At 45.4% G+C, this 288,358-nt stretch overlaps 1 protein-coding gene across 1 annotated transcript; it reads right to left on the minus strand.

Moving 5' to 3' along the window:
• Positions 1 to 36,387: 36,387 nt before the first annotated feature.
• On the minus strand, positions 36,388 to 177,398 carry STING1 (stimulator of interferon response cGAMP interactor 1). The gene is made up of 7 exons (XM_089669947.1): positions 177,326 to 177,398; positions 143,348 to 143,598; positions 94,413 to 94,599; positions 86,402 to 86,510; positions 80,391 to 80,629; positions 65,333 to 65,519; positions 36,388 to 40,316 (listed from the first exon to the last, which is right to left on the minus strand). The coding sequence occupies exons 2-7, from the start codon at positions 143,596 to 143,598 to the stop codon at positions 40,210 to 40,212; spliced, it is 1,080 nt and encodes a 359-aa protein (XP_089526073.1). The 5' UTR covers positions 177,326 to 177,398; the 3' UTR covers positions 36,388 to 40,209.
• Between the last annotated feature and the right edge of the window lie 110,960 nt (positions 177,399 to 288,358).

A 288,358-nucleotide genomic window follows, 5' to 3' on the forward strand; every position in this document is an offset into this window, starting at 1 on the left:
ATTAATGGTATACCATAAACAAAATCCACTTGGTAATTAGTTGACGTCGACAATTTTTTGTAATAGAAAAAGTGCACCCTTTAAACATCTAAGTTTTTTTTTTTTTTAATATTCACTGTAAGCTGTGTTGGTGTTGTAAAGCCCTAACCATTGGTTGTTTATTTTTTAGGTGAAAAATGTAATGTTTTATTACTAAATTTTATTGGTGTTTTACCTCACATGTTTTGTCATTGGCTTTCAGGGCTTTCCGAACAGAAGGCGATCATGTCATTCCAAAAATTGTCTTTTTCCTGTATTGTCTGTTTTCACGTGTCCATGTTTGAGTTTCACCCCCCATTAGCTAGATGGTGCTTGTTTGAGTTTGTCAGTCAGGTTGTGTCTTACTGTTCAGGTCTAGACCTTGCGTGTGTTGTATGTTCTAATCTAATTGCCTTGTTGTAACTATGTGATTGTTCATTAAAACTTTTGGACCCATATTGGTGATCCTCGGTGTGCTGGCGACAATCTCCCTTGCTGATTCTGTTCAGTTGCAGCCAATGGTCGCTGCAGCACCCACTTATACACCCCGCCATTTGTAATGCAGGAACGTGTGCGTTTGGATTGTACACTTGTATGTCCTAATCTGACATGTATGGAGCTCTGGTATGAACAAGTTTCCTTGCTCCACTGATTGGCGACTAGGTATAGCCAGTTTTCAGATGGAAATCTGATTAGGACAGCGCTATAAGGCTAAAAAGTGTTACTACATTTATTGTGTTTGTGTTTTGTGAAGATATTCCTAAAGATCAGTAGGTATGATGGCATATGCAGTTCCATGGCTTTAACTTGTAAGGTTTTGCTGATCCTTGTTGTTCCACAAGACTTGTGTTGTGGACTGGTTAACCTCCTGCTGTTAACCTCCCTAGCGGTCTGATTATATCCATATTTCTGTGCTCAAAGCGGTACACTTTTTTGCATGGAAATATGTATTTTTTTTATTGTAGGCCTGTAATTTTTAGGAATAACTCACTGAAAGCTGACTGAACAAGAGTCTAGTAAACATCCCGGGTAGGATAAAATTTGAAACACAAAATCATAAATTGTAATTGAATAAATAATCATAAAAAATAATAATATAATAATAATAAATGTAATTTAATAATATAATCAAACCATAAACACTGAAATTTGAAATATAGCACCAAGTTCGCACATCACTGAGCAAAGTCGCAAAATTGTTTTCAGTGTGTGATGACGAATTTCCCCACGAATCATTATCACTCAATTCTGCAAGTGGTTCTAATTTACTATCGTCTAAAACCGATTTTGACGTAAAGGGACACTTTTTGAACGCCATGGACGTTTCTCAGTTTCCAGGCAGAAAGAACAGTAAAAATGCAGGCAGGGCACAGGACAAAGCACTAGGGACAAAATGTATGTGAAATGGTTTGATACAGTAATGTTTTACTATGTGATTTTAGTGTATTTAGTGAATGTCACTTTTTGTCATTTTCAAATTTCCCGGCGTTCCGTCCCCCGTACGTCCCAACTCTCGCAGGGGACGGAACCCAGATGGCAGATGCCGCCATTCGCCGGATTACATTGCCGGGGACACTACAGGAGGGACATCGCTGGAGCACAGGACAAGATAAGTGAGGAACAGATGCCGGAGCAGCGCCGCATGGTATTCCCGAGTGTAGCTCGGGGTTACCGCTTGTGGTACTGAAACTTTACCCCGAGCTACACTCGGGAATACCGTCAGGGAGGTTAAATCAATTACCTACCCCCCCACCCCCCAGCCAGGCTATCTCTTTTCAAGCTTGCCTAATTACCATAGGCTTGTCACCTTAATGTTCCTAGCAGCCAGCCTTTGTGTACCCAAGTGTATTTCAAGTCTGTTTCCTGTCCAGTGTCACCGTGCACCTAAACCTGTCTTCTAGAGATTTCTGTTTTGTTTGCATGGCTGTTTTTTTATGTGTTTTTGTGTATTTGTCCCCAGTATCTGTGTGTCTCCATGCATACCTGTCAGCTTGAATTGTACCCCCTACTGTTCAGTGATCCCAGCGCCTCAGCGCAGAAAGGGATTCTTGTTTGTTTATTGCCCGTTTGATCCCAATAGTAGTAGTTCCTTGAAAACTGCGCCTTGGCCCTTCCAAGAGCCCTTCACCTTGTGATACATGTGAGTATCGTGTAGTCTCCTCATGTATTACCCATAGGTGCCCTTCCTGTCCTAGACTCCTAGTCAGGGGTGGACTGACCATTTGGAAACTCGGGCCCGGGGTCAGTATGGGGCCCCATGAGATGCCCCTGGTACTTTTTTTTTTTTCATAGGCTTTTTTGAGTTTGGGCAAGAATACAGGAGCCCCATGATCCCCTATTGCCCGGGGACCCCATGAGTTGTCAGTCCACCCCTGCTCCTAGTGTACCTCAACTAATATTACACTATGGATCTGGAGGTACTCAGAACCAAATTTGGAGGTCTGCTACATGTTAGTGAAGGGGTCAGGAAATCCAACTTGCTCTGTCTAGTACCCAGGTACATCAGAGGTGTCCCAGGACCTTAGAGGAATGATTGCCTCTTTCTCAGTGGGATAATTTCCACTTTGAAAAGACACAGGTAGGGTAGTATCCAAGTTTGCTATGAGTCATAAGGATTGGTGGATGGCTCAGTTCCATGGCTATCAAAGCCTGTCTCATCCCTGTGTCCAGTTGCAGGGACTGAACAATGTGCGTGTACCACAGTCAATTTGGGTACTATCCTATCGGACTTATTATTATACAGTATTTATATAGCGCCAACAGTTTGCTCAGCGCTGTACATTACAATGGCAGACAGTACAGTAACAATACAATTCAATGCAAGAGGGGTTCGAGGGCCCTGCTCCTTGGAGCTTACAATCTAGGAGGGAGGAGATAGTGGTACAGGAGGAAATAGCTGTGGGGGATGGAGTGGTAGGAAGAGTGGAGGAGATCGGCAATTAGCTGAGGGTGGGGTAGGCTTCCCTGAAGAGATGGGTTTTCAGGGTGCGCCTAAAGGTGAGGAGAGTAGGTGATAGTCTGATGGATTGGGGTAGGGAGTTCCAGAGGATAGAGGAAGTCCTGGAGATGGGCATGGGAGGAGGAGACCAGGGAACTAGAGAGTAGGAGGTCTTGTGAGGAGCGGAGAGTATGTTTTGGGTGCTATTTGGATATCAGATCGGTGATGTGGTTTGGGGCAGTGTTATGAACAGCTTTGTATGTCAATGTTCGTATTTTGAATTTTATCCGTTGGGCAATCTAAGCCAGTGGAGGGATTGGCAGAGGGGGGTGACGGATACGGAGCGGTTAGTAAGGTGGATGAGTCAGGCTATAGACTGAAGCGGGGATAGCCTGTGGTGAGGTAAGCTGGTGAGGAGGGAGTTACAGTAGTCAAGTCATGATATAATAAGGGAGTGAATGAATTGCTTAGTAGTAGGGTTAGGAACGGACATATTTTGGAGATGTTGCGGAGGTGGAGTTTACATGAGTTTGTCAGCGATTGGACCTGGGGCTGGAAAGACCGATTGGAGTCTAGGATGGCACCTAGTACTCTGGCTTGTGGGGTGGGACTGATGATGGCGTTGTTGGTCGTGATGGAGAAGTCGGGGGGGGCGCAGGCTGGGGGGAAAACTAGGAGCTTGGTTTTGGAAAGGTTTAATTTGAGGAAGTGGAGTGACATCCAATCTGATATGTCATTCAGTAGGTTAGTGATTCAGGCGGAGACTGAATGGGTGAGGCGAGGGGTAGAGAGATTTGAGTGTCATCAGCATAGAGATGGTAGTTGAAGCCGTGAGAGTGTATCAGTTGGCAAAGGGAGGAGGTGTAGATGGAGAAGAGAAAGGGCCCGAGGACCGAACCTTGAGGGACCCCAACAGAGGGGGAGTGAGGGGGAGGTGGCAACATTATAGGTAACACTGAAGGAGCGCTGTGATAAACAGGAAGAGAGCCAGGAGAGAGCGGAGTCTCCGAGGCCAAGAGTGTAGTTTTTTGAGGAGGAGGGGGTGGTCAACCATGTTGAAAGCCGCGGAGAGGTTGAGGAGTAGGAGCACTGAATAGTGGCCATTAGCTTTGGCGGTTAGCAGGTCATTGGTGAGTTTGAGTAGGGCAGTTTCGGTGGAGTGTAGGGGACGGAAGCCAGACTGTAGGGGATCAAGGAGGTTGTTGTCGGTGAGGTGGGATCAGGCAATTATAGACTAAGCGCTCATGGAGTTTGGATGTAAATGGCAGCAGGGAGATGGGTCCAGGGGCGGACTGACAACTCATGGGGCCCCCGGGCAGTTGGGGATCATGGGGCCCCTGTGTCCTTGCCCACACTCAAAACATGCCCAAAAAAGCCTATAAAATGTAGCAGGGGCATTTTATGGGGCCCCCTCGGGCAGTGCTCGAATGGTCAGTCCGCCCCTGGATGGGTCTAAGGTTGCTCAGGTCGATGGGATCCAGGGAGGGTTTTTTAAGTATGGGAGTGATGTGCGTGTTCAGAGGGGAGGGGAATGCTCCAGTAGAGGGAGAGATTAAAGATATGAGTGAGGGAGCGTAGGATGGAGGAGGAGGGTGATCGTAGGATTTGTGAGCAGACAGGGTCAAGGGGGCAGGTGGTGAAGCGGGCTTCAGAGAAGGCCTTAGTGACCTCTTCAGTGGTAGCAAGGTCGAAGGAGTAGAGTGTTGAGGGAGTTTTAGTGTGAGGAATGTTAAGTGGGGTGGAGGTCTGGAAAGTGGTGAGGTCGAAGGAGAGGGGTGTTGAAGGGGTTTTCGTGTGAGGGATGCTAGGTGGGGTGGAAGTCTGAGCAGTGGCGATGTCCCTATGAATTGCGTTGATCTTGTTTTTGAAGTGGTTGGCAATCTCGTGGGCGGTGAGTAAGGTACTGGGTGGAGGTGGAGGCGGAGAGAGTAGAGGACTTTACTGTGTTATACTCCCAAGTCCGTCATGTTTTGATGGTTTGAGTCCGGACATCCTCAGATGATTGATACTGATGGGTGCTGGAGAAAGGAGGATGTTGGGTTATGCTTGGGGCTTTACAGGAGACAGCAGTGCTGGCACAAAGAAAGGTCATGTCTAATGGATGCTGAGGAATTGTCCCAACCTTGTTATAGAATACTTGGGGCAAGGGTATTGGTGCCGGTAGCGGTGTACACTACCTCAGGGAGTCTACTCTACATCTCCTGTCCTTGGCATAGATATAGCAGAGACACAGAGATATACCCCTATTACCTCAGGGAAAAGGCTTGGACTCAAACCTGACACCCCCATACACCTACAGAAACTTCCTTTGGGATTTGGGGTTAAACGTTTGATTGTTAGACTTTAGGCAACAGGTTTTAGATAGCGCCCAGTTTGTGCAGAGCATTAACAGGAGGGCCCATCTCAAGGGGCTTATAATCTAAAGGGAGGGGGTGGTACAAAAACTAATAGCTGCGGGAGAATGGTCTGATGGAGCTGGCTGAGATTTAGTTTTAGGTGGAGGCAGATGAGGTTCCCCTAAATATAGTGAGGAACACAAGTATTTGAACACCCTGTGATTTTGCAAGTTCTCCCACTTAGAAATCATGGAGGGGTCTGAAATTCACATTGTAGGTGCATTCCCACTCTGAGAGACAGAATTTTAAAAAAAATTCAGGAAATCACATTGTATGATTTTTTAAAGAATTTATTTGTCTTGCACTGCTGCACATAAGTATTTGAACATCAGTGTTAATATTTGGTACAGTAGCCTTTGTTTGCAATTACAGGGGTCAAACGTTTCCTGTAGTTCTTGACCAGGTTTGCACACACTGCAACATGGATTTTGGCCCACTCCTCCACACAGATCTCCTCTAGATCTGTCAGGTTTTGGGGGCTGTTGCTGAGCAACACGGAGTTTCAGCTCCCTCCAAAGATGTTCTATTGGATTTAGGTCTGGAGACTGGCTAGGCCACTCCAGAACCTTGATATGCTTCTTACGGAGCCACTCCTTGGTTATCCTGGCTGTGTGCTTCAGGTCTTTGTCATGTTGGAAGACCCAGCCACGACCCATCTTCAATGCTCTGACTGAGGGAAGGAGGTTGTTGCTCAAAATCTCACAATAAATGGCCCCATTCATCCTCTCCTGAATACAGTGCAGTCATCCTGTCCCTTTCGCAGAAAAGCACCCCCAAAGCATGCTGTTACCACCCCCATGCTTCACAGTAGGGATGGTGTTCTTGGGATGCAACTCATCCTTCTTTTTCCTCCAAAAAAGACGAGTGACGTTTAGACCAAAATGTTTTACTTTGGTCTCATCTGACCACGTGACTTTCTGCCATGCCTCCTCTGGATCATCCAGATGGTCATTGGCAAACTTCAGACGGGCCTGGACATGTGATGACTTGAGCAGGGGAACCTTCCGTGCAATGCATGATTTGAAACCATGACGGCGTAGTGTTCTACCGACAGTGACCTTTGAAACTATGCTCCCAGCTCTCTTCATGTCATTGACCAGCTCCTCCCTTGTAGTTCTGGGCTGATTCCTCACCTTTCTTATCATCAGTGATACCCCACGAGGTGAGATCTTGCATGGAGCCCCAGTCCGAGGGAGACTGACAGTCATCTTTAGCCTCTTCCATTTTCTAACAATTGCTGCAAACAGTTGATCTATTTTCACCAAGCTGCTTGACAATTGCCCCGTAGCCCTTTCCAGCCTTGTGGAGGTCCACAATTTTGTCTCTGGTGTCTTTTGGCAGCTCTTTGTTCTTGCCCATGGTAGTAGTTGGCGTCTGACTGACTGTGGGGTGGACAGGTGTCTTTAAAAAGCTCAGACAGGTGCTACTAAATTAGATTAATGAGTGGAGTAGAGGTGGACTTTTTAAAGGCACAGTAACAGGTCTTTGAGAGACAGAAGTCTTGCTGTTTCTTAGGTGTTCAAGCAGTGCAAGACAAATAAGTTCTTTAAAAATCATACAATGTGATTTCCTGAATTTTTTTTTAAATTCTGTCTCTCAGAGTGGGAATGCACCTACAATGTGAATTTCAGACCCCTCCATGATTTCTAAGTGGGAGAACTTGCAAAATCGCAGGGTGTTCAAATACTTCTGTTCCTCACTGTAAATTAATTTTCTGGGATCACCTAGTGGTGAACAGGGTAGGAGCTGGCTGGACATGAGTCATGAGGAGGTGAGTTCCAGAGGTTCTGGAGCAGTCCTGATGATGATCATGACAGGATGTAACAAGAGGGCTGGAGATAAGGATGTATTGGGAGGAGTGGAGTGGTCTATTTAGGTGTTATCTTTGGATCAAAGTCGATTAATCTGAGTAACACACACATTAGAGAGATGCTAGGGTATGCTGGTGAGTTTTTTTCGGGTACAGTCCTAAAACCACAGCTTTCCTAAATATCTTACTCCACCCTCTTCATCTGATTTGTGTAACCCTGTTGCTCTTCCTGATGCAATTAATAATGTGCATCACCATCAGGAAAATGAACACTAAACTCATGAGAAGGTGTACCTCAATGAGGTATCTCCTGTTGAGAAACAGAGAGGCCATTAACTCAGAAACTGCTCTCTGAAGAACCTGATCCGACCCAGACAAAAGAATTTTGCACATTCAAGAGAGGACCCTAAAACAACATAGTTAAAGAAAAAGGAAACGCGTGATGTTTGTTTCTTTTTTCCCCTTTTTATTGTTTTTTTTTTTATTTGTTTGGTTTGTTTTAGGGAGAAGCCTCTAAATTGGAGCAATAAAATGCAGTCAGGTTTATCTTAATTCTAAGTTTTTTTTCAATCAATTTCTTTTTACTCTCTCCATTTTTGTGTACCTGACCTGCAAATATACTGTTGATTACTAGTATGGCGGAGGACTTGTCTATTGTCAAGTAATTGCTGCAATTTTTTCAATGTTTTTGTGTTCTAATGCAGTTACCAACAGTTTTCTAAGGCGACTATAAATATATATATATATATATTCACCTTTTCTCATTTTTAATTTTTTTTCTGTATGAATACAGATTCATTGCTCTTTACCAACCTAAATATGTAAAGTAAAAGTCGTAGTTTGAGCATTAAATCTGTACTTTTTTTTAGTTTTATATCATTTTGTTTATGCTTTTGCTTTTATTACTCTTTCCTCTTTTGTTTTCCTTGTTTAATATTCTATTAGCATATAACTTTTTAGATAAAATAGCTGTAAATTATAAGGCTGTGGTATTTGTGCCCAACTCAGCTTCAAGAGTCCGGGGATCCACATGCTTATAATTGCTTCCTGCAGACATCCCTCAATCTGTATATAGTTTCACCCCGAGCCCTGTGAGTGGGTGGGGAGAACCCAGGGACTGGGACCTGACAATAGCATGCAGCATCGGCCATCCCCACCTTCAGGGGCCCTGGTAAATACCGGCTGTTGCTCAGAATCTGCATCCAGTGGGGATTCCACTTTACTTGCCCACATTAGGATCCCTATGCTTAACAACCTTAAACAGCTGCTTCACGCTTGATTTCCCCCCAATAACATTCTAATTTTTTTTTTGTATCCATGTATGATTGTCTGGAGGCCTGCCCTACCAGCACCTGAAGAAATAACAACCACCATGTCATCTCTTGAGACAAGGGTGCAAAAGCTAGACCTTCCTCAATTATCTTTCACCATGCTAAATAGTGCCATTTTGCGGTCTGATCCAATCTTTGCACAGTGTTCCCAAGCTACGGGACTAAAGATACCAGGATCCCACAATCAATGTTGGAGTATCGTCTTTCCAAGGCAGAGGGGCGAGGAAACATCACAGCACAGGCATTCATGGTCCGAATGTGAGGTCTCAGATGCACCAGGACTTCTTTGTTTACTCAGGACAGATAAGGAGTTCTGTCGTGATCAAGACAGAAGAGGAGGCCGCAGTGGTGGTGGTGGTGGTTGGGGGGGGGGGTTGGGCCTTCTAGGTGGTCATGGGTGGGTACAAAATCATTGAGGGAGGGCATAAGTTCTCTAACGAACTTCAGGGGGAAATGTCATAGATATTTTAGGCCTACAATACTTTTTAATATTATTGTGAATTTCTGATAGGGGTCTCAATTCCTGTAACTTATTTACCATCTGTTGCATCACCTCAAACCCCCCCCCCCAGCTGAAATCCAGCTGAATAAGCCCTGGAGTCGTCATTTCCAACACCTCCTAGGGAGTATTGTCATACTCTTTCCTGTGGGAACTGGGTTTTCAAAGGAGGTATGTTTCCTGGACATTAGCCTATCCTAAATTAACTACAGTTGGCCAATGTCTTTCACAAAACCCCCCCCTTTTGAACAGAAATTACAACATACTGGAACATATTGAAGGGTGTGTCTTTACTTGGAATGTAGGGGGAGGGGGTATAAAGGTATGACATTCTGTCTGTGTTCTCTTCCATTGCCCAGACCTCAGAACATCAGGATTAGAGATGAGCGAAGTATTCAAAAATTCGATTCGACTGATTCGGCGAATTCGTAGAAAAATTTCGATTCGAGTCGAATATATTCGCTGTGAATTTAACTTAAAAAAGGGTGTTTCTAGGCTTCAGAGAGACTTAATATTAGTGCTGAACACTGTACCTTTAATTTAAATGCCCTTGGAGTCTGCTGGGGAAGAGAAATAATACTGTCAGGCAGTATGACATGCAGATGAGTGCCGTCGATCTTAGAATCACCGCACACTTCACTCATTTGGCCAGTCACGGGGCCAAAACCAGAGTGTGGAGCCACAGTGTGGCGGTGGAGGCAGCAGCAATGGGAGGCCATGCAGCACCCTATGACAAAAATGGAACCCACCAGCAGTGTGAGGAGACCTGAAAGTGGCACATGGCAGAGTGTGGCGATAGAGACAGCAGCAATGGGAGGCCGTACAGGGACCCATGACACACTCTGGACCTGGCAGCAGCATGAGGAGGCGGTACAGGGGCCCATGGCAGATTACGGGCCTGGCAGCAGCATGAGGAGTCGGTAGGGGGGCCCATGGCAGATTACAGGCCTGGCAGCAGCAATGGGAGGCCGTACAGGGACCCATGACACAATCTGGACCTGGCAGCAGCATGGGGAGGCGGTACAGGGGCCCATGACAGATTACGGGCCTGGCAGCAGCATTTGGAGTCGGTACGGGGGCCCATGACACACTCTGGACCTGGCAGCAGCATGAGGAGGCGGTACAGGGGCGCATGACAGATTACGAGCCTGGCAGCAGCAACTTGGACAGGAGGACGTTCAGTTTCTGCACCGTCTGGTGCGTGCTCGCAAACTGTTGTCTCTTGGAAACGGATTCCAAGAAAGACTGCTGACGGAATCCGTGAAGAGGAGTAGCAGGAGAAGGAGCATCTGAACGAGCGGAATATGCCAACAAGCGACAACAGGGGCCCATGACAGATTACGGGCCTGGCAGCAGCATGAGGAGTCGGTACGGGGGCCCATGGCAGATTAGGGGCCTGGCAGCAGCTATGGGAGGCCCGTAATCTGCCAGCACCCTATGACAAAAAATGGAACCCACCAGCAGTGTGAGGAGACCTGAAAGTGGCACATGGCAGAGTGTGGCGATGGAGACAGCAGCAATGGGAGGCCGTACAGGGACCCATGAGAGACTCTGGACCTGGCAGCAGCATGAGGAGGCGGTATAGGGGCCCATGGCAGATTAGGGGCCTGGCAGCAGCTATGGGAGGCCCGTAATCTGCCAGCACCCTATGACAAAAAATGGAATACACCAGCAGTGTGAGGAGACCTGAAAGTGGCACATGGCAGAGTGTGGCGATGGAGACAGCAGCAATGGGAGGCCGTACAGGGACCCATGAGAGACTCTGGACTTGGCAGCAGCATGAGGAGGCGGTATAGGGGCCCATGGCAGATTAGGGGCCTGGCAGCAGCTATGGGAGGCCCGTAATCTGCCAGCACCCTATGACAAAAAATGGAACACACCAGCAGTGTGAGGAGACCTGAAAGTGGCACATGTTTGGGGCATGATTCATGGCGGATTTAGTCAGTTGTGTCAGGAACTGGTGGTTTGAAATCCAGACTAATCCACGCCTGATTCATTTTCACAAACGTCAGTCTCTCCACACTTTGGGTGGACAGTCGTGTCCTCCGCGGAGTTGCAATACCTCCTGCCGCACTAAACACGCGCTCCGATGCCACGCTACTGGCCGGGCATGACAGCCTTTCAAGGGCAAATTCAGCTAGTTGGGGCCAAAGGTCAAGTTTCGTTGCCCAGTAGTCAAGGGGATTGTCTACCTCGGTTGGCAGGGTGCTGTCCAAGTAGGCCTAAGCCTGTTGTTTGAGGTCCTGCTCCAGGTCCACCTGATGCTGCTGCTGCTGCTGCTGCTGCGGCTGGTTAGTAGTTTCCTCACTGCGCTGGTGAAGAAAGCTACTCATCATCGACTGCAGACTGAGGCAGCCGCTGCTGGTGGAGCTGCCACTGCTCCTACCACCCCACCCCTCCCCTGCTGCCATGGCAGCGGAACGCGAGCGCACAGGGCCCACAGTGTCTGAGGATGGACGTTGGCGCAGACAGGCAGAGACCAGCTGACTACATAGGTGGTTTTTATAGTACGTTATTTTGGCCTCCCTCTCAGCAGGTGTGAAAAAGGCCACCATTTTGGAACGGTAGCGAGGGTCCAACAAGGTGGACAGCCAAAAGTCATCCCTCTGTCTGATGGTTATTATTCGGCTGTCGCTACGCAAGCAACCGAGCATGCTATGGGCCATTTGTGCCAAGGAATGCGAGGGACTCCCTGCCTCCATCTCCACAGCATACTGCCACGGTGCGTCTGGGTCCTCTGTCTCCTCCTCCTCCTCCTCCTCTACCAGATGCTCCTGCTCCTCCACTCCTGTCCGCTGAGTGGAAAAACCACCCATTTCACTCAATAATTCCTGAGCACCAATGTCCTCCTCTACCTCCTCCTCTTCTTCCTGTCCTGCCCCCACAGGGGTCATGTGGCGTTGAGATCTGTGCGCCACGTCTACCGCACCCTGACCAGCCATTGTTAACAGCATTTGTTCCAGGACGTGCAACAGAGGAATGACGTCGTTCATCCCATAGTCCTGCCGACTCACGAATAGCGTGGCCTCCTCAAAGGGCCTGAGCAAGCGCAGGTGTCACGCATGAGCTGCCAATGGCTGACATCTAAGTTACACAGGGAATACCTTTATCCGCTTTTAACATCAGGAAATCTGTGATGGCCTTTTGCTGTTCGTAAAGGCGGTCTAACATATGTAGGGTTGAATTCCACCTTGTTGCAACGTCACAGCATGAGGAGTCGGTATAGGGGCCCATGGCAGATTAGGGGCCTGGCAGCAGCTATGGGAGGCCCGTAATCTGCCAGCACCCTATGTCAAAAAATTCTACACACCAGCAGTGTGTGAGGAGACCTGAAAGTGGCACATGGCAGAGTGTGGCGATGGAGACAGCAGCAATGGGAGGCCGTACAGGGACCCATGACAGACTCTGGACCTGGCAGCAGCATGAGGAGGCGGTATATAGGGGCCTATGGCAGATTAGGGGCCTGGCAGCAGCTATGGGAGGCCCGTAATCTGCCAGCACCCTATGTCAAAAAATTCTACACACCAGCAGTGTGTGAGGAGACCTGAAAGTGGCACATTGCAGAGTGTGGCGATGGAGACAGCAGCAATGGGAGGCCGTACAGGGACCCATGACAGACTCTGGACCTGGCAGCAGCATGAGGAGGCGGTATATAGGGGCCTATGGCAGATTAGGGGCCTGGCAGCAGCTATAGGAGGCCCATAATCTGCCAGCACCCTATGTCAAAAAATTCAACACACCAGCAGTGTGAGGAGACCTGAAAGTGGCACATGGCATGAGACACTGTGGACCTGGCAGCAGCATGAGGAGGCGGTATATAGGGGCCCATGGCAGATTAGGGGCCTGGCAGCAGCTATGGGAGGCCCATAATCTGCCAGCACCCTATGTCAAAAAATTCTACACACCAGCAGTGTGTGAGGAGACCTGAAAGTGGCACATGGCAGAGTGTGGCGATGGAGACAGCAGCAATGGGAGGCCGTACAGGGACCCATGACAGACTCTGGACCTGGCAGCAGCATGAGGAGGCGGTATATAGGGGCCTATGGCAGATTAGGGGCCTGGCAGCAGCTATGGGAGGCCCGTAATCTGCCAGCACCCTATGTCAAAAAATTCTACACACCAGCAGTGTGTGAGGAGACCTGAAAGTGGCACATGGCAGAGTGTGGCGATGGAGACAGCAGCAATGGGAGGCCGTACAGGGACCCATGACAGACTCTGGACCTGGCAGCAGCATGAGGAGGCGGTATATAGGGGCCCATGGCAGATTAGGGGCCTGGCAGCAGCTATGGGAGGCCCTTAATCTGCCAGCACCCTATGTCAAAAAATTCTACACACCAGCAGTGTGTGAGGAGACCTGAAAGTGGCACATGGCAGAGTGTGGCGATGGAGACAGCAGCAATGGGAGGCCGTACAGGGACCCATGACAGACTCTGGACCTGGCAGCAGCATGAGGAGGCGGTATATAGGGGCCCATGGCAGATTAGGGGCCTGGCAGCAGCTATGGGAGGCCCTTAATCTGCCAGCACCCTATGTCAAAAAATTCTACACACCAGCAGTGTGTGAGGAGACCTGAAAGTGGCACATGGCAGAGTGTGGCGATGGAGACAGCAGCAATGGGAGGCCGTACAGGGACCCATGACAGACTCTGGACCTGGCAGCAGCATGAGGAGGCGGTATATAGGGGCCTATGGCAGATTAGGGGCCTGGCAGCAGCAATGGGAGGCCCATAATCTGCCAGCACCCTATGTCAAAAAATTCTACACACCAGCAGTGTGTGAGGAGACCTGAAAGTGGCACATGGCAGAGTGTGGCGATGGAGACAGCAGCAATGGGAGGCCGTACAGGGATCCATGACAGACTCTGGACCTGGCAGCAGCATGAGGAGGCGGTATATAGGGGCCTATGGCAGATTAGGGGCCTGGCAGCAGCAATGGGAGGCCCGTAATCTGCCAACACCCTATGTCAAAAAATTCTACACACCAGCAGTGTGTGAGGAGACCTGAAAGTGGCACATGGCAGAGTGTGGCGATGGAGACAGCAGCAATGGGAGGCCGTACAGGGACCCATGAGAGACTCTGGACCTGGCAGCAGCATGAGGAAGCGGTATATAGGGGCCTATGGCAGATTAGGGGCCTGGCAGCAGCTATGGGAGGCCCATAATCTGCCAGCACCCTATGTCAAAAAATTCAACACACCAGCAGTGTGAGGAGACCTGAAAGTGGCACATGGCATGAGAGACTCTGGACCTGGCAGCAGCATGAGGAAGCGGTATATAGGGGCCTATGGCAGATTAGGGGCCTGGCAGCAGCTATAGGAGGCCCATAATCTGCCAGCACCCTATGTCAAAAAATTCAACACACCAGCAGTGTGAGGAGACCTGAAAGTGGCACATGGCAGAGTGTGGCGATGGAGACAGCAGCAATGGGAGGCCGTACAGGGACCCATGACAGACTCTGGACCTGGCAGCAGCATGAGGAGGCGGTATATAGGGGCCTATGGCAGATTAGGGGCCTGGCAGCAGCTATGGGAGGCCCATAATCTGCCAGCACCCTATGTCAAAAAATTCAACACACCAGCAGTGTGAGGAGACCTGAAAGTGGCACATGGCATGAGAGACTCTGGACCTGGCAGCAGCATGAGGAAGCGGTATATAGGGGCCTATGGCAGATTAGGGGCCTGGCAGCAGCTATAGGAGGCCCATAATCTGCTAGCACCCTATGTCAAAAAATTCAACACACCAGCAGTGTGAGGAGACCTGAAAGTGGCACATGGCAGAGTGTGGCGATGGAGACAGCAGCAATGGGAGGCCGTACAGGGACCCATGACAGACTCTGGACCTGGCAGCAGCATGAGGAGGCGGTATATAGGGGCCTATGGCAGATTAGGGGCCTGGCAGCAGCTATGGGAGGCCCATAATCTGCCAGCACCCTATGTCAAAAAATTCAACACACCAGCAGTGTGAGGAGACCTGAAAGTGGCACATGGCATGAGAGACTCTGGACCTGGCAGCAGCATGAGGAAGCGGTATATAGGGGCCTATGGCAGATTAGGGGCCTGGCAGCAGCTATAGGAGGCCCATAATCTGCCAGCACCCTATGTCAAAAAATTCAACACACCAGCAGTGTGAGGAGACCTGAAAGTGGCACATGGCAGAGTGTGGCGATGGAGACAGCAGCAATGGGAGGCCGTACAGGGACCCATGACAGACTCTGGACCTGGCAGCAGCATGAGGAGGCGGTATATAGGGGCCTATGGCAGATTAGGGGCCTGGCAGCAGCTATAGGAGGCCCATAATCTGCCAGCACCCTATGTCAAAAAATTCAACACACCAGCAGTGTGAGGAGACCTGAAAGTGGCACATGGCATGAGACACTGTGGACCTGGCAGCAGCATGAGGAGGCGGTATATAGGGGCCCATGGCAGATTAGGGGCCTGGCAGCAGCTATGGGAGGCCCATAATCTGCCAGCACCCTATGTCAAAAAATTCTACACACCAGCAGTGTGTGAGGAGACCTGAAAGTGGCACATGGCAGAGTGTGGCGATGGAGACAGCAGCAATGGCAGGCCGTACAGGGACCCATGACAGACTCTGGACCTGGCAGCAGCATGAGGAGGCGGTATATAGGGGCCTATGGCAGATTAGGGGCCTGGCAGCAGCTATGGGAGGCCCATAATCTGCCAGCACCCTATGTCAAAAAATTCTACACACCAGCAGTGTGTGAGGAGACCTGAAAGTGGCACATGGCAGAGTGTGGCGATGGAGACAGCAGCAATGGGAGGCCGTACAGGGACCCATGACAGACTCTGGACCTGGCAGCAGCATGAGGAGGCGGTATATAGGGGCCCATGGCAGATTAGGGGCCTGGCAGCAGCAATGGGAGGCCCGTAATCTGCCAACACCCTATGTCAAAAAATTCTACACACCAGCAGTGTGTGAGGAGACCTGAAAGTGGCACATGGCAGAGTGTGGCGATGGAGACAGCAGCAATGGGAGGCCGTACAGGGACCCATGACAGACTCTGGACCTGGCAGCAGCATGAGGAGGCGGTATATAGGGGCCTATGGCAGATTAGGGGCCTGGCAGCAGCTATGGGAGGCCCGTAATCTGCCAGCACCCTATGTCAAAAAATTCTACACACCAGCAGTGTGTGAGGAGACCTGAAAGTGGCACATGGCAGAGTGTGGCGATGGAGACAGCAGCAATGGGAGGCCGTACAGGGACCCATGACAGACTCTGGACCTGGCAGCAGCATGAGGAGGCGGTATATAGGGGCCTATGGCAGATTAGGGGCCTGGCAGCAGCTATGGGAGGCCCGTAATCTGCCAGCACCCTATGTCAAAAAATTCTACACACCAGCAGTGTGTGAGGAGACCTGAAAGTGGCACATGGCAGAGTGTGGCGATGGAGACAGCAGCAATGGGAGGTCTCCCATTGTCCCAACATGGCCCAAATAGTCCCAACATGGGCCCCCTGGCCACGCTTGACTTTCTGGCCACATAGTTGACATACGGCTACGTTTACTTCCTCGGGCGGCTTGACGAAAAATTGCCACACCGCCGAGTAGGAAACTTTGCCCCCGATACTCCTCACTGGCTGACTGCTGCTTCCTCCGTGCACACCGGCACCACTACTGGCCGTGGTGGTAGGCTGCAGTGGAGCTGGTGCTCTACTCCGTGGCCGTTTGGCTCCACTGACACTGCTGCGACCCTGCTGCTGTCTCCTGGGCAACCCACCGACTGTTTTGCTCGCTGCCAAGCTGCCACCCTCTTCTCCTGATGATGCGGAAGAAATTGCCTGATGACGACGAGGCTGCCAAGTGCGATCAACCTCCTCATCATCAAGTAGGGTCTCCGCCTCACTACTAGCCCCCTCGGCTGCGTCTGGGTCAGGAGACAGACCTGTCTCTAGACTGGCTACCGAGCCACTCTCCTCGCCACTACTTCTTCGCCTGGCTGCTGAAAAGGCGGATGTCTCCCCCCGTTCCTGACCGCCCTCTGTTAGCTCTTCCTCACTGTACAGTGGGGCTGAGCCCACAGCATGCGATACTTCGCTTGGTGAGGGAACACCAAAGGACAGGGGCAGGTAGAGGACACGTGATTTCAGTGGGCTTGGTCCCGGGCCATGCCAACTAACGGTTGTGTCTGACGTACCCACCGACCGTTGGCTGTAGGTGTCAGAGGTGACCTGGGAAGAGGAAGACGACCGAGCCAACCAATCGACGACGGCAGGGTTGTCGGTGGAGACACGACCGCTGGATGACACCGGGAGCACTGGCCTCTGGCTGCGAATAGTGCTGCCTCGACCCCTTCCTCTGCTGCCACGTCTGCTCGCTCCTAAAACATTGCCTCCTCTGCCACTCCTCTGCATGTTGTCTGACATACTCTTTAATTAAACGATTATGTGTCCCTGAGTAACAATTCTGTGTCCCTGAGTAACAATTCTGTGTCTGTGCGAGTAACAATTCTGTGGCCTTAAGTAACAGTTCTGTGGCCCTCAGTAACAATTCTGTGTCCCTGATTAACGTTTCTGTGGCCCCAAGTAACAGTTCTGTGGCCCTCAGTAACAATTCTGTGTCTGTGCGAGTAACAATTCTGTGTCTGTGCGAGTAACAATTCTGTGGCCCTAAGTAAAGTTTCTGTGGCCCTAAGTAACAATTCTCTGGCACTCAGTAACAATTCTGTCTGTCCCTGAGTAACAATTCTCTGGCACTCAGTAACAATTCTGTCTGTCCCTGAGTAAAAATTCTGTGGCCCTAAGTAAAGTTTCTGGGGCCCTGAGTAACAATTATCTGGCACTCCGTAACAATTCTGTCTGTCCCTGAGTAACAATTCTCTGGCACTCAGTAACAATTCTGTCTGTCCCTGAGTAAAAATTCTCTGGCCCTAAGTAATGTTTCTGTGGCCCTGAGTAACAATTCTCTGGCACTCCGTAACAATTCTGTCTGTCCCTGAGTAACAATTCTCTGGCACTCAGTAACAATTCTGTCTGTCCCTGAGTAAAAATTCTGTGGCCCTAATTAAAGTTTCTGTGGCCCTAAGTAACAATTCTCTGGCACTCAGTAACAATTCTGTCTGTCCCTGAGTAACAATTCTCTGGCACTCGGTAACAATTCTGTCTGTCCCTGAGTAACAATTCTCTGGCACTCAGTAACAATTCTGTCTGTCCCTGAGTAAAAATTCTGTGGCCCTAATTAAAGTTTCTGTGGCCCTAAGTAACAATTCTCTGGCACTCAGTAACAATTCTGTCTGTCCCTGAGTAACAATTCTCTGGCACTCCGTAACAATTCTGTCTGTCCCTGAGTAACAATTCTCTGGCACTCAGTAACAATTCTGTCTGTCCCTGAGTAAAAATTCTGTGGCCCTAATTAAAGTTTCTGTGGCCCTAAGTAACAATTCTCTGGCACTCAGTAACAATTCTGTCTGTCCCTGAGTAACAATTCTCTGGCACTCAGTAACAATTCTGTCTGTCCCTGAGTAAAAATTCTGTGGCCCTAATTAAAGTTTCTGTGGCCCTAAGTAACAATTCTCTGGCACTCAGTAACAATTCTGTCTGTCCCTGAGTAACAATTCTCTGGCACTCGGTAACAATTCTGTCTGTCCCTGAGTAACAATTCTCTGGCACTCAGTAACAATTCTGTCTGTCCCTGAGTAAAAATTCTGTGGCCCTAATTAAAGTTTCTGTGGCCCTAAGTAACAATTCTCTGGCACTCAGTAACAATTCTGTCTGTCCCTGAGTAACAATTCTCTGGCACTCCGTAACAATTCTGTCTGTCCCTGAGTAACAATTCTCTGGCACTCAGTAACAATTCTGTCTGTCCCTGAGTAAAAATTCTGTGGCCCTAAGTAAAGTTTCTGGGGCCCTGAGTAACAATTATCTGGCACTCAGTAACAATTCTGTCTGTCCCTGAGTAACAATTCTCTGGCACTCAGTAACAATTCTGTCTGTCCCTGAGTAACAATTCTCTGGCACTCAGTAACAATTCTGTCTGTCCCTGAGTAAAAATTCTGTGGCCCTAAGTAAAGTTTCTGGGGCCCTGAGTAACAATTATCTGGCACTCAGTAACAATTCTGTCTGTCCCTGAGTAACAATTCTCTGGCACTCAGTAACAATTCTGTCTGTCCCTGAGTAAAAATTCTGTGGCCCTAATTAAAGTTTCTGTGGCCCTAAGTAACAATTCTCTGGCACTCAGTAACAATTCTGTCTGTCCCTGAGTAACAATTCTCTGGCACTCGGTAACAATTCTGTCTGTCCCTGAGTAACAATTCTCTGGCACTCAGTAACAATTCTGTCTGTCCCTGAGTAAAAATTCTGTGGCCCTAATTAAAGTTTCTGTGGCCCTAAGTAACAATTCTCTGGCACTCAGTAACAATTCTGTCTGTCCCTGAGTAACAATTCTCTGGCACTCCGTAACAATTCTGTCTGTCCCTGAGTAACAATTCTCTGGCACTCAGTAACAATTCTGTCTGTCCCTGAGTAAAAATTCTGTGGCCCTAATTAAAGTTTCTGTGGCCCTAAGTAACAATTCTCTGGCACTCAGTAACAATTCTGTCTGTCCCTGAGTAACAATTCTCTGGCACTCAGTAACAATTCTGTCTGTCCCTGAGTAAAAATTCTGTGGCCCTAATTAAAGTTTCTGTGGCCCTAAGTAACAATTCTCTGGCACTCAGTAACAATTCTGTCTGTCCCTGAGTAACAATTCTCTGGCACTCGGTAACAATTCTGTCTGTCCCTGAGTAACAATTCTCTGGCACTCAGTAACAATTCTGTCTGTCCCTGAGTAAAAATTCTGTGGCCCTAATTAAAGTTTCTGTGGCCCTAAGTAACAATTCTCTGGCACTCAGTAACAATTCTGTCTGTCCCTGAGTAACAATTCTCTGGCACTCAGTAACAATTCTGTCTGTCCCTGAGTAAAAATTCTGTGGCCCTAATTAAAGTTTCTGTGGCCCTAAGTAACAATTCTCTGGCACTCAGTAACAATTCTGTCTGTCCCTGAGTAACAATTCTCTGGCACTCGGTAACAATTCTGTCTGTCCCTGAGTAACAATTCTCTGGCACTCAGTAACAATTCTGTCTGTCCCTGAGTAAAAATTCTGTGGCCCTAATTAAAGTTTCTGTGGCCCTAAGTAACAATTCTCTGGCACTCAGTAACAATTCTGTCTGTCCCTGAGTAACAATTCTCTGGCACTCCGTAACAATTCTGTCTGTCCCTGAGTAACAATTCTCTGGCACTCCGTAACAATTCTGTCTGTCCCTGAGTATGAATTCTGTGGCCCTAACTAGCGTTTCTTTGTCCCTAAGTAACAGTTCTGTGGCCCTCAGTAACAGTTCTGTGTCTGTGCGAGTAACAATTCTGTGTCTGTGCGAGTAACAATTCTGTGGCCCTAAGTAACAGTTCTGTGGCCTTCAGTAACAATTCTGTGTCTGTGCGAGTAACAATTCTGTGTCTGTGCGAGTAACAATTCTGTGGCCCTAAGTAAAGTTTCTGTGGCCCTAAGTAACAATTCTCTGGCACTCAGTAACAATTCTGTCTGTCCCTGAGTAACAATTCTCTGGCAGTCAGTAACAATTCTGTCTGTCCCTGAGTAAAAATTCTGTGGCCCTAAGTAAAGTTTCTGTGGCCCTGAGTAACAATTCTCTGGCACTCAGTAACAATTCTGTCTGTCCCCGAGTAACAATTCTCTGGCACTCAGTAACAATTCTGTCTGTCCCTGAGTAAAAATTCTGTGGCCCTAATTAAAGTTTCTGTGGCCCTAAGTAACAATTCTCTGGCACTCAGTAACAATTCTGTCTGTCCCTGAGTAACAATTCTCTGGCACTCAGTAACAATTCTGTCTGTCCCTGAGTAACAATTCTGTGGCCCTAATAACGTTTCTGTGGCCCTAAGTAACAATTCTCTGGCACTGAGTAACAATTCTGTCTGTCCCTGATTATGAATTCTGTGGCCCTAACTAGCGTTTCTTTGTCCCTAAATAACGATTCTGTGGCCCTCATTAACAAGTCTGTGTCCCTGAGTAATGGTTCTCTGTCCCTAAGTAACTTTTCTCTGTCCCCAATTATCGTTTCTGTGGCCCTAACTCTGTCCCTGTCCCTAGTACAGAGCGGTCTGCCTCTGTTCAATAACTGCAGGCAAATGAAGAATTCCAAAATGGCCGCTATTTATAGCTCGACCATTACACAGTGCTGGCTGGCTGGCTGCTGATAGGCTGATGCGATCACATGTAGTTGAGGAATGCATTATGGGTCAGCGCGCCTTGTCTGCGCGCCTTCCCAGACATCCCCGCTCCGTCGCCGCACATGTCAGCCGCCATTTTCTGAAAAATTTCGATTCGCGCGTCCGAATTAGGCTATTTTTCGGATTCGGCACGAATCGAAATTTTTCCGATATTCGACTCGAATTCCACTTCGGATACTTCGATTCGCTCATCTCTAATCAGGATGTCTGTAATGTATCAGCACTGCTCTGTCTCTTTTCTATAAAACTTTCTTTCCTATAGTCATCTCTCTATACCAGCAATGGGCAAACTACGGCCCGGCAGACCTTTTAATCCGGCCCACGGAGCGTGATACTGTCAGGATGGCTGTCAGGATGTGTGTAGGCGGGGCAGCGTGACGAACGTGAGGGGAGCTAGGCTCCTCTCACAGTCCGCCCTGAAGACCGGTGTAGCGTGAAAATCTGTCTCCTATGAGGATCTGTCCCCCTCGACGTATCTGCGCATGTGCCGGAGATCGCCGATCGGCTGCTAATGCCTGAAACTGGCACATGCGCAGATACGTCGAGGGGGACAGATCCTCATAGGAGACAGATTTTCATGCTACACCGGAACGGCGCAGGAACACGGCGAGAGGAACGCGCGGAGCAAAGGTAAGTGAATTGACACAGGGGGGACTTGGGGACTTAATATGGGGGATGAATTACTATAGGGGATGAATTACTATAGGGGGGATGAATTACTATAGGGGGGATGAATTACTATATGGGGGATGAATTACTATAGGGGGGATTAATTACTATATGGGGGATTAATTACTATATGGGGGATGAATTACTATGGGGAATAAATTACTATATGGGGGATGAATTACTATGGGGGATGAATTACTATATGGGGGATGAATTACTATGGGGGATGAATTACTATATGGGGGATGAATTACTATGGGGGATGAATTACTATATGGGGGATGAATTACTATGGGGGATGAATTAATATGGGGGGTGAATTACTATAGGGGGGATGAATTACTATTTGGGGGATGAATTACTATAGGGGGGATGAATTACTATATGGGGGATGAATTACTATAGGGGGGATTAATTACTATATGGGGGATTAATTACTATATGGGGGATGAATTACTATGGGGAATAAATTACTATATGGGGGATGAATTACTATGGGGGATGAATTACTATATGGGGGATGAATTACTATGGGGGATGAATTACTATAAGGGGGATGAATTACTATGGGGGATGAATTAATATGGGGAATGAATTACTATAGGGGGGATGAATTACTATATGGGGGATGAATTACTATAGGGGGGATGAATTACTATATGGGGGATGAATTACTATGGGGGATTAATTACTATAGGGGGGATGAATTACTATATGGGGGATGAATTACTATAGGGGGGATGAATTACTATATGGGGGATGAATTACTATGGGGGATTAATTACTATATGGGGGATGAATTACTATGGGGAATAAATTACTATATGGGGGATGAATTACTATGGGGGATGAATTACTATATGGGGGATGAATTACTATATGGGGGATGAATTACTATGGGGGATGAATTACTATATGGGGGATGAATTACTATGGGGGATGAATTACTATAGGGGGGATGAATTACTATATGGGGGATGAATTACCATGGGGGATGAATTACTATATGGGGGATGAATTACTACGGGGGATGAATTACTATGGGGGATGAATTACTATATGGGGGATGAATTGCTATGGGGGATGAATTACTATATGGGGGATGAATTACTATGCTTACTATGGGGGAATATTACTATACTTACTATGGATGACACATACACATCATTCAAATTTTTCCGATATTCGACTCGAATTCCACTTCGGATACTTCGATTCGCTCATCTCTAATCAGGATGTCTGTAATGTATCAGCACTGCTCTGTCTCTTTTCTATAAAACTTTCTTTCCTATAGTCATCTCTCTATACCAGCAATGGGCAAACTACGGCCCGGCAGACCTTTTAATCCGGCCCACGGAGCGTGATACTGTCAGGATGGCTGTCAGGATGTGTGTAGGCGGGGCAGCGTGACGAACGTGAGGGGAGCTAGGCTCCTCTCACAGTCCGCCCTGAAGACCGGTGTAGCGTGAAAATCTGTCTCCTATGAGGATCTGTCCCCCTCGACGTATCTGCGCATGTGCCGGAGATCGCCGATCGGCTGCTAATGCCTGAAACTGGCACATGCGCAGATACGTCGAGGGGGACAGATCCTCATAGGAGACAGATTTTCATGCTACACCGGAACGGCGCAGGAACACGGCGAGAGGAACGCGCGGAGCAAAGGTAAGTGAATTGACACAGGGGGGACTTGGGGACTTAATATGGGGGATGAATTACTATAGGGGATGAATTACTATAGGGGGGATGAATTACTATAGGGGGGATGAATTACTATATGGGGGATGAATTACTATAGGGGGGATTAATTACTATATGGGGGATTAATTACTATATGGGGGATGAATTACTATGGGGAATAAATTACTATATGGGGGATGAATTACTATGGGGGATGAATTACTATATGGGGGATGAATTACTATGGGGGATGAATTACTATATGGGGGATGAATTACTATGGGGGATGAATTACTATATGGGGGATGAATTACTATGGGGGATGAATTAATATGGGGGATGAATTACTATAGGGGGGATGAATTACTATTTGGGGGATGAATTACTATAGGGGGGATGAATTACTATATGGGGGATGAATTACCATGGGGGATGAATTACTATATGGGGGATGAATTACTACGGGGGATGAATTACTATGGGGGATGAATTACTATATGGGGGATGAATTGCTATGGGGGATGAATTACTATATGGGGGATGAATTACTATGCTTACTATGGGGGAATATTACTATACTTACTATGGATGACACATACACATCATTCATCTACTCTTGGTCCGGCCCCCGGGTCCAATATATGAACCCATTGCGGCCCTCAAGTCAAAAAGTTTGCCCACCCCTGCTCTATACTGATAGTATACTGTATGTTATATTGTAACATCAATTATTTACTTTGAAATATCATATCTTTTGTTTGATTCAATTAGTAACTACTTTTTCTTCTGTGTAAATAAATTAGATCTTTATTTTTTGCACAGTTGTCATCCTTTATAATTAACATTATTGGTATTAGCCACATGAGGATTGGCTAAATTCATGTATAGACAAAAGGTTGTAATCACTTATTACATTTATAATCTTAGACAGAACCTAGTAAATAAGTGTGGTAGAAAAACCGCCAAAAGAATAGACACACAGAGCATGGCTCAGCCCGCCCTGTGCTCCCTCCTCACTGGCTGTGATTGAAAGCAGTGAGAGCCAATGGCTCCAGCTGCTGTCTTTGAGCCTATGAGTAGGGAGAGAGCTGCTGCTCTTGTGAACAATACTAGATCGGGATCAAGCTAAAGTTGGTAAACGGGGGGATGGGGTGGAGCTGAACTCAGAAGGTTTTTGTACCTTAATGCAGAGAATGCCTTAAGGTAAAAAAACATTTTTTTTTTTTTTGTAATTTCACATCTGCTTTACTTTGCAAAGTGTCCCACTTTGACCTTTCTCAAAAAACTGCATTTTTTTGCTGGCTGGTTTGTACTGCAGATTTCCAAAAATACTGTGAGGAGAAGCATCTGAGCAGAGGACTTGCATACCAATAAAGAGGCAAAACTTAAGGGTCCCAACGATGCTTGGAGCTGAATAGAGTTGTAGGTCTGGCAGTGGAAATTAGGCAGTACGCAGAGAAACGGCATGATCACAAGGTACTTTCATTAACTTCAAATGGTTGTAAACCTTCAAATATAGATTCTCCTAGATTGTAAGCTCCAAGGAGCAGGGCCCTCCTTTCCCTCTTGTATTGAACTGTATTGTTGCTGTATTGTCTCCTGTTTTATTGTAAAGCGCTGAGCAAACTGTTGGCGCTATATAAATCCTGTATAATATACCCAGTGAAGTGACTGGCCTCAGGTGATACTCAGATGAAACAGTCATCTCGTGTAAGTTGTACCTGTCAGCCATCTTTCCCCTACCTTCATTCAAAGTGCAGAATTTACACAGAATCTCTCAGCTCTGAAAAGCAGGGGGTGGGGGGCTGAAATTACATCAGTGGAGAGAGCTCTGAGATCTGATTGGAGGGAAAGGATGCACCCCCCTTTGCACAGCGCACAGGTACAGAACTGAGGCTGTCAATCACATACTGTGCACTCCCCTGTCACCTTTTTTCTCTTGGTGTCAGGAAAAGTCATCAGAAGTGACTCATGCTTATAGCAGAGGAATAAGACAGAGGACAGAAATGACACTTAGTACTCTGGATTGAGACAAGCACACACTATAGAGTGATATGTGCATATTCATGTCTGAGGTTTACAACCACTTTAACCCAGGCAGAGAAATAGGAAAATATTGGGGATGGGCATACATTATGGGAACCTTGCAAAATACTGTTTTTAAAGAGTTACTAAACCCAGGACCCTGCATTCAGGACCCTGCATTCATTATACCTAGTCTTCCACAGTACACAGAACATGTGCAATTGTTTTAGTAACTATAAACCGCTAAATACCCTTTCTCATCAGTAGTTAGAGCAGTCTTGTGACTTCTATCAATGTCCAGCCAAGCACATGTTAAAACTTGTAGGAGATGTTTTCAATTTGATCTAGGAGGATACTGAACCCCTTACCTCTGCCTGGACAGTGCTGATTGGCCCTGTGCTGATCACATGCACTCTCAGGAGAAAAAAAAAACCTCTCTAGCAACACACACCAAACTGAGAATGTGCAGAGTGTCTCCACACAATATGTCTTATCAGGAGATAAGAGGGGGACACTGGAAGAAGGGGAGGCTCACAGAAGACAGGATCAAACACAATGCAGGGGATTAACCCCTTTGCTTCCACAGTGAGTATAACAAGCATGCTTTACTGCATATACAGACTGATTTTACTGTTGTGGGTTTAGTAACACTTTAATTTTGTCTCAGAGAAGCACTTTAAGTCAAAGGAACAAAGACTGCATACATTTCACCAGGGATTATGTAAAATATTTTTGAAGGTTTTGCTGAGATTACCTTTGGTGCATTGGCTGCTGATGGGAGAGCGCTCACTTTTTTATTTTGTCTTTTTTGGTCACTAATCTAGTTGAAGTTTGTAGCTGCTTTCCTCCATTGCTTTTATCGATTTCTTTCGATTATTTGTTACATCCCCCCATTAAGATGGGTGATGTTTTTGAACATCGATTATCACGTGCAGACATTTCGGATGATGTCTACACAATGGATAATGACACTGATGACCTTAAAGGTCTTTTTCTGCATCTTAAAAATCTGACTTCAGCAGAAATTAAGACTTTATGGGATATTTCTTTCTTAAATAAATATGTTAAAGAACAGATGGTTCTGAGGTCACTACGTTGGGATATACCCCCTGATTCTGATGATGGTAATGGTCATCTAGAATGGTACCAATTCTTTAATTCAGCAGGGTGTGATCTTATTAAATTCCTTATTTTAAGGAAAAGAAAGAAACTCACATATTTAGATTAATTCAGTAAGGGAGAAACTTATACCATTTAAGGACAAAGATAACTACAAGAGTGAATCAGATAGACTCAAATACATTTGGAGGAGGTAGAGAAAGAGCAAAAATTAAAGAAAAAGAAAAAGTATCAGAGGGACTATAAAGATTACTCTGATGGAATAGTCTTCCAATGGCAGAAGGATAAAGAGACTCCTCATGTTCCTCTCACTAATACCCCTAAACCTTCTGCAAACACGATTAAACCTAGACCAATATTAAAATATCCCCATAAAAAGACCCAACATTATAATACAAACACTACTACTACTAATCGCTTCGAACCCATACAACATTTACATGATGAGAATATAGGGTCTAGGGATTCTTTCTGGCACCCTAATAGGAATCCACAAGGGTATATGAATTCCCCTTATAAAGACTCTAGGAATGGATCTCAACAGTGGAATGCCCGAGAGGAGAAAGAAGGAATGACACTTACTATGCCTCTCCTAGGCAATATTATTATAATAATCGTCCATATTATTCTGATGGTCCCCAAACATGGAGGAATGACCATTCATACTATGCATCCCCACGCCAGTATAAGGGCCATCCTAACCAGAACAATAGGCCATATAGACCTAGTCCGATGCGCTCTAACCACCCACATGCGCAAAGGGCATCACAAACTCCCCCAAGGCGTATTACCCATCCCAATAATGGGAACAATGGGAATAATCATCCTAGACAGCCTTTTTTAGGGGAGGGCAAGGTGAGAAAAAGGAAGGACACAGAAGAGGAAGACAAGGTGGGAGAAGGGCACACGGACATAAGCAAGAAAAGAAAGATATAGTTGGTAAAGGGTTATTCAATCTTAGCAATATTGATCTTAATAATGATGAATTACGATTGCTAGATAAGGGTCTGAAATATGCCCCTGCCAATAAACTTGATAAGTTTAAGGTATATATGGATATACACAAATTTACTAGGCAACTATCCTTAAAAAGATTTTTTGCCAATAAACCAATTATTAGCAATACGCAGGCAGACCTTTTTGTGCATTCCAATCTACGGAATGCCTCTACATATAACCCTCCTCCGCAAACCCACTCTTACGTTAACATCTTTAGAGATAAAGTTCTGAAAGAGCTAGGATATTTAACTGTCAAGCAACCACATAATAGGACAGGAGATATTAAAGCTATGAGATCACTTCTTGAAAAGAAGGATTTAGTTATTAGACCCGCTGACAAAGGGGGAGGGGTCGTGGTCCTTAATAAGTCAGATTACATCTTAGAAGTTATGAATATTTTGAGTGACCATACGACATACTCCCCACTATTTGGCAATCCACTCCCTGGCTATAAACGCACATTGAAAGAAATCGTTAATTATGGCTATGAATACGGAATCTTAAACAAAAAGGAGAAGGCTTTTCTCATTCCAATTGCACCAAAACTACCCATTTTATATATACTTCCAAAGATTCACAAAAATCCCACCAACCCCCCAGGACGTCCAATAATAAGTGGTATAGGATCCCTATGTTCAAAGGTGGGGGAATATATTGATCATTACCTGCAACCATTGGTAATACAAACACCTGCTTACCTTAAAGACACCAAACAGGTACTCAATCTAATTAAAGATATTACAATATCAGCAGATACATTCCTTGTGACGGCAGACGTCGCTTCATTATATACTAACATCAAACACTGTGATGGAATGGAAGCAGTTGATTATTACTTATCACACCATAGTAACCTGCCGGCCATACAGAAAGAGTTCATTCTCAAGTTACTTGATTTTGCAATGACCAATAATTACTTTTGGTTTAATAAGACCTATTATTTGCAGATCAAAGGTGTAGCTATGGGGGCCAAGTTTGCCCCCAGTCTCGCTAATCTTTTTATGGTGAGATGGGAGGAGGACATCATTTACGCCAGAGATTGGCCCGAACTGGCACTCTATGGGCGATATATTGATGATGTCCTCCTCCTATGGAATGGCAGTGAGGAATCACTTGTGAATTTCTTTGGAACATTAAATAATAACACACATAATATAAGTCTAACATATGTGTATAGTAAATTGCAAATAAATTTCCTTGATCTTACACTCTTTAATGTAGAAGGAAAGATAATTACGGAATCATTTTTCAAGTCCACGGATCGCAATAGCTACATCCCTACGCACAGCTGTCACCATCCTTCCTGGTTAACGAACATTCCACGGGGTCAATTTACTAGGATAAGACGTAATTGCACCAACTTGGATACGTATTATTCCCAGGCTATGATCTTGAAAGAACGATTCATGGAAAAGGGTTACAGTAGTAGTACTTTGACGAAAACAATACAGTCTGTTGCAGATTCTGATAGGGATACTATGCTACAGGATAATCACAGACCTTTTCAAACTAAAGTCTGTCCATTCGTTACTACTTATAACATACAGCATAAAGCTATTAGTGGGTTGATTAAGAGAAACTGGGATATTTTACTTACTGATCCAATTTTGAGTAACATCTTGCCTGAACGACCTGAAATTATGTTCAGGAAAGCCATATCTATTAGGCATAATTTGGCACCTAATGTGATAAATCCCCCAGCCCGCATTTCTCTGTTTTCCGACATGAAAGGGTTTAGTCCATGCAATAGATGTGTGATTTGCAGATGTGACAGTACTAGAAAACGCAGGATCACCGAATTTATATCACACACAACAGGCAAAACATATGTTATCAAGAATTTCATTTCCTGTCATAGTAGATATGTTGTCTATTTACTTCAATGCCCCTGCCTAAAACAATACGTGGGACGCTCCACAAGGCGGTTAAGGGACCGCTTGCGAGAACACGTGGCAAACATTAGAAAAGAGTATAGGGAACATTCCCTATCAAATCATTACAGGACACATCATAATATGGATCCCATTTCCCTCAAGTTCACTGCTATTGACGTCGTTACTCCCCATTGGAGGGGTGGGAACAAAACACGTGCGGTGTCCCAGGCAGAAACAAGATGGGTATACGAGCTGGGTACTTTATACCCTCTGGGGCTTAATATTGAAATTGACGTCAACTGTTTTATTGCTAATAGTTAATAATATTATAATAATATCATTACCCGTCCTAGTAGATATTTCCTTGGTCTAGGTTTACTCTTCTTATTCTCCCATTATTAGTGACACTCTACTGTAGGAGACGTTTTTTCTAATTTCATTTTATATATTTTATGTGGCTATTTTTAATGGCATTTAGATCATGGTCTGTTTGACTGTTGTCATTACGAATCGTATTATTGACTAAAATTATTATAATCATTTATGATGGTCATTACGAATCGTATTTTTGACTAAAATCATTACAACCATATATGGAGGTCTCTTAATGTTAGGCATAATCGTTGATCAATGTGTATAGATAATTTCCCCCTGATGTGTAGGGAACTACATATTTTTGATCTATGACAGGAATGGCGCCCATAACACTACGCCATTCCTGTCATGGACTATAAAATGGAGACGCCATTTTTACACAATTTTTTCATTACATTTTATATGTGTGACTGTAATAGTATTTATTATATTGTTCACCATATAATATTTTATTTTATATTGGGCACTTACCTATTCATCGGTGAATACTGACCATTATTATTGAGTGATTTAATGTGATTGTCATTTTGTGTTATTTTAACTTTTGTATATTGATTGCTGTATGACCATATATGCCATAAGCGATATATGATAATGTACTAGGATGCTGCTGCCAGATTAATTAGTGCCTTTGTTCGCTTTTTGAATTGGGCTGCTGATTCCTCTGGCTGTGTGTAATATTATCTTTATCTAAATGTTTTGATCCTCAGTAAAATGGTGTCCGTAAAGTTGCCCATGCGCACTTCCCGCGGGCGATAACAACATTAATATGTTGATAACAGTGTACCATATGCATTACCTAAGAGTGTGTTTAATGTTTGGACCCAATGTGATTAATTATGGCATGCCGTGGTGACATAGTAAACCAGAGGTGAGAGTGCTGTCTGAAACAATTACTTTCGATCTATGACAAAATGGCGCCCGCGGAGTCGCGCATGCTCACTTTTTCGGTCTACGACAAAATGGCGGCGCCAATATTATGTTATATAGGGGTGAGAGGTCTGTCATGCTACTGTTGGCCTCCCCTCTGATGATGTGCAGTGGCACGAAAGGCCTTAGGAGGAGCCAACAGAGCGTGACATCTTAGCCGCCTGGAGCCACGAGGAGGCCCGGCGGCCATCTTACTTTTGGGTCAGTCACACTTTACTCTATCATTCACTGTTTGAGTGTTTCTGCCCTGTTTTTATCCACAATATTTTTTAAATAAATTTCTTGATTTTACCTACTACACTATGAGGTGTTTTTTGGCTCCTATTAGAGCTAATAAATTTTAGGATATCCTATTACTCATCTTCACCACTGGAGGGAGTTCCTTACCTATCCAGCCTTAAGGGGATTCCTGGATCTGGAAGCTGCCTATTACATCAGGATTATCTGCTCCCTGATGGTTATCCATCTTCCCCATTAGATGAGGGATTTCCAGGGGTCATACAACATATGCGCTTGTCCATAGCGCGTCCGGTGAGTGCGCAATTTTACTATTTGATCCTGGCAGATTAAGCTTCTATGTAGGATCCTGCGACAACTTGTCTGGACATTACCATCAATTTCTACCTGATTTACCAGTGATTTTACCTGATGCAATAGTTATTAGTTATTTCCTCTGTCTAGTGCTATATACCACAGTGTGTTTTTCAGATTAACTGAGATATATATGTGTTCACAGATCTTATATGTATTAGCGCCGCACTTTTTATCTATGTGTATTTTTGAAGATTTTGCTGAGATTACCTTTGGTGCATTGGCTGCTGATGGGAGAGCGCTCACTTTTTTATTTTGTCTTTTATGTAAAATATTGCCTAATCCGTGCTGCCTGCTTTTCTTGATTGTAACTTAAAATATGCAGTATGCATGTGGGAGAAGTGTAGTAGAGGAAGGAAAGTCAATGTAGATGTGGGTATGAAGGATATTGGAGTCACAATCAGGGATGGCAACCATCAGTGATATCACAGAAGGCGTGAAAAAACAGAGACAAATTCAGGCTGTCTGAAAATCTGTAAAATGATATGCAGGAGGAAAATCTCATTTGTAAACTGACCAAATGAGTATTTATAGGGCTGAATCACACTAGAACTTGCACAGGAATGTTCTGCGTTCCTGTGTGATTCACATGTGATGCAGTGCGGTACGATTTGAACCCATTCATGCTGAATGGGCTGAAACGCACTGGAATGCACCATAAGTACTGTGGTCTGGTGCATGCAAACACAGGAGTGAGCTTTTTCTCTGATTCAAACCCATCACATGCGCTCTCTCTCCCCTGATACAGTAGTTCTGAGCTCAGCATTTGAGAGCTCACTCCTGTGATGGTGGAGGTGAGCAATAGCAACTAGGTCTCATTCTAGCAATGTCCTATGAGTATTTCAGTCAGGATTTATGAGGTACTTAAATGGTCTACACTGGAGGCATAACTAGAACCATCAGGGCCCCGATGCCAGAAACCATAAAGAGCCCCCATGACCCCCGGCCTGTGACCCCCATGATGGCAGAACACCAGGGCCCGGTCACAGGTGTGATCTTTGTGACCCTGATAGTTCCACCACTGGTGTCAGGGTTTTTTTTTGTTATTTTATTTTTTTTTATATTTTTTACCATTTTATTTGTTTATTACAATTTTTTTTTTTACTTTTTTTTACTATTTTTGTTAGGAGCCCCATTGGGGGGCTTTGGTGGGATATCAGTGGTCTAAACAGACCTCTAATGTTTCACCTTTGAGACAGAGAAAGGAGATAAAAGACACATCCCTCAATCTCCTACTCTGCAGCTTCAGTAGAAGAGAATGAATGGACAGGAATACAGTGCCTTGAATTTTTCCACATTTTGTAATTTTACAACCAAAAATGTAAATGTATTTTATTGGGATTTTATATATGTATATATGTACTGTATATGTATTTTATATGGGATTTTATGACCAACACAAAGTGGCACATAATTGTGAAGTGCGAGGAAAATGATAAATGGTTTTCAAAATTTTTTACAAATACATATCCGAAAAGTGTGGCATGCGTTTGTATTCCACCCCTTTTACTCTGATACCCCTAACTAAAATCTAGCGGAATCAATTGCCTTCAGAAGTCACCTAATTAGTAAATAGAGTCCACCTGTATGTAATTCAATCTCAGTATAAATACAGCTGTTCTGTGAAGCCTTCAGAGGTTTGTTAGAAAACATTAGTGAGCAAACAGTATCATGAAGGCCATGGAACACACAAGACAGATCAGGGATAAAGTTGTGGAGAAGTTTAAAGCAGGGTCAAGTTCTAAATAAATATCCCAAGCTTTAAACATCTCACCAAGCACTATTCAATCCATCATCCAAAAATGGAAAGTGTATGGCATAACTGCAAACCTACCAAGACATGGCCGTCCACCTAAACTGACAGGCCGGGCAAGGAGAGCATTAATCAGAGAAGCAGCCACGAGGCCCATGGTAACTCTGGAGGAGTTGCAGAGATCCACAGCTCTGAGGAGGAGCCTCTTTATGCCGTGATGTCACGCCGTTGGCCGCCAGAGCTCCACATTTCTCTATAGGGGCGGTTAGTCCTTTTTGCTTTGTGTACAGTTTATTTTCCTGGATGCATCTTTACTATATCAATAAATTGATACCCTAACCATACTACACTATGGGCATTTTTCTGTTCTAACCCCATATGGGCAGTATCATTTTCCATAGACGCCCATTACCCTCTGTGTCCAGAGAGGGAGACTCCTATCATATCCTGTGAGAGCTGCACCTATCCATTCCTAAACGGGAACTCTGGATATCCCTGGAGTAACAACATTCTAGTCCCTGGACCCTGGCCATCCTGAGAGGGAGCCTGTTCCATCCTGTGGCCCAGATGACTACCTGTTGACACCTGGATATTACATACAATGCACAATAACAGTGCACGTCCTGTGAGTGCGCAATTCTTATAACCAATACAAGGCACAAGCACTGATTTGAAGCTGTGGGACTTTCAATATTTTAATTCACTAGCTATTTTACATGTGATTATTTATTTTCGACATCTATATACAGTATATTTGTTATATATTTGTCCTATATCTATTTCTCATCTATTATTACTAACTTTATCAGCGCTGCACTATTTTATTTCTGACTAACATACGTTACTAGCACACACATATATCCATCATGGGGGTGCACCTAACTCATTATCAGTAATAGCTAAATATCACCGATCTTGCACATGTATGCTGACAAAATGTAATTACAAGAGATCAGTATATGTGGACAATACCGTCCACCTATATTGGCATTGTATCTCCACAGTAAGGAAATTTTCCTAGTATTATGTTTCTGCTTAATGCTAAAGCTGCTGTCGAAGAAAAGGCTGCATCTCCCTGTATGGTAAGATGCAAAGATTTCAATAGTCTGCAGCAGAGACAACTTACTTGCTCATGAATGTCCTGTGGAATTGCCATGGATCTTAGATCTCTGTGTGCAAGTGTCAGCTGAGCTTGTCAGCTCTGGACTTGGGAATCCATTACATACTTCCTGATATTGGGTGTAGAGTAGTACAAAGCCGTGAACAGATCCTCTGTCGCATTATGCGGTCACCGTAGACGATATACTAGATGGGATTACTAGAGTGTAGCTGCGTGCCGGTGATCACCATGTGGATGCCATCGACTGGTTTTGCTGTGCTTTGGCGTACTTTCTGTTCGTCAGGACTACTAGCATATATACAGTGTTAGACAGCATTTAGGTGTTTTTAATGATAATTAAGATGTTGTGTGTGCGCTAACAATTATGTATGTTTTAGACTTTTTGCTAATAATAAAACTATACAATTTTTTACAATACAATTATGGTTCACTAAGCCACAATTGTCACCTAGGTACCACTTTTTTGCTTCAGCTCCCTTGCTGGAAAACCTTCCTTTTTTGGTACCTCTCAATATACCTGTCTGTGGTGACAATGTATATTACAGACATTTTTATAAAATCATAGTTGTTATTGCTAAGATTATGGGTTTTCTCCTTCTCAGTCAAAAGGTGATGGCTTAAATAGATAATTGCTTAATTAACTTGACCCAGTGGCAATCTCTCTCAGAATGCTGGCACCTAGATTGTGGTCTTGTGAGCTGGAAAATCTTTGTGCAGGGTGCAGCTGAGAGTGACATTGTTACATAAGTGACAGCATGTAAGATTGGCCAGTCCTTTGTCACGAGTTGGTGAGAAGGGTAGGGGTCGGGCACCGCGTTTGTCACATCTAGTACAAGCCTCTCTGCATTGCAAGTGCAAGAGCTCCCCCCACATGGGAGATAGGCACAAGGTTGCTCTGGGAGATCAGAGCCCGCCCTGGGGACAAGACGGTGATATGTGAGGCTGGAAGGTTCTGACAGGGGGCCACATGGGCCCTGTGGAGCATGTGACCGAGTCGCATGTGCGACCTCTGTACTTACACCTCTGGCCTACACCTATATCAAAGGCACTCAGAGTGTAAATAAAAAACAAAAACTAAAAAAAGTGATCAGAGACACTGGCTGGCTGTTCTGATGACACAGTTTGCCTGTGCAGCCAGCCGGTTTCTATGATCACTTGCCACAGCAGTACATTGTCACCATATGGGTAAGGGCATTTGTCCCTCTGAACACCAATGAAAGATAATTCTTCCACGGAACACCAATAAACTAGGGGCAGTTTTTTTGTAAAGGTGAACTAACACATTAATCTCTGGCCAGCGAAGCCCAAATAATTGAAGAAAGGCTGTGCAGAGGGTATTAAGAAGAGACACTCTCAGGTATTTCTTCCACCAAACGTCAACAAGTTAAGTGGCCCAAACGCCACTAAATTATAGGACAATTTTCCCACTGAACCCTAATGAATGCAGAGACATGTCTCTCACTGAACACCTAATGAATAAGTAGGAATTTCTTCTACTAAAGAGAAAATTCACTTGAAAAAGGAAGTTTTGCTTTTCCACCTCCCCCCTTATTTTTCCAAGGAGCTTTTACGTATATCTGACAGGTACCTGTTCCCTCTTCCGCTCTGTTTGCCCAGGTGAACATAGAGGAAATTTGCTCCCCCCCCACCTCCACCTGTAACCTCCTGGGACATGTCAAATATGCCCAGCTTCCCACAGTCAAGAGGATGGTGCCAAAGACCAGTGATGAACTGGCCTGGCTGAAGACAGTGCTGGATCCCTGGAATGGTAGTGTCTTTTTTTTATAAAGGTCAGCAGCGACAGTATATGAAATTTTTTGAAGATCTTCTTTAAATATCAATTAAAGTATGGGCATTTATACTACTGAATACTAAAATATTAAGGGACATTTCTCTAAATGAACACCAATAAATTAACCACTTGTTGACTGGCATGGTAAACCCCTTCCTATCCAGACCATTTTTCAGTTTTCAGCACTGTCATATTGGCAATTATTTAGTAATGCAAGACTGTACCCAAATAATTTTTTGTTTTCAATAAGTTTTATTGATTTTCACATTTTGAGCAAACAGTACCGTTGCAGAAAGGAAAAAAGTACCGTGTACATAAAGGTATAGCCAAATTATTTTGATATAATTGCTATTGAGACAGAGCATTCTTTTGGTGGTATTTAATCATCATTGGGTTTTTATTTTTTACTATATAAAGGAAAAATAAGCAAATTAAAAAAAAAAGTTTTTCCTATTTTCTGTCATAGAATGTTTCAAATAATTAACCTTTCTTCATACATTAAGGCCCAAATCAATTCTGCTACTTTGCGTGGGTAAGAAACACAAATAGGTGTATATTATTTAGTCTGTGTGAAAGCTGAGTCTATAAACATTGGTATAAATGTGCAATTTATCAACCCTAAGGTACTGACTGTTTATCTAATTTCTTGAGGCCCTAAAAAGCCAGGACAGTACAAACACCCTTAAATGAACCCTTTTTGAAAAGTAGACAATCCAAGGTATTCAGTAAGAGGCATAGAGAGTTTTTATGCCACAATGTTTAGAAAATAAAATTTTTACTAAACAAAGTTGTCATTTTAAGTTATTTCTCACATACAGCATGGGCATACCTACAAGTACACCCAAAATTCTGCTACTCCTCCTGAGTATGGGGATACCATGTGTGTAAGGAGCACCTTCAAGATTTCAAGGGACATAAATAATGCATCTGATTTCCTGACTACCTATTGCATTGCTTGCGGCCCTGAAGTTCCAGGACACACTGACAAAATGGCCACATTTTTCAAAGTAGACCCTCCAATGTATTTAATTGGAGGCATGGTAAGATCATTTTTTTGCCATGAGCTTTTGGAAAATGATGAAAGAAAATAAAATTGTATTTGCATGCAGCTGTTAAGCAGTAAGAAATTTCTCTCACAGTGTTGGCATACTTAGAATCACACCCCAAAACACATTCCTCTTTTGCACTGTAGTAAACACTCAGAGTGTAGATAAAAAACAAAAACTAAAAAAAAATTATCACAGTCACTAGCTGGCTGTTCTGATGACACAGTATGACAGTGCAGCCAGCCAGTTTCTCTGATCACTAGCCACAGCAGTACTTTGCCACCATATAGGTAAGGGCATTTGTCCCTCTGTACACCAAAGAATTAAAAGATAATTCTTCCACTGAACACCAATAAACTAGGGGCAAATCTCCCGCTGAAAACCAGTAAAATAAGAGGCCAGCTCCAACTGAACATCAATGAATCAAATGTCAATTCTTACAAAACACCAATAAATAAGGAGGCATTTCTTCCACTGAATACAAATACATCTAAAGGCAAGTCTTTAACTAAACAATGAATCACTGAAGACCAGTTATTAAGGGGCAAGTTTACCACTCAACAGGAACAACTAAGGGGCCTGGCTCCCACTACATATCAATGGATTCATGTACAAATTTAGGCTTTACCATACCCCACTTTTTAAGTGCTGCCTGTGATTGTTGCTGATTGTTTAAGTGTTTATATTTAAAGGTAGGCACTTCTTGTAGGAGTTTTTTTTTAACTTACAACTGTTCAACTGCCCTCCATCGCCCTTCATACATTTTAAAATAAAATGCAACTTCATTATCTTTTTACTTGTTTTTCTATGTGGTCACATGACTGCAAAGCTCTGTCTCCTCTGTCTAATGTGTGGCTGGTGGAAGAGAACTCTCTCCCCCTCCAATAACACCTAGAGCAGTGCAGGCCAATGGTTGTAGCACATTAGTGGCTTCTAGCAGTCACTTCCAACATCTTGGTCAACATTAACAATCTTTTGTTTGGTGTCAGTGGTCTTTTGTAAAAAGCATGGTAAAAGTGGGTTATGCCTCTGCCAGCATCATGCTACCTATTATGCTTTAGCCTCACCCATTAAGCCTTGCTAATTCAGCTATGCTCAGTTTTACTACTGCTGACTGTTTAAGTGTTTATCTATAAAGTAAGGCAGTTTACTTCTTGGAGGTATTTTTTAACTTTAAACTGTTTACACTGCATAAATATTGATTGTTTTAGGTTTTAATAGGAAGTGATTAGTAAAAATGTGCCCTGTCAGTCAATTTTCAAGTTTTGTGTGCAAAGTAAGTTATACAAGACATTTTAATACGTGACAGGCTAAAAGGAACTATATAAGAAGAAAGGAAGAACACTTTATGAGCACTAATGCAATAAAATGATAATGGTGGCGACTATGTTTTTAGAATGTTGTGAGCTGGGAAAAAAGGTATCTTTGTAAACTATTAGTCTTTCTTTATAAATTTAGGCCAAAATGTAGTTTTCTACATTTCTTTGGTAAAAATAACCCAAATCATTGTATATTAATGTAGCATAGGTAGATAAGAACTAGGATTAGGTAAATTTAGTTTTGTTTCACTGCATCTAGTGGAGATGCATTGTTGTTATTAGGTAAATTTAGTTTGGATCACTGTAATTAGTGCGGCTGTATGTGATTGTTTAGGTCTTTTCTGTGTTTCACAGGCTGCAGGTTTGATTACTTCTGCCTTCTAGAACCCTTTGGATGGTTCTGGAATATAGGTGTAGAGTAAGGCAAATAAGCAGCATGAATATTTATACTGTCTCAGCCAATACCCCTGGGAAAAGGACACAAAAGGCTGCTGGGGAAGTGTATAAATAGTTTGAGACCTGGAACAGAATTGTGTTGTCCTTGAGGAGGAGATCACAGCTGGATGATTGCCCCCCAGACCACCTGTCCCAGGTGGGCGAACTGGGGGCTGGGTTTTGCTGGAAGTTGATGGAGCTGACTGAGGGGGTCTTTCGCCTGTGGATCTAGAGTGGTATCACTGGTGTTAGAGAGTCAGCTGTGTGTTTAAAGGGGACAAAGTGTCCAGTATCCTGAACAGCTTTGTCTATTAATTCTTTGTGAAAGGACTGCTTGGATTGTCCAGAGAGGAAGATTAATCTCCTCAAAGTACTGCTACAACATTTAGTCCACTTTTACTGGTGAAAGGACGTGCCAAAGAGTGACCCCTTTTTGGAAAGTAGACAATCCAAAGTATTTAGTAAGTGGCATGGCAAGTTTTTTTGAAGTTGTAATTTTATGTCACAGTTTTTTGGAAAATGAATAAATTAAATAAAATTATTTTTTTTTCGCAATTTATTTTTACATACGGTCACCAGTGCAGTATAAGGACATCAAATGACTGGTGTGCCGCTAATCAGGGATACTGACTGGTGACAGTATGGAATACAAAAAATTAAATGAATGGTTTTTATTCAACTTCTTAAACATTTGTTTTACTAGGTTTTATTACATACTGTAACTGGAGTAGTTAATGCAGTGTCGCCAAACTGTACTACTCTGTGGGAGTGATCAGAGATTTTTTTTTTACAATGGTACAGGGTGCCAGATACCATATGATAACTGTGGGCCAATCACAGCTTCACAATAGTAAGAAAGCAGTCATGAATAAAAGCCATTCATGACTGTTTTATTTACATTGTAATCATGTGATCCTTCTGATTAGTCATAGTGATCACGATACCCTAGCCGCTCACAGCAGCGAGGTGCAGTGCTCTGTGGTCCACTGTGTCCACTGGACACAGCAGTCATGGGATCTCACCGCTATGCCTCCCAGGGGGTGCATCTGTGCACATGTGCTCAGCAATGTACCAGTACATTACTGAGTCCGGCTGTGCCGCCAGCTCACAGTAAAAGTACTGTGGGAGGGTGGCAAGTGGTTAAAGCGCTAAAATTGTCATACATGGTAGGGAAGATGTGAGGATTGTATGAAGGATTTTATAAAACAGTAGGTGAGGAGTGAAGTTTTATTTTTTTTTACTGATGGGTGATTAACTACTTTAGGCTCTGATAGAAAGGTCATATTCTTCAGAATGTTGTTGCTTTAAATGTTTCAGTATTTCCCAGGAAAGCTGGTGCTCGCTATAATCTTCACCTTTAGGACAATCTAAAATACAATATGAGAGATTAACACTTCATTAGAAAAGAAACTCCACTTAGCCTTATTAGTATTTAACATTACCACATAATATAACCTTATTTAGAATTACAGCTCTTCTCTATGTAGACATACCTACTGTTTATAGTATTTTCATGGCTTTAAATGCCAAGTACATACTTTATGCAGAAAAATGTTTCTTACCATCTAGGTATGACCAGTCTATTTTCTCTGTATTTCATATCTCAGCAGGTCTGATTCCATATGCTCTCAAAGGCTGATAGCAATAAAAAGAAGCATTGTACCTGCACCATAGACCCCTAACAGAGGATCTAATGTGCATACACGACCAAAAAAAATTCCTACCTATTTTTTTTTTCCAGCAGAGAGGCAGGTGCATTTATTTTGGCCTCATGCACACATTAGGTTATCATTAAAAAGAATGGCAAATTTAGCACATCATTTTTAAATGTGCTAATGCACATAACAGTGCACACACAAAGGTGTTAATGGGTCCTAAGCCCTAGTCAAAACAATACTGAATGTATGTCATGGATGTAGGACCTTATGGAGAGGCTATGACATATTCTGACAATTTGTAGCTTACACAAGGCCTTGCCTTCATTCCTAGCAGCTCAACATAACATCAAGGGAGAAAAGGTACACTTTTCTGTGGAGGTCTGCATTAAAGTGAACTTGAACCTTTGTCTTTGTCCTACATGGTTCACTGTACAATTACACCAGGGGATAAGGTAGGTGTTCTCTTTTACATTACCATAGACTAAGTCACCTGTCACACCACTGCGATTTAAAATTGCACAATATGTGTGCAATTTCAGTGCGATTTCAGGTGCGATTTCTGAAGACTGTATTGCTACTTGTGAAAATTTTCAACGATTTCTTGCAATTTGCAGTGCGATTTCCATTGTATTCAATGTATGTGAAATTGCAACAAAACCGCAGAAAAAGTAATGCAAGAACTACTTTAGAAATTGCGCTGCAGAAAATTCCACATTAAGACACTGAAATTCACATTCATTAAATGCGATTTTGATTAGCAAATCGCACCTGAAATCGCACCAGTGTGACCAGACACTAAATGAGCATTAAAGCTTTAACATATGGTGGAGGGTGGGAGCTGCCAGAAGTGGATTGGCTGATGGAAATTCATCTTTAAGACAATATTCTGCTTATTAATTTGATCAGAGGTCTTTTTAATAAACCCACTGGCTCAGGCTTTTCCTTATATTATAATAGAAGTTTAGGAAGTCTGTTACAAACATATCTACTTGTATGTACAAGAGTGTGCATGGCAAGTAAATACATTTCCTTCCCACAGTTGTTCAGACTAACATGTATTCTTTTCCTCTTAACCTGATGACCCTCGCTGTTTTGTAGGAAAAACACAATTGCACAAAACCACAGGAATTGGAAATGCCTTCTAGATGCTCCAAAATACAAATCTGTATAAAGCACAGGAGACAATCAATGGCATAACATATACTGTAATCCAAAATGCTGTGATTTTCTGCTGTAAAGAAATTGTAAAACCAAACAGCAAAAGAAAACATTTGTTTCACTTTAGCATTCAAGAACAACAAATTAAGATTTCAAATAGGATATTTTTAAGTTTAACTACTAGCCTGTATATACGAGGCCATTGTTCAGTTTTCCGTGTTGTGATTGTTTGACTGACAATTACTTTGGTCATGTAATGTATACCCAAGTGAATTTTATATCAGAAAGAAACTGTACCTTATTTTCCGTGATTAAAAAAAACAAATAAAAATGCCAGGCTAATAAAATACCCTCAAAATGATCTGTATTTGTAAAGGAAATACCTCAAGGGGATCTCATTTTGCCACACTTGTTTTTGGAAAATGCAGAAACATACTGGCATTGGAGTGGTTAAAACATGTAGCTTGGTTTGTAGTGGTTAAACATGTAGCTTGGTAATGGTGTAGTAGATATAGTGCATCATCAATGTACAAGTCATAAAGACAAAGACACAGAGGGAGGAGGAGGTGAAGGGGTTAATGTACAGGTTACATAATGTACAGTGGGTTTCTGGAGATGGAGAATGGAGACGGGAGGGTTAAAATGTAGGATAAGAGAGGTGAAGATGCTAGTATACAGGTCACATACAGAGACAGGATGGAGATGAGATATACAGGTGAGGAGGGGCAGGGTTAAAAAAAAGACCATTCACTTAATAAATAATTAATTTGTATGTCCTTCCCCTTCCACCATTGTGAGAGGAAGGGGAGGGCTCTCCAAAGTAATCACTAGCAATGTTTACATCTGTGACTGCTCTGATTGCCATCACAGCAATCACAAGGCACAGAGCCACTGTAATTGGCTCTATGCATTTTCCTGTGATCTGTGCTGTCTACAATCACAGGCATGGCGTGTGTGCTGAGCTTGCAAGTTGTAAAGAGAGCGCTGGCCATCATTCTGCCATTTTAAATGCATGGAGTATGTAACGGAACCGTCCCAGCCTGCGCTGAGTACTTCCGTTAGAATACCGCTTCCCCGTCTGAACACCGACAACAAACACCACAGATTTGAAGTAAGACATAAAATAGACTACTTTATTTTAACACAGATACAAGATATATACATTCAAGGGAACAATCCCCCCTCCCTGCATAATGGCACAAGGCGGACAATCTACCTTTAGTAACAAGAGACACACCAGCAGACAGTCCCATTAGGGGACTGCGGGAGACACCGCCCACCAAGCCAATACACAAACACATACATTCCATAATAGTTTGCTCCAAAGCAAGACACACAATAGAACAATGGGATGCAACCACATGGCATTAAACAATCAACAACCCCCCACCCCAATATTAGGACAGATCACCCTGTACCCCTAACAGGCACAGGGTGACTTACACATAAGAGGGATATGGGGAGCTGAGACAGTGGTCTCCCCACCTCTTCAAAGTTAGCTGTGTTCCTTTGGGCCCCCCACCCAAAGTGACTCCCATCACAGAGTATGTTTATGAAGCAACATATTCATGATGTGACATTCGCTAAATATTCTTTGCAAATTAATCTTTCTGGCACATGTATAACTGTGGGTGTAGGATTATAACTTTTTTTTTTTTTTGTTGAACTGGATGGACTTTTGTCTTTTTTCAGCCAGACTATGTCATCACTGTGTGTTTTTATTGACAATAACTGATTTACTACCAATGAATGTTTTGTGAAAGTAACATTCACTGATTTACAAATATGCTCTTAAGTCTATTTCTGAGTAAAGTTCCAATATATACAGTATGTGGAATAAACACAGAATTTCTTTAATTTTTATGGCTGTTGTTTTTATTTTTATTGTTTTTATTCTGCATTACATAGAATTTTCTTCTTTTCCATTTCTGTGTTCAAAGTGAACATTGCTTTGCCCACAAAGAGCAAGGCAGAAGGTTCACTTAAGTACCTATCATTCTCCTCTTGCTGCATATACTCCACATTCTCTTTGCTCCCATGCCCAGTTAAGCAAAGTGAAATACTTGGTATTTTCAGGTATAGGGAGTAGGCAACTCTTTTCTTCTTCCCATAATGTAGCTCTAGGTGCCTTAGCGGCCAGTTGCTAAGCCCCAGCACTATTACCTGAGCAGGAGGGAAGAGTCCTTAGTCCTATGTAAACTCCAAACAGGAAGACCCATTTAACTTTTTACTGATTGAAGAATGGGGTGGCAAGGGATGAAAAGGAGTAAAAGTAACCAAATGAGGCTTCCCCATTTGCTCATATGTGGAGATTGAACCCCTTCTGGTTGTCCACCCTCTGTGATGTGGAGACCATACAGCAGGAATAGGTATTCCTTTTTCCAGTCCAACCGGACAAACTACGTGCTAGACTAATTTTGTCTACCCACATCTCCAGATACAAAGCATCCTCCAAATTGGTGATCCAACAGGCTGAAGGACATTTATTGACTTTAGAACAAAACGTCCAAGCACACCCCTCTGGGGGCAATGCTTTCCTGGTTAAGATGCAGGCCAGATTGCTTAATCATCTCCATTTTGAGAAGACAAAACAGCAGATTTTCATCTGCAAACAAATGGTGTTTGAACACGGTGAGCGCGCTGGCAAATTGCTTACTTATCTAGCACATCTAGACCACAAATCACCAGTTGTAGTGACTCTACAAAATACATTAAGCCAACCAATCACTGACCCTGACCTTGTAACGGCTGAATTTCAAAGCTTTTTCACTAATCTCTACTTCTCTTTTACTCACTACGCATATGAAGACATGGCTTCCTTCTTCAATTTCATTTCCCTCCCTCACTCCCTCCCAGATCAGTCAGCTAGAGGCTCCAATATTTACCGAGGCTATAGATGAAGCTCTGGCACACCTTACACCCTGTAAAGCTCATGGATCGAACAGACTGCCTTTGGAGTTCTACACACAAATTAGGGAGGTCTTAGTTCCCAATTTTTAAGAACATTTTAAGTATATTTTTTACTCTAATGCTCTTCCATTATCCATGAGGAAAGCCATGATAGTACTTATACCCAAACCTGATAAAGATCCCATATTCTCTGAATCCTACCACCCCAACATTTTCTTACAACTAGATGTAAATATCCTGGCTAAAATCTTAGCCCTACGCCTCAGTAAAGTGATTCTTACCCTAATCTATTTGGATGAAATTGTCTTTATGCCCAACAAAAACACAGCTTTCAACCTTAGGTGCCTTTTTATGAATTTGCAGGCCTTACATGATTCTGTCAGCTTCTGAGTAGTGGTCAGTCTTGATGCCACCAAGGCCTTCGATTTGAATTCAACTTCTATATCAGGTCCCAGTGGCCCGGATCCAGGTTAATGGTAGGGTCTCTGACCCCTTGCCCCTGTCGATAGAAGTACCCACCAGGGATGTCCACTAATCCCATTACTCTATGCTCTAGCAATAGAACCACAAGCAATCGCCCTTAGAACCCATCCTCATATTAGAGGCCTTCAGCTTTGAAATCTAGTTGAATCTTTATTTGCAGCATTGAACCCTATTACACACTTTGGAACATATTCAGGATTACAAATCAACTGGGATAAATCCCAAATCCTTCCTTTGGATCTTGGGGCCCCCACAGCTGAACAAGCTTCTCTCCCCCTGGTAAGGGCAAGCCAAATCAAATATTTAAGGGTTCAAATTTCACGCTCCTTAAAGGATTATGTCAAACTTAACCTGGAACCCTTATATAAGATACTTAAAACCAAAACACAATGGACCCATCTCCCCCTTACATAAACTTAGTAAATATGATCTTACTACCAAAATGATTGTATATTTTCTGGAATTCCCCTATATACTTGCCTCTTCATACCTTTAAATCTTTGGAATCTATTCTAAATTCTTTTATTTGGGGAAACTCCAGCCATAAGTTATCTATGCGGACCCTAAAGAAACCCACAGATCTGGGTGGCACTGCTGTACCAGATCTACATCTATAGTAAATAGCTGTTCAACTGTCCCACTTTTTCCATCTTGACAAAGTGGATAAAGATTGTTGTATCTCCTTGGCCTGTTCATGCACTACCAGCATGATGATCCATCCCTATCAGATCCTACCCTTTTGGGTGAGCGCAAGGGTCTGGTTTATCACCTCTGTAAAATATGGCAATTGGTCCTTCGTAAGACAAGAACTTCATCCCTACATGCTCACACACCTCTCTGGGGTAAGGTCAGTTTACCAGAACTGCTCATGATTCTATATTATGAGCTGTGGATTGATAGGGGAGTTATATATCTATCCCATATGATTGCCTCTAGTGGAGTTAAATCATTCCAGGATCTCAAACCTGAATTTTCCCTGCCCAACTCCATGTTCTTTAATTCTCTCCAGCTTTACAAACCCAATTTGGGGACTCACTTCCATCACTTGGGTCTCTCCATTTATTAGATGTATGTCTAGGTGATGATTTTTATAATTCCTTTCTGCAGCCGGAGATTGTTGACCTAGCTTACTAATTTAACACCAAATGGGTGGTAAATAGTGGGGAGCTGGAGGATGACAAATGGGAGGAAATCTTAGAATCTAGTAAACTGGTCTCCCCAAAACTTTCTGACCGCCTTACACACATATATATATTCTACATAGAGCCTACCTGACTCCCACTCAGTTGTTCAAGTATAGGCCTCATTATGACCTTTCCTGTCCTAGATGTGGGGATTCTAGTGGTTCTTTTTATCACCTAATCTGGTCTTGCCCGATTATTCAAGGTTATTGGTCTTGCTCAATTATTCAAGGTTATTGGTCTCCGGTGGTTTAGTTCATACATGATTGCATGGGCTCTCCATTAACCCTATGCCCAAAACAATGTCTCCTGGGACTTCTCCCCAATCAGGACAGATACAAATTTGCATATTTTTCCTCAAGAAACACTTTTTGTTGCCAGAATGCTGATAGCAAGGGTCTGGCTTAGGGCTTCCCTTCCTTCGGCATTGGATTGCCACCATAATTTTACCTTACCTTACAAAAAAGTTATATATATACACAGAAGATGTCCTGCCAAATACCATAAGATTTGGTATAGATGGTTAGAGCAACTCTCCACATGCATTATGGATAAATCTGAAGATGCATAATCGATATCCTCTCTGTTTATTTTCATGTATAGCACTGCTTTATAAATATGTTTACTATGTAAACAAATATCTCTGTCGTCAGGAATCCATCATGGTATGGAGTAATATGTATTGCTCCTTTGTATATTATGTATGCTTATCTCTTTTAATAAAGAGCTCTTTTTTGACCAACAAAAAGCAGCCAAGTGGATTGGGTAATTACAGTCATTGCCAAAACTATTGGCACCCCTACATTTCGCCCAGAAAATTGTTGCAATTACAAATGTTTAGGCATTCTCATGTTTATTTCTTTTGTCTGTATAGGTATAACACAAAAAAGTGGAAAAACAAAAAGCCAAATCTGACACATTCCATGCAAAACCCCAAAAATGGACTGGACAAAAACATTGGCACCCTCAATTCAATATGTGGTAGTATACCCTTTGGACAAAATAACTGAAATCAATAGCTTCCTGTAGCTATCAATGCGTTTCTCACACCTCTCTACTGAACTTTTAGACCACTCTTCTTTCGCCAACTGCTCGAGGTTTTGAGATATCTCCACATGTGCTCTATGGGATTGAGATCTGGACTCATTGCTTTCCAGTTCAATACTCTCCAGTGCTTTGTCTTAAAGCATTTCTGGGTGCTTTTTGACGTGTGCTTTGGGTAATTGTCCTGCTGTAAGACCCATGACCTCTGATGGAGACCCAACTTTCTGACACTGGGTCCTACATTGCACCCTAGAATTCTTTGGTAGTCTTCAGATTTCATAATGTCATGCACACGGTCAAGACATCCATTGCCTGAAGCCGCAAAGCAACCCCAAAACATCAGTGAACCTCCACCATGTTTGACTTTAGGGACTGTATTCTTTTATTTACTGACCTAATTTCTTTTTCTGAAAACAGTAGAATGATGGGCTTTAGAACTGTAGTTTTGTTTCGTCTCTTCACATTCTCCCAAGAAGATTTTGGCTTCCTCAGGTAAGTTTTGGCAAAACTCCAATCTGGCTTTCTAATGTTTTTGTGTCAGCAGTGGGGTCCTCCTGGGTCTCCTACCATAGCGTTCCTTTTTATTTATATGGCGGCGTATAGTGCAAGCTGACACAGTTGTACCCTATGCCTGAAGGTCAGATTGAATTTGTCTAGAAGGTGATCGAGGTTCTTTATCCACCATTCGAGCAATCCTTCGTTGCAATCTTTGATCAAGTTTTTCTCTTTCATCCACATCCAAGGACATTAGCTATAGTGCCATGGACTGTAAACCTCTTGACAATGCTTCGCACAGTGGACACAGGAACAATAAGATCTGTTAATTTATACAGGTGAGTTTAATTACAAATTACAAGAGCAACACAAACTTGGAATGCAATTATTTTTTACACTTGTTCTGGTTTCTCCAGTTTTTTGTGTCATACCAATGCAAACAAAAGAAATAAATATGAGAATGCCTACACATTTGTACTTGCAACAGTTTTCTGGGTGAAGTGGTGCATTATCTGACGGAAATGCAGGGGTGCCAATATTTGTAGCCATGACTGTACATTAACCAGTTGCAGGTGGCAGGAGGCACACAGGGCAAACCATTAACCTTTATAAATAGGCCCATGTGACAACACCTTCTTTAATACTGGCTCTGATTGACAACAAAAGAATTACTAGTTCCTAGCAAGGCATGTTGTTGTACAGGAAGCTGTAGAGGTCTGCCCTGCCTTGAAAACTGCACCATTTCTGAGGGTCAGGAAGTTGCCACCTCTAGTTGTGGGTGGGGTCCTTACCCATGGCAAAAGCCATTCTATCTGTTTTCTTTAAAAAGAAAAGTGTCAAAAGAAAAATAAGCAGGCTGTCATCATGTCATTCTGAAAATGCTAATTACCTGGTTTTCTCTAATATTCTGAGTCAGAGACCTGGATTAACCTCCCTTGCGGTATTCCCGAGTGTAGCTCAGGGTTAATTATCAGTGCCAAAAGCGGTACCCCGAGCTACACTCGAGATTACCCTGCAGCGTTTCTCTGGGATTCCCTGTTTCACTTACCTTGTCCTGCGCTCCCGCGATGTGCCCCTGCAGCGTCCCCGGCCATCTCCTCCGGCCCATGCCGGTATCCGTCTTTCGGTTCCTGCGAGCATTGGGACGTATGGGACGCACAGGGGCGAGAAATTTTAAAATTTTAAAAAGTGACATTCACTAAATACACTAAAATCACATAGTAAAACTTTACTGTTTCAAAGCATTTCACATACATTTTTGTCCCTACTGCTTTGTCCTGTGCCCTGCCTGCATTTTTACTGTTTTTTCTGCCTTGAAACTGAGAAAAGTCCATGGCGTCTAAAAAGCATCCCTTTATGTCAAAAGCAGTTTTAGACTAGCTAGAAAACAGCGATAGTAAATCAGAACCACTTGCAGAATTGAGCAATAATGATTTATGGGGAAATTCGTCATCAGACACTGAAAACGATTTTGCGACTAAGCTCAGTGTTGTGCGAACTTGGCGCGATATTTAAAATTTCAATGTTATTGGTTTGATTATATTATTGAATTCAATTTCTTCTTATTATTTTTTATGATTATTTATTATATTATAATTTATGATTTCGTGTTTCAAATTTTATCATACCCGGGATGTTTACTAGACTCTTGTTCGGACAGATTTCAGTGAGTTATTCCTAAAAATTACAGGCCTACAATAAAAAAACGACATATTTCCATGCAAAAAAATTTACCGCTTTGAGCACAGAAATATTCACATAATCATACCGCTAGGGAGGTTAAGCATGTTATATACTGGAATTTTTGTTGCAGGGCAGTGACTCAAAGTATAGATGCCAAACAATCACAGACAGGCAATAAACATTGTCATATAGATTTCACCAATGGCAATGTATATATATATATATATATATATAGATATATATAGATATATATATATATATTTACACTGCTCAAAAAAATGAAAGGTACACTTTTTAATCAGAGTATAGCATCAAGTCAATTAAACTCCTGGGATATTGATCTGGTCAGTCAATTAGCAGATGGAATTGTTAATCAGTTTTAGCTGCTTTGGTGTTAATGAAATTAACAACAGGTGCACTAGATTGGCAACAATAAGTTGACACCAAAAACAGGACTTGTTTTACAGGTGAAGGCCACTGATATTTTTTCCCCTACTCATCTTTTCTGACTGTTTTCCACTAGTTTTGCATTTGGCTAGGGTCAGTGTCACCACTGGTAGTATGAGGCGATACCTGGACCCTACAGAGGTTGCACAGGCTGTCCAACTCCTCCAGGATGGCACATCAATACATGTCATAGCCAGAAGGTTTGCTGTGTCTCCCAGCACAGTCTCAAGAGCAGGGAGAAGATTCCAGGAGACAGGCAGTTACTCTAGGATTGCTGGACAGGGCCGTAGAAGGTCCTTAACCCATCAGCAGGACCGGTATCTGCTCCTTTGTGCAAGGAGGAAAAGGATAAGCACTGCCAGAACCCTACAAAATGATCTCCAGCAGGCCACTGGTGTGAATGTCTCTGAGCAAACAATCAGAAACAGACTTCATGAGGGTGGCCTGAGGGCCTAATGTCCTCTAGTGGGCTCTGTGCTCACTGCTCGGCACCATAGAGCTTGATTGTCATTTGCTATTGAACACCAGAATTGGCAGGTCCGCCACTGGTGCCCTGTGCTTTTCACAGATGAGAGCAGGTTCACCCTGAGCACGTGACAGACGTGAAAGAGTCTGGAGAAGCTGTGGAGAATGTTATGCTGCCTGTAACATCATTCATCATGACCATTTTGGTGGTGGGTCAGTGATGTTCTGGAGAGGTATATCCATGGAGAGACTCACAGATCTCTAAGGGCTAGATAAAGGCACCCTGACTGCCATTAGGTATCAGGATGAAATCCTTGGATCCATTGTCAGACTCTACGCTGGTGCAGTGTGTCCTGGGTTCCTCCTTGTGCACGGCAGTGCCTGGCCTTATGTGTTGAGAGTATGCAGGCAATTCCTGGAGGATGAAAGAATTTATACCATTGAATGGCCCCCACGCTCGCCTGACCTAAATCCAATAGAACCTCTTGTGAATATACATATATGTATGTGAATATACATATATATATCTGGGGTTTTTCCCTACATTCTAGCAACATGTGGTAGTAATTAGTCAAGCTTTCCTCCCCCATCTCCCCCCATCTCTGTGGGTAAGAGCTAAAGTTTCACTAATAAGAGAATTGTAAGAATCTATTTCATACATGTTAAGCATACACACTTTATACTGTAATATTTCTTGATTACGATATTTATATATGATAGAACTTTTATATTAACATTACTTTTGGGAGATTATATATAATCTAGTGTATATTTGTAATATACCATCTCCCCTGATTGATGGAATGTCGGTGGATTTGTCTAGAGGTTCCAAGGATTGGATTTCAGATTCTCTCCTAGGGGAGGGGAGAAGACTGAGGGTTTTTTCTATACATCTGTTGCCAACTATCATTGTGGGACTACAAGAAAAGTAAACCAGCCCACTTTTAGGAGAAGGTGGGGGCTGAATTGCTCCTTATAGAGCAGAACAAAGACTTTTTACGCACACTTTTTTAGAAGCCTCGATTCGACACACACAGATTCATACCACACACATAAAATTACATACAATCTTTATATCAAGAACTTAACTATATTTTTTGAACATTATCTAAACATTCTGTATTCTAATATTTTATTTCTAATTTTATGCAACATTGTTATTAAATCAATTTTTGAGTTTATGCAAGTTTCTATTTTGGACTTTTCTCACCAATACAAGTTAACAAAATATTGAGACAGTACGGTATTTTACATTGGCGAGCTTGGCCAGTTCGATTGTTTCTGAATATCGATCATTTTTTACTTTTTCTCCTTCACCTTGATGAGAGGGAAGATGGCTGCAAGGTCAGCAAAATATGAAGTCAAGCTTTCAGGAGAAGTAAAAGTCTTCAGCAGATGACCCTTCAGCATAATCAAAGAACCTAAAATCAGAATTGGTGAGAATTTTGCGCAATTGCAAGAAAAAGCTGTTCCTTGGTGATGTAATTTCCCGCCAAGAGAGAAAAGGCGCGTTACATGAAGAAAGACCTTCTTAATCGGTAAGTAATGGATTTTATTGATGAATTATCTAGAGAGAGTAGATTAGAATTCAAAAATCTGTCTAAATTTGTTAAAGATGATAAACTTTGGTGGTACATGTATAATGAATGCTTACAGGGTAATAAGAAGCTAGAAAAATCTAGGTTTTCCTTTAAGAAATTCAGCAAACAAGTTAGAAATGTAATGAAGTTAGTTAATGTTTTTAACGCCATGATTTTTGAGGTTCCTAGGAATGCTGCTTGTGTAATGAAGTCAGAGGAAGATAACAGTGTTTGTGCTAATTGCCAGACTTTTGACTGAGCAAATAGATGACCTGCAAACTGCAATTCAAACAAAAGACATTCAGCTATCTGAAGTACAAAATGATGTAAAAAGAATTTGTGTAAATACTAGGGCAGAGAGACAAAAATCTTTTGTACCAGACATCCAGTCTATAGAAGATGACCTGCAGGATCATGACACAATGCTTAAGAGAAAATTAAGGGATAAAGCTGCAGAACTTAATCTTAAGATCCTTGATCAGCTCATGAAAATTTTGAAGGATATGCCTGCCTATGATATGAAAGTGAATGCTTTTCATAACATGGAGATTTTTGAAATTTGAGATTTATGGCTTCCCAGCTTTATGGCACGTCGATTAACCAAGACCCCATATATTAATGAGGATGATGTGGAAATTCATAGCAATGCATCAGACCGATTGCGTCAGTTATTGCTATGTACAACTGGAGAGGAAACTCCTCTGGAAATTTTAGACTCCTTAAGAGCTACGATCAATGATGAGCCTTTTGATTTTAAAAATAGATTTTCCAAAGTATACTAAATGATATTTAATTTGGACAATGCGACTCCTGCTATGATAAAAGCTTTTGTTAAAAAATGTAAGTATCTAGATCCAGCATCTCATATTATTGCTGCCGGAAAAAATGATTTAGATCAAGCAGCCAAAGTTATAGATACTGTTAGAAGACAAATTAAACTAAACAATCAGAAAATGGAAAGTGTAATTGTTCAAAATGGAGAACAAAGAGAGACCATGTGCTTGGCCACACCCAATTATGGTGATGAATATGTCACAGGCAGAATGTGAGTGTCAGAGCAGACAGGAAATACCATTTGTTTCTTCTGAAAAGAGATTGTGTTCAATATAAATTAGATTTACAAAGAAAAACTTTGGAATTAGAAAATGAAAATACAATTTCTGAACAATCTGCTCCTCCATGTTCCAACAATAGTTTGTCTGAGTTGCCTTATGCCTCAGAAGTCAAAGAGATCAGTTCACTGAGTGTCTGCAACAGCTTAAACAATATGGAAAACAGTACTGTTGTCATTAACAGGAATGGTTTATTGCCATTTCCGAAATTAGAATCAGGATCAAATCGAGATTCTTCTCCTTTACCGTTAGAATATGTTGCTCCAATTTTATTGGATGAAGTGGAAGGCCATATGTACAGGGTGTATTGAATGGCAGGAACATAAAGTTTTTAGTAGATACAGGAGCTGGACTCAGTTTAACTAAACATAAATTACCTGTAAATGCTAATTCTCCAACACGCGATTTACTTGATTTTAGTGGAAAATGTAGTTCAGTTGCTAGGAAAGTTTCTAATGTGACTTTTGAGATTCCAGGATTTTTGAAAACTGACGTTGACATCTGGTATTGTCATGGTACAGAGAATATTCCTGCTATTGATGTGATTAGTAAACTCAACTTATTTGATTTATGTGTTTCTCCATTATGGAGAGATCCATCTAAGCCCAAATCAATGTTAATTGATTCTTCCATGTACTGTAATGTTGGAAGTATTTGTACAGCAATTGCTGACATGTCTTCAGACCATAAATGGCAACATACAGGAACCAATCTTGAATTGGAACAATTGGTTAGATCACATAAAGATCTTTTGAGTAAAAGCAAAAATGATGCAGGTTTCTTTAAAGATTTTGAAGTTGATATTGAAGGTAGAGACCCTAAGCCTCAACCTCAATAAAAATTGCCATTAGAATCAATTAATCCAATTTCTGCCATTATGTAGGAGTTTTTACAGCAAGGAATTTAAAAGAAAGCAAAATCAGTGGTGAATAATTGTATTTGGCCTATCAAGAAAGCTGATAATTCATATTCTTTATCAGTTGATTTCAGGACATTGAACAAATGCATCACAAATAACAAATCTATTGTTCCTGATTTTAACATAATGTCACATCTGAATGCCAAGGCTAAACTTTTCTCTGTACTTGAAATCGCCAATAGCCATTTTTCAGTACCATTAGCTAAGAGTTGTCAATATAAACTTGCCTTTAGCTTCAGCAAAGAAATGTGGCTAGTACCAGGCTTGGATGTGAGTGATGGAATTGTTCATGAATATATGGGAAAAAATATTATCTAAATTCTCTAGGCCAGAATGTATTGTCCAGCATGTAGGCAAATTTCTCTTGACTACACAAAATATGAATGAACATATCACTCTTTTGTCTGAGATATTTACTTTGTTACAAACAGCAGGACTGAAATTGAATACAGAGAAAGTTCAGTTGATAAAAAGACAGGTGGAATTCCTTCATATGCAAATTAGTCATGGACAGAGACAGTTATTGCAAGAAAAAGTTAGAACTATTTCTGCTTATCCAGTTCCAACAAATCGCAAGGCTTTGCATCAGTTATTGAGTGAAGTAAATCATTGTAAATATTTCATACACGATTTTGCAGGAAAGTCTAGATCATCATTTGATCATTTGAGACAAAAAGATGGTGTATTTGATCAATGGGATCAAACTGAGAAAGAAGCCTTTGAACTGTTGAAAAGGGATCTGCAGAATGCTACTACATTAAGTACTGTTGACGTTTGTAGTAAAATTCCCCTTGTATTAGAAACCAACGTTTCCAATAATGCAATCTCAGCAACTTTGTCTCAATTAAAAGAAGGTAATAAGAAAATAATAGGTTTCTTCTCAAGAGCTTTGACAAATATATAGAAAAACTTTGATGCACATATGAAAAAATTGTTAAGTATTTTCTTTGCAGTCAAGGTAACTGAAAACATTGTGAGATCTAGTAAGATCATATTACAGACACCTGATTCATCACTAAAACGTCTCCTAGAGGAAAATAGTTCAACAGAATGCTGTGAAAAGTATCATAAATGGTACTGAACATTTTCATCCAAACACATTCAGATAGATATAACAGAAAGACATTTTCAGGAAAACATAATATATAAAATTGATGCAGCGCTAACAATAATAAACTAAATATGATAGCAAATAACCCAAATCCACCGGGGGATATGGAAACAGGCAAAACCCTTAACAAGTAGATAATAGTGGCTTAGTGCAAAATACAGTGTCCATAGTTCATATCTTTAAAACGTGCAGGTGAGTCACAGCACACTCCAAACGTGATCCAAGGCAGTCTGGCTGCAATGGCCTCTCACCTCCACTCTATGACCCCACAGGGCCACAAAGCATATTGCAGATCACCTCTGGGTCCCTCCAACCAGTAGCTCCTCAAAGAGAAATGGCATGGGCGAACATCACATGAATATGAATAACCTCCAGCCGGACCAGCGGACATACAGAATGTACCCTCCTCAGATGTCAGAAAGCTCGTATGTTCATAAATGAGGAGAGAAACACAATCCTCATAGTGTATTACTGATTTTAATGGCCAGACAATCACAGTAAGCCAAGAAAAACAGGAAAAACATACACTTACATAACGGCAGTTACTTTCCCCATGGATTGGGTGTACAGCATGATCAGAAGGTGTTCCAAAATGGCGCCACGCCGGAAATACGTCACCACGCTATTAACATCGACGCGTTGCGTCACGTAACTCGTGACTTCGTCAGGACCAGGAGGATTTATATTTACTTCAGGAAAACATAGCAACACGTTTGTACAGCTGTAGGTGAGAAGTCTTTACCTCATGTTTTTAGCATAAGAACTGAGAAAAGATTTGAACCAGTATGTATTACTGCAGAACAGTCTAACACTACAAGAAGTAAGTCAACACAGAAAACAGTTACGCATATTTCCAATTTTATAGCGATGAGAACAGAAACAATTGAGTACTGTCCGTGATACTTTTTTTATTTGCACTAACATACAATTTTGAGGACAAGCTTTCGGGGTATGTCCCCTTCTTCAAAGTCCAAACAGTACTATTACAAATCACAAAGTTTAAGCAGAATGTTAGAAGGGATTGAAAAAATAAAAAAATAAAAGGCTACAGATAAGATACATCAAAAGCGAGGGGGGGAGGGGGGGGGACACTACACTCACACAGAGGGGGTCAAGCTTCAGCTAATAGATAGTCATAAAACTGTTGGATAATGGTTAAGGAATCCCATGTCCAAGTTAAGGCCGTTATCTTTTGTGTCAAATAGAATTATCATTCTTAGTTCAAATGTTTTTTTTTCCTGGATGGATTTGAATTTTCCTTTCAGAACTGCTTGAGGTGATTGTATTAGTGCATTTGCGACAGAAACAATTGAGTACTGTCCGTGATACTTTTTTTATTTGCACTAACATACAATTTTGAGGACAAGCTTTCAGGGTATGTCCCCTTCTTCAAAGTTCAAGCAGTACTATTACAAGTCACAAAGTTTAAGCAGAATGTTAGAAGGGATGAACAAAAAAAAAAAACGGCTACAGATAAGATAGAGCAAAAGGAGGGGGGAGGGGGGGATACTACACTCACACAGAGGGGGTCAAGCTAGCTAATAGTCATAAAACTGTTGGATAATGAGTGAGGAATCCCATGTCCAAGTTAAGGCCGTTATCTCTTGTGTCAAATAGAATTATCGTTCTTAGTTCAAACGTTTTTCTTTCCTGAATGGATTTGAATTTTCCTTTCAGAACTAAAACATTGAGGTCTCCCATTGTGTGGCCTGGTTGTGTGAAATGGTGTCCTACAGGTGTGCAGAGGTCATCTTCTTTATGTTCTTTGATGGTATGTCTGTGCAAATTCAAATCCATCCAGGAAAGAAAAACATTTGAACTAAGAATGATAATCCTATTTGACACAAAAGATACTGGCCTTAACTTGGACATGGGATTCCTCAACCATTATCCGACAGTTTTATGACTATCTATTAGCTGAAGCTTGACCCCCTCTGTGTGAGTGTAGTATCCCCCCCCCCCCTCGCTTTTGATGTATCTTATCTGTAGCCTTTTTTTTTTTTTTCAATCCCTTCTATCATTCTGCTTAAACTTTGTGATTTGTAATAGTACTGTTTGGACTTTGAAGAAGGGGACATACCCCGAAAGCTTGTCCTCAAAATTGTATGTTAGTGCAAATAAAAAAAGTATCACGGACAGTACTCAATTGTTTCTGTCGCAAATGCACTAATACGGCTACAATCACCTCAATCATAGTGATGAGAACAAAGACATAGTCCCTTGTCATCTCTGGGTTGATACAAAACCTTTCTTTGTTTATGAAAACAAGGTTTTTGAATCATGACCAATAAAGGAGATGTAGCGTCCTGTTATATCTAAATTCACAGAACACTTGTAGAAAACTTTAGGCCATTTTAGGAAAAATAGAACAATGCAAGTCAATAAGAAATGTTATAATCAAAATATGCCTTCCATGTCATGACTAGAAATGTTTGTGCTTGTGATATATAATACTAATAGATAAATGTAAGAGGATTAATCAATGTAAAATTATCAATGCTAAAATAATGATACTGCATTTCTGTTACAGGAAATGACCTAAGAGTAACTGCTAGAAGAAAACTCAAATATTTCTAAACCTTCCAGATGATAGTACATTTTCCAAGAAGGAAATCTATTCTGGAAGAAGCTTTGGAACAAGAATTTCACTCATCATAGTTTTTGTTGTCTTTTTATGTTCAATAAAGTTATTTTAACTTTACAGAGTGCTAGAAGAAGAAGAAGAAGAAGAAGACAGGAGTTCTCAAGGCATCTAATAGAGGAAGAACTTGTAAACACAATTGACTTTTGACTACTGATGAAATAATTCATTCATCAGATATATTATTGTTTTTTTTGTGTGTACATTTTATTTTGACATGATATGTTTACCATATCAAGATGAGATCAGTTTTCTCATGAGCATTTGCAATCACACACTATGTACTTTCAGAGTTGAAAGGGTTAAACCTTTTTTACAACAGAGTCACTCTAATTAGTCAGAACATCTGTTGGTAATTAAGCTAGAGATAAGTTTTCCTAAGGTACATAAAGAAAAACTGAGACAGGCTTTACATTGTTACTGTATATTTATGTTTTTGTTTTTTTTAAAAAAATCATTTTATATACATGAATGAATTGAAGTTAGGGAACATATTTTATGTTTAAATGTTGATAAGGTAATTTGAAAAGATGTATAAAGTTATAGAACTGTGAGGGAAAATATGAAACATTTATTTTTTAAGTGACATACATATTTTAAAGTGTGTTAAATTTATACATTTATTAAGGGGATAAATTATTTGGTGAAAGGAAAAAGACAATATCTAGGGTAAAAATATTTTTATGTGATACAAAACAAAAGGTTTATCAAATAATACTTTTCCCTTTATAGAATCAAATTGAAAATACTGTATGTTCAGATCAATTATATTAAGATCTAAAAACGCATGGATGGATACGAAAGTGACGAGAATGTGTATAAATGGATTAAGATAAGGAAAATGATTACGATTTGATAAAATCGATCATTTTGAGAGGGAAATGTTAGAAGCTTTCCTTAACATAATATCTGTTTATTAAGAGTACTAACATATGTATGAATGAGTTGGATCTTAATAGAATAATTGAGTTGTTATATTTCTATTTGTTCTAGATTGGGAAAAGTAAGATAAATAGACTTTTTATAGTCTATGTGAATATACATATATGTATGTGAATATACATATATATATCTGGGTTTTTTTTCTCCACATTCTAGCAACATGTAGTAGTAATTAGTCAAGCTTTCCTCCCCCATCTCCCCCCATCTCTGTGGGTAAGAGCTAAAGTTTCACTAATAAGAGAATTGTATTTCATACATGTTAAGCATACACACTTTATACTGTAATATTTCTTGATTACGATATTTATATATGATAGAACTTTTATATTAACATTACTTTTGGGAGATTATATATAATCTAGTGTAAATTTGTAACATAAAATCTCCCCTGATTGATGGAATGTCGGTGGATTTGTCTAGAGGTTCCAAGGATTGGATTTCAGATTCTCTCCTAGGGGAGGGGAGAAGACTGAGGGTTTGTTCTATACATCTGTTGCCAACTATCATTGTGGGACTACAAGGGACAGAAAAGTAAACCAGCCCACTTTTAGGAGAAGGTGGGGGCTGAATTGCTTTAGAAGACTTGATTCGACACACACAGATTCATAACACACACATAAAATTACATGCAATCTTTATATCAAGAACTTAACTATATTTTTTGGACATTATCTAAACATTCTGTATTCTAATATTTTATTTCTAATTTTATGCAACATTATTGTTAAATCTATTTTTGAGTTTATGCAAGAGTTGGAAGGTGTCACAATATAGGTGCTCTGACAGTCCCAGTTGTTAATTCCTTTATTAATCCCTTGTGTCCAGAGGAAGTACATCCTCAATTAGTGTTCTACTCCTGTGTGCCAAATGCTCCTAGCTGTAATTAATGCACCCCCTCCACCCGCATCCTGCCAAAAGGGCCACAAATTCAATTAATGTATTCTCTCCACTGTCATTCTGTTGTACAGCTACAAATTCAATTACTGTATTTCCTTTCCTGTCCATCCTGTCTTCTGCCCAAATGTAGTACATCCCTAATGAATGCCTTACTTTTTGTGCCAGAGGAAGTGCTTCCCATCTCCTATGCAATTAGTGCCTTTCCTGCCAAATGTTCCCTAATTCAATTAAGGCATCCCCTCCATTGTCATCCAAATGTCCCCAAACTCAATCAAGGCATCCCCTCCATTGTCATCCAAACGTCCCCCAACTCAATCAAGGCATTCCCTCCATTGTCATCCAAATGTCCCCAAACTCAATCAAGGCATTCCCTCCATTGTCATCCTGGTAATGACCCCCCTCCACCTCTCGTCCTGCGCGGGTTTAAGAGGTCGGTGCTGGGCTCTTCCCAGGCATCCTCTCTGCTTTGCAGTCACGGAGGGAGCCCCAGCTGCGGCGGGACCCTCGTGACCAGACTCTGCCACAAGACCCCCCCATTGGATACTGGGGGACATCAGCTCTGTCTGAGACTACCACATCAGCTCTGCCTGAGACTACCACATCAGCTCTGCCTGAGACCACCACATCAGCTCTGCGTGAGTGTATGCTCCCCCGTTTTATCTGAACTGTTTGTGAACTGCCCCTACCTCCCTGTTGGATTACAAACTGCTGTAGAGACTTTAACTTTGCCCACCGGGGCTGGATTACAAGTATTTTGGGCTCTCTCTCTGTACTACTCCCCTACTAATGTGGCCACCCACTCTGCAATTCCCCATTGAGTGACTGTTGTCTGTTTTCAATAAAACTTTAAGTTTTTACCATCTGCCCTGTGTGTTCTGTCCTGCCTACCCTCCGTCACAGAAGGACTTTCTATTTTGGACTTTTCTCACCAATACAAGTTAACAAAATATCGAGACAGTACGGTATTTTACATGCCCTGATGTTCTTAGGCATGCATACAAGCACGTGGGGGCCATACAAACTACTGAGTACCATTTTGATTTGCTGCAATGAACTTTCAGCAAAATGGACTAGCCTGCTGCATAATTTTTTCACTTTGACTTCCGGGGTTTTTTTTTAATTCAGTCCTCTGTAGGTTGATAATTTTCAGTTCCATCTAATGATGGGGCATCCTTTCTTTCGTAACACATTACCCAGTCCATATCAGTATACTCTAGATATCCAGCATGATGTTTTCCTCATTGAGATCTGATGTGTTTTCAAAGTGTTCCTTTAATTTATAGTTACATAGTTAGTCCGGCTGAAAAAAAGACAAAAGTCCCTCTAGTTCAACCATAAAAAAAGTTATAATCCTATATCCACAGTTGATCCAGAGGAAGACAAAAAAACCAGTAAAGCATAATCCAATTTGCTCCTGCAGTGGAAAGAAAATCCTTCCTGATCCCCCGAGAGGCAATTGGATATTCCCTGGATCAACTTTACCTACAAATGTTAGTATCCTCTTATATTATGTGTATCTAAGAAAGAATCCAGGCCTTTTTTAAAGCAATCCTGTCAGCACCTGTGGTAGTGAGCCTTTGTAGATACTCAACTTGGGGTTCCCCAGGGAGCGGAGTCTAAGCCCCAGCCTGCTTCTTCACCAGAGCCCCTGATAGTGGGGATGAACTTGCAGCGAGCTGGGACCAGGTTGCGGCCCCCAGGTACACCCAGCTGAGGATGAAGAGACCACTCACGGAAGCAGAGTACAATGGGAGGAGACAAACGGAAATCCAATAGACTAGCCGAGGTCAGGACAGGCGGAAAACAAGCACAGTCAGAGAACGAAGCCGGGGTCGGTACACAAGTAGTCAATGCAGGATACAGGCAATAGCAACACACAGGAGCTCAGACAACTAGGAAGTTGCTCAGGCAAAGTGGCCTAGACTGAGCATGTCTTATATAGGCAGGCAAACAAGGAGGCAGGCCAGGAAGTGATGGAAGGTAAGGAAATAAAACCCAGAGAACAGCAGACGATGCCCATAGGTGAGCACAGACAAACACACATGTGAAGGGATCAGGAACAGTACTGCAGCAAGGAGGTAAGAATACACAAACAAGAAACTGCAGGCTAACTTGTGACAAATCCTCTGAATTTGCCAGAACCAACTCTTGAGGGAGTCCACATTTTCACAGCTCTTACTGTGAAGAAACCTTTCCCTATTTGGAGATTAGATCTTTTTTCCTCCAGACATAAAGAGTGCCCCCTTGTCCTCTGTGATGACCTAAGGGTGAATAACTCTACACCGAGTTCACTATATGAACCACTGATGTATTTATACATGTTGATCATATTCCCCCTTAATCTCCTCTTCTGAAGAGAGAATACATTCAGTTCTTCTAATCTTTCCTCATAGCTGAGCTCCTCCATGCCTCTTATCAGTTTGGTTGCCCTTCTCTGCACTTTGAATCTACTGCTCTGCATCTCTCTCTCTCTGGAGTCTATACCTCTTTTAATACAAGATAATTTTGCTCACTTTAGAAACCACAGCTTGGCATTTGATGCCATTATTAAGCTTGTGATCTACCAGAACTTCCAGTTCTTCTCCACCATTGATTCCCCCAGTTGTACTCCTACTAGTATGTATGATGCATGCATATTCTTAGCCCCCAAGTGCAAAACCTTACATTATCAACATTAAACTTTATATGTCACATAGATGCCCAATTAAACAGTGCATGGAGGTCGGCTTGCAAGTTGGAGACATCCTCTAAGGACGTTATTCCACTGCACAGCTTGGTGTCATCTGCAAAGACTGAAATGGGATTTTTAATCCCAGACCCTATATTGTTTATAAATATATCATCAGTCCCACCCCTCAAGCCAGGGTACTAGGTGTCATCCTAGACTCCAATCTGTCCTTTCAGCCCCAGGTCCAATCGCTGACAAACTCATGTAGACTCCACCTCCACAACATCTCCAAAAAACGACTGTTCCTAACCTTGGAAACCACTAAGCAACTCATTCACTCCCTTATTATATCATGCCTCGACTACTGTAACTCCCTCCTCACTGACCTACCTCACCGCAGGCTATCCCCACTTCAATCTATCATGAATGTTGCTGCCAGACTCATCCACCTTACTAACCGTTCTGTATCTGCCACCCCCTCTTCCAATCCCTCCACTGGCTTCCAATTGCCCAACGGATAAAATTCAAAACGCTAACACTTACGTATAAAACTGTTCATAACTCTGCCCCAAACTACATCACCGATCTTGTCTCCAAATATCACCCAAACCCTACTCTCCGCTCCTCACAAGACCTCCTATTCTCTAGCTCCCTTGTCTCCTCCTCCCATGTGCGTCTCCAGGACTTCTCCAGGGCCTCCCACATCCTCTGGAACTCCCTACCCCAATTTATCAGACTATCGCCTACTCTGCTCACTTTTAGGCGCACTCTAAAAATCTCTTCAGGGAAGCCTACCCCGCCCTCAGCTAATACTGGAATCCTCTACTCTTCCAGCCACTCCATCCCCCACAGTCATTACTTCGTGTACCTCTATCCCCCCCTCCTAGATTGTAAGCTCCAAGGAGCAGGGCCCTCGAATCCCTCTTGTATTGAAATTGTATTGTTACTGTACTGTCCCATGTACTGTCTCCCACCATAATGTAAAGCGCTGAGCAAACTGTCGGTGCTATATAAATCCTGTATAGTAATAATAAAAATAATAAAGTAAGGGTCCCAACACTCAACCTTGGGGTACACCACTGATAACCCTAGATCAATCAGTGTATGAATCATTAACCACTACTCTTTGGATACGTTCTTTTAGCCAGTTTTCTATCCATTTACATACTGATTTTTCCAAGATGGTAGAGGTTATCTTACACATTAGCTGTGTGTGGGGAACTCTATCAAACGCCTTTGCAAAATCCAAGTATACCACGTCCACAGCCACCCCTCTTTCCAAGGGTTTGCCCACCTCCTTTTATATATATATATATATATATATATATATATATATATACACACACGATATACAGCTTTTTCTCAGAAAATAGGTGCAGGAACGCATCACTTAGAGGGAGGGTCTTAAGGGGGCATTAACCACTTCAGTACTGGGCACTTTTACCCCCTTCCTGCCCAGGCCAATTTTCGGGTTTCAGCGCTCTTACACTTTGAATGACAATTGCGCGGTCATGCAACACTGTACTCAAACTAAGTTTTTATCATTTTGTTCACAGAACTTGAGCTTTCTTTTGGTGTTATTTAATCACTGCTGGGGTTTTTATTTTTTGCTAAATTAACAAAAAAAGACCAAACATTTTGAAAGTTTTTCTTTGTTTCTCTTATAAAAGTTTAATAAATAAATAATTGTTCTTCATAAATTTAGGCCAAGATGTATTCTGCTACATTTCTTTGGTGAAAATAACCCAAATCAGTATTTATTTTTAGTCTGTAGGAAAGTTATAGAGTTCACAAACTATGGTATATATCTGAAAATTGATCAATCCTGAAGTACTGACAGCCGATCGAATTTCTTGAGGTCCAAAAATGTCAGAACAGTACAGATATCCCCCAAATGACCCCTTTTTGCAAAGTAGACAGTCCAACGTATTTCATAAGAGGCATGGTGAGTTTTTTGAATTTGTAATTTTTTTGTCATATTTTTTGGAAGATGAAGAAATTAAAAACAAATTTTCACAATTTTTTTTTCACATACTGTCACCAGTGCAGTACAGCTTCATCATATAACTGGTGTGGTGGTGGTCAGGGACATTGACTGGTGACAGTACGGAAAAAAAAATTATAATTTATTTTCATTTTTTCTTTTTTTTTTCTTTTTTATTACATTTTTTCTCTTTTTTTAGGATTTTTTTTCAGATTTCACTATGACCAAAGTAGTATAATGTTACCATATATATTATATATTTATATTCATTTTTAATGCCATTTGAAAGACAAATGCAGCAGTAGTAATTTAAAAAAAGCACAAACACAACTGTACTTTTTGTGAATTCTAAAAAGACACACATAGTAAATAAGTTAGTGTCTTTCTACTGCTGTGCAATTGAGTGTGTGCTTACGTATGCTATCAAAGTTTGGTACTTTTAGTACAGCAGAAAGAGTCCTTTCAAAGGATTATCACAATGTCTAAGAGAATCAAAGGGAGTCAGCTTACTGCTATGGAAGACATTTATCATACTTGCTGTGTCAACAGAACATTAAATATAGTGTAGGATCTTTCATATACCTGTCATTGTCTTTTTATTCTCCGACCATCTGGGAGACATTAAAAGCCAATGAAAACCCTCACAGTTAGGTTAATGAACAGTTTTTATCCCGGTGTAGTGGTACAGAAGAATCAATCACTACACCATTAACAGTTATTGGGTATTTTTAAACAATATATAGACTCTTGTTTATATATGTTTAATTATTATGAATGCGTATGTAGGTATTTATTATAGTGAAACTGTGTTAATTATTTAATGAACCATTCAAGGAAAGCAAATGGAAATGTAGTTTTTTGTATATGACAATAACGTCTTATTATATTTGATCACGATTCTAAATTAGCAAAACTGGATGAAATAAAAATATTCTAGTGTGCATACAAATCCAGTACACTCCTCAACCTAACTTTGATGTACCCCAAACAGATTGGTTACTTTACCATCATAAATGACTAATCGAAAAGCATTTCGGCATTCCAGTGAATTTTCAAGGATATCCTTCAGAGTGCGGCAAAAGAGTTTGGCCTGTTCAATGCGATCTTCTTTACTGAAGGCAGCACTGGTTACATCTGACATTTCATACAGGGATGCTAAAGGTGTAGCATATTCCACAATACAGTAGTATGGCTGGAAAAGAAAAGAAGGCAATCAACAGAGCAGAACATTGTGCTGTTGTAACAGCTAGATATACAGTAAGACTGCTTTATGTTTTATTTAATGAACATCTTCTCTAGGATTAAACTGTATTTTCATTCTTTTTTCATGTAATTACATTATGTAACACAAAACTGTTTTTTAAGCTGGATATCTATTGTGCATGAATTAGCTACAAGTGGACTTAAAGTGTTACTAAACCCACAACAGTAAAATCAGTCTGTATATGCAGTAACTCATGCTTGTTATACTCCATGTGGAACCAAAGGGGTGAATTCTACATACTGTGTAAAAAGGCGTTTTGATCCTGTCTTCCCTGATCCTCCCCTTCTTCCACAGTCCCCACTATTTCTCCTGATAGAACAGAGGTTTGGGAACAAGCTGCACATGCTCAGTTTGGTGTGTATTGCTAGAGAGGGTTTTTTTCAGCACAGGGCCAATTAGCACTCTCCAGTCTACAAGCTTTAACCAGTGCTCTGCTGGACACTGATAGATGTCACACGACTTAACTGCTTAAATGCTGATGAGAAAAGGTAATTAGCAGTTTATATTTACTAAAATAATTGCAATTCCATGTTCTGTGCACTGTGGGAGACCAGATATAGTGAATGCAGGATCCTGGGTTTAGTAACACTTTAAGACAACCTTCTCTCACTCTTTTTGTAGGAAAAGTCACATTGTTCTGCTTTGTAACTGCTGTGTTTTTGTCTCTTTGTTGTATGAAACCCAGAAAACTTGAAGAACTCTTTAATAAAGAATACATTGTGTAAAAAAGTATTTTCTACAGAAGTATCCAATAAATGACTAGACAAGACAAATAGGTATACACACATAATTTCTTAGGAGCAGTAGTAAAATGGCACAGATTAATCAATTTATTCAGCGTGGTTTCAATGCTAGTGTATCTTTCCAGAAAGGTACTTATTCCTTGGAATTTACATATTTTTACAAAAAAGTGCAGTTGTTATAGTATTTAAATATTTTTAGTGAAAGATTGTGAAATATGAGAACAGTACAATCTTTATTTTATCCATTCATAAGCAACTAAAACAAGCTGAAGGAAATATTCTTCAAAGAGTGAGATTTACTGAGAAGCAAGTGAACATGTTCTCCATTAAAGTATAAGTTAACCTTTTAATAAAAAATAATAAATGCACATTTTTTTCAGGTAAAAAATGTGCATTTATAATTTTTTGCTACAGGAGCCTGTAAAGCATTGCACCAGTGATCAGCAGATTGCTGGTTCCATGCAGGTCTCCTGCATACCTGTCAGTATATCTGCTTGCCTGTGCGGGATGTACGAACAAGCAGATTTACTGACAGGAAGAGCAGCAAGGTAGTTCATTGAAAACCACAAGCCAACAGCCGCTAAGGAGCAGGGGCCGATACTTTCATAAAATGTTACATATTACACCTGAATATGGGTGTAACATGTAACATGTTATGAAAGATGAACTTATCCTTTAATTTGATGTGCTGAAAGCAGAAAAAAATGGGCAAGCATAAGGATTTGACAAGGGCCAAATTATAATGGCTAGACAAGTGTTTCTCAACATTTTTTCAGTCAGGGCACCCTTTAAAATTATGCACAATCTCAAGGCACCCCATTCTAAAAAGCTAAATGAAAAGTTTTACATAATGCAGCGACATCCATACACGGAGGACATCCAATGTTAAAGGTAATTTATTCTTCCATAGCAAACACACCTTTGCGCACTAAGGCTACGTTCACACTAGCCTTGTGTGCAGGCGGCAGAGAGGCGTTTGGGAAGCGTTTTTACCGCTTCCCAAACGCCTCTGCCAATTCTGCACATTACAGCACATGGTGCTGTTCTAACGGGAGCGTTTGCGTCGCGTCGCGGCAAAATGGACGCCTCTGGACGAGTCAGGAGGCTTTGAAGCCTCCTATTCTCGTCTATGGTGCCGCTCCGCAAACGCCCGGCCGGCGTTTGCGGTGCGGTTGCGACGCGGTTGCGGGGCGTTTGGGGAGCGGTAACACCACTCAAACTGCATTATAGGCGTTTGTGGGGCGTTATTAATTCTCGGCAAACGCCTAGCAACCGCCCCTAAACCGCGCATGCGGCGTTTGCGGAGCGTTTGCCGAGCGCTAAAAAACGCTCCGCAAACGCCGGACCAACGCTTGCCAAACGCTATAGGGGCGTTTGGCAAGCGTTGGCAAAACAGCCTAGTGTGAACGAGCCCTAATACTGACTAATATTCCATCATTTGTCTTCTCCATCATTTTCTCTCCCTCACTCAGCTAATGTGACCCCAGTGTTGATGGAGATGGGAGAGGGAAGGCCTAACAAGGATGCTCTGCAGGCGTCCAACGTCCTCCTTGTTAACTGATGACATTGCTGGTTGTTAAGACACCAGTGGCTAAAAGGCTATAAAAGTGCACAATGAACCTGTGGCCTTGTTTATCTTAAAGACAGGCTTGATCCACTTGCTGGATTTTATACAATTTATGGCCAATTTTTAGGCATTTTGTTAAGACACCCCTGAAGAAACTTGAAGGCACCCCAGGGTGCCTGGGCACTCAGCTTGAAAAAGGCTCAGCTAGACAACTGGGTCAGAGAAACTCCAAATCTGCAGCTCTAGTAGGATGTTCCCAGTCTATAGTGTTCCAGGGAAAGAAAACTGGCAAACTGGTGTAGTCTGATCCAATATAAGAGCTACTGTAGCCCAAATTGCTGAAAAAGGTAATGCTGCTTCCAATAGAAAGGTGTCAGAACACACAGTGCATTGCAGTTTGTTGCATATTGGGCTGCATAGCCACAGACCAATCAGGGTGACCATGCTGGCCTGTGCCCACAGGCAAAAGCGCCTACAATGGGTACATAAGCAAGGATCACGGAGCAATAAAGAAGAATGTTGCCTGGACTGATTAATTCAAGAATGGTTTGAGGAACACAACAAGAAGTTTGAGGTGGTTTCCAAATTTTCCACATCTCAGTTCAATCGAGCATCTGTGGGATGTGCTGGAAAAATTTTTGTTAGGTTTTTTTTTTTGGCTGGCCAGCTTGAACATGTGGGTGGACCTTCCATATTGTATAAATCTTTAGTATAAATGTCACACACAGGAAATGATCTAGTTCCAAACCAAAGCTGGGTCTGTAGCTCTCTTCCAACAGTGCTGGTTCACCCCATGTTGGCAATATGGGGGAAATTTACTAAAACTGGAGAGTGTAAAGTCTGGTGCAGCTCTGCATAGAAACCAATCAGCTTCCAGTTTTTTTTTTTGTCAAAGCTTAATGGAACAAGATAAAGTTAAAAACTGATTGGCTGCCATGCAGGGCTGCACCAAATTCTGAGTTTAGTTGCAGCACAGTTAGGTCCGTGCTGCAACTTCCCCACAACCACATGCAATGCACTTGGGTAGGGTGATGTAACATTAAGGGAGTTAAAACAGGTGGTAAAGGAGGCGACATCTCTTCCTCACTGCCTGAAAAATGCCACTAAAGAGAAATCTATGTGTGGATTGTTTTTCAGAGGACTGGCAGCCTTTTTCAGGCTGTAGTCACACATAACACAGAGCTGCCGGAATGATTCAACGCACCGGCAGCTCTGCATTGCCAACTGTGGTGGGGGTAGTATGGCATGCAAATCTGCGCGTTACATGGCTCCAATGTAAAGCAGTGAGATGCGCTGCATTGCTGTATATTGTTGTGTTATTCAGCATGGTGCACTGCGATAAAATGCAGTATGTCTGCATTTTATTTCAGCATGGTGAAGCGCAGCCATATGCTGCAATGCAGTGTGAATGGGACACACAGGGAACAATTGTTCCCTGAGTGTCCCTGAGGTGACAGAAGTTTTACAATGCAGTAAAACATCTGTCACCTCATATAGTGTGAATTAGGCTACATCGACAATGTAGCCAACCTGCATCAGCAAGATATAACTGAGGAGAGGCAACAGTGCTGCATGAGAGGGTGACCTGACTTAAGGCTGAGTCATGGGAGGAGTGGTGGAAACCCTTGGTTATTGAGCTCAAGCTGGCCCAGGATTGGTGGGTCAGTGTATCCATTAGTTTTAGTTACAAAAATAATGACTAACTACAGCAACTGAGGTGAAAGTGAGGGATAGAGTGGTTGATATGAAGAACACGACACAGAGCTTGAACTTCTCTTGTGAGATAACCAGTGTGTGTGATATATTGCAGCCAGTGTCGCAGCCCTGTCATCTCCAGTCCCCCCTCCCCCCACATCATCATGCTTTGCCTCATTCCTGCAGCTCCTTCACTGAACACAGGGAAGAAGGTTCTGCAGGTTCATGTAACCCAGAATGTACAGCAAGTGAACTCCCCACAGGTGGCTGGGTCCCTCAGGACGCCCGGGCGCCCTATATGAGTATTGGCTGCCACCTCCAATGGCGACCCTGTGTGCAAGTGAAACATTAAGAAACAAGATCACCACAGCACAGTGATAGTGCACCTTGTGGCAGGCGCAGCACCATGTAGTGCCTTGTGCGCTGTGGCATTAGAAAAATTATGCAATTGCTGTTTCTTTGTTTGATTAGACTGACTTTACTCTGTAATTCCTCCAATGCCGCTCTATGGATGCAGTAGGTTTAAAAAGCACACCGAATACTTTAGTTAACTTCTTTAATAACTTCAATCTTCTTCATATAACACTGCTTAGAATGGCTTGTTTCGTTTATCTTACAGTGACTTATTTCTTTCGGATTACAATGGTTTAATTCGTATTACAGTGACTTGATTCGGTGGATTATATCGATTACGATTACTCTACATTGAATTGTTTCGTTCTGTATATTTCGGTGGAACTACAAGTAAACATATACAACAGATTTTACACACAGATCTACCTGCACTGTTAAACAACAGAGGAACACACAAGTGCATTAAATACCTATTTGGCCTTCTCTGCTTCCATAGAGCTTCTCTGACTGGAACTTTGTTTCCTCTTCTGTCTGATAAGCAAGTGACTCTAGAACAATCTAGCAGGGAGTTTTACACAGGCACAAATGTGAAACTGGCTAGGATTGGTTAAGGCCCTGTACAGTGTGAGGCTGGCTGTGATTGGCTCAGCTACGTACTGACTCTTAAAGGCATATTTTCCTTTTCTGCTTCTGCTAACACAATGAATATATAAATGTCATATAACATTCAAAGACATAAATTACAGCAATGATTCTGCTTTTGGCTTTCACATATGCACATATACACTGTACTGAGGTTATTTGCAGGTTTGGTATACACATATATGTGAACCATATTAGCAACCTAGGACTGGTCTTAGCTGGCCAGCTACACACCTGCTTCCAGCCACTAACTCCTGGGACTCCCAGCCGGGTGGCAGGTCAAGCTGCAAAGACCAGCAATCAGCAATAATAACAACTTGGAGATTGCAGGCAGCAGATGCATGCCGCACTGCCACTAACACAATTATAGTTAGTTAATCTGTGTGCAGTGTACCAAGCCACCCCAGCACTTCCAGCAGCTTCCCCTTAGATCCCACCAGCCTTGATAGGGCCACATGTGCACCTAGGGCCTCTGGGCTGTGCCCAGGTGTGCCAGCTCAGTAAGACGGCCCTGTGTCTCTTAAACTATGCTAAAAGTAAGTGAATATGCCAGACTATGGTTGGCATCCGGAGGCTGCCCCTAAGGGGGGGATCAATGTAAGGGAATTACTGTATGGCAACTGGCTAATAGAAATTAACATAGGCTTGCGCATATCAATTTAATTATAAAATTATTGAACAAATTCCAAACATACATTGACATCCATAAATTTACAAGAAACATCTCCTTGAAAAGTATTTTTTACAGAACCCGATAGTTAAGAACTCTTCAATTGCTAGTACAAATAAAAATTCTAACTTAAGGAACGCCTCTCTTTTTAACCCCCCAGCCGGTAACAATCCACACATTACCATATTTAAAAATATGGTGCTTAGAGATCTTGATACACTAAGAATAAAACATGCTAACCAGTCATATGTTGTTTCCAAGTGCATCTCTAGCCTTTTGGATAACAAGGATCTGCTCATTCGACCAGCGGAAAAGAGAGGAGATGTGATTATTGACAAAACAGATTCCATGACTGAGGCCTATAAGATCCTGGATGATAATTGTACATATCAATGTTACCTAAAGATCCTACGTTAGCTTTTAGCAAAGAATTAAAAAGTCTTATTAAAACTGGTTACAAAGATGATGTCATCACTAAAAAAGAAAGGGACTTTTTGTGTCCATCAGCTTCACGATTACCCATCCTGTACTGCCTACCAAAAATCCATAAGGATCTGGTCCATCTCCCTGGATGTCCCATTATCGGTGGGATTGGTTCCTTACTTTCACGGGCAGGTAATTATATTGACTTTTTTTGCAGCCCTTGGTTTTGGAAACTCTATCTTTCCTCACAGACACTAAGCAGGTCTTGCAGGACATCAGTATATTTCTATCACCCCTGACACATTTTTGATAACAGCTGATGTTGCTTCTTTGTATAGTAACATCAAACATGTTGACGGGATTGAGGCAGCAGAATATTATCGCAATGGAGCAGATGATATTAGTGATACACATAAGTCCTTTATACTCAATCTATTAGACTTCACTCACAATTATTTTTGGTTTAGCAAGAAGTCCTACCTACAAATTAGAGGGGTTGCCATGGTAGCTAAATTTGCTCTCAGTCTGGCCAACCACTTCATGGCCCGATGGGAAGATGATTTAATCTATTCAAGAGATTGGCCTAAATTAATATTTTATCGTAGACACATCGATGATGTCCTCTTTTTATGGCAAGGGGATGATGAGTCACTGAATAATTTTATCAGTACCCTGAATAATAATAAACTAAACATTAATTTAACCCACTCATACAGCCTGAAGGAGATTAATTTTCTTGACTTAACACTTATGAATGATGATACCAATATAGTGACAAAATCTTATTTTAAATCCATGGATCCACCATCCTCTGTGGCTGAAAAACATCCCCAAAGGTCAATTTATTAGACAAGCAGGGATTTTGAGGGGTAGATCCCTTGAAGAATTATATGCAGACAGTACTTTGGATAATACCATTAAACAGGTGGCTGAATTGGAAAGGGAGTCTTTGCTCACTACAAATAGAGTCAATTCTGAGTCTTGAGTGACTTGTCCGTTTATCACTAACATTTCAGCACAGCACTTTCAAATTATAAACATTATTATTAAACATTGGAAAATTTAGCAAAATGACCCTGTCCTTAAAGATTTTCTACCACAGAAACCTGAGGTTATTTTCCAGAGGGCTCCCACTCTGAGGGATAAAATTGCACCTAATGTCGTCAACCCCCCTCCCCCTTCCTAGGAGATCTCATTCTTTGCAGGCCTTAAAAGTTTTTTTCCATGCAATCGTTGCATGATCTTCCAATTAAGAGGTAATAGATGTACCAAGGTTACATCCTTTACTTCTAGTGTTTCTAAAAGGAGCTATACCATCAATTCTGCTTCAACAGTCATGTGGTATACTTATTAGAATGTTCTTTCAATAAGCAATGTGTTGGAAGGACGACTAGGCGCATGAGAGAAAGGATGAGGGAGCACTTATACAATATCAAGAAAGGATACAAGGAGCACCCTTTTTCTAAAAATTGTAGGGATTGCCATCATAAGAATACACATGGTATTATATTTATAGGTATTGACATCTTAAATCCCCATTGGAGAGGGTGTAATAAACAGAGAGCAGGATCTCAACTTGAGACCAGGTGGATATATAAAATATGCTCTTTGACCCCTAAGGGCCTCAATGTAGATATCGATATTAATTGCTTTGTAGATAACAGCTGATATGCGATTTGATGGTTATGATATAATTAATATTAATCGTCCTATGGATAGTAGCCGATATGTAATTTGATGGCTATAAATGATTAGATGCATTTAAATGGCCTGCTTTTTATTAGCAGTTGGTTTCTTTTTTCTTTTTGTTTTTTACATTATAGATGGATATTTTTGCTATGTTTGTCACTTAAACATGGGACACTATTATTCACTGACACTCATTTTCTTCTGCAATGTTTTTCAGGACCTTCATAGAATGGCGACTGTAACCTTTTAATCTTTTATATTTCTATTGATTCAAATGTATTAACAGTTCTTTTTGTATCTGTGTCTCTTTTTTAAGGCCTTTCACATTCCCAAGCATTGATTTTTATATTAGTTAAAATTTTTCTTTACCGCCGCTCTTTACACTCTTATCAGCGGTGAGTGTTCTCTGATCTGGACTCTGGAAAAATGGCTCCTTAATTGTTCTCCATTGTGATTTCTAATTGTGAGCATTTTTTGTCTGTGAACTACAAGGAAATGGCGTCCAGTAAGTAGATGCATGCCCCGCAGGCTATTTAAATGGAGTCTGTTTCTGATATCGGCAATGGGCGTACCCCTGACGTCATGCTGCTGTGTCCATGACTAGGAGCGGCAGCTATCTTGGTATGTGAATTCACCCATGTCTGTATATCTTTCCACTCAAAATACTTTATATCCATTTTAATAAAAGTACTACACTATATATCGCTTTCTGGGCTCCGTGTGATGAGCTTTCTTCCTAGGATAAGTCCTTTAGGCTAAAGATTCTGAGCATTTCATCTGAGTGATCAGCGATTACTGCTACTATACCAGTATCTTTCTGGTGAGTGCATAGCGGTGGTGGAATGTTTCACTGGATCCTTTAGCACCTAAAATGTTTAGCGCTGCACTATATACAAATATCCACAATATGTCAACCTTTTAGTTGGTATTCAATAAGGGTTTAAGCAAAGAAAGAAAGGTTTATGCAAGGAGCACATATTTTTGTATACAAGCATGGTTGTAAAGACACTGAAAATAAATGGAAACATTTAAATAAAAAGGAAAATGTAAGGAACAAAGTTTCTTTTCTTTCAAGCAACAGTGGATAGGTTGTGGAATATTTAACCGCATAAGGTAGTAATAGCAAAACAATATTTGGAATTAAAGACTGAATGATTTTATTGAAAATAATAATATCCAGCACTAATACTCAACTAAGCTCCAAGGAGCAGGGCCCTCCTAACCCTCTTCTATTGAACTGTATTGTATCCCATTATATTGTAAAGCGCTGAGCAAACTGTTGGTGCTATATAAATCCTGTATAATAATATAATAATAATATTAATAACCTTGACTAAGTGATCAATATTGTGGTCTGGGAAACTGAGACGACTGCCTATGACTGTTGAGGAAAGATTTTTTGCAACTTTGTAAAAAAATTAGTAATAGTTTAGCCTTCCTCTGGACTAAAAGCTGCCGAGAAGTTGAATTTGGTGGACATCAATTTTTGTTTAACCCTATAAGCTATGTAACTAACTTTTTTTTCTTTTAAAACTTTGACAAAAATGCTAAAGCACTAATAAAAAAAACATGCAGGGTCTCCAACATTGCCTCTGCTGCAATAAATCAATACCTCAACCTGTATCCTTCAAATTAAAAGATATAAAGGTACAATGGGATTACAAAAAAAATCTTACACTTTTTTTATTAATTAATTTATTTTTTTTAAGTGGTTGCTCCAGTCTGCATGTATGCATGCAATTTATTTGTATTGGGTGTACTTGACTGTCTCCTATTTCTGACATGAGTCATGAAATCCATAATTCATGACAAGTGTTCAATAAAATAAACTAAATTGGAAACCACCAACGACCTCTAAAAGAGGAAAGCTTGTAGGGTCTGGAGCGCAGACCTACAGCTCCAACTAGTGCCGGAAGACTGGGATCACATATATGAACACATACATAAAGGGTCTATATGTGTTTCCACACAAGAAAATAACTTTAAAGTGTACTCTAGATGGTATAGAGTTCCATCTCTGCTTCACCGCTTTAACCCCAATGTCCCGGATTTGTGCTGGAGATGCCATCGAACGACAGGCACACTCCTACACATTTGGTGGGAATGCCCATTGTTGCAACCCTTTTGGGAGAAAGTTCAATCTACAATTACACAAGTTACCACGTACGCCCTAACCCTTTCCCCCGCACAATTTCTGCTCCATCATAGGGTACTTCCATTTCGGACATATCGCAAATCACTCGCCTTGCATATGGTAAATGCGGCTAAGCAATGTATCCCAGTCCACTGGCGCTCAGCACATGTTCCCACTATACGAGAATGGTTTGACAAAACTGAGGAAATGGAGGAACTGATTTCTGTAGCTAAGGAACATCCCGAGAGATTCAGGAAAACATGGGCATGCTGGAATAATTTCAAATCCACCCCTAACTATCACCTAATAGTACACGATCAACCAAGACCATCTGGCTGAATGTCTAACTACAATACTATAGGGGGATATATTCTGATAACCGAAGACACTTTTCTCACACACAAGGATGGTATGTTCATTTATATCTCAACATGCCTTCTGGGGTTTTTGATACCTGCGTTACCCCACCGACCGATCCTTCACACATCCTATTTTAAGCTCCAGCAATATTTGTCTGGCTGTGCCAAGACACGAGGATGTAACGCCTTCTCCCCCCCTTTTTTTTTTACTTTCTCTTCCCCAACATCTCACCCTATAATTCTTCCTTCTACTGTCTTTCTTTCTAACCTCTTTTCTTCACACCTGTTATTTCCCTGTACCAGCTCTTCTTTACCAACCAAATAGAGCATCTACCTGCACACAGATATGACTAACGTCAACCATGACACATACGCTAGCTATAAATATGTAAACAATGACCGTCACAATACCCACCGCTTTCCCTACCCTTGCCCCTATCATCACTCTACTTTACCATTGAAAAGTTGATGAGAGTCAGGACGAGATAGCATTCTCTGACAGCATCTTATCCATTTTCTTCTTGGTATCCTCCATTTGACTTTTTAAGATGAAGGTACTGCACTACATGATTTAGTCTTGCACAACTGCTTACAATTTGTCTCGTTTGCGAAATGAAAAGCAACAAGTCATGTCTATGTTTTAATTGTATTCTATTGCTGTACATGCTCTAAATGCTTTTGTCTTCTCTTAAAACAATAAAGTATTTTTTGGAAAATAAAATAAACTAAATTGGATTGATTTAGTAAAAATGGAGAGTACAAAATTTGGTGCAGCACTGCATAGAAACCAATCAACTTACAGTTTTTTTTTGTCAAAGCTTAATTGAACAAGCTGACGTTAGAAGCTGATTGGCTACCATGCACAGTTGGACCAGATTTTGCACTCTCTAGGTTTTAGAAAATCAACCCCAATATGTATTTATGTATGATTTCACAACTAAAAGTGTCAAATTAAAGTGACACAGGCATTCAAAAAACAACCTCAAAAACATATCCATAGTTTGGATCCACTGTCTTTCCCCTGATTTATTAAATTACTCACTCTTTTTGTAAAAGAAAAGTGTTGTCTCAACCCCCCAAAAAATGTGGATCTCAATCAATGCTGAGGTGATTGTAGCCATATTAGTGCACTTGTGACAGAAACAATTGTTTACTGCTCATGATACTTTTTTATTTGCACTAACATAAAATTTCTCAGGACAAGCTTTCAGGGAATGCCTTCTTCTTCGAGCTCCAAGCAGTACTAAAGCACAAAGTTTTAGCAGAATGTTAAAAAGACAATCTCTAAGAGAAAAAATAGAAACATAGACAAACAAACAACCATACACAACAATGGTGGTAAAGCTTAGAAAGCTGGTGAGATAAGGCAGGGAGAAGGCTATGGAATTGAAGGGGGGAGGTCACAGAGGTGGGGAAGTCACAAAGGTGAATATGGTCGCAAAATTGTTGAATGGTGATTTGGGAAGCTGAGGTCTATTGTCAGACCATTATCTTTTGTGTCAAATAAAATTTTAATTCTTAGTTCCAATTTTTTCCTTTCCTGAGCAGTTTTTACTTTCCGTTGTAACATTTTCATGACCACTCTCACCTCTGTGACTGCCCCCCCCCAATTCCATAGCCCTCGCCCTGCCTTATCTCAACAGTTATCCAAGCCTAAAGTGGAACTACACTGTATCTGAGTACCACAAACCGAGAGCACTATTTATTTTTAATATTCACAGCAAACTCACCCATACATCCATGTCTCCATGCTTCCTTTTGCTGAGATATCACTTAGAAAAACACCCCCTAGCATTTCTCCCCTCCTGAAGACTGCTGGGAAATATGACATCATTTGCCTAGGTAAGGAAACTAGGAAGTAACTAAACAAATGTAAAAAACAGTTTTTACAAGTAAATATAATACAGTATACTTTCATATCTATTTATCAATGCTAGCAGCATAAGGATTCAAAATAGTCAATGCTGATTAAGAGAGTGAAGTTCCACTTTAGTTACCATTGCTGGGTACATTTGTGTATATGTATTTGTTTCTCCTAAAGAATGTCTTTTTAACACTCTGCTAAAACTTTGTGATTTAATACTGCTTAGACCCTGAAGAAGTGGGCACACCCCAAAAGTTTGAAAAATTGTATGTTAAAGCAAAAAAAAAAAAGTTTCACAGACAGTACTCAATTGTTTCTGATCTTATTCTGGGGAAATAAAATTGTGCAATTCTCATTGCAACCACAAAGGCACCAGCAAGTTATAAGCTGTAGTTAGAGTAAAGCTGGGTATAGATGCATCAAACTTTATCCGGCTCAGTAGGAACTGGCCAAATTTTAATTCATGTGCAACCCTCTGTGTTCAACAGCAGCAGGTTTAAGGAATGGAAAACTAGCATTTGATCAGCCGCTGCAGCACTGATCAGTGTATTCTGACAGGTGAGGATGTGGGGAATCTATTAATGAAATCCATGACAGACCGATTAGGAAAGGAACAGGAAAAGGAACTGAAAAACAGGAACATACTAAAACGAGTAAAATAATTCAGCACTACAAAATTGTAGTAACTGAACAGTTTGGGACTGATTACAGAGCTTACATTTTAGTTTGTAGATGCAATTTACAAAAACATAATCTAGTTTCAATACTAGAACCGACTTTTAGGATACCATATGTGTAAGTTGAAGAGTTTATAGAGGGACAGAAGAGTTTTGCAGAGACTGAACAGTTGGAGACTGATTACATAGCTTAACAGCTGTAGTGGAGATCTGAAGGGTTTTGCCCAACAGGCGCTTTAAGTTGTTGATGATAGGACCTGAAGAATACGATAGAACTGGTCCCTGTTCACATCTATGCATTGCAGTGCACAGTATATTTACCTTTAGTAAATCAACCCCTATGTGTACTGTATACCTGCTTATGACAGTAAAATGTCTGTCACTATCTTGCTTGTTGTTGCCTGGAGCAACCGGAGCAGCTCCTCAGTGTCTTCAAGCTGCTAACCTGGGTGAGTTTATGGAGACTTGTTCAATAGTCAGTTTGCTGTTGTATTTGGCCTCAAACTTTTTCACTTCTTTGTGACATGTTGATTGCTATTCTATGATCCCTTATAGGTATGTGGGCAGTGTTGAGATTATTTTGAATATCATCCTAGCTCCAAGTTTTGGGGGGAGCTTCAAATCTCCATGTAAGGTACCTACAGAGGCATGTAGATAATAACATTTCATACTTTATTATTTACTTATCTCATATCTGTTAATGATTTGTGGCCATTTAAAATTAAAATAAATTCTTTAGAATGTTATTTATATGGTCCTGATTACCCCTCCTGTGGCCAATCATATACCACCCTGATACCCTGGGTAGGGGGCTTGTCCGCCCTGTCTTCAGGTTTCACCAGTATCTCAAAACAATTGTGACAATACAATTGTTAGTAATTTGTACATATGTACTTACTGTATTATCTGCTATTGTGCATTTTAAATTTAGGTGTGGTATTCTACTGTATATCTCCTGAAGAACCTGTAATAGGTGAAACATGTTGAGATCATGACACCATGAGAATCTATAGTACAATTATGCTGTGAATACTCAAATCAGTATGCCTGTATATGGAAAAAGTTTGTATTATTTTATATTGAGCATTTTTATAATTGATATGGAGCAATAAAAATTATGATTTTTTTTTATCTTACATTGTAGCACATTACTGGCACCTTAAAAAACCCAGCTCCTGTGGAGCATTTCTTGTTCTGTTTATGGTTCATATATGGGATGTGGTGCCTTGAGTCTTCCTCTGACCCAAGATTCATGTGAGATTCTTTTATAAAACCTTCAACTCTTTTATGCAATTGCTTTAGTAGTAAATAATAATGCTAGAATGTGCTACAGTTGAAAATATGCAATATGCAATGATTTCATTATGCCTGAACTAAAGGGAGCATTCATACTCCTTATAACATACCCTACAGCCCCTTCCTTCATACAGTTTTCTTGCTCAGTTTAGCCACACATGTCCAGAGCTGCCCAAGACACAGGCCCATGGGTGCTTGTTTTTATTATATGCATTTTTAATTACTTAATTATTTTATTTTTATATTTTATTTTCTGTCTAGAAAAAAAACACATTTATGTGCATATAACAGTTCTTAGCAGAGTACCCTGCTTTAAAGTAGATCAACTAGCAAACAAGCTTTCCACCTTCAGTGCCACACGTTTACTAGCCAGCAGCAAGGCACTATTATTTTTTGGGACGTGAGCTACAGCTAAGCCCAATCATGCTACGATTTGCTACACCCATTTCTGCTCATTTGCACCCAAAATCCAAGCCTACAGATGCAGGGAAGTAGCATCCCTGGTATTGTCTTCTGGGAGTGAGAGATTACATCAGCTAACATGCAGAAATATGTCCTAAATTGAATCTCTGAGTGTTATAAGGTTAGTCAAGAACGAAAATGGTTCTGGGTGACACTGGCCTCTTGCATATATCTAATTTTATCTTCATGTCATGCTTAAAAGATTCTTAAAAAATTTCAGTTACCCTTTGATCTTCATCCAGAATGCAATAGACATTGTTCTTAAAAACTCGCCCCTTGATTCCGGCCCGATCAATATAGAGTGGTGGGATCTCCTTGAAAAATCTGATCTTTTTATCTATCTCCTTCAAGTCCCCATATATTCTGCAGCTTAAAGGTATCAAGATATGTAGTCTGCAAGTGTCAGAAGATTTCAGTAAATTGTTGTTTTCTTCATTAAATCTTTTCACAGAGTCCTTTAAGGCTGTAAAACAGATTTCCAATAGTTAAACCAATGTGCAAAATGTAAATACCAGTCATGGTCAGTGGATCAAGGTAACCAATTAATCAATTAAGGAAAAATTTATATTTGCCTGAAATAGTGAGATTTGTGGGTTACCTGTAAAATCATTTTCTTTGTGTACATCACGGGACACCACAGAGCATCTTCAAATTCATAACGATAGGGTTATGTTGGTACCTTCAGGTGTTTGGACACTGGCAAAAAAAAAAAAAAAAAAAAACAAAAAACACAGAAAGTTCCTTCCCAGATATAACTAGTCCCTGTTAAGCCAGGATCCAGTTTTTGTAGCAAGCCATGAACCACAAACAAGAAGGGTGGGAAGGGTAGAATCTCTGTGTCTCGTGATGTACTCAAAGAAAAGGATTTGACAAAAATCTGACTATTTTTTTTATATCTCAGGACACAGAACATCTTTAGATTCATAATGATAGGGACGTACCAAAAAAGTGAAATGAGGGAAGGGCACATAGCATCCAACTACTAACCACTAGCCCAAAAATAGGCAAGAGCATCACACAGCCACCTGTAACCACTGACCAAAGAAAGCATCCTTGGCGGCATGAACATCCACCTGATAAGACTTGGTAAAGGTATGAAGTGAAGCCTAGGTAGCAGACTTACAAACCTGAGCTACTGAAAGCTTAATGATGATAAATAGCCCAGGAAGGAGCAACACTCCTAGTAGAAAGGGCTTTCACAAAAAAGGGTGGAACCTCACCCTTTAAGAAATAAGCCTGAGAAATACATTGCTGGATCCATCAGAAAATTTTTCGAAGCTGCCCGACCTTTCTTTGGGCCCTCAGAAAGCACAAAGAAGGAATCTGACTGTCAAATAGCAATAATCAAGTTCAAGTAACACCTGAAAGCACAAATCACACCCAAAGTGTGTAAAACCTTACCCCCCCCATTGTCTGAGTGCTAGGACAATCTCCTGGTTAAAATGGAATGGAGAAATCACTTTAGGCAAAAAAGGATGGCTATGGCCATAAAACCACCTTGCCCTGGATGCCTCGTGGAGTTCCAGGAATGGCTCCTTACAGGAAAGAGCAGTCAATTCTGAAATTCTACAAGCTGAATTAATGGCAACGCAAAAAATAACCTTCTGAGTCAGGACCAAAGGAGTTTTCCAGATGGGTTCAAACAAAGATTTCTGTAATGCAGAAAACAAGAAAGTTGAGGTTCCACAGTGTCAATGGAGTCTTAAATAGTAGAACAATGTGCATAATGCCTTGTACAAATACCAGCACCAAAAGAGTGAGGCAATCAGTCGCTGAAAAAGAACTGATCCACTCCAAATTGAAGGAAGGCCAGAGTACCACCAACCACATACCTGTAAGGGTAAACCCTCGAGCCCCACACCCAAGTCCCACCCAAGGCATTGCTGCAACCTGTAGTACCACCAGGATGGACACCACCAGGGTGCTCTACCCCGGTCATGACATCACTGGTCACACTGTACATGCATGTGTGGCTTGGCTGTCCATAGTGAATTTTAGAGGTGGTGAACTAACTCTGTCCCATGCATTGGTGCCCTGCATCTCCCAGACTGCCCCTAAGCCCCACTACAGCTATGTAGCACTCAGGATGTAGCCCATGATGCTGCATAAAGTAGAAGCAAGATAAAAAAGTAAACCATGCTGCTAAAAAAATGGACAAAGGGAGAAGGGGGACAAAACCTGGATATGCCTACTGTCCTGTGTCCACACTCCAATGGCCAACCTATTCCCTGTCCCACCCGGAAGGGGGATGGGGGGTCACTAGAGCAGGGTAGGGGTCACCAGCAGGGACTACCACAGAGAACTCACAATCCAGCCACAGGACTCCCTAGGTGGTCCAATCTTCACTCATCACAGCAGACATTGCCACAAGGCCCTGCAGGAACTCGACTCACCCCACAGGGGATCACTGTCATGGACCTGTAGAGCACCCTGCCCATTCGTAAGGCAATATATCATTGCAAAGGGTCCCATGAACTGCAATGTTATAGGCTGCCCCTACATGTCCATTGCAAGGTCCAAGTACAATTTCTCTGGGCATTTGCAAAGCTGTAGGAAATGGATCTGGATAAAGCCAGTCTGTTAATCCCAGCTGGAACCATTGTAAAAGCAGCTATTTTCATGCAAAGAGCTACACAGACATGACCATCACCAAAGTACCTACCAGAAAAACTGAAGCCTGGCCTAATAGGGAGAGGTTATATCTGGGAGGTGATGTCCTGTCTTTCCTTTTTTTCAGTTTTCATCACCTCAAGGTGTCAACAAAATTTTATCTTTGTGAATTTGTGTCCCTGGATGTACATAAAAGAAATCTAAATCTGACATCCTATTATGGCATATAAACACACTTGATTGCAGACAAAACAAAAGCTATAATGTCAATGATTGTCAACAGGAACAGCCCTCTGATACTCTTGAGCTGATTTACTAAACCCTCCAATTTATCTGTTTCTTAAAACAGTTACGTTCAAGTTATGCCTGAGTGGTAACTGTCACAGTTGCCAATGTGCTTATATTAGCTCATAACCAAACTGTCAAGCTATCAAATGGCTGGTGTTATCACTGATCACATGTGCAGCACCATGACAACTGCAGATCAAACAGATGCTAAGATGGCAGCTTCCTTGGTTGGAAAAGATAGGAGGATTTAGTTCCACTTCAAAAAACTGTGTGAAAATTTACTTCAATTATCCAGTCACGTGAAAGGCATCTGCAGTAATTGGACATTTAACCAGTTTTGCTCTAGAGCATTTATCCATTTTTTGCACGCTTGTAAAAATCAGCATTTTTGGACATAAAATGACTTAGACCCGCTTATAAACATACATATGTTCTGAAAACAGAGACACTGTAGAATAAAAAAGTTGCAATTTGTTATGTTGCACTATATCTGCACAACTGTCTACCAAATGCATCACAAGTGTGTCCTGCTTTACACAACACCTCATGGACCCCTTAGGGGTGTGGGAATTTTTTAAAAAACTACTTGTCCAAGGGACTAAATCGGCATTTCAATCTACTTATCCCTCATGACAATCTACTTGTCCTGATAAAAAAAAAATAATTCTAACCAAGCCATATTTAAATCTGAGGTGCTTTTAGGAATATCTGGGGCTTCATAAAACAAAAGGGGCTTTATGGCGACTTAAACTTTTAATATTGACATTGCACTGTTTATTTCCACCTCACCTCCCTGCCTCTATCCAGCACCTCACCCAAGGACTAGCAGGGAGGGGAGACACCTTGTAATGAGCACCGATTGAGTGCTCATCAGGAAAGGGGAGTGTCAGGCTCTCTTAATGCTCAGCAGAAGTGCATTTGCTTAGTGAGTAAATGAGGCGCTGATCCCAATGAGAAAAAAAAAACTTTATTCCTTCAGGTTACCCTCGCATGCGCAAATACTTAAGGCCGCCGGGCCTCCACGTGGAGGAGCCCGGACGTCATGACGCTACGCCGCCGGAGCCACGTGGAGGCCCGGTGGCCATCTTTGAATCTCCTAGGGTTAGTTTACTGGATGATATATGTTTACTAACCGCTACTCTGTATACAATAAAGCAATTTTTTTATCATATTACACTATGGGCGTCCTTCCCTGACTCCTTGAGAGGAGCTTTATTTGCAGAGCCCGTTACCACGATCCTAGGCACCATACCAAGGGGAGGAAGACCTCCTGTATACAGGCAACCTCTTCCATCCATCCTGTATTAGGAGACCTCTTGTTACCTGGATCTGTTCTAGTTTACCTTTGGGCGAGTTCTGAATGCAACCCGGAGGGAGGATTCACCCATTCTGACCAGACCTTTTTTCTGATGAGGATCCTCGGGATATGATATACACCGCTCATATTTATTTACTTTCTGGTGAGTGCGCATTTCTGCTATTCTTCATGGAGCACTACCATTGATTGCTACCAGTCACCTGGCACGATTATTACGATATAGACTTTTTATCAGTATTTTCATTTATATTTTATCTGTTCATATTTCCCTCAAGTGCTGCACTGTTCTATTATTCTGTTTATAAGTGTACATTGGTTGCTTAGAGTGCACAGCTGCTTTCTTTTTAGTCAGCACTCACTTTTACCATTATTTACTTGACCGCTCGGTACAAGAGCATGCTGAGCAGCCAGTCAAGCTCCATTGTCTGCTCCGTTAAAGGATAAGTTCACATTAAAAACATATATATATATTTTTGCAGGGAAAAAAAGGGCATTTATTTATTCTTTTTGTAATAGACACCTGTAAAGCATTGCACCAGCGATCAGCAGATCACTGGAGCCATGCAGGACTCCAGCAGACTGTCAGTGTAATCTGTCTGTCTGTACATCGTACAGGCAGGCAGTTTCACACTGACAGGAAGAGTCAATGAACTACCAGTTCACCGCGGCGAAGTGACCCGGAAGTTCGGCTCCCTCCTCCCTCCCGCAGTCTCCTGGGAACTTTCACAGGTCGAAGAAGACTGCCAGACCAATCAGGAGGCGCAACATGAGTTGCGCATGCGCAGTGGGCACCAGGCTGTGAAGCAGCAAGCTGTCACAGCCTGGTGCCCACAGTTGAGATGCTGGTGCTGGGGAGGAGAGAAGGGTGAGAACATCGCTGGACTCTGGAAAGGTAAGTTTGTGTTTATTTAACCTCCCTAGCGGTATGATTATTTCAGATTTTTGGTGCTGAAAGCGGTACCATTATTTTGCATGGAAATATGTAGTTTTTTTTTTGTAGGCTGTAAGTTTTAGGAATAACTCACTGAAATCTGTCTGAACAAGAGTCTATTAAACATCCCGGGTATGATAAAATTTGAAACACGAAATCATAAATTATAATTTAATAAATAATCATAAAAAATAATAATAATATAATAATAATACATTTAATTCAATAATATAATCAAACCAAAAACACTGAAATTTGAAATAGAGCGCCAAGTTCGCACATCGCTGAGCAAAGTCACAAAATCGTTTTCAGTGTCTGATGACGAATTTCCCCACGAATCATTATCACTCAATTCTGCAAGTGGTTCTAATTTACTATCGCTGTTCTCTAGCTGATCTAAACCCGCTTTTGACTTAAGGGATACTTTTTGGACGCCATGGACTTTTCTCAGTTTCCAGGCAAAAAGAACAGTCAAAATGCAGGCAGGGCACAGGACAAAGCACTAGGGACAAAATGTATGTTAAATGGGTTGAAACAGCAATATTTTACTATGTAAAATTTGTTTGGAAAAAAATGACATTTTTTAAAATTTTCAAATTTCCCACCGCCGCCGGCGCCCATACGTCCCAACGTCACAGGGACCGGAACACAGAAGCCGGATGCCGGCATCGACCGGAGGAGATGGCTGGGGACACTGCAGGGGACACATCGCGGGAGCGCAGGACAAGGTAAGCTCTGCAGGGAATCCCTATGCAGCGCCGCATGGTAAGCCCGAGTGTAGCTCGGGGTTACCGCTTTTGGTACTGACATTTTACCCCGAGCTACACTCGGGAATACCGCTAGGGAGGTTAAAGTCAGTAGCTACAGTTTTTGTAGCTTCTGACTTTTAATAAACACAAAAATGGCTGGAACTCCGCTTTAGGTGCAAGAGTCTATGACCACATATTCTGAACCTATGATTATTTGTTTGGTTATTTTGTGTGGTCACTCCTCTCCCTCTTGATATCAGATTGAGAACTGGATACTTTGGCAGCTTTGCTATATGGTTTTTTATGAAGTACAATATGAAAAAAAAAACAGTTTCCTACCTGGAAGAACAAATTTGAGGTAGCCAATGTAATAAGACCATGCAAGCCCATGAGCAACATTCAGGTGTTTTTTTTCTGTAATTTCAGAAATAGCTGCAAGTGTTGGGTCCTAAGAGAAAAAAATGTTCAGTGTGCTTTTTCTTCTTAGATATCCTATATGCAAGCATATTAAGCATGTTAAACATTCTCATAAACAACACATGGCTAAGGCTGAGGAAATTAAATCTGTATTAAACCCCAAAACCAAACAATATAAACTTGCAGCTTACCAATTCTTAGATGTGATGGCTGCATTTGTTTTCTTTTTTAGGCTTCTTTCCTTTAGTTTCACCTGGTGATTTGGTCAGTAAGTTTTTTTTTTTTTTCAACTTACTTTAACAGACCAAGCTGTCAAGACAAAGTAGCTGTTGGAGGATTAGGACAAACCATTTACTGCTGATAGAGTAGCTTACAATGATCGTCTTTATTCAGTTATGTAAAACCTTTATTCCAAAAGGAAAAAAAACATTGCTGTAACTACTTACAACACATAAATGAAGTTCAGCTTTAATGTGTTTGTATTGATATTAAAATATGGCTGATCAAAAAAAAAATGGACAGTTTCCTCCATCCACACAAGCGAGGTAGATGATGGAATACCCCCTGCCAGGACATTGAATTCTGACTGTGGTATTCTCCTCTGTTAGAATACACTGACCAGTTGCTGATTAAGAAAAGTTTTCCAGCATTCTCATTCGACAGAACTTGATATTGCAATATGAACCTTATAATTCAACCTTTAAATGGTGTCTGAATTCTTCCAAAAACACCATCCAGATTAAATCCTTGCGCCTATGTATATAAATGTTGATAATAAATTCAGATGGGTGCTGCTATTATATACCCACTAAATTAATGTCCACACTTTGTGATAAATAAATCAATAAATAAAAAACACAAATAATAGCGCAACCCCTACACCTCAATAATTAATTAAATCAATTAAATGAATCAATAATAAATAAATAACATTCATTAAATTAATCCACCACCGTGCATGTGCACAAATAATATATCATTACTTAAATAATTAAATAAACCCTCATAAAGTCCATTCACAAAAGTTCATATATATTCCAATATGATCCTCAATAAATGAAGTTATGGTATCTTCCTTCACCAATGTGACATCAAGTGCTTTAACACCCCATCAGAATACACACTTACCAGATACTGGTGAAAAACCAGCATATCTGTATATAACCTGGACTCCACCACTGAGTTCCAGCTTATGGATATCCGTAATACTCCACAGTAATCATGTAGATAAAAAAGACATTCGCCATAGTGCAAATAACATTTTCAGATTTATTCCAATTAATTCCCCCCTTAACCACCTCCCGCCCGCCATATAGTAATATGATGGGCGCAAGGTGGTTCTCTCGTTCTGGGAGGACGTCATATGACGCCCTCCCATTCTCACTGCGCATGCGCGGCTCAGGGAGCACGCAGCACGGCGATCAGTGGTGCGCTGTGTCCCTCGGACACAGTGGATCACCGATCATGGAAAGAGCCGAAGATGTCGGCTCGGTCATGTGATCAGCTGTGTCCAATCACAGCTGATCACATGTAAACAGGGAAATGCCGGTTATCGGCATTTCTCTCCTCTTAAACTGTCACGTTGAGAGCTCGAGAGGAGAGGAGAGCTGGTAATCGGATTTCCGCGGAGGGGACATGTACACTGATCATCAGGGCACTGTTGATCAGTGTGCCCTGATGATCAGTGTAGCCCCAGCAGTGCCACCTGTCAGTGTCCATCAGTGCCTTATATCAGTGCTCATCAGTGCCTCGTGCCAGTGCCCATCAGTGCCACATATCAGTGCCTACCAGTGCACATCAATGCCACATAGTGCCCATCTGAGCTGCCTTTCAGTGTCATCCATCAGTGCCAGTCAGTGCCCCCTATCAATGCCAATCAGTGCCACCTATCAGTGCTGCCAATCAGTGCCATCTATCAGTGCCAGTCAGTGCCGCCTATCAGTGCCAGTCAGTGCTGCCTATCAGTACGCATCAGTGCCGCCTATCAGTGCCTGTCAGTGCCGCCTAACGGTGCCAGTCAGTGCCGCCTAACGGTGACAGTCAGTGCCGCCTATCAGTGCCAGTTAGTGCCGCCTATCAGTGCCATATATCAGTGGCATGTATCAGTGCTGCCTTTCAGTGCCCATCAGTGATGCCTGTCAATGCCCATCAGTGCCACCTACCAGTGCCTCCTCATCAGTGCCCATCAGTGCCACCTATCAGTGCCCATCAGTGCAGCCTCATTAGCGCACATCAGTGAAGGAGAAAAATCACTTATTACAAAATTTTATAACAAAAACTAAGAAAAAACTTTTTTTTTCAAAATTTTCAGTGGTTTTTGGTTTGTTTAAGAAAAAATAAAAAACCCAGAGGTGAATAAATACCACCAAAATAAAGCTCTATCTGTCACAAAAAAATGATAAAAATTTCATATGGGTACAGTGTTGTTTGACCGCGCAATTGTCATTCAAACTGCGACAACGCTGAAAGCTGGAAATTGGCCTGGGCAGGAAGGGGGTATAAGTGCCCTGTAGGCAAGTGGTTAAAACCGCACTCACAATGAATAATAATAAAACAGCGTTTGTTACACAAGAGCACAAAGCTCTCGATCCAGCATCTCATCAGCCTGCCTGCAACAAAGATAGCATTGTTGCGATCATGTGGTCAGGAGCCGAGAGTTGGCGTGCGTGGCGCACTGGATAGCCACGCGCTAATGCGTTTCGTCACACGACTTCTTCCGAGGGAATGGCCAGCAATGCGAGGAGCATGCTCTTAAAGAGCTGCCTCTTTTTCGATTGGTCAAATTATAGAAACACCTGGGGTGTAAGTTAATGGTCTAAACGGCATTACTAATTGTAGAGACACCTGAATCAATGCTCTCAACTGCAATAACAATTAGAACACCCCACCATATCATCACAACAGCACCATCTTGTGTACAAATCACATATGACAATTCAACTAATGAATATATCAAAAATGGCATCATAATAATATAAATTCCATCAGAATAATGAACACTACTACACAAACTAAAATATATATTTATAAAAAATGTATATATATAAAAAATTATATATATAAAAATTAAATTAAAAAAAGTATGTATAAAAAATTATATTAAAATAAATTCAATAAATTGGAAATTAATTACTAAATCATAAATCACTAATGAAACAATTTAAGTCCAGTTCAACATTGAGTCCCTTCGGGGTCAAAGCTTCAGTCATATAAATCCATTTAGTCTCACATTTTGATAATTCTCTAACCCTATTGGACCCTCTCCAAGCCCTGGGTACCGATTCAATTGCCCAAAATGTAATATTCGTTGGATTACAATTATGGTACTTCTTAAAGTGTAAAGAAACACTGTGATATTTATATACCTTACTAATATTCTTTAAATGTTCAAGTACCCTAACTTTGAGCTGTCGTTTGGTCCTCCCAATATAGATCAAACCACATGGGCATTCAAGACCATAAACCACATGAGTCGAGTCACAGGTCAAAAAGGCAGAGATATCAAATTCTCTCCCATTTGACTTGGAGGTAAATGTTAATAGCCCCCTAAATTTATGATTAACTATATTACAGGCTGAACATTTTTTACAGGAATAAAAACCTTTCCTTTCTGCAAACATTTTTATAGGTTTAGGGCAGGGGTTCTAATTGTTATTGCAATTAGTAATGCCGTTTAGACCATTAACTTACGCCCCAGGTGTTTCTATAATTTGACCAATCGAAACAGAGGCGGCTCTTTAAGAGCACGCTACTCGCATTGCTGGCCACTCCCTCGGAAGAAGTCATGTGACGAAACGCGTTAGGGCGTGGCTATCACCACGCACGCCAATTCTCGGCTCCTTACCACGTGATCGCAACAACGCCATCTTGGTTGCAGGCAGGCTGGTGAAACGATGGATAGAAAACTTTGTGCTCTTGTGTAACAAACACTGTTTATTATTATTCATTGTGAGTGCGGTTTTAAGGGGAGAATTAATTGGAATAAATCTGAAAACGTTATTTGCACTATGGCGAATGTCTTTTTTATCTACATGGTTACTGTGGAGTATTACGGATATCCATAAGCTGGAACTCAGTGGTGGAGTGCTGGTTATATACAGATATGCTGGTTTTTCACCAGTATCTGGTGAGTGTGTATTCTGATGGGGTGTTAAAGTACTGGATGTCACATTGGTGAAGGAAGATACCATAACTTAATTTATTGAGGATCATATTGGAATATATATGGACTTTTGTGAATGGACTTTATGAGGGATTATTTAATTATTTAAGTAATGATATATTATTTGTGCACATGCACGGTGATGGAATAATTTAATTAATGTTATTTATTTATATAATTTATTAATTCATTCATTTAATTAATTATTGAGGTGTAGGGGTTGCGCTTTTATTTATGTTTTTTATTTATTTATTTACTTATCGCAAAGTGTGGACAGAACTTGATATTGGCCCCTGGTCACATCAAAGCCGATTTTGAAATTGTGCGACTTACAGTGAAGTTGCACGATTTCATAATCGGGTGATCTGGCGATTTCAGCTGTGATTTGCAAGACATCTGACACAGATGTATATGCAAATCGCAACAAAAGTAGTGCATGCACTACTTTAGAAATCGGTATAGCTTCAACCAAGTCGGAACCACACTGATATGACCGCTCTAATAGCGGACAATAGGGTGTGACTTGGCATACGATTTTCAAGTCGCATGACATGCAAATCGCATGCCAAGTCGCACCCAATGTGACCGGGGTGTAATGGTGGACTTCTGTCAAGCTGGTGCAGCAACATATGCACTGAAATTTGTCTATAATGAAGCTTAATGATATTAACGCTCTGCAACCGCCTCGCAACCGCCCCACAAACGCCTGCCAGGCGTTTGAGGAGCGGCACCATAGACTTGAATGGGAGGCTTCAACTGCTCCTGACTCAACATGAGACGTCAGTTTTGCCGTGACACAACGCTAACACTTCAGAGTGAACAGCACTGTGTGCTGCCAAGTGCAGAATTTTTCATATGCATTTCAGAAGTGTTAAAAACACTTCCCAAACGCCTGTCTGATGCCTGCTGACAAAGCTAGTGTGAATGTAACCTTAGGATAGCTTCTTCTTTTCAAACAAATGTTCCCAAATGAATTGCTGATTGAAACATATACTATTCAGTAGATATATGTATAAATAAAATGTAAACAGAAAATATAAATATCTGCCCCTCCCCCTTCCTTTTCCATTGGGAAAAGTTGTTTCATAGTGTTCACTGCATGTAACACAATCTGTGAAAGGCGGGAGTCTGATGAATCACAAGATTCTATTCTTCATTCATGTGTTACATAGTACAAAGTTCTGAACAATGGAGGAGGGAGCGGGTTCCAGTCAGGAGCTTATCCACTGCATGACGGAACTCATTGCTATTAACCATTGCATGCCACAAGTTCAACACAAAAGATTTATAAGGCCCAACAGCCTGCACAACATAGGACATCCTTCATTACAGGTATGTTAGGTCACTAAAGCTTTAGACAAGATTTTTTTTCAAGGAACAATAGTGTGTATTTTTTTTATTCTACCTAAAACACTGACACTAAAGAAAGGTTTTGATTTTTTTTAATCCTACCTACACTATACCAACCTTTCCTTTTGACCTGGCCCTGACCTTTGACCTTAGCCTTTAATCTGAAAATAACTAAAGTAGCCCATAGATGACTCGATGCATCCCGCAGTGCTATTGTGTTCTACCTGTTGGGGAGGCACCCTCTTGGCTGGCAGAACACAATGACTACTGCTGGTGGCTATAGTAGCTGCCAGTAATTTTATATGAAAAAATCCACCAGGCTGGTTGTACGCTAGTCAGTCGATGGATGATGAACCAGTAAATTTTGATCCATGTATGGACAGTTTTAGAACCAGCTCATACCTATTTTATCTTCATTTATTAAATTTTTTACATACACAGACTTTTTTTGTTCACATTTTCTCCTCTGGCTTGGAGAAATAAGATACAATGTAACTTTGTCTCCTTACAGAGAAGAAACAAAGTAAAGGGATGGGTTTTACTGATTTATCATGGTGATAGCCAATCACATGCTATCACAGCAATCATGAAATCGGTACTTAGGGCTAACAGGTCAGGATTGTTAGTGCAAGGCCAGAAGCTGTGGATGAGAGCTTGGCCTCCATGCTGGAGAATGCTTTCAGCACAAATGCTGGAGTACATATATGTGGTGCCTTGGAAGAAGACCCATTTCTGTGACACCATATAATTGTGTTATATTGCATCATCCAGTTAACCTAATAAGGGAATCACCTACAAGCTCACTGGACACAGAGATCACTATCATGTTTGACTGCTAAGCAGCTCTCCAAATGAGATGCATTCATAAAAGAGTTTTTCTGTTTAGGCGATACGATGCTAGAGCTGTGTGGGCAATTTTAACCTCTTGCTGCTAAGAAATGAAAAGCAGTATTAACTCCAAAACCTAATAAATTACAGTTTACTAATCCTAACACTTTGTAATCAGTTACAGCAATTTTTTTTTTCTTTTTGGATAAAAGTTTTACATAAATGAATAAAAACTGGTGAATGTAAGCACCCGTCTGTGTCAAATTGATTATCTCAGCTGTCACTTTTCCTGGACAGCTTGGTCTGTTAAAGGAAATTGAAAAATAACAGACTTACCAGCCAGCTGAAAATAAATTTAAAAAAGACAAAATAATGCAGCCATCACATCTAAGAATTGGTAAGCTGCAATATATTACATTTTTGTTTTTGGGAATAATACTGCTTAAACCACTTGCTGGCAGTCACTTCATTATGACACAGGAGACTTAAGTAGCTCAATCTTGCTGCTAAAATTGTGAGTGTATAATCCCTAGGTGTAGCATATGGAACAAATGGCTGCCCATACAGTAAGCTACACAGGTAGCAAGCTGTAGCGTCTTGTAGTGATTAGTTGCACATAATTTGTGCAAGTCCAAGCATGCAACATTGATCCCTAATATATAAGTATAAACTAAAAAAAATAAAAATACAACTAACATTGAGGGCCCATTCACACTATTTTGGTGATTTAGCACATTTGTTACCTCATGTTATGCTGCACATTAAAGTGCATTGCGTTAAAGCAACCCATTTATTTTAATGGGCTGTCAAATGCACCAAAAAAGGTTTAATGTAGCATTTGTATGGTTGGTGGCCTTTGTATGGTTGGTGGCTCTTAATCGCGAATATTCCCGACAGCTTTTGTTTCCACTGATGATCATGAAATAATCACAGTGTCTTCATGTTCCCCCTGTGCTTGCATGGGTTTCCTCCGAGTACTCCGGTTTCCTCCCACACTCCAAAGACATGCTGGTAGGTTATATATATATATATACATATATATGTAAAGCGCTGTGTAAATTAACAGTGCTATATAAGTATCTGTAATAAATAAAAAGTGATCACTATGTCAGCTATAACATAGTGATTACATGCAAGCTGGAGGCATTATTTAAAATATAAAACCTTCAGCCTGCAGATTAACACTACAATACCATCAGGCTGAAGTGCCATCTGTTTAATTCTGTAATTGTCAGATAATATTACAGTATAAAAATGATAGTGAATTAAAAACTAGAAAAAAAAACTCTTTTTACATATTTGCATATTTGTAAGCCTATATTTAAGGAAAAAAATGAAGAATTTATGTATTTAAATTATATATGAATAATTTAGGTATGCAAACTAATCAACTGTTCTTCGTAATTGATCCAATGCATGCAGACTCTGCTACATTTATCCTGGGTATCTAAGTATTAAATTATCACTGCTTGCGAAAGGGTTAGCAATGAAGATGAATACATATTCATCATTAATTAGCTGGATAATTAATAAACCATTATTGTATTCTACAAAATTCTGTTTTTGCAAACATTAATGTTATAGTTGGCATACCTGAAGCCCACAAAGCCAGCAGAACAAATAACAAAGGAGAGACATGACCACGGAAATCATAGGGGAGAATTGTGGCAACAGTTTTTTGTCATAAAATATATAGCAAATAAAACAGGTTAACATGAAAAGAGCCAGGTTTCTCCTACAGAAGCTTGATGTGATTACTTTCAGGTATTCTCCATTATACCTAAAAAAAAAAAAAAAGATACTTAAATATTATATGTACAAATTATATTTACAAACGTAAAAACAAAAAATTCTATCAATTTTAGCAAAAAAAACAATTGTAGTGAAAAAGTAAAATTATTTTGTACCTTTACAATGGCCACTGTACCCATGAATTTCTTCACTTGTACAGAAAGTTTGATCATAGTTCTGCCTTTGCAATAGAGTTTGAATTAGGAGGCTCAATTTTCTGATGTATGATGACCACAGAACTCTGCATTGATTCTAAATCATGAGTTAAAGCCTCTCTTATTTACTATTAGTGCAAAAAAAAAAAAAGATAATAATAATAATACTGCCACAGCAGTATAATATAATTACCAACTGCTCAACAGAGGTAACATTACCAGTCTGCCAACAATCAGCTCTTTAAGTAATGCTTAAAGCAAAACAAAAACACATTGAAACTTTTTTTCTAGTTTTGAATAGAGCAGGGGAGAGGTTGGGACTGTCAGGTTTTTACTGGCATTCCTTTATATTTTTCCTTATTTCCTGTTCTGCTGAAAATGTTTTCACCAGAAAGGAAGTAAAGGAAAATCTGCAGCAGAGACAGAAATAAAAATCTGACAGGTGAATTAGCTTTCCACTAGTCTAGTGAAAAAATAGCATTTTTATCTGACTGTGTTTTTTTGCAGAGTTACATTTACTTCCTGTCTCATAAAATGCTGTCAAAAGGACAAAAAGTGAGACTAAAGCCGAGCATACATGGATCGAAATTCATCCAGTTCAGCATCTGCCAGCCAAATTTTGATCCATGTGTGGCTGATTGAATTCTGTTCAACCGCCTTGCTGATATATTTTTGCTTGATCAGCTCTGCAGGCAATAGGCTGCAGTGCTGATCTGTGTATTCTAATGGCGGGGGAGGCTCCCTACTATCAGAATACATTAGCACATCAGGGACATTCAATGTGGATGGGGGAATCGGGTTAGTTTTTTTTTCATTCAACACACTGTTTGTATAAAAACATCACCTATGTATGACCAGCTTAAAAGGGAAGTACAGCCAAAAGCTCTTTTAACTGTTCTTCTCCTGTGGCTCACAGGAGTACAGTTTGTTCTGTACTCATGTGACCATTTTCAGCCAACAGCAGCCAGTTCAGGCTGGGGAAAGATCCTGACTTCAAAGTTGGGATCCACCTCAGAATCTGGAGCGGCACCTGGCTCAGCCTCTCAGTGATCTCCTGAGAACCTGAGCCAGCCGCTCCTTCCCCCTTCACAGCCCAGCACTCCAGTGAGCCCTGGGGGGAGCAGAGCAGACAGCAGTGACTGACAGTCACCGCTCTCTGCTCAGAGTGGCTGTGAGAACTCAGTGATCAGCGGTCATTTGATCACTGAGTTCTCCCCCTTAGAGCTGGACGGGGACCGATGCCTTACTTCTCTTTTAAATCTCTATAACAAAACTCTGGATAATAGTAAAAACCTGCTACAGGTTATAACCCTTATCCAAACAATCCTAAACTAAGGTAAAATGTTTTTTATGGCTATACCTTTAGGCAAAGTTAGGCATGCACCTAAATTGCCATTCTTTGGAAAAGTGATCCACCTTCATATTGCTTTTCAGAGGCGTTTGACAGTAGGTAAGGGGCAATATGATGCCTCCTCACCGCCTGTTTTAAGCTTATATATGTCTCACCAACACAGCACAGGGGCTTTGCGGCATGTCCTAATTCAAGCCACATTGGCAGTATAGTGAAATGTATTCTGCGACTTGTCTGTGCAAAAAAAATCCCAATACCTGTAAATTAATTGGTTTACATGAAAGTTATAGCATTTACAAATGGCGTTATAGATACTGGATTTTTTTTTATACTAATAATAGTGGTGATCAGCGACTTATGACGGTAATCAAAGACTTATGGTGGCGATCAGCGACTTACGGTGGGACTGCGGGACTGCGGCGAACATTCTGACACTGGGGGGGAACTGACTTGGGGTCACTGACATCCCCAGTGACACCAATATAGTGATCAATGCAAAAAAAACCCACTGACAATGTACTAATGGCACTGGGGAGGAAGGGATTACCTTTTGGAGACAATCAAAGGGTTAACTGTGTGAGGGGAGTGTTTTACTAGGGGTTGAGGTGTGTACCTCTCTGTTACACACTGTTCCGGAAGGCTGTGTCCAGCGATGCAGCAACAGTGTGCTGAAAGCTGACAGGGAGGAGAGCTCCATTGAAAACAATGCAGCCTTCCTCCCCGTCTGTGTTTGCCGGCAAGCGCCGGTCTCCGGTGGATAAATCACCAGTCGGGACCCGGTGATTGACACCCGCGATTTGTGCCGCGGGTAGGGTGGTCGCGCACCTCATGCATGCGCCCCCTATCCCGGAATGCAGTATCACATTTATATACGTGATCCTGCGCACAGGGGCCGCCTTGTAGCTGTATATGTACTGCGGGTGGTCCCCTAGTGGTTAATAGCAAAAAGTCAAAAATATTGTTTTTCTCAAAACTGTTGGTTTTTTTTATTATAGCGCAAAAAATAAAAACCGCACAGGGGATCAAATACCACCGAAAGAACGCTCAATTCGTGGGAAAAATAGGACGCAAATTTAATTTGGGTGCAGCATTGCATGACCACGCAATTGTCAGTTAAAGTAACGCAGTGTTGTAATGCAAAAAATGGCCTGGTCAGGAAGGGGGGTAAATCTTCAAGAGGGCAAGTTGTTGGTGGGAGGAGCCTGAACATGGTGGCTGTGGGGAGCAAGCGGCACTAGCTTTCGGCTAGGTCCCGCTTCCTGACCTCCCTAGTGACCCTCAGGAACCGACTCACCGGAGTCTGGAGGGCCGTGGAATGGAGCCCGGAGAGCCGGAGATGGGAGCTGGACGTAGGCTGCAGTGACGCGCCGGCCCCTCCGGCGCCTCGTGAGAGGGATCCGGACAGCTGGGAGCGAGGTGACGTAGCGGGGGCATGTGACCAGCCGCAGAGGATCTCTGGGGGAAGAGGAAGTTGGCCGGCCGCCTGATGAGACAGGGAGACGCCGGCTTACTGTTACTGGCTCTCTGATGCCCACAACCCCCGGCTTACTGCTGCCTACAACCCCCGGCTTGTTACTGTCTGTAGTCCTCGGTTTGCTGCTGCCTGCGGCCCCCGGCCAGTTGACTGTTCGATCCTGGGTCAGGGAGACCCGGGAGTGCTAGGAGACCCACCCTGCATCCCTGGGACGAAGCCCAGAGAGAAAAAACGAGGCACAGCGTCGGAAGTCCAGAGGAATCCCCCCCAGGACAGAGCTGCTGTGAAGGCCCTCCACCCAAGCTTGGAGCCCCCGTCCTGGGAAGAGAAGGGTGAGTGAGAGCTGTTGGGGGTCTATTGTATAGTGGACTCCTGAGTGACATTGGGGACCAAGGGGTTAAGGAGGAGAGGGGAGGATTCCCTGGGTTTAGAAGAGAAGAGTCCCAGGTGCCCTAGGAGAGCAAAATATAAGGAAAATCAGCAAACCTGTCTGGATCACAAACCATAAAGGAGAGGTACAACCCCATCTAGAGAATATAGAAGACAAAAGACATATAGAGGATATGAAGAATAAAGGTCCTAAGGGAGCAGGGCTCAAAGGGTCTCAATCAGGCACGATAAAGAAATTTACATCATATGGAAACATTACGCCAGAAAGGGCCCAAGGCGCAAGTGCTAAAGGGGAAATGGACACTAGCTCAGGAAATAGTCCTAGATTATCACTGGGTATGAACAGCAGTTGTAGCCAACAAATAGCGGATGGTTTGGGAAAAAAAGAACTTGATGGTGAACTACAAGTACCGAATAAGAAGGAGATGATAGAAATGTTTCAAAGTTTGGAGAAAACGATAAAACAGGAAATGACAGTTATTCGAAACGACTTAGGGCATTTGCTATCGAGAATGGAAGAAACAAAGGAGAAAGTTAAAACCCAGGCCCAAACCATAGATAATCTAAGGAAAAAAACAACCCATTTGGAGAAAACCCAGAAAAAATTGCTCTATAGGATGGAAATTCAAGAAAATAAAGAAAGAAGGTGTAACCTTAGGGTGCGAGGAATTCCAGAGTCTGCAAAAGGGGAAACACTATATGAACTAGTTAATAAAATCTTAAACTCCATAAGAGACAGACCTGAAACAGACGTGATTGAACTGGATGGAGTGTTCAGAATAGGAAAGTTCAAACAAGCTCCTGAGAGGGAAAGATCGAGAGATATAGTTGTCCAGTTCCAGAAATTTGGGGTCAAAAATGAGATATGGAAGAAGATCAAGGGAAGATCATTAATTAAGTATGGAGATTTGACTATTCAAATTTTTGCGGACTTAACATCAGAGACTATGGAGAAGGAGATCCCTGAGACTCCTGTTAGAGCAAATGAGAAAACAGAATGTGCAATATAGATGGGGTACCTCAGCATCTTTAATTGGCTTGAAAAATGGGGTTACAGCATATCTGAGATTCCCGGAGGAATTGAGAGATTTTTGTGATAGACTGGATTTGCAAAGAATGGAGATAGCTGGGTGGGAAGAAGAAGAAGAAGAAAAAGGAGATACGGATGATACAAGAAAGGAGGACTGGCAGCGGGTCGGGGGGAGGGGGAGGGAGGCCCTGGGGTTGGGGAGAAAGGGGAGGGAGAATTAAGTAAAAAATATGCTTTTTTTCTTCTCTCTCTTTTTCCCTCACCCCCTTTGTATCCCCCCTGTTGAAGTGGAAGTCCCTCTGGAAGCTCCGGTTAAGGGGGGTAAGTAAAGGTTATTGCTGAGCCCAGTTGATAGAGAAAGGGGAGCTGGGGGGGTCGGAGGAGAGGTGAGCCGTCCATGGGCGGAGCTTACGCCCAATATTTTAAATCAACCGTGGAAACAGTTCCACAAATGATTTGTAGGCAGTTTATAAGCCTAAAAATGGGTAGGGGAAAAATAAGAGAGGGGGGGCGGGGAAGGGGGGGGGGGATGGGGTTGGGGCGGGAGGGAGTGGGGGGAGGGGTTATGGGGCTAATATTCTGCAAGATATTTGGGCCTAATAGGAGGAGACAAATCAGAAGAGAGATAGACAGAAGCAAGAAGGATGGAAGAAATACAGTTTATAACATATAATGTGAATGGGTTGAATTGTCCTGGGAAAAGATTTAAGTTGTTTAAAGAGTTACATCACAGGGCAACGTCAGTGGTATTTTTACAGGAGACAAATTTTGAGATAGAATCAAACGTGAAACTAAAATCCAAATATTATCCAACATGGTATTACGCTGACTCTCCAATTAAAAGAGCAAAGGGGGTGGCAATAGGCTTGGCAAAGAATATGAGATTTGAGCTGGAAGATAGAAAGACTGATCCGGAGGGGAGATTCCTGTTCTTGAAAGGTAAACTACAGGGAATTGAGTGTACACTAGCCAATATATATTGCCCCAACAAGAAACCGGAGATCTTTTTGAAGGGTCTGCTGAAAAAATTGATAGATTTTAAAAAAGGGCGTTTGATAATAGCAGGAGATTTAAATCTCTGTATGGACCCACAAAAGGATGCAACCTCCCTTGTGCAGAGAGAGGGGGGTAGGTCTCTGAGAGCTTTGAAGAAGGTGATCCACGAGTACCAACTGGTGGACACCTGGAGAATAATGCATATGAAAGACAGAGACTATACCTTCTTCTCTAATGCACATGAGATATACTCGAGACTGGATTACATTTTAATAGATCATCAACTCATTGAACTGCTGGTTAAAATAGAAATAGAGACAAGAACTTTCTCGGATCATGCCCCTGTCATAATGAAAATAGGATGGGGAAGAAGGTGGACGGGAGGCTTAGGATGGAGGTTAAATGAGACTCTTCTCTTGGATGAGGATATTGCGCAGAAGATCAGGGAAGAGATTAAGGTATATTTCAAGGAGAATGAGACAGAGGAAGTATCGACAGCTACAGTATGGGAAAGCCATAAGGTATATATAAGAGGAATCTTGATTGCGATGGGAGCAAGGAAGAAAAAAGAAAGAAGAGAGAGGGTTAGTGGACTCCTAAAGGAAATCCTGGACTTGGAGCAGATACATAAGAAGAAAATAACAATAGAAATAAGACAGAAGTTAATGGATAAAAAAGACGAGTTAGAGAGATTGATGGAAGAGGAGAGGAGAAGAGTATATAACAAAGTATTAAGTGAAAGATATAGATGGGGAGATAGACCAGGAAAATACTTAATGAGAGCCCTGAATAAAAAGAAAAACAGGAATTATATAGAAAAGATAAAAAGTCCTAAGGGGGAGTTGGTCCACTCAACTAAAGAAAGTTGTATAACATTAGTCACCAAGGATCACCAAAAGAAATTAGAGAAGGTATTAACGAAAAAAGGATGATATATTTAAAAAATGCGGGATTACCAAAGCTCAGTGAAACACAATTGAACTCCTTGGATGCGGAAATTTCCCAGGAAGAAATAGAAGCAGCATTAAAAAGTACAGGGGGTGGGAAAAGCCCAGGCCTGGATGGTTATACAGTTAAGTACTATAAAAAATTTAGTGAATTACTGTTACTGAAGTTGAAGAAGTATATGAATGACTTGGGAGGGGGGATGGAGGGGAGGAGGGAATCCCTTCAGGCCCATGTCGTTCTCATTCATAAGGAGGGAAAAGATCCTTCTCAGTGCTCTAGCTACAGCCCAATTTCATTATTGAACACTGATACCAAGTTGTACGCAAAGGTTCTAGCAAACAGGCTGAAAGAACTAATGCCCGAATGGATCCATGGAGATCAGGTGGGCTTTGTCCCAGGGAGAGAGGGTAGAGATAACGGGTTGAGAACTTTAATGCTAATTCAGAAAAGTAGAAAAGGGAAAGCCCCGGTGGTGCTCTTGTTAATTGATGCCGAAAAGGCGTTTGACAGAGTGGACTGGGGCTTTATGATGGACAACTTGGAAGTGTTGGGGAGTGGAGAGAGAATGCGTGAGTGGATAGGTAAATTATATAGGGAGCCCACCGCAATCATCACGGTAAATGGGGAGAGGTCGGAATCCATTGGGATGACCAATGGAACAAGACAGGGCTGCCCATTGTCCCCCTTGTTGTATGTTTTGACATTGGAACCCCTGTTGTCAATAATAAGGAATAGTGGAGCGGTAAAGGGAATCCAGATAGAAAATATAGAACATAAAGTAGCGGCCTATGCGGACGACCTACTGTTTTATGTAGGCAACCCCCGAATAACACTACCAAGTATAATGAAGACCCTGAAGGAATATGGCGAACTATCAAATTTAAAAATTAACCCAACAAGAACAGAGATTCTGAACATCAATATACCAAAGAGCGAAAAAGAAAAGCTACAAAAAGAATTCCCCTTTATATGGAGAGAAAAAGATATAAAATACCTAGGAATAAAACTTGCTACCTCATATAAACAATTGTATAGATTAAACTATATTTCTCTGATAAATGAGACTAAGGATGAATTAAAAAGATTAGAAGGAGGAAATCCATCATGGTTAGGACGTATAAACCTAGTTAAAATGGTAATTATACCTAAAATACTCTATAGATTTCAAATGGTCCCAATTAAACTCCCAGAGGCATTTTTTAAGATAATGAGAAGAATGTTAACAAGATATATATGGAGGAATAAAAAACCAAGAATATCATACGAAACACTAAGTAGGACTAAAGAGAAAGGGGGAATGGGACTACCTGATGTCAAGAGATATTATAAAGCAGTAATTTTAGCAAGAATTTATGATTGGACATTTAACCATAAGGGAAAAAGTTATGTAAAAATAGAAAACGAACTGAGTGGAATTAGTTTGAGTAAGATGATATGGGTTCCAGCACATTATAGAAGAATTAAAGAAAACACAAGCACTTTCACTTTAAATGTTTTAAGGACATGGGATAATTTACATAAACACATGAAATGGGAATTCAATTCTATATTAATGCCTCTTGCAAACACGAAGTTTTTCCCTCCAGGAAAGGATGAGATATCAGGGAGATGGTTTAAAAAGGAAGATATCCAATTGAGAGACATATTGGTAGAGGGGGAACTGAGAACATTTAAAGAATTAAAAGAGAGGGGGGGGGATATGTTTACTAGAATAGATGAGTGGAAATATCACCAATTAAAATGTTTCATTGGAAATCTCCCAAAACCCTTGAGATTAAAAAAGGAGTGGAATATGTTTGAAAGGCTATTAGAAACACGTAGAGATGGGAAACACGGTGTTACAAAAATTTATAGAATACTCACAGAATTAGACACAGACACAAAGTTAATTTTTATAACAAATTGGGAAAGAGATATGGAGGTGGTGATAGATGAGGATCAACAGAATAAGATATTTAGACTGGTACACGAGAGTGTTAGTATGAGAGACCTTGAGATTAACTATAAATGTCTGACACGATGGCATATTACACCGAGCACTGAGCACAAGATGAGTGGCGAGAATTCAAAAATGTGTTGGAGAGGATGTGGGGAGGAGGGCACGGTGTTTCACATATGGTGGTAATGTCCAAAAATTCAGGTTTTCTGGAAGACAATAGTTAAATTAATAGAAAAAATAACTGGAAATGACATAGGGTTAGACCCAACCATGTGTCTCCTACATAATGTTGAGACAACAGTAAATAAATATAAAGAATCAGGCGTATGGTACCACTTAAGTGCTGCAAAAGGGTTGATACCCAAGTTTTGGCGGAAGACAGAGGTGCCGATGGAGGAGGATTGGATCAATAGGGTAAACCAGATTAGTAGAATGGAAAAATCTTACTATATGCAGGAAGACAGGTTGGAAATATACTATTCGCGATGGGAAAAATGGGAAAAATCAGGATTGAAAGAGAAATATAGAAAATTTTAAACTAGGAAGTTATTTAAAGTTATTGGGCCTTGAGAGATTGAGAGATTGGAGATCTTGCAGAGGGGAGGGAGGGGGAAGGGGGGTAGAGGTGGGTTGGGAGGGGAGGGAAAGAAAAGAGGTAATTAGAAGGGGCAAAGTAGAAATTTATTGATTATTTATATGTATTGTGTCTCTTCTTATGGAATTTTTGTAATAATATGAAAAACTAATAAATATTTAAATTAAAAAAAAAAAAAAGGGCAAGTTGTTAAGACAGCTCCAGTGTGGTTTGGTTTGAGTTGCTCTACACAATGAAGCAGTACTAAACCAATTAATTTAATTATTTCCCAAAACAGGTTCATTCAAGGCATGCCATGAATGATAACTGTCACAGTTATTTGTACTTTCAAGCCATCAAATGACTGGTGTCATAACTGATCCCATGGACAGCACCATGACAACTGCAGACCAAATAGAGGCTAAGATGGCTATTTCCTTTGCTGTAAAGGTAAGAGGGTTTTTAAGTCTTAAAACCCACTAAAAGGCTATGTAGCAGAAAGTCCTCATGTAATCCCACAGTTGCTATGTTTCATCTAATGGCAAGAGGAAAGGGGACGCGCCATGCTGCTCTGCCAAACCCCCCATCTCTAGTGGTTTTTGGACTTCATTTTAAGCAATACTTATCTGTCCATATATCTCTTCCAGCCTAAATCTAAACTGTACTATCCAATTTTGCTGCCTTTCATGATACTTTTGTGCCAAAATTGTGTTTTTTTCTAGTTTTTAAAACTATGACATGGGGGAAAGTTGGGTTGAATGTAGAATTTACACCTGGAAGTGGGAACAACTAACATGAACTAATATCCTAATATCCCAGTCTATCTCACCAGTTTCTTGGTATTGCTAAGAGACTAGGGAGTCACCATTTTACATCTTCTCATCCTGGGATTTGTAATATTAGAAAAGGATAGGCAAGGTAATTGTAACCAAAAATGTACAATTATAGTGTACCAACGCTGTTTAAAAATTCCCCACCTTCACAAGCTTCTTTGCACCCATGTGAATCACTAACATGTATACATAAGATCATAAATCAAAATTGCGCTGCACTTTGTGTAAAATAAATACCATAAATTTACATCCAATCAAACAATATTTGTATTTATATAAAATTCTCTGACAAAGCCAATTGGAGATGTAATATACTGTATATGGTGGAGCATTCCCTGATGACATTATAATGCTAGAGCCAGCCCACAGACACTTCTGTGTGAAATCAAACACTGACCAGGGAACAGGTCCATTTTATGAAACAATCAAAACTAAGAGTACAGTGTTTCTTTGTTTGCTTTACTAAGGAAAACATATACCTGGAAATGTGTTATTTAGGAGTATGGAGTTCAGTGCCACCAGATTGTTATTCAGTTTTTTCAGTTAAGCAGGCCATAGATGTTCAGCAGGGACTGGCCTAGATTCGCTCCATATGGGCAGGCTGGTTGTACTGACATCTATCCATCACTCGATGGCAGTATAACCATCCTGTCAGATTTGTTTTCTATGTGATTACTGCTGGCAGCTATAACTGCTAGCAGCAGGGCTGCTGTTGAAACTACGGGGCCCCATACAGCCAACCTAACAGGCCCCCCCCTAAAAAAAACCAAAACACAGTTTACTATAATTCAGTTATGAATGAAAACAGTGAGTGATTGGTACCATTCACTCACTGCGGTCATTCGGAAAAGGAAGTGTTAGGAATGGACTGGCCAGCAATGGTGGGACTCACCTGCCTTTTGATCTGCAGTACCAGGGCTGGCCAGCGGGTGTTCCCAGCAATCAGAGACTCAACTCTGCAGCCAGCTAACACCTGTAACTGATGATGCTGGGGTATTTAAGGGATGGCCAGACCCACAGACTCTGCCTTGGTGTTGTGTTTGTCCTGGGCCCTGTATCTGTCCTGCATCCTGTTTCTGTTCCTTTGCTGACTTCTCCTGCTCTGATCCTGGCTTGTGACCCTGACCATCCCTCTGTCTGACCCTCTGTACTACGCTGCTTGCTACCTGTTCTGATCCCTGGCTTGTGACCCGGACCATCCCTCTGCCTGACCCTCTGTACTATGCTGCTTGCTACCTGCTGAACCTGGCCTGTGACCCCGACCATTCTCCGCTTGCTCCCCCTGTACCTACCTGCCCAATTGATATTGACCCGGCCTGCCTGACGACGCTTGCTTGTATGTACTGTTATCTGTGGGTGGTTTGGTTTGGTTTGTTTGCACTGTATTATGTTTTAGTATTGCACTGCGTTTATGTTTGTACTGTTAGTGTTAATAAATTATATTGTTTATAACATATCTGAGGTCTGCGTTTCCCTGCTTCAGTCACACACCTCTGGTCATACCTGGGAGCCCTGACATTACACCAAGGCCAATCCTGACCAGAAGTGGCTGCACAGGGAAGCCATCTTGGCTTGTTGATGGGAAGGATGGATCTTGATGAGGTTGAGTATTTATATCTGCTAGTGTTTGATGACAGGGAGTATGCTTATCAAACTCTGAAGGAGTATACCCGGGATGAATTGCTAGAATGTATACGGCTCGCTCATGTTCTAGTAGATCAGGGCACAGTGTTCTCTGAGGTGCAGCCATTGATTGAGGTTTGTGCAGAGTTGGTTTCATCTGGTTCCCCCGAATGCAGGGATGAATTTTTGCCACCATTTAGTGCAGACCAGGTAGAGTCCCTGGTGTGGTTATTAGAGGATGATGTGGGTTACTTTCTGGAGAGTTATTCCACATGTTCACCACAGACACTAAGAGATTGTATAAACGCAGTGCAGTCATTGACCAGACAGACTTTGTGTAAGCTCAGCTTTGTTCAACCCCTACTGCAGACATGGACAGATTTGTTGCACCCAGCCTCAGTCAGCTTACAAAGACCCAGTCCTGCTTCTAACTCTACTCCTGTATTCCCACCAGCTCCTCCAGTTACAGCCCAGTATACTTGGCTATCTACCGCATGTCAGTACCCTGTTCCCACTCGCTGCACCTATCCTGCCTTTAACCCTGTAAAAAAGCCCTCTGTAGCAACTGCTCCCTCTCCTGTTCCATCCTCCAGTTCTTCTCTGTCTCCAGCTGCTCCATTCGTTTGCAGACCTGCATTTACTTGCAGTGCTCCAGTAGTTAAAACCAGAAAAAAGCGAAAATTCTTTCCAACCAGTACCATCCTGCCAGTATCCAAACCGGTGAACCTGCCTTCCGTGGTTCAGACTGATGCCTGTACGCAGCCTGATGCCTCTACTCGGCCTGAAGCCTCTACTCGGCCTGAAGCCTCTACGCGGCCTGAAGCCTCTACGCGGCCTGATGCCTGTACTCGGCCTGATGCCTGTACTCGGCCTGATGCCTGTACTCGGCCTGATGCCTCTCCTCGGCCTGATGCCTGTACTCGGCCTGATGCCTGTACTCGGCCTGATGCCTGTACTCGGCCTGCAGCCTCTACTCGGCCTGATGCCTCTACTCGGCCTGATGCCTCTACTCGGCCTGAAGCCTCTACTCGGCCTAATGCCTCTACCCAGCATGATGAACTGATCCAGCCTGACGATCCTATTAGGCCAGTTGACTCGATGCCCGCTGTTGATCCAGATGATCCGGTACCTGATCCGGTGCCCGCTGTCGTGCCAATTGACTCAGAGCCCGCTGTCGTACCTGGTGACTTGGTGCCCACTGCCTTGCCAGATGACGCGGTGCCCGCTGGCAAGCCAAATGACCTGATGCCTGGTGACCTAGTGTCCGCTGTCATACCTGATGACCCGATGCCCGCTGTGGAGCCAGACAATCCGGTACCTGATGACCCGGTGCCCACTGTCGGGCCTGTTGACTCGGAGACCACTGCCTTGCCAGATGACGCGGTGCCCGCTGTCGAGCCAAATGACCTGATGCCTGGTGACCCGATGCCCGCTGTCCAGCCAGACGATTCAATGTCTGCCCCAGTGCCCGCGGTCATGCCAGTTGACTCGGAGCCCACTGCCTTGCCAGATGACGCGGTGCCCGCGGTCGAGCCAAATGACCTGATGGCTGGTGACCCGATGCCCGCTGTCCGGTCAGACGATCCAATGTCTGACCCAGTGCACGCGGTCATACCAGTTGACTCGGAGCCCACTGCCTTGCCAGATGACGCGGTGCCCGCTGTCGAGCCAAATGACCTGATGCCTGGTGACCCGATGCCCGCTGTCCAGCCAAACCATACAATGTCTGACCCAGTGCCTGCGGTCATACCAGTTGACTCGGAGCCCACTGTCGTGCCTGGTGACTCGGTGCCCGCCGCTCCGCCTGGGGGCCCGAGACCTGTTGCTCCGCTTGGGGGTCCAGCGCCCGCCGCTCCGCCTGGGGATCCGGCGCCCGCCGCCCCGCCTGGGGGCCTGAGACCTGTCGCTCCGCCTGAGGGCCCGAGACCTGTCGCTCCGCCTGGGGGTCCGGCACCTGCCACTCCGCTTGAGGGCCCGAGACCTGTCGCTCCTCCTGGGGGTCCGGCGCCCGCCGCTCCGCCTGAGGGCCCGAGACCTGTCGCTCCACCTGGGGGTCCGGCGCCCGCCGCTCCGCCTGAGGGCCCGAGACCTGTCGCTCCATCTGGGGGTCCGGTGCCCGCCGCTCCGCCTGAGGGCCCGAGACCTGTCGCTCCTCCTGCGGGTCCGGCGCCCGCCGCTCCGCCTGAGGGCCCGAGACCTGTCGCTCCGCCTGGGGGTCCGGCGCCCGCCGCTCCGCCTGAGGGCCCGAGACCTGTCGCTCCGCTTGGGGGTCCGGCGCCCGCCGCTCCGCCTGAGGGCCCGAGACCTGTCGCTCCGCCTGGGGGTCCGGCGCCCGCCGCTCCGCCTGAGGGCCCGAGACCTGTCGCTCCACCTGGGGGTCCGGCGCCCGCCGCTCCGCCTGAGGGCCCGAGACCTGTCGCTCCATCTGGAGGTCCGGCGCCCGCCGCTCCGCCTGAGGGCCCGAGACCTGTCGCTCCGCCTGGGGGTCCGGCGCCCGCCGCTCCGCCTGAGGGCCCGAGACCTGTCGCTCCGCCTGGGGGTCCGGCGCCCGCCGCTCCGCCTGGGGGCACGATGTCTGTCGCCCCGCCTGGGGGCACGATGCCTGTCGCCCCGCCTGGGGGCACGATGCCTGTCGCCCCTCCTGGGGGCCCGATGCCTGTCGCCCCGCCTGGGGGCCCGATGCCTGTCGCCCCTCCTGGGGGCACGGTGCCTGTCGCCCCGCCTGGGGGCACGGTGCCTGTCGCCCCGCCTGGGGGCCCGGTGCCTGCTGCTCCGCCCGGGGGCCCGGTGCCTGCTGCTCCGCCCGGGGGCCCGGTGCCTGCTGCTCCGCCCGGGGGCCCGGTGCCTGCTGCTCCGCCCGGGGGCCCGCTGCCTGCTGCTCCGCCTGGTGGCCCGCTGCCTGCTGCTCCGCCTGGTGGCCCGCTGCCTGCTGCTTCGCCTGGTAATCCGATGTGCCTCTGCCCGGAGTCCTGCCCGATGTGCCTCTGCCCGGAATCCTGCCCGATGTGCCTCTGCCCGGAGTCCTGCCCGATGTGCCTCTGCCCGGAGTCCTGCCCGATGTGCCTCTGCCCGGTGTGCCTCTGCCCGATGTGCCTCTGCCCGATGTGCCTCTGCCCGATGTGCCTCTGCCCGGAGTCCTGCCCGATGTGCCTCTGCCCGGTGTGCCTCTGCCCGGTGTGCCTCTGCTCGATGTGCCTCTGCCCGGAGTCCAGCCCGGTGTGCCGCTGCCCGGAGTCCTGCCCGGTGTGCCAGTCTTTGATATCCCGCCAGTTGCCAGACCCGGGCGGTGGAACATTTTGCCCAGCTAGGACTGTTTGGAGCGTCCTGAGGCCGCTCCTTGAGGGGGGGGTACTGTTAGGAATGGACTGGCCAGCAATGGTGGGACTCACCTGCCTTTTGATCTGCAGTACCAGGGCTGGCCAGCGGGTGTTCCCAGCAATCAGAGACTCAACTCTGCAGCCAGCTAACACCTGTAACTGATGATGCTGGGGTATTTAAGGGATGGCCAGACCCACAGACTCTGCCTTGGTGTTGTGTTTGTCCTGGGCCCTGTATCTGTCCTGCATCCTGTTTCTGTTCCTTTGCTGACTTCTCCTGCTCTGATCCTGGCTTGTGACCCTGACCATCCCTCTGTCTGACCCTCTGTACTATGCTGCTTGCTACCTGTTCTGATCCCTGGCTTGTGACCCGGACCATCCCTCTGCCTGACCCTCTGTACTATGCTGCTTGCTACCTGCTGAACCTGGCCTGTGACCCTGACCATTCTCCGCTTGCTCCCCCTGTACCTACCTGCCCAATTGATATTGACCCGGCCTGCCTGACGACGCTTGCTTGTATGTACTGTTATCTGTGGGTGGTTTGGTTTGGTTTGGTTTGTTTGCACTGTATTATGTTTTAGTATTGCACTGCGTTTATGTTTGTACTGTTAGTGTTAATAAATTATATTGTTTATAACATATCTGAGGTCTGCGTTTCCCTGCTTCAGTCACACACCTCTGGTCATACCTGGGAGCCCTGACAGGAAGGGGCTGGTAAATGTGACATATTTAGAGGACCCTTCCCCAACTCTCCATCGCAAAGGATCCTATTGTGTGCTGGCAGCTGCTGGTAGGAAAGAGAGGAGGGAAGCCACAGCACTGCAGGGGTGGGGGCACACAGGGTGTCTGGGTAGCAGGGGGAAATGTATGATGTACAGGGAGGGTGATAGGTGCACCAGGGGAGCAATTACTAGAACCAATCCCCTGTATAGCTCTTTCTGCAGTAGCTGAAACCAAGTGCGAGGGAGAGGAGAAGAAGCCAGCTTTCAGTTGCTGCAGAGAGAGCCATACAGGGGATTGATTTCACTTATTCCCCCCCACTATACTGATCACCTTCCCTGCACACATCTGATTCACCCAGCACCTGGGCCCCCAGCTGGCCTGGGCCACGTATAGTAGGACTGGTGGCACCTTAGATTGTATGTCCCTTGAGGGTTAGGGACTGATGTGAATGTACAATATATATGTAAAAGCGCTGCCTAAATTGACTGCGCTATAGAAGTACCTGTAGTAAATAAATAATACCCCCTTATCCACAGCCCTGGCTAGCAGTAATCATTGTGTTCTGCTTGCAGGGAAGGTTTCTTGCCGGCAGAGCACATAAGCACTGTGGAGAGGATTTCCCCATCAAGACGGACTGTGTTGATTTGGGAATCAAGCAATTTCCTTTCCTGCAACTTGTGGTTACAGGGACTGAATCATGTATGGCTTGCTTTAGATCTATGATTTAAAGGTCCATATTAAATGGTGAGCATACTGTATATCTGCCCTGGTTGGTGAAAAAGTAGATCACCTGTGGCTTGAAGCATTGGAAAAAGATTGTTTCACATTAAAGTGGTAGAAAACTCTTCTTTGATAATTTTACCTACAGTTAAGCTTATAATAAAGCTTACCTGTAGGTACAATTATCTCCTAAAAGTGAACCGTTTAGGGGATTTGACGAACAGAAGAAATTATTTTTTATTTTTCCGTTGCTTTGTTGAACTCAACAGTGTGTCAAGCAGTCAGCTTGTCTGCTTAATTAAATCTAGGAGTTCCTGTGCCCCGCAGGGGGGTTGGAGATGAGGTTGATCTCAGTGGGAGGCACAGACAGCACAGTGTCCTGTAGCTGGATAAAGCCAGACGTGTCAGCACCGGGTGTTTGAGGTTTGGTTGAATTGAAGGGACAATATATTTTCTGTGTGCTGGCAGAAAGGCTCAGACCTTTTCCTGAGTTTACTCCTGATGGACACACAGGAGCTGAGTGCTGCATGTCTTCCTAGAAGGAAGTTAGAAGATAAGCAGAACTGCTGAGAAAGATAGTCTTGTATGGGCTGTGCTCCGCTTTCTAAATTGCTGGGACTTGTAGTTTCATATTGTCTATACTTTACAATGTGGTTGTGGATTACAATATGTGGGAAGGACAAAAAGGCCTCTATGGGTACACCTGAGAGAGCATGTGCAAAACATTAAGAAAGGGTTCCCCAAACATAGCATCTCTAGACATTTTTTAAAGCATCACGGTAAAGATCCCTCATGTCTCATGTTTTGGGGGATAGAAAGATATAATAAGCACTGGAGAGGAAGCCATAAGGTGCGCTCCCTTAGTAAGGCAGAGTCTAAATGGATTTTTAATATGCAGACGCAGGCCCCCAAAGGATTGAACATAGATTTTGATCTTAGTTGTTTTATCTCAGATTATTAAGAATGTGTTTACTGATTATTTATGTTAGTATTTCTGGTCTACTGTTTACTCACTGAGATACGCTACAGATTGTATCATGGTAGCCATGCACAGCTACATATATTTATGGGCTTACAAGAGTTTAGTGAGGAAGCATCTCAGTAGGGATATTTTATATGTTTTATGTCTACTTTCCTTGTGTGTTTCTATATACTTTTTATATTATTGTACACCCTAGTTCTGATGTATGTGCATGAGTTTCGGCTTTTTATTTGCGCATCTTTCTATTTAAAAGGGGGGGGTTTAAAGTTTTTTCAGGTTTTTAATAATAGCAGCATTGTGAGGGTTTTTATTAATTCATTGTTTAATATTTTTTTTTATATAATTTTAATATATATTTTCTAATTCATAATAAAGTATTTATAATTTTATAATCTCTTAATAAACTACATAGTTTACATATTTACTGATTACCAATAGAAGGATTGTTTGAATGTCCCTAGCCTCCCTTATATGATATATATACATTTATTTTCATATTTTTATATATTTGTTGATTAAAGGGTTTTAATATGAAATACAGATTTAATTTTATTTATTAACATTTATTAAGTATTTATATCATTTATGGAGTAGAGTAGTATAGTTATATTGTTAATAGGGATAGGTATCAATCATGTGGTAGTATTATATTCATCTAATATATGTTTAAAAGTTACCCAGATTATATATATATAAATTTATCGTATCACTTGATATTAGGGTGGTGGCTGAGTATTGCAGTCTTCTGGACTCCCAGAAAATGGCCCCCAGAGATTCCTGAATAAGGTAATAATATATAGGTATTGAAATATAGAAAGTTGTCTCCCTTTTTGAGCTTCTTTAAAATGGCCGCCAGAGTTTTGGTATTGGTAATATCATGGCCGAGAGTCAGCCTATCAGAATGGGAGTGACATTCAAGCTCCTATAAAAAGGATGTCCGCTTTCCACAGTGCTAGCCCTGAGAAAGTCACGTGACTTGAGTGATGTAATGCGTAGATGCAGTGATGCACTTCCGGCGCGGACACCATCTTACTGCACCCAAATTGAATACCCATGCAGATACACCCAGAACATGAGGTTCCGAAATGCTGTTTGTCTAAGGACCAAAATGTGAGTGCAATACTTGGATTTCTGTACTTTTATCAAGTTTAATAAAAGGTATTGCACTATGGGAGGTTCTATCTATGTCTTTTGAGATATTGGCTCTTACCATATGCGTTTACCTGGCGAGGATTCTGCTACTTATATGTACATCCCTGGGAGTGAGATCGCTGAGGGGAGAGATATCCAGGAGTAGAGGAATCATATACATGGAGGATCTGGGTTAGTGATCCAAAAAGTGTTTTGACCCCTTGCGGGTCGAAGCAAGAAGGTGAGCAGTCAATTCGGCTTTTGACGAATACCCTTATGTGATTACTCACGTACACCATCCACGTGCACGAGTATAGTAGTGTAGTGCCACAATATGGACTTTTTTCACTAGTTTTCCACTTTATTTGGAGTCATGCATTTTGCATAATATAGGTTCACATTTGTTCATAGTATTGACTGTTTGATCTGCGCATACATTGTGTATGAAAACACTTTATATATTTTTTAAAATTTGGATTTTTATGTTTATGCACGTTTTGAACTTTTAATGCGTTTCCTTGAGTTTAATCTTGGATGTATCATTATTTATTTAGTCCGATTTGGGCTAAGTTCATATATTTGTTTGCTTGATCTGTCTACACTATTACTTTGGTTGTATGCACAATTATACCATACGATCAGTATTGGTAAATCTGAAATTACCATCTTTTGAGTGGTTCAACATTCACTGTGTACACTGAATCCATTTAGGATCAGTTCACTTATTATAGATCCCTGGAGGATCAGGTCACTGTTTATGTTTTTGTTGCACATTGTGTCACTTTTGTACACTTTTTCATTTATATGTTTATTTATAAAGTGTTATCAATATTATCATCAGAGTAGCGCTGCATCACTTCCGTATTTTCATATTGTCTACAGGTGAAACTCGAAAAATTTGAATATCATGCAAAAGTTCATTTATTTCAGTAATGCAACTTAAAAGGTGAAACTAATATATGAGATAGACTCATTACATGCAAAGCAAGCTAGTTCAATCCGTGATTTCTCATAATTGTGATGATTATGGCTTACGACGCATGAAAACCCCAAATCCGCAATCTCAGAAAATTAGAATATTGTGAAAAGGACATAACACCTGCAAAGGATCCCTGAGCCTTTAAATGGTCTCTCAGTCTGGTTCAGTAGGAATCACAATCATGGGAAAGACTGCTGACCTGACAGTTGTGCAGAAAACCATCATTGACACCCTCCCTAAGGAGGGAAAGCCTCAAAAGGTAATTGCAAAAGAAGTTGGATGTTCCCAAAGTGCTGTATCAAAGCACATTACTAGAAAGTTATGTGGAAGGGAAAAGTGTGGAAGAAAAAGGTGCACAAGCAGCAGGGATGACCGCAGCCTGGAGAGGATTGTCAGGAAAAGGCCATTCAAAAGTGTTGGGGACTTTCACAAGTGGACTGAGGCTGGAGTCAGTGCATCAAGAGCCACCACACACAGACGGATCCTGGACATGGGTTTCAAATGTCGTATTCCTCTTGTCAAGCCGCTCTTGAACAACAAACAAGCGTGTTACCTGGGCTAAAAAAAAACAGACCTGGTCTGTTACTCAGTGGTCCAAAGTCCTCTTTTCTGATGAGAGCATCTTTTGCATCTCATTTGGAAACCAAGGACCCAGAGTATGGAGGAAGAATAGAGAGGCACACACTGCAAGATTCTTGAAGTCCAGTGTGAAGTTTCCACGAACTGTGTTGATTTGGGGAGCCATGTCATTTGCTGGTGTTGGTCCACTGTGCTTCATTAAGTCCAGGGTCAACGCAACCGTCTACCAGGAGATTTTGGAGCACTTCATGCTTCCTTCCGCAGACTAGCATTATGGGGATGCTGACTTCATTTTCCAGCAGGACTTGGCACCTGCCCACACTTCCAAAAGCACCAAAACCTGGTTCAATGACCGTGGGATTACTGTGCTTGATTGGCCAGCAAACTCGCATGACCTGAACCCCATAGAGAATCTATGGGGCATTGCCAAGAGAAAGATGAGAGATATGAGACCGAACAATGCAGAAGAGCTGAAGGCTGCTATTGAAGCATCCTGGAAGACCCATAACACCTCAGCAGTGCCACAGGCTGATAGCTTCCATGCCACGCCGCATTGAGGCAGCAATTGCTGCAAAAGGAGCCCAAACCAAGTACTGAGTACATATGCATGCTTATACTTTTCAGAGGTCCGATATTGTTCTATGTACAATCCTTGTTTTATTGCTTGCATGTAATATTCTACATTTCTGAGATTGTGGATTTGGGGTTTTCATGAGCTGCAAGCCATAATCATCACAATTATGACAAATCACGGCTTGAACTATCTTGCTTTGTATGTAATGAGTCTATCTCATATATTAGTTTCCCCTTTTAAGTTGCATTACTGAAATAAATTAACTTTTGCATGATATTCTAATTTTTCGAGTTTCACCTGTATATCTCATATCAATCAACACATCCAGAGAGGTGGTACTCTCTATAATATTTACAACATTGGTGCAAAAAAAAAATTGGCAAAAACAGGAGCCTACCAAATAAGCTTTAAAATTAATTTCAGTAAATTTATTATTTTATTCATGATACAAAACTCGAAATATTACACAACAACCCCTAACATACTGTATAAAAACATCTAAAAAGCACTTCATAACAGCAAAAAATTCTTCAATGGCATGAAGTTATGATAACAGAGTTAAATCACCTAAACAATTTCCAGGGAGGGATACGCAAGGAACTTCCTCTCTTGGAGACTCAAATTTAAAGTGCACCAAAACAGCAATGTAATTGTTATACTTGTGACCACATTCAAGCACAAAAGAAAACTCCCAATAATGCCAGTGATTACATGACAAAGAACTAATATAAGCATACCCAGTTCAGAGACGTGGAATAATGAAAAATTGTATACTTACCTGACAGTAGTTTTCCTTTCCTGACTCATAAGCATGACAGTGTATACATATGGGTACAGGCTCCACCCCCTGACCAATCACAGGACTGGTATACTATATACAGTGAAGGAAATAAGTATTTGATCCCCTGCTGATTTTGAATGTTTGCCCACTCACAAAGAAATGATCAGTCTAAAAATTGAATGGTAGGTGTGATGTAACACAGAGACAAAATAGCAACAAAAAATTCAAAAGAAATGCATGTCTAACAAATTATGCACACATTATGACTCAGTATTTGGTGGAAAATCCCTTGTTGGCAATCACAAAGGTCAGATGTTTCCTGTATTTGGCCACCAGGTTTGCACACATCTCAGGAGGAATTTTGGCCCACTCCTCTTGGCAGATCCTAAGTCATTAAGGTTTGGTGGCTGACGTTTGGTAACTCGAACTTTCAGCTCCCTCCACAGATTTTCAATCGGATTAAGGTCTGGAAACTGGCTAGGCCACTCCAGGACCTTAATGTGCTTCTTCTTGAGCCACTCCTTTGTTGCCTTGGCCATGTGTTTTGGATCATTGTCATGCTGGAACACTCATCCACGATCCATTTTCAATGCCCTGGCTGAGGGAAGAAGGTTTTCACCCAAGATTTGATGGTACATTGCCCCGTCCATCGTCCTTTTGATGTGGTGCAGTTGTCCTGTCCCCTTAGCAGAAAAACACCCCCAAAGCAGAATGTTTGCACCACCATGTTTGATGGTTGGGATGGTGTTCTTGGGGTCATAGGCTGCATTCCTCCTCTTCCAAACACGGCGAGTTGAGTTGATGCCAAAGAGCTCGATTTTGGTCTCATCTGACCACAACATTTTCAACCAGTCCTCCTCTGCATCATTCAGATGTTCAGTGGCAAACTTCAGACGGGCCTGGACATGTGCTTTTGTTAGGATCCGCCAGGTGGTGCCTCAGGCTGCCAACTGACAGACCTACCCAGAGCGTGGAGTCTAAGCCCGGTTTGTGCTTTCACCAGGGCCCCTGATGGTGGGGATGGACTTGTAACCCGGGCCAGGTCACGACCTCCGAGCAGGCCCACCAGTGGCAGAGGAAGCCTCCGGGGACGTATGCAGGTACCGGGAGAGCCAGATGTGAAGAGGATGGTGGGACCTAGCAGGATGGTCATGGGCCGTGCTCCCGTGGGGGTAAGCGGGGTACCTGTCAGGGCTCCCAGGTGTGACCAGAGGTGTGTGACTGACGCAGGGAAACGCAGACTTCAGATATGTGATAAACAATATAATTTATTAACACTAACAATACAAACATAAACGCAGTGCAATACTAAAACATAATACAGTGCAAACAAACCAAACCAACCACCCACAGATAACAGTACATACAAGCAAGCGTCGTCAGGCAGGCCGGGTCAATATCAATAGGGCAGGTAGGTACAGGGGGAGCAAGCGGAGATGGGTCGGGGTCACAGGCCTGGTTCAGCAGGTAGCTAGCAGCGTAGTACAGAGGGTCAGGCAGAGGGATGGTCAGGAGCGAGCCGGGATCAGAGCAGGAGAAGTCAGCAGCGGTTCAGATCAGGCAGGGTCAGCAAAGGAACAGAAACAGGATGCAGGACAGATACAGGGCCCAGGACAAACACAACACCAAGGCAGAGTCTGCAAGTCTGGCCATCCCTTAAATACACCAGTATCATCAGTTCCAGGTGTTAGCTGGCTGAAAGGTTGAGTCTCTGATTGCTGGGAGCACCCGCTGGCCAGCCCTGGTACTGCAGATCAAAAGGCAGGTGAGTCCCACCATTGCTGGCCAGTCCATTCCTGACAGTACCCCCCCCCTCAAGGAGCGGCCTCAGGACGCTCCAAACAGTCCTAGCTGGGCAAAATGTTCCACCGCCCGGGTCTGGTAACTGGCGGGATATCAAAGACTGGCACACCGGGCAGGACTCCGGGCAGCGGCACACCGGGCTGGATTCCGGGCAGAGGCACATCGGGCTGGACTCCGGGCAGAGGCACATCGGGCTGGACTCCGGGCAGAGGCACATCGGGCTGGACTCCGGGCAGAGGCACATCGGGCAGAGGCACACCGGGCAGAGGTACATCGGGCTGGACTCCGGGCAGAGGCACATCGGGCTGGACTCCGGGCAGAGGCACATCGGGCTGGACTCCGGGCAGAGGCACATCGGGCAGGACTCCGGGCAGAGGCACATCGGGCAGGACTCCGGGCAGAGGCACATCGGGCAGGACTCCGGGCAGAGGCACATCGGGCAGGACTCCGGGCAGAGGCACATCGGATTACCAGGCGAAGCAGCAAGCAGCGGGCCACCGGGCGGAGCAGCAGGCACCGGGCCCCCGGGCGGAGCAGCAGGCAGCGGGCCCCCGGGCGGGGCGACGGGCACCGGGCCCCCGGGCGGGGCGACGGGCACCGGGCCCCCGGGCGGGGCGACGGGCACCGGGCCCCCGGGCGGGGCGACGGGCATCGGGCCCCCAGGCGGGGCGGCGGGCGCCGGACCCCCAGGCGGGGCGACGGGCATCGGGCCCCCAGGCGGAGCGGCGGGCGCCGGACCCCTAGATGGAGCGACAGGTCTCGGGCCCTCAGGCGGAGCGGCGGGCGCCGGACCCCCAGGTGGAGCGACAGGTCTCGGGCCCTCAGGCGGAGCGGCGGGCGCCGGACCCCCAGGCAGAGCGACAGGTCTCGGGCCCTCAGGCAGAGCGGCAGGGCGCCGGACCCCCAGGCGGAGCGACAGGTCTCGGGCCCTCAGGCGGAGCGGCGGGCGCCGGACCCCCAGGCGGAGCGACAGGTCTCGGGCCCTCAGGCGGAGCGGCGGGCGCCGGACCCCCAGGCGGAGCGACAGGTCTCGGGCCCTCAGGCGGAGCGGCGGGCGCCGGACCCCCAGGCGGAGCGACAGGTCTCGGGCCCTCAGGCGGAGCGGTGGGCGCCGGACCCCCAGGCGGAGCGACAGGTCTCGGGCCCTCAGGCGGAGAGACAGGTCTCAGGCCCCCAGGCGGGGCGGCGGGCGCCGGACCCCCAGGCGGAGCGGCGGGCGCCGGAACCCCAGGCGGAGCGACAGGTCTGGAATCCGGGCAGAGGCACATCGGGCAGGACTCCGGGCAGAGGCACATCGGGCAGGACTCCGGGCAGAGGCACATCGGGCAGGACTCCGGGCAGAGGCACATCGGGCAGGACTCCGGGCAGAGGCACATCGGATTACCAGGCGAAGCAGCAAGCAGCGGGCCACCAGGCGGAGCAGCAGGCACCGGGCCCCCGGGTGGAGCGACAGGTCTCGGGCCCTCAGGCGGAGCGGTGGGCGCCGGACCCCCAGGCAGAGCGACAGGTCTCGGGCCCTCAGGCGGAGAGACAGGTCTCAGGCCCCCAGGCGGGGCGGCGGGCGCCGGACCCCCAGGCGGAGCGGCAGGCGCCGGACCCCCAGGCGGAGCGACAGGTCTCGGGCCCCCAGACGGGGCGACGGGCATCGGGCCCCCAGGCGGGCGGCGGGCGCCGGACCCCCAGGCGGGGCGACTGGCATCGGGCCCCCAGGCGGAGCGGCGGGCGCCGGACCCCTAGATGGAGCGACAGGTCTCGGGCCCTCAGGCGGAGCGGCGGGCGCCGGACCCCCAGGTGGAGCGACAGGTCTCGGGCCCTCAGGCGGAGCGGCGGGCGCCGGACCCCCAGGCGGAGCGACAGGTCTCGGGCCCTCAGGCGGAGCGGCGGGCGCTGGACCCCCAGGCGGAGCGACAGGTCTCGGGCCCTCAGGCGGAGCGGCGGGCGCCGGACCCCCAGGCGGAGCGACAGGTCTCGGGCCCTCAGGCGGAGCAGCGGGCGCCGGACCCCCAGGAGGAGCGACAGGTCTCGGGCCCTCAGGCGGAGCGGCGGGCGCCGGACCCCCAGGCGGAGCGACAGGTCTCGGGCCCTCAGGCGGAGAGACAGGTCTCAGGCCCCCAGGCGGGGCGGCGGGCGCCGGACCCCCAGGCGGAGCGGCGGGCGCCGGACCCCTAGGCGGAGCGACAGGTCTCGGGCCCCCAGGCGAAGCGGCGGGCACCGAGTCACCAGGCACGACAGTGGGCTCCGAGTCAGCTGGCATGACCGCTGGCACTGGGTCAGACATTGGATCGTCTGGCTGGACAGCGGGCATCAGGTCACCAGGCATCAGGTCATTTGGCTCGGCAGTGGGCTCCGAGTCAACAGGCACGACAGTGGGCACCGGGTCATCAGGTACCAGATTGTCTGGCTCGACAGCGGGCATCGGGTCACCAGGTATGACAGCGGGCACTGGGTCACCAGGCATCAGGTCATTTGGCTCGACAGCGGGCACCGCGTCATCTGGCAAGGCAGTGGGCTCCGAGTCAACTGGTATGACCGCGGGCACTGGGTCAGACATTGGATCGTCTGACTGGACAGCGGGCATCGGGTCACCAGGCATCAGGTCATTTGGCTCGACAGCGGGCACCGCGTCATCTGGCAAGGCAGTGGGCTCCGAGTCAACAGGCACGACAGTGGGCACCGGGTCATCAGGTACCGGATTGTCTGGCTTGACAGCGGGCACCGGGTCACCAGGCATTGGATCGTCTGGCTCGACAGCGGGCATCGGGTCACCAGGTATGACAGCGGGCCCTGGGTCACCAGGCATCAGGTCATTTGGCTCGCCAGCGGGCACCGCGTCATCTGGCAAGGCAGTGGGCACCGAGTCACCAGGTACGACAGCGGGCTCTGAGTCAATTGGCACGATAGCGGGCACCGGATCAGGTACCGGATCATCTGGATCAACAGCGGGCATCGAGTCAACTGGCCTAATAGGATCGTCAGGCTGGATCAGTTCATCATGCTGGGTAGAGGCATCAGGCTGAATGCCGGCGTCCGGCTGAGTAGAGGCTTCAGGCCGAGTAGAGGCTTCAGGCCGAGTAGAGGCATCAGGCTGCGTACAGGCATCAGGCTGAGTACAGGCATCAGGCTGAGTAGAGGATTCAGGCTGAGTAGAGGATTCAGGCTGAGTAGAGGATTCAGGCTGAACCACGGAAGGCAGGTTCACCGGTTTGGATACTGGCAGGATGGTATTGGTTGGAAAGAATTTTCGCTTTTTTATGGTTTTAACTACTGGAGCACTGCAAGTAAACGCAGGTCTGCAAACGAATGGAGCAGCTGGAGACAGAGAAGAACTGGAGGATGGAACAGGAGAGGGAGCAGTTGCTACAGAGGGCTTTTTTACAGGGTTAAAGGCAGGATAGGTGCAGCGAGTGGGAACAGGGTACTGACATGCGGTAGATAGCCAAGTATACTGGGCTGTAACTGGAGGAGTTGTTGGGAATACAGGAGTAGAGCTTTGAGGAAATAGATTAGAAGCAGGACTGGGTCTTTGTAAGCTGACTGAGGCTGGGTGCAACAAGTCTGTCCATGTCTGCAGTATGGGTTGAACAAAGCTGAGCTTACACAAAGCCTGTCTGACCAAAGACTGCACTGCGTTTATACAATCTCTTAGTGTCTGTGGTGAACATGTGGAATAACGCTCCAGAAAGTAACCCACATCATCCTCTAATAACCATACCAGGGACTCTACCTGGTCTGCACTAAATGGTGGCAAAAATTCATCCCTGCATTCGGGGGAACCAGATGAAACCAACTCAACACAAACCTTAATCAATGGCTGCACCATAGAGAAATCTGTGCCCTGATCTACTAGGACATGAGCGAGCCGTATACATTCTAGCAGTTCATCCCGGGGATACTCCTTCAGAGTCTGATAAGCATATTTTCTGTCATCAAACACTAGCAGATATAAATACGCAACCTCATCCAGATCCATCCTTCCCAGCAGCAAGCCAAGATGGCTTCCCTGTGCAGCCACTTCTGGTCAGGATTGGCCTTGGTGTAATGTCAGGGCTCCCAGGTGTGACCAGAGGTGTGTGACTGACGCAGGGAAACGCAGACTTCAGATATGTGATAAACAATATAATTTATTAACACTAACAATACAAACATAAACGCAGTGCAATACTAAAACATAATACAGTGCAAACAAACCAAACCAACCACCCACAGATAACAGTACATACAAGCAAGCGTCGTCAGGCAGGCCGGGTCAATATCAATAGGGCAGGTAGGTACAGGGGGAGCAAGCGGAGATGGGTCGGGGTCACAGGCCAGGTTCAGCAGGTAGCTAGCAGCGTAGTACAGAGGGTCAGGCAGAGGGATGGTCAGGAGCGAGCCGGGATCAGAGCAGAAGTCAGCAGCGGTTCAGATCAGGCAGGGTCAGCAAAGGAACAGAAACAGGATGCAGGACAGATACAGGGCCCAGGACAAACACAACACCAAGGCAGAGTCTGCAAGTCTGGCCATCCCTTAAATACACCAGTATCATCAGTTCCAGGTGTTAGCTGGCTGAAAGGTTGAGTCTCTGATTGCTGGGAGCACCCGCTGGCCAGCCCTGGTACTGCAGATCACAAGGCAGCTGAGTCCCACCATTATTGGTGAATTCATTCGAGAGAGAGGGTGTGTTGCACTTGTCTGCTGAGCTCCAGAAAGGCCCGAGAAGCCTGGGGCTAAAGTGCCCTGCCCAGCCCAGGCAGGATGGCGGATCCTGGGCCTGGGTCCAGCGGGGAGAAGGCCCTGGAGGGGCCTAGTACCGGCCTCTCTTTTCCACCAGTAGAGGACCTGGGAATGGCCCCTAGGAAGGGGGAAGTTTATTCTGCCTACCGGGACCGTGTGGCCGCTCGGGCCAGGTTAATAGAGAAGGAGGAAGCCAAGCTCCAGAAGCTGACTCTGGAGCTAAAGAAGCTCCGGTCATCCTACGACCGTGTATGGTCTACTAAGCGGCAGGCCATGAAACCGGACCTGGAGGCGCTGGAACTTCGTGTGTCACAGCAGGGGAGGTACGTGGCGGCGCTGCAGCGCCAGAGCGGCGTCCTAAGCGAGAAGTATCTGAATGAAGCGAGATTTAAGGCTGCAAGAAGCCGCAGTGTTGCGGCGATGCAGGGTCCGGTGGAGGAGGCCTCTTCGGTGGAAGAATTGTCGGGGGAGTTGCTGGTGGAAGGCGAGCAGGGGCAGGTTGAGCCCACAGCACCCTCAGAGGAAATGGCGTCTATCATGGAAGACAGGGTGGTGGCAGGATCATCAGAGTCCCTCCCCCCTGGGCAGCTGCCTGTGGATTGGGGGACCCAGGTGGAGGAGGAGGAGATAGTGGGCGGATTGCAGTTCCTGGCAGAGGCGGTTGCAGAGCTGCGTGGAGCCGACTTCAGGTTTACATCCGAGGACTCAGAGGAAGAAGCTGAAAGTGATGTCATCCCCTGCAAGCCGGCTAAGCCGGTGGTGAAAGAGCATGCTGCCTTTGTCATGCTGCAACGCATCCCCAAGGACGTGTTGGCAAAGGCAGGGGAGCCACTGGAAGGGGAGAAGGACTCTGCTGATTGTGTTGGTGAGATGGTTCTGGACACTGGGGTAGCGGGTATAATGCCTGCAAAATTGTCTGAGCTGCAGGTTAGCCCTACAGTCCTGGCTAAGGGTGTTTCCCCTCCGGTGGTGGTCCCACTGGGCCCCGCCCCTTTGGGGGGCATGGTGGCCTCTGGTGTGCAACCAGCAGGTCCCCCGGTTTCTCCTCAGGAGGCTCCAGGTTCTCAGGTCCAGGCTCCTGCGGGTCCGGCTCAGGTGGGTTCTCCTGCTGGTATGGGTGGTCCCCAGCCCCGGGCTCCCCCAGGTCATGGCTCATCAGCATCTGCCCCTTCAGTTGCTGCTGCTGGTGTGGCGGCTTCCCCTGGTCATGCCCCCTTGATGTTGAGTGCCCCTGGGGCTGGATCGGGGCTCAGTTACTCTGCTGCAGTTAGGGGAGGTCAGGGGTCAGTGGGATCGGCCCGGGCAAGGGCAGGTAACCTACCCACTTCCGCCGCAAGGCGAAATGTTGTTCAGCTGAAATGGTCAGGGGAGGGCCCCCCCCTTAGCAGGAGAGAGGTCATAGACCGCATATTAGAAATGGGCTTCCATGCCGCAGATATTTTTGCGTTTATTGCTCCAGTTGGTTCTGGAGAATATGACGTGTCCTTCATGCGGCCAGAATTGTTGGACCTCTTTTGGCAGAGGTATGAGGCCACCTTTGTCACCAGCCCTAGGTGGGTGGGCCTAACCCCGAGGCTCGTCTCTCGCCAGTCCCTGATTAAAAAAATAACGGTGCTGGTGAGAAATGAATCCATCCCTGCATCAGATATTGTGGTCTGGCTAAGCAGATATGGGGATGTGATGGGGCCCCTTGGGAAGATCAAGGATGAGAGGGGAATATGGACAGGTGGGTGGAAGACCACCGTCCGCTTAAAGGTGGTTGGAAATGTGCTCCAGCACATTCCCTCTTCCGCTTTTCTAGGGAAGGACCGCCTGATAATTTTTTATGCGGGTCAGCCGAGGGTCTGCCACCGGTGTGGGGGCAAGGGGCATTTTGCGGCCACCTGCCCCGTCATTAGATGTTCCCTGTGTCAGGAAATAGGACACCTGGCCAGGGACTGCAATGTTGTCCGATGCAATCTCTGCGGGGAGCTTGGGCATTCATACAACCAGTGCCCGGAGGCCCTCCACAACCTTCCGGTGGGGGAGCTTGAAGCAGAGTTGGATCGGGTAGATGCTGAAGAGGCGGAGGCGGCATTGGAGAGAGCGGCTTCGGTTGCTGTGGCGGCCCTTGTGAGGGAAGGGGAGGTTTCTGTGGCCCCTCCTGTCTCTGTCCCCCCTGTTTCGTCTACCCCTTTGGAGTCCCCTGTTGTTCCCCCTTGTGTGCCGGTTCCTCCTCCCAGGACTAAGAAACAGCTGAGGGAGGCTGCTAAAGGGGCCGGGATGGTTGAGGCTAGGTCTAGTCCCTCAGTGTCTGCTCCCCCCTTGCTCTTGCCGCTGCGGCGGAGTAGGAGGCCCGGTAGGGAGTCCCGTGAGTCCCAAGGTTCTGCTCCGGTAGGGGCTCGGGTGGAGGAGGGGTGGTCCCTGGTGGGTAGGCGGAGTAAGCCAGTTTTGTCCTCAGCAGGGTCGGTGTCCTCTTTAGAGGCGGGGGAGGTGGCCCTGGGGAATAGGTTTGGGGCTTTGTCGGGGGAGGAGGAGGGGTCAAGTGATCCCGCTTCCCCGATGGAGGACGAGGATGCTGGGGGGTCTCTTAAGAGAGTGAGGGACCCTGCCAAGAAAGTCAAGAGGAGGATTAAGAAACGTCCCTCTCAATTATCTTAATGGCAGTTCCCGCTCCGTAAAGGTGGCAACCATTAATGTTGCCAGCATAAAGTCTGTAAGTGCTAGAGAAACAGCCTTATTTTTGATCAGTGGGATGGAAGCTGATATTTTCTTTTTGCAGGAGACCAGGTTGCCCACCTTGGCTGATGTCCATCTGGCCAAGCGTGAGTGGAGGCGTGGGCCCTCCTACTGGTCTCTTGCGGCTGAGCTTTACAACGGAGTTGCGGTGCTTTTTACCGCCATGGTAACGTGTCGGCGGATAATTGAGGTAGAGATCGGAAGATGTCTGATTCTGGATGTTCTCGTAAGGGGGCATGAGCTCCGTCTCATTAATATCTATGGCCCACAGTCCAAGTGGGACAGGAAGAACCTCTTTGCGAGGATTAAACCTTACCTCTTTACATCCCGGCTGGTAGTCTTTGGAGGTGATTTTAACACCATTACTAGGCCCAAGGACAGGAGAGGCTTCACTGACGGGCTGGGATATGATAGCAATTTTCTAAATGCTATAGTCAGGGAGGCAGGTCTGGTTGACGCTTGGATTCAAAGTGTCCCAGACGGCACGGGTTTCACCTTTAGGAGAGGTAATAGCCAGAGTAGGATAGACAGGTTTTTTTTGAAGGAGAACTCTGCCTTCTCGGCACCTGAGTGTCAGGCGGTGGAGTTTTCCGATCACCTTATGCTATCTGTCACCTTGAATATTTCAGACACGCCGCTGAGAGGAAAGGGCATCTGGAGGATGAATTCGTCTCTGCTGGAGGACGAGGAGGTGAGACGATCTTTCGAGGAGTTCTTTCAGGCGCAGGAGACGGTGCTGGATTTCTGCGGCAGTAAGTCTGAGTGGTGGGAGCTCACCAAAGTGCGGATCAGCAGGTTTTTCAAGGCTATTGGTAAGAGACGGCAGTTTAAACAGTATAACGCCTACCAGCGGTTGCGGAGGAAGCTCGACCGCCTTGTTTCTAGCGGTGGAGATTCGGGGGCAATCTCGGAGGTGAAGCTTCTCCTTAGGGAACTCCAGTATGATCGGCGTGCCTCTTTGGTTCTGGAGAGGGATTATGGGAAATACCACTCGCCTGACCCTTTCCAGAATTGCAAACAGAGTGCAGCAGTTAAGACGATCTCTGCTCTGAGGGATAGTACAGGGTCCCTGGCTAAATCCAGGTCAGGAATTCTGGAGGTCTCCAGGTCCTTTTATGCGGATTTACTGAGTGAGAAACACCTTGACCGGACAGGGATGTCGAGCTTTTTGGAATCCACGCCTGGTCTGGACAGTGATGTCCCTCTGGCGAGTTTGACTGGGGAGATTACTGCAGAAGAGGTGTCCAGAGCGATTGATAGTCTGGCCATTAAAAAGACTCCTGGGCCAGACGGTCTGACTGCCGAATTTTTTAAGGCTTTTAAATCCCGCCTGGCACCTCGTCTCGCGGAAGTGTATAACAGCTGTCTGGATGAGGGATCTCTCCCTCCTTCCATGAGACAGTCTGCAGTTATTCTCCTGTCAAAGGGTAAAGATCCTTCGGCTATTGAGAACTGGCACCCCATCAGCCTCCTCAATGTCGATAGAAAGGTTCTGGCGAAGATCTTGTTCTGGCGCTTGTCGTCAGTGGCAGACAGTTTGCTTTCTCGTCAGCAGCATTGCTCGGTCCAGGGCAGGAGTACCTTCACAGCGGTGTTAGCTGTCCGGGAGGCTCTGGAGCGATGTAAGGCTGAAGGATGGGGAAAGTACTTGCTGGCGGTGGATCAGGCAAAGGCCTTTGATCGAGTTGATCACAAGTACCTCTGGCATCTCCTGGACCGGTATGGTTTGGAGGGGAGGTTCATCGGCTGGTTGAAGACATTGTACCAAGGGGCGGAGAGCTTCATGTTGGTGAATGGTTGGGTTGGGCAGCCCTTTGAGGTTGGATCTGGGGTGCGCCAGGGGTGCCCGCTGAGTCCCTTGCTCTATGCCTTTGCCATTGACCCCTTCGTCAGGAGGCTAGATGGCGGGGCGGTGAGTGGGGTGCTGGTGGGTGCCACTGGAGATCCGCCTTTGAGAGTTGTGGCTTATGCTGATGACGTTTCTGTTTTCATTTCTGGACCGGAGGAGGCGCAGGAGGTGGTTTCAGTAATGGATCAGTATGCCGAGGCATCAGGTTCCAAGGTCAATCAGGACAAATGTGAAGTTCTCTGGATGGGTAGGGAGGGTGAGAGCTTCTCACTCCCGGACGCCTTCCCGGTGCCTCAGCCGAACATCAAAGTGTTGGGCATCAATTTTGGCTCTGCTGATTACAGCAAGCAAAATTGGGAATCCAAGCTGTCGGATGCCGAGGTCAAAGTGAGATGTTGGAAGGGGTGGCGGCTCTCCTTGAGGGAAAGGGTTGATTTGATCAAGACTTTCCTGCTCCCAGTCTTTTTGTACGTCAGCTTCGTTTGCCTCTTGCCAGAATCTGTGAGGGTCCGCCGAGCGGCACCACTAGCACTCCACTGGTCAGGCGTGCCCAGAGCGCGGAGTCTAAGCCCCAGGGTACTTGTTCACCAGGGCCCCTGATGGTGGGGATGGACTTGTAGTACCCCGAGACCAGGTCGCCTCTGCTGAGCACACCTGTCAGTGGTAGTGGTGGTCGCCAGGGGCTCCAACCAGGGAGAGCCAGATGTGAGGAGGTCGGGTGACCCCGATGGGATGGATGGATGGATGGCTGAGCAAGTGCGTAGTCAGACAGGCCGAGTCGGTATTGTAGAGGACGGTAAGGTACAAGGGAGCAGGCAGAGAATCGTCGGGTCACACGCCAGGTCAGCAGCAGGAGGTCAGATCTAATAAGGGGCATCCAGGGAGAGAGGTCAGGCAAGCAAGGGTCTGGGCAGGAGAAATCAGCAAGGTCAAAGGCAATCCGGGTCAATAACTTACTAGGCACAGGTACAGGAACACAGGAAGCAGGTAAGACCAGAAGGCAACGAAATGACAGCTCAGGGACCTTTAAATATCCCGCCCTGCGCTGCCATTGGTGCCCAGCGGGCGGCCGCGGCTTCTACTGCGCATGTGCGAACTCGAACGCCGCGGCCGGCCCGGACCTAGTGCCCGTGCGCTGGGTGGAGCAGTGCGCCTGCGCCGAGCCCATCGCGGCGGGGATCGAGGAGATCCCTGACATTGCCCCCCCCCTACGGGCAACCTCCGGATGCCCACCCGATCTCTCCACCACGGGTGATCACGAAGAAACCCCCGGACAAGCCTAGGTGCATGGACATTATGGGCTGGCTCCCACGAATTGTCCTCAGGGCCGTAGCCCTTCCACTTGATGAGAAATTGGGTCTGGCCCCCCCTTTGTCGGCACTTCAGGATTGCCTCCACCTCGAATTCTTCTTCCTCTTCAACCGTTACGGCCTCCGGGGGCCTGGATTCCCGTTCCGGGAAGGTATCAGGGACCACCGGCTTCAACAGGGACATGTGGAAGACAGGGTGGATCTTGAGAGTCTCAGGGAGAACAAGTTCATAGGCCACCTCATTGACCATCCGTTTGATGCAAAAAGGGCCTATAAATTTAGGTCCCAACTTCTTTGACGGGCAGAGCAACCTCAAGTTCGACGTAGCCAGCCAAACCTTCTCTCCGGGCTGCAACACCAGATCCCCTCTTCGCTTCCTATTAAAAGCCCTCCTGTAGTCCTCTTGGGCTTGACGGATGGCTTCCTGTAGTTTCCTATTGTTGGAGGTGAAGAAGGTCAGTGCATCCTGTGTCGCTGGAATCGGGCATTCCGGGACCAAGTCCGGGAGGAAGACAGGATGAAACCCATAGTTGGCGAAGAACGGGGACTGTCCAGTTGCTGAATGGCAAGCGTTGTTGTACGCGAATTCCGCCAAAGGGAGGAGTGGCACCCAGTCGTCCTGAGAGAATGATGTGTAGCATCGAAGGTATTGCTCCAGGGTCTGATTGGTCCTTTCGGTCTGGCCATTGGTCTGAGGGTGAAAAGCCGAGGAAAGGGACAGCTTGATATCCAGGGCTTTGCACAATGCCCTCCAAAACCGCGAGGTAAACTGCACCCCACGGTCCGAGACGATGTCTTCGGGAACCCCATGCAGTCTAACGATCTCTCGGATGAAGACTTGCGCCGTCTCGGCTGCTGATGGGGTTTTCCGTAAAGGGATGAAATGGGCCATCTTGGACAAGCGGTCCACGACCACGAGAATTGCCGTGTGGTTCAGTGAAGGTGGAAGCTCGACTATGAAGTCCATGGAGATTTTCTGCCAGGGTCGTTCAGGGATGGGCAATGGACGTAGCAGGCCCCACGCCTTATTCCTTGAAGGCTTGTTCCGCTGGCAGATGGCACAGGAGCCCACGTAGTTCTTACAATCCTTGGCCATGTCCGGCCACCAGAAGGAACGTCGGAGAAGTTCCAGGGTCTTGACTGGCCCAAAATGTCCTGCCAGTGGATGGTCATGGCAGTGTCCCAAGACTAAGGTTCGGGCATCCTCTGGCACCACAATCCGGTCCTCCCTCCATAGGTGTCCCTCCTTGTTCTGGAGGGGGGCCCCATCGGAGGTGGGCATTGCTGTGGACACTCTCAGGATCTCGGAGTGAAGGTTTGTCTGAAGGGCCAAGAAATTTCCTGCAGGAAGAATAGTGTCGGGCACTGGAATCTCCTTGGTGTCCTCGTACATGCGTGACAACGCGTCAGGCTTCGTGTTTTTCGAGCCGGGCCTGTATGTGATGTGGAACTGGAACCTCGAGAAAAACAATGCCCATCTTGCTTGTCGTGGGCGTAGACGTTTGGCCGTCCTCAGATATTCCAGGTTCTTGTGGTCCGTGAATATCAGGATGGGGTGGGAGGCACCTTCCAGCAGGTACCTCCATTCTTCTAAAGCGGTTTTGATAGCCAGTAGCTCGCGATCCCCAATGTCGTAGTTCCTCTCCGCAGGGGTAAGTTTCCGTGAAAAGAATGCTACTGGGTGGAGTAATTCCTTGGCGCCCTTCCGCTGGGAAAGGATGGAGCCAACCGCGTTTTCAGATGCATCTACTTCTAAGATGTAGGGCAGGGAGGCGTCGGGATGGCCCAGAATGGGTGCCGAGGTAAATAACCTTTTTAATGCTTTAAAAGCTTCCTGTGCCTCGGGCGTCCATCTGAATCGCGTCCCAAGCTTGGTTAACTGAGTGATGGGGGAGACCAGACCCGAGAAGTTCTTGATGAACTTCCGGTAAAAATTTGCGAACCCAATAAAACGTTGGACACTTTTCCTGTCCGTGGGTTCAGGCCAATCTAGGATCGCTGAGACCTTCTGAGGGTCCATTGCGACCCCCGTGGTGGAGATGATCAGACCCAGAAATGTAACGCTAGCCTGTTCAAAGCAGCATTTCTCTGCTTTAGCGTACAACCCGTGCTGCCGCAACCGCCCCAACACCTTTGATACATGTACCCTGTGCTCCCCCAGGGAGGATGAAAAAATTAAAATGTCGTCTAAGTAGACGATGACAAAGATGTCCAGGAAGTCCCTAAAGATGTCGTTCACAAAGTGTTGGAAGGTGGCTGGCGCATTGCACAACCCGAAAGGCATGACCAGGTACTCAAAATGGCCGAAACGGGTGCGGAAGGCCGTCTTCCACTCATCCCCCTCCCTTATGCGAACCAAATTGTAGGCTCCCCTTAAGTCCAACTTGGTAAACACTACTGCAGTTTTTAGGCTCTGGAACAATTCAGGTACCAGTGGTAATGGGTAACGATTTTTAATGGTGACCCTATTCAGCTCCCGATAGTCAATACATGGCCTCAAAGTCTTGTCCTTCTTTTCTACAAAGAAGATCCCTGCACCTGCTGGGGAAGTGGAGGGACGGATAAATCCTTTTCGGAGGCTATCCTCAATATAGTCCTTCAGGGCCCCTAATTCTAGCTCAGAAAGGGGAAAAATTCGCCCGAACGGAATTTCCGAACCGGGCAACAGATCAATAGGACAGTCATATGGGCGGTGGGGGGGTAGAGCATCTGCTCCCCGTTCACTGAACACATCAAGAAACTCATGGTAGGTTGCAGGGATCACTTGTTTTAGGCTGTCATCCCCTTCAGAGCACAGGAGGACCTGGGGGACCTCCGGGCCCGAAGTTCGACACAGTTCCCGACAATATGGGGAAGGGAACGAGACAACCCCAGTCTCCCAGTCAATTTGGGGGTTATGGGCCCGCAACCAAGGGAGCCCCAGAATGACTGGGAAAAGGGGTGATGCAATAGCATCCAGGCGGAGGAGTTCCCGGTGCTGACCAGCAATGGAAGTCACAATGGAAGGGGTCTCCTGGTTAACCACCCCTGACTTTATCCGGGAACCATCAGCCAAAAAGATGTGAAACCCCTTCTCCTTTGGGCGGAGGGGAATACCCTGCTGGTGAGCAAAATTGATATCCACAAAACAGCTGCATGCCCCCGAATCAACTATGGCCGTCACCTCCACGGTCCTTTCTGAAAGCTGAAAGGCGAGGGGAACAACTAAGTACTGGGACGGGTTCATATTGCCAACAGATAAAGAAGATGAGGTGAACTTACTCAGTTTCTGCGGGCAGGAACGCACCATGTGACCAGCTTCGCCGCAGTACAGGCACAGATTCTGGGAGCGTCTGCGCTGGCGTTCCTCAGGCGATAGTTTAGGCCGAGCCAGGCCTAGCTGCATGTGTTCGGGAGCATCTTCAAACGGCAGGTTCTGGGTGCTTGGCCTAGTATGTTGACTGGATCCCTGAAATGACCCCCAGGGATTTCCGCGACCCTGACCAGACCTCTCCAATCTGCGCTCCCGTAGTCTACGGTCAATTTTGATAGTGAGTGCAATCAGGTCCTCTAATGTCTCGGGCACCTCCACCCGGGCAAGCTCGTCTTTCAGAGCCTCTGATAGGCCCATACGAAACTGGTGCAAGAGTGCAAACTCGTTCCAACGAGTGTCACCCATCCAGCGCCTAAAGTCAGAGGCGTATTCCTCAGCCGCCCGCCGACCTTGTCGGAGTGCGTATAATGTGGCCTCGGCCGAGGCTGCCCGTTGTGGGTCATCATATAAGATGGCCATAGCGTTAAAGAAGCTGTCGACCGTAACCAGGTGAGGGTCATTGTTTCCTCTTAGTCGGTGGGCCCAGTCTTGGGGTTCACCCTGCAACAGGGAGACAACAAACCCCACTTTCACTGATTCCGTCAAAAAGGTCCGTGGCTGCAGTTCAAAATAGAGCAGACAGGAGTCACGGAATGACCGAAAGCGTGTGCGATCCCCATGGAAGCGCTCGGGTAAGGGTACTCGGGGTTCCGCCATAGGGAGTGATGTGGGAGGCCCAGGAGCCGGCTCATGGACTGCTGCGACCGGTGGTGCAGGAGCCGGGGCCTGTGAAACAGGAACAGAGATGGTGCAGGCCTGAAACCGATTCTCGATCTGCAGACATCTGTCCTGTAATGTGTTTACAGCTTGCGTCAGGGTAGCCAGGTGCCTGCAAACCTCGTCCAACGGGGAGAGTCCTCCTCGAGGCTCAGTCATGGCCTTCTGGTACTGTGAGGGTCCGCCGAGCGGCACCACTAGCACTCCACTGGTCAGGCGTGCCCAGAGCGCGGAGTCTAAGCCCCAGGGTACTTGTTCACCAGGGCCCCTGATGGTGGGGATGGACTTGTAGTACCCCGAGACCAGGTCGCCTCTGCTGAGCACACCTGTCAGTGGTAGTGGTGGTCGCCAGGGGCTCCAACCAGGGAGAGCCAGATGTGAGGAGGTCGGGTGACCCCGATGGGATGGATGGATGGCTGAGCAAGTGCGTAGTCAGACAGGCCGAGTCGGTATTGTAGAGGACGGTAAGGTACAAGGGAGCAGGCAGAGAATCGTCGGGTCACACGCCAGGTCAGCAGCAGGAGGTCAGATCTAATAAGGGGCATCCAGGGAGAGAGGTCAGGCAAGCAAGGGTCTGGGCAGGAGAAATCAGCAAGGTCAAAGGCAATCTGGGTCAATAACTTACTAGGCACAGGTACAGGAACACAGGAAGCAGGTAAGACCAGAAGGCAACGAAATGACAGCTCAGGGACCTTTAAATATCCCGCCCTGCGCTGCCATTGGTGCCCAGCGGGCGGCCGCGGCTTCTACTGCGCATGCGTGAACTCGAACGCCGCGGCCGGCCCGGACCTAGTGCCCGTGCGCTGGGTGGAGCAGTGCGCCTGCGCCGAGCCCATCGCGGCGGGGATCGAGGAGATCCCTGACAGAATCGCTCTATACGAGGATCTATAGCTGTTTCTTCCAGATGTTATGGGGGAATCGGCTGAACCTCGTCAAGAGGGACGTGACTTACTCATCCAGGCGGGAGGTTGGCCTAGGTATGGTCAACCCGGTGGTCTTTTTCTCTCTGATGTTCTTGAAACATAACTTTGGTAATATGCTGGCAGAGAGACCGCCTGCATGGGTAGGACTGTTCCGGATCTGGTTTGGACCCTTTCTGCACAGTTGGGAGAGTGGCGGGCCAGTGAGAAGCCTGCGGGTCAAGCATGGTAAGCTCCCGGCTTATGTGGCCCCGTGCCTGAAGTTACTCCGGCGGTGACATGTGACTGCGGAGGAGGTCCGGTCCCTCCCCAGGAGGCTCCTGGGTGAGAGGATTGTGGCATCTGCTTTCCATGCGCCGCTGGCCTTGAGAGATTGCCCGGGCCATGTTATGAGGGAGGGTTTGCGGTTGATAAATCTGGAGCGGATCCCCCTGAAGTTGCGGGACCAGGCCTGGCTCGCCTTCCATGGCAGGCTCTACGTGAGGGGTAACCTGAAGTACCGTCCTGCGGATGACCGTGGTTGTCCGAGGTCGGAGTGTGGGGGTGAAGTGGAGACTATGGACCACTTCTTGCTTCAGTGCCCCTTTAACGTAGAGGTGTATAAACAGGTGGGAGGGGCTCTGGGTGTTCCTTTCCTCCATCGCATGTCGTATGTGGAGTGGGTGTACGGAGCATTCGAGAGTCGCATGGGTTTTAATTTGGACACCCTGTTTTTAGTCAGCTTAGTTGTCCGTTATTACACTTGGATGGCACGGTGTCAGGTCTCCATTCGGCAGAAGGTCCTCCCTGTTCAGGTGGTGGCGAGTGACATCCTTGGTGAGGTGGGGAAAATTCGGGGTCTTGAGAAAGACAGGCTGCGACGCAGAGCTTGGATGGAGGCGTGGAGGAACATCAAGCCTGTTGCTGCGGTCTGTTGATCTTGGGTGGTGGGATCTGTCCCTAGTTTCTGCCTTCAGCACTCCCTAGATTTTTGCGTTCGGATCTTTTTGGTAGCCTTTTGCATGGTAGGTTGTAGGGGTCAGATGTGGAAGATTTGCGGGTTCCTTAGCCCTCCCCTGTGGTGTATATAATAGTATGGTTAGGTCCTTTGTATATAGTTTAGGCCATATAGGCCGTAAGCAGCAGGTTTGAATATGGAAATTGCATATGGTTTATGTTTTTGTCTGAGCCATAAAGGCTCTTAGTCATGTGGTCTCGGCCATAAAGGCCTTGTACTGTAAATATTGTATATAGTTTCCGTTTTTTTCCTTTCAGGTTATGGACTTTTATTTATGAGCCGTTCAGGCTATGTTTGAGTTTTGTTTTTGTTTTTTTGTTTTTTTTGTTTTTTTTCCCCAGGGACTGTTGGGACATTTTAGTTTCCTTTCTGTTGAGTTTTGTATTTATTTATTTATTTATTTATTTATTTATATTTATACTTTTATGCATAAGTCTGATGGATATGTATGACATCAATACATAATAAAAAATCTCCATTCCTGACAGTACCGAATCAGCAGGCGAAGAGTAGTCAGGTCACACGCAGGGTCCGCAGGGTAAGTCAGTCCGCAGAATGGTCAGACAAGCCGGGGGTCAGAATAGGAGAAGGCAGAGTAGTCAGGGCAATCCGGGTCAAATCACAGGAGAAGGCAGCGTAGTCAGGGCAATCAGGGTCACTTAAACAGGTACAGGAACTCAGGATCACAGATAGACCTTGCGGCAAACTGTGACAGTGCAGGGCATCTTTAAATAGTGCGCCCTGCACTGTCATTGGCCGGCCAGGACGCGCCCCCGGCTGTCATTGGACGCCTGAGGCTCCTACTGCGCATGCGCGGCGTCCTGTCAGCCGCGGCTCTCCGGGACCTAGTGCCTGTGTCCCGGCGTGATCTGCCGCCAGTGCGCATGCGCTGGGAGAGGGGCCGTGGTCGCTGAACTTGGAGCCGCGATCTCTGACAGCTTTCTTGAGCAGAGGGACCTTACGGGCACTGCAGGGTTTCAATCCTTGTCGGCATAGTGTGTAACCAATTGTTTTCTTGGTGACTGTGGTCCCAGCTACTTGGCGATCATTGACAAGATCCTCACGTGTGTAGTTCTGGGACGATTCGTCACTGTTCTCATGATCATTGATATTCCACGAGGTGAGATCTTGCGTGGTGCACCAGACCTAGGGAGACTGACAGTTGTTTTGTGTTTCTTCCATTTGCGAATGATTGCACCAACCGTTGTCACCTTCTCACCAAGCTGCTTGGTGATAGTTTGGTAGCCCAGTCCAGCCTTGTGTAGGTCTACAATCTTGTCACTGACATCCTTGGACAGCTCTTTGGTCTTTGCCATGGTGGAGAGTTTTGAATCTGATTGTTTGATTGCGCCTGTGGACAGGTGTCTTTTATACAGGTAACAAAATGAGATTAGCAGCACTCCCTTAAAGAGACTGCTTCTAATCTCAGCTTGTTACCTGTATGAAAGACACCTGGTAGCCAGAAATCCTGCTGATTGATAGGGGATCAAATCCTTATCCACCTGATAAGACCTCCAAATAACTTTGACCAGCCAAGAAGCCAACATTCTGATGAACGCAGCAATCCCTTTACTAACTCTGCCAGGGATGACAAAAGGGTTTTTTTTTGTTTTCTACCCTCCTAAAAAAGGCAATCATCTCTATATCTAGCTTGTGAGGCAAGGTAGATGATTCATTTGCAACGATGGAAGGAGTAAGATGGAATGGTTTATTTACTTTTTTACTACAATGATGTGGGAAAGTATTTAATACTACTGTATCTGGGAAGTGGCAACAATAAGAAGGCTTGTAGTCTAAGGCTTGGATTTCTGACACTCTCCTTCCTGACGTTATAGCTGTAAGGAATATTGCCTTGAAAGTCGCATTTCATATTCAAGAGAATTAATTCACCAAGAATGGTGACCAGGATAACATACAGTTGCAAGAAAAAGTATGTGAACCCCTTGGGATTATGTGGAGTTTTGCATGAATTGGGCATAAAATGTGCTCTGAACGTCATCTAAGTCACAACAATAGAAGAACACGGTCTGCTGAACATAATACTACACAAACATTAGATGTTGCCATGGTTTAATTGCACATAACATGTAAACATTCACAGTGCAGGGAGGAAAAAGTATGTGAACCTTTGACTTAATAACTGGTTGACCCTCCTTTGGCAGCAATAACCTCAACCAAACGTTTCCTGTAGTTGCAAATCAGACCTGCACAACGATCTGGAGTAATTTTGGACCACTCCTCTTCACAAAACTGTTTCAGTGTAGCAATATTCTTGGGATGTCTGGCGTGAATCGCTCTCTTAAGGTCATGCCACAGCATTTCAATTGGGTTGAGGTCAGAACTCTGACTGGGCCACTCCAGAAGGCGTATTTTGTGCTGTTGCAGCCATTGTTTTGTTGAATTACTTGTATGCTTTGGGTCATTGTCCTGTTGCATCACCCATCCTCTGCGGAGCTTCAGTTGGCGGACAGATGGTCGTACGTTTTCCTGCAAAATGTCTTGATAAATTCTGGAATTCATTTTTCCATCAATGACAACAATCCGTCCAGGCCCTGAGGCAGCAAAGCAGCCCCAAACCATGATGCTCCCTCCGCCATGTTTTACAGTGGGGATGAGGTTTTGATGTTGGTGTGCTGTGCCTTTTTTTTCTCCACACATAATGTTGTGTGTTCTTCCCAAACAACTCAATCTTGGTTTCATCTGTCCACAGTATATTTTGCCAGTAGTGCTGTGGAACATCCAGGTGCTCGTTTGCAAACTTCAAACATGCTGCAATATTCTTTTTGGACAGCAATGGCTTCCTCCGTGGTGTTCTCTCATGTACTCTATTCTTGTTTAAATATTTTCCTTATTGTAGATCTGTCAACAAAAATGTTAGCATGTGCCAGAGATTTCTGTAGGTCTTTAGCTGACACTCTGGGATTCTTCTTTACCTCATGCAGCATTCTGCACTGTGCTCTTGCAGTCATTTTTACAGGACGACCACGCCTAGGGAGAGTAGCAACAGTGCTAAACTTTCTCCATTTGTAGACAGCCTGTCTTACCGTGGACACATGAACATCAAGGCTTTTGGAGATACTTTTGTAACCCTTTCCAGCTTCATGCGAGTCAACAATTCTTGATCGTAGGTCTTGTGAGAGCTCTTTTCTGCGAGGCATGGTTCACATCAGACAGTGCTTCTTGAAACCAGTAAACCCAAAACAGGTGTGTGTTTTTTTAAGGGCAGGACAGCTGTCAGCAACACATCCAATATCATCACACTGATTGGAGTCAAGGTTGGCTCACTCCTGGCTCCAATTAGCTCTGGGAGAAGTCATTAAGCTAGGGCCTCACATACTTTTTCCTCCCTGCACTGTGAATGTTTACATGTTATGTGCAATTAAACCATGGCAACATCTAATGTTTGTGTAGTATTATGTTCAGCAGACTGTTCTTTTGTTGTGACTTAGATGACGTTCAGAGCACATTTTATTCCCAATTCATGCAAAACTCCACGTAATCCCAAGGGGTTCACATACTTTTTCTTGCAACTGTATCTAACACCACTTGACAGTCCCATAGAGGGACGAATTCTAGCGCATGCTCTCAGAAACTAGTGAACCAGTAAATGTGTAGCCTATCTTACTCCTCTTAGCGAGGAAGGGGCTGAAACTTGTACTCTGAGTGTGTTTACGCATGAGCCCATTTCTAGGTCCAATTGCAGAAAATTTAACACGTGCATCTCTGGCGGTGACATGGGATTGAAACCTTTTGATTTAGCAAATCTTTCCCACAATTTGGAATTAGTATGAGCTCTCACCTTCAACAAACTTTCAATGACCGCGCTTAAGCACCCAGCTTCCTCCTAGCTTTCGCCTCTCAGATTCCAAGCCACTAGATGGAGCCTGGCTGGGTTCACATGTAACACCTGCCTCTGTTGGAGCATATTTGGCACTTCTGGAAGCAGGATCGGAGGTTCCACTGCCAGGCACTGTAGCAAAGGAAACCAAGGCCTGTAAGACCAGAGAAGAATGATTGCTATCACTATTCCTGAATGTTTGCATATCCTGTTGAGCAGCCTGAAGATCAGCAATACTGGCGGGAATGCATCTGCTTGTTTGCAAACCCAACTGGAACTGAGCACATCCACCACTTCTGCTTATGGAAACACTCATGGCAAGAAGTGTTTACATTTCGTGTTGCCTAAAGTCGCCATCAAATCGAGATCCAGATATCCCCATTGGCTGCATATCCAGTGATAAACTGACTGGTTTAAGGACTATTTGTTGCTGCCCAAGGTCTTGTGACTCAACTCTCCACCAGAAAAGTCTGAGGGGCTGGAGCCCAGTTCATGATGGGAGACACTTTTGCCATGCACACTCAACTCCACCTTCCACCCTGGCGAAGCACATATGCAATCACCATCTTGTTAATCATATGAAGCACAATACTGGTTCCATGGATCCGCCTCCAAAAAACATTCAAGGCCTGAGAGGCTGCCCTCAACACGATTACATTGGAAATCGCGTTCTGCCTGTTTTCCCACCTAACTAAAAGGCCATTGAGGTGTGCTCCCCATCTGAGCTCTGAAACATCTGATGTGAGCACCAATGGTGGGTCCAGATTCAGTTGATTGCAGTTGTGCAGATTTGACAGCTTCAGCCAACAATTTAGGGATCGTCTCATTGCTGGTGTCAACCTGATCCTTTGGCATTGTGAACAACTCTTCCACTGCTGCAATAATTCCACCATAAAGGTTGTCATATGCCACTGTGCCCAATCTACTATTGGTATGGCGACTGAGAGTGCTCCTAACAGCTTGAGATACTGAGAAGCTGCGATATAAGACAGGTATGTTGCTCTTTTCAGACGGGAAATAAAAGTCGTCACCTTCTCTGGTGGGATCTCCACTGTATTCTTGCAGATGTCTAGAATAGTCCCTAGGAACATCATCCTCTGTGTGGGAACAGGTTGGCTCTTTTCCCAACTGATGGTTCATTGAAATTTTGAAAGTTTGGACTAACAAGATATTTCCCAGATAATGTAACACTTGCAGGTCTTGCTTGCGCAGGATAACAATGGATGGGAGGAAGACTTTGGAAAATGTACTCAGTGATGTGGACAGGCCAAGTGGCAAGCAGATGATTTGGAAGTGGTACCTCATGACCACAAAGTGAAAATATTTTATGGTAATGTGGATGTACCAGTAAATGCAGGTATGCATCTTTTATATCCAGGGACAACATCCAGTATCAAAATCTGACAGCTTGAGTGATTGACTGTAAAGATTTCATCTAGAGGCTCTGAGCGCTGATCTTTCTGTTCAAACCTTTTGGATCCAAGCCTGATGATAATCTTGTTTTTTTTTTCTTCACTAAGAAAAGCGGAGAATAGAAACCTTGATACTTTTCTTGAATAAGAACTGGCTCAATGGCTTCTATGCACAGGAATATTTGGATTTACTCAAAGACTCAAAGCAGTGGCCGACTTTGACTTGGCCAGCCATACAACTGATGTCTGGGGTGACTTTCATCCCCTCCTGTTATCCTTGTCAGGTCTGTAAGATCTGGAATCTCTCAGCCTGCCTGATGATTGGCTCTTTTCCAATTGTTGACGCCATTGTTTGGGTCTTACATCCTGTGGGATTAATCCCGACTTGCCTCCTGTGACTTTGGATATTGATGATTCCAACTTACTGCCAAATAAGGCTGCCCCACCAATTTGACTTAGAAGAGAATCTGCCATCCATGGCTTAAGCTATCAGGCTCTTCTTGCCATCACTGAAAGGAGCATAACCCTAGCAGAGAACCACAAGGAATTGATGGCTGGTTTGCCCACAAAATTACTGGCTTGTTTGATCTTACCTGAAATCATACCACTAAAGGAACTTCGGCACCTGCCAGTAGATCCATTTCCGCTCTCTCAACCCATACCCTAAAGACCTATTTGCATCCATTCTCCTATCATTTGCATCTCCTTAAAGGATACAGCATCATCCATTGGTTAATGGGATGTGTCTGGCTAGTCTGACTGCTGCATCCACCAAGGGCACAGCCTCCAGAGGACGGACTTCCTCCTTCTTAAATGGATACATTTTAGTAAATCTGTTGGGCAGCGATGGCTTCTTCCATTCATCATATACAGTTGCAAGAAAAAGTATGTGAACCCCTTGGGATTACGTGGAGTTTTGCATGAATTGGGCATACAATGTGCTCTGAACGTCATCTAAGTCACAACAATAGAAGAACACAGTCTGCTGAACATAATACTACACAAACATTAGATGTTGCCATGGTTTAATTGCACATAACATGTAAACATTCACAGTGCAGGGAGGAAAAAGTATGTGAGGCCCTAGCTTAATGACTTCTCCCAGAGCTAATTGGAGCCAGGAGTGAGCCAACCTTGACTCCAATCAGTGTGATGATATTGGATGTGTTGCTGACAGCTGTCCTGCCCTTAAAAAACACACACCTGTTTTGGGTTTACTGGTTTCAAGAAGCACTGTCTGATGTGAACCATGCCTCGCAGAAAAGAGCTCTCACAAGATCTACGATCAAGAATTGTTGACTCGCATGAAGCTGGAAAGGGTTACAAAAGTATCTCCAAAAGCCTTGATGTTCATGTGTCCACGGTAAGACAGACTCCCTACAAATGGAGAAAGTTTAGCACTGTTGCTACTCTCCCTAGGCGAGGTCGTCCTGTAAAAATGACTGCAAGAGCACAGCGCAGAATGCTGCATGAGGTAAAGAAGAATCCTAGAGTGTCAGCTAAAGACCTACAGAAATCTCTGGCACATGCTAACATTTTTGTTGACAGATCTACAATAAGGAAAACATTAAACAAGAATGGAATACATGTCTTTTTTTGTTTTGAATTTTTGCATCTTTAAATTGCTTTTTACATATTCTCTTATATTATTTGTAACTTTTAAATGATAATGTTTCTTAATTTTTATATTTTTAAATACTATAGCAGTGGACATGTGTCACATAGGTTTTAACTTTTTTACTTTCATGCTTTTAAATGTATTGCCCATGGGAATATATTTTGCAGTATGTCTGCATACAGTCAAGCTTTTGAAACAAAATGTTCTTTAATGACAATATTTTCTCCCATTTTAAATCCTGGCAAGCAGCTTACATGAAATTAAATCATGTTATGGTCACTGCTACCCAGATGTTCTTTTATATAAACATTATTAGTAATAAGCTCTGCAATGTTTGGGATTATCAGGTCAGGCAGAGCATCAAATTTAGTTGGGGCTTCTATAAACTGTACCAAAAGATTGTCTTGTAACAGGTTTATACATTTACACTCTGATACTGTTCTAGCAGTGTTATTACTCCAGGCAATTTCAAGGTAGGTAGGTAACCCCCCCCCCCCCCCCATTATTATCACTGTCCCAGGCCTTGCAGCCTTTTCTATCTGTGCAAGGAGTTGAGTGTCCATCTACAAATAACACTGGGTGGCCTATAACAAACTCCAATTAATAGCTTTAAAGTACACGCACCCATATGCAGTTCCACCATAATGCTTCAGTACCAGTACACTCTCCATTAACAAGGTTCTCTTTTCCACTCATTTTGGGATCACTTCTCACATACAGACCTAATCAGTGATTTACCACATTATTACAACTTCATGCCATGGGTAGAATTTATTGCTGTTATGGGTTTTATTTTTAGATGTTTTTATACGATAGTGTTTGTTGTGTCATATTTCAGGTTAGTTTTTTTATCATGATTAAAATAATATGTTTGCTAAAATTTATATGGGTAATGCAGTTTAAAATGCACCTATACCCTAAACTTTTTTTTTTTGGATGGTATGGGAAAAAGTTAAAACCCCTGTCTGTTTTTAATGGAAAAGGGAAAAATCCTGGAAGTCGCACATCTCTGAATAACCCCGTAAGAAGGTGTATGTCAGCCTGTGCTCCAACCAGGCCACGGCCCCAATGGTTTCGTGATGACTAAGCTCCGTGGGAGTAAAACACGTTGGGGGTATGGCCTGTTTGGATCCTAGGCTAAAGCTGTCATACACCTTTATGGGGTTTTGCAGAGATGTGCAACTTCCAGGATTTTTCCATTTCATTTCTGGAGTTGGGACCAGCTCTGTCATTGTCTGCACACCAAGCGGTTGCTACATAAGATGACCTGGTGGAGCCTTGAATGGCACCTGTCAATTTAGTTTGGATCACCCTGTCTGGTTTTACTGTTTTCCCAGCTCTGTTAGAGAGATTTCCCCTTATTTTATGTTCTGTGGACAACCTTTTACCAGACAGGAGGTGAGGTAAATGAATTTACAGATAAACATTTAACCCAAACCTAGTTTTACTTGCTCTTCTACCAAAATTTACAAAAATGTGAGATTTTTAATGGATAACTTTCCAGACCATACTCAGTATTTCAGTACACTGTGCAAACATATAAAGGTTCCAGCAGCTTCTTCCCTTTGTTCTATTATCTCTGATTTCCCCCTACTTTTTAGTTTCCACTTTCTTAATAATGTATACAGTACCTTTTATCTACTATTTCGTTATCCTTTCCCTTTTCTGCTTAAAATCGTATACCCACTAGGATCTGGGGTTTACTCATCTTTCTTCCAACCATATAATAGCGACTAGTTAAATTCTGTCAAATTCTGGCTTTTATTATATATATGTCTCCATATATAAATAAAGTGTAAAAAATATCAGCTAATACTGCAACACCTTAACCCAGTCTTTCTCAACCTTTTCAACAAAGAGGAACCCTTGAAATAATTGTCCAATCTCAAGGAACCCCTGCTAAAAATTACTATATCTATAACTCCTGATACATTAGTAAGATGGTCATTGGGAAGAATGCTCCTTACACTTGTGGTCATTGGGAAGAAATACCCCCTTACAGATAGCTAAAAAGATCAATGATGTCAGTGAGAACTTATCTGAAAGGTAAAAATTGCTCATTGCTCCAGGAACCCTTAGCAGCCTCTGGAGGAACCCTGGTTGAGAACCTTAACCAATCCTGTTTGGTTTTCCATGGACCAAAATGTAGTAATCTTATAGTACATCTTTGCCTTAGGTTCCAGAGGTCCTTTTCCCTGCACATACTTACATATAGTATACTTTAAATATGTTTATACCTTTTTAACAATGAGTGGACAGTTTGAATCTGGTCAATGACTAGAAATGTGACAGTTGATGAGTAAGTTAGAGTGCCACAGAAAACTATTAAACGGTTTCCATTCTGAAGTGAAAAAAAAAAAAGTTGACTATTGCATTATTTACTGTAACTACCTGGTTTTCAAGTGAGTGATCTCTTCAAAAAATCCACAGAGACTGACAAAAAATTGGCAAGCTTGAGAGATGATTAAATGAATTGCGATGCCATAGCTAATTTTGTCAATTGTGTATTCTTCAGCTGCATAAAAGTACAAAAGGATAAGGAATAAAATAATAAAGAAAATGCTGGCTTTAACAGCATGGTTCCCTCTAGGTTTTGGAATAATGGCAATATTTTCAGATTTAGGTTGCACTATGCAAGCCATCTGGAAAAAAAACAAAAACAGTAAATAAAGTCAACTTCTTATATAACTACATTCACCTTTAATCTACCTTTAAAAATAACAATCTAATTTACAATTACATTGCAAACTTTCACGCTGCATGTTTTTTTTTTTATCCTTAAAGCGGTATTAAACCCAAAAGCAAACATTTATTATGTTGCAGCCTACCAATTCTTAGGTGTGGTATTATTTTTCTTTTTGTTTTCTTTTTATATGCTTTCTTTCCTTTATTTTCATCTGGTGATCCTGCCAGCAAGTCTGTCATTTTCAATAGAACAAGTGTCCAGCAATTGCAGTAGTTATTGGGGTTGAGACAAACCATTTACCATTTTGACTAGTTGCTGACCGCAGATAGCCGAATGACTGCCTCTAGTCAGTGCAAAGCAGTGCCGCTAGTCAGTGCCACCAGTCAGTACCGACTATCAGTACCCGTCATTAGTGCTGCCTATCAGTGCCCATCAGTGCTGCCTATCAGTGCCCATCAGTGCTGCTTATCAGTGCAGCCTCATCAACGCACATCAGTGAAGGAGAAAAATTACCTGTTTTCCAAATTTTATAATAGAAGCAAAGACATTTTTGTTTTCAAAGTTTTTGCTCTTTTTTTGTTTATAGTGCAAAAAGTAAAACACCCAAGCACCAAAAGAAAGCTCTATTTGTGAGAAAAAAATTATAAAAAATTCATATGGGTATAATGTTGCATGACTGTGCAATTGTCATTCAAATTGTGACAGCGCTGAAAGCTAAAAATTAGCCTGATAGGAAAGGGGGTATAAGTGTCCAGTAGGAAAGTGGTTAAGAGTGCTTACAAAGATCAGCTTTTATTTATTTATGTAACACTTTTATTCAAAAGAAAAAAAAATGTTTGCAAATGTTCAACAAATCCTCAGAGGAAAGGTCCAGGGCTAAGTCTGTGGTCCATTTCATGACACAGGCTGACTGAGGTGGTTGCGGGGGATAATAGTGTTGTGTAAAGTTTAGATATACAGTAACTCCCTTGGAGTGTTGGTCAGATGTGCAAAAATGTTTGTATACAGACATCACACTGAGGTCCATTGTGGGTGACAGTTTGGTAGCACAGAAATGTTTTACTTGAAGTTACCTAAATATAAGTTGGGGAGCCGATTTTGCTCTTGCAAAGTTAGAAAAGTTAAAAACCTTTAGAAGACACAATGTGGTGTAAACAAGTGAGGTTTAGTCATGTTCAATGGTGAAACATAGTAGTGATTGCAGGATAAAAGGCTGGATTATGGAAAAAGGACAGTAAGGATCAGTGAGGTAAGAAAAAATTAGCTTTGCATTTTACCCTGTTCCAAAAGTGTAATGAGTGCTGAGTGGGTGGGTGGAGGGAGTGGCCTCGCTCTAGTGGGGTAAGCCATAGTAGATTGTCAATAGTATGAGAAGAAGTGTCTAGGGCCTCAGGTCCCACCCACAGGGGAACTCCCTGAGTAGTGTGATATTTGTGGAGGGGAGCCAATTGGGCTTCCTGGTAATATTTTGAGAAGTGCAGAATACCCATTACCCCAGTCTGTTTAAAGCACAGTAGTAATTACCTCAAGAGGTGTGGCTAAGTGGTTCCTCAAACAAACTGGGTTACCTTGCTCTGAAAAATCAAAGAAAGTGCGAGGTAACTGCTATCAGCAAAACCCAAAATAATTATCTTGGTAGCAAGGTAATTTTAACAGCCACTACCTTCCCCAGCCAGGACATCGGGAGAGTAGACCATTTAGTCAGTAAATTCAATAAATGAGCCAAAGAGCGGCTAGTAAGGCTCACCTTTGACTTAAATAATATGACTTTCCCTCTCCTGCTGCCCTCTCCCATGGTGGTCTCCTCTGGAATCACTCTCCTAGGCCTAGTGGATGGAAGGGAGTTGGAGTTGGAATCCTATCTGCTCAAAACACTTTTCAGGTCCTTCGTTCACCTCCCTCTCCTTACTTAAAGCTCACTTTATTTGTCTATCCTCTCCAGTTTTTCTGAGAATTTCTGTTATCTATTGGCCTCCTGGACTGGTAACAAGCTTCCTTAATGACTTCTCAGCCTGGTTACCCTACTTTTTTTCTTCTGAAATTTTCACAATCGTTCTCAGTGAATTCAACATCCCTGATAATATTAACATTCCTTCACTACTTCTAAACTCCTAATTTTACCTACAACAATGGACACACGCTTTTACTTGCTCTGCTGGCAACTGCCTTGAGCTTGTATTCTCCAACCTATGCACTTCTTGAAATCTCTCCAGCAATCCTTTTCCTCTCTCTGGTCACTACCTAATAATCTTCACTCTATCCTTGTCTTCCTCCTCCTTGCTTCCCAACCACCTAACAGTTACCCGAAGAAACCTTTGCCACCTTAACCCTTCTCTTCTCCTTTCTGTAACAGATTGCCTCTATGACAAAATCTCAGCCCTAAGCTGGCAATTTCTGTCTACAACAGTTCACTGTCATCCACTCTGGACACACTGGCCCCCCTTACTACACACAGAATCAGGCCCCAAATGCTACAACATTGGCAAACAGTCAATATCAAAAGCCTCAACAAAATGTAGCCATGCTCTTTAGCGTCTCTGGCGTAAGACCATTTCCCAGCAAGGCTTCAATCACTATAAATCTGCCCTCCAAAAATATAATTCCTACCCCCGTACTGCTAATCTCATTACCAGCCTCAAACACAGTCCCCGTCTACTCTTTTCTACCTTTAACTCTCTACTTTGTCCTGAGATTTATATAATTTGTGATGAGCTATCACTAAACGAGTCGCTAAACTTTTTTCTGATGCCCACCTAACCACCTGTCCCCTGGACACAATTCCCTCACTACTGTTACCCTCTGGCTCTATCCTACACTCTTTTGCTCACATCTTTAATCTCTCCCTTTCTACTGGCATCTTCCCAAATCCTTTAAAACATACACAGGTCAGCCCCTTACTTAAAAGGCCCTGTTGAACCCCACCAATCTTAACAGCCTAAATCTTATCTCCTTACTCCCTTTAGCCTCCAAACTCCTTGAACATCTAGTCTACAACCGGCTGAGCTGCCACCTCATTGAGAATAACATTTTTGATCCTGTTCAGTCTGGATTTTGCCCACAACACCCTACAGAAACTGCTCTCCTGAAACTCACAAATAACTTACTAACAGCTAAAGCCAATGGTCACTATTCTGTACACTTACTTTTGGACCTCTCTGCTGCCTTTGATACAGTTGACCACCTCCTCTTCCTCAAAAAACTCTATTTCCTTGGTCTCCGTGACTGTACTCTCTGTTGTTACTCATCTTACCTATCTCACCACACCTTCAGAGTCACTTACAACTCAGCTTCCTCTTCTCCTATTCCTTTTACCGTCATGGTCTCCCAAGGTTCTGTCCTTGGACCTCTCTTATTTTCAATCTACACTTCTTCTCTGGGCCAGCTGATAGCTTTCCATGGCTTCCAATACCATTTCTATGCTGATGATACCCACATCTATCTTTTTACTTTTCAGCTCACCCCGTCAGTTTCCTCACATATCACTAATTTTTTAACAGACATCAATACGGATGTCACACCACTTCCTCAAACTCAATCTATCCAAAATTGAGCTCTTAACCACTTGCCATCCTGAGGATTTACCCCCCTTAATGACCAGGCCTCTTTTTGCTATTCAGCACTGCACTATTTCAACTGATAATTGCACTGTCATGCAATGCTGTACCCAAACGAAATTTACGTCCTTTTTTTCATACTAACAGAGCTTTCTTTTGGTGGTATTTGATCACCTGTGTGCTTTTTACTTTTCGCACTATAAACAAAAAAAGACAGAAAATTTTGAAGAAAAACGATATTATATTTTTTACTTTCGGCTATAAAAAATATATAGTATCAAAGTCAGTCATAAATTTAGGCCAAATGTATTCTGCTACATGTTTTTGGTTAAAAAAAATCCCAATAAGTGTATGTTGATTGCTTTGTGTGAAAGTTATAGGGTCTACAAAATATGGTATAGATACTGCAATTTACGCCATTTTTTTCCTATTCAGCTAGTTTAACTGACAATTGCGTGGTCATGCAATACGGTACATAAATTAAATTTATGTCTTCATTTTCACACAAATAGAGCTTTCTTTTGGTGGTATTTGATCACCTGTGCACTTTTTATTTTTGGTGCTATAAACAAAAACATTTTTGAAAAATGTTTTTTTTTTTTAATTAAAACCGATATTTGTCATAAAAAAAATCCAAAAAACTCACATTTCATCATAAATTTAGGCCAAAATGTATTCTGCTCCATATTTTTGGTTAAAAAAAATCCCAATAAGTGTATATTGATTGCTTTGTGTAAAGGTTATAGCATCTACAAACTATGGTATAGATAATGGAATTTACACAGCTTTTACTTTCTGACTGCCTATCACATTTCTTGAGGTGCTAAAATATCAAGACAGTACAGACACCCCCAAATGACACCTTTTTGGAAAGTAGACACCCTAAGCTATCTGCTGAGTGGCATATTGAGTCCATGGAAGCTTTATTTTTTTTCCACAAGTTTTTGGAAAATGACAAAAACATTTTTTTTTTTAAACATAGTTGTCATTTAAATAATGTATTTCTCACACAAGCCATGGTTCCATGTGGAATTACACCCCAAAATACATTCTGCTACTTCTACTGAATATGGGGATACCACATGTGTGAGATTTTCTGGGAGTCTAGCCACATACAGGAGCCTGAAATCTAATGACTTTGAAAGCCTGACGGTTCGTAACTTCCTCATTTCACTTCCTCACTACCCATCACAGTTTCGGAGGCCCTGAAATGCCAGGATAGCACCAACCCCCCCAAATGACCCCTTTTTGGAAAGTAGATACCCCAAGGAATTTAGAAAGAGGCATGGTGAGTATTTTGCAGATCTCATTTTTTCTCAAAAGGTTTTGAAATATATAGAAAAAATAAGTTTTTGTTTTCTCTCTTCATTTTCCAAAAACATGTGGCAACAAACGAGATCTGAAAAATACTCACCATGCTTCTTATCAAATTCTTTGGGGTGTCTACTTTCCAAAAAGTGGTCATTTGGGGGGGTTTTGCTATCCTGGCATTTCAGGGCCTTCGAAACTGTGATAGGTAGTCAGGAAGTGTAATGAGGAAATAAAGCCCTTTAAAAGCCTGAAGGTGCTTATTGGATTTTGGGGTCCTCTACCTGGCTAGACTGCCAAAAAGTCTCTCACATGTGGTTCCCCCATACTCCGGAGAAGTAGCAGAATGTATTTTGGGGAGTAATTCCACAGATACCCATGGCATGCGTGAGCAATAAAAAATTTAGGAGACAATTTTGTGTTAAAAAAAAAAAAAATTCCAAAAACTTGTGGTAAAAAAACAATTCTTCTATTGACTCAACATGCCTCTCAGCAAATAGTTTGGGGTGTCTACTTACCAAAAAAGGGTCGTTTTGGGGAGTGGGGGCATTTATGCCCAGCATTAGAAGTTTGTCACACATCATTCACTCTTCTAACCACCTAAAGACCAAGCCTTTTCTGACACTTTTTGTTCCCGTGAAAAAAATCTGTATTGTTTGCTAGGAAATTACTTTGAACCCCAAAACATTATATATTATTTTAAAGCAGACACCATAGTGAATAAAATGGTGGGTACTGCAATTTTTTATGTCACATTTTTCAAACGCAGATTTTTTGCAACAAATACACTTTTTTTACAAAAACACAATATATTGGCCAATTATTTGGTAAAATATAAAAGATGATGGTATGCCGAGTAAATGTATACCAAACTTGACATGCTTTAAAACTGCGCATGCCCCGTGCAATGGCGACAAACTGCATACATTTTTAATATCCATAGGCAACACTTTAAAAGCCTTTACAAGCTACCATTTTAGATTTACAGAGGAGGTTTAGTGATAGAATTAATGCCCTTGATCTGACGTTTGCGGCGATACCTCACATGCAGGGTGCAGCCGCTGTTTACATACTGGCACAGGGTCATTGCACGAGCAGGCAAGTGCACGCGCACATGGGGGGCAGGGGGTGCTTTTTTTTTTTTTAAAGTTATTTTGATTTTTTTTAATTATTTTTACACTGTCCCTTTTCATGTTTTTTTTGCACTTTTAATGCCATCACTGGGAATGCAAATATCCCCTATAACTTCAGTGGGCATTGTCATATATTCTTTTTTGAGAAATCTGGGGTCTTTTAGACTCTAGATATCTCCTCTGCCTTTACATTATCTAATCTCACCAATATCAGTGTGTGATCAGATGCTTTCCCAATATACAAATGGCGCTGTTTATATCCTGCAAAACTGAAGTAATGAAGTGCTCGTAGTTTCCAATTTTTTAGACTATAGAGATGATTGGCACCATTCCGGTCTCCGATCAGCTCTATGGTCATCTGGCAGAAACACCGGCTACATTCTCAGGTTCCCTCGATGACACGAGACTGCCCGAGAAGGCCGTGGAAGGCAGTGAGGGAGGGGGGCATTGTCTCCCACTGCTGGTAAAAGCAATCCTGCAGCTAATAAGCCACTAAGATTGCTTTTACATGAAAGCCGATCGCTGGCTTAAAAACAATGATACCAGGGCGATGCCTGCAGCTGTAGGCATCATCCTGTTATAACCATTCAAAGTCCAGTGATGTATCAATACACCGCTGGTCCTTGTTGGATCTATATGCTATATTCTTTTTTTTTTTTTTGTATGCAGCCTGTGGGCTGAAGGGAAAAAAAGAAAAGAAATCTCTTTTTCTGTCAGAAAAAGTGTGTGGTATGCCCACCATTAAAATATACTTCCCTGCATCCACCCACTTCTAAGGGCGGGCACACATTAGGTCGCACAGTGCCACATGTGCCAATTCCAAGATTGCACAAATGTCTAAATAGTGGCATGCTTGAATAAAAGTTGTCCAGGTACAGTGAAGGAGATAAGTATTTGATCCCCTGCTGATTTTGAATGTTTGCCCACTCACAAAGAAATAATCAGTCTAAAAATTGAATAGTAGGTGTAGTGTAACACTGAGAGACAGAATAGCAACAAAAAAATCAAAATAAATGCATGTCTATTATGCAAATTATGCACTGATTTGCATGTTCATGATGGAAATAAGGATTTGATCCCCTATCATTCAGCAGGATTTCTGCCTACCAGGTGTCTTTCATACAGGTAACAAGCTGAGGTTAGAAGCAGTCTCTTAACCTCCCTGGCGGTATGATTATTTCAGATTTTTGGTGCTGAAAGCGGTACCATTTTTTTGCATGGAAATATGTATTTTTTTTATTGTAGGCTGTAATTTTTAGGAAAAACTCACTGAAATCTGTCCGAACAAGAGTCTAGTAAACATCCCGGGTATGATAAAATTTGAAACACAAAATCATAAATTATAATTTAATAAATAATCATAAAAATAATATAAAAATAATAAAAAATTAAATTCAATAATATAATCAAACCAAAAACACTGAAATGTGAAATAGAGCGCCAAGTTCGCACATTGCTGAGCTCAGTCGCAAAATCGTTTTCAGTTTCTGATGACGAATTTCCCCCACGAATCATTATCACTCAATTCTGTAAGTGGTTCTGATTTACTATTGCTGTTCTCTAGCTGATCTAAACCGCTTTTGACCTAAAGGGACACTTTTTGGACGCCATGGACATTTCTCAGTTTCCAGGCAGAAAGAACAGACAAAATGCAGGCAGGGCACAGGACAAAGCACTAGGGACAATATGTATGTGAAATAGGTTGAAACAGCAATGTTTTACTGTGTAAAATGAAAAAAAAAAAAAATGAAATTTTTTAAAATTTTTAAATTTCCCGCCGCCGCCGGCGGCGCCCGTACGTCCCGACGTCACAGGGACAGGACACAGAAGCCGGATGCCGGCATCGGCCGGAGGAGATGGCCGGGGACGCTGCAGGGGACACATCGTGGGAGCGCAGGGTAAGGTAAGTGAAGAACACATGCCGGAGCAGTGCCGCATGGTATTCCCGAGTGTAGCTCGGGGTTACCGCTTTTGGTACTGAAATGTTACCCCGAGCTACACTCGGGAATACCACCAAGGAGGTTAAAGGGAGTGCTGCTAATCTCATTTTGTTATCTGTATAAAAGACACCTGTCCACAGGAGCAATCAAACAATCAGATTCAAAACGTTCCACCATGGCAAAGACCAAAGACCTGTCCAAGGATGTCAGGGACAAGATTGTGGACCTACACAAGGCTGGACTGGGCTACCAAACTATCGCCAAGCAGCTTGGTGAGAAGGTGACGACAGTTGGTGCAATCATTCGCAAATGGAAGAAACACAAACAACTGTCAGTCTCCCTAGGTCTGGTGCACCATGCAAGATCTCACCTTGTGGAGTGTCAATGATCATGAGAACAGTGAGGAATCATCCCAGAACTACACGTAAGGATCTTGTCAATGATGTCTAGACAGCTGGGACCACAGTCACCAAGAAAACAAGTGGTAATACACTTAGCCGACAAGGATTGAAATCCTGCAGTGCCCACAAGGTCCCTCTGCTCAAGAAAGCACATGTCCAGGCCCATCTGAAGTTTGCCACTGAACATCTGAATGATGTAGAGAAGGACTGGTTTATAGTGTTGTGGTCAGATGAGACCAAAATCGAGCTCTTTGGCATCAACTCAACTCGCCGTGTTTGGAGGAGGAGGAGGAATGCTGCCTATGACCCCAAGAACACCATCCCAACTGTCAAACGTGGTGGAAACATTTTGTTTTGGGGGTGTTTTTCTGCTAAGGGGACAGGACAACTGCATCGCATCAAAGGGACGATGGACTGGGCAATGTACCATCAAATCTTGGGTGAGAACCTTCTTCCCTCAGCCAGGGCATTGAAAATGGGCCGCGGATGGGTGTTTCAGCATGACAATGACCCAAAACACACAGCCAAGGCAACAAAGGAGTGGCTCAAGAAGAAGCACATTAAGGTCTTGGAGTGGCTTAGCCAGTCTCCAGACCTTAATCCGATTGAAAATCTGTGGAGGGAGCTGAAAGTTCGAGTTGGCAAATGTCAGCCACCAAACCTTAATGACTTGGAGAGGATCTGCCAAGAGGAGTGGGCCAAATTCCCTCCTGACATGTGTGCAAACCTGGTGGCCAACTACAGGAAACATCTGACCTATGTGATTGCCAACAAAGGATTTGCCACCAAGTACTAAGTATTTGATCCCCTTCACAAAACATGACCTATTTCCCTCATGAACATGCAAATCAGTCCATAATTTGTTAGACATGAATTTCTTTTGAATTTTTTTATTGCTATTCTGTCTCTCAGTGTTACAATGCACCTACCATTCGATTTTTAGACTGATCATTTCTTTGTGAGTGGGCAAACATTCAAAATCAGCAGGGAATCAAATACTTATTTCCTTCACTGTATAAGTGGTACTCCATATGGAAAAAGGATGACACCAAGTCCAAAACTATCTTGCCAGTACTCCCCATGTAATCTGGGCATCCGGGGGGCTCCACGTGACCATCTTTTCCCTTGTAAATCCGAAACTTATATGTATAGTCTGTTTCCCTCTCACAGGTCATAACTGGCACGCTTGCTGGGGAGAAATTGTTTGAATGCAAGGTGGCCAGAAAAATTAATGAAAGACTCATCAACGCAGGTGTTTTACTTGGGAGTATAGACATCTGCAAATTTTTGGTTAAGGTGATTTATGAGGGGCCGAATTTTGTGGAGCTGGTAAAATTCAGAGTCACCCCGATGATGACAGAGTATATTGTCGTTAAAATGCATACAACACAATATACTCTCATATCTATTCCTGGCCATGGCAGCAGAGAACACGGGCATATGATGAATCGGGTCTGTGGACCAATACAACCACAATTAATTTTTTTTAGTAATGCCCATGTTGAGGGTTAGGCCCAAAAAAAATTTAAATTTGGAAACCGTAATGGGTTTCCATGCGAATGGTCTGGAAAGATTTGAATTTGGGTTGGCGGCGATAAACTGTTGTGCATATAAATTGCTTTGATCTACAATCAATGCATACAGATCTTCTATGAAAAACAGCTCCAAAAAAATCAAGGGGAGTTTTTAAATTTGCTGTTTCCAACTGAATTCCTAGTTGGGCAGTGAATGGGGGAAGTACGGGTGCTGATTCTGCGAACACCGCAGTTTTGTGTGCAATGTATCAAGTGACAGTGACCTACTGACACTGCACTTGCTGGGGGAGAAGGGGAGGTGAGCTTAGGGGCTAAACGCAGGTGCTGGGGCTGATCCCGCTAACGCTGTGTTTTTGGGGACTGGCAATCAACGGGTTAAATGTTCTTACTGGTGTACTGACGGGCAATATCTGGGAGGGGCATGAAAACCATGGGAGCGAGAATCATGTATATATGTGATTTTGTGCACCCGTGCTGCCCTGTAGCAGTATTTCTGTTATAGGGCTGTCAGGAAGCGGTTACTGAAGCGGTTTGTGTTACAGCGCTGCGTTATTTTAACTGACAATTGCATGGTTATGCAACGCTGCACCCAAATTAAATTTACGTCCTTTTTTTTCCCCACAAATTGAGCTTTCTTTCATTGGTATTTGATCGCCTGTGCTTTTTTGATTTTTTGCGCTATAAAAAAAAGGACTGACAATTTTGAGAAAAAAAACAATATTTAGGACTTTTTGCTATAAAACATGTCCAGTAAAAAAATGTAAAAATCAAATTTCATCACAAATTAAGGCCAAAATGTATTCTGCGATATGTCTTTGCTAAAAAAAATCCCAATACGTGTAAAATAAATTGGTTTATGTGTAAGTTATAGTGTCTACAAATGGCGGTATATATACTGGAATTTTTTGATCAGCGACTTATGACGGGACTGCAGCGGACATTCTGACACTGGGGGGAACTAACTTGGGGTCACTGACATCCCTAGTGACACCAATACAGTGGTCAGTGCAAAAAAAACCCCACTGACACTGTACTACTAATGATACTGGGGAGGAAGGGGTTAACATTTGAAGGCAATCAAAGGGTTAACTGTGTGATGGGAGTGTTTCACTGGGGGCGGGGGTGTGTGTGCTTCATTGTAAGCACATCCTGATCAGTGTGCAAAAACTGACAGGGAGGAGAGCTGCATTGTAAACAATGCAGCCGTCCTCCCTGTCAGTGTTTAGTGGTAATCGTCGGGCTCCAGCAGGTAATCACCGGCCGGGACCTGGTGATTGACACCCGCGGCCGTGATCGGACGCCCCCTACCCGAAATGCAAAGTCACGTATATATTCGTGTTTTTGCGCAGCGGTGCCGCCCTGCCGCAGTAAATGTACTATGGCTGGTGGGCAAGTGGTTAATGTGTCTTTTTACGTTCGTATTTAGCCATCAAGATTTAACTTTTGTTCTTTGATATTTGTTGTAAATTGGAATTAATTGACCTCAAAGCACTCCTACTTTTCGTCAGTGTTCTTTGTTGTGAGAATTTGATCCCATTTAGTGCCATGTAGTATGAAGTGAAACTTAGTGAAGTTGGCTCTTTTGAAAATTAGAGTTCTTACCCTGCCATCATGTCTTCTTTACTGTACTTTATGGCTAATCTAAGTACTCTGTGATTACTGTTAACTTATATCCCACATCTGCAATCAGCTCTGTGTTGTTTGTAATTAGTAGGTCCTGCAGACCATTATTTCTAGCTGGGGCTTCCACCATTTGATCAATGAAATTATCCTGCATTACAATCAAGAAATGATGAGCCTTAGTTGAGTGTGCAGTTCTGTCTGCCTAATCAGTATCACTGTAGTTGAAGTTCCCCATGATTATAACAATGCCCTCTCTCTCTGCCATCTCTAACTGAAAAAGGAGATGGGTCTCCTCTTCATCTTGTTAGGAGGACTATAACATACACCCACAAGCCATTTACTGTATGTTTCATCCCTTTGAAGCTCCAGCAACAAATACTCCACTTTCTCACTTGACCTGTGAACAATATCATCCTGCATATTCACTTTCAAATTACTCTTCACATACAAGCATACCCCTTCCCCTCTTGTATGTCTCTCCGATATTGCTAATACCCCTGGACAGTGACAAGCCAGTAATTTGAGCTGCTAAACTAGGTTTTTAGATAATCACACAAAGTCAAAATCAAGTTCTAGTTCTTCCATTTTATTAACCAGACTTCTAGCATTTGTGTACACGCATTTTAATTTTGTACAAGCATATATAAATGTATTCTTCCACACCTTTGAATTACTATTAGACTCAGCAAGCCTATTAGTCTTGGCCTTGGATACTTTTTTAGTTTTTCTTCCATCTGGTTTCATGCCACACAACTTCCCACCCCCCGGATTTTGCCACATCTGCACACTCTGACCCTTGTTCACAGCACAGTATACCTTTCACTAATCTCTCCCCTCCACATCCTAATTTAAAAGTTCCTCCAACCTTCTTTTTTTTCATACAATAAAGTTTCCATTATAATTCCAAATATAACCAAAGGAAAGGAATAAACGGCCAGCACCTTGTAAAAAATATGTCAATAATTTTCACAGCCTATAATACAGTGTTGTATTACAATCTTGAATTTAAACATATCTGATAGGAAAAACAATGTTAGCCATGTATATCTTCATTGTAAGGGGAAAAGCTATGCTTCTCCAACCTTCTCACCCAACAGAGCTGCACCCTCCCCATTTAGGTGCACTCCATTTTACTGTAGAGCTGGTAAACAAAATCGCCCCAGTTCTCCATGAACCCTAAACCCTTCTTCTTGTACTAGTTCATCAGCCACTTGTTTTGATAACTAAGTTATCTAAGCTCTTGCTGCCTCTCAGCTGTGGCACATGGTACAGGCAGGATGTCTGCAAATACTACTTTGAAGGTCCTATTCTTTAATATAGCACCTAAGTCCCTGAAATCATTTTTAAGGATGCTCCAAATTTTAGATTCCTCTAAATTTGCCCTTTGTACCAATATTTACCATGACAGCTGGGCCCTCCTGAGACCCTCCCAACAATCTTTTCATCCAATCCAAAATGTGCCAAGCCCGAATTCCCAGTACACAACATAATTCTCTGCAATCATGGTCTCTGTTACAAATTGCCCCATTTGTTTTACTAATATTTGAGTCCACTGTCACCAGTATATCCTTTAGAGATGAGCGAAGAAATGAAAAATTCGATTCGACTGATTCGGCGAATTCGTGGACAATATTCGATTCGAGTCGAATAAATTCGCTGTGAATTTAACTTAAAAAAGGGTGTTTCTAGGCTTCAGAGAGACTTAATATTAGTGCAGAACACTGTACCTTTAATTTAAATGCCCTTGGAGTCTGCTGGGGAAGAGAAATAATACTGTCAGTCAGTATGACATGCAGATGAGTGCCGTCGATCTTAGAATCACCGCACACTTCACTCATTTGGGCAGTCACGGGGCCAAAACCAGAGTGTGGAGCCACAGTGTGGCGGTGGAGGCAGCAGCAATGGGAGGCCATACAGCACCCTATGACAAAAATGGAAACCACCAGCAGTGTGAGGAGACCTGAAAGTGGCACATGGCAGAGTGTGGCGATAGAGACAGCAGCAATGGGAGGCCGTACAGGGACCCATGACACACTCTGGACCTGGCAGCAGCATGAGGAGGCGGTACAGGGGCCCATGACAGATTACGGGCCTGGCAGCAGCATGAGGAGTCGGTACGGGGGCCCATGGCAGATTACGGGCCTGGCAGCAGCAATGGGAGGCCGTACAGGGACCCATGACACACTCTGGACCTGGCAGCAGCATGGGGAGGCGGTACAGGGGCCCATGACAGATTACGGGCCTGGCAGCAGCATGAGGAGTCGGTACGGGGGCCCATGACACACTCTGGACCTGGCAGCAGCATGAGGAGGCGGTACAGGGGCGCATGACAGATTACGAGCCTGGCAGCAGCAACTTGGACAGGAGGACGTTCAGCTTCTGCACCGTCGGGTGCGTGTTCGCAAACTGTTGTCTCTTGGAAACGGATTCCAAGAAAGACTGCTGACGGAATCCGTGAAGAGGAGTAGCAGGAGAAGGAGCATCTGAACGAGCGGAATATGCCAACAAGCGACAACAGGGGCCCATGTCAGATTACGGGCCTGGCAGCAGCATGAGGAGTCGGTACAGGGGCCCATGGCAGATTAGGGGCCTGGCAGCAGCTATGGGAGGCCCGTAATCTGCCAGCACCCTATGACAAAAAATGGAACCCACCAGCAGTGTGAGGAGACCTGAAAGTGGCACATGGCAGAGTGTGGCGATGGAGACAGCAGCAATGGGAGGCCGTATAGGGACCCATGAGAGACTCTGGACTTGGCAGCAGCATGAGGAGGCGGTATATAGGGGCCCATGGCAGATTAGGGGCCTGGCAGCAGCTATGGGAGGCCCGTAATCTGCCAGCACCCTATGACAAAAAATGGAACACACCAGCAGTGTGAGGAGACCTGAAAGTGGCACATGGCAGAGTGTGGCGATGGAGACAGCAGCAATGGGAGGCCGTACAGGGACCCATGAGAGACTCTGGACTTGGCAGCAGCATGAGGAGGCGGTATAGGGGCCCATGGCAGATTAGGGGCCTGGCAGCAGCTATGGGAGGCCTGTAATCTGCCAGCACCCTATGACAAAAAATGGAACACACCAGCAGTGTGAGGAGACCTGAAAGTGGCACATGTTTGGGGCATGATTCATGGCGGATTTAGTCAGTTGTGTCAGGAACTGGTGGTTTGAAATCCAGACTAATCCACGCCTGATTCATTTTCACAAACGTGAGTCTCTCCACACTTTGGGTGGACAGTCGTGTCCTCCGCGGAGTTGCAATACCTCCTGCCGCACTAAACACGCGCTCCGATGCCACGCTACTGGCCGGGCATGACAGCCTTTCAAGGGCAAATTCAGCTAGTTGGGGCCAAAGGTCAAGTTTCGTTGCCCAGTAGTCAAGGGGATTGTCTACCTCGGTTGGCAGGGTGCTGTCCAAGTAGGCCTAAGCCTGTTGTTTGAGGTCCTGCTCCAGGTCCACCTGATGCTGCTGCTGCTGCGGCTGGTTAGTAGTTTCCTCACTGCGCTGGTGAAGAAAGCTACTCATCATCGACTGCAGACTGAGGCAGCCGCTGCTGGTGGAGCTGCCACTGCTCCTACCACCCCACCCCTCCCCTGCTGCCATGGCAGCGGAACGCGAGCGCACAGGGCCCACAGTGTCTGAGGATGGACGTTGGCGCAGACAGGCAGAGACCAGCTGACTACATAGGTGGTTTTTATAGTACGTTATTTTGGCCTCCCTCTCAGCAGGTGTGAAAAAGGCCACCATTTTTGAACGGTAGCGAGGGTCCAAGAAGGTGGACAGCCAAAAGTCATCCCTCTGTCTGATGGTTATTATTCGGCTGTCGCTACGCAAGCAACCGAGCATGCTATGGGCCATTTGTGCCAAGGAATGCGAGGGACTCCCTGCCTCCATCTCCACAGCATACTGCCACGGTGCGTCTGGGTCCTCTGTCTCCTCTTCCTCCTCCTCTACCAGATGCTCCTGCTCCTCCACTCCTGTCCGCTGAGTGGAAAAACCACCCATTTCACTCAATAATTCCTGAGCACCAATGTCTTCCTCTACCTCCTCCTCTTCTTCCTGTCCTGCCCCCACAGGGGTCATGTGGCGTTGAGATCTGTGCGCCACGTCTACCGCACCCTGACCAGCCATTGTTAACAGCATTTGTTCCAGGACGTGCAACAGAGGAATGACGTCGATCATCCCATAGTCCTGCCGACTCACGAATAGCGTGGCCTCCTCAAAGGGCCTGAGCAAGCGCAGGTGTCACGCATGAGCTGCCAATGGCTGACATCTAAGTTACACAGGGAGTACCTTTATCCGCTTTTAACATCAGGAAATCTGTGATGGCCTTTTACTGTTCGTAAAGGCGGTCTAACATATGTAGGGTTGAATTCCACCTTGTTGCAACGTCACAGCATGAGGAGTCGGTATAGGGGCCCATGGCAGATTAGGGGCCTGGCAGCAGCTATAGGAGGCCCGTAATCTGCCAGCACCCTATGTCAAAAAATTCAACACACCAGCAGTGTGAGGAGACCTGAAAGTGGCACATGGCATGAGAGACTGTGGACCTGGCAGCAGCATGAGGAGGCGGTATATAGGGGCCCATGGCAGATTAGGGGCCTGGCAGCAGCTATGGGAGGCCCGTAATCTGCCAGCACCCTATGTCAAAAAATTGAAAACACAAGCAGTGTGAAGAGACCTGAATGTGGCACATGGCAGAGTGTGGCGATGGAGACAGCAGCAATGGGAGGCCGTATAGGGACCCATGAGAGACTCTGGACTTGGCAGCAGCATGAGGAGGCGGTATATAGGGGCCTATGGCAGATTAGGGGCCTGGCAGCAGCTATAGGAGGCCCGTAATCTGCCAGCACCCTATGTCAAAAAATTCTACACACCAGCAGTGTGTGAGGAGACCTGAAAGTGGCACATGGCAGAGTGTGGCGATGGAGACAGCAGCAATGGGAGGCCGTACAGGGACCCATGAGAGACTCTGGACCTGGCAGCAGCATGAGGAGGCGGTATATAGGGGCCCATGGCAGATTAGGGGCCTGGCAGCAGCTATAGGAGGCCTGTAATCTGCCAGCACCCTATGTCAAAAAATTCTACACACCAGCAGTGTGTGAGGAGACCTGAAAGTGGCACATGGCAGAGTGTGGCGATGGAGACAGCAGCAATGGGAGGCCGTATAGGGACCCATGAGAGACTCTGGACTTGGCAGCAGCATGAGGAGGCGGTATATAGGGGCCCATGGCAGATTAGGGGCCTGGCAGCAGCTATAGGAGGCCCGTAATCTGCCAGCACCCTATGTCAAAAAATTCTACACACCAGCAGTGTGTGAGGAGACCTGAAAGTGGCACATGGCAGAGTGTGGCGATGGAGACAGCAGCAATGGGAGGCCGTACAGGGACCCATGAGAGACTCTGGACCTGGCAGCAGCATGAGGAGGCGGTATATAGGGGCCTATGGCAGATTAGGGGCCTGGCAGCAGCTATAGGAGGCCCGTAATCTGCCAGCACCCTATGTCAAAAAATTTTACACACCAGCAGTGTGAGGAGACCTGAAAGTGGCACATGGCAGAGTGTGGCGATGGAGACAGCAGCAATGGGAGGCCGTACAGGGACCCATGAGAGACTCTGGACTTGGCAGCAGCATGAGGAGGCGGTATATAGGGGCCCATGGCAGATTAGGGGCCTGGCAGCAGCTATGGGAGGCCCGTAATCTGCCAGCACCCTATGTCAAAAAATTGAAAACACAAGCAGTGTGAAGAGACCTGAATGTGGCACATGGCAGAGTGTGGCGATGGAGACAGCAGCAATGGGAGGCCGTATAGGGACCCATGAGAGACTCTGGACTTGGCAGCAGCATGAGGAGGCGGTATATAGGGGCCCATGGCAGATTAGGGGCCTGGCAGCAGCTATGGGAGGCCCGTAATCTGCCAGCACCCTATGTCAAAAAATTGAAAACACAAGCAGTGTGAAGAGACCTGAATGTGGCACATGGCAGAGTGTGGCGATGGAGACAGCAGCAATGGGAGGCCGTATAGAGACCCATGAGAGACTCTGGACTTGGCAGCAGCATGAGGAGGCGGTATATAGGGGCCTATGGCAGATTAGGGGCCTGGCAGCAGCTATAGGAGGCCCGTAATCTGCCAGCACCCTATGTCAAAAAATTCTACACACCAGCAGTGTGTGAGGAGACCTGAAAGTGGCACATGGCAGAGTGTGGCGATGGAGACAGCAGCAATGGGAGGCCGTACAGGGACCCATGAGAGACTCTGGACCTGGCAGCAGCATGAGGAGGTGGTATATAGGGGCCCATGGCAGATTAGGGGCCTGTCAGCAGCTATAGGAGGCCCGTAATCTGCCAGCACCCTATGTCAAAAAATTCTACACACCAGCAGTGTGTGAGGAGACCTGAAAGTGGCACATGGCAGAGTGTGGCGATGGAGACAGCAGCAATGGGAGGCCGTATAGGGACCCATGAGAGACTCTGGACTTGGCAGCAGCATGAGGAGGCGGTATATAGGGGCCCATGGCAGATTAGGGGCCTGGCAGCAGCTATAGGAGGCCCGTAATCTGCCAGCACCCTATGTCAAAAAATTCTACACACCAGCAGTGTGTGAGGAGACCTGAAAGTGGCACATGGCAGAGTGTGGCGATGGAGACAGCAGCAATGGGAGGCCGTATAGGGACCCATGAGAGACTCTGGACTTGGCAGCAGCATGAGGAGGCGGTATATAGGGGCCCATGGCAGATTAGGGGCCTGGCAGCAGCTATAGGAGGCCCGTAATCTGCCAGCACCCTATGTCAAAAAATTCTACACACCAGCAGTGTGTGAGGAGACCTGAAAGTGGCACATGGCAGAGTGTGGCGATGGAGACAGCAGCAATGGGAGGCCGTACAGGGACCCATGAGAGACTCTGGACCTGGCAGCAGCATGAGGAGGTGGTATATAGGGGCCCATGGCAGATTAGGGGCCTGGCAGCAGCTATAGGAGGCCCGTAATCTGCCAGCACCCTATGTCAAAAAATTCTACACACCAGCAGTGTGTGAGGAGACCTGAAAGTGGCACATGGCAGAGTGTGGCGATGGAGACAGCAGCAATGGGAGGCCGTATAGGGACCCATGAGAGACTCTGGACTTGGCAGCAGCATGAGGAGGCGGTATATAGGGGCCCATGGCAGATTAGGGGCCTGGCAGCAGCTATAGGAGGCCCGTAATCTGCCAGCACCCTATGTCAAAAAATTCTACACACCAGCAGTGTGTGAGGAGACCTGAAAGTGGCACATGGCAGAGTGTGGCGATGGAGACAGCAGCAATGGGAGGCCGTATAGGGACCCATGAGAGACTCTGGACTTGGCAGCAGCATGAGGAGGCGGTATATAGGGGCCCATGGCAGATTAGGGGCCTGGCAGCAGCTATAGGAGGCCCGTAATCTGCCAGCACCCTATGTCAAAAAATTCTACACACCAGCAGTGTGTGAGGAGACCTGAAAGTGGCACATGGCAGAGTGTGGCGATGGAGACAGCAGCAATGGGAGGCCGTACAGGGACCCATGAGAGACTCTGGACCTGGCAGCAGCATGAGGAGGCGGTATATAGGGGCCTATGGCAGATTAGGGGCCTGGCAGCAGCTATAGGAGGCCCGTAATCTGCCAGCACCCTATGTCAAAAAATTCTACACACCAGCAGTGTGTGAGAAGACCTGAAAGTGGCACATGGCAGAGTGTGGCGATGGAGACAGCAGCAATGGGAGGCCGTACAGGGACCCATGAGAGACTCTGGACCTGGCAGCAGCATGAGGAGGCGGTATATAGGGGCCCATGGCAGATTAGGGGCCTGGCAGCAGCTATGGGAGGCCCGTAATCTGCCAGCACCCTATGTCAAAAAATTCTACACACCAGCAGTGTGTGAGGAGACCTGAAAGTGGCACATGGCAGAGTGTGGCGATGGAGACAGCAGCAATGGGAGGCCGTACAGGGACCCATGAGAGACTCTGGACCTGGCAGCAGCATGAGGAGGCGGTATATAGGGGCCTATGGCAGATTAGGGGCCTGGCAGCAGCTATAGGAGGCCCGTAATCTGCCAGCACCCTATGTCAAAAAATTCTACACACCAGCAGTGTGTGAGGAGACCTGAAAGTGGCACATGGCAGAGTGTGGCGATGGAGACAGCAGCAATGGGAGGCCGTACAGGGACCCATGAGAGACTCTGGACCTGGCAGCAGCATGAGGAGGCGGTATATAGGGGCCCATGGCAGATTAGGGGCCTGGCAGCAGCTATGGGAGGCCCGTAATCTGCCAGCACCCTATGTCAAAAAATTCTACACACCAGCAGTGTGTGAGGAGACCTGAAAGTGGCACATGGCAGAGTGTGGCGATGGAGACAGCAGCAATGGGAGGCCGTACAGGGACCCATGAGAGACTCTGGACCTGGCAGCAGCATGAGGAGGTGGTATATAGGGGCCCATGGCAGATTAGGGGCCTGGCAGCAGCTATAGGAGGCCCGTAATCTGCCAGCACCCTATGTCAAAAAATTCTACACACCAGCAGTGTGTGAGGAGACCTGAAAGTGGCACATGGCAGAGTGTGGCGATGGAGACAGCAGCAATGGGAGGCCGTATAGGGACCCATGAGAGACTCTGGACTTGGCAGCAGCATGAGGAGGCGGTATATAGGGGCCCGTGGCAGATTAGGGGCCTGGCAGCAGCTATAGGAGGCCCGTAATCTGCCAGCACCCTATGTCAAAAAATTCTACACACCAGCAGTGTGTGAGGAGACCTGAAAGTGGCACATGGCAGAGTGTGGCGATGGAGACAGCAGCAATGGGAGGCCGTATAGGGACCCATGAGAGACTCTGGACTTGGCAGCAGCATGAGGAGGCGGTATATAGGGGCCCATGGCAGATTAGGGGCCTGGCAGCAGCTATAGGAGGCCCGTAATCTGCCAGCACCCTATGTCAAAAAATTCTACACACCAGCAGTGTGTGAGGAGACCTGAAAGTGGCACATGGCAGAGTGTGGCAATGGAGACAGCAGCAATGGGAGGCCGTACAGGGATCCATGAGAGACTCTGGACTTGGCAGCAGCATGAGGAGGCGGTATATAGGGGCCCATGGCAGATTAGGGGCCTGGCAGCAGCTATGGGAGGCCCGTAATCTGCCAGCACCCTATGACAAAAAATGGAACACACCAGCAGTGTGTGAGGAGACCTGAAAGTGGCACATGTTTGAGGCATGATTCATGGCGGATTTAGTCAGTTGTGTCAGGAACTGGTGGTTTGAAATCCAGACTAATCCACGCCTGATTCATTTTCACAAACGTGAGTCTCTCCACACTTTGGGTGGACAGTCGTGTCCTCCGCGGAGTTACAATACCTCCTGCCGCACTAAACACGCGCTCCGATGCCACGCTACTGGCCGGGCATGACAGCCTTTCAAGGGCAAATTCAGCTAGTTGGGGCCAAAGGTCAAGTTTCGTTGCCCAGTAGTCAAGGGGATTGTCTACCTCGGTTGGCAGGGTGCTGTCCAAGTAGGCCCAAGCCTGTTGTTTGAGGTCCTGCTCCAGGTCCACCTGATGCTGCTGCTGCTGCGGCTGGTTAGTAGTTTCCTCACTGCGCTGGTGAAGAAAGCTACTCATCATCGACTGCAGACTGAGGCAGCCGCTGCTGGTGGAGCTGCCACTGCTCCTACCACCCCACCCCTCCCCTGCTGCCATGGCAGCGGAACGCGAGCGCACAGGGCCCACAGTGTCTGAGGATGGACGTTGGCGCACAAAGGCAGAGACCAACTGACTACATAGGTGGTTTTTATAGTACGTTATTTTGGCCTCCCTCTCAGCAGGTGTGAAAAAGGCCACCATTTTTGAACGGTAGCGAGGGTCCAACAAGGTGGACAGCCAAAAGTCATCCCTCTGTCTGATGGTTATTATTCGGCTGTCGCTACGCAAGCAACCGAGCATGCTATGGGCCATTTGTGCCAAGGAATGCGAGGGACTCCCTGCCTCCATCTCCACAGCATACTGCCACGGTGCGTCTGGGTCCTCTGTCTCCTCCTCCTCCTCTACCAGATGCTCCTGCTCCTCCACTCCTGTCCGCTGAGTGGAAAAACCACCCATTTCACTCAATTCCTGAGCACAAATGTCCTCCTCTACCTCCTCCTCTTCTTCCTGTCCTGCCCCCACAGGGGTCATGTGGCGTTGAGATCTGTGCGCCACGTCTACCGCACCCTGACCAGCCATTGTTAACAGCATTTGTTCAAGGACGTGCAACAGAGGAATGACGTCGTTCATCCCATAGTCCTGCCGACTCACGAATAGCGTGGCCTCCTCAAAGGGCCTGAGCAAGCGGCAGGTGTCACGCATGAGCTGCCAATGGCTGACATCGAAGTTACACAGGGGAGTACCTTTATCCGCTTGTAACATCAGGAAATCGGTGATGGCCTTTCGCTGCTCGTAAAGGCGGTCTAACATGTGTAGGGTTGAATTCCACCTTGTTGCAACGTCGCAGATCAGGCGATGATGTGGAATTCCGTTCTGCCGCTGCAGCTCAAGGAGGGTGTGCTTTGCGGTGTAGGAATGGCTGAAATGCATGCAAAGTTTACGTGACATTTTAAGGATGTCTTGCAGTGGGATGGTGGATTTTAGGAACCGCTTGACAACCAGATTGAACACGTGAGCCATGCATGGCGCATGGCACAACCTTCCTTGACGCAGAGCAGACACCATGTTCTTTCCGTTGTCGGTCAACATGGTTCCGATTTTCAGTTTGCGCGGAGACAGCCATCTGTTGATTTCTCTGTTCATTACACTCAGAAGTTCCTCCCCTGTGTGACTACGTTCGCCAAGGCATACCAGGTGCAGAACAGCGTGACACCGTTGCGCCCTGCACATGTGATATGCCGGTCGGGTAATGGGACTTGGCACGGGGGTGGCGGCTGAGGACACGGCGGAAGAAGAGGTGGTAGAGGCGGACATCTTTGCCGGACCAAGGACGTGCAAACGTGGAGGCAAAAGCGGCGTGACCTGTCCAAGTTGCTGGTGCGGCTGTGCCGGCACCACGTTCACCCAGTGGGCCGTAAATGACATGTACTGTCCCTGACCGTAGTTACAGCTCCACACGTCGGCGCTGCCGTGCACTTTGGCAGAGACCGACATGCTCAAAGACTGGCCCACCATGTCTTCTACATGTGAATGCAGGGCTGGCACTGCCTTTTTGGCAAAGAAATGACGGCTTGGCACTCTCCACCGCGGCGCGGCACAAGCCATCATTTCTCTGAAAGGTGCTGAGTCCACCACTTGGAAAGGGAGGGACTGCAGCACCAGCAACTTGGACAGGAGGACGTTCAGCTTTTGCACCGTCGGGTGCGTGCTCGCAAACTGTTGTCTCTTGGAAACGGATTCCAAGAAAGACTGCTGACGGAATCCGTGAAGAGGAGTAGCAGGAGAAGGAGCATCTGAACGAGCGGAAGATGCCAACGAGCGACAACTCCCCTCAGCAGAGGTGTTGGAGCCTTGACTGGCTGATGGAGGGCGATTGACGTCGGGTGACGGAGCAAGTAACGGAGCGGGTGATGGAGCGGGGGCTGGGGCGGGCAGAACCGCCGTATCTTTATCACGGTTTTCCCAGGCCACCAAATGGCGACGCTGCATATGCTGCCGCAACGCTGTAGTCCCAACATGGGCCCCCTGGCCACGCTTGACTTTCTGGCCACATAGTCGACATACGGCTACGTTTACTTCCTCGGGCGGCTTGACGAAAAATTGCCACACCGCCGAGTAGGAAACTTTGCCCCCGATACTCCCCACTGGCTGACTGCTGCTTCCTCCGTGCACACCGGCACCACTACTGGCCGTGGTGGTAGGCTGCAGTGGAGCTGGTGCTCTACTCCGTGGCCGTTTGGCTCCACTGACACTGCTTCCACTGACAGTGCTGCGACCCTGCTGCTGTCTCCTGGGCAACCCACCGACTGTTTCGCTCACTGCCAAGCTGCCACCCTCTTCTCCTGATGATGCGGAAGAAATTGCCTGATGACGACGAGGCTGCCAAGTGCGATCAACCTCCTCATCATCAAGTAGGGTCTCCGCCTCACTACTAGCCCCCTCGGCTGCGTCTGGGTCAGGAGACAGACCTGTCTCTAGACCGGCTAGCGGGCCACTCTCCTCGCCACTACTTCTTTGCCTGGCTGCTGAAAAGGCGGATGTCTCCCCCCGTTCCTGACCGCCCTCTGTTAGCTCTTCCTCACTGTACAGTGGGGCTGAGCCCACAGCATGCGATACTTCGCTTGGTGAGGGAACACCAAAGGACAGGGGCAGGTAGAGGACACGTGATTTCAGTGGGCTTGGTCCCGGGCCATGCCAACTAACGGTTGTGTCTGACGTACCCACCGACCGTTGGCTGTAGGTGTCAGAGGTGACCTGGGAAGAGGAAGACGACCGAGCCAACCAATTGATGACGGCAGGGTTGTCGGTGGAGACACGACCGCTGGATGACACCGGGAGCACTGGCCTCTGGCTGCGAATAGTGCTGCCTCGACCCCTTCCTCTGCTGCCACGTCTGCTCGCTCCTAAAACATTGCCTCCTCTGCCACTCCTCTGCATGTTGTCTGACATACTCTTTAATTCAACGATTCTGTGTCCCTGAGTAACAATTCTGTGTCCCTGAGTAACAATTCTGTGTCTGTCCCTGAGTAACAATTCTGTGGCCCTAAGTAACGGTTCTGTGGCCCTCAGTAACAATTCTGTGTCCCTCAGTAACAATTCTGTGTCTGTCCCTGAGTAACAATTATGTGGCCCTAAGTAACGTTTCTGTGGCCCTCAGTAACAATTCTGTGTCCCCCTGATTAATGTTTATGTGGCCCTAAGTAACGGTTCTGTGGCCCTCGGTAACGGTTCTGTGGCCCTTAGTAACGGTTCTGTGGCCCTCAGTAACAATTCTGTGTCCCTGATTAACGTTTCTGTGGCCCTAAGTAACGGTTCTGTGGCCCTCAGTAACAATTCTGTGTCCCTGATTAACGTTTATGTGGCCCTAAGTAACGGTTCTGTGGCCCTCAGTAACAATTCTGTGTCCCTCAGTAACAATTCTGTGTCTGTCCCTGATTAACGTTTACGTGGCCCTAAGTAACGGTTCTGTGGCCCTCAGTAACAATTCTGTGTCCCTGATTAACGTTTCTGTGGCCCTAAGTAACGGTTCTGTGGCCCTCAGTAAAAATTCTGTGTCCCTCAAGAAACAATTCTGTGTCTGTCCGTGAGTAACAATTCTGTGGCCCTAAGTAACGGTTCTGTGGCCCTAAGTAACAATTCTGTGTCCCTGATTAACGTTTATGTGGCCCTAAGTAACGGTTCTGTGGCCTTCAGTAACAATTCTGTGTCCCTGATTAACGTTTATGTGGCCCTAAGTAACGGTTCTGTGGCCCTCAGTAACAATTCTGTGTACCTCAGTAACAATTCTGTGTCTGTCCCTGATTAACGTTTACGTGGCCCTAAGTAACGGTTCTGTGGCCCTCAGTAACAATTCTGTGTACCTCAGTAACAATTCTGTGTCTGTCCCTGATTAACGTTTACGTGGCCCTAAGTAACGGTTCTGTGGCCCTCAGTAACAATTCTGTGCACCTCAGTAACAATTCTGTGGCCCTAAGTAACGGTTCTGTGGCCCTCAGTAACAATTCTGTGTCCCTGTGTAACAATTCTGTGTCTGTGCGAGTAACAATTCTGTGGCCCTAAGTAACAGTTCTGTGTCCCTGAGTAACAATTCTGTGTCTGTGCGAGTAACAATTCTGTGGCCCTAAGTAACAGTTCTGTGGCCCTCAGTAACAATTCTGTGTCCCTGAGTAACAATTCTGTGGCCCTAAGTAACGGTTCTGTGGCTCTCAGTAACAATTCTGTGTCCCTGTGTAACAATTCTGTGTCTGTGCGAGTAACAATTCTGTGGCCCTAAGTAACAGTTCTGTGGCCCTCAGTAACAGTTCTGTGTCCCTGAGTAACAATTCTGTGTCTGTGCGAGTAACAATTCTGTGGCCCTAAGTAACAGTTCTGTGGCCCTCAGTAACAATTCTGTGTCCCTGAGTAACAATTCTGTGGCCCTAAGTAACGGTTCTGTGGCCCTCAGTAACAATTCTGTGTCCCTGTGTAACAATTCTGTGTCTGTGCGAGTAACAATTCTGTGGCCCTAAGTAACGGTTCTGTGGCCCTCAGTAACAATTCGGTGTCCCTGAGTAACAATTCTGTGTCTGTGCGAGTAACAATTCTGTGGCCCTAAGTAACAGTTCTGTGGCCCTCAGTAACAATTCTGTGTCCCTGAGTAACAATTCTGTGGCCCTAAGTAACGGTTCTGTGGCCCTCAGTAACAATTCTGTGTCCCTGAGTAACAATTCTGTGTCTGTGCGAGTAACAATTCTGTGGCCCTAAGTAACAGTTCTGTGGCCCTCAGTAACAATTCTGTGTCCCTGAGTAACAATTCTGTGGCCCTAAGTAACGGTTCTGTGGCTCTCAGTAACAATTCTGTGTCCCTGTGTAACAATTCTGTGTCTGTGCGAGTAACAATTCTGTGGCCCTAAGTAACAGTTCTGTGGCCCTCAGTAACAGTTCTGTGTCCCTGAGTAACAATTCTGTGTCTGTGCGAGTAACAATTCTGTGGCCCTAAGTAACAGTTCTGTGGCCCTCAGTAACAATTCTGTGTCCCTGAGTAACAATTCTGTGGCCCTAAGTAATGGTTCTGTGGCCCTCAGTAACAATTCTGTGTCCCTGTGTAACAATTATGTGTCTGTGCGAGTAACAATTCTGTGGCCCTAAGTAACAGTTCTGTGGCCCTCAGTAACAATTCGGTGTCCCTGAGTAACAATTCTGTGTCTGTGCGAGTAACAATTCTGTGGCCCTAAGTAACAGTTCTGTGGCCCTCAGTAACAATTCTGTGTCCCTGAGTAACAATTCTGTGGCCCTAAGTAACGGTTCTGTGGCTCTCAGTAACAATTCTGTGTCCCTGTGTAACAATTCTGTGTCTGTGCGAGTAACAATTCTGTGGCCCTAAGTAACAGTTCTGTGGCCCTCAGTAACAGTTCTGTGTCCCTGAGTAACAATTCTGTGTCTGTGCGAGTAACAATTCTGTGGCCCTAAGTAACGGTTCTGTGGCCCTCAGTAACAATTCTGTGTCCCTGTGTAACAATTCTGTGTCTGTGCGAGTAACAATTCTGTGGCCCTAAGTAACGGTTCTGTGGCCCTCAGTAACAATTCTGTGTCCCTGAGTAACAATTCTGTGTCTGTGCGAGTAACAATTCTGTGGCCCTAAGTAACAGTTCTGTGGCCCTCAGTAACAATTCTGTGTCTGTCCCTGAGTAACAATTCTGTGGCCCTAACTAAAGTTTCTGTGGCCCTAAGTAACAGTTCTGTGGCCCTCAGTAACAATTCTGTGTCTGTCCCTGAGTAACAATTCTGTGGCCCTAACTAAAGTTTCTGTGGCCCTAAGTAACAATTCTCTGGCACTCAGTAACAATTCTGTCTGTCCCTGAGTAACAATTCTGTGGCCCTAAGTAACCGTTCTGTGGCCCTCAGTAACAGTTCTGTGTCCCTGAGTAACAATTCTGTGTCTGTGCGAGTAACAATTCTGTGGCCCTAAGTAACAGTTCTGTGGCCCTCAGTAACAATTCTGTGTCCCTGAGTAACAATTATGTGGCCCTAAGTAACGGTTCTGTGGCCCTCAGTAACAATACTGTGTCCCTGAGTAACAATTCTGTGTCTGTGCGAGTAACAATTCTGTGGCCCTAAGTAACAGTTCTGTGGCCCTCAGTAACAATTCTGTGTCCCTGAGTAACAATTCTGTGGCCCTAAGTAACGGTTCTGTGGCTCTCAGTAACAATTCTGTGTCCCTGTGTAACAATTCTGTGTCTGTGCGAGTAACAATTCTGTGGCCCTAAGTAACAGTTCTGTGGCCCTCAGTAACAGTTCTGTGTCCCTGAGTAACAATTCTGTGTCTGTGCGAGTAACAATTCTGTGGCCCTAAGTAACAGTTCTGTGGCCCTCAGTAACAATTCTGTGTCCCTGAGTAACAATTCTGTGGCCCTAAGTAACGGTTCTGTGGCTCTCAGTAACAATTCTGTGTCCCTGTGTAACAATTCTGTGTCTGTGCGAGTAACAATTCTGTGGCCCTAAGTAACAGTTCTGTGGCCCTCAGTAACAGTTCTGTGTCCCTGAGTAACAATTCTGTGTCTGTGCGAGTAACAATTCTGTGGCCCTAAGTAACAGTTCTGTGGCCCTCAGTAACAATTCTGTGTCCCTGAGTAACAATTCTGTGGCCCTAAGTAACGGTTCTGTGGCCCTCAGTAACAATTCTGTGTCCCTGTGTAACAATTCTGTGTCTGTGCGAGTAACAATTCTGTGGCCCTAAGTAACGGTTCTGTGGCCCTCAGTAACAATTCGGTGTCCCTGAGTAACAATTCTGTGTCTGTGCGAGTAACAATTCTGTGGCCCTAAGTAACAGTTCTGTGGCCCTCAGTAACAATTCTGTGTCCCTGAGTAACAATTCTGTGGCCCTAAGTAACGGTTCTGTGGCCCTCAGTAACAATTCTGTGTCCCTGAGTAACAATTCTGTGTCTGTGCGAGTAACAATTCTGTGGCCCTAAGTAACAGTTCTGTGGCCCTCAGTAACAATTCTGTGTCCCTGAGTAACAATTCTGTGGCCCTAAGTAACGGTTCTGTGGCTCTCAGTAACAATTCTGTGTCCCTGTGTAACAATTCTGTGTCTGTGCGAGTAACAATTCTGTGGCCCTAAGTAACAGTTCTGTGGCCCTCAGTAACAGTTCTGTGTCCCTGAGTAACAATTCTGTGTCTGTGCGAGTAACAATTCTGTGGCCCTAAGTAACAGTTCTGTGGCCCTCAGTAACAATTCTGTGTCCCTGAGTAACAATTCTGTGGCCCTAAGTAATGGTTCTGTGGCCCTCAGTAACAATTCTGTGTCCCTGTGTAACAATTCTGTGTCTGTGCGAGTAACAATTCTGTGGCCCTAAGTAACGGTTCTGTGGCCCTCAGTAACAATTCGGTGTCCCTGAGTAACAATTCTGTGTCTGTGCGAGTAACAATTCTGTGGCCCTAAGTAACAGTTCTGTGGCCCTCAGTAACAATTCTGTGTCCCTGAGTAACAATTCTGTGGCCCTAAGTAACGGTTCTGTGGCTCTCAGTAACAATTCTGTGTCCCTGTGTAACAATTCTGTGTCTGTGCGAGTAACAATTCTGTGGCCCTAAGTAACAGTTCTGTGGCCCTCAGTAACAGTTCTGTGTCCCTGAGTAACAATTCTGTGTCTGTGCGAGTAACAATTCTGTGGCCCTAAGTAACGGTTCTGTGGCCCTCAGTAACAATTCTGTGTCCCTGTGTAACAATTCTGTGTCTGTGCGAGTAACAATTCTGTGGCCCTAAGTAACGGTTCTGTGGCCCTCAGTAACAATTCTGTGTCCCTGAGTAACAATTCTGTGTCTGTGCGAGTAACAATTCTGTGGCCCTAAGTAACAGTTCTGTGGCCCTCAGTAACAATTCTGTGTCTGTCCCTGAGTAACAATTCTGTGGCCCTAACTAAAGTTTCTGTGGCCCTAAGTAACAGTTCTGTGGCCCTCAGTAACAATTCTGTGTCTGTCCCTGAGTAACAATTCTGTGGCCCTAACTAAAGTTTCTGTGGCCCTAAGTAACAATTCTCTGGCACTCAGTAACAATTCTGTCTGTCCCTGAGTAACAATTCTGTGGCCCTAATAACGTTTCTGTGGCCCTAAGTAACAGTTCTGTGGCCCTCAGTAACAATTCTGTGTCTGTCCCTGAGTAACAATTCTGTGGCCCTAACTAAAGTTTCTGTGGCCCTAAGTAACAATTCTCTGGCACTCAGTAACAATTCTGTCTGTCCCTGAGTAACAATTCTGTGGCCCTAAGTAACGGTTCTGTGGCTCTCAGTAACAATTCTGTGTCCCTGTGTAACAATTCTGTGTCTGTGCGAGTAACAATTCTGTGGCCCTAAGTAACAGTTCTGTGGCCCTCAGTAACAGTTCTGTGTCCCTGAGTAACAATTCTGTGTCTGTGCGAGTAACAATTCTGTGGCCCTAAGTAACAGTTCTGTGGCCCTCAGTAACAATTCTGTGTCCCTGAGTAACAATTATGTGGCCCTAAGTAACGGTTCTGTGGCCCTCAGTAACAATTCTGTGTCCCTGAGTAACAATTCTGTGTCTGTGCGAGTAACAATTCTGTGGCCCTAAGTAACAGTTCTGTGGCCCTCAGTAACAATTCTGTGTCCCTGAGTAACAATTCTGTGGCCCTAAGTAACGGTTCTGTGGCTCTCAGTAAAAATTCTGTGTCCCTGTGTAACAATTCTGTGTCTGTGCGAGTAACAATTCTGTGGCCCTAAGTAACAGTTCTGTGGCCCTCAGTAACAGTTCTGTGTCCCTGAGTAACAATTCTGTGTCTGTGCGAGTAACAATTCTGTGGCCCTAAGTAACAGTTCTGTGGCCCTCAGTAACAATTCTGTGTCCCTGAGTAACAATTCTGTGGCCCTAAGTAACGGTTCTGTGGCCCTCAGTAACAATTCTGTGTCCCTGTGTAACAATTCTGTGTCTGTGCGAGTAACAATTCTGTGGCCCTAAGTAACGGTTCTGTGGCCCTCAGTAACAATTCGGTGTCCCTGAGTAACAATTCTGTGTCTGTGCGAGTAACAATTCTGTGGCCCTAAGTAACAGTTCTGTGGCCCTCAGTAACAATTCTGTGTCCCTGAGTAACAATTCTGTGGCCCTAAGTAACGGTTCTGTGGCTCTCAGTAACAATTCTGTGTCCCTGTGTAACAATTCTGTGTCTGTGCGAGTAACAATTCTGTGGCCCTAAGTAACAGTTCTGTGGCCCTCAGTAACAGTTCTGTGTCCCTGAGTAACAATTCTGTGTCTGTGCGAGTAACAATTCTGTGGCCCTAAGTAACGGTTCTGTGGCCCTCAGTAACAATTCTGTGTCCCTGTGTAACAATTCTGTGTCTGTGCGAGTAACAATTCTGTGGCCCTAAGTAACGGTTCTGTGGCCCTCAGTAACAATTCTGTGTCCCTGAGTAACAATTCTGTGTCTGTGCGAGTAACAATTCTGTGGCCCTAAGTAACAGTTCTGTGGCCCTCAGTAACAATTCTGTGTCTGTCCCTGAGTAACAATTCTGTGGCCCTAACTAAAGTTTCTGTGGCCCTAAGTAACAGTTCTGTGGCCCTCAGTAACAATTTTGTGTCTGTCCCTGAGTAACAATTCTGTGGCCCTAACTAAAGTTTCTGTGGCCCTAAGTAACAATTCTCTGGCACTCAGTAACAATTCTGTCTGTCCCTGAGTAACAATTCTGTGGCCCTAATAACGTTTCTGTGGCCCTAAGTAACAGTTCTGTGGCCCTCAGTAACAATTCTGTGTCTGTCCCTGAGTAACAATTCTGTGGCCCTAACTAAAGTTTCTGTGGCCCTAAGTAACAATTCTCTGGCACTCAGTAACAATTCTGTCTGTCCCTGAGTAACAATTCTGTGGCCCTAATAACGTTTCTGTGGCCCTAAGTAACAATTCTCTGGCACTCAGTAACAATTCTGTCTGTCCCTGAGTAAGAATTCTGTGGCCCTAACTAGCGTTTCTTTGTCCCTAAGTAACGATTCTGTGGCCCTCACTAACAATTCTGTGTCCCTGAGTAATGGTTCTCTGTCCCTAAGTAACGTTTCTCTGTCCCCAAGTATCGTTTCTGTGGCCCTAACTCTGTCCCTAATACAGAGCGGTCTGCCTCTGTTCAATGACTGCAGGCAAATGAAGAATTCCAAAATGGCCGCTATTTATAGCTCGACCATTACACAGTGCTGGCTGGCTGGCTGCTGATTGGCTGATGCGATCACATGTCATTGAGGAATGCATTATGGGTCAGCGCGCCTTGTCTGCGCGCCTTCCCAGACATCCCCGCTCCGTCGCCGCACATGTCCGCCGCCATTTTCGGAAAAATTTCGATTCGCGCGTCCGAAGTAGGCTATTTTTCGGATTCGGCGCGAATCGAAATTTTTCCGATATTCGACTCGAATTCCACTTCGGCTACTTCGATTCGCTCATCTCTAATATCCTTGCCTGTAACCTTTCCCCCCATCCTTATTGTAGTATTCATTTCCCTGGCAGCTAAGGGAGGTAGTCTGCTCCAGCAGTGCCTTCTGAGCTGATATTCCCATCATCATGCAACTTGGCAAATTTGTTGGGATGTATCAACTCAGGACTAGCCTCTCCATTCCTCTATCCCACCTTCCAACTGTAAAGCTTGGTATACAACTAGCAGGGGAACAAAAACAAACCTGACAGGTCCACACTGTTTGTGTGTATGTGGGAATCTTCCCCGCTGCACTATTGTATTCTAACAGAGGGACTCCTTGATCAGAACACACAGATCAGAGCTGTAACCATTGGCTGCGAGCACTGATCGAATGCTGGTATTCCAGCATGACCATTCAATAGAGGCCCGTCATTAGACATATCAGCATAGATTTTACACCACTTCCCCAAACTAAATCTTTCTAAAATTGAGCTTGTAATATCCCCCACTGCCCATGCCCTCCTCCCTTCATGCCAGGGTGCTAGGCATAATCCTAGACTCTGACCTGTCCTTTCATCCCCAAATCTAGTCACTATCAAAAGCTTGTAGACTTCACCTCCCCAACATCTGTATGATTTGCCCCTTTTTAACTAATGAAACCACCAAGATATTCATTTACACCCTTGTTATCTCTCACCTTGACTATTGCAACTCCCTTCTCATAGACCAACCCCTATACAGGCTATCCCCCCTTCATTCTATCATGAATGTAGCTGTCAGACCAACTTAGTGTTTGGCAGCCCTCTTTGACAATCCTTTCACTGGCTTGCAACTGCCCAGCAAAATAAAATCAAAATACTAATAACAAGTACAAAGCCATTTGCAACTCTGCCCCAAGCTACAGTACATCAGCAATCTTGTCTCAAAATATCACCTAAACTGTCCTCTCTGCACTTTTCAAGACCTCCTGTTCTCTAACTCTCTTGTCTCCTCCACCCATGCTTGTCTCCAGGACTTCTCCAGAGCCTGTCCTAACATCTGTAACTCTCTACCTCAATCTGTCTGGCTATATCCTACGCTGTCCACCTGTCCCTGAAAACTCATCTTATCAGGGAAGCCTATCCCGCCTCCATCTAACAAATTAATTTTAATTCTTCCAGCAGCTTATCCCTCACAGTTATTACCTTTTGTACCACTTACCCCACCCTAGATCATACACTCTTATCAGCATAGCCCTCTTAAACCTCTTGTATTTTTTGTAAATGTACTGTCCCACCTTATATTGTGCAAATGGTTGGTACATCATAAATCCTGTACACCAATAATAATATTCATTATATTTTACTAAACTCTGAAGCAACTGCACTTGCACGGTACATCTGCACTTGCAAAGTGCACAGTCTATTTGCTTTTAGTAAACCAAGCCCATTTTGTTGTCCAGTGCTGGATATGGCCCCATATGCTCAATATGCTACTGTTTACAGTTACGCAAAGCAACCCTTTTTTAAAATGCATGTAAACCCTAACAATCCTTTCCCATTGTAAGGATTGTGTTGTATTTGTTTTATAAGTACAAAAAAAAACAGTTGGTCATGCCAGAAATTTTGTAAGCAGATAATTAGTGCTCTCTACCTGTACTTGCTGTTATCCACATTGCTTCCAGCTATCTCTGGAATCTACAAATCATCTCCCCCTATGTCATGGAGAGGGATAGTGAGGTGTTCTGTAGTCCTTTCCTAGGGCGATAACATTGCTCCTCCATAGATATAGTATGGTGAATGATTGTTGTCACCCTCACACAGTACAGTATGTTACTGGCAAAATCACCAGGTGAAAATAAAAGGAATAACATATCTGTGAAATAAAAATGCAGGAACCACATCTAAGGACTGGAAGGCTGCAAAACATTACATTCTGGTTCTTGGGTTTGGATATGCTTTAAAAATCTAAACAATATTAAAAAAATGCATATGTCACCTACATTATCCTTAATGGACTCAAAAACATTTATTGTACGTGTAAGTTGCAATGGCAGAAATATACAATTGTAAAACCAGGAAGTGGCCTTTACTGACAAATCAGATTACACAAATTTTATGCGATTAACATTACTAACAACTATAAAAGCTTTCATTTCCCAGTGTTTATATATCACTGTTAATAGTTTATTATCTTACCTTTAGAACAGAATGTTATCTTTTCTTCTGCCTCCTAAAAAAAAATCTAGCAGCTCAAAGGTGGAAGTTGAATGACTGGTTTTTACAGCATGAACTCAGAAAGTGAAACCAAAAGAAAACGAGCTGTTGCAATGGGGTGTGTAATTGGGTTGCCAGCGATTAGTCATGTAGTTTTCCATTTCTGCATACTGTATAAAGTTGGATAAACTAAGATGCTTATACTGACTAATCATTTGCTTTTGCTTTCAATTCATAACTTACTGACTTTGCTAACTTTCTTTACACTGGAACATGTGCTTTATTATTGAATATTAATAAGGATGAGCTTTAGGTTCATGTTTTATTCGAACCCAAGTCCTTCACAGTTTGGAAAAATGGCAAAGTAAAGCCATTTGCTGACATTACCAATAATGCCAATAAAGGGGTTTTTCTTATGGTCCAGTACCCTTCCTATAAAAGTCAGGGTTTCCAGCAGGCTTTTGTCAGTGTGTGTTGGAAATAGATAGGGGCAGTGTTTGCAGGATGCGAGAGCTGCTGCTTTATGATTCAGTGCTGCTGAATTGCACTATATACAGTGCAAAGGTGCTATACACAGTCAGTTTATGTTGGAGAGACCTAGATAGGGAGAGTTGAAATAGTGTTTCAGGGAGAGATAGTTGCTGCTATACTATACAGTGGTGCATATGGGCTACATTTTATTGTGTACCCCCTCTTTCACAGTGCATAGACCCAACAGTCCTTCCTTTTTCTGTAACCAACATTTTCAGTTGCTGTATAGCTGCTGGGACCCCTTGCAGTTGTTTTGGGGTGTTTTTATTGTTTTTTTGTCTTTCACTTTTAAATATTTATATTATTACACACCCACACAAAGTGTTAGGGTGTAGTGTTTCAGGTTTTTAGGTTTTATTTTTTCTTTAAAATAACTTTGATAGGGTCTTTTTTATGTTGGGATTATGAACTTGCTCCAGACACAAGCAAAGTAGTCCTTTATTTGCAGAGCATCGCTACATATTTGTGCTGTGCAATTTGGTGCACCAAATCACCACATCCTCTACCCCCCTATTGCCATAGCCGCTAAGAAAGTTAATCAAATCCTCCATTCATAATGTCAAGTAGGCTATTTTGCAGCTTGCATATAATATATCCTAAAACTTTTGCGGTGAGAATAACAAATACTCACCTTTACATATGTTTAATACAGTATAAAGAACCAGAAACAATGGGCTCCATTCACAAAGCGGCATCCATATATTTTCCCTAGTGTAGATCTAGTGTCAATCACAATGAGCACCAGCCGACGACCTGGAAAAAAAACAAACAAGAGTTCCACACCCGACGAATGCTCCCACTGAATGACAGCTCCACCGCCTCTCACAGCTAAATAGTCTAAGGGGCGGGGCCACTGGGTGACCTCTGCCCCTTATGATGTCACTAATCAGAGTATGCTGGGTCAATGACATGACAAGGGGGGCCCACCTTTATTCAGTTAGCAGCTGGAGGTGGCAGAGCTGTCATTCGGTAGCAGCCTTTCGTTGGGTGCTGGCCTTTTTGGGTTGGGACGGCCAACGTTCATCATGATTGAAGCTGGATCTAAACTGGGGGGACATTTTTTTTTTTTTTTAAATAAAGGACTTGTCAAAAACTGCCTTCTGTGCTTATTTACATTACATTTTTTTGGTGAATGAGTAGGGGTGCTATGTACCCCATACTCATTTACATGGAGGGCTGAGATCCAGGGGACCCCTTTTTAAAGGGGGCTTCCAGATTCTGATAAGCCCCCTGCCCGAAAACCCCCACAACCACTGGTCAGAGTTGTGGCGAAGAGGTCTTTGTTCTCATCAATATGGGGACAAGGTGCTTTGGGGGTAGAACCCTGCCCCAAAGCAACCCCCCATGTTGTGTTTATGTGGCTTGGTATGGTTCGGGAGGGGTGCTTGTCCCCCTTCCCCTTTTCCTGACCTGCCGGGCTGCATGCTCAGTTAAGGGTCTGGTATGGAATTTGGTGGAAGCCCATGACTTTTTTAAAACTTTAATTTGGTGTAGGGGGCGTGGCCGGGATGTGAGTCAAGGCGGACGTGCAGCTGAAGAGCTCCTGCCATCCTGTTATTAATCCGTTGTCATCCGGACTCTATTCGGACAGTGAGACACCCTGTTCTCCCTGATCCCTACCCCCACCTTCCGCCCTTACCTCCGATGCCATCCAAGAGCCACTCTGCCAAGCATGGACCCCGTCCCTCCCTGGCTCCGACCACCATCTTGGTCGAGCAGCTGCAGGCCTTGCTAGCGGAGATGGACACGGACCTGGGTGATCCCTCTGTCTCAAGCACCCCGATCCAGGTAGCACCCCCAGACACTCCGATATCCCCTTCAGATGGCACATCCACCATCCTGGCGGCTATTGAACAGAGAAAAACTTCCCTCTTGGTAAGCATAGATAAGTTGGCTGAAGAATGTAATTTAATCCATGCTGATTTGGATAAATTTAAAGGCTGCATCACTAAAACTGAATCCAGACTCTCTATTACAGAATATATTACTGCAAGTCATGCCAATTCTAAAGCTGTCTTGCAACATTCAGTGTCCGCTCTGACAGCCAAAGCAGATGATACTGAAAATAGACTTAGACGCAATAATGTCAGGATACTGGGTCTTCCTGAGGGTGAGGAAGGTGAGAAGCCATCAGAATTTGTAGAATTATTTTTTAAAGAAATCCTTGATCCCCTATCTGTTTCATCCACATATGTGGTGGAGAGTGTCAGCGCCTGCGGTAGTGAGCTCTTGTTGATCCTCAACTGGTGGTTCCTCAGGGCATGGAGTCTAAGCCCCAGCCTGCTTCACCAGAGCCCCTGATGGTAGGGATGGACTTGCAGCAAGCTGGGACCAGGTCTCGGCCCCCAGGTACGCCCAGCTGAGGTTGAGGAGACTGCTCACGGGAGCTGAGTATAATGTAAGGAGACAAACGGAATCCAATAGGCTAGCTGAGGTCAGGACAGGCGGAAAACAAGAAAGGTCAGAGAATGAAGCTGGGGTCGGTACACAAGTAGTCAATGTGGAATTCAGGCAGTAGTAACACACAGGAGCTCCGACAACTAGGACATTGCTCAGGCAAAGTGGCCTAGTCTGAGCATGTCTTATATAGACAGGCAAACAAGGAGGCGGGCCAGGAAGTGATGGAAGGGAAGGAAATAAAACCCAGAGGACAGCAGACGATGCCCATAGATGAGCACATGAGAAGGGATCAGGAACAGGACTGCAGCAAGAAGGTAAGAACACAAACCAGAAACTGCAGGCTAACTTGTGACAGAGAGGGCGCACAGGGTTCCACCTGGCCGCAATATACCAGGCAACAATCCGCGCTCATTCCTGGTGCGTTTCCTAAATTACCGTGATAGAGATATCATTCTTTCTGAGGCCAGGAAATGCCCTGCTATACAATTTGGAAATTCTTCCATTATGTTATTCCCAGATTTTTCTGCTGAATTACAGAAGAAAAGGAAAATGTTTACTGATATTCGCAGATGCCTTAGTGACAAAAATATTAAATATAGTATGTTATATCCCAGTCGCCTTCGAGTGTAGTATGAAGGATCCTCACGTTTTTTTGATTCCCCTGCGGATGCAGATGGATGGCTTTCTACTCTGCGGTAACTACTGGGTTCCTGAAGAAGTCCTGCTCGTTGGTTTGCACTACTTTATATTTGGCCTTGGATTACCTCCATGGGGCCCTACTTCCTGTTCTCAGACACTTTTCCTTTTGGTCTATTGCATTGGCGATGATCCTGTTTGTTTTTTATCTAGCTCTGGATCCAGCTCAAGCATATCCTGTGGGTTACCAAGATTTGCAGTCTGGCCAATTTATCCTCATCTCATGAGTGTGGAGACGGTTCGGTCCATTTCCATCATGATGTTCGGCGGATGACTCAGAATCCTATACTGGAGCTCTTTAGCCTCGGCTCATCTATTGATGATCTAACCCCCCTAACTCTTAGTTCTTCCCTAAAGAAGTTGATTTGTGGGACTAACCTGTTTTTTATTTAACCTAGTTATTTAACCTAGTTGTTACTAAGGAAGGACTTCAAGTTGTTAAGGATGTAAAATTGACTGGTCAGTTGTTGGGGTTACTGGTCAGTAGGGAGTTTCTACTATTGTTTATGAATAGTATGTTTAAGTTTGTATATGACAACTGTATGCTCCTTAGACTCCTGTTGTAGCGGGATTTGGGGTATTTGTGGTCGGTGGGGGGTTATGGAGGCCCCCTTTTCGGGTTGATGGCCTTCTCCCCCCATTGGCCCTTTCCTTCACTTCCCCTTTTTTGCCCTCTTTCTTAATCTATGGCCCTCCTTCCATTGTTTCTTATCTTGGATATTTAACAAAATAGTGCAGCGCTAAGACATGAAAATGTGAAAATAGGAATAGGTGAGTATAAAGTTCATAAAATCCATAAATTCATCATGAATATTCCGCAGAAAACTTGAAAATAGGAATCCACTCTATAATAGGTAGGTGACTGGAATCGTATAGATAAATTGCGCACTCACCGACCGCACATTAAATATGCGCATATATATGACCATCTATCCAGGTAATCAGCCAGACATACGGACCATCTATCCGGATATTCAGCCAGACACACGGACCATCCCTCCCAGGTGGATCATCAGCCTTGGGTGTAGTGGTATACAGAGAAGCCAAAGGAGCACTCAGAGCCAGTGTATGAAGGTGGATGAGCTCCCTCTTCTATGTACAGGGTACACTAGGGACCAACTGCTGTAGATCTGGAACCCTCAGAGAGAGGGTCAAAACAGAGAGGGAGTACCAATAGTGTAGTAGGTTCAGGCTGATTTATTGGTCATACGTAAAAGAACATCCAGGGGTACATGTAAATATACACACTGCCAGCATGAAGTGGACAGAGAGATAGAAGACATATGTACTGACCCGGCACATAAAAACCGCCGGACCTCGTAGTCACGGCGGTACAGAGAGTCACACGTGCTGCTGGCTCCTACTGAGGCCTTTCGTGCTAACTGCACATCATCAGAGGGGGGACGCTCTGAGTGCTCCTTTGGCTTCTCTGTATACCACTACACCCAAGGCTGATGATCCACCTGGGAGGGATGGTCCGTGTGTCTGGCTGAATATCCGGATAGATGGTCCGTATGTCTGGCTGATTACATGGATAGATGGTCATATATATGCGCATATTTAATGTGCGGTCGGTGAGTGCGCAATTTATCTATAGGATTCCAGTCACCTACCTATTATAGAGTGGATTCCTATTTTCAAGTTTTCTGCGGAATATTCATGATGAATTTATGGATTTTATGAACTTTATACTCACCTATTCCTATTTTCACATTTTCATGTCTTAGCGCTGCACTATTTTGTTATTTATGGTACCAGGTTTAGTGATTCCTTGGAGTGTTCTAGCGGCTTATTTATGAGCGCTCGCTATATATCCTTTTGTATCTTGGATATTTAATGGAACTTGGAGTGATCTCAAGGAATGTCCGAGTTTGAACCATAAATTTAAGCGGTCCCTAATGTTTAAATTTCTTCAATCTCACAAGCCGTATATTCCTTTTTTTGCAAGAAACCCTCCTGGGTAGTAAAATTTTATCCCTCCGAAGGGCCTGGGTACAACAGGCTTTTCATGCTACATATTCTAGTTATGCGGGAAGGGGTTGCCATACTCTTGAATAAATCCTTACAGGGTACTGTGGTGCAGGAATGTTTAGACCCTGGAGGCAGATTTATTATTTTAATCCTGGAAACTGGTAATGTGAAATATGCTTTTCTCAATGTTTATTTGCCACTGCCTTTCTATGCTGAGATATTATATAAGATACAGGAATGGTTGGCCCTGATACAGGTCTCTGAGGTGATTATTGCTGGTGACTTTAATACGGTCCTTGACGCCTCTTTGGACTCCTCGAATCCTAGGAAGACCGTTTGTCCGGATTTGGAGATATTTGGAGATATGGTCCTAAGCCTTTGGTTTGACTGAGCTGTGGCTGTTTGACTTCAACATCCTGGGGTACGTTACTACTCATGTTTCTCAGCTACTCGTCGGTCGGCCTCTAGAATTGATCTGGCATTTGGCTATCGTTCATTGTCCAGGTCGGTGCAGAGGGTTGCTTACTTACCGGCAGGTATCTCTGATCATTCTCCACTAGAGTTGACATTGAAGTTGGGAGGCGGGAGCCACCCGGGCTGTTGGAGACTGGATCCTAAATGGATCCGCAGCACCAGGGTACAGGAGTTATTGTTTGGGTCCTGCTGTCAGTTTTGGGAAATTAATGCTCAGTCTACCTCTCCTCTCCTCTCTTAGTTTGGGATGCCTTTTAAAGCGAGGGCAATATATCTCGGCCATTAAAACAGCAAGGAAGGATTTGGCCAGTACCAGCTCTGTGTTGGAAATTAATGTTGCTAATGTGGTTTCTGTATTCGCTGAATCCCCTACTGAGGAAATATATGCCGGGTTGGCTGCGGCCCGCAGGGAGCTGGAACTTCATTTCACATCCCTGTCCCATGCGGACACAGCCCTTCTTGTGGGCAGATTGGTTGAATCTGGTGATAAGAATGGTAAATTGTTGGCAAATTTAGTGGCTGAATCTCATCAACAGACAGTAATTCCCCGACTTTTATCCTCTGCGGACGATCTCCTTCTAGAGCATTCCCTGATTCTGCAGGAATTTAGAAGTTATTTTCAGTCTCTTTATAGCCCTCACCCCCCTCCAGATCCTGTGGTTTTGGGGGATAGATTGGAGAGCCTCTCCTTGCCATGTTTGTCGGATGAGGATGCTGCTGAACTTGACAAAGATATCACTATTTAAGAGATTGACGCAGCTGTTTGCTCATTCCCGCCCAGTAAAACCCCCGGACCAGATGGATTACCTGGAGACTGGTATAAATTGTATATTGCAGATTTGGCACGACATCTTTATGATCTTTTCAGGGAGGGCTTGGCCCAGGGTGTCCCCCCCCCCCCCATGTATCAGGCCCACATTTTTTTTTATACCAAAGCCTGGTAAGGATCCTTTATGTTGCTCCTCTTATAGACCCATATACTTATTGAATTATGATTTAAAAATCCTGACTAAAATGTTAGCACAAAGGTTGAGGAAACTCCTTCCTTCTCTCCTAAGTATAGACCAGACTGGATTTATTCCTGGAAAATCTACTGATATTAATTTGCGACACGTTTTGTCACATGTTCAATTCCCTTCGGTGGAGTCATCCTCCCTTGTGATGGTCCTGCTTGACATTGAAAAGGAGTTTGACTCTGTTCTGACTCTGACCTCTGTTCGGGTCCTGTCAGAGCTCCAGGGTGTGACCAGAGGTATGTAACTGACGCAGGGAAACGCAGGCTTCAGATAAGTTATAAACAATATAATTTATTAAAGACTAACAATACAAACATAAACGCAGTGCAATACTAAAACATAACACAGTGCAAACGAACCAAACCAAACCACCCACAGATAACAGTACATACAATGCAAGCGTCCTCAGGCAGGCCGGGTCAATAACAATCGGGCAGGTAGGTACAGGGGGTCAGGCAGAGAATGGTTGGGGTCACAAGCCAGGGATGAAACAGGAGAAGTCAGCAGAGGTCCAGATCAGGCAGGGTCAGCAACGAATCAGTCAGACAGGGACAGGAACAGGACCAGGAACAGGAATGCAGGAACAAGATACAGGGCCCAAGAAAAACACACACCAAGGCAAAGACTGCAGGTCTGGCCATCACTTAAATACACCTGCATAAGCAGTTGCAGGTGTTTGGCTGGCTGCAGGGTTGAGTCTCTGATTGCTGGGTTCACCCGCTGGCCAGCCCTGGTACTGCAGCCCACAAGGCAGGTGAGTCCCACCATTACTGGCAAGTCCATTCCTAACAGGTCCTTCCCTTAAGGCAGCCTTGGCCCTGATTTCTGATTTTTCGCCATAATCAGGATTAAAGGTTAACTGGGAAAAATCTCTAATTCTCCCTGTAGACCAGAGTCCTAAAACTTTGCTTGATTCTGACATTCCCTTGCAGTGGACCTCCACAGTGAAATATTTGGGTATTGTTGTTTCATCGAATCCCCTGTATTTCTGTAGGCTCAATTTCTTGCCGTTACTCTTGAGGGCAAAGCAGTGTATGACATCATGGACTAATCTTCCACTCTCCCTCATTGGTAGGATTAACTTAGTCAAATGAAACTCCTTCCCTCCTTCCTCTATGTACTTCGACATACTCTGGTCTGGATCCCACGGAAATATTTAAAAAAATTTGATGCTGCAGTAGTCTTTCTTGTGGGGTTCGAGGCAGCGTAGATTTAAACTGAAGGTGCTGTAGAGTCCCTGGACAGAGGGGGGGCTGGCCTGTCCTGACCTATATTCCTAATATCTTGCAGTGATGCTCTCTCATGCGCACAACTGGATTGTGGCTGACGAGACCAATGCTGCTGTGGTGTTGGAGGCAGCCTTCATGGGTTCCTATGAGGCCATCCATAACCTGTTATATAGGGGTCCGGCCACACCTCTTCCCATTACCTTGGCTATGAGAGCGGTTCTTAGGGCCTGGAAGTTGCATTTTCCTTTAAAGTCTCGAGTTTGGTCGCCCCATACCCTGTTATGGCTGAATCCCTCTTTAAAAGAATAAGTATTTACAGCAGATCTGTGATGATGGTATGCTCAGAACATTTGATTCCTTAAAAGCCCAATTTGCCCTTCCCAACTCCTATTTTTTTTTAGATACATTCAACTACGTCATGCTTTTCAGGGTGGTCCACTACAGTTTTTGGAGATAGGGTGTGAGTCCATGCTGTGGGATGAGTCCTTGAGGAAACCCCTCTCCTCTATTTATAAAGCCTTACAGCCGTCGGTCCATATTGGCCTTGACCGATTGATTCAGTTTAAGATTCTACACAGAATATATTATACCCCTCAGAGGCTGCGAGGGGTTGTTGGCGTTGCCCTGAGGATCCTGCTACATTTTTGCATATCTTCTGGAGCTGCCTGGTTATCCAGAGATACTGGACAAATGTAGTTGATAGTATATCCTCTATAACCATGGTTTTTGTACCATTATCTATTGAGGTTTGTCTGTTGGGTTTGGTTCAGGCCTTGGCTGTCTCTCACACCTTGAGAACCTTGATTGGTTTCTTGCTTTTTTTATGCCCGCAAAGCGATACTCTTAAAGTGGAAGTCCCCTCATGCCCCCACATCCAGTTTCTGGAAACATCTGGTCAATACAGTTCTCCCTCTATATAAATACACATATGAATCCAGGGGGTGTCCGCTAAATTTTCGAAGGTGTGGCATATCTGGATTGAGTCTTCTGAGTCAGTCCCTTCTAGCCCTGATTAGGATCAAGTGGTGGTTCTCTACCTCTATCATTCCTCAGTGTGGGTTGTCAGTGCTCTCCTTCTGTGGGAATTGTCTTCTGCCATATATATGCCCTGTGATTTCATTGAGTGAGGTTGTTGTTTGTTTGTTGTTGTTTACCCTATTTGTGTGTTATGTTTTTCCTCTGTTTGCTTTTGTTATTATTATTGTGAGTTGATCAAACCTGGGTATGCCCAATAGGCTTTGTTTTGTATTCTCTACTTTACAACTCAATAAAGAGAATTAAAAAAAAAATAAATTTAATTTGGTGTGAGGTATCCCTTAAATTACATACCAAACTCAAAGGACCTAGTATGGATGGGGGGGTAACTCCATGCCGTTTTTGTCAGCAATTTTTAAATTACGACAATTCTTTTCCTTACATTCAGCTGTCAGCAGGAAATCCCACTGACAGATGATGACTCATTGGTTGCTAAAGCTGCGGCCACCCGCTCATTAACAACCATGTTGTTTACTGGTTGTTAAGGACGCCGGTGGTTTCCCACTCCTTAACAACCAGGTAAAATCATACACATTCCTTATTTCATGCTGTGAACTGTTGTTTTTTGTCAATTTCTGTTAATCATTATTTGTAAAACATACAAAAAAAGTAATAAAAAGTAGACAATAGTTGCTAGTGCAAGGCTTGAATTGACCACACAGGACCAGCCACTGAATGCTTGACCAGCAAGGGAAAAAGGAAAAGAGATCCCAAAATCATTTAAAAAAAAAAAACAGTTGCATTCTATCTCCCCCTCCCCCCCATTCCAGGCATGCCAATCTGGGCTGCACCGCAACATGCAGGAGTCCGGAAACCCCAAAGGGTCTCAACAGTGGGTAATTTACCAATTTTCCCCACAGAGCTAATCTGGAACTACAAAACTACTATGCAATATACAATAGTGTCACACCAGCATACCACCAGGTCTAATGAAAATCACAGGGAAACTTTTCAAGCTGTATCTGCTGGATACTCAGGCCAGTGACAGCTAATGGCATATAGGAACACGGACCAGTTAGGGAGTACATTTATAAGCATGTTCTAACATCTAAGTGTTACTAGATGACGCTTTGGCGAGCCTGGCTAGATAGCTCATCAGTTTTTTTTGGACACCCTCTCCATAGGTAAGTAGCTTTATAATACATCATATATTTATTGATCATTCCTTTCCAGAAAGACAGGGAAGGCACCGTCGGCTTCTTCCAATGGAGAATAATAGCTTTTCGAGCATAAATAACAAGTGAACCTAGTAGCATGCACAGTGTCCTAGTAGGAGTTGAACCTTCTACCAAACCCAAAAGACAAACTGACACAGTCAGTGGTAGTTTTATGGAGGTAACCCTGGAGATAACCTGCAGTATATCATATCAAAATCCTTGTTGCACTGGGCAATACCAGAGTATACAGTATGTCCAAAATCAGCTAGGGGAATGCGAGCATCGCCAACACTCCGTGGAGACCTATGGGTAAATGTGTGCCAATTTTGCAGAGGTATAGTAAATTCTATGTAAAAAATTTAAATGGATCAGAGACCAGATATGTAAAAGGAAAATCCCACGTATCATCCCAGTCTTCACTATTTAGAAGAGATACATCCTCCGCCCATTTTGCCCTACACTTTTGTACCGAAGCGAGAAATAGGAAAGCAGACAGTCGAATCCCTCTACCTACAGCAAAAACGGGCGAGATTGAGGTGCCTGCTCATGCGGTATTTACAGAGCATTTTCAGTGTTTTGCAGTAAATACAGCAAAACGGTATAGCAAATTGACAGTTTCAGGATAGCATGCGATATATAGGCAAAATGTGTCTGGACACCTACTGTAAATATTGCATGTGAGATGCTTTTGTGAATGAAGCCCTCTATGTGCAAAAATTACTAAAACCATATGTGAAATAATCTTAAAACTCTGCCCATAGAATGTCTGGAATGCCACCCATTAATCCCTCCACCATTTCACACACAGCCTCTTACCAGAACTGAAGACCCCAAGTTAAAGGTGGTCTGTAAAAAGCTCAAAACTCTGTGGACCTCGCAGCAATGAATTCTTCCACATTGGGAGCACAGAGCATGCAAGCAGGGGACTGCATCAATATACTCTCCTCTCTGACAATGTCACCAAAAGGAAACAGATGACAGTGTCATGTACCTGATTGGAGACTGAAATGACGAGGTCGGCCTCACTTGTATCACTAGCCCTGACCACACTGGAAGTGGAACAGGGGGTGTCTAGGGACCAGGGGGACAAGAGCGCCAGCAGATGTTGTTTGCAGCTCTTGCAGCTGGAGACTTTGGAAGACTGATGAACCTCCGATTCAGGAACAGTAGTGACATGCAGAGTTGGTATGGTAGTTCGCCAGGTGTGCACCAGAGCAAGGCAAGAACCTGGGATGGGAGACAGGAGCAATGTCATAGGAATAGCCGGGGTCATCAACGGGCGGACAGTGAGGTACCAAATCATAAGCAAGCCAAAGTCAGGAGCAGAGCTGAAGTCAGGAACAAGTATCAAACAGAAGAGTAATCAGAGTCAGGTCAAGAACAAGCCAGGTCAGCAATAAGGAAATGACACAGGAACAAGCAGGAAACTGGGAACAGCTGAAGACCAGTCAGCACTCAGCACAGGCAGAGGCACCTTTTAAATAGTCCGTCTGGCGCCAATCTTCACCGTGCGTGTGCACAATCGCGCATTTCTTTGCGTATGCGCACTTCTATTCGCCAATCTTCTCACCGGGATTCACTTACAGACAGCCTCTAAGTGTAAATCCGCTTGGTTTATTCATAATAAAACTTTATAACTATTCATAATACATCCAGTATATTGAGCATATCACATCCGTAAAGAGTGCTGCTAGTACCGGCTCCAGCAAGCATGGTGACATCAGCACAGGCTCAGCCTCGATGTACGTTTCATCTGAAAAGACATTCTCAAGGGGATTGACTGGCATGCTCTGTGCTCTTGATGTGGAAGGATTCATTGCTGCAAGGTCCACATACAGTTGTGTCCAAAATTATTCAACCCCCAATGCTGTAAAGGGGTTTAGGGACTATAGTGTACATTTGGAATTGTATTCAGAATCAAATCCTACAAGGACGTTGTAACTACCCAAATGCAACTAAAATGACATCAATTGTTTATGTAATACAGTAGTAAATGGTTCTTATGTGGTTTCTTCATTGCCACAATTATTCAACCCCTTAAAGACTACCACTCTGAAGAACAGAGGTTCATACAGGTGCTTTCCATCAGGTATTGAAAACACCTGTGGATGTCACCGAGCAGCAATCAAGCATAATAAGCACCAATTAGGCAGCTTTAAAATGACTGTGATACTCAGCTCCTTCTAGACATTTACTGGTGTGGTTACAAACATGGTGAAGGCAAGAGAATGGTCCAGGAAGACAAGAGAAGAGGTGATTTCTCTTCACAGGAAGGGCAATGGCTATAAGAAGATTGCAAAGATGTTAAACATACCAAGAGACACCTTAGGAAGCATCATTCGCAAATTCAAGGCAAAGGGCACTGTTGAAACGCTACCTGGTCGTGGCAGAAAGAAGATGCTGACTTCGACTGCTGTGCGCTACCTGAAGCGTAGAGTGGAGAGAAGTCCCCGTGTGACTGCTGAGGAACTGAGAAAAGATTTGTCAGATGTGGGTACAGAAGTTTCAGCCCAGACAATAAGACGCACACTGCGTAATGAAGGCCTCCGTGCCAGAACTCCCAGGCGTACCCCCTTGCTGTCTCCAAAGAATAAGAAGAGTCGACTGCAGTATGCCAAAAGCCATGTGGACAAACCACAAAAGTTGTGGGATAGTGTTCTGTGGACTGATGAAACAAAATTAGAACTGTTTGGGCCCATGGATCAACGCTATGTTTGGAGGAGGAAGAACAAGGCCTATGATGAAAAGAACACCTTGCCTACTGTGAAGCATGGTGGAGGGTCAATCATGCTTTGGGGCTGTTTTGCTTCTGCAGGTACAGGGAAGCTTCAGCGTGTGCAAGGTACCATGAATTCTCTTCAGTACCAGGAGATATTGGATGGAAACGTGATGCAGTCCGTCACACACCTGAGGCTTGGGAGACGTTGGACCTTTCAACAGGACAATGATCCCAAGCATACCTCCAAGTCCACTAGAGCATGGTTGCAGAGGAAAGGCTGGAACATTTTGGAGTGGCCATCGCAGTCACCAGACTTAAATCCGATTGAGAACCTCTGGTGGGACTTAAAGAAAGCAGTTGCAGTGCGCAAGCCTAAGAATGTGACTGAACTGGAGGCCTTTGCCCATGAAGAATGGGCGAAGATACCCGTAGATCGCTGCAAGACACTTGTGTCAAGCTATGCTTCACGTTTAAAAGCTGTTATAACTGTAAAAGGATGCTGTACTAAGTACTAAGATTGAATGTCACTTGGGGGTTGAATAAAACTGATAATGCTGTGAGCACAGAAAAGACATTTGTGGTTATTTCATTATAACTGTTATGTTATATTTGTCTGACCTACAAGTGCCTCTTTAATGTAAATGTAAGCAAGATGACTGAATGATCAAAAGCAATGTCAAACTGGCCAAAACACTCAATTTCAGTGGGGGTTGAATAATTTTGGACACAACTGTATCTCTGAAGTTTTTACAGACCACCTATAGCTTGGGGGTCTTCACTTCTAGTAAGAGGCTGTGTGCAACAAGATGGAGGGATTCACGGGTGGCATTCCAGACATTTTATGGATGGACTTTTAAGATTATTTCACATATGGTGTTAGTAATTTTTGCACATATTGTTTGTGGTTCACTATATTTTATTAAGCATCTGCAAAGGTAATTATCTGTTATTCTCAGCACAACAGATTTAGGATATATTATTTGTAACCTATATATTTTGTGTTTTTGAGTGCCGCTGTGGTATTTATGTTTCTTTAGGCACTTAGCGCAGTTTTTTTCTTATTACATATTTGCAGCTTGCATGCCTAGGGGACAGCCACACTGGGGGAGAGATTCTGCTTACCATGCATGGGCAGGCCCAGAAGTGCTTCACACAATGACAAAGACACCAACCTGCTGTTTGCCCTTTGGCAGGGAAAGTTCACACACATGCGTTGCCTGGAACACTTATCTTGGCCATGCTTCAGTAACTATACATGCATTAGGAGGCTGTAAATGAGTAAGCATTACACAAGGATAGGCTTGGGGTAGCTGGGTTCTTGTTCAATCACATTAGTGGCTCCATATTTAGGATGCCTGTATCATATTGTCACCATTTGTGGAGAAAACTAGAAAGGTGAGCTGTGACAGTGTGTCAGTTACACTATTCCTGTAGTGTTTCTGCTTGAGCACACAAAGCATGGTGTAAAGGATTAGGTGATGAAGGCACAGCAGCATGAGGAAAAGGAGGCTACCTGGTGTCTTAGGGCCTGCTTCCTCCTTGACTCCATCCATATGAGACTACATCAGGCACAGAAGGAGAACAAGAGCATGAGGGTTGTGGTGCCAGCTTTGAGGAACAAGACATAGAGCAGGCTTCCAGGGGTGGGTTTCAAGCCTCACAAACCTCAGGAGTTGTATATGGTTTGGGGGAGATAACTGAGGACAATGTTGTTCTTGGCTACCCAAGGACTTGGGTTCCTCTGCCTCTGATAATTTGTTTACTTTTTCATGCTCCAATGCCTGAAAAAGGTTTCCAGAATTTGTGGCATCAAGAAAAGGGGCCATGTGAAGTTTTCAAACCATTCTTCAGTACCCAGCTCTCAGGGTTGGCATTTGTCAGCTATAAGCAATGTCTGAATCATATGGTGACAGATTATATAAGGTCAGGGTTGGATGTTGACACCCTCTGAACAGATAACCCTCTGGACTATTGGATAGCAAGGATGAACCACTGGTCAGAGCTTGCACAGTTTTGCAATCAATCTACTAGGTTCCTTTAGAGCCAGTGTGCTTTCTGAACATAAATTTAGTCAATGGAGGCCTTTGTTAGTGAAAAGAGTATTTCAGTTCCCAGACAAAGTTAACTAACCAGTTCCAGACTGGTGATTTCCAAGCCCCTGCTGCAATTGCTACAGAATAATGTATTTATTTTGGATTTTGGCTTCAAAAATATTCTTTCATGGTACAACCTATGGGTGTGATTTGCTAAAACTGGTGCACACAGAGTCTGGTTCAGCTGTGCATAGTAACCAATCAGCTTTTAACTTCAGCTTGTCCAATTAAGCTTTGACAATAAAACCTAGAAGATGACTGGTTACTATGCACAGCTGCACCAGATTCTGTGTGTACCATCTTTGATAAATCTCCCCCTGAGCCTCTGCTTTCACATCTGCAGGCCTAAAACAAATACCACCTCCTACAACCATGGTCATCTCCTGCCCACATGAACACACGAACACTGCCACCATTAACACCTCCTTGTCACTGCTATAGGCCTGCCATCACTATCATCTGGTACTTGCCTCAGAAAAAAATACAGTGTTATTGAATATTTCTGGCTGACACAGGCTTACTTTCTTCCTATGAAATTTCCTTTGAATAAACTAGATAAAAACTATGTGCAGCAGATCTGTAATTTTTTTTTATTCTGGCTTAAAAAATATATTTGTTCTAAACAAAATCTGCCTGCTTTTTCCCTTTAAAAGCTGTCGAAGAGCCATTATTTTTCCAGGTGCAAATTGTTTGCTCTCTCTCTCAAAACTAGCAGCCTCTCCAAAAGGGTTTAAAACTGTGGGACAAATCTGTAAAATGTTTACATCTGCAGTCTTGAAAAAAGAACTCTTTTTTTTATTGCAAGATGCAGTTTACTTGCTCTCTCCCTCAGAAATAGCAACCTTTCCAAGCCGGCTTAAAAACTGTGCTCCAACTCTGTAATTTTTTTCATTTTCTCATCTAATATCAAAAGACACAAATATTTTATTTCCAGATGCAATATTCCTGTTCAGGCCCTCAGAAATTGTGGCCTAATAGCAGTAGTGTAAATGTGTGAATTTTTCCATCTTCAGTGTCTGGGAAAAAAAAGGCAATAATATTTTATTTCCAGAGGCAATCTGCTTGCTCTCTCCCTCTGAAACACTAGCTTATCAGAAAAAGATGAAAGGGTGTAACGCAAATCTGTACAATTTTTCATTCTTGAATCTGAGAAAAATGCATATATTTTTCTATTTTCAGATTAAATCTGCTTGCATTCTTCTGAAATAGCAGCCTATCCAAAAAGATGAAAGTCTGTGCTGCAGATTTGTAAACTTTGTCTTCAGTCTCAAAAAACAGATACATATTTTTCTATTATCAGATAAAATCTACCAGCTCTCTTCCTCTGAAATAGTGACCTAGCAAGAAAGGAGTACATACTGCATCCAAAGTATTGCCTTGAAATCCTATGTACCCATTCACATGTGTGCACTGTGTTTGTGCAGTTATTTGAAAAGTCCTGCAAGCAGAATCTTTTGTGCACTGTTTAAAAAGCACACAAAAAAGCAGCTTACACAGAAATCAATAACAACGCATACAAAAAGCATTAAAATGCATCAAAAACACTTTGTTCTGTTTTTGAAGCATTTTTTGCTCACAAGTCTGGGATATGCAATCGCATACTGAGTCAGAAAATCCTGTGCCAAGCATGGAGAAAGAAAGAGAAGAAAGGAGAGATATCAGCCAGCACAGGGAGAGTAGCAGAGCCAGTAGGCTGGACATTGAACATTAAGAATTTAACAACACTGTACAAGAACATCCAGTGTTGTACAATCCAGCTGATCCAAATGATACAAACTATGTAAAAAAAAAAAACGAGCCTGGGAACACATTAGGGTTTATTTACTAAAGCTGGAGAGCGCAAAATCAGGCTCATTTCTGCATAGAAACCAATCCGCTTCCAGGTTTTATTGTCAGTCTGGGTTCACATTGATGAGGTCCGGAATTTGCAGCGTTTTCTGTGCGAATTCCGCACGGCATCAAAATCGCACCCCATTCATGCGAACCGCTGCGGGTGTGTATGTTAACAACACCCCGAAATCGGTCCAAAAAAACGCAGTGTGATGTGCAGAATTGGATCGCATGGGTGTGAATACCCATGCGATCCGATTCTAGTGTGGACCCAGCAAAGGGTCCTGCACCTTTTTGGTGCAGATGCGGTGCGATCTGAGCCATACATAATGTATGACTCAAATTGCACCGCACACAATTCACAGGTGCGGTTCCTGTGTGAATCTCATGCGGTGTACCTAGCCCCAAAGCCTAATCATTCAGGCTTGTATGTTCATACAAGTTGAAGTTAAAAGCTGATTGGTTTCTAAGAAGTGAGCTTGATTTTGTACACTCCAGCTTTGGTAAATAAACCCCATTCGGTCTGTCACCATAAGAGATTGGAACTGTATTTCCATTTCTGAAAAAGCTACTAAAGGCAAGTTTCAAACCTATGTACCATGCATCCCATCCAACTTCGCTAGTAATCATATATGTATATGCAATGTTTTTTACTTTTCTCTCAATGCATGTATTGCAAGGGCCTTCAGCCTGTATTTGCACAAAACTTTGAGCACTTCTTGCATATTTAATGTCAGGAAAGAATCCATATTTGGCAACATTCAAAAAAAACTTTTAGGGACACCATTTTTTGCTGTGTGTCTAGCAAGCCATTGTAGGTAGAGTACTTTAATTAGGGGCAGGGCATTCATTTAAAATGGATTTGGTCCTACAAGAAGCATATCATTAACATATTAATGTATTTGATGCAGGTTACATAATTACATAGTCTGGCTGAAAAAAAACAGCAAAGCATGATCCAATTTTCTCCTGCAGAGAAAAAAATTCTTTCCTGATCCCCCGAGAGGCAATTGGATATTCACTGGATCAACTTAACCTATAAACGTTAGTATCCAGTTATATTCTAAGTATCTAAGAAAGAATCCAGGCCTTTTTTTATAGGCAAATTTGTCTTTATTACAGTTTTTGTAGTAATTTACAAAACAACTCAGAAAGATATGAGTGAAGAATACAAATACATAGACATACAAGAACAAAGGTAGATCTCTCGTTCCAGAAACGTGATCCAGAGTGGTAATTGTATACAAATAATCTCAAATAATAAAGGAACGAATCATTAACAATAAGAATTAGTGCAAGCTTAGTTTGAACAATAGTCCTGAGAGATTGCTCTTAGAGGAGATTTTTAAGACACCTTGAGATATCTCCAAGCTATGTAAATGAACATATAAAACTATAAGAGGAAATCAGAAATGAAGAAAAAGAGAGAGAGAAGAAGAGAAAGGGAAGTGAATGAAAAAAAGAAGGGGGGGGGCGGGGAGGACGAAGGACGAGAGCACAGTTACACATATCCAAAATTCAGTGGTGTGGCCTAGTCATCTAGAGTCTAGAGTGATAATCCGAAGTCCGTGACTGGGAAGCCCAGACAATTTGATCAGTACATTATGACACCAGAAGCCCACGAAGGGTCCTGGAGGAAGAGAAATGGAGGCAGACCGACCAAAGTGATTTGCAGTTATTATAGGTATCATTGGCAAATGCCAGCATCTCCTCCATACGCATTAAATGCAGAAGCCCACATGGCAGGGGGTGGGGGGGGGGTGGTTGATTTCCAAAAAAGAGATATAATTTGATGAGCCGCTGATAGAAAACAAAAGTGCAGTAAGCATTTCTTCTGCTTTATCAGTGGGCCCGGTAGTATAGAGAGGAGAGCAATCTCCGGCAATAAGGTCAAGGACTCATCATAGACCCGATTGTATACCTCAAAGACAAGACGCCAAAAGGGTTGTATTAGACCACATTCCCACCAAATGTGGAGCTGCGTACCCACCGCCTCACCACATTGCCAACACAGATCAGAAGTGGAAGGGAATATTTTGAGTAAGGAGACAGGATCCCTGTACCATCGGGAAAGGAGCTTATAATTCTTTTCCTGTGAGTAACATGAAATTGAGGATTTATGAGTGAAATGGAACGAGGTCTTCCAGTCTGCAGTGGATATGTCTTTACCAAGTTCCCGAGACCATGCTTCGGTAAAGGGAGGTGGCTCTGAGTGGAAGTATTTTGAAGAGTGAGGCCAAAATGTGTCTAGGGGGTTCAGAGCGGGTACAAAGTTGTTCAAACTCGGAGAGTGAGCAATGTGTGTGAGATGTGGAATATAAGTTTATACAGAATGAAGATAAGTGAAGTTTAGTCAACCAGTCTCTAGGGCCCCCTTGAAGAAGCAGGAGGCCCATTTGAGAGCATATAAAAACTCGAGCAGTGGGCGACAAAGTGTGCAAAAAAGGACCGACAGCATGGGATCCAAGTCCCTGGGTGAGAGCAGGATTGTCAAATAGAGATGACAGCAGGGATGGGTCAGAAGGCAAAAGTGAAACGTTCCCACACTTATAACACAGTCGTAAAACAGCTATTTTCAATGGAGACAGGTCTGGGAGACGTTGAAAGGTATCCCCATAACCCCAAGGCAAGGCTCGAAGATTGACCTGGGAAAGATCCTGTTCCATCATGCAGGAGGCCTTACAGAAGGGTCTGGGGAACCACTCAAGCAATCCTGTCAGTAATGCTGCTCTATGATACAACTCAAAATCAGGTAGATCCACACTGCCCTCAAGTTTTGGGTAGGTAAGCAAATTTCAGTCTAGAGAATCCTCTATGCCATATAAAACGGATCGAGAGAGAGCGCAAGGACTGAAAAAAACTTCTAGGAATGGTAATACGTATAGTTTGAAAAACATAGAAGGGCTTTGGAAGAGTGTCCATCTTAAGGGTGTTTATGCGTCCAAACCAAAGTAAAGAAGTTGTGCCCCAGGAAGCCAGATCTTGGCGTAAACGAGATAGTAGAGGTAAATAATTAAGGGAATATAGAGTGTTGAGATCCGAGGAAATTAAAACCCCAAGATATGAGATGGCCCTTGGTTCCATTGGAAGGAGAAACTAGAGTGCAATTGAGACATTACGTGATCAGAGAGAGAGATATTCAGAGCCTACATTTTTGAAATGTTGAGTTTAAAGTTACCAAATCTGTGGAACTCATGAAATAAGCTAGGGAGTGAGATAAGTGGTTGTTGTATGTAGACCAAGAGGTCATCTGCATATAGAGATAGTTTATGATGTGAGGAAGAAGTGTGGATGCCCGAGATATTATCATTAGCTCTAATAACCCTTGAAAGATGTTCCATTACTAATACAAAGAGGAGGGGCGAAGGAGGACAGCACTGTCTAGTTCCATTTGTAATAGGAATTGGTGAGGAAACCGAACCATTAATATGAACTACGGCTTGAAGGGTGAAAATATAGGGCCATAATCTTAGAGAGAAATCTTGATTTCAAACATATCTGTTCTAACATTAAGCGCAAAAAGTGCAAATCAACGCTATCATATGCCTTCTCAGCGTCAAATGAAAGGAAGCAAGCCTTCAAGCCGCGCTGCTTAATGTATGAGATGAGATGGATAGTTTTGGTGGTATTATCTCTGGCCTCTTGACCAGGAACAAAACCGACCTGATCATGATGAATCAGGTCCAGGAGACAGGGGAAAAGGCGATTCGCCAAAAGGTTAAGTAGAGAGATCGGGCGATAACTACTTCAAAGAGAGGGGTCTTTACCCGGCTTAGGGATGACCGAAATATTGGTGGATAAAAAAGCAGTGGACGGCACATTGAGATCATCGATAGTATTAAAGGCCTTGGTCAAGATCGGGGCCAAATGGGTGGCAAATAGTTTGTAAAATCTAGGTGTTCTGGACATTTGCCATTCTTGAAGACCATGATGGCCTCAAGAATTTCTGGTTCCGAGAAAGGTTCCTCCAGATCCGAAACGTCCTGGGTGTCTAAAACCGGTAGAGCCATTTCAGCGATATACTGAGACATCATCAGGAGACAAGTATCTGGTGAAACACCAGACGGTGTGGAGGCTAAATTATAGAGTTGAGCGTAATAGCGTTCGAATACAGCGGGAAGGTCGTGGATGAAGTACACGAGTCAGGTGTTGGCCACACTTGTTAGCTAAGGAATGATGAGTATTACAGGTCTTATCTCGTATAACAAGGGAGGAGGAGTCTAAGAGTTGAAGGAGGTCTCTACGGGCATTAGACAATTCTACTGCAAGAATCGGGTTCAATGTATGTTTATGAGAGGATTCCAGTGTTGCAATGAGAGAAAATAGATGATGCATTTCGATCGTTCGAGCCTTCTTTAGTTGTGAGCCATGTTGTATTAATACACCTCTGATGACACACTTGAGAGTATCCCACTGAATGAGGGGGCCTGTTGTGTCTAATTTATGATCCAAAACAAAATTTTAGATAGCCTGTGTGACCTCCGTGACGCCTAGAGAGTCCTTAACGAAAGTATCATTTAAGCGCCACAAAAAGTGATGTAAAGACGTGGGACGGTCGTGAACTGTGAGATGGATGGGAGCGTGATCTAACCATAAAGAGTGACCCATAGATGAGGACTTCGGGCGATCAAGAAAGGATTGGGAGATAAAAAAAATAGTCGATACGACTGTGTGACGCATGTGCTGTCGAGTAAAAACTATAATCCCGTTCTGAGGGATGTTGAGCTCGCCAAACATCTACCAGTTGTAGATCGTGTAAGCATGACTTAATTAGTGTCAGCATCGAGGTTCCTGTGCGGGCTGCGTTTTCAGAAGAAGTGCAGGGACTTCTTCTCTGCATGTCAAGGGGCACGGGAGTCCATTCAAATGAATGGGCTCTCGTGCCTGTGCAAAATGTGGGTTGCACGGCCGCATACTGTATATGTGAACCAGGGCTAAGGACATTATTCCACTGCACAGGTTGGTGTCATCTGCAAAGACTGAAATTGTATTTTTAATCCCAGACCCTATATTGTTTATAAATACATTAAAAACGTAAGGGTCCCAACACTGAACCTTGGGGTACACCACTGACAACCCTAGACCATTCAGAGTATGAATTATTAACCGCTACTCTTTGAATACGATCTTTTAGCCAGTTTTCTATCCATTTACATACGGATTTTTCCAAGCCTGTAGATCTTACCTTACACATTAGCCGTGTGTGGGAAATTGTGTCAAATGCTTTTGCAAAATCCAAGTATACCACATCCACCGCCACCCCTCTGTCCAAGGGTTTGCTCACCTCCTCATAAAAAGAAATCAGATTTGTTTGACAACTTCTGTCTTTCATGAATCCATGCTGTCTGTTGCTTAAAATATTTTTTTCCAGCAAGAACTCATCTATGTGGTGTTTTATTAAGCTCTCCAGTATTTTCCCAACTATAGCAGTTAAACTAACAGGTCTATAATTACTTGGTAAAGATTTTGACCCCTTTTTAAATGGCACCACATTGGCTTATGCCAATCCAGTGGCACTATGCCTGTCATTAAAGAGTCCCTAAAAGTTATAAACAATGGCTTTGAAATGACAGAGCTCAATTCTTTAAGGACCTATGGGTGTATGCCATCCGGTCCAGGTGCTTTATTCATCTTTATTCTGTCTATATATTTTTGGATTATATCAATTGTGAGCCAATGTGGATCATCTGGAGCTGTGTCAATACCATGCCCTTTATTGACAAGAGTTCCCCCATACTCCTTTGTATACACAGAGCTGAAGAAAGTATTTAATAAATTTCCCTTCTCTTTGTCCCCAGTCACCCATTCTAGAGTATTTTGTAAAGGGCCAACATGCTCGGACGGGACCTTTTTACTATTAATATATTTGAAGAATTTTTTGGGGTTGGTCCTGCTATCCTTTGCAATCTATTGTTCTGTTTCAATTTTTTGCTGCCTTTAATTTCTTTTTGCATATTCTGCTATATTCTTTGTAATGTTTAAATGATGATAGCATTCCTTCATTTTTATATTTAATAAAGTCTCTTTTCTTATTATCTATAGCTTTTTTAACTTTGGCCGTAAGCCACATAGGCTTGATTTGTAGCCTTTTGTTGCCCATGTTGCCCATGGGAATATATTTTGAAGTGTGTTCACATACAGTATTTTTGAAGAACTCCCAATTCTGTGTTGTGTTCATTGATGCTAATATTCCCTCCCAGTCTAAGTCTTGAAGAGCAGCTCCCAGCCTTGGAAAATTAGCTCTCTTAAAATTGAGCGCTTTTAATTTTCCTATATGTGCTTGCTGTTTACAGATAACAACAAATGAAATCATGTTGTGGTCACTGCTACCAAGATGTTGTTTTATATGGACATTCGTAATGAGCTCTGCATGGTTTGAGATTACCAGGTCCAGCACAGCATCATTCCCAGTTGGGGCCTCCATGAACTGTACCATAAAATTGTCCTGTAGTAGGTTTAAAAATGTTTGCCCTTTAACTGTTCCTGCAGTACCATTACTCCAGTCAATTTCCGAGTAGTTAAAATCCCCCATTATTATCACTGTCCCAGCCCTTGCAGCCCTTTTCGATCTGTGCAAGGAGCAGAGTCTCCAACTCCTCATTAACACTGGGAGGACTATAACAAACTCCAATGATTACCTTTGTAGTACGCACCCCCATGTGCAGTTCCACCCATAATACTTCAGCCTCATCACACTCTCCATCAACTAGGTCCTCTTTCACACTGGCTCTGAGACACCACCACCTTTCCTATTTACCCTGTCTCTCCGAAAGAGAACATAGCCAGGAATTAATGGCTCAGTCATGTGAAGAATGAAGCCAAGATTCAGCAATACCAATTAAATCATAGTTCTCTTCATGCACCAAAGCTTCCAACTCACCTATTTTGCTTGGCAGACTTCTGGCATTGGTGAACACTTTAATGCATTGACACCTTGTTCACATGTATTTTGCATATTTTTATTTTTATACAAATGGTACCAATTCCACTGGTTTGTAACATGGGAACCTTTTTATCATCTGCCATAGCCTTCCCCCCATCTTTCCCCATTAAACCCACCAATAAGTACTGATGACTGTCTGTTCTGTCTACCCCGTTATAATCTAATTCTCCCTCCCCCCTCGATCCTAGTTAAAATACTCCTCCAGCCTTCCCATAAACCTCTCCCCCAGCACAGCAGACCCCCTTCCATTTCATTTAGGTGCAAACCATCTCTAGCATATAGATTTCACCCCAATAAAAAGTCAGCACAGTGCTCTAGAAACCAAAATCCTTCCTTCTTACACCAGGTTTTCAGCCATGCATTGAGTTCTCTAACCTCCCCTTGTCTTTCCTGAGTTGTGCATGGCACAGGTAATATTTCAGAGAATATCACCTTGGAGGACCTTCCCTTCAACTTGCAGCCTAGGTGTATGTAGTGCCTTCTACCCTCAGGGGACTCAAAGACTTGATACAATCTTCTCAGATATTTGGGGAACTACATGTCTCAGCAATGTCATGTGTTACCAAGGACAATGTACTTTCGCTGGCTCCATTTGTTTAGCTGCAGGGGGGACAGTGACAGAGTAGACTATTTTTCCTTTTTTGGGTGCAGCGGAGTAATCTGCATGTAGCGGCTCTCAAGACATTAAGTAAAATCCCAGCCTCTTCTACATCTATCCCCCGAAGCGATCCAGCAGATTAATAGTAAAGAGGCCGGGACACTAAGCGACACCGGCACGGCGGATTACTCCGCCACACCCAATAATGGAAAAATAGTCTGCTTTCTGCCGGTCCCCCCTGCAGCTAAACAAATAGTCAGGGAAAGTTTTTTATTTTTTTAATAGCTCTAGGTTTCCTAAGAAGTAGGGAGTCTTATCTACCTGTCCCTGCCCCCAGCCCTGATGCCAGATTCTGGCACACAGGCCAGGACTGAGCAATGGCGGGACAGAATTAAAAAAAATCATGACTGTCCTGGGCAATCCGTAACAGTTGGCAAGTATGAGAATCTTTAACCTCCCTAGCGGTCTGATTATGTCAGTATTTCTGTGCTCAAAGCCGTACATTTATTTGCATGGAAATAGGTTGTTTTTTTATTGTAGGCCTGTAATTTTTAGGAATAACTCACTGAAATCTGTCAGAACAAGGGTCTAGTAAACATCCCAGGTATGATAAAATTTGAAACCCGAAATCATAAATTATAATTTAATAATCATAAAAAATAATATAATAAATTTAATTCAATAATGTAATCAAACCAAAAACACTGAAATTTGAAATAGAGCACATCACTGAGCTTACTCGCAAAATCATTTTCAGTGTCTGATGATGAATTTCCCCACGAATCATCACTCAATTCTGCAAGTGGTTCTAATTTACTATTGCTGTTCTCTAGCTGGTCCAAAACCGCTTTTGACCTAAAGGGACGCTTTTTGGACGCCATGGACATTTCTCAGTTTCCAGGCAGAAAGAACAGTAAAAATGCAGGCAGGGCACAGGACAAAGCACTAGGGACAAAATGTTTGTGAAATGGTTTGATACAGTAATGTTATACTGTGTGATTTTAGTGTATTTAGTGAATGTCACTTTTTGACATTTTTACATTTCCCACCGGCTACGTCCCCTGTACGTCCCGACGTCGCAGGAAACGGAACCCGGAAGACAGGTGCCGCCATTGGCCGGAGGAGATGGCTGGGGATGCCTCAGGGGGGACATGGCAGGAGCAAGGACAAGGTAAATGCAGAAGGGATCCCGGAGCAACGCTGCAAGGTATTCCCAAGTGTAGCTCGGGGTTACCGCTTGTGGTGCTGAAACTTTACCCCGAGCTACACTCGGGAATACCTCCAAGGAGGTTAAACCAGAAATCACGCCATGTGCTCTGTTGAATGGTTTCTGTTTTTTTTCTGGTTTGTATTGTCTTCAAATAGTAGCTCCATCTAGTGTGTAACATTTTTACAGACCAAATATTTAGGCAAAAAATCATATACATAACTGAAATACTGTTTGAAAATTTTTATTCACAAGAAAAAGGAAAAAAACATTATATTTTTCAGAATGTTTCTTCACAGAGTAAATGCCATAACATTATTGTACATTAAAAATTAAATTTTTATTTTTTGAACCAAAAAACATTAAATCTCTCTTTGCCAACTAAGTTCACCTGCTGGTGTAAAAACGTTATCTGCAAAATGATCCTGTATCATGAAAGCTTGTGTTGGACCATGTACTGTAGACCATTCCACAGGAGCGAAATTGTGTTCTCAAATTTACACCATCATATTATCTTACAAAATAATGTTGGACATACGCTACCGTAACTACCCTGCATGCATTCTCTTTTTTACAATTTTCTGTTGAGTGCATGATTTGCTATTTATTTCCAAGAATGCCAAAACTGCATTCCACAAGCCTCCAAGCCCTGCATTTATTCTATATTTTATTTATTACAGATACTTATATAGCTTATAAAGTTTTTCCCTGCAGCTATACTTCTAGTGAGGGGGACAGCCATCATCAGAAAAGTTGGCAGTTTTTATTGCTCAGATTTGAGCATTTGGGACTCCCTCCCCCACCAATGAGGGCCAAAATCATGTTGGGATCACACCATAGTCCAGGACATGTTTCCAAAATTGCACTGTGCTGAGTTGCCTTGATGTGATCAAGCACCATTGAAAACAATGTGATTTCCTTTGTAATGCGATTCTTTGTAACTCAAGTCACTAGTGAAAATGCACTAGTGTGAATGGAGCCTAATGCTGTTGGCCCTTCCAGATGGGCAGATGGCCTTTTTTACCCTTCCTACACTTCTGCTCCTTGATCAGGAGGAGGAGAAAAAAGGCCCATTAGCAGTCTTCAAAATAAAATGGCTGTTATGCTCCCTTGAGGAGGTGGAGGAGGAGAAAGGGGTGCATTAGAAGCACTCTAAAATAAAGTACAGTATATATTAACTAGAAAAGCTACAATTTCTGGGGAAATTGTGTGAAGTGTTCTTGCCTCCACCAGTAGTCTACAACTGGAGTGGGCAGAGTAACTGGGTGGAGTGGCTTGTCACTCTGCTGCCTGCTCACACACCTGGGTTCCTATGGCAACTTATTCTACAGCAAGGGCAGAGAAGAGCGGTTAAAAACAAACTGCTCCAACTTGCTCACTTCACTGGTGGTTACCATTTTCAAACGGTTGTAGTTTAAAAATTATAAATTCTACAGCAAAGAGCTTTATATTGTGAGAATCACAAGACCCAGACCTACATTTTGATGCATAGTGTCTCTGAAATATTAAAAATGAAGGCGCAGTCACAGTTTAGAAATTGCCCTTCAAATTTGAGGTGGCTAGAGTGCAGTTTCAATGAATGTCAATGGGCGGTGTGAGTTGCAAACTATCAGGACTATGGCTTAGCCATGGACATTTTTAGTGGCAGCAGGGATAGCTGAACATTTTGATATAAGATTTGTGTAGGTGGGCTTGAAAATGAGGGAGTGATGGCAGTTTAGAAATCATGTCCTGATGTTTCAGCTCATGCTCTAGCTTTTGTCAGCTCCCACTCTAGCTTTGAACATTTCGCCATTCATTCCTATGGATCAATTTCACCACAAAAACTCTGATATTTCGTGAACCATTCGGCGAAACCTTCCACAAAGTAATAGCACACCAATCGGGAACAATCCGCACGTTTTGGTATATTACTGTCTATGTAGTGTAAAAACTGTGGGAGGAGTTAGGGTGGTAAATTTGGCTATAATAATAAGAATATATATGTGAGATAACAGTAAGTGGTCTTGCCATGCAAGAACACTTAATTAAGTGTTCTTGCAAAGAACACTTATTGTATTCTCACATATATATTCTTATTAAGTGTTCTTGCATAGCACTCACAGCCACCTGAAATGTTAAGGGACGTTTTTAAACTGCAACTGTGCCTTCATTTTTAATATTGCAGAGACATACTATACATCAAAATTTAGATCTGTTTCTTGTGATTGTCACAATATAAACCTTTTCACGGTAGCATTTATACTTTTAAAACTACAAGCATTTGAAGATGGCAATCGCCAGTGAAGTTGGCAAGTTGCAGTACTGTGTTTAGAACAGAGCTGATCACATTCCTGTGACTGACTGAGTGAGTTGCTATAGCAACCAAAGGTCACTCAAGAGGCAGCTGAGTCACATTAGAGTGAGAAGTGAGAAAGCTACAGTGTGGAAGGAAAAATCAGAACATGATTTGTAAACTGCCATCACTCTGTCATTTTCAAGCCCACCTACACATATCTTATATCAAAACGTTCAGCTAACCCTGCTGTCACTAAAAATGTTCACGGCTAAGCCATACTCCTGATAGTTTTCAGAATATGACCATTTGTTTGCAACTCACCCCTCCCATTGACTTTCATTGAAACTTCACTCAGAGCCACCTGAAATATTAAGGGACGTTTTTAAACTGCGACTGTGCCTTCATTTTTTATCTTTCAGAGACATACTATACATCAATTTTAGCCAATTTTAGCAAAATTTAGCCCTGCTTCTTGTGATTATCACAATATAAGGCTCTTTGCTGTACCATTTATACTTTTAAAACTACAAGTGTTTGAAGATGGCAATCGCCAGTGAAGTTGGCAAGTTTAAACAGTGTGTTTAGAACAGCCATGCTGACATTCCTGACTGAGTGAGTTGCTATAGCAACCAAACATGACTCACACGCAGCTGAGTCATTGAGGCTAACTGTGAGCTCCAAAATACAAGCTGAAATCCATTTCTCCCTCTGTCAGGCTTGCTATGTGCACTGCTTACATGTCATCAATCAGTTGGTAAAGGTTGCTTGCAAGAACACTTTACACAATTTCCCCAGAAATTGTAGATTTTCTAGTTCTTATTCCGTTTCTTATTATAGCCATATTTACCACCCTAACTCCTCCCACAGTTTTTACACTTCAAAGACAAGTGATATATCAAAACGTGCGGATTGTTCCCGATTGGTGTGCTATTACTTTGTGGAACGTTTCGCCGAATCGTTCAAGAAATATTGCGGTTTTTGTGGCGAAATTTTCCCATAGGAATGAATGGTGCATCTAGAGTGGGAGCAGAGCACAGCTACAGGGTGGAAGGAAAAATCAGAACATGATTTGTAAACTGCCATCACTCTGTCATTTTCAAGCCCACATACACATATCTTATATCAAAACGTTCAGCTAACCCTGCTGTCACTAAAAATGTTCACGGCTAGGACATACTCCTGATAGTTTTCAGAATATGAACATTTGTTTGCACCTCACCCCTCCCATTGACTTTCATTGAAACTCCACTCTAGATACCTGAAATTTTAAGGGACGTTTTTAAACTGTGACTGTGCCTTCATTTTTTATCTTTCAGAGACATACTATACATCAAAATTTAGCTCAGTTTCTTGTGATTCTTGCAATTCCAAGCTCTTCGCAGTAGCATTTATACTTTTAAAACTACAAGCGTTTGAAAATGGCAATCGCCAGTGAAGTTGGCAAGTTTAAACAGTGTGTACAGAACAGCCATGCTGACATTCCTGAGTGAGTTGCTATAGCAACCAAACATGACTCACACGCAGCTGAGTCACCAGGCTAACTGTGAGCTCCAGAATACAAGCTAAAATCCATTTCTCACTATCAGGCTTGCTATGTGCACTGCTTACATTTCATCATTACTTGGTAAAGGTTACTTGCAAGAACACTTTACACAATTTCCCCAGAAATTGTAGATTTTCTAGTTCTTATTTTTATTATTATAGCCATATTTACCACCCTAACTCCTCCCACAGTTTTTACACTACAAAGACAAGTAATATATCAAAACGTGCGGATTGTTCCCGATTGGTGTGCTATTACTTTGTGGAACGTTTCGCCGAATCGTTCACAAAATATCGCGGTTTTTGTGGTGAAATTTTCCCATAGGAATGAATGGTGCATCTAGAGTGAGAAGTGACAAAGCTAGAGTGTGGAAGGAAAAATCAGAACATGATTTGTAAACTGCCATCACTCTGTCATTTTCAAGCCCACCTACACATATCTTATATCAAAACGTTCAGCTAACCCTGCTGTCACTAAAAATGTTCACGGCTAAGCCATACTCCTGATATTTTTCAGAATATGACCATTTGTTTGCAACTCACCCCTCCCATTGACTTTCATTGAAACTTCATTCACAGCCACCTGAAATGTTAAGGGACGTTTTTAAACTGCGACTGTACCTACATTTTTAATATTGCAGAGACATACTATACAACAAAATTTAGATCTGTTTCTTGTGATTGTCACAATATAAACCTTTTCACGGTAGCATTTATACTTTTAAAACTACAAGCGTTTGAAGATGGCAATCGCCAGTGAAGTTGGCAAGTTTGAGCACTGTGTTTAGAACAGAGCTTCTCACACTCCTGTGACTGACTGAGTGAGTTGCTATAGCAACCAAAGGTCACTCAAGGGGCAGCTGAGTCACATTAGAGTGAGAAGTGAGAAAGCTACAGTGTGGAAGGAAAAAGCAGAACATGATTTGTAAACTGCCATCACCCTGTCATTTTCAAGCCCACCTACACATATCTTATATCAAAACGTTCAGCGAACCCTGCTGTCACTAAAAATGTCCACGGCTAGGACATACTCCTGATAGTTTTCAGAATATGACCATTTGTTTGCACCTCACCCCTCCCATTGACTTTCATTAAAACTCCACTCTTGACACTGGAAATTTTAAGGGACATTTTTAAACTGTGACTGTGCCTTCATATTTTATCTTTCAGAGACATACTATACATCAAAAGTTAGCTCAGTGTCTTGTGATTCTTGCAATACCAAGTTCTTCACAGTAGCATGTATACTTTTAAAACTACAAGTGTTTGAAGATGGCAATCGCCAGTGAAGTTGGCAAGTTGCAGTACTGTGTTTAGAACAGAGATGATCACATTCCTGTGACTGACTGAGTGAGTTGCTATAGCAACCAAAGGTCACTCAAGAGGCAGCTGAGTCACATTAGAGTGAGAAGTGAGAAAGCTACAGTGTGGAAGGAAAAATCAGAACATGATTTGTAAACTGCCATCACTCTGTCATTTTCAAGCCCACCTACACATGTCTTATATCAAAACGTTCAGCTAACCCTGCTGTCACTAAAAATGTTCACGGCTAAGCCATACTCCTGATAGTTTTCAGAATATGACCATTTGTTTGCACCTCACCCCTCCCATTGACTTTCATTGAAACTTCACTCACAGCCACCTGAAATGTTAAGGGACGTTTTTAAACTGCGACTGTGCCTTCATTTTTTATCTTTCAGAGACATACTATACATCAAACTTTAGTCCTGCTTCTTGTGATTATCACAATATAAGGCTCTTTGCTGTACCATTTATACTTTTAAAACTACAAGTGTTTGAAGATGGCAAACGCCAGTGAAGTTGGCAAGTTTAAACAGTGTGTTTAGAACAGACCTGCTAACATTCCTGACTGAGTGAGTTGCTATAGCAACCAAACATGACTCACACGCAGCTGAGTCACCAGGCTAACTGTGAGCTCCAGAATACAAGCTAAAATCCATTTCTCACTATCAGGCTTGCTATGTGCACTGCTTACATTTCATCATTACTTGGTAAAGGTTACTTGCAAGAACACTTTACACAATTTCCCCAGAAATTGTAGATTTTCTAGTTCTTATTTTTATTATTATAGCCATATTTACCACCCTAACTCCTCCCACAGTTTTTACACTACAAAGACAAGTAATATATCAAAACGTGCGGATTGTTCCTGATTGGTGTGCTATTACTTTGTGGAACGTTTCGCCGAATCGTTCACAAAATATCGCGGTTTTTGTGGTGAAATTTTCCCATAGGAATGAATGGTGCATCTAGAGTGAGAAGTGACAAAGCTAGAGTGTGGAAGGAAAAATCAGAACATGATTTGTAAACTGCCATCACTCTGTCATTTTCAAGCCCACCTACACATATCTTATATCAAAACGTTCAGCTAACCCCGCTGTCACTAAAAATGTTCACGGCTAAGCCATACTCCTGATATTTTTCAGAATATGACCATTTGTTTGCAACTCACCCCTCCCATTGACTTTCATTGAAACTTCATTCACAGCCACCTGAAATGTTAAGGGACGTTTTTAAACTGCGACTGTGCCTACATTTTTAATATTGCAGAGACATACTATACAACAAAATTTAGATCTGTTTCTTGTGATTGTCACAATATAAACCTTTTCACGGTAGCATTTATACTTTTAAAACTACAAGCGTTTGAAGATGGCAATCGCCAGTGAAGTTGGCAAGTTTGAGCACTGTGTTTAGAACAGAGCTTCTCACACTCCTGTGACTGACTGAGTGAGTTGCTATAGCAACCAAAGGTCACTCAAGGGGCAGCTGAGTCACATTAGAGTGAGAAGTGAGAAAGCTACAGTGTGGAAGGAAAAAGCAGAACATGATTTGTAAACTGCCATCACCCTGTCATTTTCAAGCCCACCTACACATATCTTATATCAAAACGTTCAGCGAACCCTGCTGTCACTAAAAATGTCCACGGCTAGGACATACTCCTGATAGTTTTCAGAATATGACCATTTGTTTGCACCTCACCCCTCCCATTGACTTTCATTAAAACTCCACTCTTGACACTGGAAATTTTAAGGGACATTTTAAACTGTGACTGTGCCTTCATATTTTATCTTTCAGAGACATACTATACATCAAAAGTTAGCTCAGTGTCTTGTGATTCTTGCAATACCAAGTTCTTCACAGTAGCATGTATACTTTTAAAACTACAAGTGTTTGAAGATGGCAATCGCCAGTGAAGTTGGCAAGTTGCAGTACTGTGTTTAGAACAGAGATGATCACATTCCTGTGACTGACTGAGTGAGTTGCTATAGCAACCAAAGGTCACTCAAGAGGCAGCTGAGTCACATTAGAGTGAGAAGTGAGAAAGCTACAGTGTGGAAGGAAAAATCAGAACATGATTTGTAAACTGCCATCACTCTGTCATTTTCAAGCCCACCTACACATGTCTTATATCAAAACGTTCAGCTAACCCTGCTGTCACTAAAAATGAATATTTCAGAATATGACCATTTGTTTGCACCTCACCCCTCCCATTGACTTTCATTGAAACTTCACTCACAGCCACCTGAAATGTTAAGGGACGTTTTTAAACTGCGACTGTGCCTTCATTTTTTATCTTTCAGAGACATACTATACATCAAACTTTAGCCCTGCTTCTTGTGATTATCACAATATAAGGCTCTTTGCTGTACCATTTATACTTTTAAAACTACAAGTGTTTGAAGATGGCAATCGCCAGTGAAGTTGGCAAGTTTAAACAGTGTGTTTAGAACAGACCTGCTAACATTCCTGACTGAGTGAGTTGCTATAGCAACCAAACATGACTCACACGCAGCTGAGTCATTGAGGCTAACTGTGAGCTCCAAAATACAAGCTGAAATCCATTTCTCCCTCTGTCAGGCTTGCTATGTGCACTGCTTACATGTCATCAATCAGTTGGTAAAAGTTGCTTGCAAGAACACTTTACACAATTTTTTATACAATTGTCTTGTTCAATTCACTGTAGTTTACTTCAACCACATTGCAATTGATAAAATGCAAACCTGCTTACAATAACAAATAAGCAAACCAATCAAAGTTTGCCAAAGCTATAATTTGCATGAATCAGTTAAAAATTTGTTTGCTGTAGAATTTTAACCCCATGAGTCAAAGATTTCACTAAATTGATGTTTTGTGACTATTGGAATGCAAACTTAGGTATTGTCGACCCTTCCACGGAGTGGGAGGCATTTAAAACTACCCTCCGTGGAACCTTTATGTCTGTCACAGACATACTCTGTAAAAATACTCAAATAGGCAGTGAGAAACTGGAGTCAGCCATGCTGATGGCTGAACGTAGTTATCTTGCTAACCCTGATTCCCATACTAGGGCAGAGTAGTTATTGAAACATAGAGAGTTTGAACTTCGGTTATTAGACCTTACTAAAAAAAAGATGCTCTATGCTACACAAAATGTTTTGAACATGGTAACAAGGCTGGCCGCCTACTTGCTTACTTGTCTACACCTGAATTTGCCCCTACTTACCTTCTGGAGAGCTGGGTACTGCACCTCTTGAAATTATGGATGCTTTTCTGTCATATTGTACTGATCTTTATGCTACTACAGCCCATTACTCCACAGATCAATTGCTAGGCTATTTGGGGCGGGTCACCCTTCCCTCCTTGTCCCTGAGTATCTGGATGAAGGAGGGATCTGGATGCACCTATCTCAGTTGAGGAACTAGACCTTGCTATTTCACAGCTATCTGCTCATAAAACCCCAGGCCTTGATGGCTTTCCAGCCGAGTGGTATGCCCATTTCAAATCGCTGATTAGTCAGTTTCTTCTTTGGATGTTTAATGAGGCCCTAGAGGCAGGCATATTACCTCCCACAATATGAGAAGCGCTGATTGTTCTCATTTTGAAATCTCATAAAGACCCTCTTAATGTGATTCATACAGGCCGATTTCCCTTATTAATGTTGATGTAAAAATTCTGCCGAAAGTCTTGGCCAATTGCTTGAATGGTGTAGCGGCAACCGTGTAGCAGCAACCCTGGTGAAAGGAGACCAAGGTGGCTTTAAAACTGGTCGCTTCACTAGAATGAATATGCACAGATTGTATCACAATATGCAATACCCCCATGACTGCTCCTCTACACATGTTATTGTTTCCCTAGACACATGTACGGCATTTGATAGTGTAGAATGGCCCTGTTTCATATATTACACCTCTTTGGTTTTGGCCCTCATATGATAGCCTGGATACATCTACTCTATACCAATCCTGTAGCCAGAATTAGAGTGAACTCCTACGTTACTGATGCCTTGCCGATACACAGGGGCACTAGACAGGAATGTCCCTTATCCCCCCTACTGTTTGCACTGGCAATAGAGCCACTTTCTATTTGTGAAACAATAAAACAGTGCAAAACATGAAATGAATCAAAAAATAATTATACACAAATCATAATAAATTCTATGGTTATAAAATAAATGTCCAAAACCACCAAAATGGAAAAAAATATAAAATTTGTGTCCAAATACAAAAAGTGATGAAACCAAAAACAAAGAAAGTCCCCTTTAAACATCCTAAAAAAGTTTTGGAGCACTATTTGCATAAGTGTAATACAGAGAAAAGACTCCACGGATCCACACCTTCCTGTGAATACTAATGTATTCCGCACTCACCAGAGATAAGAATAAATTGCACTTTATGGATATAATATTATCCTCTAATTCCCAGGGAAAATTTCCTCTCCACAGCCTCCTCCATATACAAGAGCTTCCTTACTTCCAACTTCAAAAGGCATTTCCCCTCATAACGATGTGTTGTATAGGAAGACAAAGGAGAACCAATAGTACAATATTGCAAATACTTTTAATTGAATAAAATAGTGATCAATCTACTCACATTATAACTTAAAATAAGTCACTAATTAACAAAATCCTCCAAAACAGACTTCCTAGTGTAAAACGGATTCCAGAAAGTAACCCAAACTGGCAGTACTGGATATGACATCACACGCTCAACATAGGAAACCGGAAGTACGTCTGTCTGATGCGTTTCGCCCCTCTTCCAGGGCATTATCAAAGACCTAGACCTCCAGTTCCTCATCAGTTATATACTACACTGGCGTGCCTCTCACCTAAGAATTAACCAATCAGGATTACTTATGGTAAATTGGGAATAAATAGGGAAATATCCAACCTTCCCACAATGCCAAATAGTTATTAATAAGCTGCCAGTATGTTTACCTATCGGGTCCCCTTTATAATAAAGAATAAAATTAAATTAACTGGTTGCCGACCAGCCACAGTACATATACTGCAGCAGGGTGGCACTGCTGTGCAAAATCACGTTTATAAACATCATTTTGCATATCAGGTAGGGCGTGAGGCGTGCGACCGCCCTACCTGCACCGCCAATCGCCGCTGCGGGTATCAATCATGGTCATTACCTGCTGGGTCCCGGCGATTGCCAGCAAACAGTGACACAGAGCACAGCTGCATTGTTTTCAATGCAGCTCTGCTCCCTGTCAGTTCCCAGCTCACTGTCCTGGACAGCAAAGATTAGCTTTCCGATACAGCGTGCAACAGTGAAGTACACACCCCCCGCCCACTATTAAAACACTCCCCTCCACAGTTAACCCTTTGATTGCCTAAAAAAGTTAACCCCTTCCTCCACACTGCCATTAGTACAGTGTCAGTGTTTTTTTTTTTTTGCACTGATCACTGTATTGGTGTCACTGAGGATGTCAGTGACCCCAAGTCAGTTCTCCCCCAGTGTCAGAATGTCCGCCGCAGTCCTACCATAAGTCGCTGATCACCGCCATAAGTCACTGATCGCCGCCATTATTAGTATAAAAAAAAATTAAAAATACAGTATCTATACCGCCATTTGTAAATGCTATAACTTTCACGTAAACCAATTAATTTACACGTATTGGAATTTTTTTTAACAAAGACATGTCACAGAATACATTTTGGTCAAAATTTATGCCAAAATTTGATTTAAATTTTTTTTTACTGGACATGTTTTATAGCAGAAAGTCCAAAATATTGTTTTTTTTTTCTCAAAATTGTCAGCCTTTTCTTTTAGCGCAAAAAATAAAAAATGCACAGGCATCAAATACCACCAAAAGAAAGCTCAATTTGTGGGAAAAAAACGGCGTAAATTTAATTTGGGTGCAGTGTTGCATGACCGTGCAATTGTCAGTTACAGTAACGGAGCGACGTAACACAAACCGCTTCTGTAACCACTTCCTGACTGCCCTATAGCAGAAATACTGATACAGGGTGGCATGGGTGCACAAAATCACATATATATATATATATATATATATATATATGTGATTCGCACTCTCGCGGTGTTCACGTCCCTCCCAGATAGCGTCAGATTGCCCGTCAGTACACCAGTCATCACATTTAATCCCTTGATTGCCAGGAACACGCTCATACACAATAAACCACCATTGCTAGTATAGTGTCTGAACGGATCAATATCTTTGATCAGATCAGCACTATACCAGCGTTCACATTAGTATAGTGTCCCCAAAAAGGCAGCGTTAGTGGGATCAGCCCCAGCACCTGCCAGCACCTGTGTTTAGCCCCTACGCTTACCCCCCCCTTCTCCCCCAGCAAGTGCAGTGTCAGTAGGTCACTGTCACTTGGTACATTGCACACAAAACCGCAGTGTTGGCAAAATCAGGCCTGATCTCTGTTAGCACTTGTCAGTAAATTTTGATGACTCTTATATGCAGCAGAGTGCCAGTACTAGTGGCACGCTACCTTTTGGTGAACTGGTGAGTACTAGTGGCCTAGTACATCCTGGTCTTTCACATATCTCTTAGATTGTAAGCTCCCAGGCTCAGGCCCTCCTAACAATCTTGTATTGAACTGTATTGTTCTGTATTGTCTACTGTTATATTGTAGCGCTGAGCAAACTGTTGGTGCTATATAAATCCTGTATAATAATAATAATAATACCAGCACTGCAGTGTGACTTGGCGACATGGCAAATCCCATAAGTGCAGTACAAGATGGTGCGGTGGCAAGCACAAGTATTGTCCCGCAACCACCAAGAATTCGCACACAGGCCTGTAGAGCCCCTAGTATCCTTCCGGATGTGCTTGCAAATCCCGATTGACAGCCCACAAATTCTGCAGCACCCGTACTTCTCCCATTCACTGCCCAACCCAGAATTCAGGTGGAAATAGCAAATTTAACTCCTCCCCTTGATTTTTTTAGCTGTTTTTCACGGAATATCTGTATGCGCTGATTGTGGATCAAAGCAATTTATATGCACAACAATTTATCGCCCCCAACCCAAATTCAAACCTTGCCAGACCATTCGCATGGAAACGCATTACGGTTTTCAAATTTACATTTTTTTTGGGCCTAACCCTCAACATGGGCATTACTAAAAAAAATGAATTGCGGTTGTATTGGTCCATAGACCCGATTCATCATATGCTGTGTTCTCTGCTGCCATGGCCAGGCATAGATATGAGAGTATAATGTGTTTTATGCATTTCAACAACAATACACTCTGTCATCCTTGAGGTGACCCTGAATTTGACTGGCTCCACAAAACTCAGCCCCTTATGAATCACCTTAACCAAAAATTTGCAGATGTCTATACTTCCCAGCAAAACATCTGCGTTGATGAGTGCCTGATTAATTTTTCTGGCCTCCTTGCATTCAAACAATTTCTCCCCAGCAAGCGTGCCAGATATGGGGTCAAGATGTAGAAGACCTGTGAGAGGACAACATGCTATACTTATAAGTTTTGGTTTTTACGAGGGAAAAGATAGTCACGTGGAGCCCCCCAGATGCCCAGACTACATGGGGAGCAGTGGCAAGATAGTTTGGGACTTGGTTTCATCCTTTTTCCATATGGGGTACCACTTATACGTGGACAATTTTTATTCAAGCGTGCCACTATTTAAACATTTATTCAATCTTGGAACTGGCACTTGTGGCAAAGTGTGACCTAATGTGTGCCCACCATTAGAAGTGGGTGGATGCAGGGCGGTATATTCTAATGGTGGGCATACCACACACTTTTTCTGGCAGAGATTTCTTCTCTTTTTTTCATTCAGTCCACAGGCTGCATACAAAAAAAAAGAACATAGCATTTACACCCAACAAGGACCAGCAATGTACTGGTACATCACTGGACTTTGAATGTTTATACCAGGATGATGCCTACAGCTGCAGGCATCCTCCTGGTATCATTTTTTTCAGCCGGCGATCGGCTTTCATGTAAAAGCAATCCTAGTGGCTAAATAGCTGCAGGATTGCTTTTACAAGCAGTGGGAGATGATGCCCCCCCTCCCCCGCTGCCTTCCACGTCCTTCCCGGGCAGTCCCGTGCCATCGAGGGAACCTAGGAATGCAGTCAGTGTTTCTGCCAGCTGGCCATAGAGCTGATTGGAGACCAGAGGGGTGCCAATCATCTCTATAGTCTAAGAATTCAGAAGCTACGATCATTTCATCACTTCAGTTTTGCAGGATATAAACAGCGCCATTTATTAAGTGGGAAAGCATCTGATCACACTGATTTTGGTTTGATTAGATAATGTAAGGGCAGAGGAGATATCCAGAGTCTGATAGACCCCAGATTTCTCAAAAAAGAATATATGACAATGCCCATTGACGTTATAGGGGATATTTGCATTCCCTGTGATTAGCATTAAAAGTGATAAAAAAAAAATGAAAGGTGCAGTGTAAAAATAATTTTAAAAAATCAAAATAACTTAAAAAAAAAAACTAAAAAAAAAACTTAAAAAAAACCGTGCCCCTCCCATGCGCACACACCTGTGTGCACAAGTGTTGACCCTGTGCCGCTGTAAACAGCAGTTGTACCATTAATGTGAGGTATCGCCATGAACGTCAGATCAAGGGCAGTAATTCTAACACTAGACCTCCTCTGTAAATCTAAAATGGTAGCATTTAAAGCGTTGCCTATGGATATTAAAAATGTATGCAGTTTGTTGCCATTGCACGGGGCATGCGCAGTTTTAAAGCATGTCATGTTTGGTATCCATTTACTTGGCATACCCTTATCTTTTATATTTTACCAAATAATTGGCCAATATATTGTGTTTTTGTGCATTAAAAGTAATAAAAGTGTATTTTTTTTTAAAATTTGCGTTTGAAAAATCGCTGCGCGAGTACTATGTGTCATAAAAAATTGTAGTACCCACCATTTTATTCACTAGGGTGTCTGCTTTAAAAAAATATATAATGTTTGGGGGTTTATATTAATTTCCTAGCAAAAAATACAGATTATTTTCATGTGAACAAAAGTGTCAGAAGGCTTGATCTTCAGGTGGTTAGAAGAATGAATGATGTGCGGCATAAACTTCTAATACTGGGCATAAAACGCCCCCACCCCCCAAAATGACCCCTTTTTGGAAAGTAGGCACCCCAAACTATTTGCTGAAATGCATGTTGAATCAATAGAAGAATTTTTAATTTTTTTTACCACAAGTTTTTGGAAAATGACAAACATTTTTCTTTTTTTTTTTTTTTACACAAAATTGTCACTTAAATGATTTACTGCTCACACATGCCATGGGTATATGTGAAATTACTCCCCAAAATACATTCTGCTACTTCTCCCGAGTATGGGGGTACCACATGTGAGAGATGTTTTTGCCAAATACAGGACCCCAAAATCCAATAAGCACCTTCAGGCTTTTAAGGGGCTTTATTTCCTCATTACACTTCCAGACTACCTATCACAGTTTTGGAGGCCCTGAAATGCCAGGATAGCACTTAAACCCCCCCCCCCCCCACAATTACTCCTTTTTGGAAAGTAGAAACCCCAAGGAATTTGATAAGAAGCATCGTAAGTATTTTGCAGATCTCATTTGCTGCCACATGTTTTTGGAAAATTAAGAAAAAAAACAAAAACATATTTTTTCTATTTTTTTTTATATTTCAAAACCTTGTGAGAAAAAATGAGATCTGCAAAATAGTCACCATGCCTCATTTTAAATTCCTTGGGGTGTCTAATTTCCAGAAAGGGGTAATTTGAGGGGGTTTGGTGGTATCCTGGCATGTCAGGGCCTTTGAAATTGTGATAGGTAGTGAGGAAGTGAAATGAGGAAGTTACGCACCTTCAGGCTTTCAAAGTGGTCATTGGAGTTCAGTCTCCTGTATGTGGCTAGGCTCCCAAAAAGTCTCACATGTGTTATCCCCATACTTGTTAGAAGAAGCAGAATGTATTTTGGGGTGTAATTCCACACATACCCATGGCTTGTGCGAGAAATAAATCATTTAAATGACAACTTTGTGTAAAAAAAAAATGTTTTTGTCATTTTCCAGAAACTTGTGGAAAAAAATAAATCTTCCATAGACTCAATATACCTCTCAGCAGATAGCTTAGAGTGTCTATTTTCCGAAAAGAGGTCATTTGAGGGTGTTTGTACTATCCTGGTATTTTAGCACCTCAAGAAATGTGATGGGCAGTCAGAAAGTAAAAGCTGTGTAAATTCCATTATCTATACCATAGTTTGTAGATGCTATAACCTTTACACAAAGCAATAAATATACACTTACTGGGATTTTTTTTAACCAAAAACATGTAGCAGAATACAGTTTGGCCTAAATTTATGACGAAATTTTATTTATTTTTTGATATTTTTTATGACCGAAATGAGAAAATATAGTTTTTTTTAAAAAAAAAAAATTTTCTGCAAAACTTTTTCTGTTTAGCGCCAAAAATAAAAAGTGCACAGGTGATCAAATACCACCAAAAGAAAGCTCTATTTGTGTGAAAAAAGGACATACATTTCATTTATGTAGCATATTGCATGACTGCGCAATTGTCCGTTAAACTAGTGCAGCGCTGTATAGCAAAAAAAATGGCGTAAATTGCAGTATCTACACCATAGTTTGTAGATGCTATAACTTTCACACAAAGCAATCAATATACACTTATTGGGATTTTGTTTACCAAAAACTTGTAGCAGAATACATTTTGGCCTAAATTTGTAACTAACTTTGAGTTTACTATATATTTTTTATAGCTGAAAGTAAAAAATATTGTTTTTCTTTGGGTTTTTTTTGTTTATAGCGTGAAAAATAAAATGCGCACAGGTGATCAAATACCATCAAAGGAGAGCTCTATTTGTGTGAAAAAAAGGACATAAATTTAGTTTGGGTGCAGCATTGCACGACCGCGCAATTATCAGTTGAATTAGTGCAGTGCCGAGTAGCAAAAAGAGGCCTGGTCTGGAAGGGGGTAAATCCTCTGGAGATCAAGTGGTTAAATTAAAATCAACAATGTATAATAAACAAATAAAACCAACACAAATCTCTATGACATAGAATTTATGCAAACATATTGTTCATACACCACGAGTGTCACCAGAGATGATGTGTGATGGGAGTGACCTTTGGGAATGGGGGGACCGCTGTATCATCTAGCCAAATCCCTCTTATGTCTAAGGCACCCTGTGCCTGTTAGGGTGTACAGGGTGAAATGTTCTAATATGGGTGTAGGGGTTGTCCATTGTTCACTGCCATGTGGTTGGTCCATTGTTCACTGCCATGTGGTTATTCCATTGTTCATTGTTCACTGCCATTTGCTGCATCCCATTGTTCTGTGTCTTGTTTTGGTGGGGGGTGTTTCCTGCAGCCCTTCCCCCTGCTGGGAGGGCCTGATGATGTGTTTCCTGGTTGTATTTCACTGCCCTGTGTATATATCTTGTGTTTGTGTAAAACTAAAGCAGTTGACTTCCTGTCTTAAGAAGAGTCTGGTGCTGTCTATTTCCTGCATGATCAGCAGTGGTGTCCGGGGATTTTGTGTTCGGACAGGGAAGCTGTAGTATAACGGAAATACCCAAGTGCGGTCTGGTCCGGTTCTGTTACATTGGTGGCAGCGGTGGTATTGTGCTTCCAAGCTGTGAACACATCCAACCCACCAGCGGGATCCAAGATCAGGAAAGTAGACATCAGTCACCCCAGTGGAGATATGGACCTGGCATCAGAGTTCCCAGGGCTGCTGCAAACATACTCCAGGACTGTGTCTACGGATCAGTACCTGGAGCTCAGGCAGCGGATTTGGGAGGTCCTTTGGAGAGGAGTCCTCCAGGCTGCTGGTATGGACAAAGGCAAGTGCTATCCAAGCCCAGGGGAAAGGGCCAGGGACCATCGGACATTACGGATGCCATTCCTGGGAGAGCGATCCCAGGAGCAATGGGTGACTGAGTTGGACAGGCTGGTCCAGCAGGAGATACAACTGGACAACAGATATCGGGCTTTGCAATGGTATGCAGAGCAGGAATATTTAGGGGTGTCAACAGAGTGATCTCCTGAGGGACATGGCTTTGGTGGGCCTGGATTGCTGTGGGAGAGCCTTACAGATCATTTTGTGTTTGGTGATGGAGAACCTACTCTGGAGGAGTTGCAAGAAGGCAGAGAGGCTATGTTCAGTCTCACAGTGGTCGCAGAGCTTGAACCAGATCTGGAATACCTGCTGGAGAAAGAACTGCATCTGCAAATAGCATACCGGCAACTGCTAAAACATATTCAGCAGCATGCCCAAGAATCGGCAGTGGAAATTCCAGAGACTGGGGATTTAATAGACTTCTCGGCTGAGGAGGAACCAGCAGTAGACCTGGCAACAGGGCCAAACATTAGTGAACTCTGCTCAGCACTGGTAACATCTTCTGAGTTCCATGGACAGGAGCTGGTGAACCCCTATCCCCAGACACCAGTTCCAGAGACTGGGGATTTGATTGACTTTTCTGCTGAGGAGGAACCAGCCGCCACATCTCCCGCAGAAGAGCTGGCACCAGGGTATGGCGTTGTTGACCTCTGCCCACAACAACCAGTACCGCAGGAGCTACAGGTAGAGGATGCAATTGGCACCTCACAACAGCAGCTTGAGCTGATGTCCGTGGATGAGGCAGAGGTTGGCTTGGTGAGTAATGCTTTGTGTGGGACAATTTGTTTGGGGTACTGTGTGAGTGCTGGCATTGGGGGACTCGAAGTACACACTAACTTCGGAGTCCATCCGTCTGGGATTACTCCTGCGTTAGTCTCTTGCCGAAAGGCGAGATATGTGATGGGAGTGACTTTTGGGGGTGGGACCCCTGTATCAGCTTCCCAAATCCCTCTTATGTCTAAGGCACCCTATGCCTGTTAGGGGGTACAGGGTGAAATGTTCTAATATGGGTGTGGGGGTTGTCCATTGTTCACTGCCATGTGGTTGGTCCACTGTTCACTGCCATGTGGTTGTTCTGATTTAGTGAGGACTAAATGTCCGGTGATTTTTTTTGTTCCTGTCCTAATTAATCATGCTCTCTCTGAAGTGCGTGCACCTAAAGGAACTCAAACTGACACGCGTTTGGCCTGTGAAAACTTCTAAATTTATTGAAATGAAAAAGTGAGTTTATATACACAAGATGATGCATACATCACGTGAGAGCAGCATTAGCATTATATTAGTCTTTGATTGGTCACTTTACACGAAAACAATCTCCTTTCAGAATATAGGCGTGATCCTCTTCTAATCTGAAAAAAAATATTTTCTTTGTTCTCAAGTTCACGCGATGGGAGGGGTTGCTGAGCAGACATTTCTTGATCAAGGATTTCTTAAAGTACCACAAAGCCCAGCAGGCAAAAGATATACACACAATATATATATATATATATATATATATATATATATATTCATATAAAACATTTAGATATATAAAAAGTATAAAACTAGATATGTATAAAATGTATAGAAATATGTATATATTCAACAAGAAGCTAAATAGGCATTTTACCATATCCATCACAGTCCCCCCTTAAAATTACTATTTTACTCTGTCCCTATAAGACCTAGCTCATCTGTCATTATGTACCTTGGAACTCTTTTATGCTGTACGTTAGACAGGTGATGACTATTTCATCACCCCCCTTGCCACAGACTTTGTACATAGGGAAGTCAGATGCTATCCCTACAAAACTGTGAGATTACTATTGGCAGGGATGGACCGTAATGGGGTATAAGGTTTTTCTTCATCTATCATGTGGAGACTCATTAGAAAAAGGATATACAACATAATTGTCATGGCGTAGATGACGCCTTTTCCTCAGGGGTTGGGACTTTCTTGCAGTGGGAGGTGTGTATCCCAATGTTCTTCCCAGCCATCTTGACAGAAGTGGCTGTGGTCAGCAGAACTTGGAATGGACCATCATATCTTGGCTCAAGAGAATGTTTCCTCACAAATTTCTTTACTAATACCCAATCTCCGGGTAGTAGGCTGTGAGTTCCTATATCTGACTCAGGATCTGGAATGGAAGAAAACATTTGGACATGGATACGGGTTAATTCACGTGATAATGCAGTCACATAATTAGTTAACACATCAAATTGTAATTGCAACTGTTGTGGAAAATAACAACCAAGTCTGGGGGCTGAGCCAAACAAAACCTCATAAAGAGATAGGGAGTGTTCTCCACTTGGTGTGTATCTGATACTGACTAGGGCAATTGGCAGACTGTCTGGCCAACTCATGCCAGTCTCTTGGGCCATTTTTAGCATTCTGGCTTTCAGAGTGCCATTCATTCTTTCTACTTTTCCACTACTTTGGGGGTGATAGGGGGTATGAAACGCCAGAGTGACTCCTAATGTAGCGCATATTTCTTTGGTTACTGAAGCTGTGAAGGCGGGGGCACTGGTCACTCTCTATCACCTCTGGAAGCCCATATCTGCATACAACCTCAGTGAGGAGCTTCTTCGCAGTTGTTTTAGCAGTCATGTTAGTTACAGCAAAGGCCTCTGGCCAACTGGAAAACATGTCCACCACCACTAGGGCGTACTCGAACCGCCCACTCTTTGGCATCTGGATATGATCAATTTGTATCCTTTGAAAAGGGTACAAGGGTTTGGCCAAGTGTTTCTGTGGTGTCTTCTCTGTGCGTCCCAGATTGCATTTTGCACAGATGACACGTGTTCTGCAAAAATTGTTCGTCAATGTGGTGATCCCAGGCGCTATATAGTACTTGTTGATGAGAGAGTTCATGAGGCTCTTTGACAGATGGGCTGCTCCGTGTTGCCCACTGGACTACAGCTGGGAACATGTTCCTGGGTAAACAAAGCCTCTTGTTGAACCGAAAGGAGATTACATGGCGCGTCTGTGACAGGTGATCGTGTTGGAGAGCCATATACTGGAGAGTCACTACTGGTACCACCTACCATTCATGATATAGCCAAGAGGAGGGAGTTCCACCATTACTGTCGAGGGATCCATCTTTTATCTGGAGGGACACCCAACACATTACCCAAGGCTCATTGGTCCTTAGGGGCCTGGGCAGGAAGGTGAGAGGGCACTCCAGCTATAGAGGATTGGCACATTGCAGTTCACATCTGCATGGAATTTGTTTGATACACAAGGACACTATTCACAATTCACAAAGTTATATCTGTGTCACTTTAATGCATGAGATCCTTATATTTGTGTGCTTCACCTCACACCGATGATATATATATTTGTGCATATGTTTTTTTTGTACATCTGGGCCACACAATATTGAGTGGCTTGTATGATTACATATTTATTTGTAACTTAGCGCCGTATTGTTTGTTTTATATTCTAGTTTATTGTCTTGGTGCCGTGGCTGTGGCACTCTCAATACTGGCTGCTTAAACTACTCATCTGTATATATTGGCGCAGGAGATATACTTTATCTAAATGTCTTTAACTACTTGCCCTCCTGAGGATTTACCCCCTTTCCTGACCAGGCCTCTTTTTGCTACTCAGCGCTGCACTAATTCAACTGATAATTGCGCGGTTATGCAATGCTGCACCCAAACTAAATTTACATCCTTTTTTTGACACAAATAGAGCTTTCTTTTGGTGGTATTTGATCACCTGTGCGCTTTTTATTTTTGGCGCTATAAACAGAAAAATTTTGAAGAAAAAAATTTTTTTTTGAAAAAAACAATATTTTCTCATTTCGGTCATAAAAAATATCCCAAAAAACTAAAATTTTGTCAAATTTAGGCCAAAATGTGTTCTGCTACATGTTTTTGGTTAAAAAAAATCCCAGTAAGTGTATATTTATTGCTTTGTGTGAAAGTTATAGCGTCTACAAACTATGGTATAGATAATGGAATTTACACAGCTTTTACTTTCTGACTGCCCATCACATTTCTTGAGGTGCTAAAATACCAGGATAGTACAAACACCCTCAAATGACCCCTTTTTGGAAAGTAGACACCCTAAGCTATCGGCTGAGAGGCATATTGAGTCCATGGAAGGTTTATTTTTTTTCCACACCTTTCTGGAAAATGACAAAAACATTTTTTTTTTTTACACAAAGTTGTCATTAAAATGATTTATTTCTCGCACAAGCCATGGGTATGTGTGGAATTACACCCCAAAATACATTCTGCTACTTCTACCGAGTATGGGGATACCACTTGTGTGAGACTGTTTGGGAGCCTAGCCACGTACAGGAGCCTGAAATCCATCGACCACTTTGAAAGCCTGAAGGTGCGTAACCTCCTCATTACACTTCCTCGCTACCTATCACAGTTTCGAAGGCCCTGACATGCCAGGATAGCACCAAACACCCCCCCAAATGACCCCTTTCTGGAAAGTAGACACCCCAAGGAATTTAAAAAGAGGCATGGTGACTATTTTGCAGATCTAATTTTTTCTCACAAGGTTTTGAAATATAAAAAAAGAATAGAAAAAATATGTTTTTGTTTTTTTTCTTCATTTTCCAAAAACTTGTGGCAACAAATGAGATCTGCAAAATACTTACTGTGCTTCTTATCAAATTCCTTGAGGTGTCTACTTTCCAAGCCCTTTAAAAGCCTGAAGGTGCTTATTGGATTTTGGGGTCCTTTACTTGGCTAGACTGCCAAAACATCTCTCACATGTGGTACCCCCATACTCAGGAGAAGTAGCACAATGTATTTTGGGGAGTAATTCCACATATACCCATGGCATGTGTGAGCAGTAAACCATTTAAGTGACAATTGTGTGTAAAAAAAAAACCAAAAAAAACTTGTGGTAAAAAATAAATTCTTCTATTGATTCAACATTCCACTCAGCAAATAGTTTGGGGTGTCTACTTTCCAAAAAGGGGTCGTTTTGGGGAGTGGGGGCATTCTATGCCCAACATTAGAAGTTTATGCTACACATCATTCACTCTTCTAACCACCTGAAGATCAAGCCTTTTCTGACACTTTTTGTTCACATAAAAAATATTCAGTATTTTTTGCTAGGAAATGAATTTAAACCCCCAAACATTATATTTTTTTTTAAAGCAGACACCCTAGTGAATAAAATGGTGGGTACTACAATGTTTTATGGCACATAGTACTCGCGCAGCGATTTTTCAAAAGCAAATTTAAAAAAAAATTACACTTTTTTTACTTTTAATGCACAAAAACACAATATATTGCCCAATTATTTGGTAAAATATAAAAGATACTGGTATGCCGAGTAAATAGATACCAAACATGATATGCTTTAAAACTGCGCATGCCCCGTGCAATGGCGGCAAACTGCAAACATTTTTAATATCCATAGGCAACATTTTTAAAAGCCTTTAAATGCTACCATTTTAGATTTACAGAGTAGGTCTAGTGTTAGAATTACTGCACTTGATCTGACATTCACGTCTATAGCTCACATGCATGGTGCAACCGCTGTTTACATACAGCCACAGGGTCAAGGCTTGTGCACACAGGTGTGCGCGCATGGGAGGGGCAATGGTTTTTTTTTTTTAGTTATTTTGATTTTTTATATTTTTTTTACATTGTACCTTTCATTTTTTTTTATCTCCTCTCCCTTACATTATCTAATCAAACCAAAATCAGTGTGATCAGATGCTTTCCCAATTTACAAATGGCACTGTTTATATCCTGCAAAACTGAAGTGATGAAATGCTTGTAGCTTACAAATTCTTAGACTATAGAGATGATTGGCACCACTCTGGTCTCCAATCAGCTCTATGGTCAGCTGGCAGAAACACCGGCTGCATTCTCAGGTTCCCCCGATGGCACAAGACTGCCTGAGAAGGCCTTGGAAGACAGCGGAGGAGGGGGGCATCATCTCCTGCTGCTTGTAAAAGCAATCCTGCAGCTACTTAGCCACTAGGATTGCTATTACATGAAATCCGATCGTCGGCTGAAACAAATTATACCAGGATGATACCTGCAGCTGTAGGCATCTTCGTGGTATAACCATTCAAAGTCCAGTGATGTACCAGTACATCGCTGGTCCTTGTTGGGTGTATATGCTATGTTCTTTTTTTTTTTTTGTATGCAGCCTGTGGACTGAATGAAAAAATGAGAAGAAATCTTTGCCAGAAAAAGTGTGTGGTATGCCCACCATTAGAATATACTGCCCTGCATCCACCCACTTCTAATGGTGGGCACACATTAGGTCACACTTTGCCACAAGCACCAATTCCAAGATTGAACAAAAGTTTAAATAGTGAATAAAAATTGTCCACGTATAAGTGGTACCAAGTCCCAAACTATCTTGCCACTGCTCCCCATGTAGTCTGGGCATCCGGGGGGCTCCTCGTGACTATCTTTTTCCTCGTAAAGCCGAAACTTATAAGTATAGCCTGTTGTCGTCTCACAGGTCTTCTACATCTTGACCCCATATCTGGCAAGCTTGCTTGGGAGAAATTGTTTGCCTGCAAGGCGGCCATAAAAATTAATGAGGGACTCATCAACGCAGATGTTTTGCTGGGGAGTATAGACATCTGAAAATTTTTGGTTAAGGTGATTTGCGAGGGGCTGAATTTTGTGGAGCCAGTCAAATTCAGGGTTACCCCAAGGATGACAGAGTGTATTGTTGTTGAAATGCATAAAACACATTATACTCTCATATCTATGCCTGGCCATGGCAGCAGAGAACACGGCATATGATGAATCGGGTCTGTAGACCAATACAACCGCAATTCATTTCTTTTAGTAATGCCCATGTTGAGGGTTAGGCCCAAAAAAAAAATGTAAATTCAAAAACCGTAATGAGTTTCCATGCGACTGGTCTGGCAAGGTTTGAATTTGGGTTGGGGGCGATAAATTGTTGTACATATAAATTGTTTGATCCACATTTAACGCATACAGATATTCCGTGAAAAACAGCTCCAAAAATCAAGGAGGTATGTGAAAGACCAAGATGTACTAGACCGCTGATACTCGCCAGTTCACCAAAAGGTAGAGCGGCACTAGTACTGGCACTCTGCTGCATATTAGAGTCCACAATTTACTGGTAAGTGCTAACAGAGATCAGGCCTGATTCTGCAAACACTGCGGTTTTGTGTGCAATGTACCAAGTGACAGTGACCTACTGACACTGCACTTGCTGGGGGAGAGGGGGGGTAAGCGTAGGGGCTAAACGCAGGTGCTGGCAGGTGACGGGGCTGATCCCGCTAATGCTGCGTTTTTGGGGACGCTATACTAATATGAACACTGGTATAGTGCTGATCTGATCAAAGATATTGACCCGTTGAGATACTATACTGAAAACTCAACATTAAAAATATTGGGATAAAAAAGTTAATTGTGGAGTTAGGGATGATGGTCCCTATGTACACACTAATTTAAGAAATAAATTAATTTTTAATCCCAAGATTAGTAATAATATGTTGTGTAGACACTTTAAAAAAAAATGGTCAAGCATGATCTTGAATCCCTTATTCCTCATGTGAGACCAAAGAAAGATCTAATACTAGGTTTAAAACAACTTGAGAAGAACAAAGACACTGTAATCTGGCCAGCTGATAAATGGGGTGGAGTGGTCATTATGAATAAGAAGGACTATTATGAGGAATTGAATAGGTTATATAGGGGATATAGAGACCTATGAGGTGCTTAAAGGAAACCCCCCTAAGTATAAAGCAAAGTTGAAAAAATCAGTAAATTTAGGTGAAAAAGAAGGATTTCTTAATAAAAAAAAGAGAGTAGGTATCTGGTTCCCGATGCTTCAATTACTCCAGTCATTTGTCAATTGCCAAAAATTCATAAAGATGTGGCCAAACCGCCAGGGAGAACTATAGTCAGTGGGGTAGACTCCCTTTTTGCCAGACCAAGTGAATATCTTGACAAATTTTTGCAACCTCTAGTACAAGAGTTTCTGGCCTATCTTAGAGTTAGCAGTGATCTCATTAATATTCTCAAAGGAGTTGAGGTTGGTGCTAATTGTGTGTTGGCAAGCATAGACGTCAATTCCTTATATACGAATATTAGACATAAAGACGCCTTAGAGGCGGCTGAGTGGTCTTTGAGGAAAAATAATTCACTTAATAAGAGAGAATTCTTATTGCAAACCCTGGATTTGGCTATGAGACATAATTTTTTTTTGGCACGATGGCAAATTTTACAGGCAGAAAACCGTAGTTGCAATGGCTGCTAAATATGCACCCTCTGTTGCTAATGTGTTTTATGAGTAAATGGGAACATGAATCAGTATTCAGCAATAGGAGATCAGAAATTAATAAAAAAAAAAATTATACACAAATCATACTAAATTATATGGTTATAAAATAAATGTCCAAAACCACCAAAAATGGAAAAAATATAAAATTTGTATCCAAATACAAAATGTGATGAAACCAAAAACAAAGAAAGGTATATGCAAACAGTGCTCCAAAAATTTTTTAGGACAAGTGTAATACAGAAAAAAAAAGACTCCATGGATCCACACCTTCCTGTGAATACTAATGTATTCCGCACTCACCAGAGATCAGAATAAATTGCACTTTAATATTATCCTCCAATCCCAGGGAAAATTTCCTCTCCATAGTCTCTTCCATATACAAGAGCTTCCTTACATCCAACTTCAAGAGGGACATCCCATCATAACGATGTGTTATATAGGAATAAGCTGAATAATAAGAATAATAATAAGCTGCCAGTATGTTTACTTATCGGGTCCCCTTTCATAATAAACAATCATATTTTCTTTCTTTCTTTCTTTCTTTCTTTCTTTCCTTTCTTTCCTTTCTTTCTCCTTGTGTTAAAACTCAATGACATATCTTTAAAAAATATGTTTCATGTTTTTTTTTTTTATTTTGTTGTTTCTACCAATCTACGTATTAGTGAAGCCTCTTAAAGGAAACCACAAACAAGTGGGGAAGGAATTTTTGCAACGGCTAGTATATTTTTATAATACAAACAGATACGTGAGTCAGTCAGTCCTATCTATCTATCTATCTATCTATCTATCTATCTATCTATCTATCTATCTATCTATCTATCTATCTATCTAGATTCTTGTGACACTGGATGACAAGAGTCAGATAACCATAAAGGTACACATCATGGAGACTTAGGCTTTTAGTAATCAGACCAAGAAAAGCATCTGTTGTTCAGACATTCTTCTTTTCCTCTGATTTAGCTCCTTCACCTTGGACTATGGACAACATTCCATTGTCAAATTCTTTGTTACCCCAACCGCCATAACTAGACATTGAGTGAAGTGCTTTTACATAAGCAGGACTTGTAGTGACACCTGGTACTTCTTGTTAACCCGTTTTGTGATCATATACACTATATTGCCAAAAGTATTGGGACACCTGCCTTTACACGCACATGAACTTTAATGGCATCCCAGTCTTAGTCTGTAGGGTTCAATATTGAGCTGGCCCACCCTTTGCAGCTAACAGCTTCAACTCTTCTAGGAAGGCTGTCCACAAGGTTTAGGAGTGTGTCTATAGGAATGTTTGACCATTCTTCCAGAAGCGCATTTGTGAGGTCAGGCACTGATGTGGCAAGAGAAGGCCTGGCTTGCAGTTTCCACTCTAATTCATCCCAAAGGTGTTTTTATTAGGTTTAGGTCAGGACTCTGTGTAGGCTAGTCAAGTTCCTCCACCCCAAACTCACTCATCCGTGTCTTTATTGACCTCGCTTTGTGCACTGGAGTGCAGTTATGTTGGAACAGGAAGGGACCATCCCTAAACTACTACTTGGCACAATGCAGTCAGGCAAGTGCCGTTCTCCTGGCAACCGCCAAACCCAGACACAGACAGAGAAACATGATTTGTCACTCTAGGGAACATGTCTCCACTGCTCAAGAGTCCAGTGGCGGAGTGCTTTACACAACTGCATTTGCATTGCATTTGCACTTGGTGATGTAAGGATGGGATGCAGCTGCTCAGCCATGGAAACCCATTCCATGAAACTCTCTATTCACTGTTGTGCTAATCTGAAGGCCACATGAAGTTTGGAGGTCTTTAGCTATTGACTCTGCAGGCAGTTGGTGACTTCTACGCACTGTGCGCTTCAGCATGTGCTAACTCCGCTCTGTCATTTTACGTGGCCTACCACTTTGTGGCTGAGTTGCTGTTGTTCCTAGTTGCTTCCACTTTGTTATAATACCACTAACAGTTGACCATGGAATATTTAGTAGCAAGGAAATTTCATGGATGGATTATTCACTGATGGGGGGCACAGTCTCTGATGGGGGTGCTGCTTTTGATTGAGTGCTGCGTTGAAGGAGTGCATAGACGAAGTAGTTAAACACAGCAGTTGAACTAAAGCAGGAGAACTTAAGCAGCAGGAAGACACAACAACAGCCAGAAACTCTACTGCATGCTGGACAGACTGCAAGCAAACACCCTGGGAAACACCCGCTGGACTATCGACAACCAAGCCTCCCACCACTCCTATCCGCCCTCCTGGGCACCTCCCTAAAATGCCTCTTCCACTCCTTCTTCTCATTTTCCTCTCCTCCGTTCCCAAAATCCATTCACTATATCCCTCTGCTCCTCCCAAACAATTGTATATTGTGTCCTCACTGCTTCCTTCACCCCTCTATGGCACCCACCACCTCCTCCTATTACTCCACTCTCCCACTGACCCGAACACCTCCACTAGTAGTTTCTCACGCTCCTGCACATCCCGCTCCCATGCCACCTTTCTCACCCTTCTCCTCCTCCTAACCGCAGGGGACATCTCCCCGAATCCTGGCCCTCCACCACCTCCCTCACCCACACAACACCCTCCCGCCTCCACGTCCTGCCGCAACCCCCACAACTTAGTATCTGTCCCCCTGCTGCCTAAAATCTCCCCCTCATTTTCATGTGCACTCCTGAACGCCCGATCGGTGTGCAACAAGCTTACCGCCATCCACGACCTCTTTGTTTCCCGCTGCCTCAACCTCCTAGCGATTACGGAAACCTGGATCCAGCCCACTGACTCTACCTCCCCTGCTGCACTCTCTTACGGAGGTCTCACCTGGACCCACTCACCCAGACCCAACGGTCGTAAAGGTGGTGGGGTTGGTCTGCTCCTGTCACCGCAGAGCACCTTCCGAGTCCTCCCAAACCCCCCCTCCCTATCCTTCTCCTCCTTCGAGGCCCACTGCGTTCGACTATTCTCCCCAACCCCCCTGAAGATTGCTGTGATATACCGGCCTCCTGGATCCATATCCCGCTTCCTGGATGACTTTTCCTCCTGGCTACCCTTCTTCCTCTCCTCTGAGATACCCATCATCATCCTTGGGGATTTCAACATCCCTGTCAACCTCGACAACCCAGCCACATCCCATCTCCTCCACTTAACTTCTTTGCACTTGCACAGTGCATACAATCCACCACTCACTCCGACGGTAATATCCTTGATCTCGTCTTCTCCAACCGCTGCGCTCCCCACAACCTCACTAACACCCCCTTCCCTCTCTCTGACTACAACCTGATTACCTTCTCTTAAAACAACATAGTGCAGTGCTTAGCAAGGTGAAAAAGTCAATAGAGTAATAATCGAGCATCCACAGTGATTCACTGGAGAAATGCGAATTCCCACGACATCCACTCTGTCAAATAACAGAAATGCGCACTCACCAGAAACGCATGGAATATGCGCATGTGTGATCATGCATCACAGGCAATGGGTACGTCAGAGGTTAGGTAGCTAGGCATCTCCCTCACGGTGGGTCATCACAGACTTTTTAATCCGGTCCAGGGGTCCCCTTAAGGTCAGCCAGGTGCTCCATACAAAAAACCTCCTCTCAGGATGGCAAAGTGCTTTCTCTGTGGGGATGATAGCTCCAAAAAGGAGCCCCAGAAAACAGATGCCAGAGATAGTGTAGTATTTCCAAAAAATAATCTTTATTCATACAAACAACAGGGCAGTGTGCATACTAAACATCTGGTGAAAAATAGGAATATGCAGCAGTACTGACCCCAGTAATGATGACCGCCGGGCTTCCTCGTGGCTCCGGCGATGGAATGACGTCACGCTCTGCACAGCTCCTCCTTAGGCCTTTCGTGCTACAGGCACATCATCAGAGCGGACCCCTGGACCGGATTAAAAAGTCTGTGATGACCCACCGTGAGGGAGATGGCTAGCTACCTAACCTCTGACGTACCCATTGCCTGTGATGCATGATCACACATGCGCATATTCCATGCATTTCTGGTGAGTGCGCATTTCTGTTATTTGACAGAGTGGATGTCGTGGGAATTCGCATTTCTCCAGTGAATCACTGTGGATGCTCGATTATTACTCTATTGACTTTTTCACCTTGCTAAGCGCTGCACTATGTTGTTTTAAGGTTATATTGTTATTTTTGAGGCATTGTGGTTGCCTTAAGTGTTCTAGCTGCTGATATTTATGAGAGCGCTCACTATCCTCTATATTAGTTCATGATTACCTTCTCTATCTCCTTTTCCTCCAACGCCTACCCCTCCAAATGTCACACTACTACCAGCCGTAACCTCCACAACCTTAATCCTGCCCCCCTCCACTCTGCAGCTGATCAACTCCACGACAGCATCCTCCCCTGTCCTGCCCCGACTTGGCTATGACTGCCTACAACAACGCGCTGTCAACAGCCCTTGATTCACTAGCGCCTTTAACCACACGCAACATCAGACCCCGACTGCTCCAGCCCTGGCAGACTGATCACACCAAAACCCTCAAACGACACAGTTGTGCCCTGGAGCGACTATGGTGCAAAACCAAATCCCAACAAGCCTTCACCTGCTACAAATCTGCCTTCCACACCTACACCTCCTCCCTCCACGCAGCCAAACAAGCCTACTTTCTGACCCTCATCAAGGCCCTCTCCTCCAATCCTCGCCAACTCTTCTCCACCTTCAGCTCTCTACTCTCGCCACCTCCACCCAGCACCTCACTCACTGCCCTTAAGATTGCCAATCACTTCAAAAACAAGATTGACACAATTCACAAGGACATCGCTGCAACTCACACGCCCTCTCAACCTGTCCCCTCTCACACAGCTACCCCCTCATCCCCCCTCTCCCTCGACATAACCCGCAGGGACTTCGTCGCTGCTCAAACTCCCTCCAACCCCATTCCCCCTCACTCAGCTACCCCCTCATCACCCCTCTCCCACAGCCCCACCACTGCTCTGACCTCCACTTCCACCCCACCCTTCATTCCTCATACTGAAGCCCCCCCAACACTTCACACCTTTGACCTTACTACCATTGAGGAAGTCTCCAAGATCCTCTCTGATGCCCGCCTCACCACCTGCCCCCTCGACCCTATCCCCTCACAACTCCTACGACCTCCCTCCCCCTCCATCCTACGCTCCCTCACCCACATCTTTAATCTCTCCCTCTCCTCCGGCACTTTCCCCTCCCCTCTGAAACATGCACACATCACCCCCATACTTAAAAAGCCCTCCCTGGACCCCAATGACCCAAACAACCTCAGACCTATCTCCCTGTTCCCATTTACATCCAAACTCCTCGAGCGCCTAGTCTACACCCGCCTATGCTCTCACTTTAACGACAACAACCTCCTCGACCCCCTACAGTCCGGAATCCGTCCTCTACACTCCACCAAAACTGCCTTACTCAAACTCTCCAACGGCCTGCTAACCGCCAAAGCTAATGGCCACTATTCAGTGCTCCTACTCCTTGACCTCTCTGCGGCCTTCGACACAGTCGACCACCCCCTCCTCCTCAAAAAACTACACTCCCTCGGCCTCAGAGATTCTGCTCTCTCCTGGCTCTCATCCTACCTGTCACAACTTTCAGTGTTACCTATAATGCTACCACCTCCCCCTCACTCCCCCTCTCTGTTGGGGTCCCTCAAGGCTCTGTCCTCTGGCCCCTTCTCTTCTCCATCTACACATCCTCCCTTGGCCAACTCATACACTCTCACGGCTTCAACTACCACCTATATGCTGACGACACACAAATCTATCTCTCAACCCCCCACCTCACCCCCTCAGTCTCTGCCCGAATCACGCACCTACTGAGCGACATACCTGACTGGATGTCGCTCCACTTCCTTAAACTGAACCTCTCCAAGACCGAGTTTCTTGTCTTCCCCCCAGCACGGACACCCCCCCCCATTGACTTCTCATTCATGTCCAACAACACCACCATCAAACCCGCCCCACAGGCCAGAGTACTTGGTGTCATTCTGGACTCCAACCTATCCTTCCAGCCCCAAGTCCAATCTTTAACAAGCTCGTGCAGACTCCACCTCCACAGCATTGCCAAAATACGCACGTTTCTAACCCCAGAAACCAATAAACAGCTCATCCACTCCCTCATCATATCATGACTCGATTACTGCAACTCCCATCTTATTGGCCTGCCTCGCCGCTGGGTATCCCCGCTTCAGTCGATCCTGAATACGGCAGCCAGACTCATTCACCTTTCCAACCGCTCCATCTCCGCCACCCCCCTCTGCCAATCCCTCCACTGGCTTCCGATTGCACAACGGATAAAATTCAAAATCCTAACACTGACGTACAAAGCCGTCCACCACACTGCCCCAAACTACATCACTGACCTAATATCCAAGTACCACCCAGCACGCACACTCCGCTCCTCACAAGACCTCCTTCTCTCTAGTTCCCTGGTCTCCTCCTCCCATGCCCGCCTCCAGGACTTCTCCAGGGTGTCACCCATCCTCTGGAACTCCCTGCCCCAACCCATCAGATTATCACCTACTCTCCTCTCCTTTAGGCGCACCCTGAAAACCCATCTCTTCAGGGAAGCCTACCCCACCCCCTGCTAACTTGCCGACCTCCTCCACTCTTCCTACCACTCCATCCCCCACAGCTATCTCCTCCTGTGCCACCATCCCCTTTCTCCTAGATTGTAAGCTCGAAAGAGCAGGGCCCTCAATCCCCTCATGTTTTGCTTTGTATTGTTATTGTTCTGTCATATGTTCTGTCCCCCTTTGTAATGTACAGCGCTGAGCGAACTATCGGCGCTTTATTAATACTGTATAATAATATTATAATAATCACGGTATCATACTTTAATTCACTGAGCTCCTGAGAGCGACCCATTATTTCACAAATGTTTGTAGAAGCAGTCTGCATGCCTAGGTGCTTGATTTTATACACCTGTGGCCATGCAGGTGATTGGAACACCTGAATCCAATGATTTGGAGGGGTGTCTTAATACTTTTGGCAATAAAGTGTATATGGTGTAACCTCCTGACTGTTACAAACTTAAACCCAGAGCTGAAGTGTACTTCACTGAATCATAAGAAGCCTGCTGGCATAAGTAAAACAAAATTTAGATCTAATCTTCGGCAAGGTGTCACAGTCAGGCTTATTGTAAAAGTCATCACCTGCCTTCTGGGATGGCAAATGAGAACGAGCCACACAGTCCACAATTTCATATGTTTATTTGGCACTATTTGGACTGCTGTTATTTTGTAACAGCTTCTAGAAAGATCGAGTATTAAATAAAAAATCTGAGATGATTTGTTTGGAGAAAAATGTCCCTCAAAAAATTTGAACAGTGCCATTCTTTACTGCTGCCAATCTGCTTCCTGCACTTTTTGCACAAGTGTTTCCCACCCTGACCTCTTTTTTAGTTTGGGTTGTTTGAGCCCTGGAATTGTTTACATTATGCTCATACCCACTAATCCATGATGTCTGATGAACCACAGAAATGCACACTTTTCTATTGCATTGGAAAATTTCACATATTCTGCAGAAGTTGTTAGAGGTTTTTAGCAAATAAAACATTATTAAAAAATGCCTGTGTCCAGCTAAGCAAGCATCCAATATAGTAAAAGCCTGTCTAAACAGACCTCAAATACAGTTTTAAAAATGGTGCAATTATAAATATTCTACTCAGACAATATAAATATACACTTAATCTCTTTTAGCTGTTTATTTATACAAGCAAAGGTGCCTGTTTTTTGACTGGATAATTTGAAGATGTGCAGATTGTTGATTGTGGTAATTTTCTGCATGTAGAATGTTTCCTGTGATATATTAAACTTCTTGTTTTGTTTATGTATGTGTTATAAATAACGCAAATTAAGTGGTCAGAAGAGGGAATGGGGGCAGTAAATCTTTGATACATGTGATATGGTATATCATTATTAAAAAAAAAATAAAAAAATCACTGAAATCAGGAGATTATAGGAAAATGCATCCAATGGAGGCCTTAGTAAGTTCAATGTGTTCTTATAACATCTCCTTAGCATTTAACGCAAGCGGTATTAAACCCAAAAGCAAATATTATATTGCAGCTTACCAATTCTTAGATGTGATGGCTGCATTAGTTTTCTTTTTTTAGGCTCTTTCCTTTATTTTCAACTTGTGATCCTGCCAGTAAGGCTGTTTTTTTTCAACAAAACAAGCTGTCCTGCAATTGTAGCAGTTAAACGGTTGAGATAAACCATTTGATAGTGACAGGGTTGCCTACAATGGTCATCTTTTATTTATTTTAGTAAAACCTTTATCACAAAAGGGAAGAAAAAAAGTTGTAGTAACTACTTAAAACATGTTACCTGCAGTTTGGCTTCAATTTGTTACTGTATTTAAATCTGCTAGTGCATCCAACACTCCTCTCCCGTCAGACTTACAATAATGCTGTCCAAAGCAGTTTTATTCAGAGTGCAGGCAATTTAATACAGAAGGTGTGTTAGTGGCCAGGTCACCGGGTGAAAACAGTTTTTCAAAGCAGTATTATACCCTAAGGGCTTTCTAACTTAACAAAGTAGGAACAAAAGGCATTGAAATGGTTAATTAACTAACAGCATTTATGTCCAACATTTTTTATTTAATGAAAACTATGAGACGGCTGAATGATAGGTTTGCCCCTGAAAGAAGATCTTACTTACAAATATTAGAATACCTTCTAATCTCTGATTAGGAAAAGTGTAGAAGGATAATTTATATATCTGAGAATTTCAGTGAGGGGTAATTGCCACAGCTTCCATGGAAACCAGTATGGTATTTTTTGCCTCAGATTCACAAAGGCATTGATTGTCCATTAAGATGACCCACCGTATCTTCGTATAGTCCTGTTATTGAACCTATTTCCCATATTTCTACTTCCCATTGTAACCTTATTTAAATCAATCCATCACACACCTGAAAGACAGAAGTGATGTATTGCTAAGGGTAGAAAAGTTTAGTGAGTTTGTACAGTCAGGTCCCACACAACAATGGTATTAAAAACTATTAAAAAAGAACTAAGTTTGAATTGAAAATTTAGTGATTATGTACAATTTGTAAATATGTGCTGGAGAGCAACTCTTTTCTCTTTGAGGGCAAGTGGCTCCATCAGGTTAGTGATACTGCAATGGGAACGTACTGTATGTGGATTCAAAGGGTTCTCAATACACAGAACCCATATTTGACATGTATTGGGTTGTGAGCCCCCTATATTGACGATGTTTTGGTCATCTGGTGTGGTAGTCAAGAGCAATTTGAAGAATGGTCACAATACTTGAATGCTAATACTGTGAATATGATTTTTACAGTTGAAGTTTGTGAAAGTGAGGTATTCTTCCTAGATTTAAAGACTATTAATGATAACAATTAAATAACTACTCATGGTTACAGGAAAGAAACGGTATCTCATAATAGTTATCACCTCTCTCACATGAAACAAGTTGTTCCTTATAGGAAAGTTAGATGTAATAATATGCATCAGGAAGATGCAGCACTACCCGCTTAGGAGTTGCTTGAAGATTTGGCATCTCCTTTGTGTACCACCCACCCCAGACAAACTTTTCCTCTTCACCCAGCAATCTGGAGGTATCCCTGAACAGGGTATCCAGTTCCTGTCACTTTAAGAGGTAAACAGTCACTGGTAGGTGGCCATTCAGCCCCTTACCAACCACTTGTTGGGGATTGGCTAGGATTCCTCAAAAGTGCAACCAGACACTCCTTAGATCCACCCACTGTCTCTAGGACCCTCCTCATAGAGCAAGAGGAAATTCCAGAGGGGCTGAACTCCACATGTCTATTGTGGAGCTGTACAGCCAGTGTCAGTCCTGCTCTATATTGAATAAGGATGCACACAGGATGTGAAATGCACGGATTGTGGGAGGTTAGTTCTGACAAACTGAGCTAGCTTGGTGAGCTGGAAAGAGGATACTGCAAATTCCATAAGGCACTGGAGGAGCCTGCTGTCTGATTAAGGTGGAAGGATGCTGTAGACACAGACCAGCTGTGTTTCACCCAATATACAGAGGGAGACCACCTGCTAACACAAGAAATTGTTGATAGCCGCTGACCAAATCCATATTACATTCTGATCAAGGAGGGACAGTGCTGCCTGCGATTATCACAGAGCCAGTGATATTATCATTGTTTAAAGGGACCAGAGTTAATGTCATCATCAGTGCTTACAGGGACATTCCCCTGAGTGTTCTGACATAACAATTGGGCCCCAGCGAGATGGCCAGCACTAGAGAGTATATTACAGACTGATGAACTTTTAATAGTGGCACGTGTAACGGATCGCACGATCGCCACCCTCAACATGCGACGATCACAAGACCGCGATCGCAGCGTCAGACCCCAGACCTTCTCACCAAACTCGTGACCGAAGGACTGGCCAATCTAAAACCGTGATGTGACGTGCGTAACAATGCCACACCCAGCTGCACCCTGCACAACGATTTTCCAGCTAATGGACAACAGATCGATGTGCCGTCAGCCTGAGCGATTGTTACTGGGTCGGGTTAATTACGCAACTAACCCTTTCACACTGCCACCACCTCCTTTTTGTACACAGAAAGAGGAAACTCGCGTTATCAGTTAATACACTATAGTGATTGAAATAATTGTCTGTATAAAATGGTCCACAGGCCGGTTATACAGAGATTAAAACAAACAGTAGCGTCTCTTCAAAGGCAAGGATTCGTGAATTGCGATTAAGAGCTATAGGAACAGTTCAACACTTTCAGAAGAAAGATTTATTACTAAAAGGGTCAAACAGGTGCAATAAAAATATTTACAAAGAAGATGTAACTAAGATTTATATATATACATATATAAAGAACCATAGCACAGCAAAGAGATAATAGGAAGGAAGGTAAAGGGTTAAGTTACTTGCCAGTACGCCTTGGTTTGTAAGCAGATCCAAGTTGCAGAGCGAAAGGGTCTCCCCAGGTGGTATTGATGTTAAGATGGGAGATGTCTTTTACTTAACTTACTGAGGCCAGCTAGCCTGTTTTTAAAATGTCCCAGCAGGGGGGTGGCTCTGAGTAACTGACCAATACTCTGTTTAGGGAGGGATCGTCAGGCGGAACCCTAAATTAGAACCAACATCTTTCCTAATTCATATTCTGGTCTATAACTTCTCAGCTGCACGAGCGATAGTCCCCTCGCAGGTATATTATTACACAGACAAGTCTGAGGATTATTTAGATATGAAATATGAAATTATATGCTGCACAGTTCACGAGATCTATGTTTCTGCTTGCCTGAGCGTGCAAAATGAGTGGAGTGACCTACTAAACGATTCGCCTGCTCACTGCCCATCCGATGATATGTCTGGTTTTCATGTACAGTTGCAAGAAAAAGTATGTGAACCCCTGGGGATTACGTGGAGGTTTGCATGAATTGGGCATAAAATGTGCTCTGAACATCATCTAAGTCACAACAATAGAAGAACACAGTCTGCTGAACATAATACTACACAAACATTAGATGTTGCCATGGTTTAATTGCACATAACATGTAAACATTCACAGTGCAGGGAGGAAAAAGTATGTGAGGCCCTAGCTTAATGACTTCTCCCAGAGCTAATTGGAGCCAAGAGTGAGCCAACCTTGACTCCAATCAGTGTGATGATATTGGATGTGTTGCTGACAGCTGTCCTGCCCTTAAAAAACACACACCTGTTTTGGGTTTACTGGTTTCAAGAGGCACTGTCTGATGTGAACCATGCCTCGCAGAAAAGAGCTCTCAGAAGACCTACGATCAAGAATTGTTGACTTGCATGAAGCTGGAAAGGGTTACAAAAGTATCTCCAAAAGCCTTGATGTTCATGTGTCCACGGTAAGACAGACTGTCTACAAATAGAGAAAGTTTAGCACTGTTGCTACTCTCCCTAGGCGTGGTCGTCCTGTAAAAATGACTGCAAGAGCACAGCCCAGAATGCTGCATGAGGTAAAGAAGAATCCCAGAGTGTCAACTAAAGACCTACAGAAATCTCTGGCACATGCTAACATTTTTGTTGACACATCTACAATAAGGAAAACATTAAACAAGAATGGAGTACATGGGAGGACACCACAGAGGAAGCCATTGCTGTCCAAAAAGAATATTGCAGCACGTTTGAAGTTTGCAAAAGAGCACATGGATGTTCCACAGCACTACTGGCAAAATATACTGTGGGCAGATGAAACCAAGATTGAGTTGTTTGGGAAGAACACACAACACTATGTGTGGAGAAAAAAAGGCACAGCACACCAACATCAAAACCTCACCCCCACTGTAAAACATGGCGGAGGGAGCATCATGGTTTGGGGCTGCTTGGCTGCCTCAGGGCCTGGACGGATTGTTGTCATTGATGGGAAAATGAATTCCAGAGTTTATCAAGACATTTTGCAGGAAAACGTACGGCCATCTGTCTGCCAATTGAAGCTCCGCAGAGGATGGGTGATGCAACAGGACAATGACCCAAAGCATACAAGTAATTCAACAAAACAATGGCTGCAACAGCACAGAATACGCCTTCTGGAGTGGCCCAGTCAGAGTCCTGACCTCAACCCAATTGAAATGCTGTGGCATGACCTTAAGAGAGCGATTCACACCAGACATCCCAAGAATATTGCTACACTGAAACAGTTTTGTGAAGAGGAGTGGTCCAAAATTACTCCAGATCGTTGTGCGGGTCTGATCTGCAACTACAGGAAACGTTTGGTTGAGGTTATTGCTGCCAAAGGAGGGTCAACCGGTTATTAAGTCCAAAGGTTCACATACTTTTTCCTTCCAGCACTGTGAATGTTTACATGTTATGTGCAATTAAACCATGGCAACATCTAATGTTTGTGTGGTATTATGTTCAGCAGACTGTGTTCTTCTATTGTTGTGACTTAGATGACATTCAGAGCACATTTTATGCCCAATTCATGCAAAACTCCACATAATCCCAAGGGGTTCACATACTTTTTCTTGCAACTGTATTTCTCTCATATTCCAAGATATGAGACATAGGATAAAAATTGATTTGAGGAATGTTCATTTAATTCTGTCATCTACGCTGCTAGGTTTTATGAAGTTAAAACCTCTTTCAATTCCTGGGAAAGCTGCCTTATCTCTGTTACAAGGTGAGAGATTCCACAGGTTCTTGGGCAGAGAGGCTCTGTCTCTCTTGGGGGGCTTTGTAGCTCTGGGCCCCCTGCTGCTCTAGCCTGTCAGTGACCCACAACCAGATGTCGCTGTGGCTGAACAGAGAGGAAAGGGGGGAGGATGCAGGAAAATATATTTCAGGATGGTTAGTCCCTTCGCCAAGATGGAGGTTGAAACCAAAATAGTTGAACAGCGTCCATCTCTGATGCGCGCTTTTGCTACAGCATGGTTCCCCTTAGTTAGGATTACACCAGTACAGGGCTTAGGAGAAGTTGCGTTCTACATTTATTGCTTGTTTTTACAGCATATTTCCTTCTAATGTTCACCTATTTGCCAAATATTCTTTCTTATAGTTTTAACTGTTTACTGTATAATTGCTGTTGTCTCATATCTATTTTGCTACCTGTGTAGGGCATATACATCTACAATAAAAATACCCACCCAGCCTGGGATGTCAGAGTGCATGGCACTATTTGTACAGTCATGGATACAGGAACAGGGAACCACATTAAGTGCATCCTTTGGGGGTAAGCACTACAGACAAAAGGAATGTCCAGAGATGTAGGTCATTAGCAGATTAGAGAGGAGATGTAAACATGGTCCAGCAGCATAATGGACTTTGTAACTAAGAATGCCCAGGTTGGGTGTGTTGGTATGAACAGACCACCCTTTAGGCACCTCTGTCCCCTAGTAAGTCTGTGAGCGTTTGTATTTAAAGGGCTACCAAAGGCTATTTTCTAAAATTAAATTTGTTATACTTTTCTGCTTTGTGCAAGGGTATTGCACAGAGAGCCCCCGAAACTCTTCTTCTCAGATACCCCATCAGCATTGTCCACTCCTCTTTAGTGTCTGCCCCCACAGCAGGAGCTTGCTATGGGGATAGGCATGCAGGTTCACTCTCGAGCTGGAATGGCTCGACCCCACCCCCCCCACTCCTTCCTCACTGGATGTAATTGACAGCAGCAGGAGCCAATGGCTCCTGTTTCTGCCTCCATGTCCAGTGAGGAAAGAGCAGTGATGCTCAAGCTGGATTAAGATCAGACTCAGGTAAGTATTTAGGGGGGATTGTGCAGGAGTTAATCTTGGAAGGATTTTTTACCCATATGCAGAGAATGCATTAAGGGAAAAAACTTTAGCCTTTACAACCGCTTTAAGGCTTCATGTACACGAGCCTACCCTGACTGCCCGCTGCAGGAAGATGCAAATTGCGTCAAAACGCAGCAACCACGATTTTGCCGCGGTTTGCGGCTTCCCGTGATCAGCGGGCAAAATGTTCCTATCCTGAACGTGATTCTACCGTGTTCATGAGAGGGAGGTTTAACCTCAGCTAAACGCGGCAGCTCCTAAACTCTGATAAAAGCCTATGTGTACATGGACACATAGGCTTTTATGGAGTTGAGTTTAGGAGGTTTGAAGAAAAAAAAATGCCAAAAGCTCCTAAACTCGAGTTTAGCAGCTGCTCATGTACATAAAACCTAAGGGCTCATGTACATGGGGCGTTTTGGAAAACTCTACTGAATGATGGAAACTGACTGCTGGAAAACATAGGTTAAAAAACATCAGGTTAGCTGCATTTGCATACTGTGTTTATGCGCGTTTGCCTTTACAAATGTTTTTAAAAGGTAACCTCAAGAGACCTTCCCAAATGCCCAGAATGCACTGAAAAATAGTAAATAATTAACTATTTCAGACATTTTGAGAGAAGTAGAGAAAGCAGAAGCAGAGAGAGCAGTGTGTGTTGAGATTACCTGTCTTTTCTGGTTGTATTCACTATGGATCCCATCATGAGAATAATGCAGCACGTTCTACCATTTTTTTCCTTCACACGAAACCTGGAACTGACTGCGTTGGTATACTAGGTCCATTTGAATACATAGAAAACTCTTTGCATGCATTTCGGACAATGAAAAAAGGCAATGGACAGCATCTGGATATGGAACAGTTAAAAACCACTTCTAAACGCAAATGCTTATAAACGGGGTTAACCGCATTAACACACATTTACAAGCGTTTGGCGTTTGAAACGCCGGTAAATTCTACTCCTGAATGCAAGTTTGGTGTGTTCAAAAAAATGACTGTAAACTCAACTGCCTGTAAATGACTATGTGTACATGGAGACATAGGAAAACATTGGGGAGAGTTCAGGGGCTGCTGAAAAAACCAACGAACAGCTCCTGAACATCAGTTTAGCAGCTGCAGTGTACATGAGCCCTAAGTGAATAGAGAAGGGGGGGAGATGATCAGTTCAGGCAGATGCTACCAGCACAATTTTTTTCAAAGATCTAAATTTGCCAAACTAATTGTTCTACAAAGTTGTAGTTGTAGTAGATTGTTTTTCCAAACCATGTGTACTATATACATATACCTGTGATTGCTATGCTAACCAAACATAAAAATGCAGCACACAATGTATTGTGAGAGTTGTTAATTGAGTAGTATTGGTCCTTCTTCGTTAGATTGTTTTGTACAAAACACAGTATATATAGTAGACCTTCAAAAAGCTTTTCCCAATTCACTGAAAGTTGCATAAATTTCAGCTACCAGAGTTGGTACCTTAGTACAGTTCCACACAACTCAGGATACTTGAGAAGGCATGAATGCCTTCTCCAAGCAGGTCCTGACAGGGTTTATAGGAATGCTTCCCATGTTCTATCTTCGCAGGAGTAACTAACAATGTTCCAGCAAGCCTCCAGGAGACTGTGGTTGCATACCCAGCAATGGCAGAAGACTGCCTAATGTAACTTTACGTTAATCACATTCAGGGTACTTATGCCAAATCCTGACAATCAGGAGCCACCTAGGCGGTCCCATCACAAATAAATTAGGTTAGATTAGCCACAAAGCCAGAAATGCACTCCATGCTTCCAGAAATCATGTAAAGAGAATGTGTCTTCCTAAGGACCAGAAGTGGTGGGAGCTCATACAAATGTGGTAATGCACAACAGTATAAACATGATATGCTTTCAAACCACCTTCACTCTACCCAAAACCAAGGGAAAAAAAAAAAGTTTAGAGCTCCATGGTGTCCTGTGTGGTACACTATGAAAAAATGAAGGCTGCTCTATTGTTATGGTGCTAAGATGAATTATTGCAGCCTATTTATTTTCAACACATGGAAACGTGTTTGTTGCAATGCATAGAGTTGTGCTGTTAATGAGCCCTAAATGTGTGCACTGAGCTGAATGGTTCAGTTCATACATTAATGGTTGGAGCTCTGTGTACCATTTTATTTCTTTTTATTACTCTGATATTCTCCCTTAAGTACAACTGAAGCAGGATGTGGTCCAGGATGTGGTCAAAAACACACAGTGCATCGGACGTTCATCTGCATGCAAAGCAGCTCCAACCTAGAAATATAGAAGATATTTTTTTCCATTGTATGTTGATCCCAGCACTGGCATTTTTGGATGAGAGATTAAGATCTGAAACATTCTTTCCAATGAATTTCATGGCCAGCACTGTATGTATTGTTAACAGATCATTCCATATGATAACAAACCAGTTGCTCACATACACTGATGACTCAGCTTCCTTAATTTCAATGAACAGGCTAGACCGCAACAGTTTTTATCTCTGGGTCATTAACAAAAGAGTATAGATTATGCCAATCTATACAGATGTGTCATGGAAAACTGTTGTGATTTACTGGAATGAAAGAAAAAGTCACACTGTATGTTGTAAAAGTCACAAAAAGGTGGTTTTGTATGTACTTTCCTTATGATTAATTATAAAACAGTTGTGAGAGTTCCAAGCTTTTTGTTATACAGATATACATTTTACCTATTACATAACTCTGAAAAGCAAAACAAAAGTCACAAAATACAAAGTGTGATTGTATGTGCTTTATTTTGTGGCTTGCCAGCTGCAGCAATATCTGCAAATTAATACAATGTACAAATAAGCTTCTTACAACTGGGAAAAAAGGCTGTTGACAAGCATTTGGGCTTTGGGCAAATGAAGCTTGCTTCCAGGAGCATTCTTTTTTTATTTCTCATCAGTCTGAGATGCTTTTGAGAATATTCACAGTTCATTGACAGGTGCATTTGACCTATATTTTACCTCCTTCTATTCTGAATCAACCTGCTTTAGAGCCTGTGGGCTCAATTCACTAAAGCAGATCCCATGCAGTATTTAGGTGATCAGACACATTTATCCCAAATACAGCATGTAATGCTGAAAATGTCAATTCGCTATCCCTTTATGCCGTTATTTACCTCAAATAGCAAAAGCGCTCGGTAAATACCGCATAAAAACTACATTAAAGTCAATTCACTAAAGGAAATAAATAAATGCTTGCGGTAAATAAGAAGTGGTCCAGGCATGCGATAAATAAAGAATCAATAATAAAAATAGTGCAGCGCTAACTATATAACATCATGATGAGAAGAAATATATATAAAAAAAAAAAATCTGATTAATCATAATAACATAAAAATCACACATCCAATGGTGCAATAGGTGACCCAATCATGAGATCATGAGATAGAATGAATCACAGTAGACTAGACGTGACCCCAATCCCACTCACTAATGTGAATAGTGAGCATTAAATCAGTAGCATAAGTGAATAAGGTCCATACATAAGTTAATGGTGCTCAACTCCATGCGATAAAAATAATGCAAGTGATCACACAATACGCTTCAAGTGATGGTGAGTGATAATCCTCCTGTGGCTAAATTGCTCCCTCACCTTCACTCTGCGGCCCGAAGGACCTACACCCCTTTAAGATCACTCAGGATCTTGATCCACACAATGACAGATATCACCAGCTGCTTTCCTATGGACGTCTCATCTGGTAAGGTAGATTCAGGATAGACTGGCTCTTGGTCTCAGCAAGATATACATGCTACAAAGCGATCCACAACTCCATAAGGATGTATGGGTGTACTGCATGGGTAATTAGGATAGACTCAAGGTGTACAAAAATGGGGCCGTACCGGAAGTACGTCAACGCAACCGGATGCTGCGTCACCGCATGTCGACGCATTGCGTCACGTGACGTGACTTTGTCAGGATATCGTCGATACGTGGTGACCTAGCATCCGGTTGCAGTGACGTACTTCCGGTAAGCTGCCATTTTTGTACACCTTGAGTCTATCCTAATTACCCATGCAGTACACCCATACATCCTTATGGAGTTGTGGATCGCTTTGTAGCATGTATATCTTGCTGAGACCAAGAGCCAGTCTATCCTGAATCTACCTTACCGGATGAGAGGTCCATAGGAAAGCAGCTGGTGATATCTGTCATTGTGTGGATCAAGATCCTGAGTGATCTTAAAGGCGTGTAGGTCCTTTTGGGCCGCAGAGTGGAGGTGAGGGGGCAATTTAGCCACAGGAGGATTATCACTCACCATCACTTGAAGCGTATTGTGTGATCACTTGCATTATTTTTATCGCATGGAGTTGAGCACCATTATCTTATGTATGGACCTTATTCACTTATGATACTGATTTAATGCTCACTATTCACATTAGTGAGTGGGATTGGGGTCACGTCTAGTCTACTGTGATTCATTCTATCTCATGATCTCATGATCGGGTCACCTATTGCACCATTGGATGTGTGATTTTTATGTTATTATCATTAATCAGATTTTTTTTTTATATATACTTCTTCTCATCATGATGTTATATAGTTAGCGCTGCACTATTTTTATTATTGATTATTTACTGTTGGGTATCAGGTTGAGTGTTAGCGGCTTTCTGACCTTTTAGGGATTCCATTGAGCGCAGGAGGATTTTTATTGTTAGGATTGGAGATGAGCAAAGTATTCAAAAATTCGATTCGGCTGATTCGGCGAATTCGAGGAATAAATTTGATTCGATGCGAATATATTCGCTGCGATTTTAACTTATAAAAGGGTGTTTCTAGGCTTCAGAGAGCCTTTATATTAGTGCAGAACACTGTACCTTTAATTTAAATGCCCTTGGAGTCTGCTGGGGAAGAGAAATAATACTGTCAGTCAGTATGACATGCAGATGAGTGCCGTCGATCTTAGAATCACCGCACACTTCACTCATTTGGGCAGTCACGGGGCCAAAACCAGAGTGTGGAGCCACAGTGCGGCGGTGGAGGCAGCAGCAATGGGAGGCCATACAGCACCCTATGACAAAAATGGAACCCACCAGCAGTGTGAGGAGACCTGAAAGTGGCACATGGCAGAGTGTGGCGATGGAGACAGCAGCAATGGGAGGCCGTACAGGGACCCATGACACACTCTGGACCTGGCAGCAGCATTAGGAGGCGGTACAGGGGCCCATGGCAGATTACGGGCCTGGCAGCAGCAATGGGAGGCCCGTAATCTGCCAGCACCCTATGACAAAATGGAACACACCAGCAGTGTGAGGAGACCTGAAAGTGGCACATGGCAGAGTGTGGCGATGGAGACAGCAGCAATGGGAGGCCGTACAGGGACCCATGAGAGACTCTGGACCTGGCAGCAGCATGAGGAGGCGGTACAGGGGCCCATGGCAGATTACGGGCCTGGCAGCAGCAATGGGAGGCCCGTAATCTGCCAGCACCCTATGACAAAATGGAACCCACCAGCAGTGTGAGGAGACCTGAAAGTGGCACATGTTTGGGGCATGATTCATGGCGGATTTAGTCAGTTGTGTCAGGAACTGGTGGTTTGAAATCCAGACTAATCCACGCCTGATTCATTTTCACAAACATGAGTCTCTCCACACTTTGGGTGGACAGTCGTGTCCTCCGCGGAGTTACAATACCTCCTGCCGCACTAAACACGTGCTCCGATGCCACGCTACTGGCCGGGCATGACAGCCTTTCAAGGGCAAATTCAGCTAGTTGGGGCCAAAGGTCAAGTTTCGTTGCCCAGTAGTCAAGGGGATTGTCTACCTCGGTTGGCAGGGTGCTGTCCAAGTAGGCCGAAGCCTGTTGTTTGAGGTCCTGCTCCAGGTCCAGCTGATGCTGCTGCTGCTGCGGCTGGTTAGTAGTTTCCTCACTGCGCTGGTGAAGAAAGCTACTCATCATCGACTGCAGACTGAGGCAGCCGCTGCTGGTGGAGCTGCCACTGCTCCTACCACCCCACCCCTCCCCTGCTGCCATGGCAGCGGAACGCGAGCGCACAGGGCCCACAGTGTCTGAGGATGGACGTTGGCGCAGAAAGGCAGAGACCAGCTGACTATATAGGTGGTTTTTATAGTACTTTATTTTGGCCTCCCTCTCAGCAGGTGTGAAAAAGGCCACCATTTTTGAACGGTAGCGAGGGTCCAACAAGGTGGACAGCCAAAAGTCATCCCTCTGTCTGATGGTTATTATTCGGCTGTTGCTACGCAAGCAACCGAGCATGCTATGGGCCATTTGTGCCAAGGAATGCAAGGGACTCCCTGCCTCCAACTCCACAGCATACTGCCACGGTGCGTCTGGGTCCTCTGTCTCCTCCTCCTCTACCAGATGCTCCTGCTCCTCCACTCCTGTCCGCTGAGTGGAAAAACCACCCATTTCACTCAATAATTCCTGAGCACCAATGTCCTCCTCTACCTCCTCCTCTTCTTCCTGTCCTGCCCCCACAGGGGTCATGTGGCGTTGAGATCTGTGCGCCACGTCTACCGCACCCTGACCAGCCATTGTTAACAGCATTTGTTCCAGGACATGCAACAGAGGAATGACGTCGTTCATCCCATAGTCCTGCCGACTCACGAATAGCGTGGCCTCCTCAAAGGGCCTGAGCAAGCGGCAGGTGTCACGCATGAGCTGCCAATGGCTGACATCTAAGTTACACAGGGAGTACCTTTATCCGCTTGTAACATCAGGAAATCTGTGATGGCCTTTCGCTGTTCGTAAAGGCGGTCTAACATATGTAGGGTTGAATTCCACCTTGTTGCAACGTCACAGCATGAGGAGTCGGTACGGGGGCCCATGGCAGATTACGGGCCTGGCAGCAGCAATGGGAGGCCCGTAATCTGCCAGCACCCTATGACAAAAAATGTAACACACCAGCAGTGTGAGGAGACCTGTAAGTGGCACATGGCAGAGTGTGGCGATGGAGACAGCAGCAATGGGAGGCCGTACAGGGACCCATGAGAGACTCTGGACCTGGCAGCAGCATGAGGAGGCGGTACAGGGGCCCACGGCAGATTACGGGCCTGGCAGCAGCAATGGGAGGCCCGTAATCTGCCAGCACCCTATGACAAAAAATGGAACACACCAGCAGTGTGAGGAGACCTGAAAGTGGCACATGGCAGAGTGTGGCGATGGAGACAGCAGCAATGGGAGGCCGTACAGGGACCCATGAGACACTGCGGACCTGGCAGCAGCATGAGGAGGCGGTACAGGGGCCCATGGCAGATTAGGGGCCTGGCAGCAGCAATGGGAGGCCGTACAGGGACCCATGAAAGACTCTGGACCTGGCAGCAGCATGAGGAGGCGGTACAGGGGCCCACGGCAGATTACGGGCCTGGCAGCAGCAATGGGAGGCCCGTAATCTGCCAGCACTCTATGACAAAATGGAACACACCAGCAGTGTGAGGAGACCTGAAAGTGGCACATGGCATGACACACTGTGGACCTGGCAGCAGCATGAGGAGGCGGTACAGGGGCCCATGGCAGATTACAGGCCTGGCAGCAGCAATGGGAGGCCCGTAATCTGCCAGCACCCTATGACAAAAAATGGAACACACCAGCAGTGTGTGAGGAGACCTGAAAGTGGCACATGGCAGAGTGTGGCGATGGAGACAGCAGCAATGGGAGGCCGTACAGGGACCCATGAGAGACTCTGGACCTGGCAGCAGCATGAGGAGGCGGTACAGGGGCCCATGGCAGATTACGGGCCTGGCAGCAGCAATGGGAGGCCCGTAATCTGCCAGCACCCTATGACAAAAAATGGAACACACCAGCAGTGTGAGGAGACCTGAAAGTGGCACATGGCAGAGTGTGGCGATGGAGACAGCAGCAATGGGAGGCCGTACAGGGACCCATGAGAGACTCTGGACCTGGCAGCAGCATGAGGAGGCGGTACAGGGGCCCACGGCAGATTACGGGCCTGGCAGCAGCAATGGGAGGCCCGTAATCTGCCAGCACCCTATGACAAAAAATGGAACACACCAGCAGTGTGAGGAGACCTGAAAGTGGCACATGGCAGAGTGTGGCGATGGAGACAGCAGCAATGGGAGGCCGTACAGGGACCCATGAGAGACTCTGGACCTGGCAGCAGCATGAGGAGGCGGTACAGGGCCCATGGCAGATTACGGGCCTGGCAGCAGCAATGGGAGGCCCGTAATCTGCCAGCACCCTATGACAAAATGGAACCCACCAGCAGTGTGAGGAGACCTGAAAGTGGCACATGTTTGGGGCATGATTCATGGCGGATTTAGTCAGTTGTGTCAGGAACTGGTGGTTTGAAATCCAGACTAATCCACGCCTGATTCATTTTCACAAACGTGAGTCTCTCCACACTTTGGGTGGACAGTCGTGTCCTCCGCGGAGTTACAATACCTCCTGCCGCACTAAACACGCGCTCCGATGCCACGCTACTGGCCGGGCATGACAGCCTTTCAAGGGCAAATTCAGCTAGTTGGGGCCAAAGGTCAAGTTTCGTTGCCCAGTAGTCAAGGGGATTGTCTACCTCGGTTGGCAGGGTGCTGTCCAAGTAGGCCCAAGCCTGTTGTTTGAGGTCCTGCTCCAGGTCCAGCTGATGCTGCTGCTGCTGCGGCTGGTTAGTAGTTTCCTCACTGCGCTGGTGAAGAAAGCTACTCATCATCGACTGCAGACTGAGGCAGCCGCTGCTGGTGGAGCTGCCACTGCTCCTACCACCCCACCCCTCCCCTGCTGCCATGGCAGCGGAACGCGAGCGCACAGGGCCCACAGTGTCTGAGGATGGACGTTGGCGCAGAAAGGCAGAGACCAGCTGACTATATAGGTGGTTTTTATAGTACTTTATTTTGGCCTCCCTCTCAGCAGGTGTGAAAAAGGCCACCATTTTTGAACGGTAGCGAGGGTCCAACAAGGTGGACAGCCAAAAGTCATCCCTCTGTCTGATGGTTATTATTCGGCTGTCGCTACGCAAGCAACCGAGCATGCTATGGGCCATTTGTGCCAAGGAATGCGAGGGACTCCCTGCCTCCATCTCCACAGCATACTGCCACGGTGCGTCTGGGTCCTCTGTCTCCTCCTCCTCCTCCTCTACCAGATGCTCCTGCTCCTCCACTCCTGTCCGCTGAGTGGAAAAACCACCCATTTCACTCAATAATTCCTGAGCACCAATGTCCTCCTCTACCTCCTCCTCTTCTTCCTGTCCTGCCCCCACAGGGGTCATGTGGCGTTGAGATCTGTGCGCCACATCTACCGCACCCTGACCAGCCATTGTTAACAGCATTTGTTCCAGGACGTGCAACAGAGGAATGACGTCGTTCATCCCATAGTCCTGCCGACTCACGAATAGCGTGGCCTCCTCAAAGGGCCTGAGCAAGCGGCAGGTGTCACACATGAGCTGCCAATGGCTGACATCTAAGTTACACAGGGAGTACCATTATCCGCTTGTAACATCAGGAAATCTGTGATGGCCTTTCGCTGTTCGTAAAGGCGGTCTAACATATGTAGGGTTGAATTCCACCTTGTTGCAACGTCACAGCATGAGGAGTCGGTACGGGGGACCATGGCAGATTACGGGCCTGGCAGAAGCAATGGGAGGCCCGTAATCTGCCAGCACCCTATGACAAAAAATGTAACACACCAGCAGTGTGAGGAGACCTGAAAGTGGCACATGGCAGAGTGTGGCCATGGAGACAGCAGCAATGGGAGGCCGTACAGGGACCCATGAGAGACTCTGGACCTGGAAGCAGCATGAGGAGGCGGTACAGGGGCCGACGGCAGATTACGGGCCTGGCAGCAGCAATGGGAGGCCCGTAATCTGCCAGCACCCTATGACAAAAAATGGAACACACCAGCAGTGTGTGAGGAGACCTGAAAGTGGCACATGGCAGAGTGTGGCGATGGAGACAGCAGCAATGGGAGGCCGTACAGGGACCCATGAGACACTGTGGACCTGGCAGCAGCATGAGGAGGCGGTATAGGGGCCCATGGCAGATTGGGGGCCTGGCAGCAGCAATGGGAGGCCGTACAGGGACCCATGAGAGACTCTGGACCTGGCAGCAGCATGAGGAGGCGGTACAGGGGCCCACGGCAGATTACGGGCCTGGCAGCAGCAATGGGAGGCCCGTAATCTGCCAGCACCCTATGACAAAAAATGGAACACACCAGCAGTGTGTGAGGAGACCTGAAAGTGGCACATGGCAGAGTGTGGCGATGGAGACAGCAGCAATGGGAGGCCGTACAGGGACCCATGAGAGACTCTGGACCTGGCAGCAGCATGAGGAGGCGGTACAGGGGCCCACGGCAGATTACGGGCCTGGCAGCAGCAATGGGAGGCCCGTAATCTGCCAGCACCCTATGACAAAAAAAGGAACACACCAGCAGTGTGAGGAGACCTGAAAGTGGCACATGGCAGAGTGTGGCGATGGAGACAGCAGCAATGGGAGGCCGTACAGGGACCCATGAGACACTGTGGACCTGGCAGCAGCATGAGGAGGCGGTACAGGGGCCCATGGCAGATTAGGGGCCTGGCAGCAGCAATGGGAGGCCGTACAGGGACCCATGAGAGACTCTGGACCTGGCAGCAGCATGAGGAGGCGGTACAGGGGCCCATGGCAGATTACAGGCCTGGCAGCAGCAATGGGAGGCCTGTAATCTGCCAGCACCCTATGACAAAAAATGGAACACACCAGCAGTGTGTGAGGAGACCTGAAAGTGACACATGGCAGAGTGTGGCGATGGAGACAGCAGCAATGGGAGGCCGTACAGGGACCCATGAGAGACTCTGGACCTGGCAGCAGCATGAGGAGGCGGTACAGGGGCCCATGGCAGATTACGGGCCTGGCAGCAGCAATGGGAGGCCCGTAATCTGCCAGCACCCTATGACAAAAAATGTAACACACCAGCAGTGTGAGGAGACCTGAAAGTGGCACATGGCAGAGTGTGGCGATGGAGACAGCAGCAATGGGAGGCCGTACAGGGACCCATGAGAGACTCTGGACCTGGCAGCAGCATGAGGAGGCGGTACAGGGGCCCACGGCAGATTACGGGCCTGGCAGCAGCAATGGGAGGCCCGTAATCTGCCAGCAGCCTATGACAAAAAATGGAACACACCAGCAGTGTGTAAGGAGACCTGAAAGTGGCACATGGCAGAGTGTGGCGATGGAGACAGCAGCAATGGGAGGCCGTACAGGGACCCATGAGAGACTCTGGACCTGGCAGCAGCATGAGGAGGCGGTACAGGGGCCCACGGCAGATTACGGGCCTGGCAGCAGCAATGGAAGGCCCGTAATCTGCCAGCACCCTATGACAAAAAATGGAACACACCAGCAGTGTGTGAGGAGACCTGAAAGTGGCACATGGCAGAGTGTGGCGATGGAGACAGCAGCAATGGGAGGCCGTACAGGGACCCATGAGACACTGTGGACCTGGCAGCAGCATGAGGAGGCGGTACAGGGGCCCATGGCAGATTAGGGGCCTGGCAGCAGCAATGGGAGGCCCGTAATCTGCCAGCACCCTATGACAAAAAATGGAACACACCAGCAGTGTGAGGAGACCTGAAAGTGGCACATGGCAAAGTGTGGCGATGGAGACAGCAGCAATGGGAGGCCGTACAGGGACCCATGAGACACTGTGGACCTGGCAGCAGCATGAGGAGGCGGTACAGGGGCCCACGGCAGATTACGGGCCTGGCAGCAGCAATGGGAGGCCCGTAATCTGCCAGCACCCTATGACAAAAAATGGAACACACCAGCAGTGTGAGGAGACCTGAAAGTGGCACATGGCAGAGTGTGGCGATGGAGACAGCAGCAATGGGAGGCCGTACAGGGACCCATGAGACACTGTGGACCTGGCAGCAGCATGAGGAGGCGGTACAGGGGCCCATGGCAGAATAGGGGCCTGGCAGCAGCAATGGGAGGCCCGTAAACTGCCAGCACCCTATGACAAAAAATGGAACACACCAGCAGTGTGAGGAGACCTGAAAGTGGCACATGGCAGAGTGTGGCGATGGAGACAGCAGCAATGGGAGGCCGTACAGGGACCCATGAGACACTGTGGACCTGGCAGCAGCATGAGGAGGCGGTACAGGGGCCCATGGCAGATTAGGGACCTGGCAGCAGCAATGGGAGGCCCGTAATCTGCCAGCACCCTATGACAAAAAATGGAACACACCAGCAGTGTGAGGAGACCTGAAAGTGGCACATGGCAGAGTGTGGCGATGGAGACAGCAGCAATGGGAGGCCGTACAGGGACCCATGAGACACTGTGGACCTGGCAGCAGCATGAGGAGGCGGTACAGGGGCCCATGGCAGATTAGGGGCCTGGCAGCAGCAATGGGAGGCCCGTAATCTGCCAGCACCCTATGACAAAAAATGGAACACACCAGCAGTGTGAGGAGACCTGAAAGTGGCACATGGCAGAGTGTGGCGATGGAAACAGCAGCAATGGGAGGCCGTACAGGGACCCATGAGACACTGTGGACCTGGCAGCAGCATGAGGAGGCGGTACAGGGGCCCACGGCAGATTACGGGCCTGGCAGCAGCAATGGGAGGCCCGTAATCTGCCAGCACCCTATGACAAAAAATGGAAAACACCAGCAGTGTGTGAGGAGACCTGAAAGTGGCACATGGCAGAGTGTGGCGATGGAGACAGCAGCAATGGGAGGCCGTACAGGGACCCATGAGAGACTCTGGACCTGGCAGCAGCATGAGGAGGCGGTACAGGGGCCCACGGCAGATTACGGGCCTGGCAGCAGCAATGGGAGGCCCGTAATCTGCCAGCACCCTATGACAAAAAATGGAACACACCAGCAGTGTGTGAGGAGACCTGAAAGTGGCACATGGCAGAGTGTGGCGATGGAGACAGCAGCAATGGGAGGCCGTACAGGGACCCATGAGAGACTCTGGACCTGGCAGCAGCATGAGGAGGCGGTACAGGGGCCCACGGCAGATTACGGGCCTGGCAGCAGCAATGGGAGGCCCGTAATCTGCCAGCACCCTATGACAAAAAAAGGAACACACCAGCAGTGTGAGGAGACCTGAAAGTGGCACATGGCAGAGTGTGGCGATGGAGACAGCAGCAATGGGAGGCCGTACAGGGACCCATGAGACACTGTGGACCTGGCAGCAGCATGAGGAGGCGGTACAGGGGCCCATGGCAGATTAGGGGCCTGGCAGCAGCAATGGGAGGCCGTACAGGGACCCATGAGAGACTCTGGACCTGGCAGCAGCATGAGGAGGCGGTACAGGGGCCCATGGCAGATTACAGGCCTGGCAGCAGCAATGGGAGGCCTGTAATCTGCCAGCACCCTATGACAAAAAATGGAACACACCAGCAGTGTGTGAGGAGACCTGAAAGTGGCACATGGCAGAGTGTGGCGATGGAGACAGCAGCAATGGGAGGCCGTACAGGGACCCATGAGAGACTCTGGACCTGGCAGCAGCATGAGGAGGCGGTACAGGGGCCCATGGCAGATTACGGGCCTGGCAGCAGCAATGGGAGGCCCGTAATCTGCCAGCACCCTATGACAAAAAATGTAACACACCAGCAGTGTGAGGAGACCTGAAAGTGGCACATGGCAGAGTGTGGCGATGGAGACAGCAGCAATGGGAGGCCGTACAGGGACCCATGAGAGACTCTGGACCTGGCAGCAGCATGAGGAGGCGGTACAGGGGCCCACGGCAGATTACGGGCCTGGCAGCAGCAATGGGAGGCCCGTAATCTGCCAGCAGCCTATGACAAAAAATGGAACACACCAGCAGTGTGTAAGGAGACCTGAAAGTGGCACATGGCAGAGTGTGGCGATGGAGACAGCAGCAATGGGAGGCCGTACAGGGACCCATGAGAGACTCTGGACCTGGCAGCAGCATGAGGAGGCGGTACAGGGGCCCACGGCAGATTACGGGCCTGGCAGCAGCAATGGAAGGCCCGTAATCTGCCAGCACCCTATGACAAAAAATGGAACACACCAGCAGTGTGTGAGGAGACCTGAAAGTGGCACATGGCAGAGTGTGGCGATGGAGACAGCAGCAATGGGAGGCCGTACAGGGACCCATGAGACACTGTGGACCTGGCAGCAGCATGAGGAGGCGGTACAGGGGCCCATGGCAGATTAGGGGCCTGGCAGCAGCAATGGGAGGCCCGTAATCTGCCAGCACCCTATGACAAAAAATGGAACACACCAGCAGTGTGAGGAGACCTGAAAGTGGCACATGGCAAAGTGTGGCGATGGAGACAGCAGCAATGGGAGGCCGTACAGGGACCCATGAGACACTGTGGACCTGGCAGCAGCATGAGGAGGCGGTACAGGGGCCCACGGCAGATTACGGGCCTGGCAGCAGCAATGGGAGGCCCGTAATCTGCCAGCACCCTATGACAAAAAATGGAACACACCAGCAGTGTGAGGAGACCTGAAAGTGGCACATGGCAGAGTGTGGCGATGGAGACAGCAGCAATGGGAGGCCGTACAGGGACCCATGAGACACTGTGGACCTGGCAGCAGCATGAGGAGGCGGTACAGGGGCCCATGGCAGAATAGGGGCCTGGCAGCAGCAATGGGAGGCCCGTAAACTGCCAGCACCCTATGACAAAAAATGGAACACACCAGCAGTGTGAGGAGACCTGAAAGTGGCACATGGCAGAGTGTGGCGATGGAGACAGCAGCAATGGGAGGCCGTACAGGGACCCATGAGACACTGTGGACCTGGCAGCAGCATGAGGAGGCGGTACAGGGGCCCATGGCAGATTAGGGACCTGGCAGCAGCAATGGGAGGCCCGTAATCTGCCAGCACCCTATGACAAAAAATGGAACACACCAGCAGTGTGAGGAGACCTGAAAGTGGCACATGGCAGAGTGTGGCGATGGAGACAGCAGCAATGGGAGGCCGTACAGGGACCCATGAGACACTGTGGACCTGGCAGCAGCATGAGGAGGCGGTACAGGGGCCCATGGCAGATTAGGGGCCTGGCAGCAGCAATGGGAGGCCCGTAATCTGCCAGCACCCTATGACAAAAAATGGAACACACCAGCAGTGTGAGGAGACCTGAAAGTGGCACATGGCAGAGTGTGGCGATGGAAACAGCAGCAATGGGAGGCCGTACAGGGACCCATGAGACACTGTGGACCTGGCAGCAGCATGAGGAGGCGGTACAGGGGCCCACGGCAGATTACGGGCCTGGCAGCAGCAATGGGAGGCCCGTAATCTGCCAGCACCCTATGACAAAAAATGGAAAACACCAGCAGTGTGTGAGGAGACCTGAAAGTGGCACATGGCAGAGTGTGGCGATGGAGACAGCAGCAATGGGAGGCCGTACAGGGACCCATGAGAGACTCTGGACCTGGCAGCAGCATGAGGAGGCGGTACAGGGGCCCACGGCAGATTACGGGCCTGGCAGCAGCAATGGGAGGCCCGTAATCTGCCAGCACCCTATGACAAAAAATGGAACACACCAGCAGTGTGAGGAGACCTGAAAGTGGCACATGGTAGAGTGTGGCGATGGAGACAGCAGCAATGGGAGGCCGTACAGGGACCCATGAGACACTGTGGACCTGGCAGCAGCATGAGGAGGCGGTACAGGGGCCCATGGCAGATTAGGGGCCTGGCAGCAGCAATGGGAGGCCGTACAGGGACCCATGAAAGACTCTGGACCTGGCAGCAGCATGAGGAGGCGGTACAGGGGCCCACGGCAGATTACGGGCCTGGCAGCAGCAATGGGAGGCCCGTAATCTGCCAGCACTCTATGACAAAATGGAACACACCAGCAGTGTGAGGAGACCTGAAAGTGGCACATGGCATGACACACTGTGGACCTGGCAGCAGCATGAGGAGGCGGTACAGGGGCCCATGGCAGATTACAGGCCTGGCAGCAGCAATGGGAGGCCCGTAATCTGCCAGCACCCTATGACAAAAAATGGAACACACCAGCAGTGTGTGAGGAGACCTGAAAGTGGCACATGGCAGAGTGTGGCGATGGAGACAGCAGCAATGGGAGGCCGTACAGGGACCCATGAGAGACTCTGGACCTGGCAGCAGCATGAGGAGGCGGTACAGGGGCCCATGGCAGATTACGGGCCTGGCAGCAGCAATGGGAGGCCCGTAATCTGCCAGCACCCTATGACAAAAAATGGAACACACCAGCAGTGTGAGGAGACCTGAAAGTGGCACATGGCAGAGTGTGGCGATGGAGACAGCAGCAATGGGAGGCCGTACAGGGACCCATGAGAGACTCTGGACCTGGCAGCAGCATGAGGAGGCGGTACAGGGGCCCACGGCAGATTACGGGCCTGGCAGCAGCAATGGGAGGCCCGTAATCTGCCAGCACCCTATGACAAAAAATGGAACACACCAGCAGTGTGAGAAGACCTGAAAGTGGCACATGGCAGAGTGTGGCGATGGAGACAGCAGCAATGGGAGGCCGTACAGGGACCCATGAGAGACTCTGGACCTGGCAGCAGCATGAGGAGGCGGTACAGGGCCCATGGCAGATTACGGGCCTGGCAGCAGCAATGGGAGGCCCGTAATCTGCCAGCACCCTATGACAAAATGGAACCCACCAGCAGTGTGAGGAGACCTGAAAGTGGCACATGTTTGGGGCATGATTCATGGCGGATTTAGTCAGTTGTTTCAGGAACTGGTGGTTTGAAATCCAGACTAATCCACGCCTGATTCATTTTCACAAACGTGAGTCTCTCCACACTTTGGGTGGACAGTCGTGTCCTCCGCGGAGTTACAATACCTCCTGCCGCACTAAACACGCGCTCCGATGCCACGCTACTGGCCGGGCATGACAGCCTTTCAAGGGCAAATTCAGCTAGTTGGGGCCAAAGGTCAAGTTTCGTTGCCCAGTAGTCAAGGGGATTGTCTACCTCGGTTGGCAGGGTGCTGTCCAAGTAGGCCCAAGCCTGTTGTTTGAGGTCCTGCTCCAGGTCCAGCTGATGCTGCTGCTGCTGCGGCTGGTTAGTAGTTTCCTCACTGCGCTGGTGAAGAAAGCTACTCATCATCGACTGCAGACTGAGGCAGCCGCTGCTGGTGGAGCTGCCACTGCTCCTACCACCCCACCCCTCTCCTGCTGCCATGGCAGCGGAACGCGAGCGCACAGGGCCCACAGTGTCTGAGGATGGACGTTGGCGCAGAAAGGCAGAGACCAGCTGACTATATAGGTGGTTTTTATAGTACTTTATTTTGGCCTCCCTCTCAGCAGGTGTGAAAAAGGCCACCATTTTTGAACAGTAGCGAGGGTCCAACAAGGTGGACAGCCAAAAGTCATCCCTCTGTCTGATGGTTATTATTTGGCTGTCGCTACGCAAGCAACCGAGCATGCTATGGGCCATTTGTGCCAAGGAATGCGAGGGACTCCCTGCCTCCATCTCCACAGCATACTGCCACGGTGCGTCTGGGTCCTCTGTCTCCTCCTCCTCCTCCTCTACCAGATGCTCCTGCTCCACCACTCCTGTCCGCTGAGTGGAAAAACCACCCATTTCACTCAATAATTCCTGAGCACCAATGTCCTCCTCTACCTCCTCCTCTACTTCCTGTCCTGCCCCCACAGGGGTCATGTGGCGTTGAGATCTGTGCGCCACGTCTACCGCACCCTGACCAGCCATTGTTAACAGCATTTGTTCCAGGACGTGCAACAGAGGAATGACGTCGTTCATCCCATAGTCCTGCCGACTCACAAATAGCGTGGCCTCCTCAAAGGGCCTGAGCAAGCGGCAGGTGTCACACATGAGCTGCCAATGGCTGACATCGAAGTTACACAGGGGAGTACCTTTATCCGCTTGTAACATCAGGAAATCTGTGATGGCCTTTCGCTGTTCGTAAAGGCGGTCTAACATATGTAGGGTTGAATTCCACCTTGTTACAACGTCAAAGCATGAGGAGTCGGTACGGGGGACCATGGCAGATTACGGGCCTGGCAGAAGCAATGGGAGGCCCGTAATCTGCCAGCACCCTATGACAAAAAATGTAACACACCAGCAGTGTGAGGAGACCTGAAAGTGGCACATGGCAGAGTGTGGCGATGGAGACAGCAGCAATGGGAGGCCGTACAGGGACCCATGAGAGACTCTGGACCTGGCAGCAGCATGAGGAGGCGGTACAGGGGCCCACGGCAGATTACGGGCCTGGCAGCAGCAATGGGAGGCCCGTAATCTGCCAGCACCCTATGACAAAAAATGGAACACACCAGCAGTGTGTGAGGAGACCTGAAAGTGGCACATGGCAGAGTGTGGCGATGGAGACAGCAGCAATGGGAGGCCGTACAGGGACCCATGAGACACTGTGGACCTGGCAGCAGCATGAGGAGGCGGTACAGGGGCCCATGGCAGATTAGGGGCCTGGCAGCAGCAATGGGAGGCCGTACAGGGACCCATGAGAGACTCTGGACCTGGCAGCAGCATGAGGAGGCGGTACAGGGGCCCACGGCAGATTACGGGCCTGGCAGCAGCAATGGGAGGCCCGTAATCTGCCAGCACCCTATGACAAAAAATGTAACACACCAGCAGTGTGTGAGGAGACCTGAAAGTGGCACATGGCAGAGTGTGGCGATGGAGACAGCAGCAATGGGAGGCCGTACAGGGACCCATGAGAGACTCTGGACCTGGCAGCAGCATGAGGAGGCGGTACAGGGGCCCACGGCAGATTACGGGCCTGGCAGCAGCAATGGGAGGCCCGTAATCTGCCAGCACTCTATGACAAAATGGAACACACCAGCAGTGTGAGGAGACCTGAAAGTGGCACATGGCATGACACACTGTGGACCTGGCAGCAGCATGAGGAGGCGGTACAGGGGCCCATGGCAGATTACAGGCCTGGCAGCAGCAATGGGAGGCCCGTAATCTGCCAGCACCCTATGACAAAAAATGGAACACACCAGCAGTGTGTGAGGAGACCTGAAAGTGGCACATGGCAGAGTGTGGCGATGGAGACAGCAGCAATGGGAGGCCGTACAGGGACCCATGAGAGACTCTGGACCTGGCAGCAGCATGAGGAGGCGGTACAGGGGCCCATGGCAGATTACGGGCCTGGCAGCAGCAATGGGAGGCCCGTAATCTGCCAGCACCCTATGACAAAAAATGTAACACACCAGCAGTGTGAGGAGACCTGAAAGTGGCACATGGCAGAGTGTGGCGATGGAGACAGCAGCAATGGGAGGCCGTACAGGGACCCATGAGAGACTCTGGACCTGGCAGCAGCATGAGGAGGCGGTACAGGGGCCCACGGCAGATTACGGGCCTGGCAGCAGCAATGGGAGGCCCGTAATCTGCCAGCACCCTATGACAAAAAATGGAACACACCAGCAGTGTGTGAGGAGACCTGAAAGTGGCACATGGCAGAGTGTGGCGATGGAGACAGCAGCAATGGGAGGCCGTACAGGGACTCATGAGACACTGTGGACCTGGCAGCAGCATGAGGAGGCGGTACAGGGGCCCATGGCAGATTAGGGGCCTGTCAGCAGCAATGGGAGGCCGTACAGGGACCCATGAGAGACTCTGGACCTGGCAGCAGCATGAGGAGGCGGTACAGGGGCCCACGGCAGATTACGGGCCTGGCAGCAGCAATGGGAGGCCCGTAATCTGCCAGCACCCTATGACAAAAAATGTAACACACCAGCAGTGTGTGAGGAGACCTGAAAGTGGCACATGGCAGAGTGTGGCGATGGAGACAGCAGCAATGGGAGGCCGTACAGGGACCCATGAGAGACTCTGGACCTGGCAGCAGCATGAGGAGGCGGTACAGGGGCCCACGGCAGATTACGGGCCTGGCAGCAGCAATGGGAGGCCCGTAATCTGCCAGCACTCTATGATAAAATGGAACACACCAGCAGTGTGAGGAGACCTGAAAGTGGCACATGGCATGACACACTGTGGACCTGGCAGCAGCATGAGGAGGCGGTACAGGGGCCCATGGCAGATTACAGGCCTGGCAGCAGCAATGGGAGGCCCGTAATCTGCCAGCACCCTATGACAAAAAATGGAACACACCAGCAGTGTGTGAGGAGACCTGAAAGTGGCACATGGCAGAGTGTGGCGATGGAGACAGCAGCAATGGGAGGCCGTACAGGGACCCATGAGAGACTCTGGACCTGGCAGCAGCATGAGGAGGCGGTACAGGGGCCCATGGCAGATTACGGGCCTGGCAGCAGCAATGGGAGGCCCGTAATCTGCCAGCACCCTATGACAAAAAATGGAACACACCAGCAGTGTGAGGAGACCTGAAAGTGGCACATGGCAGAGTGTGGCGATGGAGACAGCAGCAATGGGAGGCCGTACAGGGACCCATGAGACACTGTGGACCTGGCAGCAGCATGAGGAGGCGGTACAGGGGCCCATGGCAGATTAGGGGCCTGGCAGCAGCAATGGGAGGCCCGTAATCTGCCAGCACCCTATGACAAAAAATGGAACACACCAGCAGTGTGAGGAGACCTGAAAGTGGCACATGGCAGAGTTTGGCAATGGAGACAGCAGCAATGGGAGGCCGTACAGGGACCCATGAGACACTGTGGACCTGGCAGCAGCATGAGGAGGCGGTACAGGGGCCCATGGCAGATTAGGGGCCTGGCAGCAGCAATGGGAGGCCCGTAATCTGCCAGCACCCTATGACAAAATGGAACACACCAGCAGTGTGAGGAGACCTGAAAGTGGCACATGGCATGACACACTGTGGACCTGGCAGCAGCATGAGGAGGCGGTACAGGGGCCCATGGCTGATTACAGGCCTGGCAGCAGCAATGGGAGGCCCGTAATCTGCCAGCACCCTATGACAAAAAATGGAACACACCAGCAGTGTGTGAGGAGACCTGAAAGTGGCACATGGCAGAGTGTGGCGATGGAGACAGCAGCAATGGGAGGCCGTACAGGGACCCATGAGAGACTCTGGACCTGGCAGCAGCATGAGGAGGCGGTACAGGGGCCCATGGCAGATTACGGGCCTGGCAGCAGCAATGGGAGGCCCGTAATCTGCCAGCACCCTATGACAAAAAATGTAACACACCAGCAGTGTGAGGAGACCTGAAAGTGGCACATGGCAGAGTGTGGCGATGGAGACAGCAGCAATGGGAGGCCGTACAGGGACCCATGAGAGACTCTGGACCTGGCAGCAGCATGAGGAGGCGGTACAGGGGCCCACGGCAGATTACGGGCCTGGCAGCAGCAATGGGAGGCCCGTAATCTGCCAGCAGCCTATGACAAAAAATGGAACATACCAGCAGTGTGTGAGGAGACCTGAAAGTGGCACATGGCAGAGTGTGGCGATGGAGACAGCAGCAATGGGAGGCCGTACAGGAACCCATGAGACACTGTGGACCTGTCAGCAGCATGAGGAGGCGGTACAGGGGCCCATGGCAGATTAGGGGCCTGGCAGCAGCAATGGGAGGCCCGTAATCTGCCAGCACCCTATGACAAAAAATGGAACACACCAGCAGTGTGAGGAGACCTGAAAGTGGCACATGGCAGAGTGTGGCGATGGAGACAGCAGCAATGGGAGGCCGTACAGGGACCCATGAGACACTGTGGACCTGGCAGCAGCATGAGGAGGCGGTACAGGGGCCCATGGCAGATTAGGGGCCTGGCAGCAGCAATGGGAGGCCCGTAATCTGCCAGCACCCTATGACAAAAAATGGAACACACCAGCAGTGTGAGGAGACCTGAAAGTGGCACATGGCAGAGTGTGGCGATGGAAACAGCAGCAATGGGAGGCCGTACAGGGACCCATGAGACACTGTGGACCTGGCAGCAGCATGAGGAGGCGGTACAGGGGCCCACGGCAGATTACGGGCCTGGCAGCAGCAATGGGAGGCCCGTAATCTGCCAGCACCCTATGACAAAAAATGGAACACACCAGCAGTGTGTGAGGAGACCTGAAAGTGGCACATGGCAGAGTGTGGCGATGGAGACAGCAGCAATGGGAGGCCGTACAGGGACCCATGAGAGACTCTGGACCTGGCAGCAGCATGAGGAGGCGGTACAGGGGCCCACGGCAGATTAGGTGCCTGGCAGCAGCAATGGGAGTCCCGTAATCTGCCAGCACCCTATGACAAAAAAATGGAACACACCAGCAGTGTGTGAGGAGACCTGAAAGTGGCACATGGCAGAGTGTGGCGATGGAGACAGCAGCAATGGGAGGCCGTACAGGGACCCATGAGAGACTCTGGACCTGGCAGCAGCATGAGGAGGCGGTACAGGGCCCATGGCAGATTACGGGCCTGGCAGCAGCAATGGGAGGCCCGTAATCTGCCAGCACCCTATGACAAAAAATGTAACACACCAGCAGTGTGAGGAGACCTGAAAGTGGCACATGGCAGAGTGTGGCGATGGAGACAGCAGCAATGGGAGGCCGTACAGGGACCCATGAGACACTGTGGACCTGGCAGCAGCATGAGGAGGCGGTACAGGGGCCCATGGCAGATTACGGGCCTGGCAGCAGCAATGGGAGGGCCGTAATCTGCCAGCACCCTATAACAAAAAATGGAACACACCAGCAGTGTGAGGAGACCTGAAAGTGGCACATGGCAGAGTTTGGCAATGGAGACAGCAGCAATGGGAGGCCGTACAGGGACCCATGAGACACTGTGGACCTGGCAGCAGCATGAGGAGGCGGTACAGGGGCCCATGGCAGATTAGGGGCCTGGCAGCAGCAATGGGAGGCCCGTAATCTGCCAGCACCCTATGACAAAATGGAACACACCAGCAGTGTGAGGAGACCTGAAAGTGGCACATGGCATGACACACTGTGGACCTGGCAGCAGCATGAGGAGGCGGTACAGGGGCCCATGGCTGATTACAGGCCTGGCAGCAGCAATGGGAGGCCCGTAATCTGCCAGCACCCTATGACAAAAAATGGAACACACCAGCAGTGTGTGAGGAGACCTGAAAGTGGCACATGGCAGAGTGTGGCGATGGAGACAGCAGCAATGGGAGGCCGTACAGGGACCCATGAGAGACTCTGGACCTGGCAGCAGCATGAGGAGGCGGTACAGGGGCCCATGGCAGATTACGGGCCTGGCAGCAGCAATGGGAGGCCCGTAATCTGCCAGCACCCTATGACAAAAAATGTAACACACCAGCAGTGTGAGGAGACCTGAAAGTGGCACATGGCAGAGTGTGGCGATGGAGACAGCAGCAATGGGAGGCCGTACAGGGACCCATGAGAGACTCTGGACCTGGCAGCAGCATGAGGAGGCGGTACAGGGGCCCACGGCAGATTACGGGCCTGGCAGCAGCAATGGGAGGCCCGTAATCTGCCAGCAGCCTATGACAAAAAATGGAACATACCAGCAGTGTGTGAGGAGACCTGAAATTGGCACATGGCAGAGTGTGGCGATGGAGACAGCAGCAATGGGAGGCCGTACAGGAACCCATGAGACACTGTGGACCTGTCAGCAGCATGAGGAGGCGGTACAGGGGCCCATGGCAGATTAGGGGCCTGGCAGCAGCAATGGGAGGCCCGTAATCTGCCAGCACCCTATGACAAAAAATGGAACACACCAGCAGTGTGAGGAGACCTGAAAGTGGCACATGGCAGAGTGTGGCGATGGAGACAGCAGCAATGGGAGGCCGTACAGGGACCCATGAGACACTGTGGACCTGGCAGCAGCATGAGGAGGCGGTACAGGGGCCCATGGCAGATTAGGGGCCTGGCAGCAGCAATGGGAGGCCCGTAATCTGCCAGCACCCTATGACAAAAAATGGAACACACCAGCAGTGTGAGGAGACCTGAAAGTGGCACATGGCAGAGTGTGGCGATGGAAACAGCAGCAATGGGAGGCCGTACAGGGACCCATGAGACACTGTGGACCTGGCAGCAGCATGAGGAGGCGGTACAGGGGCCCACGGCAGATTACGGGCCTGGCAGCAGCAATGGGAGGCCCGTAATCTGCCAGCACCCTATGACAAAAAATGGAACACACCAGCAGTGTGTGAGGAGACCTGAAAGTGGCACATGGCAGAGTGTGGCGATGGAGACAGCAGCAATGGGAGGCCGTACAGGGACCCATGAGAGACTCTGGACCTGGCAGCAGCATGAGGAGGCGGTACAGGGGCCCACGGCAGATTAGGTGCCTGGCAGCAGCAATGGGAGTCCCGTAATCTGCCAGCACCCTATGACAAAAAAATGGAACACACCAGCAGTGTGTGAGGAGACCTGAAAGTGGCACATGGCAGAGTGTGGCGATGGAGACAGCAGCAATGGGAGGCCGTACAGGGACCCATGAGAGACTCTGGACCTGGCAGCAGCATGAGGAGGCGGTACAGGGCCCATGGCAGATTACGGGCCTGGCAGCAGCAATGGGAGGCCCGTAATCTGCCAGCACCCTATGACAAAAAATGTAACACACCAGCAGTGTGAGGAGACCTGAAAGTGGCACATGGCAGAGTGTGGCGATGGAGACAGCAGCAATGGGAGGCCGTACAGGGACCCATGAGAGACTCTGGACCTGGCAGCAGCATGAGGAGGCGGTACAGGGGCCCATGGCAGATTAGGGGCCTGGCAGCAGCAATGGGAGGCCCGTAATCTGCCAGCACCCTATGACAAAAAATGGAACACACCAGCAGTGTGAGGAGACCTGAAAGTGGCACATGGCAGAGTGTGGCGATGGAGACAGCAGCAATGGGAGGCCGTACAGGGACCCATGAGAGACTCTGGACCTGGCAGCAGCATGAGGAGGCGGTACAGGGGCCCATGGCAGATTACGGGCCTGGCAGCAGCAATGGGAGGCCCGTAATCTGCCAGCACCCTATGACAAAAAATGTAACACACCAGCAGTGTGAGGAGACCTGAAAGTGGCACATGGCAGAGTGTGGCGATGGAGACAGCAGCAATGGGAGGCCGTACAGGGACCCATGAGAGACTCTGGACCTGGCAGCAGCATGAGGAGGCGGTACAGGGGCCCACGGCAGATTAGGGGCCTGGCAGCAGCAATGGGAGGCCCGTAATCTGCCAGCACCCTATGACAAAAAATGGAACACTCCAGCAGTGTGTGAGGAGACCTGAAAGTGGCACATGGCAGAGTGTGGCGATGGAGACAGCAGCAATGGGAGGCCGTACAGGGACCCATGAGAGACTCTGGACCTGGCAGCAGCATGAGGAGGCAGTACGGGGGCCCACGGCAGATCACGGGCCTGGCAGCAGCAATGGGAGGCCCGTAATCTGCCAGCACCCTATGACAAAAAATGGAACACACCAGCAGTGTGTGAGGAGACCTGAAAGTGGCACATGGCAGAGTGTGGCGATGGAGACAGCAGCAATGGGAGGCCGTACAGGGACCCATGAGTGACTCTGGACCTGGCAGCAGCATGAGGAGGCGGTACAGGGGCCCACGGAAGATTACGGGCCTGGCAGCAGCAATGGGAGGCCCGTAATCTGCCAGCACCCTATGACAAAAAATGGAACACACCAGCAGTGTGAGGAGACCTGAAATTGGCACATGGCAGAGTGTGGCGATGGAGACAGCAGCAATGGGAGGCCGTACAGGGACCCATGAGACACTGTGGACCTGGCAGCAGCATGAGGAGGCGGTACAGGGGCCCATGGCAGATTAGGGGCCTGGCAGCAGCAATGGGAGGCCCGTAATCTGCCAGCACCATATGACAAAAAATGGAACACACCAGCAGTGTGAGGAGACCTGAAAGTGGCACATGGCAGAGTGTGGCGATGGAGACAGCAGCAATGGGAGGCCGTACAGGGACCCATGAGAGACTCTGGACCTGGCAGCAGCATGAGGAGGCGGTACAGGGGCCCATGGCAGATTAGGGGCCTGGCAGCAGCAATGGGAGGCCCGTAATCTGCCAGCACTCTATGACAAAATGGAACACACCAGCAGTGTGAGGAGACCTGAAAGTGGCACATGGCATGACACACTGTGGACCTGGCAGCAGCATGAGGAGGCGGTACAGGGGCCCATGGCAGATTACAGGCCTGGCAGCAGCAATGGGAGGCCCGTAATCTGCCAGCACCCTATGACAAAAAATGGAACACACCAGCAGTGTGTGAGGAGACCTGAAAGTGGCACATGGCAGAGTGTGGCGATGGAGACAGCAGCAATGGGAGGCCGTACAGGGACCCATGAGAGACTCTGGACCTGGCAGCAGCATGAGGAGGCGGTACAGGGGCCCATGGCAGATTACGGGCCTGGCAGCAGCAATGGGAGGCCCGTAATCTGCCAGCACCCTATGACAAAAAATGTAACACACCAGCAGTGTGAGGAGACCTGAAAGTGGCACATGGCAGAGTGTGGCGATGGAGACAGCAGCAATGGGAGGCCGTACAGGGACCCATGAGAGACTCTGGACCTGGCAGCAGCATGAGGAGGCGGTACAGGGGCCCACGGCAGATTACGGGCCTGGCAGCAGCAATGGGAGGCCCGTAATCTGCCAGCAGCCTATGACAAAAAATGGAACATACCAGCAGTGTGTGAGGAGACCTGAAAGTGGCACATGGCAGAGTGTGGCGATGGAGACCGCAGCAATGGGAGGCCGTACAGGGACCCATGAGACACTGTGGACCTGGCAGCAGCATGAGGAGGCGGTACAGGGGCCCATGGCAGATTAGGGGCCTGGCAGCAGCAATGGGAGTCCCGTAATCTGCCAGCACCCTATGACAAAAAATGGAACACACCAGCAGTGTGAGGAGACCTGAAAGTGGCACATGGCAGAGTGTGGCGATGGAGACAGCAGCAATGGGAGGCCGTACAGGGACCCATGAGACACTGTGGACCTGGCAGCAGCATGAGGAGGCGGTACAGGGGCCCACGGCAGATTACGGGCCTGGCAGCAGCAATGGGAGGCCCGTAATCTGCCAGCACCCTATGACAAAAAATGGAACACACCAGCAGTGTGAGGAGACCTGAAAGTGGCACATGGCAGAGTGTGGCGATGGAGACAGCAGCAATGGGAGGCCGTACAGGAACCCATGAGACACTGCGGACCTGTCAGCAGCATGAGGAGGCGGTACAGGGGCCCATGGCAGATTAGGGGCCTGGCAGCAGCAATAGGAGGCCCGTAATCTGCCAGCACCCTATGACAAAAAATGGAACACACCAGCAGTGTGAGGAGACCTGAAAGTGGCACATGGCAGAGTGTGGCGATGGAGACAGCAGCAATGGGAGGCCGTACAGGGACCCATGAGACACTGTGGACCTGGCAGCAGCATGAGGAGGCGGTACAGGGGCCCATGGCAGATTAGGGGCCTGGCAGCAGCAATGGGAGGCCCGTAATCTGCCAGCACCCTATGACAAAAAATGGAACACACCAGCAGTGTGAGGAGACCTGAAAGTGGCACATGGCAGAGTGTGGCGATGGAGACAGCAGCAATGGGAGGCCGTACAGGGACCCATGAGACACTGTGGACCTGGCAGCAGCATGAGGAGGCGGTACAGGGGCCCATGGCAGATTAGGGGCCTGGCAGCAGCAATGGGAGGCCCGTAATCTGCCAGCACCCTATGACAAAAAATGGAACACACCAGCAGTGTGAGGAGACCTGAAAGTGGCACATGGCAGAGTGTGGCGATGGAGACAGCAGCAATGGGAGGCCGTACAGGGACCCATGAGAGACTCTGGACCTGGCAGCAGCATGAGGAGGCGGTACAGGGGCCCACGGCAGATTACGGGCCTGGCAGCAGCAATGGGAGGCTCGTAATCTGCCAGCACCCTATGACAAAAAATGGAACACACCAGCAGTGTGTGAGGAGACCTGAAAGTGGCACATGGCAGAGTGTGGCGATGGAGACAGCAGCAATGGGAGGCCGTACAGGGACCCATGAGAGACTCTGGACCTGGCAGCAGCATGAGGAGGCGGTACAGGGGCCCACGGCAGATTACGGGCCTGGCAGCAGCAATGGGAGGCCCGTAATCTGCCAGCACCCTATGACAAAAAATGGAACACACCAGCAGTGTGAGGAGACCTGAAATTGGCACATGGCAGAGTGTGGCGATGGAGACAGCAGCAATGGGAGGCCGTACAGGGACCCATGAGACACTGTGGACCTGGCAGCAGCATGAGGAGGCGGTACAGGAACCCATGGCAGATTAGGGGCCTGGCAGCAGCAATGGGAGGCCCGTAATCTGCCAGCACCATATGACAAAAAATGGAACACTCCAGCAGTGTGTGAGGAGACCTGAAAGTGGCACATGGCAGAGTGTGGCGATGGAGACAGCAGCAATGGGAGGCCGTACAGGGACCCATGAGAGACTCTAGACCTGGCAGCAGCATGAAGAGGCAGTACGGGGGCCCACGGCAGATCACGGGCCTGGCAGCAGCAATGGGAGGCCCGTAATCTGCCAGCACCCTATGACAAAAAATGGAACACACCAGCAGTGTGTGAGGAGACCTGAAAGTGGCACATGGCAGAGTGTGGCGATGGAGACAGCAGCAATGGGAGGCCGTACAGGGACCCATGAGACACTGTGGACCTGGCAGCAGCATGAGGAGGCGGTACAGGGGCCCATGGCAGATTAGGGGCCTGGCAGCAGCAATGGGAGGCCCGTAATCTGCCAGCACCCTATGACAAAAAATGGAACACACCAGCAGTGTGAGGAGACCTGAAAGTGGCACATGGCAGAGTGTGGCGATGGAGACAGCAGCAATGGGAGGCCGTACAGGGACCCATGAGACACTGTGGACCTGGCAGCAGCATGAGGAGGCGGTACAGGGGCCCATGGCAGATTAGGGGCCTGGCAGCAGCAATGGGAGGCCCGTAATCTGCCAGCACTCTATGTCAAAATGGAACACACCAGCAGTGTGAGGAGACCTGAAAGTGGCACATGGCATGACACACTGTGGACCTGGCAGCAGCATGAGGAGGCGGTACAGGTGCCCATGGCAGATTAGGGGCCTGGCAGCAGCAATGGGAGGCCCTTAATCTGCCAGCACCCTATGACAAAAAATGGAACACACCAGCAGTGTGTGAGGAGACCTGAAAGTGGCACATGGCAGAGTGTGGCGATGGAGACAGCAGCAATGGGAGGCCGTACAGGGACCCATAAGAGACTCTGGACCTGGCAGCAGCATGAGGAGGCGGTACGGGGGCCCACGGCAGATTACGGGCCTGGCAGCAGCAATGGGAGGCCCGTAATCTGCCAGCACCCTATGACAAAAAATGGAACACACCAGCAGTGTGTGAGGAGACCTGAAAGTGGCACATGGCAGAGTGTGGCGACGGAGACAGCAGCAATGGGAGGCCGTACAGGGACCCATGAGAGACTCTGGACCTGGCAGCAGCATGAGGAGGCGGTACAGGGGCCCACGGCAGATTACGGGCCTGGCAGCAGCAATGGGAGGCCCGTAATCTGCCAGCACCCTATGACAAAAAATGGAACACACCAGCAGTGTGTGAGGAGACCTGAAAGTGGCACATGGCAGAGTGTGGCGATGGAGACAGCAGCAATGGGAGGCCGTACAGGGACCCATGAGACACTGTGGACCTGGCAGCAGCATGAGGAGGCGGTACAGGGGCCCATGGCAGATTAGGGGCCTGGCAGCAGCAATGGGAGGCCCGTAATCTGCCAGCACCCTATGACAAAAAATGGAACACACCAGCAGTGTGAGGAGACCTGAAAGTGGCACATGGCAGAGTGTGGCGATGGAGACAGCAGCAATGGGAGGCCGTACAGGGACCCATGAGACACTGTGGACCTGGCAGCAGCATGAGGAGGCGGTGCAGGGGCCCATGGCAGTTTACGGGCCTGGCAGCAGCAATGGGAGGCCCGTAATCTGCCAGCACCCTATGACAAAAAATGGAACACACCAGCAGTGTGAGGAGACCTGAAAGTGGCACATGGCAGAGTGTGGCGATGGAGACAGCAGCAATGGGAGGCCGTACAGGGACCCATGAGACACTGTGGACCTGGCAGCAGCATGAGGAGGCGGTACAGGGGCCCATGGCAGATTAGGGGCCTGGCAGCAGCAATGGGAGGCCCGTAATCTGCCAGCACCCTATGACAAAAAATGGAACACACCAGCAGTGTGAGGAGACCTGAAAGTGGCACATGGCAGAGTGTGGCGATGGAGACAGCAGCAATGGGAGGCCGTACAGGGACCCATGAGAGACTCTGGACCTGGCAGCAGCATGAGGAGGCGGTACAGGGGCCCACGGCAGATTACGGGCCTGGCAGCAGCAATGGGAGGCCCGTAATCTGCCAGCACCCTATGACAAAAAATGGAACACACCAGCAGTGTGTGAGGAGACCTGAAAGTGGCACATGGCAGAGTGTGGCGATGGAGACAGCAGCAATGGGAGGCCGTACAGGGACCCATGAGAGACTCTGGACCTGGCAGCAGCATGAGGAGGCGGTACAGGGGCCCACGGCAGATTACGGGCCTGGCAGCAGCAATGGGAGGCCCGTAATCTGCCAGCACCCTATGACAAATAATGGAACACACCAGCAGTGTGAGGAGACCTGAAATTGGCACATGGCAGAGTGTGGCGATGGAGACAGCAGCAATGGGAGGCCGTACAGGGACCCATGAGACACTGTGGACCTGGCAGCAGCATGAGGAGGCGGTACAGGGGCCCATGGCAGATTAGGGGCCTGGCAGCAGCAATGGGAGGCCCGTAATCTGCCAGCACTCTATGTCAAAATGGAACACACCAGCAGTGTGAGGAGACCTGAAAGTGGCACATGGCATGACACACTGTGGACCTGGCAGCAGCATGAGGAGGCGGTACAGGGGCCCATGGCAGATTAGGGGCCTGGCAGCAGCAATGGGAGGCCCGTAATCTGCCAGCACCCTATGACAAAAAATGGAACACACCAGCAGTGTGTGAGGAGACCTTAAAGTGGCACATGGCAGAGTGTGGCGATGGAGACAGCAGCAATGGGAGGCCGTACAGGGACCCATGAGAGACTCTGGACCTGGCAGCAGCATGAGGAGGCGGTACAGGGGCCCACGGCAGATTACGGGCCTGGCAGCAGCAATGGGAGGCCCGTAATCTGCCAGCACCCTATGACAAAAAATGGAACACACCAGCAGTGTGTGAGGAGACCTGAAAGTGGCACATGGCAGAGTGTGGCGATGGAGAGAGCAGCAATGGGAGGCCGTACAGGGACCCATGAGACACTGTGGACCTGGCAGCAGCATGAGGAGGCGGTACAGGGGCCCATGGCAGATTAGGGGCCTGGCAGCAGCAATGGGAGGCCCGTAATCTGCCAGCACCCTATGACAAAAAATGTAACACACCAGCAGTGTGAGGAGATCTGAAAGTGGCACATGGCAGAGTGTGGCGATGGAGACAGCAGCAATGGGAGGCCGTACAGGGACCCATGAGACACTGTGGACCTGGCAGCAGCATGAGGAGGCGGTACAGGGGCCTATGGCAGATTAGGGGCCTGGCAGCAGCAATGGGAGGCCCGTAATCTGCCAGCACTCTATGACAAAATGGAACACACCAGCAGTGTGAGGAGACCTGAAAGTGGCACATGGCATGACACACTGTGGACCTGGCAGCAGCATGAGGAGGCGGTACAGGGGCCCATGGCAGTTTACGGGCCTGGCAGCAGCAATGGGAGGCCCGTAATCTGCCAGCACCCTATGACAAAAAATGGAACACACCAGCAGTGTGAGGAGACCTGAAAGTGGCACATGGCAGAGTGTGGCGATGGAGACAGCAGCAATGGGAGGCCGTACAGGGACCCATGAGACACTGTGGACCTGGCAGCAGCATGAGGAGGCGGTACAGGGGCCCATGGCAGATTAGGGGCCTGGCAGCAGCAATGGGAGGCCCGTAATCTGCCAGCACCCTATGACAAAAAATGGAACACACCAGCAGTGTGAGGAGACCTGAAAGTGGAACATGGCAGAGTGTGGCGATGGAGACAGCAGCAATGGGAGGCCGTACAGGGACCCATGAGAGACTCTGGACCTGGCAGCAGCATGAGGAGGCGGTACAGGGGCCCACGGCAGATTACGGGCCTGGCAGCAGCAATGGGAGGCCCGTAATCTGCCAGCACCCTATGACAAAAAATGGAACACACCAGCAGTGTGTGAGGAGACCTGAAAGTGGCACATGGCAGAGTGTGGCGATGGAGACAGCAGCAATGGGAGGCCGTACAGGGACCCATGAGAGACTCTGGACCTGGCAGCAGCATGAGGAGGCGGTACGGGGGCCCACGGCAGATTATGGGCCTGGCAGCAGCAATGGGAGGCCCGTAATCTGCCAGCACCCTATGACAAAAAATGGAACACACCAGCAGTGTGTGAGGAGACCTGAAAGTGGCACATGGCAGAGTGTGGCGATGGAGACAGCAGCAATGGGAGGCCGTACAGGGACCCATGAGAGACTCTGGACCTGGCAGCAGCATGAGGAGGCGGTACAGGGGCCCACGGCAGATTACGGGCCTGGCAGCAGCAATGGGAGGCCCGTAATCTGCCAGCACCCTATGACAAAAAATGGAACACACCAGCAGTGTGTGAGGAGACCTGAAAGTGGCACATGGCAGAGTGTGGCGATAGAGACAGCAGCAATGGGAGGCCGTACAGGGACCCATGAGACACTGTGGACCTGGCAGCAGCATGAGGAGGCGGTACAGGGGCCCATGGCAGATTACGGGCCTGGCAGCAGCTATGGGAGGCCCGTAATCTGCCAGCACCCTATGACAAAAAATGGAACACACCAGCAGTGTGAGGAGACCTGAAAGTGGCACATGTTTGGGGCATGATTCATGGCGGATTTAGTCAGTTGTGTCAGGAACTGGTGGTTTGAAATCCAGACTAATCCACGCCTGATTAATTTTCACAAACGTGAGTCTCTCCACACTTTGGGTGGACAGTCGTGTCCTCCGCGGAGTTACAATACCTCCTGCCGCACTAAACACGCGCTCCGATGCCACGCTACTGGCCGGGCATGACAGCCTTTCAAGGGCAAATTCAGCTAGTTGGGGCCAAAGGTCAAGTTTCGTTGCCCAGTAGTCAAGGGGATTGTCTACCTCGGTTGGCAGGGTGCTGTCCAAGTAGGCCCAAGCCTGTTGTTTGAGGTCCTTCTCCAGGTCCACCTGATGCTGCTGCTGCTGCTGCTGCGGCTGGTTAGTAGTTTCCTCACTGCGCTGGTGAAGAAAGCTACTCATCATCGACTGCAGACTGAGGCAGCCGCTGCTGGTGGAGCTGCCACTGCTCCTACCACCCCTCCCCTCCCCTGCTGCCATGGCAGCGGAACGCGAGCGCACAGGGCCCACAGTGTCTGAGGATGGACGTTGGCGCAGAAAGGCAGAGACCAACTGACTACATAGGTGGTTTTTATAGTACGTTATTTTGGACTCCCTCTCAGCAGGTGTGAAAAAGGCCACCATTTTTGAATGGTAGCGAGGGTCCAACAAGGTGGACAGCCAAAAGTCATCCCTCTGTCTGATGGTTATTATTCGGCTGTCGCTACGCAAGCAACCGAGCATGCTATGGGCCATTTGTGCCAAGGAATGCGAGGGACTCCCTGCCTCCATCTCCACAGCATACTGCCACGGTGCGTCTGGGTCCTCTGTCTCCTCCTCCTCCTCTACCAGATGCTCCTGCTCCTCCACTCCTGTCCGCTGAGTGGAAAAACCACCCATTTCACTCAATAATTCCTGAGCACAAATGTCCTCCTCTACCTCCTCCTCTTCTTCCTGTCCTGCCCCCACAGGGGTCATGTGGCGTTGAGATCTGTGCGCCACGTCTACCGCACCCTGACCAGCCATTGTTAACAGCATTTGTTCCAGGACGTGCAACAGAGGAATGACGTCGTTCATCCCATAGTCCTGCCGACTCACGAATAGCGTGGCCTCCTCAAAGGGCCTGAGCAAGCGGCAGGTGTCACGCATGAGCTGCCAATGGCTGACATCGAAGTTACACAGGGGAGTACCTTTATCCGCTTGTAACATCAGGAAATCGGTGATGGCCTTTCGCTGTTCGTAAAGGCGGTCTAACATGTGTAGGGTTGAATTCTACCTTGTTGCAACGTCGCAGATCAGGCGATGCTGTGCAATTCCGTTCTGCCGCTGCAGCTCAAGGAGGGTGTGCTTTGCGGTGTAGGAATGGCTGAAATGCATGCAAAGTTTACGTGACATTTTAAGGATTTCTTGCAGTGGGATGGTGGATTTTAGGAACCGCTTGACAACCAGATTGAACACGTGAGCCATGCATGGCGCATGGCACAACCTTCCTTGACGCAGAGCAGACACCATGTTCTTTCCGTTGTCGGTCAACATAGTTCCGATTTTCAGTTTGCGCGGAGACAGCCATCTGTCGATTTCTCTGTTCATTACACTGAGAAGTTCCTCCCCTGTGTGACTACGTTCGCCAAGGCATACCAGGTGCAGCACAGCGTGACACCGTTGCGCCCTGCACATGTGATATGCCGGTCGGGTAATGGGACTTGGCACGGGGGTGGCGGCTGAGGACACGGAGGAAGAAGAGGTGGTAGAGGCGGACATCTTTTGTAGACCAAGGACGTGCAAACGTGGAGGCAAAAGCGGCGTGACCTGTCCAAGTTGCTGGTGCGGCTGTGCCGGCACTACGTTCACCCAGTGGGCCGTAAATGACATGTACTGTCCCTGACCGTAGTTACAGCTCCACACGTCGGCGCTGCCGTGCACTTTGGCAGAGACCGACATGCTCAAAGACTGGCCCACCATCTCTTCTACATGTGAATGCAGGGCTGGCACTGCCTTTTTGGCGAAGAAATGACGGCTTGGCACTCTCCACCGCGGCGCGGCACAAGCCATCATTTCTCGGAAAGGTGCTGAGTCCACCACTTGGAAAGGGAGGGACTGCAGCACCAGCAACTTGGACAGGAGGATGTTCAGCTTTTGCACCGTTGGGTGCGTGCTCGCAAACTGTTGTCTCTTGGAAACGGATTCCAAGAAAGACTGCTGACAGAATCCGTGAAGAGGAGTAGCAGGAAAAGGAGCATCTGAACGAGCGGAAGATGCCAACGAGCGACAACTCCCCTCAGCAGAGGTGTTGGAGCCTTGACTGGCTGATAGAGGGCGATTGACGTCGGGTGACGGAGCAAGTAACGGAGCGGGGGCTGGGGCAGGCAGAACCGCCGTATCTTTATCACGGTTTTCCCAGAAGAGGCGGATGTCTCCCCCTGTTCCTGACCGCCCTCTGTTAGCTCTTCCTCACTGTACAGTGGGGCTGAGCCCACAGCATGCGATACTTCGCTTGGTGAGGGAACACCAAAGGACAGGGGCAGGTAGAGGACACGTGATTTCAGTGGGCTTGCTCCCGGGCCATGCCAACTAACGGTTGTGTCTGACGTACCCACCGACCGTTGGCTGTAGGTGTCAGAGGTGACCTGGGAAGAGGAAGAAGACCGAGCCAACCAATCGATGACGGCAGGGTTGTCGGTGGAGACACGACCGCTGGATGACACCGGGAGCAATGGCCTCTGGCTGCGACTAGTGCTGCCTCGACCCCTTCCTCTGCTGCCACGTCTGCTCGCTCCTAAAACATTGCCTCCTCTGCCACTCCTCTGCATGTTGTCTGACATACTCTTTAATTCAACGATTATGTGTCCCTGAGTAACAATTCTGTGTCCCTGAGTAACAATTCTGTGTCTGTCCCTGAGTAACAATTCTGTGTCCCTGAGTAACAATTCTGTGTCCCTCAGTAACACTTCTGTGTCCCTCAGTAACAATTCTGTGTCCCTCAGTAACAATCCTGTGTCCCTCAGTAACAATTCTGTGTCTGTCCCTGAGTAACAATTCTGTGTCTGTCCCTGAGTAACAATTCTGTGTCCCTGAGTAACAATTCTGTGTCCCTCAGTAACAATTCTGTGTCCCTCAGTAACACTTCTGTGTCCCTCAGTAACAATTCTGTGTCCCTCAGTAACAATTCTGTGTCCCTCAGTAACAATTCTGTGTCTGTCCCTGAGTAACAATTCTGTGTCCCTGAGTAACAATTCTGTGTCCCTGAGTAACAATTCTGTGTCCCTGAGTAACAATTCTGTGTCCCTCAGTAACAATTCTGTGTCTGTCCCTCAGTAACAATTCTGTGTCTGTCCCTGAGTAACAATTCTGTGTCCCTGAGTAACAATTCTGTGTCCCTGAGTAACAATTCTGTGTCCCTCAGTAACAATTCTGTGTCCCTCAGTAACAATTCTGTGTCTGTCCCTCAGTAACAATTCTGTGTCTGTCCCTGAGTAACAATTCTGTGTCTGTCCCTGAGTAACAATTCTGTGTCTGTCCCTGAGTAACAATTCTGTGTCCCTCAGTAACAATTCTGTGGCCCTAAGTAACGATTCTGTGGCCCTAAGTAAAGTTTCTGTGGCCCTAAGTAACGTTTCTGTGGCCCTAAGTAACGTTTCTGTGGCCCTAAGTAACGATTCTGTGGCCCTAAGTAAAGTTTCTGTGGCCCTAAGTAACGTTTCTGTGGCCCTAAGTAACGTTTCTGTGGCCCTAAGTAACGATTCTGTGGCCCTAAGTAACGTTTCTGTGGCCCTAAGTAACGTTTCTGTGGCCCTAAGTAACGATTCTGTGGCCCTAAGTAACGTTTCTGTGGCCCTAAGTAACGATTCTGTGGCCCTAAGTAACGATTCTGTGGCCCTAAGTAACGTTTCTGTGGCCCTAAGTAACGTTTCTGTGTCCCTAAGTAACGTTTCTGTGTCCCTAAGTAACGATTCTGTGGCCCTAAGTAACGTTTCTGTGGCCCTAAGTAACGTTTCTCTGGCCCTAAGTAACGTTTCCTGTCCCTAAGTAACGTTTCTCTGGCCCTAAGTAACGTTTCTCTGGCCCTAAGTAACATTTCTGTGTCCCTAACTCTCTCCCTCAATACAGCCAGGTCTGCCTCTCTTGAATGACTGGAGGCAAATGGAGAATTCTAAAATGGCCGCCATTTATAGCTCGACCATTACACAGTGCTGGCTGGCTGGCTGCTGATTGGCTAATGCGATCACATGTCATGAATGAATGCATTATGGGTCAGCGCGCCTTGTCTGCGCGCCTTCCCAGACATCCCCGCTCCGTCGCCGCACATGTCGCCGCCATATTAGGAAAAATTTTCCTAATATTCGAAACGAATTCCACTTCGCCTAGTTCGATTCGCTCATCTCTAGTTAGGATAAATAAAGAATGTATTTTATTTTATCTGGTTGTCAAGAAGCAGGCACCCACTGGTGTGCTTATCAACTAGTAAATAGCTGGTTGTTAAGGAGCAGGCATCCGTCATGTCCTGAACAACCATGACTCACCTGCTGTCAGCAAAGGAGTTGCCGGCATTTAAAAAAAAACAAAAAAAAACGCATCCTCCAAACCATACCGGGCTCCCCATGCCAATATAAAAAAAAAATGCAAAATCCATACCAGACACTTTTCCGAGCATGCAGCCCAGCAGGCCAAAAAAGGGGGAAGGGGGGGCTGAGCGAGCACCTTTCCCCTCCAAACCATACCAGGCCATATGCCCTCAACATGGGGGGAGGGTGCTTTGGAGGGAGGGGCAGCCATCCACTCCTTAACAACCGTGATATTTACTGGTTGTTAATTATGCTGGTTACTGTCCACTCCTTAACAACCATGTTGTTTACTGTTTAAGGACGCCATTAAAATACCTATAGCTTTCACTAATAAAATATCACATATCACATAGCTCTTGCAGTATTTTAGTAGGAGGGTTATTCTCAGCTAACCACACCCTCCTATCTGCATGCCTGAGCTAAAGGCAGATGGATTCCTAGGAAGTAAATGCTACATTAATCATCTACCCTTACCCAAGATGGCTACAGCCAGAAATGCTAGGGGGCGTTTTTCAAAGTGATTTCTCAGCACAATAAAGCATAGAGACATGGATCGATTGGGTGTGTTTGCTTTGAATTAAAAAAAAATAATTAAATAGCATATTTGGTTTTTGGTGCTCAGATGCAGTATAGTTCAGCTTTGAAGCAGAACTAAAGCAAAACTTTTTTTTACATTTTGGATACAATAAGGGAAGGTTATAAACCCTGTCAGGTTTGTTTGCTATTTGTGGAGATTTATCTTCACTTCCTGCCCAAAGAAGTAAGAGAAAATTCTTAGAAAGTGACAAGATCCTTGGTTGCCACCAGGGTCACCAGAAGTAGTGTCCCCATTGGAAGATCTCCATTCTATTACTGTTCTGGGGAAAACCCAAATTTTGGGACATGACAAATAGAGAGGGTGCATCCCCCTAATGGGGGCATAAATGGCAATTACAGTTCGACAGGTGCTCTAATCCCTCTCTATTCTGTCCAAAACCAAAACAAATGTTGGTTTTAGTTATACTTTAACCGTTTGCCTACAGGGCACTTATACCCCCTTCCTGCCCAGGCCAATTTCTAGCTCTCAGCGCTGTCACACTTTGAATGACAATTGCGCGGTCATGCAACACTGTACTCATATGACATTTTATCATTTTTTTGTGACAGATAGAGCTTTATTTTGGTGGTATTTAATCACCTCTGGGTTGTTTTTTTTCTTAAACAAACCAAAAACCGCTGAAAATTTTGAGAAAAAAATGTTTTTTCTTAGTCTTTGTTGTAAAATTTTGTAAATAAGTGATTTTTCTCCTTCACTGATGTGCGCTAATGAGGCTGCAGTGATGGGCACTGATAGGCTGCACTGATGGATACTGATAGGTGGCACTGATGGGCACTGATGAGGAGGCACTGGTAGGTGGCACTGATGGGCATTAACAGGCATCACTGATGGGCACTGAAAGGCAGCACTGATATATGGCACTGATATATGGCACTGATAGGCGGCACTGATAGGTGGCACTGACTGGCACTGTTAGGTGGCACTGACAGGCACTGATAGGCGGCACAGATGCACACTGATAGGCGGCACTGACTGGCACTGATAGGTGGCACTGATTGGCAGCACTGATAGGTGGTACTGATTGGTATTGATGGGTGACACTGAAAGGCAGATCAGATGGGCACTGATATGTGGCATTGATGTGCACTGGTAGGCACTGGTATGTGGCACTGGCACGTGGCACTGTTCAGCACTGGCAGCTGTCACTGATGGACACTGACAGGTGGCACTTCTGGGGCCACACTGATCATCAGGGCACACTGATCATCAGTGCCCTGATGATCAGTGTACATGTCCCCTTTGAGGAATGCCGATTACCGGCTCTCCTCTCCTCTCGAGCTGTCAGCGTGACAGCTCGTGAGGAGAGAAATGCGGATAACCGGCATTTCCCTGTTTACATGTGATCAGCTGTGATTGGACACAGCCGATCACATGACCGAGCCGACATCTACAGCTCTTTCCGTAGATTGGTGATCCGCTGTGTCCGAGGGACACAGCGCACCGCCAATCGCCGCGTTGCGTGCTGAGAATGGGAGGACGTCATATGACGTCCTCCCAGAACGAGAGAACCACCTTGCTCTCGTCATTGGACTATATGGCGGGCGGGAGGTGGTTAAAGAGTAACTCCACTTTTGTTGATAAAAAAAATTCCCTTCTGGGTGATCTATGCACATTGCAAGGATTTTAACAAACTTTGTTTTAGATTCCTACTTTTTCTTATTCTGAGTTAACTGCTGTTTGCCTGTGGCCGTGTGTAGAGTGGATGTGAATGGGAGTGGTTTTATAATTATCAATCAGCTGCTGCACCTGCAGGGCTCTAAGGAGGAAATTGGCAAGGTCTGCATCCCTTTTAATTATAATTTCTCTTTGGGAGTATCTCACCAGAAATGACATTTTTGTTGCAGGAGATGCCAAAAAACTAATTTGTATTGTAGTACAGACTTCTGAGAAAATCAGTGAGCCAATCACTTAAGCTCAAATGACATTTTCATTGGGCATTCTGTACACCATCTGTGTACAAAACACCTCCAGGTAGCCATTTTGCACTGCATTTTACAGAAAAGTACAGTGCTGCAGATTGAAAAGGAAAGATCATTTTTAAAAACATTTCATTACAATGTGACTTAAGTCACAATATTATACACTATATAATTTTTTTTTATTTGCTTATTTTTTTTCCTATGAAAGAGGAGTTACCTTTTAAGCTGCTTTTGCATTCCCATTGACTTGTATGGGGAGATAAGCAGTTCTGATGCAAGCAAAAGCCCACCAACACAGACCCTTAAGCTCACCATTTAAATACACAACACAGACTTTTTGTTGTGTCCTGTGAGTACTATTATGCCACTTTAATAAACTTTTGGGAAATATTGCACAGTGTTGGCTACACATTTAAACTAACATATGCTTCACCAAAGGGGATGTGGTTCATGTAACTACACTTGCAGACATCAGCTGTATAGTGGTGGAGAGCGATCTGCAGTTTCTCTGACACTTCTTTTACACTTGTAAGTAAACTTGATCAAATTAGACAATTAACTTTCAAGTGAAATTTTAAATTGCTCACCTTTTGCATTGGTTGGATTTACGTGTTATAAATCGGCAGTTAGTACTGTTGAGTGATATAGCTGTCATTCCAGGATCTTACTCAGATCTTGGGTATGTGCTGATCCTTTCTAAAGTACTACCATTATGGGAGCACCAGGTGTCATTAAGCAAACTGACAGCCACAGAAAGTAGAGAATTTAAAAAGCAAATACTGGTGTGATTATTCATAAATCTTTATATTGTGATTTTTAGTGCAGGTTTACACTGAACATAGTACAGTTGCAAGAAAAAGTATGTGAACCCCTTGGGCTTACGTGGAGTTTTGCATGAATTGGGCATAAAATGTGCTCTGAACGTCATATAAGTCATAACAATAGAAGAACACAGTCTGCCGAACATAACACTACACAAACATTAGATGTTGCCATGGTTTAATTGCACATAACATGTAAACATTCACAGTGCAGGGAGGAAAAAGTATGTGAACCTTTGGACTTAATAACTGGTTGACCCTCCTTTGGCAGCAATAACCGCAACCAAACGTTTCCTGTAGTTGCAGATCAGACCTGCACAACGAACTGGAGTAATTGTGGACCACTCCTCTTCAGTGTAGCAATATTCTTGGGATACTTACTTACTTACTTACTTACATACTTTTTCCTCCCTGCACTGTGAATGTTTACATGTTATGTGCAATTAAACCATGGCAACATCTAATGTTTGTGTAGTATTATGTTCAGCAGACTGTGTTCTTCTATTGTGACTTAGATGACGTTCAGAGCACATTTTATGCTTAATTCATGCAAAACTCCACGTAATCCCAAGGGGTTCACATACTTTTTCTTGCAACTGTATGTGAATAGCACAGGAATTGCATCGCATTCCTGTGCAAATCACATGCGATTTCTGTGCGGTGCAATTTGAGCCATACATTTTGGCAAACGCCTTGTTTGCCTCATATTAAATACACCACTGTGCAGGGGTGGACTGACCATTTGGAAACTTGGGCACTGCCCGAGGGCCCGGGGTCAGTAGGGGGCCCCATGAGATGCCCCTGCTACCTTTTTCATAGGCTTTTTTGAGCTTGGGCAAGGACACAGGGGCCCCATGATCCCCTGGGCCTGGGGGCCCCATGAGTTGTCAGTCCGTCCCTGCCACTGTGTGTACCTGCTAGAGAGATTAACTCTATTTGTAGTCACTTGTGATACAGAGTAAGTCCCAACTGTCATTTTGAGAAGCAGAATATGCTGGCAATAGTGACCAGGAAGCGATGGTGGTGGAAAAGAAGCAAGAAGAACAAGTGGTTAAAAATAAATGAAAAGTATTGTACATCCTGTTTTCATGTGTCTGCTGTATACACATGTATGTGTGTTTATTTTATTTTTTTTACATTTTTTCTCTTAATACATTTTCCTTTTTTTCTTTATCAAAATTTATTTTTGTCACAAAAGGCTAACATGCCTCCATGTGACAGTAAGGTCAGTTGATGACAGGTGCCCTTTTCTAAAGAGACCCAAGATAACGTTTGCTTTCAGTCAATGCAGATCAGGGACACATAGTCCCTGATTAATTTCTTTGAAGAGTTGAAACTGAAAGTGCTGAGCTTAGTTCTTCCAGGTTCGCTCAGTGCAGTACACTGTTCTGCTCCTTCTCTCCATTATGAATAGCCCAAGAATGGTTCAGGGCTCACAGAGAAGCTTGGTAAACCTTGAGATGAAGGGGGGAGACACTTTACACACATGAAAAAAATGATCAAGGGAATTCCTGCCACCTGAATCATTTTTATGTTAACGATTAAAGCCAGGCATCTAGTTCAAAGCATACATACAGCTGAGAATTCATTTTCAGACCTTGACTGGGTAGCCATAACAGTTTTGGCAGGAAAGGGTTTGACAAGCTGAGTAGTGTTAAATTTTGTAAGTGTAGCCCTGGTTCACACTGATGCAGTGCAGAATTCGCAGCATTTTCTGTGCAAATTCCATACCACATCAGAATTGCACCCCAATCATGCGAACCGCTGCAGGTATGTTAACAACACCCCAAGAGCGGTCCGCAAAACACGGTGCGATGTGCAGAATCGGATCACATAAGTGTGAATACCCATGCAATCCGATTCTAGTGCGGACCCAAAAAAGTGTCCTGCACCTTTTTGGTGAAGGTGCAATGTGATTAGAGCCATACAAAATGTATGGCTCCAATCGCACCGCACACAAATTACATGTTATTTGCACAGGAATGCAGTGCGGTTCCTGTGTGAATTACATGCGATATATCGCACCGCATATATGTGAACCCAGGCAGAAAGTGAATCTGTCAGCTATTTGGGCCTCATGCACACAGGGCATTTTTGAAGCCACTTTTAGAGGTGTTTTTTTTTTACAGCTTCCAAACACCCCTCCATATTATCCTATGTGTCCATGCACACACAGACTTTTAGAAGCTTTTACCAGCAGGAGCTTTTAGGAGCTGTAAAAAAAAACAAAAAAACACTGCCAGTGCTTCCAGGAGCAGCAGCCTTTTGGCAGAAAAATTCTTGACGTGTGTAAACATGTGTGAACACATCTAAAACGCATGTTAACACTAGGCATGTTTAGCGCTTGAACGCAAATGAATTAATTTCATTGACCAGAATAAACATTTATTCTGGCTATTGAAATTAACGCCCAAGCACTTGACACCTATGAACATGCCTAAGGCTAGGTTCACACCTATGCAGTTTGCGTTTGATCCCTTGCTGCAGTGCTTTTTTCGGTGTGTTATGCGTTTTTTCTGCATTTTGCGTTTATTTTTTTTATTGTTGCTAGGCAGATTAAAACGCAGCAAAAACACACTATATGTTTTTCTGCAGCATCTCCATTGAAGTCTATAGAACCAAAAACGCAACTTTTTGCATTTAATAAAGTCATTGACACTTTCCAAAAAACACACAGGTGAAATGTGAACATGACTCTTAGGAAATCTATTTATATGGACTGTAGTGTGTTTCTGCAAAACGCTGCAGAAAACGGTTAGGTGTGAACCTAGACTAAAAGCTTGTAAAAGCATTAGACACTTTAACAAGCGTCAGGTGTTTTGTCCGCCAAAACGCTGCTGCCAAGAGTTTTTAAAACATCCTGTGTGCAGGGAGTGTGTTGTCATTGTCACTGACACAATCAGCCTCAGAATATGAACCTGTGGATAGCAGCGGACCCTGACAGATAGCTCAGACGATGGAGAAGAGGTCTTTGCTAAGATCAGGCGTACCCGACCCCATTCCCAGGTTGCTGAGATGTTACAAACGCATGATGACTCTCATATGCAACACAGTGCCAGTACTAGTGCTGATCTACCTTTTGGTGAACTGGCGAGCACCAGTGGCCTAGTACATCCTGGTCTTTCACATACCAGCACTGCAGTATCACTTGGTGACGTGGCAAGTCCCATAAGTGCAGTACAAGCTGGTGTGGTGGCGAGCACAAGTAGTGTCCCGCAGCCACCAAGAATTCACACACAGGCCTGTAGAGCCCCTAGTATCCTTCTGGATGTTCTTGCAAATCCTGACTGGTAGCCCACAAATTCTGCAGCACCCGTACTTCCTCCATTCACTGCCCAACTAGGAATTCAGGTGGAAACAGCAAATTTAAAAACTCCGCTTGATTTTTTGGAGCTGGTTTTCATAGAAGATCTGCATGCATTAATTGTAGATCAAAGCAATTTATATGCACAACAGTTTATTGCCGCCAACCCAAATTCAAACCTTGCCAGACCATTCGCATGGAAACCCATTACGGTTTCTGAATTTAAATGTTTTTTGGGCCTAACCCTCAACATGGGTATTACTAAAAAAAATTAATTGTGGTTGTATTGGTCCACAGACCTGATTCATCATATGCCCGTGTTCTCTGCTTCCATGGCCAGGCATAGATATGAGAGTATATTGTGTTTTATGCATTTCAATGACAACACACTCTGTCGTCCTCAGAGTGACCCTGAATTTGACGGACTCCACAAAATTCGGCCCCTTGTAAATCACCTTAACCAAAAATTTTCAGATGTCTATACTCCCCAGCAAAACATCTGCATTGTCGAGTCCCTCATTCATTTTTCTGGCCGCCTTGCATTCCAACAATTTCTCCCCAGCAAGCATGCCAGATATGGGGTCAAGATGTATAAGACCTGTGGGAGGGCAGCAGGCTATACATACAAGTTTCAGACATACAAGGGAAAAGATAGTCACGTGGAGCCCCCCGGATGCCCAGACTACATGGGGAGCAGTGGCAAGATAGTTTGGGACTTGGTGTCATCCTTTTACCACTTATACCTGGACAATTTTTATTAAAACATGCCACTATTTAAACATTTGTACAATCTTGGAATTGGCGCATGTGGCACCATGCAAACTAATCTCTTGGGCTTCCCCCCATGGCTTGTAAATACCTGTCTTAGAAAGGGGGTGTAACGGACATGTAAGATTTGAGTAGCTGAGATGTGATCTGTAGAAAATATGACAATGTAGATTTAGCATTCCGTGTTATAATAATATACAGGTGAAACTCGAAAAATTTGAATATCGTGCAAAAGTTAATTTATTTCAGTAATGCAACTTAAAAGGTGAAACTAATATATGAGATAGACTCATTACATGCAAAGCAAGATAGTTCAAGCCGTGATTTGCCATAATTGTGATGATTATGGCTTACAGTTCATGAAACCCCCAAATCCACAATCTCAGAAAATTAGAATATTGTGAAAAGGTGCAATATTCTCAGCTCAAAGTGTACCACTCTAATCAGCTAATTAAGCCATGACACCTGCAAAGGGTCCCTGAGCCTCTAAATTGTCTCTCAGTCTGGTTCAGCAGGAATCACAATCATGGTAAAGACTGCTGACCTGACAGTTGTGCAGAACACCATCAATGACACCCTCCAAAAGGAGGGAAAGCCTCAAAAGGTAATTGCAAAAGAAGTTGGATGTTCCCAAAGTGCTGTATCAAAGCACGGGGATTGAATTTCCGATCGCAACAGTACCAATCACTGTTCAGCTGTCGCAATCAGGCGCCATATAACCATTTTCTGCATTTCTCTGGCATTCTACATAGGCTACAAATACAGTTTTACATGCAGGTGTAGCCTACAGTGTGTCCAATAAGAAGAAAGTATTTTCATCTCTCTGCAACTAATATTTTAGCTTTTATGAGAGATGAAATATATTCCTTTGATCTGCTGATACACTTCAAAGCCCCCAGACACATCGGAACCACGTTTGGTCTCCCGCTGTGTCATGAAGCGGAACTGTCTGGAGCCTTTTCCTTCCAGATTTCCCTGAAGGTGACAAATCTTATTGGCATCCAGGTGTCACCTCCTTCCAGAGGATGCTCTGTCCCTTTCAGATGCTAATTGTGACCATATGTCTCTGACTGAATTCTCAACACATCTTATATTATTATAACTAGAGATGAGCGAATCGAACCAGGCGAAGTGGAATTCGTTTCGAATTTCAGGAA

Source organism: Staurois parvus, unplaced genomic scaffold (assembly GCF_062004578.1).
Source record: "Staurois parvus isolate SC_StPar_1 unplaced genomic scaffold, SC_StPar_1.0 ptg000085l, whole genome shotgun sequence".
Taxonomy (NCBI): Eukaryota; Metazoa; Chordata; class Amphibia; order Anura; family Ranidae; genus Staurois; species Staurois parvus.

Excerpts from the sequence above, each read along its gene's own strand:
- STING1 (XM_089669947.1), bottom strand. The coding sequence starts at position 143,598 with ATGGCTTGCATAGTGCAACCTAAATCTGAAAATATTGCCATTATTCCA. Across the intron at positions 94,600-143,347 it reads ATCACTCACTTGAAAACCAG|GTATAATGGAGAATACCTGA; the intron begins GTAGTTACAGTA and ends TTTTTTTTTTAG. Across the intron at positions 80,630-86,401 it reads CCTCAAATTTGTTCTTCCAG|CCTTAAAGGACTCTGTGAAA; the intron begins GTAGGAAACTGT and ends TCTGTTTTACAG.